General features: G+C 36.1%; 40 protein-coding genes and 3 non-coding genes across 52 annotated transcripts; 23 read left to right on the forward strand and 20 right to left on the reverse strand.

Annotated features, from left to right (window-relative positions):
• The first annotated feature begins 10,938 nt into the window (after positions 1–10,938).
• On the forward strand, positions 10,939–12,167 carry LOC6644199 (tRNA selenocysteine 1-associated protein 1). The gene is made up of 2 exons (XM_002066775.4): positions 10,939–11,026; positions 11,085–12,167. Exons 1-2 carry the CDS (start codon positions 10,991–10,993, stop codon positions 12,120–12,122), a joined length of 1,074 nt encoding a protein of 357 aa, XP_002066811.3. The 5' UTR covers positions 10,939–10,990; the 3' UTR covers positions 12,123–12,167.
• An 83-nt stretch (positions 12,168–12,250) lies between these two features.
• On the reverse strand, positions 12,251–13,502 carry LOC6644200 (60S ribosomal protein L27a). Its single transcript, XM_002066776.4, has 4 exons — positions 13,437–13,502; positions 12,861–13,178; positions 12,479–12,615; positions 12,251–12,335 (listed from the first exon to the last, which is right to left on the reverse strand). The coding sequence occupies exons 1-3, from the start codon at positions 13,437–13,439 to the stop codon at positions 12,487–12,489; spliced, it is 450 nt and encodes a 149-aa protein (XP_002066812.1). The 5' UTR covers positions 13,440–13,502; the 3' UTR covers positions 12,251–12,335; positions 12,479–12,486.
• Positions 13,503–13,702: 200 nt separating this feature from the next.
• LOC6644202 (50S ribosomal protein L27) lies at positions 13,703–14,370 on the reverse strand. The gene is made up of 3 exons (XM_002066777.3): positions 14,225–14,370; positions 14,002–14,165; positions 13,703–13,946 (listed from the first exon to the last, which is right to left on the reverse strand). The coding sequence occupies exons 1-3, from the start codon at positions 14,286–14,288 to the stop codon at positions 13,743–13,745; spliced, it is 432 nt and encodes a 143-aa protein (XP_002066813.1). The 5' UTR covers positions 14,289–14,370; the 3' UTR covers positions 13,703–13,742.
• A 47-nt stretch (positions 14,371–14,417) lies between these two features.
• LOC6644203 (elongator complex protein 3) lies at positions 14,418–16,627 on the forward strand. The gene is made up of 4 exons (XM_002066778.4): positions 14,418–14,496; positions 14,562–14,803; positions 14,858–15,723; positions 15,790–16,627. The coding sequence occupies exons 1-4, from the start codon at positions 14,475–14,477 to the stop codon at positions 16,310–16,312; spliced, it is 1,653 nt and encodes a 550-aa protein (XP_002066814.1). The 5' UTR covers positions 14,418–14,474; the 3' UTR covers positions 16,313–16,627.
• LOC6644368 (solute carrier family 17 member 9) lies at positions 16,321–18,380 on the reverse strand. The gene is made up of 3 exons (XM_002066779.4): positions 18,088–18,380; positions 17,633–18,020; positions 16,321–17,572 (listed from the first exon to the last, which is right to left on the reverse strand). Exons 1-3 carry the CDS (start codon positions 18,153–18,155, stop codon positions 16,712–16,714), a joined length of 1,317 nt encoding a protein of 438 aa, XP_002066815.1. The 5' UTR covers positions 18,156–18,380; the 3' UTR covers positions 16,321–16,711.
• A 436-nt stretch (positions 18,381–18,816) lies between these two features.
• LOC6644369 (PHD finger protein 14) lies at positions 18,817–22,118 on the reverse strand. Its single transcript, XM_023176568.2, has 2 exons — positions 19,823–22,118; positions 18,817–19,762 (listed from the first exon to the last, which is right to left on the reverse strand). The coding sequence occupies exons 1-2, from the start codon at positions 22,041–22,043 to the stop codon at positions 18,978–18,980; spliced, it is 3,006 nt and encodes a 1,001-aa protein (XP_023032336.1). The 5' UTR covers positions 22,044–22,118; the 3' UTR covers positions 18,817–18,977.
• Positions 22,119–22,178: 60 nt separating this feature from the next.
• Positions 22,179–24,154, forward strand: LOC6644370. Its single transcript, XM_002066781.4, has 2 exons — positions 22,179–22,540; positions 22,612–24,154. The coding sequence occupies exons 1-2, from the start codon at positions 22,364–22,366 to the stop codon at positions 23,911–23,913; spliced, it is 1,479 nt and encodes a 492-aa protein (XP_002066817.1). The 5' UTR covers positions 22,179–22,363; the 3' UTR covers positions 23,914–24,154.
• LOC6644371 (protein FAM32A) lies at positions 24,138–24,710 on the reverse strand. The gene has a single exon (XM_002066782.4). It carries the CDS (start codon positions 24,641–24,643, stop codon positions 24,293–24,295), a length of 351 nt encoding a protein of 116 aa, XP_002066818.1. The 5' UTR covers positions 24,644–24,710; the 3' UTR covers positions 24,138–24,292.
• A 599-nt stretch (positions 24,711–25,309) lies between these two features.
• Positions 25,310–26,303, reverse strand: LOC26529606. The gene is made up of 2 exons (XM_015178096.3): positions 26,042–26,303; positions 25,310–25,529 (listed from the first exon to the last, which is right to left on the reverse strand). Exons 1-2 carry the CDS (start codon positions 26,257–26,259, stop codon positions 25,424–25,426), a joined length of 324 nt encoding a protein of 107 aa, XP_015033582.1. The 5' UTR covers positions 26,260–26,303; the 3' UTR covers positions 25,310–25,423.
• Positions 26,304–30,710: 4,407 nt separating this feature from the next.
• LOC6644376 lies at positions 30,711–102,304 on the forward strand. Its single transcript, XM_002066784.4, has 4 exons — positions 30,711–31,045; positions 97,786–98,611; positions 98,674–98,996; positions 99,059–102,304. Exons 2-4 carry the CDS (start codon positions 97,804–97,806, stop codon positions 101,102–101,104), a joined length of 3,177 nt encoding a protein of 1,058 aa, XP_002066820.3. The 5' UTR covers positions 30,711–31,045; positions 97,786–97,803; the 3' UTR covers positions 101,105–102,304.
• On the forward strand, positions 38,819–40,144 carry LOC26530121. Of its 3 annotated transcripts, none has more exons than XM_047010608.1 (4): positions 38,819–38,896; positions 39,650–39,748; positions 39,821–39,938; positions 39,994–40,144. In XM_047010608.1, exons 2-4 carry the CDS (start codon positions 39,655–39,657, stop codon positions 40,112–40,114), a joined length of 333 nt encoding a protein of 110 aa, XP_046866564.1. In that variant the 5' UTR covers positions 38,819–38,896; positions 39,650–39,654; the 3' UTR covers positions 40,115–40,144. The 3 variants fall into 3 exon arrangements, with proteins under 3 accessions (XP_046866564.1, XP_046866563.1, XP_023032532.1); XM_047010607.1 differs by having other exon boundaries at positions 38,820–38,907; XM_023176764.2 differs by lacking the exon at positions 38,819–38,896 and having other exon boundaries at positions 39,635–39,748.
• Positions 43,180–43,761, reverse strand: LOC26529781. The gene is made up of 3 exons (XM_015178105.3): positions 43,615–43,761; positions 43,418–43,550; positions 43,180–43,361 (listed from the first exon to the last, which is right to left on the reverse strand). The coding sequence occupies exons 1-3, from the start codon at positions 43,694–43,696 to the stop codon at positions 43,259–43,261; spliced, it is 318 nt and encodes a 105-aa protein (XP_015033591.1). The 5' UTR covers positions 43,697–43,761; the 3' UTR covers positions 43,180–43,258.
• Positions 43,699–44,298, reverse strand: LOC6644372. The gene is made up of 3 exons (XM_002066783.3): positions 44,113–44,298; positions 43,930–44,053; positions 43,699–43,859 (listed from the first exon to the last, which is right to left on the reverse strand). The coding sequence occupies exons 1-3, from the start codon at positions 44,201–44,203 to the stop codon at positions 43,757–43,759; spliced, it is 318 nt and encodes a 105-aa protein (XP_002066819.1). The 5' UTR covers positions 44,204–44,298; the 3' UTR covers positions 43,699–43,756.
• LOC26530327 lies at positions 46,643–47,499 on the forward strand. 2 transcript variants are annotated; one of them, XM_047010606.1, is made up of 4 exons: positions 46,644–46,750; positions 46,813–46,898; positions 47,063–47,198; positions 47,262–47,499. In XM_047010606.1, coding segments are annotated over exons 1-4 (348 nt in total). In that variant the 5' UTR covers positions 46,644–46,748; the 3' UTR covers positions 47,386–47,499. The 2 variants fall into 2 exon arrangements, with proteins under 2 accessions (XP_015033618.2, XP_046866562.1); XM_015178132.3 differs by having other exon boundaries at positions 46,643–46,898.
• On the forward strand, positions 82,757–82,828 carry Trnaw-cca. The gene has a single exon. It is a non-coding gene; the product is annotated as a tRNA-Trp (tRNA).
• On the forward strand, positions 83,436–83,507 carry Trnaw-cca. The gene has a single exon. It is a non-coding gene; the product is annotated as a tRNA-Trp (tRNA).
• Trnaw-cca lies at positions 85,327–85,398 on the forward strand. Its single transcript has one exon. It is a non-coding gene; the product is annotated as a tRNA-Trp (tRNA).
• A 1,405-nt stretch (positions 102,305–103,709) lies between the features above and the next one.
• Positions 103,710–104,694, reverse strand: LOC6644149 (thioredoxin-like protein 4A). The gene is made up of 2 exons (XM_002066785.4): positions 104,528–104,694; positions 103,710–104,110 (listed from the first exon to the last, which is right to left on the reverse strand). Exons 1-2 carry the CDS (start codon positions 104,603–104,605, stop codon positions 103,760–103,762), a joined length of 429 nt encoding a protein of 142 aa, XP_002066821.1. The 5' UTR covers positions 104,606–104,694; the 3' UTR covers positions 103,710–103,759.
• A 175-nt stretch (positions 104,695–104,869) lies between these two features.
• Positions 104,870–106,829, reverse strand: LOC6644150 (cuticle collagen bli-1). Its single transcript, XM_002066786.2, has 3 exons — positions 106,660–106,829; positions 106,196–106,596; positions 104,870–106,135 (listed from the first exon to the last, which is right to left on the reverse strand). The coding sequence occupies exons 1-3, from the start codon at positions 106,827–106,829 to the stop codon at positions 104,880–104,882; spliced, it is 1,827 nt and encodes a 608-aa protein (XP_002066822.1). The 3' UTR covers positions 104,870–104,879.
• Positions 106,830–107,831: 1,002 nt separating this feature from the next.
• Positions 107,832–114,946, reverse strand: LOC6644151 (transmembrane protein 94). Of its 2 annotated transcripts, none has more exons than XM_023176579.2 (9): positions 114,596–114,946; positions 113,878–114,511; positions 113,095–113,818; positions 112,916–113,033; positions 112,054–112,150; positions 109,810–111,981; positions 108,704–108,896; positions 108,396–108,645; positions 107,832–108,332 (listed from the first exon to the last, which is right to left on the reverse strand). In XM_023176579.2, the coding sequence occupies exons 1-9, from the start codon at positions 114,790–114,792 to the stop codon at positions 108,260–108,262; spliced, it is 4,458 nt and encodes a 1,485-aa protein (XP_023032347.1). In that variant the 5' UTR covers positions 114,793–114,946; the 3' UTR covers positions 107,832–108,259. The 2 variants fall into 2 exon arrangements, with proteins under 2 accessions (XP_023032347.1, XP_002066823.1); XM_002066787.4 differs by having other exon boundaries at positions 112,868–113,033.
• An 873-nt stretch (positions 114,947–115,819) lies between these two features.
• On the forward strand, positions 115,820–130,597 carry LOC6644152 (AP2-associated protein kinase 1). 3 transcript variants are annotated; one of them, XM_047010796.1, is made up of 8 exons: positions 115,820–116,251; positions 121,260–121,393; positions 121,469–121,602; positions 121,667–122,219; positions 122,288–122,946; positions 123,205–123,491; positions 123,548–123,805; positions 127,799–127,926. In XM_047010796.1, the coding sequence occupies exons 1-8, from the start codon at positions 116,092–116,094 to the stop codon at positions 127,858–127,860; spliced, it is 2,247 nt and encodes a 748-aa protein (XP_046866752.1). In that variant the 5' UTR covers positions 115,820–116,091; the 3' UTR covers positions 127,861–127,926. The 3 variants fall into 3 exon arrangements, with proteins under 3 accessions (XP_046866752.1, XP_023032554.1, XP_023032552.1); XM_023176786.2 differs by lacking the exon at positions 127,799–127,926 and adding an exon at positions 123,967–124,447; XM_023176784.2 differs by having other exon boundaries at positions 115,823–116,251; positions 127,819–130,597.
• Positions 130,598–132,499: 1,902 nt separating this feature from the next.
• Positions 132,500–134,238, forward strand: LOC6644153 (homocysteine S-methyltransferase 3). Its single transcript, XM_002066789.4, has 2 exons — positions 132,500–133,184; positions 133,250–134,238. The coding sequence occupies exons 1-2, from the start codon at positions 132,507–132,509 to the stop codon at positions 133,622–133,624; spliced, it is 1,053 nt and encodes a 350-aa protein (XP_002066825.1). The 5' UTR covers positions 132,500–132,506; the 3' UTR covers positions 133,625–134,238.
• Positions 134,239–135,176: 938 nt separating this feature from the next.
• On the forward strand, positions 135,177–137,278 carry LOC6644154 (homocysteine S-methyltransferase). Its single transcript, XM_002066790.4, has 4 exons — positions 135,177–135,323; positions 135,642–135,824; positions 136,261–136,440; positions 136,503–137,278. Exons 2-4 carry the CDS (start codon positions 135,668–135,670, stop codon positions 137,159–137,161), a joined length of 996 nt encoding a protein of 331 aa, XP_002066826.1. The 5' UTR covers positions 135,177–135,323; positions 135,642–135,667; the 3' UTR covers positions 137,162–137,278.
• A 254-nt stretch (positions 137,279–137,532) lies between these two features.
• LOC6644204 (NEDD8) lies at positions 137,533–138,223 on the forward strand. The gene is made up of 3 exons (XM_002066791.4): positions 137,533–137,673; positions 137,836–137,966; positions 138,031–138,223. Exons 1-3 carry the CDS (start codon positions 137,656–137,658, stop codon positions 138,116–138,118), a joined length of 237 nt encoding a protein of 78 aa, XP_002066827.1. The 5' UTR covers positions 137,533–137,655; the 3' UTR covers positions 138,119–138,223.
• Positions 138,224–140,154, reverse strand: LOC6644205 (glutathione S-transferase C-terminal domain-containing protein homolog). Its single transcript, XM_002066792.3, has 2 exons — positions 139,966–140,154; positions 138,224–139,896 (listed from the first exon to the last, which is right to left on the reverse strand). The coding sequence occupies exons 1-2, from the start codon at positions 140,089–140,091 to the stop codon at positions 138,253–138,255; spliced, it is 1,770 nt and encodes a 589-aa protein (XP_002066828.1). The 5' UTR covers positions 140,092–140,154; the 3' UTR covers positions 138,224–138,252.
• A 559-nt stretch (positions 140,155–140,713) lies between these two features.
• LOC6644206 (hydroxylysine kinase) lies at positions 140,714–149,153 on the forward strand. 2 transcript variants are annotated; one of them, XM_015178039.3, is made up of 4 exons: positions 140,714–140,808; positions 144,637–144,984; positions 148,023–148,147; positions 148,203–149,153. In XM_015178039.3, exons 2-4 carry the CDS (start codon positions 144,653–144,655, stop codon positions 149,021–149,023), a joined length of 1,278 nt encoding a protein of 425 aa, XP_015033525.1. In that variant the 5' UTR covers positions 140,714–140,808; positions 144,637–144,652; the 3' UTR covers positions 149,024–149,153. The 2 variants fall into 2 exon arrangements, with proteins under 2 accessions (XP_015033525.1, XP_002066829.1); XM_002066793.4 differs by lacking the exon at positions 140,714–140,808 and having other exon boundaries at positions 144,583–144,984.
• Positions 145,452–147,830, reverse strand: LOC6644207 (exonuclease 1). The gene is made up of 2 exons (XM_002066794.3): positions 146,944–147,830; positions 145,452–146,883 (listed from the first exon to the last, which is right to left on the reverse strand). Exons 1-2 carry the CDS (start codon positions 147,745–147,747, stop codon positions 145,582–145,584), a joined length of 2,106 nt encoding a protein of 701 aa, XP_002066830.1. The 5' UTR covers positions 147,748–147,830; the 3' UTR covers positions 145,452–145,581.
• Positions 149,154–149,938: 785 nt separating the features above from the next.
• On the reverse strand, positions 149,939–154,698 carry LOC6644208 (protein male-specific lethal-1). Its single transcript, XM_023176608.2, has 2 exons — positions 152,702–154,698; positions 149,939–152,636 (listed from the first exon to the last, which is right to left on the reverse strand). Exons 1-2 carry the CDS (start codon positions 154,601–154,603, stop codon positions 150,870–150,872), a joined length of 3,669 nt encoding a protein of 1,222 aa, XP_023032376.1. The 5' UTR covers positions 154,604–154,698; the 3' UTR covers positions 149,939–150,869.
• A 732-nt stretch (positions 154,699–155,430) lies between these two features.
• LOC6644209 (protein TIPIN homolog) lies at positions 155,431–156,519 on the forward strand. Its single transcript, XM_002066796.4, has one exon. It carries the CDS (start codon positions 155,484–155,486, stop codon positions 156,390–156,392), a length of 909 nt encoding a protein of 302 aa, XP_002066832.1. The 5' UTR covers positions 155,431–155,483; the 3' UTR covers positions 156,393–156,519.
• LOC6644210 (protein SERAC1) lies at positions 156,454–160,409 on the reverse strand. 2 transcript variants are annotated; one of them, XM_002066797.4, is made up of 4 exons: positions 160,186–160,409; positions 158,526–159,072; positions 157,758–158,466; positions 156,454–157,689 (listed from the first exon to the last, which is right to left on the reverse strand). In XM_002066797.4, the coding sequence occupies exons 1-4, from the start codon at positions 160,263–160,265 to the stop codon at positions 156,626–156,628; spliced, it is 2,400 nt and encodes a 799-aa protein (XP_002066833.1). In that variant the 5' UTR covers positions 160,266–160,409; the 3' UTR covers positions 156,454–156,625. The 2 variants fall into 2 exon arrangements, with proteins under 2 accessions (XP_002066833.1, XP_046866816.1); XM_047010860.1 differs by lacking the exon at positions 160,186–160,409 and adding an exon at positions 159,298–159,371.
• Positions 160,410–160,459: 50 nt separating this feature from the next.
• Positions 160,460–162,648, forward strand: LOC6644211 (RUS family member 1). The gene is made up of 3 exons (XM_002066798.4): positions 160,460–160,938; positions 160,991–162,115; positions 162,184–162,648. Exons 1-3 carry the CDS (start codon positions 160,872–160,874, stop codon positions 162,243–162,245), a joined length of 1,254 nt encoding a protein of 417 aa, XP_002066834.1. The 5' UTR covers positions 160,460–160,871; the 3' UTR covers positions 162,246–162,648.
• A 237-nt stretch (positions 162,649–162,885) lies between these two features.
• Positions 162,886–164,830, forward strand: LOC6644190 (H/ACA ribonucleoprotein complex non-core subunit NAF1). The gene is made up of 2 exons (XM_002066799.4): positions 162,886–163,074; positions 163,144–164,830. Exons 1-2 carry the CDS (start codon positions 162,987–162,989, stop codon positions 164,733–164,735), a joined length of 1,680 nt encoding a protein of 559 aa, XP_002066835.1. The 5' UTR covers positions 162,886–162,986; the 3' UTR covers positions 164,736–164,830.
• A 226-nt stretch (positions 164,831–165,056) lies between these two features.
• On the reverse strand, positions 165,057–167,387 carry LOC6644191 (protein phosphatase 1F). Its single transcript, XM_002066800.4, has 2 exons — positions 167,168–167,387; positions 165,057–167,096 (listed from the first exon to the last, which is right to left on the reverse strand). Exons 1-2 carry the CDS (start codon positions 167,275–167,277, stop codon positions 165,875–165,877), a joined length of 1,332 nt encoding a protein of 443 aa, XP_002066836.1. The 5' UTR covers positions 167,278–167,387; the 3' UTR covers positions 165,057–165,874.
• A 449-nt stretch (positions 167,388–167,836) lies between these two features.
• LOC6644192 (RWD domain-containing protein 4) lies at positions 167,837–168,859 on the forward strand. Its single transcript, XM_002066801.4, has 3 exons — positions 167,837–168,062; positions 168,134–168,243; positions 168,307–168,859. Exons 1-3 carry the CDS (start codon positions 167,955–167,957, stop codon positions 168,716–168,718), a joined length of 630 nt encoding a protein of 209 aa, XP_002066837.1. The 5' UTR covers positions 167,837–167,954; the 3' UTR covers positions 168,719–168,859.
• A 2,312-nt stretch (positions 168,860–171,171) lies between these two features.
• LOC6644193 (annulin) lies at positions 171,172–176,149 on the forward strand. Its single transcript, XM_002066802.4, has 3 exons — positions 171,172–171,479; positions 173,803–175,769; positions 175,826–176,149. Exons 1-3 carry the CDS (start codon positions 171,362–171,364, stop codon positions 176,048–176,050), a joined length of 2,310 nt encoding a protein of 769 aa, XP_002066838.2. The 5' UTR covers positions 171,172–171,361; the 3' UTR covers positions 176,051–176,149.
• An 11-nt stretch (positions 176,150–176,160) lies between these two features.
• On the reverse strand, positions 176,161–177,898 carry LOC6644194 (inactive pancreatic lipase-related protein 1). Of its 2 annotated transcripts, none has more exons than XM_023176668.2 (4): positions 177,780–177,898; positions 177,143–177,305; positions 176,449–177,086; positions 176,161–176,384 (listed from the first exon to the last, which is right to left on the reverse strand). In XM_023176668.2, the coding sequence occupies exons 1-4, from the start codon at positions 177,817–177,819 to the stop codon at positions 176,161–176,163; spliced, it is 1,065 nt and encodes a 354-aa protein (XP_023032436.1). In that variant the 5' UTR covers positions 177,820–177,898. The 2 variants fall into 2 exon arrangements, with proteins under 2 accessions (XP_023032436.1, XP_046866567.1); XM_047010611.1 differs by lacking the exon at positions 177,780–177,898 and adding an exon at positions 177,368–177,523.
• Positions 177,899–178,311: 413 nt separating this feature from the next.
• On the forward strand, positions 178,312–183,119 carry LOC6644195 (DNA-directed RNA polymerase, mitochondrial). Its single transcript, XM_002066804.4, has 7 exons — positions 178,312–178,641; positions 178,705–178,830; positions 178,883–179,282; positions 179,342–180,233; positions 180,294–181,418; positions 181,482–182,704; positions 182,771–183,119. The coding sequence occupies exons 1-7, from the start codon at positions 178,470–178,472 to the stop codon at positions 182,898–182,900; spliced, it is 4,068 nt and encodes a 1,355-aa protein (XP_002066840.3). The 5' UTR covers positions 178,312–178,469; the 3' UTR covers positions 182,901–183,119.
• Positions 183,120–209,444: 26,325 nt separating this feature from the next.
• LOC26528885 (serine/threonine-protein kinase MARK1) lies at positions 209,445–221,770 on the forward strand. The gene is made up of 5 exons (XM_015178062.3): positions 209,445–209,587; positions 219,092–219,191; positions 219,255–219,529; positions 219,598–219,949; positions 220,012–221,770. The coding sequence occupies exons 3-5, from the start codon at positions 219,317–219,319 to the stop codon at positions 220,827–220,829; spliced, it is 1,383 nt and encodes a 460-aa protein (XP_015033548.1). The 5' UTR covers positions 209,445–209,587; positions 219,092–219,191; positions 219,255–219,316; the 3' UTR covers positions 220,830–221,770.
• A 139-nt stretch (positions 221,771–221,909) lies between these two features.
• LOC6644196 (cysteine protease ATG4B) lies at positions 221,910–224,079 on the reverse strand. The gene is made up of 5 exons (XM_002066805.4): positions 223,590–224,079; positions 223,177–223,519; positions 223,032–223,111; positions 222,435–222,977; positions 221,910–222,371 (listed from the first exon to the last, which is right to left on the reverse strand). Exons 1-5 carry the CDS (start codon positions 223,753–223,755, stop codon positions 222,301–222,303), a joined length of 1,203 nt encoding a protein of 400 aa, XP_002066841.1. The 5' UTR covers positions 223,756–224,079; the 3' UTR covers positions 221,910–222,300.
• Positions 224,080–224,356: 277 nt separating this feature from the next.
• LOC6644041 (probable DNA replication complex GINS protein PSF2) lies at positions 224,357–225,248 on the forward strand. The gene is made up of 2 exons (XM_002066806.4): positions 224,357–224,660; positions 224,722–225,248. Exons 1-2 carry the CDS (start codon positions 224,416–224,418, stop codon positions 225,113–225,115), a joined length of 639 nt encoding a protein of 212 aa, XP_002066842.1. The 5' UTR covers positions 224,357–224,415; the 3' UTR covers positions 225,116–225,248.
• Positions 225,249–225,389: 141 nt separating this feature from the next.
• On the forward strand, positions 225,390–228,737 carry LOC6644042 (vacuolar protein sorting-associated protein 53 homolog). The gene is made up of 4 exons (XM_002066807.4): positions 225,390–225,564; positions 225,661–226,167; positions 226,223–227,385; positions 227,445–228,737. Exons 1-4 carry the CDS (start codon positions 225,460–225,462, stop codon positions 228,361–228,363), a joined length of 2,694 nt encoding a protein of 897 aa, XP_002066843.1. The 5' UTR covers positions 225,390–225,459; the 3' UTR covers positions 228,364–228,737.
• A 491-nt stretch (positions 228,738–229,228) lies between these two features.
• LOC6644043 (TNF receptor-associated factor 4) lies at positions 229,229–238,384 on the reverse strand. The gene is made up of 2 exons (XM_002066808.4): positions 237,740–238,384; positions 229,229–231,167 (listed from the first exon to the last, which is right to left on the reverse strand). The coding sequence occupies exons 1-2, from the start codon at positions 238,010–238,012 to the stop codon at positions 229,971–229,973; spliced, it is 1,470 nt and encodes a 489-aa protein (XP_002066844.1). The 5' UTR covers positions 238,013–238,384; the 3' UTR covers positions 229,229–229,970.
• Positions 238,385–269,776: 31,392 nt separating this feature from the next.
• LOC6644045 (cytochrome b5 domain-containing protein 1) lies at positions 269,777–270,666 on the reverse strand. Its single transcript, XM_002066810.3, has 3 exons — positions 270,448–270,666; positions 270,025–270,390; positions 269,777–269,974 (listed from the first exon to the last, which is right to left on the reverse strand). Exons 1-3 carry the CDS (start codon positions 270,592–270,594, stop codon positions 269,840–269,842), a joined length of 648 nt encoding a protein of 215 aa, XP_002066846.1. The 5' UTR covers positions 270,595–270,666; the 3' UTR covers positions 269,777–269,839.
• Positions 270,667–280,984: the final 10,318 nt, after the last annotated feature.

The raw sequence follows: 280,984 nt of genomic DNA on the forward strand, positions 1-280,984 counted from the left end.
GGGACCCATCGTTAAAGAATAAACGACTTGTTTTCTTCTTTAAAAATATTTTATATAATATATTTCTTGTTAAAGATTAAGACAAATGAAATGAAAAAAGGAAGTTTAATTGATAATAACCAATGATTAATTAATTTACATATTTGCTTTTTAACATATTTCTTCACTTTATTATATATAAATGGATGGATTGATGTATGTATATTTTAACTGGGATTCTGGCATTCCAATTTAATACTTTAAATTAATGCTCGTCGCCCCTATCAATTAGATGTGCGTAAACATGTGATCTCTATACGATCTAAAGCCGATTTTCATCACTTGCCATTGCCAATTGACATGAACATGACCATTATCCATTATCCACTGCATTTTGGATCCAAGTATTCGTGTTGCTACTCCAGTTAAAACCGCCTAACCATGTCCCTGACCGAAAATAATTTCCGGCTTTAACTGGTTGGATATAGTATGTACAAAAGAGCAGGAAGACAAAAAAAAACTCTATCCCTCTCTTTCACTCTCCCCCTCCCCCAGTTTTTTCAATGGTATTTATTTGACTCGCATATTTTTTCGCTTTATATACAAATTAATTAACGGCCCAGCAAAACACAAAAAAAAATAGTCTTCTATTTATGGGTCCGTGGCGGGCGCCAAAGTTTATATTTTTTTTCAGTTTTTCATACCCTGTATAATATAAATTTTGGGGACATTTGGGGTATACTAGGTTAAACTATATACTAATATTTAATGTGCAAATCCTTGTACGAATTCAATATTTATTACAGAGTATTCATGTATTGATCTCAAACTTTTCGAAGAAGCTGCAGACTTTATTTGCTTAAACATATTTACAAATAATCTTCTCTAAATCAATTTTAATATATATACTAACTTAAGTAAGGACTTCATCTAAGCAAAAGTATAAAAACAGTCAAAAACTCTGAAATGGTAGAAGATATCTTACGAGAGACCTTAGGAAATTTTATTTCTCAGTCAAATTCCCAAGAATTGTGTGTGTGCGAAATTCTTTGTAAGGAAAATTTCTAAAAAAAACAGGGCATGTAACAGTCGACTTTTAGTTGCAATTATTTTTTTGATAATCAAACTGCCACAACAACGACGACCTCAAAGAATTGATGGAATCCAACACTTTTTCTGTATTTTTTTTTTTGCTCGTCTGATCAATTAAAAAAAAAAATGATGGAAAAAAGATGACAAACTAAATAACTTGCTTCTTTTTCTTATTTACACTGAGAACGAGTTGTGGTCAGTGAGCGGTGGGAACAGGGGGAAATGGGGGAAGCAAATAAACTACGATCGACCATGGGCATGGGGCATGCCCATGCTCCATAGGCCTATAAGTCTGGGTAGCCTATCTATCAAATATGTATGTACATACTCATATGAATAATTTATAAGAGAAATTACATGTACGAATCGCATGACTGACTCTACGACTCAGCCTGCCACTCTCTGACTCTGACTCTGCGGCATTTTGCAGTCACATGGGGCACACATTGTACAGCTTCCAGCTCCTTGTGTGCCAACAAACCCAACCAAACATGCTGTGCAATATAATGAAGATCTTAATTAATGGACTGCCTAAGATCGTTTATTATCTGTGCACACAAGGAGACACAAGGCCAACATTATAATCGTCATCATTATCATCATCAACTACTGATGTTGGTGGCATTTGGCCAGGGAAAACTCTATGAAAATTATTTCAATATGTTTTACATTTAAAAAATAGTGTTCGAAATTCCTGGAATTAATATTTAAGCTGGGATTTTTTACAGAAAAATGTTAATGGCTGGTTTTATTTTTATCAGTGTTCAATATGTTTAAAGGTAAAATTCAATCAAATTTTCTAAAATCACTCAAATTGTTATTACCTAAGAATAATAAGCAATTGATGATCCGATTTCTTAGTTCTTTAAACTATTTAAATGGATTCCGTTTTAATTATATAAATTTAATACATTTTATTGAACCATAACCTCCCTACTTTCTCAAACTGTTTTGGGAATTGTGAGTGAAAAAATTGCCTTAGACTAATTTTGAAACAGGAATGCACCTTCTGTTCACCTGTCTGTCGACGTATGTACACTTTGGACGGGTTCCTAATTACCTGCACAGCGACTCTTCGTATTAAAAATAGAAGAGAGAATAACAGGTGGGTTGTTGTGATAAAAAAAAATATCCTCTTTTTGCGATGAAGTTCATTTAATTTGAATCCGTTTTGGATGAAAAATATCTCATTTAATGGGAAATTTAATTCACTTTTGTCATAGTTGAAGAAACTACATTAGGTAGATCAATTTTCAACTTGAACTCGAAGCCTAAACTCAAAAAGCCTAAAAAGTACACTCCTGTTTAACTGAATAGGTTCAAAGATTGGTTCTGGCAATGTGTCTTTATTCTCAGTTACTGCTTCGGCTATATACTCATTAATTTTGAACTGTAATTTGTTCACAAATTCAACATCAAGAAAAAAAACTTCGTGATTTTTGGAATGGTAGTTCAAAACACTCGATTCTTCGTCATATTAAGTAAAATAGCTGCATATTTTTGGCTCATAAGGTTCAAAATTACTGATTTTAGTTTGTGTTAACTTAAATTTTTTAATTGTTAACTTAAATTTAAGTTAAGGTTTTGGATTTTTTGACCAAAAGGTACGAAACAAGCCCCTGACTTTTAAACCTATTCAGTTGAACCAAATAAAATGTTATGTTTCTAAAAAAGTTTGTAATGACGAGACCTGAGCTGAGCTGCGAAAAAGTGGTTTGTTTTATTACCATATGTTTTTTGTTTACAGGAAAATTAATTTCCTCGAAATCGGCCAATTTAAATTTATTGCCATTTAAAATGCAAACAAGTGTTAAATCTATTCCCTAGAGCCGCAGTGTACATACAAAAATCAGAAAAAATATTAAGAACAAACAAATTGATGTCTACAATTTTGTTTTACATGGGTAAATCATACATATTTGTCATAAGTTGTAAGATGAAATGATACACTAAAATATTTTGAACTTCAGCATTTACAATACTCTCAATCATTTCAAGTCGAACTCGTTTCTATTTCCATCTCAATTTGTACTTTTAATATATTTAGATTCTATATAAACTCATAAGAATGTTTGTTAAATTTAATATTCTATACTTGAGAATTGAATCCGGCTAGTGATACAAAATCTTTATAAATACGACTATATCAAAACCGCAAACGATTGATTTCATAGCAAAATAAAGCACATATATGTATGTATGTGTATGACGGTTTAAGTACTTATATTTACAATAAGATTTTCCATTAAGCTATGAAAGACTAGACTGAGCGATACCTTATCTTTAAAGATAGTTATCAATTTCCTCAGGTAATCGCTAATATCCTGGCAAATACCACCAAGGTCCGTCCCACTCATGAAGAAGCGATCAACTTTCCCTCTCTATCTAATCACCCAACAATGTGTCAATGGATTTGACACAAGTGTTTTAATCTAACATAATCAAAGTACATTAGACAACTATAATTGAAGACGATTTAAATGTCTGTTTCCTTTGCTTCGTGTGTTCAATATAATCCCACGTCCTCTTGATTATTATTTTTGATATGATAAATGCTGGGATCGTTGTGAAATTCTTAAATATTTTGAAGGTCTTATTAGCTAATTAAATCAAATTTAAATTCATCGTTTATTTAAATGAGGGAATATCTTGTATCTGCTACCTTATAAATATTACATTGGGAGCATTCCCAAGACCAATATCAATTTATCATTTTAGGATTTTAAAGATTGAAAAGAAATAAATTCTTTTAGATTTATGAACTCTACATCATACATTCAATGAGCAACAAATTCATATTATCTTTTCATCAGTCTACAATACAGAACCTCTTCTCGGGTCTCTGATCTAAAGAAAAGAAGAAATGGAAAACAAACTACTAAAAAATGAAGTTTCTCAAAAAATGTTCACCCTTATTGACCTTAAAAAAGCAACTTAACCCTCTGTTGCACACTTATGTTTGAAAATTTAACCTCAGTTTTATGAAAGATGAAGAAGAATTTTCGGAAACAGATGAACCGATTGATCGGATATTCTATTTTATATATTCTAGAACTTAAATAATGCTTTATCATTTCTGACAAAAATGTATTTTCTACACAATTTAAGTTTAAAATATATGGCAAAAATAAATTTTTTACTTTAAAAAGCGGCAAATTCGTTTAATTTTGTATTTTTGCCTTGTTTTTCGATTAATTTACAGACTTTACATTTCTATAAGGAAATCAAATTGGTTGATTTATTTACATGATTCGGTTCTCTTAATTGGGAGGGTTTCCAGGACATGTGCAGTAGTTGCTCCAAAAACTGATTGTTTAGAATTAAGTAAGTACATATGTATGTTTACGAATCTTTGATAATTCGTACTAATCCTATAAATTTAGTAGTTTTCTCAAAATAATATTTGAAAAGTTTTTTATTTTAGAGCTTCTAACTAGATGCAATCCCTTAAGCAAAGAAAGAATGTTTCTCATTTCCTGAATGATTTTCACAGGTCAGTAAGTGGACTATTATGTCATTTCGCTGTTGTAAACAAGTAAAAATATGTTGAAGCTACAACTAGACTAGAAATATTTCATAGAAGTGTTAAGTCGAGCGTCATATGTAGTTGCAATAACTTGAAACAAATCTCGAACAAAGCTCTCAAATTTTGTGGTCCATTAATCAATCTTACAATGGATTACATATAACAATCGCATTGCTATATCCGTATATATATATTATTCTGGAACCATTGCAGTAGGTACATTTATGTCATAGCTGTTTTATATTTGGTACACACTAATTTACGAGTAATACATTTCGAAATCCAGTTAGATTATTTTTAAAAACGACTTTTGCCTTTTTGTTATAATTTTCAGCTATTTAGAAACTTGCATAAATTCAACGATCACGCAAACCAGTGGAAGACGCAAAATCGTTTTGAAAATTAATAAATGCTTAAATAATTAAATTGGTTTAAAAAAAAAACGAAATGAATATTGATGCTTAAAGGCAATAACATTTTGAGGGTCAGCAGTGGCAACAGCAGCAGCAGCAGCAACGACGACGACGATGACAAGAAAAACTAACTACTATAAGTTATACAAATAAAAAACTGCAGAGACATCACGCAAATTTGAACTATTTTGATCGGTCGACAGAGAGAGAGAGAGAGGGGGGGGAGAGGTAGAATTAATGAAGGCTGACAAGTCGGAGTCAAGTTGAAGTCAAAGTATCGAGTCATAGTCAATCGGGTTAACCCTGACATTTTATGTAAGTTCTTGGGTTTTTTTTTTCGTTTCCATTTCGTTGGGTTTGGTTTTTACATTCTTTTGTATTATGCCCTAATTGACATTATCTAACTTATGTATAGGGCCATAAAAATTAAATAAACTTTGTTTTTTGCTATCTTAAATATGACTTTTACAATGTGGTACTAATAATAATATAGGGTCTAATCTTTATAGTCCTCCCGAGTTGAGTTTATTATAACTAAATTCAGTGACTTTTGCACCACAGAGGAAACACATGGTCAGAGATAAGATTTCCTTCGGAAATATATATATGTATATATATATATATGTATGTAGTTTATGCCGACTTGAAGAAAAACAAGCCATTAAGAGAACAACAAGAGTCCAAGCATGTGATTTTGCTTTCGATTTTTAATAGTGTCAAATTCCATTGATTATTCCCCTCGAAATCTGAATCATTGACTAACTATCGACTATAAAGTCGGGCGTACGCCCGATCCCAATTTAGATGGGTGTGTCATTCAGATGATTTAATAACTTAATTGCCAAGAGTGAGCCCGAAATTATAATTATGGTCTGGGGGAAATTCAACAAACATATACTAAATTTTATAATTTTTAATAACCAAAAGGGGCCGGCATTATATCTACCTGATAAATACACATACAATTGTATATTATACATATATGATAAATGAACTTGCATTCATTGCATGCAATATTCATTAAAAGTGTGAAAAATTGTAAGAACTTTTAGCATGTTAAGTGAGTTTTAACATTTAATTGTTGCACTTTTGTTTATAAATATTTAAAATTGTTTTTGTTTTTCTTTTCTTTATATTTGCACGGGGTGTATTTCCTAATAACTGACAGCTGGGCGTTGGAAGCTCGGACTCGAGTGCTGAACCCGGGGCGGGCCTTCACCATAATGTCTGAGTCCCAGACTGAGACAGAGGCAGAGACATGTGATTGCGCGCGAATAATATTTATTTATAAAATAATAATATTTTAAACTGCTAATTTCTCAGAACGGAAGTGAATTGACTTTGTAAGTTCACATTTCTACACTCAGACAAACTCAAAATGTTGTTCGAGAAGAGTTGTAATATTAAATACATAAATGATTTTGATGTCGGATGCAAGACCTAGTTTAATAATAATCGTCTACTTTGTCAATATTGGAGGCATTGAAAAGGAGATCAAATAAAAAAATAAAAGTAAAAAGCGCTTCAGATTCAAAATCGTTACAATTACAACTGTTATTGAACCACTAGATTGGCCAGATCCTAGACCGTTCTTAAAATCACCAACTTTGGAGAAATCTTCTGATGGAGCTGAGCCAATTGATATGTCTCTTTTTCCAATCTTTATTTTCATTTGTGTTGTCTCAGCTTCAGGCAGCTTTTAGAACGAATTTCCACATTAATTCTATGTATAATTTGTCTTTATAATATTGGATGTTATAAATAGGTGTACTTTACTAATTAACCTAGATCAAAATTTAACAAACAAAGGCAACGGGTGTTGGTCGTCTGTCCAATGGATGCAGATGCTTCAGCCTACGTCTACAGTTGTTGATGGCCAGTTCTTTGGCTAAGAGATTGGGATGAGTTTCAAGACGGTCTGCATGGGTAGCCAGACCGTGGTGGAGACCCGAATTTGGGACGTACCATTCTGCTCCTTTAATGCAACGAAGCGTTTTGTTCTTTGGACTTTTTCGTAGCTGCAGAGCCCCAAATAGCAGGAGGATATGTGAAAGTAGGTACCACAATCGCTATGTAATTTTTACCTTTCCTTGCGAGAGACAACGTGCTGGATTCTCTGAGCATCCAGTCCACTATTTGGAGTAGAAATGCCTCTAGAATCCTTTCATTGACCTTATTAAGCATGGGCCACTCACCAAGCAAAGTTGTACCCTCTCTTCGTGACCTTCAATTGGCCAGTGTCCTGTGATGACTTCAGACACTTCTTTTTTTGTTGTGCTACGAAATTTCTTAGTTTATTATAAGTTTGTAGGACACAATTATTCTTTCTGAAGGGAAATTAATTAAATTTGAACAGTTTCTATCGAAGGTGTCACAAAAATCTTCCAAATGAAATGTATCGGTATCAACGAATTCCCCAATAAAAGAGATAAAAAAGTTTTTGAATATGTCGGAAACAACTTAACAATTATTCTTAGATCATTTTTCTGACCTTTTTTTTTATTTCTCTAAATCAATTCACAAGTTTTACTTTTACTTCTAAATTTTATTTATTAATATATCTAATTATTTGTTTTTAGAGAACACTCTCTTCTACCTCAAAGTTGTCTGACCCACTTTAAAGATGCATAAATTCAAAAAACCAAAAACTGGCTAAATAAATTAAATAGAAAAATCTCACACCTTGACCTTATGACCCCAGAAAAAAACTGTGATTATGCTCGTGTCTCTTTGTGGTGCCGACAAAATATAAAACAACTAAAGTCGAATCTGTCTATACCCTTAGACAGAAAAATTCTAAGCACTTAAATGTGCGTAGGTGCATTTTTTTTATATACTTTTAAATAATAATTATTACAAAATTGTATAAATAGTTATATAATCTTAATCAAATATTATTCCTATATATGAATTTTAGGATCAGCCAATAAATATTCGAATTTTAACTTTAAATGTGTTAGAATCACCAAATACTCCTCTCTCTTTTATGTATGTAAATTTTTGGGTAAATTGGCAACAAAATTTTAAAAAAATCTTTAGCAATTGACTTTTATTTTAAGCACAGCTTTAAAGCAAATATCTTTTTACCCACAATCATTTGGCAAAAAAGATGGAAAGTTATTCGAAAGGCCTTCTTAAGAGATATATTATTCTGGATCAATATCTCTTTATCCCACTTTAAATAGGATTGATATTGGTCAAAATATATTTGCCAACACATAATAAAGAATTATTTATATTAAATTAACAAAATTGTATAATTCATAAAAAGATCTTTTGCGAACAATCATTTTGTTCGCTTGACATTAACATTTGTTTCGTTTCAACCTAGAAGAAGTAGGTACTACTCAACATATTCTTTAGTATATGAGGAACAAGATAGGGCACTAAATCAGAGGGGATTATATATATGTACATATGTTTGTAGTCAAATAGACGTGTCTCTTGTTAGAAGTAATATGCTTCTGCCTCTTGCGTCTTACTGAAAGAGCATTCTACTGATAAGATAAGCAACAAAACACACAGAGAAAGAGAGAGAGAGGGAGAGATCAAATGTGAAAGAAACCAGAGCAAGATAGAAAGATCGGCGTGGGAAACTGGAAAAATAATTAAACAAGAAGAACAAGAATAAAATTAGTAAAGGTGCCCAGCATGATGAAATGTTTAAAATTGTCCAGCATATGCTTCAAATTCTTCATTAATAAAAAATAAAAAAAAAACAAAACCAGTTTTATTTCACATTCAAGTATATTAACTTAATTTACATATGCCAAATGTTTAGGCCAAAATTTGACTAAATGCGTCACACGTTTCATTCATAGTTTATTTTATTTTTTTCTTTTTTTTCGTCCAATTTTTGAGCAATGAACCAAAAAAAAATGTTCAAACACTGATAATAGGCAACCTTCGAGGGTAATCGTCATAAACGGTTTTAGATTTGGATTTGGATTACTATTACTGTCAATCGATAAGTGTTTGCTTGCTGATTTATAAGTCACTTCCCACCCCCCAACCCCCACCTCTCCTGCCCAGTGGCACTAGACCACAATACATAAGGTGTTGAACTTTCGAGTGTTGAAATATAATAATAATAAACCATTTGGCATTGACATTGGCATGCAACGAAGTTGTTAAAAAAAATTAAAAACATTTCAAAATATTTACACAGCCGGCAACGCAGGGCCTTTTCAACGGGGAGCATACATATGGACGGACGTATGTATAACTGAGCAAATAGTTATATACAAAAATACGAAATGTTTTGCAAAAACGTCACTAAAAGTACATAAATCTTAATTGCCGATTTAGCTGAAAAAAATAAAAACTACTAGGTAAACGTTTCCATCATTTACAATTGACATCACGTTGTATAGTGAATTAAATGTTAACTTAATATCGTTAGTGACATTAACTTTATAGATCCAAATCAAATTTCATGACTCACAAGTGAAATAAATACTCCCAGAGACGAAAATTTTAACTAACTAAAAGCTAAAAAACAAACTTAAAAAACTTACCAATGCAAATGTTAAAATATTTTAAGATGTACTTATCTAAACGTTGTAATACAAATTAAAATAAATAAATATTATACTAAACTTTACCTTTTTTACTTTACCTTTTTTATTTTAACTTATCTAAACGCTGTAATACAAATTAAAATAAATAAACATTATACTAAACTTTACCTTTTAAAAACTATTGAACCATTTTTATTGCCAATCCGGTTAAAACAAAAAATTCAGTAAGTAGCAATTTATTTAATTATTTTATTTCATTTATTTCTAAGTATCTGTGTTGTGTAATTAGAAAAAAGTAAACTTATTATTAAAATCATTTTAAACAACTTGTGTGTTGTTGGTTGTCGGGTGTGGTATTGCTGTTTTTTTTTATTGGAAGTCTCATCACGTTTCACAGGATTTTGAATAATTCTTGTTCATATCCCTCTCAAATATTGGCATTATTTTAATTTACTCGTTTGCTAGTTTGTACGTATACTGCAGCCATTTGCCAATAAAATATACAAGAATACACTCATATACAATAAAATATATAAGTATAAGGCAGACAAATATTTAAATATAGAAACGTTTATTATGAACCCAGTTAAAAGCGTCTTGACAAGTTTTTAAGTGTGGCCGCTCAGCCCAAATGACTTAGGCCTTAGCACTTCCGGCTTAGGCCTTAGCACTTTTTAGGGCACTGTGGCGCCACCTGTATACATTTCAAACGCATTTTCTTCAAGTCAGCGACACTGTTAAATTTGAGTTAGCGATGAACCTCTGTTAACACACTGTTTACTTTTTTCAGTTTGTAATTTTATATATTTCAACTATATATTTATTTTTTTAAATCATATAAAGCTTTCAATTATTAAAGCGAGATGAAACCTTTGTTTCAATTCAATTTAGGTGTTTTGGAGCACTCCATATATTGACAATTTCTCTAAAGGCACTGCCTAATTAAGATTGATTAAAAAATTTTAGCACAGTTTTATAGAAAATGACATTATTATGGACCAACCAAAAGGCGGAGTCCTATAAAATGGGCCAAAAAAAAAAAATACGCCGTCTTTAATAGTAGTTTTCACCCATTGGACTTCAAAAACATGGCTTAGTGAAGTTTGCATGCTAAAATTTTTGTGGGAACTTTCTGGAGCATGTTCAGAGAGTTTCATTCAAAATGCTAGAAAAATTAAAAACTGTGGGGCCTTGCTTGAAGCCAAAAAGATCATGCCAAACTTAGTCAAGAAAATTAACTAATTAAATTTGGTGGGCATACAAATTAATAATTTGGGCATAAATGTTTCCGGTTATACTTGTATTGAAATAAAATTAAATTCTAATGTCTCACATCACTAGTTTTTAGGAGTTGGCAGCACTCTGTAACTGTCAAATAGAAGTCACATCACTAATTGAAAAAGAAAACATACGCATCGAAAGCATTTATTTTGAAATTGTAAAATAGATACAAATAAAATATGTCATCGGTACATTGCCAACTATGGATGGGAAGCGTGAGTAACAATTGCGAAATAATTTGGGGTTGCTAATTTCACATATCATGCCTTATAGCTGGAGTCCTACATGACGGAAAACTTCATCATTGCGGCTTTCCGGAAGATGGGCGAAGATCCCACTACAGTTCGATTGATGCGCAACAAATACACTGGAGAACCAGCGGGATATTGTTTCGTCAATTTCATATCCGATGATCATGCCTTGGATGCTATGCATAAGTTAAATGGCAAACCCATACCCGGAACCAATCCCATTGTACGTTTCCGCTTGAATTCAGCTAGCAATTCATACAAATTGCCCGGCAATGAGCGGGAATTCAGCGTTTGGGTCGGTGATCTCAGCTCCGATGTAGATGATTACCAACTGTATAAGGTTTTCTCAAGTAAATTCACCTCCATCAAGACAGCGAAAGTTATTCTGGATAGCTTGGGGTTCTCAAAAGGCTATGGGTTTGTACGATTTGGCATCGAGGATGAGCAGAAGTCAGCTCTCTACGATATGAATGGCTACATTGGACTGGGCACTAGGCCCATTAAGATTTGCAATGCTGTTCCCAAGCCAAAGGCCGAACTGGCAGCTGCCCTGGGCATGGGTGGCGCCAATAGTAACTATGGATATGGAGGCGCAGGGCCCACTTCAACAACAGGAACAACTGCAGCGGCGGGAACTGATTACTCGCAATATTATGATCCGACTAGCACCTATTGGCAGGGCTATAATGCCTGGCAAGGCTACTATGATCAACAAGGCGCTGGCGGTCCATCAATTACAGATGCCGCCGCGTATTATCAACAGGCCATGTCACAATCCCATTCGAATCCTCAAACATTGGCTCAACATGCCGAGGCTTGGAGCGCACAGCGTAGTGCCCAATATGAACAACAGCAGCAGCAACAACAACAAATGTTGCAGGGTGAAGGTGGACTGGCAACTGGTAATGGTGGCGCCGACGATGACTATGGCCTAGAGGATCACAAATTTGTTCTCGATGTGGATAAACTTAATCGTGAAACTATTGATTCAGATCGGCGCCTTTATGACGCATTGGAAAGCTCCAAGTGGCTGCCCATAGAACAGTTGGAAGTATTCTAGTTTAGCTTTAATATCTATTCTTAAAATAAAATGATAAAAAAAAACCCTAGTTGTTTTCCTGTCCAGGCCGTTTCTTCCCTTTCCAGATTCCAACTAGAAATATTTTATAAACAAAAACAATATAATCGTTGTTTTTCCTTTTAAATTTATTAAAAAACAAATACATTTTTGATGGTCGAATGTATTCCATTTGCTTTTATTTTGTAGAAGAATCTGCAATAAAATAAGAAAAAACAACCAATTAAAGAATTTGCTATGTTAATTCGAACTTAAATTTTATGAGAGTACAACGAAAATTGATATTTTACGGAGATTTATTAATATTCTTAGGTAAATAATTAATGTAAAAATCACACCTTAAAACTTAAGCCCTCAACAAGCAGACACCACCGGCCTTCTTGATTTTGTCTTCAGCTTTCTTGGAGAAGTATTTGGCCTTCACAATGACGGGGCGAGCGGGCAAGTGACCGCGTCCCAGCAGCTTGTAGTAACCCTGTGGAGGAAAAGATAATAAAGATACACGATTAGAAAATTGTGCCTGTAATAGACTTTTTCTTCTTTAGCTGATAAAATGTGTTGCACATTACGAATCTTTGATCTGAAAGGCATTTCTCAACAGGATTTGAGCGATTGCACATTCGCATTCAGTCCGCCCATCGCCTTAGGTGAATCTTCATTTTAAAGATTGTCAACGCAGCAGCACATTCAGCATAGAATTCATATAAGAGATTCACTTACAAATTGAACCAGATCGATGACTGGTGCCTTGGTGCTCTTCTCCTTCTCCAGTTCGGCGAATTTCTCGGGTCCAACCAGAGACCACAATTTGTCCAGATTGATTTCTGGTCTGAATTTGTGCTGGCGGCGCAAATGGAAGTTCCTCATACCAACTTTACCGAAGTAACCGGGATGGTATTTGTCGAAGTTGATGCGGTGATGGTGCATACCACCAGCGTTACCGCGACCTCCAGGATGCTTGCGGTGCTTGCCGATACGACCATGACCATGGCTGACATGACCACGCAGCTTCCTGGTCTTCTTCCTCTTGATATTCGACTGGAAAAAATGAAATCACATTTTAAATTAGTAAACCATGTTTTTTTCACTTTACTTTAGTGTCTGCAATTCCACGTGTAAATGAGGTTATGTTGGTCAGTTTACACACGCCGAATCTCACTTTTACATTGCTCTGCACATCTTCAACTTCAGTGTGTAGAAATGTAGACAGGCAAACATAATAAATCTCTAAGTTTTCATTTTAATTAAGCTCTAGCAAGCATTAAATGCTCAACTGCTTTATTGACGTCCACCTACCATCTTCAGAGTTTTGGAAAGAAAGGAAGTCAATGAAGTTGGCTGCGCTTGAGTAGTGTTGCCATTATATTTATAATCGGTAATCGATTAAATATCTACATTTTCGCAACACTGATAGCATATCGACATTTAACCGATATTAAAATGTACCGTCTACAAAAACTTCACTCCTGGTCTCGACAGAGTCCTTCATTGTGGAGTCCCTATATCTGGTTTTGAAGCCCATGTATAACAGAAATCTAGATAAAATAGAAATTGAAATTCTGTTTTTCTTTTATAGGTTTTTATTTTATATTAATAACAGTTTTAAATTTCCTCCACTAGACGAAACCGCTGATGCTGTTTTTCGGGTATAACATTGAAGAACTTTTTGTAGATTGTTTGATCCTGTCGCCCAGCGTAATTTCTTTGTACCCATGTGTGATCCCAATTAGGATCAATGGGTTCACAGCTCATAATAACACGACCGTGCTCCATGGCAAATAGAGTTCCATTGCGTCCAAATCCCACCTAGAAAATACAATTTTTTGAGTTGTAATCAATTTGGGGAATATTGTCGACTTACGTTTAAACCAGGATGAAAACGTGTGGTCAACTGGGTGGCCAAAATGGTGCCATGCGAGACATAGTGTCCGTCCAATACGCGCCAGCCACGATGTTTTGGACGAGGATGTCCCTTTTTGTTGCGAGTACTGCCACCGGTTTTTTTGCTGGCATTACGTATGGTGGCTATTGAAATTTCAATGTTTAGCAATGAATATTTTGTTTTGTGCAAAGCCAATACTTACTTAATAGGGGCTGATCTACTTTGAGACATTGTAGAGATAATTTTTGCAATATAGTGTATGACATCTTGTCACTTTTTAATTGAAAACAAAAGGCGAACAAGAATTCAAGAAGTTTGTTTATGCAACATATGGTAAACTACTGTAAACTATCGAATAAGTCGATAACTTTGAAGTAATCGATAGCAGTTTATTTGGCAATAACAAAAACAATTCCACACGTGCATTAGTTTATTTAATTTTTGCAGCAAAAATGAAGCCAAAAAATAAGTTGGGTATGCTCTAGGATAATATAAATATTGTTATATCAAAATACATGTGTATATTTCTTTTCTGCCAGCTGTGGGATTGAGCCGGGAGGAGCGCCGAATTCTTGTTGTTGGCGAAATCATTCAAGAGCTGCTCAAAGCCCACGAAGCCAAGAAGGATGTAAATCTGAATCGTATGAAGTCGCTCATTTCATCCAAATATGGCTTGGACAGTTCTCCCAGACTTGTTGATATAATAGCAGCTGTACCGCAGGATGCCAAGAAGATTTTGTTGCCCAAACTAAGAGCTAAACCAATAAGGACAGCTAGCGGTGTATGTTGGGAGAAGATACAGTTTATGTCGATTCTAATTGAGGTTCTTTTCTAGATCGCAGTGGTAGCTGTTATGTGCAAGCCTCATCGTTGCCCCCACATCAATATGACGGGAAACATTTGCGTCTATTGCCCCGGCGGACCAGACAGTGATTTCGAATATTCTACTCAATCCTACACCGGTTATGAGCCCACTTCAATGCGTGCCATCCGCGCTCGATATGATCCATTTCTGCAGACCCGTCATCGTGTGGAGCAACTAAAACAATTGGGTCATTCGGTGGACAAGGTGGAATTCATTGTAATGGGCGGTACATTCATGTGTCTTTCAGAGGAATACCGCGATTACTTCATACGAAATCTTCATGATGCCCTATCTGGTCACAGTAGTGCCAATGTGGCCGAAGCCGTTCGCTACTCTGAGAAATCTCGCACCAAATGCATCGGCATTACCATAGAGACCCGACCAGATTATTGCCTAAAGAGACACATTTCGGACATGTTGAATTATGGATGTACTCGTCTAGAGATTGGAGTGCAATCGGTCTATGAGGATGTGGCCAGGGACACAAATCGCGGACACACCGTCCGAGCTGTCTGCGAAAGTTTTCAACTGGGCAAAGATGCTGGATACAAAATAGTCGCCCACATGATGCCCGATCTTCCGAATGTGGATTTTGAACGTGATATTGACCAGTTTATTGAATATTTTGAGAATCCTGCCTTCCGTTCGGATGGCCTTAAAATTTATCCCACATTGGTGATCCGTGGAACAGGATTGTATGAACTATGGAGGACAGGTAGATATAAGTCATATCCCCCATCAATGCTGGTCGACCTGGTGGCAAAGATTTTGGCTCTAGTACCGCCATGGACGAGGGTCTATCGGGTACAACGAGACATTCCGATGCCCTTGGTAAGGTAAGTTGGAAGATAGTTCTTTATATTTTTGGTTTATTTGTTTAAACTAATTACTCTTTATTTTAGCTCTGGTGTGGAGCATGGAAATTTACGTGAATTGGCCCTGGCTCGCATGAAAGATCTGGGAACTTCTTGTAGGGATGTTCGTACGCGCGAGGTGGGCATCCAGGAGATCCACAACAAAGTACGTCCCTATGAAATTGAGTTGATACGACGCGATTATGTGGCCAATGGCGGCTGGGAAACATTTTTATCCTATGAAGATCCCGAACAGGATATCTTAGTAGGTTTGCTGAGATTGCGTAAATGTTCGCCAGATACTTTCAGGCCAGAATTAAAGGCTGTCCCCTGCTCTATAGTCCGTGAACTTCATGTCTACGGCTCAGTTGTGCCAGTCAATTCTCGGGATCCCACCAAATTTCAACATCAGGGCTTTGGCATGCTTCTGATGGAGGAGGCTGAGCGTATAGCACGGGAGGAGCATTGCAGCCAAAAGTTGGCCGTCATTTCTGGAGTAGGCACACGCAACTATTATCGTAAAATGGGCTATGAACTGGATGGCCCATATATGTCTAAAAGTATTGTCTAATTAGAAGCTTTTACTTTTGACATATATCTCGTTTTTATTATTCATATATCTACAGAGTTTGCGATGAAATGTTAAACTATATATATGCATAGATATAATCTATCAAAATTAATGGTCTCGCTTATTTCGAAATGTTTTGTGTCAACTTTAATCAAGTGTCCTTCATTCTTATGCCATGAAGAGCACAACCTTAATGCAAACTCCTTATATATCCTCTAAGCTTTCCACTTTTATGGAGTTGTCCGTTTTTTTTTTTTATAATCCGAGATCTATATATGTACATATATATAATATATCACGCTCTGATCATTAGGATTTTCTTTATCTTTTTTCTACTTAAGACTAATATATTTTACTATATACACACAGAATTAGATAAATTAAAAAAAGAACTTCGATTTAAACAATCGCCTCAGCTGAACCAAATACAATGAATATAATCCAACCCACCAGATTGATGCCGGCCGCTGCACTAAATACCATTGGCCAACTTTGTGTCAATTCCAGTATATGCCCGGCCAAATAAACGCCGAGGAAGCCAGGAATAGCTCCCACAGTGTTCATTAAACCGAACACACTTCCCGAATGTAGAGGTGCCAAGTCCTGTGGATTAACTGTAACGGCATTATTATGGAATCCGGTGCCTCCGATAATAATGGTCATGCAAATAAGGGCAGTGTGGAAGTCCGTTGTCCTGGACATGACAAATAATGCCAAATTTTGTGCGGCAAAGCAACAGCTCTGGATTAATTTCCTCACCGTTGTGGTGGACCAATCCCGGGCTAACATTTGTGTGGTCAAGTATTTGGCAAACAATGTACATGGAGGCAGAGCTAACCAGGGTATCATGTTGACGACCCAACCCTTGGCATGGGGAAATCCATCGTGAAAGTATGTGGGCAGCCAGGACAGTAACACAAAGAAGCAATTCATCTCACAGGCATGAGTAAGGACACAGGCCCAAAAGGACAGGCGACCGAAGTAGCGTAACCAGGGAACAGCCGTTTCTGTGGGCGTTCTATTGGCACATAGACGCGAGGGCGTTGCAATATTAATAATGCGATTACGTTCGCCGGCCATGGCATAGTAGCGGAGCACCAGGGCCCAGGCGAAGCCCATTAGACCAATAACACGGAAGACATATGACCAGCCAAAGTAATCTAAAATAAATGAGCCCATGATGCCGGTCAACAGTGTGCCCAGAGCGGATCCTGCGGTCAGAAGGCCAAAGAAACTGCTACGTTCATTTGGACAGAGATTCTAAAACGCCATAAAAAAACAAATGTCATAGTTGATATCTTGATATCAATCATTACTCACCTGACTAGTTAGGCTTATCATGCTGGGAAAGTGTACACCTTGCAGGGCTCCATTCAAGATGCGTACTGTCACTATACATGGAATGGCATATGATTTAATGGAACTGGTTGACCAAATGATCGTGGGCATCAGGAATGTTATCAGCGACCAGCCCAGAGCAGCTATCAGTATAACTCTCTGGCCACCAAATCGATCACTAAAATAGCCGCCCACAACCTGTGTCAAGGTATAACCCCAAAAGAACGAACTCAGCACAGTTCCCGAGTCCGTTTTGCTCCATTTCTGAGCGGCAGCCACAGCAGGAACTAGCAACGGCATGGTAGTGCGGGTGGAATACAGCATGCATGTGCCTGTTATTAGTGTGATGAACCACACACGTTTCTCATGCCTGCAAGTGAGAAAACAGAGCGCACATCATGACCGGGATCAACTTTGGAGGCCATTGAGTTGCTCACCTTGTCCAAATGCTTTGGGTGTCCACCAGGTCGCCACGAAGGAGTGAATATTTGAGTTTCTCGTCCATTGTCACGGGTTAATAGAACATTTCCGTCTCTCTATAACTCTCAGCTGCAGCAACCTGACTCCAATTCGGTCCACAGAACTTACCTTAACCAACGAACTGCCGCGTTGCCTGTTAGATGTTTACTCTTTCTTTTTTATTTACGCACATATGTTGCTGGCAGTTTGTTTTTTACGTGGCCATTCTAAAAAAAAATTTCATTCCATGAGTATTTGATGGAATTAAAACAAAAACCATTTGATAGCAGCCGTGACGACTCAAAAATGCGCTGCATTGGACAAATGTGATAACTATTTATGTATATGCAAATTTTGCATTAACTACTATATTAATGTATTTAACTACAATATTAATGCATTAAATTGTAGTTTACATTATTAATATATATGTTTCCATTCAATTAGGTTTTTATTCATAATATGCATAAAACACATAAATATATCGGAACACAAATGCCTCATAAGTTACAAAGTAGAGTGCCAGCTAGTGGTGGCAAGATTAGCTCGATTATTTATAGACAATCGATACTTGAAAATATAACGGAAATTCAAAAACAACAGATCAAATTTGCAAATTTTGATTTTAATTTATATTTGAATGTAAAATTTAAAAAGCAAAGAGTTTAAAATGCTCTCGCCTAATTGGATAATCTCACAAAACAGCGTTTAGTCTTAAAATAATGTAGTTATAATATAAATGTTTTGAGAATCTATATAAAATTAAATTTGTTTTTGGAATTAGAAAACTAAATCATAGCTACAAATAATTATGAATACTGTACTCAAATGGAGTAAATAATTACAATTATAAAATTTGATTTGGAAACTATTTTTTGGGCTCTTCTGCATCAGTGGGATCACAATCGGCACAGTGCCAGGAATATCCTCGTATTTTTGGTGATTTCTTCAATGGCGGCTCCAGGCAAGCGAAATGATAATGCTTGTGGCACTCATCGCAGGTCACAACCTGATTGGTTTTTCCACTTTCTGAGCAAACGCAGCAACTAATCTCAACAGCAGGTTTACTATTCGCAGTCTTAGGACGTCCTATACGAGGTTTGCGTGGACTTGTTTTACGGGGACTAACTTTGCGCTTCGGCGAAGGCGTCGTTATGGTAGCAACCGGAGTATCTTGATCTACTGCTTCGACAGGTAGTGGTTCTTCCTGAACAATTGGTTGAGGAGGTGGTGTCATTGTCGCTGCTGGCGGTACAGATACTACTGGTGCTGCAACTACTACTGGTCCACCACTGTCCTCAACAGTTTCCACCGATGTCGGCCGAGAGGCTTCATCCACCGAGCGTACAGCATTTGCTGGTACATAGAAATACTGAGATTCGGGAGCATCTTCACCAGGCAAACGCAATGCTTTAAATATTATTTTTATTGTGCTGCCCCCTTGATTTGATGTAGTGGAATCCTGTTGCTGTTGCTCTGCGTCCATGTGAGCACGCTTCTTGCGCTTTCTTTTATGCTCCTTGTTTAGAGATTTCTCCAAGTCTTTGTGCTTATCCTTGCGTTTGCCTTTGCGGGATTGTTTGCCTATGGAATCATCTATTGAATCTTCACAACTGGCTGTAGGTGTGACCAATTGGGAGGCAGCTGGTACCACTACAAAGCGATAGAAAAGATTTATTATTGTTTTTTAGTTATCAATCGATTTCTACTCACCATTTATGGGCGTCTTTCGAGGTGATTGCATTTTGGCTCGTTTAGGTGATTTGTTAACAAATTCCTCTAAGTTTTCCCCAACGCCCACTGGCAAGGACTTGTTTAATGTCCGTTTACCCGCCGTTGGCTCTTTGTGTATAGGGGATGGCGGCACATCATCCAAAGAGTAATGTTCCATGTATACCAAATTCCCTTCCTTATTGAAGCGTGTACGAGACTTCCGAGGGCCAGATGAGATGATCTCAGTGAGAGCATCAGAGCCATCGGACTTATCACAACATTCCGAGCATTGCCAACCATATTGTTTGGATTTCTTGGGGGGTCGTGTCAGGGGGGGATTCAGGCAACCCAAATGATAATGCAGATTACAAGTATCACATTTAACCAATAAATGTTGATCATTCTGACGTTTGCAGATGCCGCATGACACCGACGGCGCAATGGTGGGCGGTGTGGGAGTCTTCGTGGCAGCAGATGCATGGGTGCTTAGGAGTCGAGTGCCTGGCGGCCCCAGATGACCCAGCAAAGGGAAGCCTACACCCATTTTGAGGGCAGCAGCCGTAGGTACTGAAATGGGCCTTTGTGGAGGCGCCGGCGGTGGAGGAGTGGGAGTGAACACTTCCACTTGCTCCTCCTCTTTTACTGGTGGTCGTGCAATTAATTCTAGATTAGTTGGTAAGCTTAAACTTGGCAAGATCTGGCTCAGTTCTCCATGCAGTAACTTAATGTTACTGAAAAGTGAATCTCGTTGGGATTTCTCCGCTTTCCTCTCCTCCAAAGCTGAATCGTACTGAGCTCTTAGCAAATCCTGATCCTTGGACAATGTTGCATTGTGTACTATCAATTTCTGTTGTTGCTGGCGGAAATCTTCCATGCGCTTCAGACGATCCATATAGTAAGCAGTGAATTCCACATTGAAGGCTGGAGCAATATGCCATTTTTTGCGAATATCAGTCAATGCGTTAATGTGAGCCTCTCGCTGCTCCAAGTAGTGAACGTCCACCGACATGGTCTCCGCCTTGGCTAAGAGACGGCGACAAGCCGAGGCCGATGTGGTCAGCAGGCGAGACATCTTTTGGGTGGGAACCCAGGGCAAGGGTTTCATTCGCTTATGTTGCGAATATTTGGATTGTATCTTCTGAAGTTTTCTTTGAATACGCGCCTGGGCAGGATTGGGCTGGTCGATTAACGATTCCTCCTCCTTATCCCTGGCTTTTTGCATCATATTCAAACGGAGAGTGTGATAGTTTCTCCTCCGCTTCTTGATCATCTCCTTTTCGGAATGAACTTTGCAATGGGCATAAAATGGATCCGCTGCATCGTCCTCATGATGGGCTTCGATAAGAAATCCAGCTTCTTGAGCGCAGGTGACATGGAAGTAAGTCTTACACATGCCGGCATCGCATCCAATGCACACTCCCGTCCGGGCAAAAAGGGAATTCTCGCACAGGGAGCAGACCTTAGCTCCCCATTTACTGTACTGCATCTCGAAGAGTGTGACCGAAGATAGTTGTTCCACCTCGCCAAAGGCAACCCCTGGCACGTAGAGTGCACAAATCAAATGTACCCATTTGCCCACATCAGTCTCTTTGTAGATTCCACCGCGATTGGGGCACAGCTCGCAGTCTGGCTCTGTTACCCCAGCTCGACAAGCTTCACAGAACCAGGGCTCTGTGGAGCAAGTGGAGTTGGTGCTGGAGATGCTCACATTGTCGCTAACGCCGTAACATCCTTCGTGGACAGAAACGCCGCAGGAATCACATTCAACAATCTCATTGACATCGTCGCTGCGCTCGCCAAGGCAAACGCAGCACATGCGCTTGGCGGGAGCCTTTGACAGCTGATTCAATTGCAGGGGTCGGGGTAGGGCACCCACACCCGGTCCCGCTCCTACACCATTAACAACAGTTTCTCCGCTTGCACCTGCTCCTCCTCCAACCGATCCTGCAGCTCTGTTTTCCTCAGCTAGAAGTTGCCGCAGCTGTTTTGTCGAATCCTCAGAGTCTGAACCTCCTTTATCCGAATCTGAATCGCCGCCATCGCTGCTGCTACCCCCACTGCTACTGTCGCCCTCCTCGCCATCGCTTTCATCTTTTGATCCATCGTCGTCGGATCCAATATCGGGCAGGAAATCACTATCCGAAGAGCTCTCGCCAAGATCAAAGTCCAGTAGAGCCTGTGTGGTAATCTTCGGCTGTCGCATACGCTTAAACGGAGCCATCGAAGCCAAATCTTGTGAAGAAAATTTTCCAGAATGAAAAACCAGACTTTCAGTTAGAGATGTGCACGTGAGCGATACTAAAGATATATATCGCTTATGACGATGCGGTCACACTGGTGTTCCTTTCGACACACACACACACACACACACACAAACACAAACACCCACACATCCAAACACGAAAACAGAGAGGCACAAAATTCGGTGAAACATAAGTAAAGTTTACAAAAAAAATATATCAGATTGTCCTTAACTCGCAATTGCAACAAGGAAAGGGAGGACGCCCAAGTAATATCGCACTTGGGCTAATTCACATTAAAATGACTAGCTGCGTGCCAGCGCAGCAGCAGCAAAAGGATCAGGAGCAGCTGTTAGATGATCTGGTGAATGCCAGCGATGATGACGACAATGACAACACCATGGAAAATATCGAGGACAATGGCAAGGACAAGGAGGAGCAGCTGCAGCAACTAGCAGAGCCAACATTCAGTTTTTCGGTATGTTTTTCCAAGTGGTCTCCGTGTGTCTTATCATTTAGAAAATAAATTACATTTATATATATTTACAGAATAGCAATCAATGCTGGGTATGTAATGGCTATTATGGACCCAACTTCGGCGAGCCCTTGTGTGGAGCTTGTCACGCCTTCTTATACAACGCACAAAGAGCAGAGGAACTGCTTACAGAATTATCCGATGATGAGGATTCTGGGAATGATGAGCCGCCATTTAAGGATAAACAGGAGGATGATGAAACCGAAAACGATGCTGATATAATGGGGTTTGAGGAAGATTTAGAAGATGCGATACCGCCTGAGGTGATCGAGGAACTTGAGCCGGAGCCGGTGCCGCCACAACAACTGGAACAAAATCAGCAGCCGCCATCGCCGCCGCAAGCAATTCCCGTAGATGCGGAGGAAGTGGATGCGCCCGCAGAAAATCCCTTTCTACTGCCCATCAAACGACCACGTCCTATGGCCCCATTGGCCCTGCCTCATTTTATGAACGAACTGGCCGACGGACGCCATCGCGCTCATGAGTATCCAAACGGCGGTGGTGGTGTTGGTGGTGGAGCAAGCACATCTAAAAGCATCACCGGTCTTATACCTGTTGAGGTAATGCTAAAAATTTTCGCCTATCTGGATGACATGTCCCTGTGGGTGGCCAGCGAAGTATGCAAGCATTGGCACGATATTATTGGCAAGAACACATCTCAAACCATGTGGAAAACATATATAAAACAGCGCTGGCCGCTGTTTGAGTGCCTCACAGACAATCCGGATTGGTGTAAGCTGTACGGCTCGCTAATGTCATCTTGCTTCTGCCGCACCTGCCTGATCGAGATGGGTGGTCGGGGACAGCCGGGTGGTGCTGGTGTTGATCTGCCGGAGGGTATTCTAATGATGCGCAACAGTTTCCTAAAAGGCGAGGCTAATCTCTTGAATAGCTACGAATCCGAAGGGATATCAGCAATACCCTTGGATCGTCAGAACAATTATTGGCAGGCCACTATTCTGGGACCACCCGGTAGTCCCTATGAAGGTGGTAAATTTTTTTTATTTATCTTCTTTCCCGAACGGTATCCAATGCAACCGCCCACAGTACGATTTTTAACGAAAATCCTGCATCCAAATGTATCACGTCATGGTGATGTAGGCATTGATATATTCCAACAGCAAAATTGGTCATTGGCCTTGAATGTGGCCAAGGTTTTGTTATCCGTTCAGAGTCTATTGACGGATCCCTATACAGACGTATGCATGGAGCCGGAATTGGGTTATATCTATGAGCATGAAAGGGAAAAATTCGAACAACTTGTACGTTGTTGGACTTGGAAGTATGCCATGTTTGAGCTAACTGCTCCGCAGTAATAATTGGAACTGGGACTAGGGACCGACTGATAGTGATGCGAACAGGACTGGACTATCCTTTTAAGTTGTTGTACACACACTTGTATATTGAATGTATTTTGTAATCTTAAGTTGTGCCATTTGGCTCTATCTCTATCCAGATTCTCCCTAATCTCCCATTACTTATAATAATCCCTATATAGTCGAAATTACTTAACACTAAAACACAATAAACATCCAAACAATACAATACAAAAACAGATTCGCTTTGTTTAGATCAGCTAATTATTATATTTAATTATAATAAATCTCTTAAAATGGTCAAATAATGGTAAATCATCATCGGAGCACTGAAGCAAGTATCTGATATCCTTAAGATGAATTGTCTTTGTGACTCCTTTCACTTTGTCCACGACACTTTGGGTATATCAAAGTGTTCGGTCAGGTTGTCCAGATGTTCATTGAATTTCTCCACCCGTTCCTTGTGTGTGGTCTGGGCTTTGTCCATAATCCTCTTGTTGCGCATCTTTTCCTGTTGCTTTTTGCTGGCCAGCTCTGCTTTTGTTAATTTACGTTCAAAGCCGACTGTGGATGTGCCGGATGTGGATGCTGCCTCAACATATGATTTGGCTGCTTCCCGTTCCATTTCCTTGTCTTTGCTCTTGTTTTTTTTCTTTTTCTTCTTTTTAAGATCTGTGTCGGATTTGAGTTTCAATTTTCCTTTGGCAACGCAGGCATATGCATCGGACATGGTTAGTATTTAATTTAAAATGGATTTCTTTTATTTTTGACTAAATAATAAACAATTTGTTTATTTGGGTTTGTGGTTTTGTTAGTGTTGCTCAACGCACGTAAATTCATCTTATTCACCATAGACAAATCTTGTCAGTGTTCGAAAATATGATGTAGCAACACTATTAGAGGTGAAAACCCGAATTCGAATTAACCTGACAAAAATAAATAATTAAATAAATGGAAATATTCCAAGTCATTTGTTAATTGGTCTTAACATAATCTTAACAGAAAGAAATGTTCATTTATTTATACGACATACATACATATATTTTATTGTTGTTAAAGTACATATGTAATCTTTTTTATACAGTTGTTCTGAATTCTTTTTCTTTTGTATTAAGTTCAGACTAATAACATCGGCCTTCACACTACAAACTACATACCTGTCAAATTTAATAAGTTAAATGCTTATAACACTTTTGAGCCTTTACCTCAGAATTTTTGAATATTTTTTACTTCAAACTCACTTTCAAATTCAGTTCAAGTAGAAACATCTTCCAAATGTTGTTGACTTTTGAGTTCAGTATTTACCTCGTTTGATTCTGTTCAAACAATTTCGATAGAAAGCAAATATTATGAACATTTTTTTTTTTACCTATAAAAGCAATTGGCATAGGAAAACTACTCGGGATTCATTTATATTCATACAGATATACATACATACTTGTTTGTACTTATATGTATCTTATTGATTTTAATCTTCACACATCAATTTATTACAAACAAAAAGGGTCTCTTAGTTGGCCTTAATAATATGGCGATCACAGCAAGTTGGATAGTCGGCATTAGGATTCTTGAAGTCGCCAAAGGTAGAGCCTGGTGGAAGACCCACAGCGCCACAACTGAAATGAAGTGAAAACCAGTTTTTAAATAAAATTTAGAACCGGGATTATTACGACTCTTTCTCTTTGTGTCAATATTTTAATAATTTTTGAAGAAATTCCTACAAAAGATTATTTGATCAAATCATCAAATCAAATTTTGCATGCTTAAATATTATTATAGTTATATAGTAACAGGTAACAAAATAGTTTGTGAAATGAATTTTTTTTTTCGGTACCGATTGTATTTGGAAGATATTATATATAATTGCCTGATCCTGTTGAAATGTTGGACGAATGTTAATGAGTATATTAAGATAATTATTATTAACTTTTATGACAAACTTCGGGAAAAAACCTATCTATGTATGTATATGTAGAGCGGTTAGAAAAGAAGTTTGAGTTACTTTAGAAGTTAAGACAGTTAGACGCAGAAATGTAATTTAATTTATGCCTTACATACTTCTGACCATAGTTAATATGCCCCATGTAAGAGTATATAAATCATTTATACGAATCCCGTATAGACTTACGTGTGTATTTGAGCTACGCTGTTCTCTAAACAGTTCACACGAGCACACATAGACGGATGGCGACCACTTTGACCCGGACTTAAAATTAGCGATTCAACGACACATTTGCCGGGATGGGCGGGATCCTTAAAAACACCAAAAGCCACAGCTGCTTCTGAGGTGCCCAAAAAGCAGAAGATTGCATATAGCAAGAGAAATCCCAAAAACATTTTATTCATCTTTAAATGCAAATCGCGGAAGTTTAGGTAATCAAACAAGTATTGTTCTGTTGAACGACTAAATACTAATATTCTAGTTGCTCATGCTTTTATACCAAACACTCTCCGTAGCATCTTCGAATTGATAGATTAAGTATGTAAGTATGTAAAAATCTTTAGACTCTCAAAACAAGTTCTTTGTCATGGGCGTAGTGTGGGGGTGCTTTTTTAATAACTTAATCAAACAAATGTCTATATTTGTATACTTGAATGCCTAATCAGATTCTATTAGGTACTGATTTGTACACAATTGTCTAAAATTTATTCCAAATATACATAAGTATTTTACTGAGAGGGAATTCTAGTTTAGAAAACCGAATTTATACGGCCTTTTGATAATAAAAAACAAATTTTGATGTCTGATATTTTTAGAATTAACAAACGTTGCCCCAATAAAGTAAATATAAAAGAAAATGCACAGGATTAGAAGGGAATGCTCCTTCTACTAAAAAAGCAATTATGAATAATATCACAACAAAGTATCAAAAAAAAAAAAAAAGAAAGAAAATAAATTTCACGTTGCAATCAAATCCAAAATATACTAAAAAGAACGTGAATATCTTTTTAGCTTACTTCTGCATTGTTTTCTCTATTATATTCAGGTATTTAGCTCGAAATCACTAATCAAAAAGTTGTGTAATATTAAATTTGCAATAGCAAATACATCTCACTTTTCTTATTAGCATACAATTCTTGTTAAAAAAAAACACTACTAATAATTATGACGAAAAAAAAGACAAAACTCGATGGTCAAGATTCGAACCTTTGACATTTCAACCCACAGAAATTTCCCGACCAGAGGAATATCCCGGCCAGATGTCTTTCCAAGATTTGTAGCCTGTCCAATTCTGAGAAATTATGATGTTTGTACAAAAATGAATATTTTTGAAGTTAGTTTAAGAAAAATTATAATTTTTTGCAAAAATGGCAACTTTGATAAAAAAAAACTTCCAAAAAAATGTTGTGGAAACATCATAATAACTTAAGAACTAATGCTGCAGTTCGTTTCGCAAGACTCGAAATAAGGTGAAACCATGACCAAACTCGAGGTCATGTCTATTTTACTTTTGAAAAAAACTATTACAGTCCAAATTATAATTTGGGAATTTTAATTCTGATTTTACAAAAGCTTAATGGATGAATAGGAAGACAGACATTGGGAGAAATGAGACTAATGGCAAGGCGGCAAACTTTGTCAAGGGGGAAAATTATTGTGAAAGTCTGAGTTATTTACAACATCCTCTACAAGAAAGGAATTCTATGTCTTTCCTTGGGTCTAACTCTTAATAATACCCAGATGCTAATAAATAACACAGGCTGACATGATTTTTTGTGACTTTGTCCATAACCAATTCGGGAATATTGATTCTGAATACAAACTCGTTTTTTGCCCATCACGTCCAGATTTTGCAAAATCAGACCATCTGCGGAATAAGCACCAAAGGTATATTACAGAAAGTTGAAGAATTTGTTTTTTACTTTTAGAATATCCTGTTTTTAAAAAATAGCTCTTGTTTGCAAACATTGCTTATAAATAACTGTTTAGATGCAAGATATTTCAATAATTCTTTAAATTTTAAAAAACAAAAAATTCTTCGAATCTGTTTAGCAAATTTTTTGTTAAAATTTTACTCATTTAAGAACCTTATCCTAAGTGTAAGATAGAAGAAGTGTCTCTTTCTTATTTTGTAAATTATATATATACCTTATATATATAATGTTTTTAGTAATAATAATATTATGTTTGCATTATACAATAAAATACTGCAAACGAATTGATGGACACCTATAGGACATCTATTGAACACCCTAACACAACGTATGTCGACTTTTTCGTCGGTAAACAGGAATATGTGCAGGATATGTAGAGGATTAATTAAATTGAAGTATACTTTTGCCCGAATCTTTCTGTATATTTAATATAAATCCTTAAATTTCATACAAAAACAGATTCTTTCTTGCATTTTATATAAAGACTATACATGTATAGGGAAATCTTACAGCTTTATGAGCACAATATATACTAATTGCTTTAACAATTAAGATAAAACGATTTCAATGACATAGTGTTGTTTCTTTCTGTTTCTATTTAGATGAACGATGGTGTCATTTCTCGTTCCCTGTTTCTTTCTGGCCAAAAGCTTGCTCTCTTTTCGCACGACCACCCACACACCACACAGACAGTCCGTGCTCTGGGACCGAGCGATGGAGCTTTTCCATCTTCGGCCAGCTCACTGGATATGTGATTGTGCATGGCTTTGTCCATGGTGGATAATGTGAATGGCGGTCCGATTCGGGTATTTGGTTCATCGCGTTACTTGTTAGCATTTCGAATTCAGTTCAATTTCAACGAGCAACGGTGCAACATTTCATCCCTCGTGTTTGTGTGTGCGTACGTGTGCGTGGGTGCGTGTGTTGGTATTGGCTATTGCCCAAAGGCGCGTATGTAAATATTTCAAACAAAAAAAAAAAAAAAATTATTCATCAAATATTGTTTAAACTAAACTCATATTTTTCCAAAATTTGCTTGGAAAAAGTAGAGAAAAAATTTTAAAATAAATTTGTGAAAAATATTAAAGTGATTTTGTGCAAAAATAAAAAAAAAATAAAAATTTAAATGTTATAAATAATAACAACAAATAAAAAAGGAAGTTACAAAAAAACCACACACACTGAGAAGGTGCGAAGGTGAAAAGTCTGCTCATACTTTTTTTCGGTACGCTCTCCACTCTCATGCGCTCATATCAAACTAACGGTTTTTCAAATGCCAAAAAAAAAGCTCGCTCACCTCGCTCATGCGTCCGTATATGTGTGTGTGTGTTCTTGAATGCTGTGCATGTGAGTGTATGTGTGTGCGTGTGTTAGCATCCTGTAGCAAGTTCTTCACTCAAGGATAACAGTCGTAAAAGTACAACAATGTAATGAAAAATATCACCAAATATCATCATCATCATCATCATCTAAGTCGTCATCATCATTAACATTAACATTGTCATTGTCATTTTTTATGTATAGGAAAAAAAGAGGAAACTGTTTTTTTGTTGTTTTGTTTTCATAGATGAAAGGGACACCCCCCAAAAAGTTACGCGTCGCTTTGTCTAAGTTAAAGCTAAATCTAACTCTAGTCTACCGCATGTAACAGGTAAACTCTATCCTTCTCTCTTCCACTCTGTCTTCTGTCTCTCGTTTCTCTCCTTGGGCATGTGTGGGAGGTTTATGTTGGGGCCTTTGGACGTTTTTTCTTTTTTTGCCAGTGTGTAACCGTGTGTATACACGTTCTGTCAATAACAACAGCGAAAAGCCATTTCAATGTCATAAAAATAATGTTAAGTTCGTATTAAAAACGAAACAACGACAACAAAAACAACAGCAATAAAGTGTATATAAAATATTGTTGAGATTTCAGAGCAGTCATAAGGATCCACAGGATTTATATGTACATTATTATTGTGTATTGCCAAAAGGGATCAAAGATTTGATTGTGTCATTCATGCTGATATTATTGAGACAATACTTAATACTTTAGCTATTTTATTAGTATTTAAACATAAACTTTGAGAGAAATATTTAAAAATTATTTGAAGTCTAAAATTTAACTACAAAATTGATACTTAAACATATAAAAAATATAATATATGAGGTGTCTCAATCAAAAGAGTTTATTAACAAAACAGAAACATGGCAATTTCTTTTGCCAAAAGACAGAAAAATAAATTCCAATGTTTCTAGATTTGCATCTATTAAAAAATAGTTAAGAATTTATATAGAAAAGATAAAAAAAACATAGAAATTGCCAAATGCCAAAAGCAACCAGAAAACCACTTGCCACAAATCCTAAGAGGTTTCTCGATATATTAAAAAAAAAATATTTTTTTTTGCATGTCAAAAGTTGGAGGAAGGACATACAGGGAAGAAAAGAGATAGAAAGAGAGTGAGAGAGAGAAAAGGGGAGAAAAGAAGCGTAGAAAAGTTGTAAAACTTTTTCATTACAACTGCAACATAAAGTTGGTTGGGTTGGCATTTTATTTTTCCTTTTTTTTATGCAAAATCGTTTGCTGCCACACTTGAAAGGCGCATTTTGGATGCATTATTAAAGGACAAATAATGATTTATTCAAACACTCAAATACATTAACACACACACACGCTCACATGTATATACATAAGTACATATATATGTGTGTAAAAAATATATGACATGTCTTTGCTGTGGTTGTAATTTTTCCTGTCCTTTATCCTTTATTGAAATGCCATTAGCTGTTGCCAATTTGATTGCGCAGACGCGGCGTATACGCAATAATCTGACATTGACTAAACGCGAGCAAACATTTACGAATGGAAAACAATGAAAAACAAAATCAAACAGAAATCGAAATAAAAATATTTACCTGGTTGAACAAAAAAAAAACAATGAGAAAATAATCATCACAATTGTAGTTACAAATTAATCAGCAAAAAAATAATTAAAGAAAAACTGCCAATCGATGTGAAAGTTCAGCCTAATTAAAAAAAAAAAACAAAAGTACAACAAAAAGTGAAAAAGTGGAAAACACGAGCCAAGCCAACCTGCTATTTACCTTGAAACAACAACAACAAAAAAAAGAAGAAAAAAGAATCTGACAAGACGTGAGATTTTCCATTAGTTTGTTTTGTTTTTGTTCTTCCAGTCGGTTGGTTGGTTGATTGTTGTTAATGTGTACATAAATCCTTGGCCCAGCAGTATCTAGTTGGTGGTTTTTACCCTGAAGGTGAGTTAATCTATTAATCCATCAATTTAGCCATTTGAATTCCACTAGCCACGAAACTTAAATTAAGCCATTAACTCGTAAAATCTCATCAAAAAAAACAAAATGAAAAATGAGAACTCACACACGCACACACACACAGACAGTACACACACATGTCTACACATATGCAATAACATTTTTTACCGCATATTGAACAAACACATAAAAATTACTTGCATAATTAAAAATTGAAATGAAATCGACCGCATCGATAAATTCATCTCACACATTTTGTACGAGTTTTATATAGTTATAAGGTATATGTATGTATATTCATCCATAGTGAAGCAGAGCCACACAATTTGGTTTCTTATTTGGCTGCCTGTGTATATATATTTTTCCTGAAATGGCATATATTGGTTTTTAAATGAGTTTTGACCCCTGCAAAGTATGATTAAATAAAACTCAATGAACATTATTTATAAATTTAACTGATTAACTGCAAAAAGGCATACAATTCACTCTTGATACACTCTAAAAGTTACAAGAATTGTACGTTATTGGGAATATCCTTAAATTAAATCAAGTTTATAAAATATTTAATCAAAAGGTGGGTTGTTTTTCTAATAAAATTCCTACAGTTAGTTGTAGAAAATAATGAAAAGTAAGTTTTTAAACAAATACTAATTGGAAAAGGTTATAGCAGGATTTCAATTCCTCAAAGTATTCAACTGACAGGTTAAGATAAAAAATAGTTTGATAAAGACAATCCTTTCTACATTAAGAGAAATATTTCCAAATATTTTGGAAGTATACTCATTTTAAAACAAATTATGACAAACAAAGATGTTTCAGTTATTAAATATTTCAAAAACGATTTGGTTTTCAGTTAGGGAAACTGAAAGTTATTTTTTAAAAACCCCTTGTCGTTTAAATCTCTTGAAAAACTATAAAAATGTATACTGTTCAGTTAGTATAAAACCACTAAAAATATAAGTAGTAGCTATTTTTATACAGTCTCAATTCCAATTGTGAGAAAATTTGTCATGAAATCTAAATAAAAGTAATTGTAAGTTTAACAACCAAGTTGTCAATTTAAAAAAAAAAAATGTTTCTAAGAGGTTATGTAAATAATCTTAAAAAAGACTTAAAAATAAATTACCATTATGCATAAATAATCGAAATGTATATAAATGAAGAGCATTGATTATTCTGTATGCAAAAATGATGAAAACAATTTTTGTGTGTTGCTTTAACAGACACGAAAAACAAATAGCACATATAAAACTTTTTAATGTGAAATATATATATCGATACATACAGATTTTTTGATGTTTTCATTTCATTCAATCGTCTTGCTTGATTTTCCATAAATTTATACATTATATGAATTGACTTTACGTTGTGGGTGTGTGTGTGTGTGTGTGTGTGTGTGTGTGTGCGAGTGAGTGAATTCGTGTATATAATTTTTATTTAAATTTAATTTCTCACACCCTGTAAGGAACTTTTGGGTAAAGGTATATACTGAAGAAGTTTTAAACTATGAATTAGAAATGTTTTTAAAATATATCTTTTGGATTTACCTTTTACTATTTGGGGTAATGGGTAGCTTCTGGTCTCTGCTCATTGGCATTGATCTCTATTTTCATCTGCTGGCGCACGTTGCGGTTCATTTTTAGTTATTTGCATAGCAAATATTTTCCAATTTCGTTTTCGAGGCACGCTGTGGATGATGATGACGATGACGCCACATAAAAATTTGATTGTGAATAAAATGTCAATAAACTTTTGCCATTTGTTACGTGTGGACAAACAGAGACAAAAATTGTCATTAGCCTCAGACAGAGGCGTTGCTGTAGGCGAGGTAGGAGGTGTAGAAAAAGGACGTACTGGGCGTGGCTTTAATGGCCGTATAGTACTGTCAGTGTTTTGTTATAATTAGTCCAACAAGTGCCAGGGACTAAGCCCTGGGCCCATCCATCCTCCATTCAGTCAACCAGCCCCACCCAACCCAAAAGCCCGGCCGGATGGCCATTAGCGTCAACTTAAACTGGTTATTGTCTAATGGCATTGGTTGTAGCCTACTTTTGTGGGCCATCACAGAACATGAAGACAATGTCGACTAATTGCCTTTTCAATCCACACAAAATGAACAAAACATCCTAGAATTGCTCTAATAGCGAGGTCTTTCAATCCTATGCATTTATATTTATTTTAGGGATTCTTTAAATGAACTTATTCTTACTCTTAAACAGAGGAAAGATTGAAGCAAATTTATGATTTCATTTTGAAAAGATGAGCTAGATGAACATTCCCAAGAGATTAGTTGTATTTTATTATATGAAGGATAGAACAGAGATTAAAGTTAATTTTATTTATTAAATTAAAATTTAACCTTTTTTGTTTTTGGTCACGGTCTTGTCTTATGGCGACAAAACGCTCTTTTTTGTAAGTTTATTAATATTTTTCTTGCGAAAAATTGGATTCTGGTGCACAAATCTAAAAAAAAGTTGAATTTAATTGATATGTTTATTCCAATTCCGAGTTCTTTTGGTTGAGTTTCGTAAGGTATACATTATGTATACGTAAACGGATGGGGTTTCAATGGGGTGTTATTTCTTCTATTCAATCCAAAATGGTAAAAAATTTATCATTGAATATCAAGTTAAGTCTAGACATTTACATGTATCTCTAAAAGAAGATGTATTGCCTCTAGAAGGATGTTTAGGGATTAATTTGACCATACCTTTATAATTCCTAAGGTTTTGTATAAAATGGAAACAATTTGGGAAATTATATCACCCTGTGTTATTTGTGTTTGTGTATGATATAATTTATATCTTGAAAATGCTTCTATTTTTAGAAACTATATCGCAAAGTAGACCGAAAGTTGATCCAATAAACAAAAGCAAAATAAGTTTTTGAAGATATTTTTTTTGAAGTTAATAAAAACTGGGTTTTATACCGCTTAAAAACAAAAATTCTTATAAGTTTATAAGATTTTAAGTCATAGGCAGCACAAAAGGTGTGCAGGTTAATTGTAGAACGACTTCAAGAACCACCAAATTCTTGAGTGTTCAAGTTCGAAGTCTTCAGCAGACTTTGCTAAAGAATTCATGCCATAGCTTCAAACCTAAAAGTAGTTTGCACTGCCAATGCTTTAAAATCTCTTAAAAATTAATAAGATTTATTGACATCAAGCCGGCTAAAACCCAGTTATAGTTGATTGAAATATTTTTACAAAATATAATAAAAGTTATTTCACTTTTATATTTTTTATAAAATAATAAAATAATATTCACTTTTTTCAATATTGTGTATAATTCGGCATTTTGCTGGTATGGTTTTAAAATTCACTTTTTTCGTAGAGTCTCTTTGAAATTTTGTAATATTGTCTCGCAAAAATATACATTTATATCTTTGAGAAGTTTCAAGAAGAAAAATAAAAAAAAGTCAAATTTAACCCTTTGGAGATACATAAAAACATAACAGGAATAGTCGGCTCCACTGAGTCAACTATTATATATGAACTCTAAGTTGTACAGACGAGTAATTAAATCTACTTAAGTATTTATACATGTGTATTATTATATATTCATTTTATATGGTATATATATTTATATTTATGTATATGTACATATATAATACAAAAGTTAAATCCTATTTGGAAGATCTAATATATGTAATCTTTTTAGTCTTCTTGTTGTTATATTATTAAGTAGACTTAGAGCTAATGAGTTTGGGTGGTTGTGCAGTCTGTCAATATATCTAACACTAAACTCTGCTATTTCATCCTTTACAAATGGTATATTAAGGTCCTTATGTATTTCAGCATTGGAAACATACCAAGGTGCGTTAACGATTGTGCGTAGGGTTTTCGATTGATAGCGTTGCATAATTTCAATATTTGATTGGCTCGCGGTTCCCCAAAGTTGTAGCGCATAAGTCCAAACAGGCTTTAATATTGCTTTGTAAATTCTTACTTTGTTTTCAATGTTAAGCTGAGACTTTTGTCCTAATAGCCAGTACATTTTTTTGGTTTTAATATTCAACTGCTTCTGTTTTTCTTTGATATGTGCCTTCCAGGTTAACCTTCGATCAATATGAATTCCAAGATATTTAACTGAATCTCTTTGGGGGATTTCACAATTGTTTAGTAAGACTTTTGGACAATTTCCTCGTCTTAAGGAGTATGTTGCTTGTACAGACTTTTGCGAGTTAACTTTGATTTTCCATTTATGTAACCATTTTTCTATTAGGCAAATTTCTCTTTGTAGGTATTCTGTTGTCCTGTTAGGAATGCTGCTTGATGCGATAATCGCCGTATCATCTGCATATGTAGCCACGTTGACATTAGATGCGATAGGCAAGTCAGATGTAAATAATGTATAAAGTAAATTTACTGATTGTTCAAGGACAGATTGTAAATAAAAAGAATTGGTAAAAAAAAAAAAAAAAAAAAAAAAAATTTAACCCTTTAGTTTTTTTAAACGAATTTAAGAATTTCGAATAAGTCCAATTTTCAGACTAATAACAAATGAGTATAACTCTTTTTCCTGTTTAGGAAGAGGCAAGTAAATCACGTCCATTCAGATCAATTGTCACTTACAGAATGTCTCTTTATTTGATTTCCCTCGTGATTCAAGATTATCTTTCTCTTTGTGAGAGAAAGATCTATGTTTTGAACAGTGTATGTTATTAGAGTTTATCATTAAGCTTACTTATATATTACTTAAATATTATATATTGCTTAAATATTACTACACCTGTGAAATGTGAAAGAATGTATTGAAATATAAAACTTTTTACAAATTCTGTAAAATGGACCATTCAACAAATTGAAGCAGGGTATTCAGTGTTTGATATTGCCAAATTTTTGTGTGACGGTTTATTACACATTGCTCATTTTGCGTAGGGCGAACGGAGATAACGCGCGAAAAAGTAATGAATAAGTAAAAATTTTGGTTGTATTTTGCATGGCATATGTATGTATGTATGTTTGTTTATGTAGGTGTAAATATATACTTGAACAGGATATGCAGGATATTTTTGTGTGTTGCATATTTGAAGCTGACTGCTTTGGCACCTTTTACATTTTATATGTGGGCAACGTTGGAAAATTTGAATTTGAGTATGACTGTTTTTTTTCTTTTTTGTGGGCGAGGAGGAAAGTGAGGTACGAGAACGGCGAGGGCTTCTGAGTTTTATTTCAGTTTCCGTTTATATGCCAGCAACATTTGTATTTGTAGCTTCTGACCAATATTACCTTCACCTTTTACACGCAACACCACACAAAAAACGAAAGAGAGAGAGAGCAAGAGAGGGAGTGAAAGAGAGGGGAGTGAAAATGAAGGAAAACTGCAGACTGGCACGAGAGGTCACCGCTGCCAATTTATAAATGTTGTATGTACATGAGTTTTTCGCAAACACACACAAACACACTCACACTCACACTCATACACACACACACACACATTCACATAGGCTTCAACTTTGTAATATTCACTTTTTATGCTGAGCCTGCGACTAAAAACAACAAAAAAAAAGTTACTACTACTGCGGTCTTCTTGGCCTTTTCTCTTTCACTCTCGTCGTCTCTCTGTATACTTTGTGCCACTTTTTTTTTCTTTTTTCTTTTTTTGGTCGAAAACTTTGTAGTCATAGTCGCTTGTCATGGTCAAGTTTGGGTTTGAGTAAACAAAGGTTATATGTACAATACATACATATATATTTTTTTATATATGTATAAATGTTTCTTATGTTGGGCAGCCCTTAACATGCCCTTGGGAATAAAAACAACAAAATGAAGATTTCTTGCGTAAAGTATACCTTTGTTTTTTTTTTTTTTTGTTTAAAAGTTTCTTTTTTTTTTGAACAAATTGATTTTATAGTCTCATAGCAGAAATTCAAATAAATATCGTTAGGAAATGGAGCTAAAATTTAGGTGAGGCTACTTTGCGACTAAGGTAAAATCACAAAATTAGCAGTAATTTTTAAAATATATAAAAAAAAATTCTTGCATTCTATTCCCTATTTGATATCCGAAGATTTAGCAAGTGATTGCTTACAAATTTGCTCGGATCGAATGTGTAAAACACTTAAAACGATACATTTTTAAAAAATGAGAGGAAAAAGTTAGTTTTATACGTATACAATTTCTATTCGGCTGTTTGAGGTCTATCTTAGGTTGTCTGTAGGTATACACAGATAAATCAAGAACTACAAAATGCTAACAGACTTTTTTAAATACCTTAAAAAATTTCTATGCCCATCCCATATAATGCCCCATATAATTAGGGCTAAAACTTGTTGAGAATTATAATTCCAAAAGCGTATAAAACTTAATCAGAATCAGGAATTAAATCTGTTGCAGGTGGCTACTACCATTTATCACAGACCTCATATAAAGTTATATAAAGTAATCAGTCGGGAGGATTTTCAAATATATGTATGTTTACTCATTAATGATTTCTGAGTGAAAATTGTATATTTGGCAATAAGGGATCAAAATTTTAACTTTTGTCTTTTTATACCATACACCCATATGGTGAAATGGTATATTAAAGTCGCCAAAATGTATGTAACAGGCAGAAGGAAGCATCTCCGACCCCACAAAGTATATATATTCTTGATCAGGATCAACAACCGAGTCGATCTAGCCATGTCCGTCTGTCTGTCCGTCTGTCCGTCTGTCCGTATGAACACCTAGATCTCGGAGACTGTAAGAGCTAGGGCCACCAAATTTGGTATGTAGACTCGTGTAGTATGTAGAGTGATCAAGTTTATTTCAAATTTTTGCCACGCCCCTTTCCGCCCCCGCAATTTAAAAAAAGCGTTTATCTTAAAAACTATTCCAGCTAGAGACACCATATTTGGTATGTATATTCGCTTAGTAAATGCACACATTTTGTATGTAGACAAATTTTGCCACGCCCTTTCCGCCCCCGTAATTTGAAAAACTTGATTATCTCCCGTATTTTTTTACCTTATGCAATCAAATTTGACAAACTTAAATTTAATACTAAGACTAAAAACAGTCGAGTTATGCATATAAACGTTTATCCATAAGGCCGGAGTTGGCCGTTGGCTGGTGGGGGCGCTAGGGTGCTCGTATGATTGAGTGAGCGAGATACTAATTGTAAGATATGCTTGTAAGAAGCATGTGAAAATGCATTTGTTTAACAAAGTTGAAATATATGCTTTACTGGTGTATTGTATACCTAAGTCGGCGAGACGACTTACTAACTTCATTTTTTTTGGTTATATTGGATTAAGTTAAAATTGGTTTAATTACGAAAGTGCTCTTAAAGTTAATAATAAATGTTATATCAATCATATGAAAAACTATTAACAAAACTGTAAAACAAAAGCTTCTATAGGTCATAGGTTTTCAAAATATTCCAAGTCATGTACAAAATTTCCAAAAAAAATTAAACGTTCATAAATTTAGTGTGTATCAAAACAAAATCAAAGTACACAATTTGATTTACACGATATGTTCACCTGAACATTGCGGATATGTTAATCAAATAGGTCAGTTTGCACGTCTGAGACGTATAAATAAAGCCATGGAAATTCTTTGTACAAATAAAGGAAAAGTATCTAAAAATATATGATCCATTGAACAGACAGTTCCGCCGATTTCGCCACCTAATGAAACTTATAGCAACAATCTTGGCTACGGATATTGTAGTTAATGTTATTAGTCACACTAGTTAAGTCATGATTCGGAACTAAATTTAATGAGGTTTCCTTTGCGTGATATTTTAAATGTCATGTTGTTAATTTATAACTTTCGTACTGAAGATTTGGGTTTGCTGACAGTGTTATCTTTTGCTAGTTACCGAAAAGTTGATCCCAGTGGAATAAGTTGTACGGCTGTGGTAAATTCCAAAAATCAGTAAAATATAATAATATAACAAAAATAATAATAATATTGTGTAAAAATAACATTTCTACAAGCAGAAGCTCTTCAAGTTCGGTTTTCTTGATACTTTTGATCCAAAAATTTTAAAGAGGTTTTTTTCGCGTTTGAAAAAGTTTATACAAATCTTAATTATTGTTAGTAATCCGCTCTTTAATACTCTTTTAATGTCTCTTAATACGATTGATTTAAATTCAGATTTATGCTTTAAAATGTTTTACCAAGTTTACTCAATACTTAGAACATGAGCAAAGCAATTTTCCACGTTTTATGCCTTTTGATTTAAATTAGCCACGTTTCAAATTGTATTAATTCGATATAAATTAAGCCTTGAAAAATTGAAATTTAACCCTTAAAACAGCCTTCGTTGAAGAAAACTCTTTAATTTTTGTGTGAAAAAATGAGAAAGGTTTCGTTTTTACTTCTTTGTAGAACTTTAGACGTATTTCACTATATCTACATATTTTTTAAGTCAAAACAAAAGAAAGGTTTACGAACAGACTAATGCAGATTTGACCTTATTCTTCTGAGACTTTGACTAATTGTACCAAAAAGATGAAAAACCGTTTATATAATTTACACATTACGATAATACCAAAGTACCGAGAAGTGTAAAATCCTAGAATAATAAAAGCTAAAAGCTAATCCAAAACTAATTGACTAGCTGGCTGATGTTTAGTATCTTTTAAATCGTCATAAAGTATAGATGAAGTCCATTTGGTTGATATTTTGCCTGGTGGTTTGTTGCCATGAGTCGCAAGTCTTTGGTGCAACAGCTTTTGGAAATTTCTCACGTCCCGGTTCGTTAATTTATTTTAATGTAATTTGTTTTACAAAATAATTTATTGAAAAATCTCTATCCTAATCAAAAGATCATCCTGGTAAATGTGTGATTGATAACAGCACAATTTTGGATAACGGTCAAAATATCACAGATAAGTACTGTCGACACTTCCTCTGTGGTTTTGATGGCTGGGTGCAAGAACACTCGTAAGCTTAATAAATTGTGAATTTTATAGAATATTTATTTAGTTTTGCATTGCAGTTGTATATCAAAACTTGTGGAGGAACCTTGCAAGATTGGTAAAGTGAAATATCCTGGATCAGAGTACCCGAAATGTTGCATTAATGTGTTACACTGTCCAGATGGTGATCAAGAGTTTTAATATTGAAAAATATACTACAGCTGCAAAATATTTGTCTGTGTTTTTTTTTTTTATTCTCCCTTGATAACACTTTGTCATATTCGTGTTGCTAATCAAACGGCTTCTAGTTGGGTTAAGACTTTATTTGTATAGAGATTATTTTGTTGATGAAATGTCAACTAATCTAAACAGCTCAATAGTTCACACAGGGTCAAGTGCTTTGAATCAATGAAGCAGCTGTTTCTAATTACCTTTTCGTTGAAAAGTAACAAATCGAATTGAGATTGGAGTCTATCAGTGATTTGTACAGCTTTGTGTAGTAACGATGAAATCTGTTTGCCTGTTAATTTGTCTCATAGTCATGCTGTTGGAATCGGGTGTTACTAGTGCATCATCAGAAGATTCATACAAAAATTCTGGTACGTATGAACTACCAACGAACCAGTCGTTAAATCTATAAAATATTTTTCTGTCTGTCAGCTTATCCTGGAAAATGTGTTCTCAATAGCACGACAATTTTGAACCAAGGTCAGTCCATCACAGGGCAAGGTTGTACGCAAATTTCATGTAGAGTTGATGGCTTAGTAGTTGTTCTTAAGTAAGTTTCTACAGGTATGATTGAATTTTCTTGGATGTAAAGTAAATCCTTTGTATTATAGTTGCGCCCCAGGACGAAAACTTTGTGCTAAACTCAAATATCCAGATGCAGAGTTTCCCAAATGTTGCATCCGTGAGCCACGTTGTCTTCTTAATGATAATAAATAGTCATTTTGTTGAATTATCTGAATTTCTTCTTTTCATAATAACATGTTGTGCAATTAAATAAAGTCGATATGGTAATAATGTCCGCAAATAGTTTTTTTTTTATTATAACAAACATTGTTCTCAGTTGAGTTGATTTTTAAGGTTCTAATACCACAATAGAGCAGACGATTTGATTTCTTTAATACTAATAGTCTCTCTTATAAAGGAAGTCGCAATATGTAGAGAAAGTAGCGCCCTGTGTCAAGCTACTTTTTAAAGTACTTTTCAAACATTTATGGAAAAAAATTAATAAAATAATAAAATTACCTTTTATTTTTTGTTCTCAGCTTTGCTGTTCCGATTTCCCGAAATCGAAACAAAATAAAAGTTTTGAAATAGCAGTTCGACTTGCCCTTGCTTCCATCCGACTGTAGACTTTCTTGTGATATCTTATTAGGAATTTTCCGTAATTTCTAGTTGTGTTTGTTTAGACACAACAAAATTTATAGATAGTAATTTCGCCCACCCTTCCCCTCGATCGGACCATAGAAAGCTGTGTTATCTTATTAGGAATTATTCGCTATTTCTGGCTGCGTTTTCTTTTCATTCTATTATCAGTTTTGATTAATTCAATCGAATCACATAACATTACAAAATACAATATCTATTGTCTATGACAGAAAACTCGTTTATGATTAAAAAACGCTCATAGTCGAGCCAAGAGGCTTTTGGAATCTTCAAACGAATTGGACCGTTTTTGGACTGTAATTGATCAAATCATTTGAATTCTGCTAACTTATTCCTGATGTCCTTGAAGAGCGTTCAATAAAACTACTTGGGAAAACTTTGTGCCCAAGGAAGAAACAAACTCAAATAGGAAAGGAAAGTCCTTCAGTTTTTCTTTTAGAATTTTCTGTATAGTGATCTAAATTATTTCCAAAATAGAATCTTTATAAAGTGAAAAAACTTCAGCTGTCTTTTGTTGTGGCTTGTGTTGATACTTAAACGAAACGGAGAAATATGGTGAATTTATAAATAAAACCCTAGTTAAAGCACCAATGCCCAAGACCAAATGATTCTATACTTTTTATATGTATAATCAGATGAAATCCCTGTTGGAACCCTAGTGTAAACAGAAAGAATCTTTGTTTCGCCTTTGCTTTTATGTAATTCTGTTCCGCCAATTTGAAATAATTTAACAATTGTTATTGTATGTTGCAGGTTTGTTTGTTGTTATATATTTGAGGTATATACATGACTATTAAAATATCAAATTTAAAATATTTTTACTTGTAATTTAACCTAAATCTATATTGTTCCCTCATATATGTAATTTGAATATTTCAGTTTCAAAAAATCACTCTCAGCTAAAAGAGACTATACAATTTTAGTTTTATTAATAGGTTATTTGAGTGGATATAATTTGATGCATAAATTGGTGACACATTTTGGAGATAGCCTCAAATTATAAAGTTTATTATACAGTTTTGCATTGCTGTATGTCGTTTGGTTTTTAGCATTTCCATTTATTAAATCCGCCTAACTGTTACCTGCAATTAAAATTCCATATGCAAATGCACACCCACACCTGCATATACACACAGACACACACACACGCATACATATACACCACTCATCAGGGTCGACAGCAAACTTTAATTAGTTTCAGTTAAATGCACTCTCAACACGCTTACCAAATCCAAATCAATTTGTATTTTGCGGCTTAAAATGGTTGTGCGTGTGTGTGTGTGTGTGAGTGTGCGAGTTGGAAAGAAGGGCAAAATGCCATCCTGTGGGAGTGGCAATGTGCTGTCAGTGATGTGACTTTTAGTTTTTATTACCCCGCTTCATATTTTTAGAGATGACAAATTGTTAGATTTAACATTTAGTATCTATATATCTTTTGATTTGATGTGCATCAATTAAGGCTTAAATTATTCAAGACAAGAAAAAGAGAACTCAAATTGCAATTATCGCAACACGATGACAAAAGCTTGACCCACAATGAGGCCAGAAAGTGTTCAAATATACGGATGCATCTATCTTGGCAAACACAGAGACACAATGATACATATAGATGGCAATTAGTCTGGTTTAAATTTCCGCCCCCTATTCACCGCCTTTTCGGCTTTCCGGCTGTAGTTGTTAGTTGTGCTGCTGCTGTTCTAGTTGTTTCGTATAGTTGACTTCCCCTGGGAGGTCGCCATTGAAGGTCACAGAACAAAACAGTTGAGAGGATAGCTCGTAATCACTGGCCCACAAATGAGGGTCAATAATATTGATGTCACACACAAGGCCACCTACAAATCGATAGCCAAATGGCTCCATCTGTTGTCAGAAAATTAGTTCCATTGATTTTATCTACGAATAATTTGTACAATAGTTAATAAATAATCCAAATGACAAAGAGAAAAAACATTTTTAATCACAAACGACGCGTCGTTTGCAACATTCCGGATAAGGTGCATCCCAATCCAGGATTTCAGTATATCGGCAATCATCTGGTGGTTTCTCCCGATCACATCTAATCAAAGAGGTGCAACTTATAATTCTTAGCTACCCATTTAGATTCGGACTTACGTATTGAGCATGCCCCAACCATCGCCAATGCAAAATACCTGAGTACAGGGTAAATTATCAAATTTATATGATTGCGCCATATTAAGCAATATGACCGAATGTCCTACATCCAAAACACAGCGACCGGGATATGCTAAAGATAGGGTAGGCATCGCATTCTGTTTAGTTTAGTATAGTCAACTTATTTCCCTACTTACCGCTATCGGCATAGTTATTCACGGATAAATCAGCCAGACTTTGGCTAGCCAATGTAAGGATAATACAGATTAATATTAACATCTTTTCTCTTTTGATATGTGTTTCGATTCCAAAACAGACTTATTCAATTTGACAACTTTGTCACTTGCAAATGATGTGCCTTACACAGCATTTGGGATAGGGTAACATGATATTTTTGTAATCCCCATAGCGACAAGGACGCGACAAGGCACTAACGCCACAACTGCAGGGATACAGAGAGAGAAAGAGAGAGTATTCTACAATCGGTGTCAAAAGGAATCCTCTTGACTTACTTTTGAACAATTGTCATTCCATTATGTCCACAAATAATCTGACGACACTTGTGATTGGGATCCTTCACACTAACACCCTCATTGAGGATCATGTTTGGTGAAATCGTGCATTTGCCTGGAAACTCTTAAAAAGAAAATACTTTCAAAATTATTACTCTATCTAAATATGAATTGTTTTCTTACTTGGATTGTGGGTGTTAGTCAACCATTCGGCTGCATTCATCATAGGCAAAATACTGATCAGTAGAATCACCAAAAGTACCGACGAATGCATTTTCTAAAAAGATAAATCTACTAAAATTTTGATAAAATTATTTCAAATATTTGTGACAGATTACAAAAAGTCTATATAAGAGTGAGAACTAAGATCATTATTTAAGGCAAATCATTATATATCTTACGCATTTGAAATTCTGATTTTTCTAATGCTCAAATTAAAGCACTAAGTGTAATTTTCTTGGCCATGTCTTCTTCAGTTAGTTAAATAGTAATTAAGTAAAATTATTAAAAGAAACATAATGTGTAATTAATCATAATGAGAGTTTATATAGAATATATTCGTTAGGGATCCATACTGACAGACTTAGTTTGGGCTTAGTCTAGCCTCGGAACCAGAAGAACATTAATGTGATTAATAAACGAATTATAACGTTAACAAGAAATTCTTTGTAATTAGTTTGATAAAAAACTAGTGGTTAAAGAAATAGTCTTGTGCGTCATCTCCCATGTGTATCCGAAGGATCATGGTAATGCCACAGCCATGATAGACTCGTAACTGGATCCCGAGCAGGGACCAGACTCGAAACCTGGGACCAGACTCGTACTTGAGACTCGTAACTTGTATAGGTATGCATTTAGATGGATCTTAATGCAAAAACATTTGTCTGTAAGCTCTCTATTATTTTCATTAATTAATCCCTTGGGATTGTCTTTTTATTTTCGGATTTTATTTCTGTTTTTATTAATTGCACATGTGGTCTTATTGCCTATTTTTTTGAGAGAGTGTGCCCGTACCCCGCCTTAGTGTATTAGACCCCTTTAGTGTGACCAAATTCGGTTATCGGGGAAATTTACTGAGACGAAGAGCGGGCTTATTTAAAATATTCTTAATGTTTACATGTTATAAGAATAAGATAAGCCGTAATAAAAAAGTTGATTAAGAAAACGTTGTTGTTCCTAGGAAATTATCACTAAAGTATATAATTACCAGAATAAGTTAGAATTTTACCAAATTTTATGAAAATCGGATGACTATATTATATCAAAACGCATTGCCAAAGCTTAAGTTTGTTGCATTTCCGCTAAGGATTTCTACTTTACTTTTGGAGTTCGTGGCAGTAACGCAAAAACTTGGAGGGGTATTGAGACATCGGGCACTTTTAAAATAGAGCTTCTCTAGTTTTTAATATTAGATTATTGCATATTAAACTCACGTCATACGGTACGGAGGTGTAAATCTAGTTACCCTGAAGACGGTTCTTGGATTGCAACCGAAATATATCGGAAAAGTAAAAACTAAACAATATTTAAAGTTTTTTTTAAAAGCCTCAAGCCCGTTGTTAATTTGTTTCACATAATTGGATATGGTGAAAAATCTCAGCTATTAACAAATGCTTTTAAAAGTATTGAACAAAGAAATGAACAAAGTGTGGGGTATGAAAATGGCATTGCCCTTTCAATTCAGTTCTTTAATTATTTATGATAAATTTTTTTGTTTCAGATTTTAGATTTTAGAAGCACATCTAGCAATAAATCATTTAGAGATTCATTTCAATGAAAAATTCTACATCTGGATCCCTTGAATACGCTCTACTTGCAATACATATTCGATATTGTTTTCAGTCAATTATGAGCTCCTAAAACCCAAAATCAATATTTTGTATTCAATTAGGTAAGAAATGTTTAAAAATAAACTATCTTATCCAATGGCCAATATATACTGCCCATATTATAGGTGAAAGCATTCCACTATTAACCAAACCAATCCAGTTACTTGGCCATCTGCTGGCCAATGGAAAAATTCTCATTGGCAAATATTTTACACCCTTTGTCTCTCAATCTGTGTGTATGTATTAGTGTGGGTTCATGGATATACATATGTAGGTATATGTATGTATATGTATTTCAGTCTCACAATCAGCTGAGGCCTTCCCCTATACTCAATTCAATTAATTTTGGACCGCCCGAAAACAATGGAGGTCGTCGGTGGCTAATTGCCAGGCATGGGGCAAATGTAATCAAGTCTGAGGCTAATGGGGGCACCTGGGTGCCGGGGACTGAAGGAGTTGAAGCAAAAACAAAACATTAGCTAAATTTACATTTACTTAGCTCAACACCAACACCAACACACACACACACTCAAACACACACCCATACAGACATAGATGCATCAATTATTTTGCCCCACTAATTTGTCTACATTTTCAGTCTGAGGTTTGAGGTTCCGAATTGAGTGGCAATCAAAGTCAGACAGACAAGCAAACAAACAAATATTTGCCTTGTGCAGTAGTAAAACGATGGGAAAGAGGAAAGGGAAAATGGCTTAATCGAATTATGCAATAGCAACAACATCGACATCGACATCGACAACAACCAACGACAGTTGCAGCTGTCCTTAACTTGATATAACTACATCAGTTTTCCCCTCATCATCTTTCTCCTCATATTAATTAAAATCTGCATACTCATAGACGAGAATCGACATTACAACAAGGAGACCTTTCACTTTTCCGACAAAACACAACCCAGACAGCTCAGGCAAATCGAATCTTTTAGGCAAATTTCCTGGGGCACATACACACACTTACATATGTTTGTATATGTATGTATATATCTGCATTAGATAGACACATTCTACTATATCTACCTATATATCGTTGAAAGGATGCTGCAATTAAGCGTTTTCTTTGGTCTTTTGATCCTGACGTCAGTTATGGCTGAAATCAATTATGAAATATTCGCTGATTCTGGTGAGTTGCCATAAATTTCCAGTTGGGTATTAAGAAATTAGTCATTGGCAACTAATATTTACCTATGAATTGCATTACATATTGATTCAAATTATTGAATCTTTAAAGGCAAATGCAAAAAGGTTATTTATTTGTTTTCAAAATCGATTAATCCCTTTTCATAGATTATCCAAATCAATGCGTTTTACGGACACCTGAGAGAGGTGTGAATGTAGTGATTGATAATGGCCAAAGTCGGAGACATCCAAGTAAATGTTCTGAGATTGTGTGTGGTCGTAATGGTTGGGCTTTGGTTTATAGGTGGGTTATGATTAATTTTGTATATATTTTTAAATGTTTTAACCATTTTCATCCTCACACTAGCTGCAATCCCAGGTCTCCGCCAGATGGTTGTGAATTTACTGATTATATAAATTTTAATGCCAGTTATCCCAAATGTTGTAAACGTGCATTGAAATGTAATGACGTCAAATCAAACGATTCCTAGTGGTGGTCGGCAAATTAAATAGATCAATTCATAAATACCTACTTATTTATGTAAATTACTAGTTAAATATTGCAAATCGTAATAAAATTTAATATTGTTTATGTGCAGAATAAACTAAATTTTATATATCTCACAATATTATGTGAGACAAAGAGAATGTCATGCCTTTGGACGCTTTTCTTTAAAAATCACTTTAAAGGGTTTCAAATGGAAAAAGAGAAAAAACCAAACGAATTAATAAAGTAATAAATAATTGTGAAAAATAATAAATTTTGATTTAATGACTATTATTAGTAGGTATGTCATTTCAAAAACCGGTTAGTGGTCACATTTAAATTAAAATATTTTTCATAACAAAGCAATTAAGAAAATTTTAATTATGCAATTTGATTAACAAACGAGTAAATATACTTTGATAACATATTTATTTGTTTGCCGTTATAATTTGTTATTAAGCTGAAATGTTTCAATAGATCTTCCTTTATAGCAGGCATCAGGCATCATCATGTCCTCGACTCCATAATCGGACTTCTGTCGCGATATGGACAAGCTTTATCTAGGTTACAATTTATTTGAATACTTAGATACAAAAAAAGGTAATTTTTTTTTAAATCACAGATGATCTTTTTGATAAAAATTTTGTACAATAAAGGTAAAATCGGATGAGACTTGTTCACGTTTTTGATTACGAAGCAAATTATTGGTGTTTAAATCGTTTATTTTTGAGTCAGTGGAATAAAATTCTTGAGAATTACGGCTTTAAAATATTTTTGTAAATAATTATTAAATATCTGGTTGATTACGACCTATTTGAAATTTAAATCAAACCTTGCAATTAAGCCAGAATTGGAGTTCTTTAGCAAAGTCTGCTGATAATAGAACTTGGTGGTTCTTGAAATAGCTATACAGACAACCTGCTCACCTTTTTGTGCTATCTTTGAAATAATCTTTTGGAAGATTGACCTCGAGCCGGCTAAATTGCAAGGTTTAATTATTAAATATTTTCGAGAAATAAGAGAATATATTTAATTCTTTGTAAATTTACAAGAATTATTCTAATCAACGAAAATTATGTAGAATATGTGACAGTACTTGAAATGAAATGGACCTGTTCTCCTCTCTTAAAGTTTTCAATGGAAATGCTTTGGGAGTTTCTAAGGTTAGCAATAAACGACAACAACAAAAAATTAATAAATTAATATAAGAAGCTTGGTTATATTTTATTTTACTTTGTTAAGATATTTCTCAAGCTTAGCGACCTGTTTTGTTGTATTAAGCTTTTGTCTCAAGGTCATTTCTGAGTAGCTTACAGGTTAAGCACGTTGTTTCTTTAGACCTCTATCGAAAAATATTTATTACTTTACTAATTTGTCTCATTATAAATGATCGAGATATGTAGATTCTTATCAAATTTCATTTGGAAAATATACCACCCTCTTAAGATCGATACCTTCGATCAGTTCAGTTTCACATATAATATAAATTGATTATTAAAGTATGTATTTCGGAATATGTTTAAGTAGGTATCTATTTGTATATGATATGGTTTCATGTGCCTATCAAATGTATAAATTTTGGGAAACTTTCCCAAAGTATATAGAGGGTGTAGAGACTAAAGCAACCCTCGCATTTCAATTTGTTTTACGCACTACCCATTTCAATCGATACACACATAGACGCACGTACAAACACACACACATACACACACACACACACACACACACATATGGTATATAAATGTATTGTATTTGCATATATAAGAAATCAACACGTAAACTCACGCATAAATAACAAATTGGCCAGGTGTCTAAAAATAAGGGTCAAACAAAACCAAAAAAAAAAAAAGGAAAAACATAAAAAAGGGAACAGAAAAACATAGCAAAGACGAGAAAAGCCAAAGAGTGGAGTGTGTGTAGTGAGAAGTCACAAAAGAAACGTCAAACAAAAAAAAGGGAAACTTTCTGCAAATGAAAATCTGATGTGACCTGAACACAGTGGCAACAAAAAGTAATGTTTATTTGGGCCTAAGGATTTGGTGACCCCTGCGCCTTCGCACGCATTGAAACCCAAACCAATCCAAAATCCCCAAGCCCAGGCCCCCGCCCACTCTTTTCTTTCGACTTCTTTTTTTTATGGTTGCCCATAAAAACACACATCATTATAATTTCAATGATATTAAAAGTCCATATCAAAGTGAATGAGATACAACCTGAAATGCTTTAGTTTTCTGATATACCCTGCACTATAACAGTGTGGAATGGTATATTAAAGTCGACAGAGTGTACAAAACAGAGTAACAAACACATGTCTTTTCTAAGGTGTCTTTTAGAAGTGCGATGCATTAGACCACTTTTGAGGGGCAGTTTACTACATTTGTGGCTTACCCATGCCTTAAATGTATTCAAGATGGCGGACGAATCGGGGTCACCATTCTTAATGGAAACCGAAATTCATTTTTAATTGTTAAGAACTTAATTAACTTGAGATATTTGCTCAGAATTTATATTATTTTTAAAAACAAGCAGGGTATGTCTCTGTCGTTGTCGCGACTAAGGGTTCTTTTCTTTTTTTTTTTTTGGTTCTTCTTTTTATTGCCATTTGTCTTCGTGGCATACTATATATTTATGTATGTATATACATATGTACATATGTATGTACGAATTTATGTACATACATACATATTTTGTTAAACATTATATTTTCAGCGCTTTTATTTTAATTTTAGTGACGCCTGTCTGCTGACCCGCAGGTGAATACAAGCACACACACACCCAAATTGCTTCCTGTGTGCCGCCCTGAGAAGCATTTGTGTGTGTGTGTGTATGACTGCGTTAAAAGGCCAATGGCCATGTGTTTTATTCGGCATTTATTTACGTTGCCTTTTTTTCCATTTTTGCAGAATTTGGCAAGAAATGAGAAAGAAAAAGAAAAGAAAACCAAAGGCATAAAATGCTTTTAAGCAAAGTCATTCACTAGAGCAAAACTATATAGTATATACCTGTGGCATATGGATCTTTAAAATGTTGACACGCCAAACAATATGTATGTATGTAGGAAAAAAATAGGTGAAGGAAATCCCCCTTAGTCAAAACTAAATGGAAATGCCATAATTGTATATGTACGATAAACAAATGAATTTATTTCTCACTTATGCTGCGTATGAAGAAAAAAAAAAACTAGTTGCCTTTTGGCATTTTCAAATAGATTTCTATTAAGAAAAATATGGAGAAGAGGTCATGGAAAATTCAGTTTTCTATAATGTTTAATTCAGTTTAACCATCAATACCATAAGTTTCATTTATTCTTATTAAGTTTCGGCTAATTTTCCTTTGTTTTGGAAACCAATATAAATCATTAAGCAACTATAAATAAACTTTGCAAAAATTACATGACCAGCACTTGTTTTCTCAACCAAATAGTAATTAATTTCACATTACGTATACGCAACGTAATGCAACTATATACACATTTTTTCAATACATTCAGTATCTACATATAGTTTTGTTCCAGTTTTCGATATTATGTACATACATATATACAAAGCATTTAATAATAGGTTATTGTATTGCGAATATTAAATATTCAACATTTTTGTTGCATCCTCCACACTGCGCGACTCTTTCCCCTCTCTATGGAAAATGAACTGACGAAAACAGAGCCAAAACAATAAAGTGCAGTAAACAAAATGTTAGGAAAAAGGGAAAATTTGTATTCCACCATCTCTCTCTCTTTTTTTTTCTCTCATTTCCTCTCTCTTCGCTTGCTCCTATGACCTTTTTCTGGGTCCATCAAGGTGCTTGTCTACCCCAGTTGGCTTCGTGCCTTCCCATGTGCCTTCATCTGTAGTGCTCTCCAAAAGTAGCATAGTGAAGCGCAGCAACCTTGAAAAATGTAAAAATTGACTCAATTGTTATTATTAGTGTTGTTGTTGTTAGTGTTGTTGTTGTTGCTGTTGCATTTTGCGGTTATTTGTTTGTTGTTGCTTATGACAGCGCCACACTGAGTTATTAAAAATTGTTTTTACACAATGCAATGCACGCAATTCGCATACCGAATTATTTCCAAAAAAGAAATTTGCAAATTTAGTTGGCTCTTTGAAATGAGTTGCAACTGGCTGACTGGCTGGCTGGCTGGGCTCTGTTTAATATCCGCTTTGATGTAGTACACCGGGCAAGAGCAAAAATAACAATTTATAAACAATTATAAAGACATCAATTGATACACGCGTCGAGATATTGTCTGGATATATTATTTGTACACTGTATAAAAATTAAACAAAAATGAGATATAATGAGTGCATTGTGTCTGTAGGCTACAGTTCTGAAAGGTCTCTACCCTACTGGCAGAGGGTAATACAAAATTTATCAGATGTTATAAACAAAGAACGGGACGCCATGTAATTTTTGTTAGTATAAATTCCACAATTCCATCTGGACCTGGAATAAAACTTGGTATTTGAGCCATTCATTACTAAAGAGAAAATAAAATATGAGAGTTTATTTCATTGTATTAGTATAACACTTAGCTTTTATATGAAAAATCCATACAAGAACTAATATTTGTGGGAAAAACTGTTTTATTTCCTGGTTAATGATCCAAATTTATGCTTTTGATTGATTTGCGATTATTTACACGATGCTTTGTTAAAACAATCTTGATAGCTGAAGCTACGAATATTAATTGCCTTAAGGAAATCTATTTTAAGTTGACAAAAAAAAAGATTTAAGTTATTTAAGTTATTTTTTGTGAAATCTTCAATATTCAAAAAATCTTCATACTCGATAAAAAATTAGATGAAATAGACAGGACAAAGTAAAACAAAAAACATTTTTTACGATAAATTGATAAGGTCAACCACGAGATTTAACAAACAGAACTCAATCTTTCCATTTTTCACTATATATTAACCGAAAGTGTTCAATTTTGTTAATTTTGGGGTAGAAATGGAATAAAGGAAAGTTCATATATTGAAAGTAATTATAAGCGTATAGTATTTATATTGTTAGCTCAAGTATTATAATGAGAGAGGAGAATTCTTTTCAAAAATAGGACGGGGTAAATTTTTTATATCTTATAATAAAGGTTAACATTTCCGAATCAAGCGAAAAATATTTAAAATTAAAATTATCACACAACTAAACTACACACAAAGTTTGCCGATTGTTAGCAATCAACTGGAAGTCGCGTCACTAACCGCTGCTTTGTTTCTTTAAACTGAAAAGATAATGAATTAGGTAAGTCGTCTCGCTGAAAAAATATTTCAAATTTTGAAAACCAAAAGTAATTATGTATGTCTAATAAATAATTTGCCCATGCCTCATGGCATACGCTATCTTGTTCACTCTAAAACACACGAGCATTCACTCTAGGAGTGCATGGTATAAAAATCGGAGGCTTTCAATTGTTGATATCACATCTTTAGGTACTTCCGTTGCCTTGACACCCTAAGAATCAAAATCCGACCGACAGTTTCCCAATGTTTGTATTATATTGAATTTTGGCCGACTTTGAACCTCTATAATCATTTGAAATAGTTTAAATTTTAAAGGGCCATTCTTCCATTTAAAGAGATTTCTTCGGAAAACTTTTTAAGACCAAGGTTTGTACACAGCCCTGTTCCGTTTGGCCTTTGTTAAGAATTAGTATCTACAAAATATAAATTAACTTTATTTTATTTGTTGAGTTAGAGCTTAGCTCATGTCTGCATTAAGCTAATGAGAAGTCATTCAAAAAAATTATAATAAAAAGAATTACATTAATTACCATTTCTGCAAGTTTCAGCTAATCGTTACAACTAATCAACTAATTTATATATATTTCTCTTCACTTGCAGGTAAGCTTTAGACGATGAAAGATATTCCTTTCTTTTAATTAGGCAAGTAAAGCAAATTCAATTAACTTAAAAGTTTGTGAGAACAAAGAAATATACTTTTAAATTATTCCTCAATGATTGCTTATTAAATATTATTTTAATTTAATTTATTTATTTATTATTGATTTGAAGTCTAAGGCTATCTTGGTAAAAATTACCATATATTGTCATGTATTTGACAGAGTCCAAAAGCATCTGGAATTTTTTTTTTTACTAAGTGATTTTGGTTGGTTTAATTTAGTTCAAGAGTTCTTGACATGAAAATTCAGTCTCAACCAAATCTGACAAGTTTTCATGCCATTGTGCAGTGAGTCTTCATTGAGTTTTCCCCGATCTGGTTGTCAGTGAATAAATATTCATGAGCCAGTGCCAGGCGCGTTAATTACTCGTAAAAGCGGACGCTGCCAACGCCTCAGTCGACGTAATTGTTTTGTGTACACGCGCCTAAAAATAACCTACAAGAAATAACACCAAATTGTTGCCTATATATGTATATAAGTACAGTACATATATATATAAATATATAGAGGATATAGATGTTTGTCGGTATATATATGTATGTATATATAGGAGAGACAAGCGTATAGATAACTAAAAGAAAAGCATTTAGCTGATGACTACAGCGTGAGGCATAAAAGTGAAATTGACCAAAAAGAAAAGAAACGAAAAAGAAAAGAAAAAAAAAACACACCAAACGAAACGAGCCATAAAAATTGAATGCGAATTTGGCAGCTTTATTGTTGTTGTTGCTAGATGGCATCTTGGATTTCAGTTGGATGGCTGGATAGGGTGGGATTTTAACATTGATTGGCCCTGCCCCCTATAGACCCACCAATTCAAAGTCAATGCCAGAAACTTTTACCTTGAGCCAGTTGTCGTTGCCTTTGACTGCCTTATTTACCTGAAAGTTGGCCAATCATTTGCAGTAAGCTTTATAAATCCAGGAGCGCCCAAAAAGAGAAGAAGGCCATTTAGGATATACAAGAGGATAACTTTTATTTCTACTACGAGTTTATGGATTATCTTTAGCTATGGTTAATGCATTTTCTTCGATTGGGTTATATTACAAGTTTAATTAAAGTTTTTCATCTTGAAATTTTAATATCCTTACGAGGTAAATATTAGAGTTTATGGTAACTACAAACCGGTCCTGACAGGACACACACACAATATAAATATCGAAAAATTTTGAGAAAATGTGCAAAGTGAAAACCGAAATTGAAGCCCATTAATTGCGCTCGAGTGGCTAACCTTTGCCTTAACTTTTATTTTTATTTCAATTTAAGGTTTTTTTTTCGTTTTCGTTTTTTTTTTTTTTTTAATTGCCAAGTCAAAGTTTTAGAAAAATGGGTAAGAAATTCATTTTAAAGGAATCATTATGTTCGAGCTTGGGGCCAAAGTTATTTGTCGTTCTCATACCATTGTGGCCCAAAAAGCATTTCCACTTTGCCTTTGCGCGTCCTTGTTTAATAGCCTCGCGTTTCATGGACAGGCAAACAAAGCCCAAAACTGGCCGTGGATCTGGTTCTGCCTCCTGTCTCTCTCTCTCTCTGTCCCTCTGTTTCTCTGTCTTTGGGTCTTTGACTGGGTCTTGTTGAGGTTGAAGCTGCTTTGCATTTAATTACGCTTAAAAATTAATTAATTTCTTTTTTTATTTTGTGTGTCTGTGTGTGTGTGTGTGTCTCCTTGTTATGTTTGCGTTTGTGTGGAGTGACTTGAGACATAATCAAGCTGCCGCTGCCAAAGAGGACTTCAGTGGTTGCTGCCGCTGTTGTTGTCTCGCCATCACCTTAATGTATGCTACATTGCGGGCACTTTTATCTGCCTTGGCATTATCCTTGTACTTGATGACTGAAAGTAGTAGGGTGCAGCCGTGGATGGCAGAATTTACCTACTGGTAGGCAGGTAGTCGCACTTGTGTCTTAAATAATTCAACAAGAGCAAGTTTCGCGGTAGCCAAGAACAACAACACCAGCAGGAACATCAACAATGCTCACCCGTTAAATGCCAAGGATAAACGCGTTATATATATAGTATGGATAATACCGGATGGTTTACCATCTACACACACACACACAACATATGTATGCAAATTTGGCCACACTGCCATTGTCCCAGGGATTATAAACAAATTTTTTTGACTGGCTTAAGATGGCAACAAAAGATATTCAAGTTGTATTAAGTATTAGTTAGAGCTTAAGTTTAGGCATCAAAATTATGCATTGTTTTACTTAAGTAATTTGCATATCAATAATAAATGCCCAAACTATAAATGTTCTTTAGGTGTTTTTATAGTGAATAAGCTAAATTTTATTAGAGAAGATTTTCAAATTAAATAAATAACAAAATTATTCGAAAACTTAGCACACTTTGAATATATTTACAAATGTTTTACGTTATTGAATTACACTATGTAATTGACATTGTCCTGGTGAGAAAAGCAAAGTTTTAAGTACAGGCGATAACTTATTTTTCAAAAAAGCCCTGCCATGGTCACATAAGCAATGGGACAATAACAGTTTTCTATGCTTTTGGGACATAAGTGACTAGGAAATAAAAATTACAGCCAATGGACAAAAATCTTTTTATATAGTATTATTCATAAAGTTAGAGGACTCTGATTTTGAGAATTCAAAGTTGGTACTGTGAAGTATCAGCGTGTTTTAGTCTCCTACTGAGCCATACTAAGTCGTTGAAATAATGATGACTTAGTAAAGAGAGATAATCAAAATGAAAATTATGTATTCCGTGTGGGGTTTGACACATTTTTATTGAACGGTTTACAGACAAGACAGGAGCTTAAACTGGAATCTTATTCACATCAAGAATAAATAAATTTTTTAAGTACTCATACAACTTATTCATTTTAATTGGCTCTCTGTTCATTACATTCAGTTAAGCATTAAAAGAAGATTTAAGAAGATCGATCGCTATGCCAGTATTTGTATTTATTCGTTTGAGTCTTAAGCTTCATTTAATTGATTTATGATGGAACTGAACTGAATGGACTGAATGTCATACATATATGTCGTTTTGAATGCGTCCAAGCAGCTCTTGAATACAGAATCAGAATCAGAACAATTTGAAATCTAAAAAAATATTACAATGAAAAGGTAAAATGTAAATTTCGGTTTAGTTTATATTATCTTGTTAAATGTTTATAATATTTGGTTATAAGTAAATAAATTGATAGCAAAATTATTTAATATTCTTAGTAATTGTTTTTCATTGAGCTTAAAATATCGCCTAAAACGATTGAGAAATTATTAAAAATATTTTAAATGACATTGATTTTTTCCTTCTCTATAGTTTTTTAATTAATCATATTTCCATTTTTAAATTGATTTAAATTAATTTGCTCAGATGTTGGCAAACGTCAAGTTAAATATTTTCTACGGAAACCGTTGCCGATTCATTTCTTTTCATTTGGCGTGTTTTTTTTTTTTTTGCCCACACAGTTCATTAAATGCATTTGGCACCTGCACATGCAATCAGTCTGTTTTTCCCTACACTCTTCCACCTACACCTGTAGCAAAGAGATGCTTTCCCTCCCCTCCCTCCACACATACACATACACAATTCAATTAAATTTATGCCAATGCCAATGTCCATGTGCAGGTGTATCTCATTCGAAGCCAGTGTATGTCTGTGTGTGTGTGTATCTGTGTATCTGTGTTGGTTTTTTTGCATGCGTTCGTGTGTCTATTCACTCATCTACATGTATGTCAATAGCTGTTTTAAGTTAATTAATCAAAGCTAAGCCAATTTTTGCAAACGTTGCGGTCTGTGAAATGTTGCGGTTTTCCTTTCTTCACTCTATTGGGAAAATGCCCTGCAGTCTGAAAAAATACCGATTGGCCATTTCAGTTTGGTCAATGTCAAAAGTGAGAAGGATACTGCTTAGATGTGGTTAACAGAAGAGAGTCGGAGAGGGGGGAAGAGAGAGTGGCAGGTGGAATATAGATGGAAAAGTGGGGTAGGGGTTGAAATTTAAATTGAATATTTCAAACTTTAAGGTCAAGTAATTCTATCGCTATCTAACCATAACTGTTATCTCTATGGAGATTCAATTTCCATTCTTTCTCTATTTCATAGAATATAGAATTTCGATTCGATTTCTTTGTGTAAACGAACAAAAAAAGCTTTGAGTTTGTTTTGTAGTAGCCGACTTTTATTGGCATTTTACAACACAAACGAACAAAATTATATCCCTAAGGAATACAAGAAAATTGTTCTATATTCTTTAGGCTGATATATTGCATATTTATCTTTAAAAGATTTGAGGTCCCATATCATTAAAATCGTCGAGATATGGGACCTTAGATCTCGAATTTACTTTTTTTAAGCTTTACAAATTTAGCAAATTAGTTGCAGAAATTAAACAAAATAACATTCCAAACTAAGAGAGAGATTCTTGACATAAAAAAGAGCTAAAAACGATTTGGTCAGGCAAAAGATAACAGAGAAGAAATTTGTAATATTGGAACTAGATTGGCTCTTGAGTTTTGAGAAATTTTATCCAACGATTTCAAAAATGCAGTTTCAAGAAAAACGCAATCAGCGTTTTTTCTATTTTTTCTAAAGAAACTTCCGACGAATACTTCGGATATACTGAAATTTTTAATAAATTCTGGAACCACATAATCCTTATATTAAACAGAAGTTTGCTAAAGTAGTCTCCATCTATGTATATAATAGGAGGTTAAATATATATACTATTCAAGTCTATCTATATTATATACATAGACTTGAATAGTATATAGTATTTGACCTCCTATTACAATGATGTACTAAAATTTATCAAGGTTTATTTTAAAAAGATATTTACATTTCAAGAAACTCTCTCTCTTAGTTTGGAATGTTATTTTGTTTAATTTCTGCAACTAATTTGCTAAATTTGGCAAATAATTTGTGGAAACTGCTTTGCTATGCTTTTGCTGGTATTTGTTAAGTTTGAACTTTTTGTAATTTAAACGCAATTAGTTTTTTCCATTTTCCAATATTTTGTTTTGGTCTTGTTTTTGTAAACAACTTGAAAATGTTTCTCTCTAAATTTGAGTTGAAATGTATGTATGTACATTGTACAATGCAACAAATTGTTGATGTTTTTTTTTTGTCTGTGGTATTTGCTTGGTTTTCCTTTTGGTTTTGTTTTGATTTTGGTTTTACTCTGGTTTTCCTCGATTCTCAAGGTAAAATTCACATTTTTGTAAGTTTATTTTTTTGCTATGTGTGTGGGTGTGTAATTGTATGGGTGGCACGTGGCACTATAGCCACCTAATTGGCACTTGTATGGACATGGAGAAGAATATGATTTGGTCAGTTCATACAGTGGATTTAGTTCATTTTTTGGTCTCTAGAGTGGAGTGTTCATGCAATATTCATGTCAAGCTTTGCCTCAAAATCCAATTCACACACAGCTATTTCTCTTGTTATATACATATATATGTATGTATTTTTTTTTGCGCAAGGACATGGATGGGGCAAAAGTAACAGCCAGAGCTGTACAATTGTCCTTGCAAGGACACACACAGTGAGCCATGTCAACGTCTTGGTCTTGGCTGCTGTGGGAAATTATTGATCCATTTTTCTTGGTTTTTTTCATCTCTTTTTTTTATTTTTTAAACTGCTCGACTTGGCCCAGGTGAGGAGCAGGACGACACGTAGATTTTGGGGGTAGGTTGGCAAAGCCCTTACCTTTGCCTTTCCCTTGGCTGTCGTCTTTAGTCCTTGCATTTATGAATTGTGTTAGTGTTTGTGAAGGACCTGCGGCGGCTGCGTCTTTCACACATAGCCTATATACGCGCAAATGTTTATTGATTGAGAGGCAAAGCAATGGCGAGGGCGGATCAAAGGATTGTCTGTATAGAACGAAAGAAAAGTAATTGATATCTCGTATTTGCAATGATAAGGATATAAAGAAATTGATATACATATACTTAACCTAGATATGCTATGAATCCTTTTGATAGCCTCTTGTCTACTTGAATTAAGATCAAAAAATCAAAAAGTTATTCTATATTAAATCGATAAGCTTATTGCAAGAATGCCAACTGGCAATAGTTATGTCAATTTGTATTGCTTAGTTAACAAAGTTCTAAATCATCCTCCGTTGCGCCTTGTTGCTAATGCCGAAAACGCAAATCGAATTTGCTTTAAGCACCACCAAAAAAGAATATTTCGCGCACTTTCAGATTTACGCTGATTACGTTGACGACCAAACATTTTTCAAGTGGTGCGATTTTTTTTCATATAAATGCCACACCCCCCATTAACGCCCCTCTATATGTAGATCCAACCCAACGCCATGCCTCTCATGATACACACGATACGCGACATGCGTCAATAAGGTTTAATTTACATGTACCGGCAGCTGTGGCGTATACGTAATGCTATATGTACCCATATTAATATATGGCAAACGGCATTTAAATGTTTAATGGACTTGAGGTAAACGACTGGGGCTTTGGTAATGGTTTAAAAGATGCAACAGTTTCCCTCATGTCCATACTCTCCGCCTCCTTTCACAGCATTCTCGATGGCAACGAGACACAATTATATGAAATTTCCTTGCGGAAATGTGTGCAACTCCATGTGGCACTCTGGTAAAAGTTCAATTTCGCATTCAATTTGCCATTTCCAGAAGGCTGCATGCACAAAAATTGCCTGCCACTAAAAAGAGAAGAGCTAGGGAGGGAGGGTGACTCAAAAAGGAAAGGCAAAAAATTCAAACAATTTGAATGTACTCATACGAGTGAATGTACTCGCTGTATATACATACAGACACACACACATAAATATGTATATGCAAGTGAATATATCTGTGCTTTTATCGGTAAAAATGACTTTGACTTTGGGTGCCTGCGGGCAGGGCACACGCACACACACAAACACACACGGATGGGTGTGTGTATGTGGGTTAAACGATAACACAGACACTCGTACACCCACTCAGCCATTCACTCACTCATATACACACACTCTCGCACACTTTTGCAGTCAGTCAGGTGAGTCAGGTGAGCGACGTGTTGAGCATAAGTAATGTTTATTTTTTCTATATGCATGTAAAACATGATGGCAAACGCAGGACCAAACGAACACGGCAGGCACAAACACAAGAACAAGCACATGAATATTGCCAAAAAAGTACGAAAACGAAATAAAAAACACGAACGAAAATTGAAGATGAGAATGAAAAACTTCATTGGCATGCCAATTGGCACTGTGGAAAAGTTTTTCAATTACAACACAAATTGCCTGTATGTATACAGAAGAGAAAAATTTCACTTTAATAAGATCAACTTTACTTAGATCTATTACCACTTGAACCAAATCTTGTTAGTTAATCTTATTTAATTAGTTTTTGAGCTTTTGCTATGAGCGTAACGCATTGAAACAAAAACCTATGTACTTTATATATTTACTCGTAATATATAATATAATTGTAAGAAATGAAGTAGAACGATATTATAATACTAGCTGGCAAACTACTACCACTAAATCGCATAACTAATGGTAAATTGTTAGGTAACCAATACTTGACACATAAGCCTCATGGAAGTCAAACAAAGTACAAAGAAAACAATATTTCTCTAATGCAAAAGACAAGAAGTCTGCAAAGATAAGGCGTTAGATCTTACTTACCTCATCTCATCTTAATTACCTTTCCTAAATTGCCAACTTTATTTTTTAATTGTATTTATTCTGGTCAGAAAAAGTTTCATATGGAACATTGGCAATTTCAGAGAACCCAAAGAAAAAAGCCCTTATAAGTTATACTTTTTTCGCTTCATTCAGTTGTAATTTCCTAGTGGTTTTACTGTTGAAGAAGTTAGAGAAAACGTGATCTTGGAAGTTCTCAAAATAGCTTTATACGGACAACGAACTCATATATTATTTAGTCCAAAATGACTTGAAGCCTGCTCATTCTAATGACTTAATTTAATGAATTAGCTTATAGCTTTTTGATATTTATAGTTCATACGGTGATATTTTCTTTATACAACCCATAAAAATTATGAAAATTAGATCAGTGATTTGCAAGATGGGACTAAATTTTATCTTATTAACTTTCCAAAAATACACTTTTGCTTTTAAAAGGATATTTAGGGACTGAAAATCAGGTTGTAAACCAAAGCAGCACCTACCTACTAAAGATTTTGTTGTATCAATTTGTAGATAATCGCCAATGAAGAACATTGTTCATGGTTTGTTGTAATTCTCAACTTGGCTTATGACCCTTGCAACACTGGATTCTTTGGCAAAGGATGCTAATCATCACTAGTTCAATCAAAATTGATGTGTTTTCAAATAGCTAAACAGAAAACCTGCTATTTGTTTAAAAAAGGTCCAGAATTAGGCAGAAATTAGCAGTCACAAAAAGATATTAAGTATGATAAATTTGGCCGATTTCTTAACTTGAAATTGAAATTCTACAATTAATAATAAATAATAAATTTTCAAAGCAGGCACAGCTGTGAATATAATTTCTATACCTACCTTCTTTATTCCCAATTTCTAACTTAGTCAAATTTAACAAGTACAAGTGAAAAGAAATAAAATTTGTCATTACTTACTTAGTTAGACTAAATTAATCAATTCTAAATCAGATTATCTTTTTATAGCAATCATCTTGTTAAACAAGAAATTTTCATCTGACACAAGTTTGATTTAGGTTAATTATAGAAAAATGTGGCTATGTCAATGGACTAACTTTAATTGTTCCACAGTATATATGAACAGGAGCTCATAAGTTTTTTTATCTCATAACTTGTTTTCTTTTTCTGTCTCTCCTTCTTGTTGTTGCTGTTGTTGTTCTTGTCATATTATTGACCCGCTTTCAATTTGCAAAAATTGACACGAGCATCGGGTCACGGCCGAACTTGGAGACGAAGTTGGTGTGCTCTATATCAAGGAGTCGGAATGGGAGTTGGAGTCAGAGTAGCTGAGCCACTTCGACTCACGGTAATTACGGTTCTTTATTGCTTTCCCTCTCTCTCTCTCTCTCTCTCTCTACTCACTCACTTTGTTTTGGCTGTTGGCCATCTTTGAGCAAATTGATTTTTCCATTGTGTGGAGTATTTTTCGTATTCATTGGACGTATAAGTGTGTGCGTGTGGGTGTGAATGGGGTCGGGGTCCATTTCGCATTTTTCAAGGCAAACTATGGCAAATTATCTCTCTGCTAACGGTTGGCACGTTCGTTCATTGACCGGATGTGTGCATGGCATGCATCTGGCAATGGACCCGTAGCCAGGATCCATACCCATATCCTGAAACCCGTATCCGAGAAGGACATTCAGCATTACCAATAGGCTGTTGCTACTGCAAATATTGGAGGCCCAAATGGAAAATACAATTTAAATAATTTATGCTTTTTACATTCTTTCTCGTTCGTCCTCTGCTTCGTTCTTTCGTATTTCTCTTTTTTTTTGCTGCTGCTGTTGTTGTTGTTGTTGTTGTTGTTGTTGTTTGAAAAGGCGGCTGTCATTTATTATGCATATTAAATAGGCCAAAATGAGGGAGCAACAACAACAACAAAAGGAAGGACAGCAAAAGAAGTGGCAGCAGGTTTTTGGTAGTCACGCCCACGCCCACACATCACTCATACGCCACGTGCACAGTGCTCACGTCTGCTCATGTCTTTCTGTCTGTCTGTCTGTTGTCTCCCCTCTCCGCTCCTCTCTCACTCTCTAGATTTTCCCATCTCCATCACTCGGTTGCTCTTACTGTCTTCTTCCTTCTTTTTTTTTAATTAAAAAATGTTAATGTTGTTGGCTGCAAACTTTTTGCATATTCCAGTAACAAAAGCTGCTTAAAACTCTCTGCATGGGAACAAAAATAAAAAAGTTTTTACTTTCGAAACGGATTCTGACAGCTTCATGAAAATTGCTTGAAATTGCCATACAAAATGTCAGATTAAACTTCAGTTTCAGTATTTGATTATACACTAGAAATCTCAAAATTTTAAACTCAATTTTAAACTTAATATATGTACATACATGGCCGGGTTTAAATCAAGTTTCAACAAACAATAAACACACTTGAGAATGGATCACCCCAAATATATGCGATCTCAAAATTAAGATTTTGCTATAAATTTTAGACAATGGAAAATGAAAAAATTGTCAGGCGGTTTTGAACTGTCAAAATATATGTTTTAAACTGAGCTTATAATAAAATATACAGATAGAAACATCAGACCCATCAAAAACTTTGCTATGCACACAAATACAGCTTATGCATCTTAAAAAACCCCCTAAAATATGCAATAGAAAGCTTTAGTTTTCTGTTTTAAAGTAGAACAAGCTTAATTTAATAGATTTGAAATATGCATATGCATATTTATAAATGTCTTTCAAATACATACACATATAAATAGATACATTTTTATAAGGTCTCACATGTATCAGCTGCAGCTAAAGCGCCCCGAAAGTATGCACTGCAAAGTTGCAGCAAATAAAAAGCACAAAATCAAATTGAAAAGTCAACGTCAAGACGGAAATCGAGCGAAAAAGCCACAGACACAAAAGAGTCATTGAGTGTGTGGGTAAGTTTGTGTGTGACTGCAATTGTGTGTGTGTGTGTGTGCGATTGAGTGTTTTTGTTTGTGTGTGAGTGAGCAGCAAATCAAATTAAGTTATCAGATAACCATGTAAACGCCAGCACCAGCTTTGCTTTTCTCCTTGGTTTTTTGTTGGTTCGCCCTGAATGAAAAGAAAAATTCAAGCAAAATAGAATGCTGAAAAAAAGTGAACAAAAATTGAGAACAAAAAAAAACTACTACAACATAAAAAGAAAAAGACAAAAAACGAATGCTGGTAACCAATCAGTTTGAATGTATCCAATGATGGTGTATGAGCAACGAATCGATTGAATTGTGTTAATTTTCCACCCACTTCAAATGCATTTTTATTTTCACTTTTAGTATTTTCTTTCTTTGTTCTTTTGCAGTTTTTTAGAAGCGAAAAAGAAATTGAAAGATGTTGCAAAAGAGGTAAATAGAAAATGCATTTTCTATGCGCTATCAGCACAATTTTTTAAACTTTCCTAAGCAAACCTGTTGACCTCATTACTCAACACTAATTACTTAACATTAATTACTGAACACTAATTACTCAATACAGCAATTTAGTGTGACCATAAATTAAATGTACTACTATTATTAATCTTACCTAACTAGGTTTAGCTTAGCATTCATTATGTAATCTCGTAAATAATGTTTAGCAACAAACAATTAAGTGATTTTAATCGGAAAGGAAAAATAAATTGAAAGAGTTTTAAAAAAAGATATACAAAAAACCTTTTTTTTTTACATATTTGTAGTTAAAAACTTTATGTTCCTACTTATATTTCTTATCATTAAAGCTTTACGAGGCAAATTTGCAGTTGACGTTATTCAGACCTGTTCAAAACTAATTACTCAACACTGAAATTTAGTGTGACGACAAATTAACTATTAAACCTTAAGAAACTAGGTTAGGCAAAGCATTAATTAAGTAATGTCTTAAACAATGTCTATAAATAAGTTTTGCTAGAGTTCTAGTTAATGAATAAAAGATTTAAAGTAAATTTTTAAATTTAAAATACCATGTGTAAAAGAAAATTTGATAACTGGTTAGTTAAAAAACTAGACAAATTGAATGACCTTTAACATTTTTCTAAATCGTTAGCACACATTATGAATTTAATGGATTTAGTTCATTTCTCTTAACATTTCCCCCAAAAATGTTTCAGAATTTTTGTTTCTCCTTCTGGTATGACAATGTTTGAAATTGCATCAGCAAAGCTGCACTAATGCACTCAATTGCAGTCCAGTGGATAAACTAAATGGCAGCATAAATGCATTTTCTCTGCCTAAAAGTTCTACCTACTCACACACACACACACACATACACACAGCCTGCCATGTTAGTAGGTATGTATGTATGTATGTACAATCGGTTTTACATAGAGGCAGACCTAGGCCTGACCTGGTTGTAGCCTTGATAGTCAAAGTGTCAAAGGTTGTGTGTGTGTTTTACGCTTAAATGAAGGACAACGTGGAAATGCGTTTATCCAAAACGGAAAATGTTACCAAATGCTTCGGACAAATGCAAATGGAGGGCCAAAAAAAAAAAGAAAATTGGCAAATATTCTTGCCAAGGTTAGATATAACTGACAGGAGATGGGGCCAAATCGACTAAAAAGTGAACATAGTGAAAACTGATGATAAAGAAGAGGAGAAAGGACAACTTAATGTCAACAGCAGTCAACCGTTTGTTCGCACTCAAGTTAATGATACTCATCATTATCAGTTCTTATCAGCAATGTTGTCGACGTCCTCGTTGTCGTTTTCGACGTCTCCGTATGACACTCTCTCTCTCTCTCTCTCTCTCTCTCTCTCTGTAGTCATCGTTGTAATCGTTATTGGGGCAGAGTCAGGCATCGGGCGGGCACACACACATTCATTAAAGCACGCGCACGCACACACGCCCTCCAACTGAGATTACGTATACGCCCTGTGGGCTGTCTTTAAGTGTTTTTTGTGTAGCTTGTCGCTGAGAAACGCCTCCAATGTGTATATAAGTGACAAAAATATCGCAACATTGAGGCCCTGAACCTTCACATTTTCCCCCGTCAGAGAATCAGACCATCATACACCACTCCCCACCATTGCTTCGGCCTGGCCTGCCATCCTTGGGTATAGATGGGCGGCACTTAAATCTGTTCTTGTTTCAAGTATGCACGAAGAACATTTTAGCAACGGCTTTTGGGTTCATTTTAAGTGACTGTTACTTGGCACGATATTCCCCTCTAGTCTTCAGTGTCTTCACTATTGCTATTGCTACTACTGAAGCTGCTGCTGTTGCTGTTCCTTCATTTTCATCATAGTCCCTGTCTAACTTGTTGCTGCTCTACTTCTTCTGCTTAACTTTGCTCTCAATGAATTTTATATAGTTCGACATTTCGCCTCATTCTTGTCCTCATCGTCGACATCGTTTGCTGTCCTTGCCTTCCTCCATTGCCTGTTGCTGTAGGTCCACGTCTAGCTGAGAGTTTGCTTTTAAATATTTAATGAGCACAATTATTGCAATGACTAGCCCCAAAGTAAGTTTGTATTAATTTATCACAAAACAAACGTAAGCGCAGAGGGAAAAAAACACACGCACGGAAGAAAATGTCAAGAAAACTTTTCCGAGAAAAAAAATGTGATATTTAATGACAATGTCGCAAAACTTTTTGATGAGCTGCCATCAAAAGGGACATAATTGAAATTTATGCCCTGAAATAAATGGATATTTTTCTATCCATTTTCTCATAATAGTTGCTGGTTGTTAAATAAGTTGTCACCAAGGGTTAAGTACATTCTTATCTCAGCTCAATTTATAACTTACTAAAAAGGTTTATTATCATATTATCCACATTTATTTTATAGACATATTCCCGTAATCCTTCATTAACTTCATTGAGCTTTGGCTGAATAATTTTAGGCCCTACAATAAGAATTTAAAATTTAACTTATTTAATGTTGTTTGGGAAAAATTTAAACTAATTTTTCTTTTCGCTTGAAAATTTTTAGAAATATTCTTGGGCATATTCTTCGGAACTTATTAGTTAGTTAGTTAGTTAAAAAAAATAAAACCCTAATTGTAAAAAAGATTTAAGATTTAAAACTCCGCAATGATAATACGATTATGTATATTGAATTTATTAATTGGCATATAAAGTTCCATTTATTTATATTATTTAGACACCAAATGGACGAGAATCATTATTGTAATCGATACTTTTGTTATCGATATTAGACAAAGTTTCCCACCACCAAAACAAAGTAGCCTTTGCCTCACAACCAAGGCACAGCAGGCTTTGCTTTTTACTGGTATAAAAGCAGGCCCCACTCGACAATTTTCTCATTCATTTGTTGAGCTCTCTCAAGGCAACAACTAATATTTCCTTTTTTTTGTTGGTTTTAACCGGCGAAACCCGCTTTAAATACATTTAATGGGTTATAGTTTCCTTTATATTATAATTCAAATTTTAAGTGATGAAAGCTCAATACTTAATCCTAAAATCTAAAATTAAACTATTAACGCGATAGACAAGCTCCATCAGAACACATTATTTCTATACTTTATATTTTCCTTAATACTTAAAACCGAAATTAAAGTATTAACTCAATAGACAAGCTCCATCAGAGCACATTATTTCAATACTTAATATTTTCCTTAATACTTAAAACCGAAATTAAAGTATTAACTCAATAGACAAGCTCCATCAGAGCACATTATTTCAATACTTAATATTTTCCTTAATACTGAAATCCAAAATTAGAGTATTAACTCAATAGACAAGCTCCATCAGAGCACATTATTTCAATACTTTATATTTTCCTTAATACTGAAATCCAAAATTAGAGTATTAACTCAACAACTAGCTCCATCAGGACACATAATTCCAATATTTTATATTTTCCTTAATACTTAAAACCGAAATTAAAGTATTAACTCAATAGACAAGCTCCATCAGAACACATTATTTTAATACTTTATATTTTCCTTAATACTAAAATCCAAAATTAAAGTATTAACTCAACAACTAGCTCCATCAGGACACATAATTTCAATACTTTATATTTTCCTTAATACTTAAAACCGAAATTAAAGTATTAACTCAATAGACAAGCTCCATCAGAGCACATTATTTCAATACTTAATATTTTCCTTAATACTGAAATCCAAAATTAGAGTATTAACTCAATAGACAAGCTCCATCAGAGCACATTATTTCAATACTTTATATTTTCCTTAATACTGAAATCCAAAATTAGAGTATTAACTCAACAACTAGCTCCATCAGGACACATAATTCCAATATTTTATATTTTCCTTAATACTTAAAACCGAAATTAAAGTACTAACTCAATAGACAAGCTCCATCAGAACACATTATTTTAATACTTTATATTTTCCTTAATACTAAAATCCAAAATTAAAGTATTAACTCAACAACTAGCTCCATCAGGACACATAATTTCAATACTTTATATTTTCCTTAATACTTAAAACCCAAATTAAAGTATTAACTCAATAGACAAGCTCCATCAGAGCACATTATTTCAATACTTAGTATTTTCCTTAATACTTAAAACCGAAATTAAAGTATTAACTCAATAGACAAGCTCCATCTGAGCACATTATTTCAATACTTAATATTTTCCTTAATACTGAAATCCAAAATTAGAGTATTAACTCAACAACTAGCTCCATCAGGACACATAATTTCAATACTTTATATTTTCCTTAATACTTAAAACCGAAATTAAAGTATTAACTCAATAGACAAGCTCCATCAGAACACATTATTTTAATACTTTATATTTTCCTTAATACTAAAATCCAAAATTAGAGTATTAACTCAACAACTAGCTCCATCAGGACACATAATTTCAATACTTTATATTTTCCTTAATACTTAAATCCAAAATTAGAGTATTAACTCAACAACTAGCTCCATCAGGACACATAATTTCAATACTTTATATTTTCCTTAATACTTAAAACCGAAATTAAAGTATTAACTCAACAACTAGCTCCATCAGGACACATAATTTCAATACTTTATATTTTCCTTAATACTTAAAACCGAAATTAAAGTATTAACTCAATAGACAAGCTCCATCAGAACACATTATTTTAATACTTTATATTTTCCTTAATACTAAAATCCAAAATTAAAGTATTAACTCAACAACTAGCTCCATCAGGACACATAATTTCAATACTTTATATTTTCCTTAATACTTAAAACCGAAATTAAAGTATTAACTCAATAGACAAGCTCCATCAGAGCACATTATTTCAATACTTAATATTTTCCTTAATACTTAAAACCGAAATTAAAGTATTAACTCAATAGACAAGCTCCATCAGAGCACATTATTTCAATACTTAATATTTTCCTTAATACTGAAATCCAAAATTAGAGTATTAACTCAACAACTAGCTCCATCAGGACACATAATTCAATACTTTATATTTTCCTTAATACTTAAAACCGAAATTAAAGTATTAACTCAATAGACAAGCTCCATCAGAGCACATTATTTCAATACTTAATATTTTCCTTAACACTTAAAACCGAAATTAAAGTATTAACTCAATAGACAAGCTCCATCAGAGCACATTATTTCAATACTTAATATTTTCCTTAATACTGAAATCCAAAATTAGAGTATTAACTCAACAACTAGCTCCATCAGGACACATAATTTCAATACTTTATATTTTCCTTAATACTGAAATCCAAAATTAGAGTATTAACTCAACAACTAGCTCCATCGTGACACATAATTTCAATACTTTATATTTTCCTTAATACTTAAAACCGAAATTAAAGTATTAACTCAATAGACAAGCTCCATCAGAACACATAATTTTAATACTTTATATTTTCCTTAATACTAAAATCCAAAATTGAGTATTAACTCAACAACTAGCTCCATCAGGACACATAATTTCAATACTTTATATTTTCCTTAATACTTAAAACCGAAATTAAAGTATTAACTCAATAGACAAGCTCCATCAGAACACATTATTTTAATACTTTATATTTTCCTTAATACTAAAATCCAAAATTAGAGTATTAACTCAACAACTAGCTCCATCAGGACACATAATTTCAATACTTTATATTTTCCTTAATACTTAAATCCAAAATTAGAGTATTAACTCAACAACTAGCTCCATCAGGACACATAATTTCAATACTTTATATTTTCCTTAATACTTAAAACCGAAATTAAAGTATTAACTCAATAGACAAGCTCCATCAGAACACATTATTTTAATACTTTATATTTTCCTTAATACTAAAATCCAAAATTAGAGTATTAACTCAACAACTAGTTCCATCAGGACACATAATTTCAATACTTTATATTTTCCTTAATACTGAAATCCAAAATTAGAGTATTAACTCAACAACTAGCTCCATCAGGACACATAATTTCAATACTTTATATTTTCCTTAATACTTAAAACCGAAATTAAAGTATTAACTCAATAGACAAGCTCCATCAGAACACATAATTTTAATACTTTATATTTTCCTTAATACTGAAATCCAAAATTAAAGTATTAACTCAATAGACAAGCTCCATCAGAGCACATTATTTCAATACTTAATATTTTCCTTAATACTTAAAACCGAAATTAAAGTATTAACTCAATAGACAAGCTCCATCAGAGCACATTATGTCAATACTTAATATTTTCCTTAATACTGAAATCCAAAATTGAGTATTAACTCAACAACTAGCTCCATCAGGACACATAATTTCAATACTTTATATTTTCCTTAATACTTAAAACCGAAATTAAAGTATTAACTCAATAGACAAGCTCCATCAGAACACATTATTTTAATACTTTATATTTGCCTTAATACTAAAATCCAAAATTAAAGTATTAACTCAACAACTAGCTCCATCAGAGCACATTATTTCAATACTTAATATTTTCCTTAATACTGAAATCCAAAATTAGAGTATTAACTCAACAACTAGCTCCATCAGGACACATAATTTCAATACTTTATATTTTCCTTAATACTGAAATCCAAAATTAGAGTATTAACTCAACAACTAGCTCCATCATGACACATAATTTCAATACTTTATATTTTCCTTAATACTTAAAACCGAAATTAAAGTATTAACTCAATAGACAAGCTCCATCAGAACACATTATTTTAATACTTTATATTTTCCTTAATACTAAAATCCAAAATTGAGTATTAACTCAACAACTAGCTCCATCAGGACACATAATTTCAATACTTTATATTTTCCTTAATACTTAAAACCGAAATTAAAGTATTAACTCAATAGACAAGCTCCATCAGAGCACATTATTTCAATACTTAATATTTTCCTTAATACTTAAAACCGAAATTAAAGTATTAACTCAATAGACAAGCTCCATCAGAGCACATTATTTCAATACTTAATATTTTCCTTAATACTGAAATCCAAAATTAGAGTATTAACTCAACAACTAGTTCCATCAGGACACATAATTTCAATATTTTATATTTTCCTTAATACTGAAATCCAAAATTAGAGTATTAACTCAACAACTAGCTCCATCAGGACACATAATTTCAATACTTTATATTTTCCTTAATACTTAAAACCGAAATTAAAGTATTAACTCAATAGACAAGCTCCATCTGAACACATAATTTTAATACTTTATATTTTCCTTAATACTAAAATCCAAAATTAAAGTATTAACTCAATAGACAAGCTCCATCAGAGCACATTATTTCAATACTTAATATTTTCCTTAATACTTAAAACCGAAATTAAAGTATTAACTCAATAGACAAGCTCCATCAGAGCACATTATGTCAATACTTAATATTTTCCTTAATACTGAAATCCAAAATTGAGTATTAACTCAACAACTAGCTCCATCAGGACACATAATTTCAATACTTTATATTTTCCTTAATACTTAAAACCGAAATTAAAGTATTAACTCAATAGACAAGCTCCATCAGAGCACATTATTTCAATACTTAATATTTTCCTTAATACTGAAATCCAAAATTAGAGTATTAACTCAACAACTAGCTCTATCAGGACACATAATTTCAATACTTTATATTTTCCTTAATACTTAAATCCAAAATTAGAGTATTAACTCAACAACTAGCTCCATCAGGACACATAATTTCAATACTTTATATTTTCCTTAATACTTAAAACCGAAATTAAAGTATTAACTCAACAACTAGCTCCATCAGGACACATAATTTCAATACTTTATAATTTCCTTAATACTTAAAACCGAAATTAAAGTATTAACTCAATAGACAAGCTCCATCAGAACACATTATTTTAATACTTTATATTTTCCTTAATACTAAAATCCAAAATTAAAGTATTGACTCAACAACTAGCTCCATCAGGACACATAATTTCAATACATTATATTTTCCTTAATACTTAAAACCGAAATTAAAGTATTAACTCAATAGACAAGCTCCATCAGAGCACATTATTTCAATACTTAATATTTTCCTTAATACTTAAAACCGAAATTAAAGTATTAACTCAATAGACAAGCTTCATCAGAGCACATTATTTCAATACTTAATATTTTCCTTAATACTGAAATCCAAAATTAGAGTATTAACTCAACAACTAGCTCCATCAGGACACATAATTCAATACTTTATATTTTCCTTAATACTTAAAACCGAAATTAAAGTATTAACTCAATAGACAAGCTCCATCAGAGCACATTATTTCAATACTTAATATTTTCCTTAACATTTAAAACCGAAATTAAAGTATTAACTCAATAGACAAGCTCCATCAGAGCACATTATTTCAATACTTAATATTTTCCTTAATACTGAAATCCAAAATTAGAGTATTAACTCAACAACTAGCTCCATCAGGACACATAATTTCAATACTTTATATTTTCCTTAATACTGAAATCCAAAATTAGAGTATTAACTCAACAACTAGCTCCATCGTGACACATAATTTCAATACTTTATATTTTCCTTAATACTTAAAACCGAAATTAAAGTATTAACTCAATAGACAAGCTCCATCAGAACACATTATTTTAATACTTTATATTTTCCTTAATACTAAAATCCAAAATTAAAGTATTAACTCAACAACAAGCTCCATCAGGACACATAATTTCAATACTTTATATTTTCCTTAATACTTAAAACCGAAATTAAAGTATTAACTCAATAGACAAGCTCCATCAGAGCACATTATTTCAATACTTAATATTTTCCTTAATACTTAAAACCGAAATTAAAGTATTAACTCAATAGACAAGCTCCATCAGAGCACATTATTTCAATACTTAATATTTTCCTTAATACTGAAATCCAAAATTAGAGTATTAACTCAACAACTAGTTCCATCAGGACACATAATTTCAATACTTTATATTTTCCTTAATACTGAAATCCAAAATTAGAGTATTAACTCAACAACTAGCTCCATCAGGACACATAATTTCAATACTTTATATTTTCCTTAATACTGAAATCCAAAATTAAAGTATTAACTCAACAACAAGCTCCATCAGGACACATAATTTCAATACTTTATATTTTCCTTAATACTTAAAACCGAAATTAAAGTATTAACTCAATAGACAAGCTCCATCAGAGCACATTATTTCAATACTTAATATTTTCCTTAATACTTAAAACCGAAATTAAAGTATTAACTCAATAGACAAGCTCCATCAGAGCACATTATTTCAATACTTAATATTTTCCTTAATACTGAAATCCAAAATTAGAGTATTAACTCAACAACTAGTTCCATCAGGACACATAATTTCAATACTTTATATTTTCCTTAATACTGAAATCCAAAATTAGAGTATTAACTCAACAACTAGCTCCATCAGGACACATAATTTCAATACTTTATATTTTCCTTAATACTGAAATCCAAAATTAGAGTATTAACTCAACAACTAGCTCCATCAGGACACATAATTTCAATACTTTATATTTTCCTTAATACTTAAAACCGAAATTAAAGTATTAACTCAATAGACAAGCTCCATCAGAGCACATTATTTCAATACTTAATATTTTCCTTAATACTGAAATCCAAAATTAGAGTATTAACTCAACAACTAGTTCCATCAGGACACATAATTTCAATACTTTATATTTTCCTTAATACTGAAATCCAAAATTAGAGTATTAACTCAACAACTAGCTCCATCAGGACACATAATTTCAATACTTTATATTTTCCTTAATACTTAAAACCGAAATTAAAGTATTAACTCAATAGACAAGCTCCATCAGAACACATTATTTTAATACTTTATATTTTCCTTAATACTAAAATCCAAAATTAAAGTATTAACTCAACAACAAGCTCCATCAGGACACATAATTTCAATACTTTATATTTTCCTTAATACTTAAAACCGAAATTAAAGTATTAACTCAATAGAAAAGCTCCATCAGAGCACATTATTTCAATACTTAATATTTTCCTTAATACTTAAGACCGAAATTAAAGTATTAACTCAATAGACAAGCTCCATCAGAGCACATTATTTCAATACTTAATATTTTCCTTAATACTGAAATCCAAAATTGAGTATTAACTCAACAACTAGCTCCATCAGGACACATAATTTCAATACATTATATTTTCCTTAATACTTTAAACCGAAATTAAAGTATTAACTCAATAGACAAGCTCCATCAGAGCACATTATTTCAATACTTAATATTTTCCTTAATACTGAAATCCAAAATTAGAGTATTAACTCAACAACTAGCTCTATCAGGACACATTATTTCAATACTTTATATTTTCCTTAATACTTAAAACCGAAATTAAAGTATTAACTCAACTGACAAGCTCCATCAGAACACATTATTTTAATACTTTATATTTTCCTTAATATTAAAATCAAAAATTAAAGCATTAACTCAATAGACAAGCTCCATCAGAACACATTATTTCAATACTTTATAATTTCCTTAATACTAAAATCCAAAATTAAAGTAGTAACTTAATATACAAGCTCCATCAGAACACATTATTTCAATACTTTATATTTTCCTTAATACTTAAAACCGAAATTAAAGTATTAGCTCAATAGACAAGCTCCATCAGGACACATTATTTCAATACTTTGTATTTTATTTATTACTAAAATCCAAAATTAAAGTATTAACTCAATAGACATGCTCCATCAGAACACATTATTTCAATACTTTATATTTTCCTTAATATTAAAATCAAAAATTAAAATATTAACACAATAGACAAGCTCCATCCATATAATATTATCGAGGTTTACTTATTTATTTATTTATAATGTGCTTGGACACTGATTTTTGTAATAATTATGTATAATTATGTAACTGAGCTTTGGTAAACACTTAAAATTCTTATTTTACGGAATATTTTCCTCCAACAGTATTTTGAATAAAGGTTATAGCAATTCACCATATCTTAAAATGCAACCAACCAATTTAAAGGTTAAAAAATGTCATTTAAAAACAAAATTAACATGCAAATCAGTTGTTTATTTCGAAATTTAGCTAAAATATTAGTTTTTCAATGCCAATTAAGACGGACATGACTAAGTTATCAGTTGTTGATAAGGATTTGTAGCAATTCTCCAACGGCGAAGGTGACATTCGTGCGCATGCAAAGTACCCTATTTAAAATGAAGTAAGTAAGTCGTCTCGTCGACTTACGTATACCATACACCAGTAAAGCAAATATTTCAACTTTATTAAACAAATGCATTTTCACATGCTTCTTACAAGCATATCTTAGTATCTCGCTCACTCAATCATACGAGCACCCTAGCGCCCCCACCAGCCAACGGCCAAATCCGGCCTTATAGAAAAACTTGTATATGCATAACTCGACTGTTTTTTGTCCGATTTTGATCAAATTTGGTATTTGGCTAGATATTAGTATTAGTTTAATTTAAGTGTGCCAAATTTGATTGCATAAGGTAAAAAAATACGGGAGATAATCAAGTTTTTCAAATTACGGGGGCGGAAAAGGGCCTGGCAAAATTTTTAAACATACAAAACCCGTCATTTACTAAGCGAATATACATACCAAATATGGTGTCTCTAGCTGGAATAGTTTTTGAGATAAACGCTTTTTTTAAATTAAATTTCCTTCTGCATGTTACATACATTTTGGCGACTTTAATATACCATTTCACCCTATGGGTGTATGGTATAAACACATTTTCATTTGGAAAATGCATAACTTACAGCTTTTATTTAGTCCCATAGTTGGTGCAAAAAAAAGGAGAATGAGGTTTCTAGTGAGGATGAGTCTGCTTATTCCTCCCTCCCCGAAAATCGTCGTCCCGGAGATCTTATGTTTCAATCAGTGAAGGCCCTAGGCGTGGGTGATGGTTTAGTTTTTTGGAGCACCTTTTTCAAAGTTCATCGTATAGTGATAGCAAGGAGAAAGTGGTGTAAAGCTGCCAGTGATGGTTATTCCTTTTGTCAGGGTGTCCAAGCGGCGTAGGTTGTTTATGTGTAGGTTGTGGATGTACTCTACATTTAGCTTGTGCACTTCGTTTATGACTTTTGCCAATGTTGAAAGTATATCCACCATTCTTGTGATCGTCTGGCTTTTAAAGGTTATGTTACCAATTGTCACCGACTCGTTTGAGAATTGAATGACGGAGGTACCGTTTAGGTCGGAAGTTAGTTGTATAGACAGTGCCGTCTTCTAGTAATTTGATGGGACTTCCCGAGTTCGTTATCGAATGGCATTTTGAGTTTCCTCCCTTTATTAGTAAGTGAATAGGGATTCCAGGGAGAAGAAAAATAACCTAATCTTCATGCGTTGAATTTAAAATATGAGCTGATTTTATTTACCAAAGTATGGAGTTTATATAGTTTATATAGAATCTTAGGCTCTAGGAGGTAACAATTGTTCTTAGAAGATCTTATTCTAGTACGACTCAAACCCACGTATTCGGGGGCTGAAAAATTATTACTATTTTGGGCACGGCGTTGGCCACTTGACATCCTGCCGTTGTGATCTTTTGGGTTAGTTTAGAATTACAAGTGTTTTTCCACAACCTGTGTGGCTGATTGTAATTTTAGTCATATGCTAGGTTAGTTGCTTGTGACAAAAGTACAGTTGTATTATATTTTCTTTAGTGCATCTGAATTGGTGAAGCCGCTTCAGATGGACACGATGTTTATTCTTAAACAGTAAGCAAGACCCTTCGTCCAGGGCGAAGGTATCCCGAGGACCCACCAGAATTTTCCCTGAGAGAATATCGGGCGCCAGTTACAAGTTCCCATGTCAGATGTTTTTTTCTTACCATGTTTTTCCTTGTGGTAACGGATCAGATTCTGGGAACTCAAGGTTCTAGTTTTAACTAATTCACAACACAGGGGATTTAACGTTATAAAGATTGCTTTATTCACTGATGATATTAGTTCTGTGTCCAACTTAAGACTGCCTTGACGCCGGACAGTGCTCCCTTAAATATACTTAAGATGCTTCGAGGCAGCGGCACCATGATCGTATCTAGAACAGGTCACCCTTCCGGTGAATTCTGCATGGCGGCCGAATACAAAGAGTGACTTAAATAGAAATACAAAAGTGCTTATGCTAGGAATGGGAAGTGAAGTGTCAAGAGTGAGCCCAAACGGGTCACACGTGGGTCACATATTTGCGTATTGGAAGTGAAAGATGTTGATGATATGGGTCGGGGGGTCGGATCAATGTGGTTTATAGTGGGTGTGAGTGTGGTCAGAGGAGTGGTGTTACTTAAAGCGAGGGAGGGTACTTCACCCGATACTCGCTCAGACGTTTCTGGTAAAGTGCGTCTATTGCATCCTTCTGTAATGTGAACAGTCGGGGTGCGGGGCAGGGTCCTGTTTGTAAGGAGAATGGTGACCTGGGTTCGTTGCGTGGGAGGACGAGAATGAGGTTTCTAGTGAGGATGAATGTGCTTACGTATATGTACATATATGTATAACTCATCATCTTTATGTCATCTTTGAAAATAACATTCCAATAGAGAATATACTACATTTTCCAACAACAGTCCAATTTGTCTTTATTATAAAACAAATATAGTTTGTGTATATCATCTAGTACATAACTTTAAGAGTCTAAATTACAAAGAATTTTGGCAGATAAAATGATATTCTTAGAAAATGTATGGTTTAGCTTATGAGGCTTCTTCTACAAGATGTTTTATTCTCTGTCAGTGTATAATGAAAAATGACTGAAACTTTTTGAACAAATTGTGAGTGCAAAGATGTTTTTTATGTGCACAAAAAAATAAACAAATATTTTATTGAGCTCAATAAACGAAATGTGAGACACCCACTCAGAGGCCATTAAACATATTTACATAGAAATACTCTCACTTGTATGTACATACATACAACATTTCTGTTGTTTTTTTTTTATGCCTCATTGGACTGATTAATAGACCTGCCATATTTTGCACTCATATTGAATTATATTCTGTTTGCCCATGACGAAAATTTCCATTCTCGCACCTACTCGATATTAGCTGCTAAATATTTACCATGAATATTTCATAAACTAACAACTCACTTACGGCCAACCCCCGCCAACGTTTCAAACAAGCTGACATATAATTTCAATTCATGTGATTGCAAAAGAGCGCACAGCTGTTGGTCAATTTCATACAATTTACGTGTTTTCATCCTCTTTTTTTCGCCTCTATTTTTGCGCGTTTTTTTCGCCTCGTTGCAAATTGGCTCACCCTTTTGGTCTGACCTCAACCTGACGCCTGATGTTTGTGTGTCCATCAATTTTCACTGGTGTATATGTGTATACATATGTATGTATGCGTGTGTTGCCCATCAGGCAGTTGAGTTCCACCACGCCAGCTCCGCTCCCATCCCCTAACCACACACAGAGAGACCACCCGCGCCTGACTTAAAAGCCTGGCTGTCAACAAGCGTTGGCAATGTGATTTCGTAGAGTCCTATCTTGGCCAAAAAGGTTCATCCAGGTGATTGCTAACGAAACTGTAGCAATTGCAATCTAGCATAGAGTTTGAGGAAATTAGAAAAAAGAATAGAAGTTGGAGCAAAGAGAAGAAAGTATGCATATTTCCATCGATCAGTTCATTATCTTCTACAGGTCATAGGTTAGTCTAACCCATGAAATATATATTCAGCATATTCAGCTATTTTTTAGGCCACGCAGCACTAACGTGTCAATTAATCATATTAATTTGATGCTAGCCTTGCTCTTAGTTTTCCGTTATCGATTTTGGGTTCATATTTTTTTTTTTTTTGATTCTTCTGTTACGGCTTAAAATGAAATTTATGTAAATTTATGCCGGACCAAGCCAAAAACGGAACTGCACCACCCGCAGACTTCATGTAAAACAAACAAACGAACAAAATATGGTAACTATTTTATGGCCAGCAACAACAAAAACCCAACAATAATAACAAGAACCATCAAAAGGAACTTTAAAAAGCTAATTAGCTGCTTGAATGGCGAAAATTAATTAAATAAGTTTTTTTACTCTCCTCATTGCTGTTATTTTTCGATGTTGTCAAGCTAATTAAAAAAAGGAAAACTATAAGTATAAGTGAAAATATGTACATAGTCACATATGTATGAAAGCATGTATGTATGTATGAATGTGTTATGTTTGTCGGCACTTGATGAAAAGTGGAAAACACCTTGAAAGCAAACTCTCTTTAGCAGAACGAAGAGGTTGACTATGAGTGCCAAAAGTGAAGGTTAAAGAAAGTTTTGGGTAAATTGTAATCACATAAGTTAAATTATAGAAAAGTTTTTACTTAGGTTAATCAAAATAATGGCAAATGCGTCTCTATCGATTAAACTAGTTTGGTAACTAGTAACTTTAGAAATTTGTAGTCAATATACGCAAATCGTTTATCATTGTTTCGGTAGAATATATGTTTTTGGAATATGCATAAATAACCAAATATAACGTGACCAAAAAGATTGTTTGGATTACAAATCCAAAGTAAATCTTGTCGGATTACTAAAGTGTAGACCGCATTTTTGCTTCTTCCTGAAGGGAAATTGTAAAAGTAAGCATATTTTGATGTTCAAGGAGGAAAACTTTTTCATATAAGGTAAAATATAGAGCCTGATCTTGACAGGGCGATTTCTTAATCATATTTGGACCAAAATTTCTTTAGAAATCAATATTTTAGAAGCAGAAAATGGATTTTATACTCGCAAAAATAAATTCAACAAAATTTGTTTTTAAATTTTGAGTTATTAAATGTGAATGAACATCCTGTGGCTTGATAAAATTATATCAATAATTAAGGAAATATAGAAGACTAATCCACAGGATTTTCGTAAACTTATGCTTTTAACATCATTATGTTGAATTGCATATTTTATAATGCAAAAAGATAAAATCCTGGAAAAGTACAAAAGTGCAACATATGTTTTTTTGCCATTTGGCTTACCATTTCCCTTTTGAGTGACCAAATGACTTTAAACTTTTGGATAAGGTAGTAAAATGGTTGCAAAATGAAGTGATAAATGGGTCAACCATTATAGTAGCCTGCACATCTGAACTGGTATTACGGGTTTCCTTGTGTATAAATTAATATGCAGTGTCAGAATAGTATTTTTGGTACCTAGTTCTCTGATATACATGTATCCTTAATAAGAAAGCAAAGAGTAAACTCTTAATTGCAGAGATTTCCGGATGAAAGAGTTAAATTTGGGTATATCTTAAAATTTTTGTTATTTTTTTGGGGATAATTTCTCTTACATCACTTCACTTAGTTCGCCCATTGAAGGTAGTGTTGGTCAACGTAAACAAGGACCTTAGTCCTTAACGGAGAGTCAATGAGAGGGTGAGAAATAAGGACAAGCTAATTAGTGCTTACAAAATTATCCCGTTTAATTAGCCCAAGTTGAACTTTAAATAAATTTTCTAGATTTTGTTCTTTTTTTTCGGCTCTGTTGCTCATTTTCATGCCTTATTTTTTTTAATTTTTTGTTTTGTGCTATGCATCAAATCCTTATGCCTTTACTGTTCGCTTTGGTGTCTGTGGACAAAAGCTACTTGCGTTTTTCTTAAACGAATTAAGTAGAGCTTATGATACGCTCCAGCCAACAACAGAAACAACAACAAGAACAGCAACAACAACAATAACAAGGGCAAACAGAACTACTTAACAAGTTGCTGAGGGAAAAATACAGGATGATGAAGAAGAAGAAAAAGAAGAAGATATATACATATATATAAAGTTGTGTGCAAGAGTTGCCACAGTTGGGCCAACCATTAACTTTGAGATTTTATGTGAGCTTTATGCGCGTGTGTGTGTGTGTGTGTGAGGAGAGTTTTTGCTGCTGTCTGGGATATGCTTGTAGCTCTGTGTATATGCAATAGTGTTTACTTATTAATGAGAGCACACTCACACACACTCCCACAAAGCGAAAAATAAAAGGGAAGAGAGTGAGGGAGAAAAATATGGGAGAGAATGAAACAAAACGTACCTTTTTACACAGTTACAATCTCCCTTTTGGCCTTTCCCTCCATAAGCAACGAGCCGAGACGCCTACACTGTTATCTGAGCGCCTGGCTGCCAATTTTGTTTGTGGCCCTCACATACATACATTCACATACACACAGATAGACACGGACACGCACGCACACACACACACACGCAGACTGTAAAGTTTTTGTGGCTGAAATGGGAAAAAATGAAAAGAAACAGAAAGGAAACAAAAAAAAAAGCAAGTGGAAAAAAAGGAAAAACCATTCGTTTCGCCTGCTTTTTATTTAGTTTCAGATTTCACTGCTCTCACTCTGGATTTTTCACATCTCCCCTCCTCATATGTTCATTTTCCACTGAAATTTTTCAAAATGTGCAACTGTTGAGTATTTATTAGTTTGCTCAGAATATTTTTTGTAGTATGCGTGAGTTTTCCAAGGCTTAACGCTTGAATAAAATTATAGAAATTTAATCAAAACTCGAGCAAAAATACTTATTAAATTCTTTAACTTTAGCCAATATTACTTTGTAGGTTTAAGTCTCTCTTTTTTTAGCCTCAATACAAATCAATGTCCTTTAAAAACATATCAATTTAAACTTAAAGCCTTAACTTAAAAGATGTTAAGCCGTTTATTCTTTAGAACTTTCACAAAGTTTCTTTAATTTTGGATATATTAGTTAGAGCAGTTAGCTAGATCAAGCTAGATCACATCAACTAGATTTATTTTCATCTTAAAAGATCGAAATCTTTCTTTAGTCTAAAATAAAATATGCTCAGTAAACAATTTCAATTTAAGTGCAAGTGAATGCATTTTTCTTGTAGTGACTATATGCAAAAAGTAGTTCAATTGCGGCAAACCAGTTTCCATGAACAGTCTTTATCTAATCTAACTGACAAAACCCCCAAACACATGATTTACTCTCAACGTTTTAAAAGCAACTAAATTTAGCTTGCGGCAAAAGCAACAACATCCAACATTTATTGAAACAGCAGATAAACTAAGCGCAACGAGTCAATGTAATGCCTTAAAAGTTATGGAACATTCGATACCCTATACAAAATGTTTAGAATGAAAATTGTGGGATTGAATTCCTAGCATATAAACTAGGGAAAAATGGAGTGACCAAGCTGTTAGAGGGAATAAAAGTTACGTATACCCATTGACAAGATGATTACTTTATATGTATATACCCCAATTGAAGAATCGATAAAGGGTATTCGAAGCACGAAATGAATTTGACTGCGGTGAATGTTAGACTATGACTATGACGATGGCAGCTAATGCGAACTCAATGAATGACGTTGGTTAAGAGCGCATTATATATATGTACAAACAGATATATAACATAGTATAGCGATATTATTTTTAGACACGGCAATAGCAACAATTGAAACAACATTATTGACAGTGCCCCTTGTATTTGTGTGGGTGACGTTGAGGTGGATGTGGACTCCGTGGCGCAACGGTAGCGCGTCTGACTCCAGATCAGAAGGTTGCGTGTTCAAATCACGTCGGGGTCAATTGGATTCTTCGGAAATATCCTTTTTTTTACAAATCGTTAAAATATATGTTTTTTTTTGCAAATTCTTAATTGTAAGAGCGGTTAGTAATTCTGTCTAAGCTTTTTTTTTGGACGATGAACGGAAACATAAGCTCATGATTAAAAAGTTAAGATTAAATTGGGGGAATTGGGAGAATTTGGATCAAAATAAAACAGGACATTTTGTTAATACGGAAGGAGCAACCCTTTTGAATCTTTAAGGAATGGTCAAAGATGCCAAGTTATTTTTGAATTCTATAATGTAATTGTATATTTATTACTTCGTCAAAACGAAGAATGTTTTTTTGTTGAGAAATAATAACGTTTAAAAGCGCCAAGAACTTTTCAACATCAAATCAGTACATACATATGTATACGTGAATATATGGTCAATAAATTTAGGGATTAGATAACAATACATCTCTAGAAATCAAATACATGCATACATATAGAATTTTTGATTAAAACGAGACTTTCTGTACCTCTAAAAAAAATAGATAGTGATACCAAAACCCCCTGTAATAGTGATGAGAATAGAATCCCTTATCGAAATTGAAATTGAATACCCACGTGCAAGGATTTCCGTAGACTCCGTGGCGCAACGGTAGCGCGTCTGACTCCAGATCAGAAGGTTGCGTGTTCAAATCACGTCGGGGTCAATTGAGTTCTACGGAACATAGTTTTTTTATATATGTATATATATAGAAACGATCGGTGGAAAACAGTGACTTTGATCAATATCTTAGTTTTTTCCTATGCTAAGATTGTAGGCCGTTCTTTCGCAAACATTAACCTTTTTAGCTTGAACGTTTTGCCATTTTGATGGCTATAGGTAAGGAAAGAGTTACCATAAAAGTTGCAAGGGTATACAAACTTTGACGCGGTCGAAGTTAGCCCCGGCCCTCTGGTTTTATATATGTATATATATACAGAGTACATTAGAATCCATTTATGAACGACGAAAATTCGATAAATTTGGTTGGTTAGTTTAGATATAGATAGAAGAGTTATAAATTCCTTTCCGAACCGCTTATAGCAGCAGCGACCATTTTATTTTTTACAATTCGGTTTTATATTGCGATGCTGAGGAGAAAACAACAAAACAAAGGCAAACAAATTTAGAGGTGTATATGCATTTATCAGAGATCGGTACCTTTACTTCCTTGCGTAGCACCGATGCTCCCTACTCTCTCTTACTTTTACCTGTCGCCTTACCAAAGTACCAAAGAAACGAATTTTTACAATTTTTTATTTGTATTAAAGAATGAATTTGTATTATTCAAATACCTATTACGAACATGGAACCAGAGGGCTGGCGACCAGGTCAAAGTTTGTATACGCTTGCGACTTTTTTGGTAACTCTTTCCTTACCTATAACCATCAAAGTTAATGGAAAAATTTTTATCTAAACAGGCTAATGTTTGCGAATGAATGGCCAACAATCTTAGCATCGGAAATAACGAAGTTATTAATCAAAGTTTTCCACCGATCGTTCCTATGGGAGCTATATGATATAGTCACCCGATCTTGATCAAATTTGGCAAAGTCGTTTATAGGTGTAATAATCACCAATATTAAATTTCACGACAATAGCTCAAAAAATAACGAAGGTTTTGAGAAAAGTCACTGTTCGTGACTTTGCCGTTTGTATGGGAGCTATATGATATAATGCTCCGATCCGGTTGAATCCGATATATACAACCCCTGCAGAATATACAAGCCTATATGCAAAATTTCAACTCTGTAGCTCCAACGGTCTAGGAGGAGTTTGCGTTGATCTAAACAGACGAACGGACGGACATGCTTTATGTGATCGGAGATGCTTCCTTTTATGCCTTGTACACTTCTGACCAAAATTGGTATACCCTTTTTCAAGGGTATAAAAACGAAGAAGTCAAAATTTTGTTTTCTCCTTCCGTTTAGCGTGTTTAGGATAAAACGTCCTAAAATTGTCGGTCCTTTTACCGTCGTTATAACCGGATTCTACTGCATTTTTCAATTTGCGTTTCTTTAATAATAAGCGCGGTTAGTTATTGGGCCTAAGTCTCTTTTTTCGACCATGGCCTAAGCTCATATGAGAGTAAGTAAAAGACGATTACGAAAGCATAAGGATTCAAAGAGGGTAGTTAAACTTGATCAAGTTATTTTTAATTCTACATCAATATATTTATTCTTTTGACTATAAAGTTCTTTTGTTTAAAAAAAACCTACCTTTTAAAAGCTCCACAAACTTTCCAATATCAAAAATGTATGTACATAAATATTATTTTTAAAAGGTCAATAAATTAAAAGATTATATAACAATATATCTCTCGAAATGATATACATACAAATACAATTTTGAATAAAAAATCAACTTTCGGCACCTCTAAAAAATAGATAGTGACATTGAAAGCCCTTGCAACGGCGATGGAAAAAGGTTTTTATGATCTCTCATTGATATTTAAAATTGACTACCCAGACGCAAGGATTTTCGTAGACTCCGTGGCGCAATGGTAGCGCGTCTGACTCCAGATCAGAAGGTTGCGTGTTCAAATCACGTCGGGGTCAGGACTTTGAAGTTAGACAGAATGTTGTCAACTTTTTATGCCACTAAAAATGTAAAGAAAGGGCAGAGGAGGGGGCCACTCTTTTATTTTGCTCAATTAGTCATTGCAAGAAAGTGCACTTAATAAATGGCAAGTTTGGGTAAGTTTAACCAGCGACTAGCTAAAGCCTTTGGCTCTATAACTAGTAAAGTTTACTTGTTGGATGGAAGAAAAATAAATATCTCGTATATATCGATTGTGTTTAAAGAAAATTCTGAAATGCGACAAATACCATTTAAATTTTCGTCAAAAGACTCTTGTTTTGTCATTTAATTGAAAATCACTTAAAGTATTCAATTACAATTGCAAAAGGCAAAAGAAAATGGCAATAGGAAAATAACTAAAACAAAAAAAAAAGTACCAGCAACTTGGGCAAAGTGAAATAAAATGAAATTGCGGAGGCGGGACAAAAAGACAAAATGAAAACCCGTAACAGCTGTCGGCAAAACGACAACGGAAATAGCGTAAAACAAGTGCAGCGACAGGCAACAGCAACAACAGGTGGCCTTGGTCCTAACCTCAACCCTGTCGGCCCAGACCCAGCGCCCATTGCATCTATGTATGTATCTCTCCTACCCCCCACTCCTTGATGACATATGTTGCAGTTGCTGCTGGCAGCGACCATTAGGTGGCGCATTTTTCTGCTTCAATTTATTTAGCATCCTAGCTCTAGTCATTTTATAGTTGTTTGCTTTTTCGCCCGCTTGCTGGCTATAGAATAAATATTAAAGTAAACTCTCCATCCGCAAGCCCCTCAACTTTCGCTCTCTGTCTTTGTCTCTCACACGTTCTTGGCATATGCAAATAATTGTTTTTGGCGAGTCAGCAGCCGCGTAGCATGCTGCACTTTTCTTCCATCGCCCTTTGCTTTTCCTCCTTTTTTTTTACTCTGCAAATAAAGCGAAAGTTGTTGCCTCCGTTTTTTCTTTTTTTTTTTTGTAATCTTTTTTCGCTGTGATTGCAGGAACAAAGCAAAAGGAAACCAGCTGCTTCGTGAGCTAGGGCAAAAGCAAACAGCAAAAGAACAGGTACAGGCAAATACATAGGCGACAGTGGGCTAAAATTACACTTTTGTCAAATGAATATTTAATTAAACATACTCAACTAAAAGAGTGCTAGACCAATATCAAAATAGACTCTTTTATTATCACTGTTGCCTCAATTTTTTAGTAAATGTTTGGCAAATGTTCCATAAAAGAAGTTTGATTTTTAAGCTGTAGTTTTCTCAGGAGTATCTAGGAATGTGATATGGGCAAATGTCGCTAATTAATTATGCATAGTCGACAGTAGAATTATTTTTTCTATAAACGCATACAACTTTTGATATGAAAGTTTATTAATTACATATATAAATTGAAAGTAGTTTGCAAAGGTTACAAGTATTTAAATTCGCCGTTTACTCTGCTGGTTTACTTCCTTTCTCTCTCAATGCCGCTCTCTGAGTCATGGAACTATCTCTCTCTCGAACTGTCGTTGCCATCTCGATTTCAGTGTCTTCTGTTAAAACTCTTATGTTCTGCTGTCTCCTGTTAATCTTTGCTGTTCTGTTATCTTCTATTCTTGATCAACTGTCCGCTTAAAGCTGTTAACACTCAGTACCTCTTAATCAAGCCTCACATGTATTTAGGTTCAAAACGAGGAATATTGTAAAAGTGTTTTATGTTTTTGTGAAAATCCATTATGCAATGACCTATTGCATACCTTAGGGGGCAAACTTCCATGTTTCACATCCTTAGCACTGAAATTTCTTCAGCCTGAACTTAATTTGGATCTCACATAATTTCATTCATTATTGTCTAGATTATGAAATGGAATTGAGAGCTAAAAAATTTAGCCACAAAATGTGCAACATTGTCTGTATTTTTTTTTAAGGACCAACCACTGTGTGTCAAAAATGGGGAAACGCTTCAGTTGTTAACACTGATTTAATGGCAATGGTGCAGCCAGCCAGCTACCATCAGGTACCTAAAGCTTCTGTGTGCTCGACCATACTTAACTGGCCTCAATTCCTATAGCATCCTACCCCAGCGCCCTCTCCTATAAAAACCCCGCATTCTCTGCTCAACGGAAGTGGCTACGTGCTGAGTTTGTTGCAACGTGCTGTGGCGACGGCAGCGGCAATGGCGGGGCTTCTCTCTCTTATTGTGCGGAGATTTAATGGGTTAATGGTAACGGCAGCTGCAACTCATGCAACTCTTACAACTCAACAGCCACTGGGCATTATGATAAATATACATTTGGGATCCCTTGCTCTAACTCTATCTCTCGAAGGCGAATGGACTTTTAAATTACTTGGCATGAACTAAAAAGTTTTTAGATGTAAATGTGTTCCAGTGTGCAGACCTTCTGGCTATATAGAATCAAACTACATTTCCGGACAGCAATTTGCTCAATTGTGGCCAAATAAGACCAAGAAGTAGAAGAAGAAGAAGTATTTTGCAGTCGTTTGCATAAAATACTTGCAAAATGTCGTTGTCAGAAGACCCCTACCGAAAAGGAGAACAAAAAAAAAAGGAAAATATACACAAAAAATCGAAAGAAAGAAAAAGTTGCATAAAAATGTGGTAAAGAGGAAGGTGCAGACACAATGCTTCTGCTGCCTGCAATCTGTGCCAGGCACATGTCACCCACACAACCACACACACACACACACACTCGGAAACAATGAGAATGACAGGAGCAAACAACCAAGGCAAAAAGAAAAAAACACCAGAAGGAGGAGGTAAAACTATAATGGCAGCTGACTCACTAGACAAAAGGTTTAGGGGGAGACGGTTGGACTGGGTTGGAACTGGTTGTTGGGCGTGTTGAGTGGGCGTATTGTTTTTGTTATTGTTGTTGCTTGGAACGAACTTTAATGGTGTCAGTAATTGTTAAGTTAAGCGACGTTTATTTCCTGTTGCATACTTTGTGGCGCTTTTATTATACACACACACAATCTTTGCCAGAGCTGCTGTAAAAGAAATAAGAAAAACAGCAAACAAAAAAAAATAAATAAAAGTCAAGTGTCGCCATACACACACACACAAACACAGGGGACAACAAGAGATAGAGTGATGAAGAGAGCAGGACACACACACACACGCACACACACATATGCTGACTTAATGGCAGTAAAGTAAATTACGTATACGCCATGTGGTTGCAATACTTTATATGGAAAATGAACTGAACAGTAAAATTAACTGAAAGCTTCTGTGCTGACTGGCTGCCCAGCATAACATTTAATTAACACTTGACTTATGGCCAAATGCTGCTGACCTCAGACCTCGTTCGCTTTGGACGCAATATTGTCGAATGTCTATGAAGCTGGGGCCCAAACTTTTCAAACATTTGTCAATCTCATGTCACACAATTAAAATGCTACCAAATGGAATGCCTGGCATCCCAGCCAACGACAAGACAAATAAACCAAATACATTACCGTTATAAATTTTGTCTAGACGGCTTTTGTCTATTGTCACTTGGTCAGAACTGAATTCCAAACCCAACACACACAAACACACACAAACACACACGCACAACGAACAAAAGACGAGAGTATGATATATACGTAAAAATTCTTCATGACATTCCGAGTAAATGGGGGAATTCCAAATGTTTTCCTTTAAAGAGCTATGACATTTAAGTTGTACATATATAATCATAACCCACTGTTAAATTAAGTCAATTTACATTCAACTATTTATATGCAGGATACAGGATATCATAGAGCTATGATTATGTTTTAAGTGTCATTTAAACTTCGAAAATGGCTTATGGCTCATGTATTCAACCAAAACATGTATTCGACCAAATCATTCCCATATTCTAATGAATAATTGATTTAAGAATTAATGGCCAATTTAAGCTGAGGTAGTATTAGAAACGATTAATGAAAAAAATTGGAACATTTTCGAGCTATAAAGTAATGTTAATAATTTTGTCCAGCCTTAGACATTTCTACATGTAAGTGTGATACAAATGTCATTTAATAGCAACATTTAATTTAAAAATACATTAGAAGCGGTTAAAAATAATATATTTTTGGGATCGATATAGAATTTATTAAATATAGTTTAGACATAAATATCTTTGAAAAGGCTATTTCCTTTTTCAGCATATTTGAAAATAAACATTGACTTTAGAAAACAAAAGCAATATCACACATTATATAAGAATCATGTATGCATAAATGAAGTAATTACTGAGGTTGTCCTGATTTTTATAGGGGAGATTAATGATGAATAAATTAATGAACGAACGATTTAATTGATCGGAAAACCTTATGCTTTACAATTAGAGTGTCAATTTGAAACAAAATGAGCAATTAATGAGCTCATATCCTTTTTTTTAATTCGTGGTTTTTATGTATAATTGTAGCTTTCTTAATCCAAAATACGACTAACAAATGAAATGAGTAAGAATGTGATACAAAAATTAATTGTCATTAATGTATATTTTGGTATTGGTTAGTTCCAACTGTGACTGGTTGGTCCCCTTACAAACTTATGTAAAGAGTCCTTTGCTTTGTTTATTTCCGACAATATTTTTCCCAATTTACAAAATTGAGGAATATATAAGATGAAGAACACGAGAGGGAAAACAACTTCTTAGATCAAAATGAAGATTTTTCAATGATAAGAGTCTAACGCGCAAATATGGTTTTTGCCTGAAATTGAAATATATTGCATATATATATGTGAAATTATAAATATATAATATAAAGATTAAGACTTTAGATGTCGTACACCAATTTTACACTACAATAATGTTGTACTTTTGGTCTAGTTTTTTTTCAGCAATTTGCTTATCCTTCAACAGGAAATCTTGTTGTTTTTTTCCTGGGCTTATTCTTTAATCTTTTTTGCTCAATTAATCAATTTATTTTCAATTAAATTGAATTAAAGCAGCTTTGGGATCAAATCCTTTCAATTTTTGATTTAATATACCTTTAATACCCACAAAAGTCGATTCAGTTTGCTGTGTATTGACTTTCGACTACAAATTAACCTGATTACGGAAACAAATATTTCATATTTGATTTATAGGCAGTCTCTATCCCACTACTTCTCTCTCTCTCTCTTTCGTTACTGTCTTTCTCTCTCTCTCTCCTTTCATTTGTAGGTAACTTTTTGTCTCTCTCTCTCTCTATCATACATTGATATGTGTCGAATATTATCTGTGGTCTTCCAAGTGATTAAGCAATAAATATACAAGTTGACAGTGAATTATTAACAGAAATGAGAATATTGCAAAAAGGAATGGATGATAGGAAGAAAGGAGGAACAAATATGTGAAAAGTAAGCAAAAGGAAATGGAGAAAGTCAAAATGAAAGCTAAGGCTAAGTCACGTATGGGCTGGTAAATATTTGAGACAAATATTAGATGTGGATGGAGGAAACTCAAAACGTGACACATTTAACAAATGAAATAAAATAAATGCAATTTAAAAATCATCTATAAATGATGCAGAGTGCTGGCAATGTCAGGAGATGATATGAAATGACAATGTGGGTCCCATCCAGTGTGTGTCTCATAAACGTAAAACGCTTAGCATTAAAGACAACAGTGAAAAATAAAAGAGGCTCACACACACACAGACAGCCTAAGCCTAATGTGGTAAGATACAGCCCAGAAGGAGGCAAGGAGAAACTGAAGAGAGAGCCAACAATGCCGCCAAATGAAACAGTAACAAAAAAACATGGCCATAACAATAAAAGCACAACACAATAAGCAGTAACAACGAGAAGGACGTCGACAACGACAACGACAACGACAACGGCGACGTCGACGACGAAGACTATGGAGAACCGGATGGAGCTATAGCTATGTGGAGCAGCCTCATGGCCATGGAGCTCTGCTCTCTTGCCAAGTGTAGCAGATTAACGGAATGTTTGTTAAATGGCGCGCGCGGAACTCTGCATCAAGGGCAGTCACAGGGGCAGGGACAACTACAAAGAGACTGGAGGGCAGGAGGCTTTATGCCATAATGCTGTTCATAATTTGACTGGGCCATGGCGCTCATTGTCTCCTTTGCTAGACAAAAAACACACACACAAACAAACCAAACCAAAAAAAATATATATATATACCAGCCTAATAAGACATCCAGACCGAGTAAATTGTTGCCTTCTAGCAGACATTTTAATTAATTAAACCAAAAAAAAAAAAAAAATACAAAAGGCGAACAAAAAAGGATAAAATTTTATGTGTTAGCGCCCAAAGAAATCGAATTACAGTCTCTTGAACAAAAAAATAATAATAAAATGTCTAAAAAACGAACAAAAAAGCAAATTGTATGCAAAAAGCCTAAATATTGCTAAAGAAAATTTTCATTTGCTTAATGCTTTTTATTTATAAGCTGCTTAGGTGGGCTTTCCTCGGGTTCCTTTAGGGCTGATGAGGGAAGATGATTTGCCTGCTGTTGCTACTGATGATGATGATGATGGTAATGGGCATCTTATATGCATAGGTACAATGCTGTTCATTTCAATATGGCAGGCAAAGAGAATAATCCATTTGTTAAATAAACATATACATATATTTAATATATTCTTCAACTACTTGACGAAGGTGACGTTTGGCTTCCGATGAGCAATACTGAAAAATAGTTCCATCGGTGAGAATAGAAAGCATTATAGATTAAAGGATAGTTTTCTTCATCAACTACCTAGTTCTCCATTTCTGTATTTAAATTTTTGCCGCCATTATAATCTTATATCAAAATACATAAAAAAGTTAAAAGCTACGAAAAAAATTATGATATAATTATGGCTTAATGCTTTTTTCAGCCCTTTCTTTTTATATATTTCCTTCTTTTGCAGTTTTTGTTTTACTTTTAAAATTAAGCTTTCCTATTGTTAGTTTTCTTTTTGTTTATTAGTTTTAACCGAAAATTTGTACTTAAAAATTCAGTTAGTTTTCTAATATGTTCACTGATATGATATTACCTACATGATTCTTTTATTTAAGGGGTCCTTTTTTTAATTGCAACTAATCTGTTTTGTTATAGTTATTTATTTGATGATTTTTAACAAAAAAAAACCAATTTATTAAACAAATTAATTCATTCATTTAACTTTTAATATAGTTCATTGTAAGAGTTTTTGCTAAATATAGTAATTTTCTACATAGATATATACCACAAAAAAACAACTTAGTGGAAATTTGGTACCTAATGCAGTCCCCGGTAGATGAATTGAACAATTAGCCCAGTCATAATGGCAACAATTCTGGTTCTGGTACTCGAACTAGGCTAGTGTATGAATGTAGTTATTGTCTAAGCCGTTGATCATAGTTGCTAGTGCTTGATAAAATTAGTAAAGTTGATAATTCACAACTATAGCATATACTAAGATGATAATAATAATTAGTCTCTTAAGATAATAAAATGATTTTTATTTGGAGAGAAATCCATGAGTTAATACATAATACATAATTGTTTATTTGTGAAACTATTGAAAATTCTGAAAATCTATCAATAAAGTTAAGACTTAGACGTTTGAATCTTTCTGTTATGAATTTTAAGTTTGCTTTGTAGTGCAAGTCGGTTCCATGCCAAATAACTACAGAAAATTATCACCAAGTAAATTTTACATTCACTAATAAGTGGGATTTCCCCTCAATCTATGTGAATATTGAATTATTCATAGGCAATCAAACATTCTCCTATTAAATTTCGTTAAATTCGTGTGGTTTAAATCGCAGCTTACATTTCGGTTGCATATATTGATTGTGGCTACTAAACGGTTTCTCTTCAACTAACTTGTTGTGTGCTATCCTTATGCCGATATATGTACATACACACATATGTATATGTATTTGTATTTATGTATATATAGCAAATGCCTCAATTCACATGAATGATTTCTTTGTTATGGGAGCAACTCAAAAGGAAATATGCAACAAATACATACACAAACATACATACGCCCACATACAAACACCCACACAGATACATATAACAATTTCAATTGATTTGCCTTCAATTTCATATTGGGCAAAAAAAAAATAAAAAACACCGAAGCCTTTTTGGCCACAAGAACAGAAATATTAGGGTAGACATTGCCGTTGAAATGATGAATATGAATTATTATTACGCATACGCACCGTAGCACAAAGCACATAGCAGGTCGACTGTCCAAACGAACAATCGACCAACCGTGGAACCGAATGAGTTCAAGTCCTGTCAGCATGTTTGTTCATGGCCTAACCACAATCATTCATCATGCCACAGCAGCAACAACATCAACAACAACAACAACAACAACAACACAAACAACAACATGAGCAACAAGCAACACATTGTGGTTAGTGTGTTTTTTTTTTCTTTTTTTTTGTTGTATACTCTTGCTAATAGTATAATTCATACTGACAGAATGTACAAAAGTGTTTACAAAAGACTTTTGTATTATTAAAGATTCAAATATATTATTGAAATCTAGGAATGTTTTTAATAAAATTCAAAATTAAAGAGCATTAAAAGTTTGTCATCATCTGAATCAATTCAAATCATCAATTCTTCTTTAGGCCTGACATCGATATGACATTGAAATTGTTAATGCCTTTATCGTATATATGTACAAATGTATATATACTTATATATATAACGATATATGTATATCTATTGATGATTTCATACTCCTTGGTGTCCTGAATGTAATCCATCAATTTGTATATTATTCAATCAGAAAATGAAAGCTTAAAACAAAACAAATAATAGTCAAATTTATCACTTTACTTTCACTTTATTTTCCGCTTCCTTGCCCCTTAAATTTATGTAAAAAATGGCAAAGGCACAAAAACAAGGAAAATACATTAACTTTTTTCTAGAAATAACAATTCCTTGAAGTATAAAAGTATTTTCATATATGAGTTCTGAAATCGATGATTAATAATATAAAGAGACAACTAGTATTATTTTCCCCTCATCAATCGTTGAATTCAGCAAAAACTTTTATGACTTTTGAAAGTAAGTAAGATATATCACAAGTTGGAATTATCTGTTGCATGAGAAAATATTTCACATTTTTTCCACATAACTTTTATTTTCCTTTCTTGTTTTGTTGGTGCTGGTTTTTCGTTCCTTCTTGTTGCCCAGGAATTTGGCATGCTTTGACGCCTTCGCAAAAGAGAAAAGGCGAAAATCCTTCAACTTCAGCTGGTCTGCCTACTTCTCTACACCTCGGATCTCGGACCTCGACCCACGCTCCACTTCCTCCCCTCATAGCAATTAAAAAGCCATAAATTTCCCATCTACACATTTCTTGGCTCATACTTGAATGCCGCCTTCAAGAAGCAGAATTTTTTCCCTTTTTGCTTTTTTGCACATTTTTAATTGTTTTCGAAGGAGTCTTCCCTTCCGAGCCATTGCTGCACGCTATTTGGCTAATAAGTTGAAAAGAGATAGAGAGAGAGCGAAAGAGAGAGAGAGATATTTAACAATTTGTTGAAATAAGTAAATTATGAATTGTGTTTAACTAAACTTTTACTTATGTATGAACTAGGTTATATTCTTATTTTAGTATGAGTGGATGGATATCCTTGAGTTTCTTTTTTTAAACATTCTCACTCCCCCTTCTCTATCCCTCTCTCTCTCTCTCTCTCTTTCAACCAAACTAGTTGGCATGGTCAATAATGCAGAAGGACATTTGTATTCTCTATATATATGTATATTCAGTATTAGTACGTGCTCAGCAGTCGCCTGTTGCCATTGTCTCACAATCCTTTCCCCTCCTCCATCGCATTGTCCTTCCCATCGCCCATCTAATTGTTCGTTTTCATATTGACAGCCACGCGGAGCTTTGGTCCGCTGAATTTTCTATCTGAGTTGCTGTTTTCTCATTCGGTCGTTCGTTCGTTCAGTTTGTCCTTTTTTCTTGTTTTATTCATTTTTATTTTGTGAATGTTGCCAAGGACATCGACTCAGCCCTCCTTGTGATTATTGCAAAAGTTTTGTCATCTAATGTGATTCGAAATTTGTTGTACCTTGGCTTATTTCGCTTGAGTCCATTCTCCCCACTGATTTATTCTTTGTCTCTTTTCACTTCTTCTCCATTCTCCGTTCAATTTAGCCCACCAGATAAAGGTGAAGGGCAAAAAAGAAGAAAAAGAAAAGTATATTTGCAAAAGGAAAAAGTTTTAATGGCTATTATGACATTGGCCGACATAATTCGTCTACAACTTCCGTGCAAATAATGAGAAACGAAAGAAACGGACAAAAAATGTTGTAAAAAAAAAAACTCAAATTGCAGTCTAAACAGTTTTCAAGTGATTTTTAATGGCTATTTTGCATGGCTATTCAATTTCTTTAGAGGTTCATTAATTGTTGTTAAAATTTTTTGAAAAGTTAGCAATCAGCATGCCAACTAGGTAACTAATAGCTGAGCTAGGATAATTTATTTGCATATTCGAGAATTAAGATTAATTAACTTATAAAGGCTTTAAGGGTTTAAGGAAATACCACGATCAGAATTTGAAAACCTTGAAAATTAGGAAAATTTGAAGTAAAAAAGGCATCAAAGTTAAGCAAGGATTGGCTTAAATTTGAAAAAAAGTCGTAATCCTAAAAGATTACTCCAACGCAGGTCGCGATTTTACACCGTCTTTAATTAAACCTGCAGTAATTTGCTTTTGAAAGTTCTAAAGATATGCACAAAAAGGTGGAATCTGGTATTGCAAGGTTTGCCAATGTTTCTTCGCATCATATAAATGTAATTCCCAACTAGTTGAAAACATGGTATGGCCAAGTCTTGTAATGATGAAAACAATTTGGTTCTGAAAATAGCTATACGAACTACCTTGTCGCTTTTTTGTGACTTCCTTTGATGATTAACTCAAGGTATGAGTTAACCAATTAATCGAAAATTCAAAGTTCGTTTAGATATCAGTTCCTATCAGTTTTTGCTTTATATATAAATGTTGTTCACCATAAAAAATTCAAAATTCACAAGAAAGTACTAAGTTTTTAATTGCTTTATGTTTTGCCTCTGCAATTATATTTTGGATGTTATAAATACATACTATTAGAATACTTATTTCCTTAGTTTTATTATACCTCTTAAGACCTTTAAGATTTATAATTATTGTCTAATAAAACTCTGTTGTACAGTGGCATTTTGAAAAACTGGTTATAAAATGGAAAGTTGTTGAAAATTTTTTGAAAAGTGAGCAAATACCATGCCAAATAGTTCAGCTAAAAGCCAAACTAAGATATTAAAATACAATGTCCAACCATGGCTACATTTGAATTTTGGTTTTTAATTAATTAACTTAATATTAATGGCAAACGATACAACCTTTCAAACTTTACCCAATAAAAATATAAATTCCCGTTCAAACGTTTGTTGAGAACAGTAGTCAAAACTGTTCCCAACCCTGAAGTCATTTCACTACATATAAATTTTAGTTAATTTAGTTAATAATACCGAATTCCGCCAGATCCAGAGGGAAACTCGATGTGGGTCTGAACACCGCACGAGATGTCAATATTTGGACTAATTTAAAACTTTTTTAATTTTTGTTATACCCCTAATGAATCTTCCAAGTGGAAGACAATTTTTATAAATTCTTAGTTTAACGAAAAGGGACGCCTCTATTATTTTTAAATTCTCTAAGCCTTAATTTTTGATCGGACACTCCACGAAAATATTTTCTATATCCGTCCATGCTATTATAATTTGTTTATTTGTTTTGCAAATAATGAAGGTTCTTAAATATCGACTTCCCAAAAATATAACAAATAATGTCAATTATTCATTAAAATAATATAAGCTACGCGCAGTAACGATTTCGAAATACCATGTACCAGAGAAAGTCACATCCCTAACAAGCCTCGAAGGTTTACTCACTCTTATATATTTCCCAGTTTAAATTTGCTAACCAGTTTAGTAAAATCTATTTAAAGGCGTAAGAGAAAGTGTCTAGAATTTCTAACAAACTGAATCAAGGACAAGGAGACTTGTCTACATACAAAAAAAGAGTTTCTAACATTTCCAAAACCTACATTTTCATTCGAGGGGATAAGAAATAATATGCTCATACCTTTATACTAGCAGACTTTAATATATTTTTGGGACTCTAAAATCCATTTCATTGTATGGAAAGTAATTTAATGGGTCACTTAATGTATTATTTGCTAGAACGCTAGAAATCAAATTCAATTGTCAAACATTGATAAATTATAGTTTCCATTTGGGATAAGTTTATAGAGCCAACACCACAAAACACAAGCAACTATTGGTAAAAGTTTAATTGCTTTGTTGGTACTTGTGGGAGTTAATTTAAAGTTTTGTTTTTATTTTTTTATGGTTTCTCTTTTTTAGAAATGCTCCAATTAAACTTTGACTTTTCCTGTTTGCTTTTGCAGAAAATGTTTCAATAGAAGATGGCCAAACTTTCACGACATGTCCCGTCGTCTGCAGCAACGCCGTCAACAACAGCAACAGCAACCAGAGAAACGTCATCAGCAACATCAGCAGCAGCAACAGCAACAGGAACATCAACAGCAACTACCAATTATGGCTCACAGCAGCGCCTCAGTCGACGTTCATCAAGCAAAAGTAGTAGCAGGAGCAGCAACATCAACAACAACAACAATATACCAAAAGCATCGGCACTCATTGATCCAAGTGTCGATGGTCTGCACGAGATTCCATCAGCATCACCGACACCGGCGGCGCTCTCGAACAATAGCAGCAACCAGAATAGCAACATCACTGCCTCTACACATGCCACACCTGCCCACCACCATAACCCACATGCAGCCACGCCCACTCCCTATATGCCACTCCTACCGCCCGGTGAACGAAATCTGACCGATGCGGAAAATAAAGCTGAACGTGCCCGAATCCGTGAAGAATTCTTTGCCACCTATGATGTTATGACTGGCGTTCGGATTGCTGCCACATTGGGCGGCTTCTTTGGCCTGATGGTGTTCCTTATTGTGTGGAAGAGTCGCAGTAGTAGCAATGAGACCCTCAAAGTGCTCAAAGATCCCAAAATGGCGGCCGTGGCTGCAGTTTGTATGCAAGAGGAAGAGGAACGTGAGATTCACGAGGCAATTGTGGCCACTGGCATGTCCATATATCCGGATGAGTATGATGCTCTAGTCTATCGACGACAGCGAATGCTCTCGCTTGGAAACGTAAGTGCTCCTCCATTACTAAATCGTGGTTATCGTTGCGGCTCAGTGGGTAAGTAATGCTCATAGATTCGCTCTTAGGAATGGAAATCTAATGAATGACCATATATTTAGGTGGCGTTGGTCCAGCCGGTCCAGTGGGCTATAGCTATCTCTTGGAACCACCACGACGATTTTCTTATTCGGCAATGTCGCCTGGCGGGGCTGGACCTGGTGGACCAGGTCGTCGTAAAAGTGGCTCAGAGTCTTCGCGTATTTTAAGTAACTATCCGATGGGCGGCAGCTTTGGCACTGATGATTATTTTGTGGAAACCGATGATGAACTGGAAGCAGAAGAATATATACAATGCACTGGCCATGATGAACAGGAGCAACTGCATCATCAACGAACAGATTCCACGCGCAGTAAACCGGGCTTTCTGTCCGTACCAATGGCAGTGAGTAGAGTTGGAGGTCCAGGTTGGCAGAGTAAATTTAATTACATTTTCGCATCTTCTAGGGTCACGATTCACGCCGTAGCAGTGCCATGACTTGCTGCAGCACGGACAGTTCGTATCTGGAACGGCGCACTTCGGCCTATACCTTGGGCATGAGCAATTTACCACCTACATTGCAACGGAAATTATCGACAGCTTCGCGTACATCGAGCATAGAGAATTGGGACTACTATTATCCGGATATTCAGGTAATACAGCCAACGCCAAAGGCCTCACCATGCCCCTCGGAGCGTAGCATACATGAAGCTACCACAGCAGCAGCAGCAACAACCTCCGCAAAGTCCAAGGGTTTGAGTGCTCCCAATATCAAGCGGAAACACAGCATTGTATCCTATGATCCGGAGAGTGCCCAGGCTGGTCGCAAGCAGCAGATACATTCAATAAGTGCCGATACCGTGGATGTTTATCCATATAATCAGACCCCCTTAAGGGATGCAGTGGACTTGGGGTTGCCTATGCCAAAGCCAATACAATCGGCACCACCATCCAGTGCCCATCAGTCGTTTCATTTCAGTGATTCGCCATCGGAGGAACTGCGCTTGGGTGTCAGACGTAAATTGACCCTGGTGGAATTGCAGCACAATGAGAGCAATAACAATAGTTTTCCCTATACGGCAAATGCTGCAGTGCCTCAAACTGGCACGGTTACGGCTACGGCTACGGGTACGGGTACAGGTACAGCTACAGCAACGGCCACTTCGAGTAGCATTAGTGTGGATAGCACTCCCGTTAGCTTGGACAGGCTCAATGGCAGCTTATCCATGTCCATGTCAATCAAGGCTCCACCCAATAATGGCAATGGTGCACCTGAGAAGCGAGCTCCATTGGCCTCGTTAAGTTCCTTTAAGATCTCCTCACTAGAGTGCCCCGATTCGGAGTTACGTTCCCTGGATGAGGATTCGGTTTTTGGTATGGAGAGTCCCGCAGATACAGACGATGATATGCAGCAATTGAGCAGCGATAGTGAAGAGCAGGCTGCCATGGAGGCCCAGGCCAATGAGACAAAGACAAATCCTGCAAATTTACCCGTAGGCTTGCCTATGAAACGGATGAGTCTTAGTGCTGTGCCCTCAGTGGGTGTTGTGGGAGGTGGTGCTCGACCCAGACGGCCATTGCTTCAAAGACATAGAACTATTAGCGCCTCGTCCAGTGATAGGGTGGCCCTTATAGGAGCTGGGGCTGGAGCTGGACAAATGCCGCTTATGCAGTTTCATGGTGGCTCTCCAGTTGGAGCAGCAGCTCCTCTAGAAACACACTTCGGGGCCATCATTCAGTCCAGTCCACCGCGTCGGGGACAATTGTTGCAGCAGTACAGTGATCCTCAGAGTATGCCAACAACAACGACAACCACAACAACAACAACCACAGAAGATGACACCTGCTCAACCCTAAACACAGAAGTGGGACTTGGCTTGGATGTAATGGGCTTTGGCGGTGTGGGCGGCAGTGGAGTCGGCGGCGGAGAATCAACAACCCATACACAATATAGCAGTCTAAATACGGTCATCAGTCTGGGTCACTCCACAACTCCGAGCCCCAGTGCCACGCACAGTCCCCGAATGGACAATAATCTGGCGCAGCCATTAACTACTGCTACTACTCAACTGCCAGGCAATCATCATCAGCATCACCTTCATCATCATCATCAGCATCATCATCATGAACGCTGTCCCTCTTCCACATCCGATTCGGCTGTATTGGCCTCAAGACCTCAAACGATTTGTATGCCTTCCACACTAAAAGATCTGATATTACGTGGTGGCAATAATGGAGCAACAAGTTCCATTAGTAAAAGTGCTACCAATCTAAGTTTGCCCAGCAATGAACCGACTCTGACATCTGCAACACCTGCAGTCATGTTGGAGCTTCCATTGATCAGATTGCCCAATGATGAAGACAAAGGCGACAACGATGACGATGATGATGATGGAGATGGAGATGACGAAGAGCAGGAGGCTGGGCATGTAAACGATACTAAGGCAACAAAAAGTGATCCCAGTCTGCCGCCTGGCACATCCCGCAAATGGTCCAAAGAGACACTCTTCTAGCCCAATTGGTTTCCGCCGCTCCATGGGTGGGGCCATTATTTAAGAGCTTAGTAACTGACTTCATATATATAAATATATATGTTTTGCAAAATCCATTATATAAATAGTGAAACCTTCAAAAAAAAGACTTTCCATTTTACACACATTTAAATGGTCCGAAATTAAATTCCTTTGCTAAAGGTTAATCTGATCGAATGGATATTGTCTCATCTTTTGTTTTTATAGCCTTGGAAAAAACGATAAAGATTATCTTGAAGTTTTCACTATTGAATAGATATAATGGTGAGTCTCATGTGGTCTGACAACCAAATTTTCCTGGGTTGCTCAAGAACCTATCACTAAAAACTAGAGTTTAATAGGATATCGTGTAGTTAAGCGCAATTGGTCAAAAAGTAAATTATATGCCGTATAAGTTAGATTTTTGGATGTTGGGTCTGATTAGAGACGGGGGAGTATTATGCAGTTACAAGTTAGTAAATTTAAGATAAAGATAAATATTAAAATTATAAAAATAATAAAAAAAAAATGATGATGAAAATAATGAAAAAAACAGCAACAACGTATTCGTACTTAGAGACTGTTGTCTATTATTGTTAATAGAAATCTAAAAGTTAAGTAGTGATACTCGGATTTATTTTTCACGCTATCAGAATAATAGTATATATAGATATACATATATACATTTGTATAGAGCAAATCAGTCTAATTTTTACTCCCTCACACTTTCTCACCCTCACTTTCACACTAACTCTTAATCTCCCACTATTCTGTCTCTGTCTGTCTCTCTGTATAGTGTCTTAAAATGCTCAGCCAAGCCAAATATTAATGAAATAATACTTGAGGTATAGTAAATTAGTAAACAAAACCAAAATTTTATATACATAGATTGCACAAGAACAAAAAAAAAAAGTACTCTGACAGTAAATAAGCCTAAACATATGAGACCTCGAAAAGGTTTACTCAAAAGTTGCCTAAACCAATGTCATTTACTAGCTACAAGTGAAATAATATACATATGTATGTATATTTATATGTTCTTCCAAGATCTTAAATCTTAATCTATGCCTTGTCTTGTCTACTTCCGATTCATCCCTAACCACAGTCACACAAAACCCACACAAATTGTTGAGAATATATATACGATATATATATATAATAGAATTGTTGTCACAGAAATATAGAGTTACTTAAAGATATATATATATATATATATATATATATACATAGATATATAAAGAAATGAAAAATATAAACAAACAAATAAATAGTATAAACAATTTCCTAACTCATCCCACCTAAACCTATGGCATCTCTATTTTTCTATGACAAATTGCATTTGCTCCTCCAAAGTGAGAAAAATCTACAAAATAATCAAAAAATTAATTAAAACGAAAAAAGAAAATACATGAAATGTTTGTTGAAACACAAAAACAAAAACAAAAAAAACAAATGCAAACAATAAAATTAACAGAAAGAGAAACGATTACATCTAGTTGAAAGGTTTAAGAAAACAAGAAATTAAAAAAAATCACATAAAAACACTATTAGAGACTTTTCTTAAATATGCCTCTGAGCCTGAGCCTATAATTTGTACCTTTTATTCTATGCATATAAGTATTAACAAATAAAAAAATAACAAAAAAAAAATATATAATTTTTAATACTAACAAGATATTTTGTACAATGAAATCAACTTAAAAGAAAGCAAATGCCTAGTAAATGGAAATGATATATCAAAAGAATACAAAAACACACACAAAACAAAAAAAAAAGTTTTATTGTTGGTAATATATGCTGAATGAACCGAAAAATAAATTAAAAACCATTATAATTGTAGTAAGTGAAAATAAAAACTTGTTTCAACCAAACAGAAAAACATCTAAGTATATACAAAATGTAAGTATATGATAATACTGTAGCTAAAGAAAAGGCAAAAACAAGTAAAGGGCGATGCAAGAAAGTATTAAATAAAACCTAACTTGTATAAGTCAAATGAGTAGCAGAACCAATTGTTAAATCTAAGCGGTATAAAAAAAAATTTGAAAAAATATATATATATATTTAAAATAACAAACTGAGCTGTTGTATGAAATTCACAAAACGAACAATAAACAAAAAACAAATATAAAAAATTTAAATGCGATGGTAGAAACATTTTCATTATGAGAACCCTTCGAATTTTTTTGGTTGCGCCGTTTTCTTTTTATACTTTTGTACTAAACACCAGAAACTTCTCTCAATGATTTCCCATAGCCAGCATCAATGTATGTACCTTTATAGCTAAACTAAACTAAAACTTAACTTTATACGAATTGGTCGGATCGAAAAGCAATTGATACATACTATTTAAAAGATACATTAAAAGAAAATTATAAATGATTACTTTAAAGAAAATAAAAATTCAAATTTAAAAAAAAAAAAAAAACAAAAAACCAAATATATGTATGAGCTATTAAAAAACAGAAACTTAGTTAAATGTTATATATACATATATATATTAATATATTAAAAAGAGAAATTGATGTAAATGTTAGCGATATTAATGAGAAATGTGACAAAAGTGGAAAAATAAACGAAAAACAAAGAAATTACATATACACAAAAGTTTGCCAAATTATTTAATTGTTTTATTAAGTTACTTAAATCTATATCTACTTAATATCTATATTTGGTGGAATAATCCTTGGGCGATACCACCAGACCACGACCTTTGCGTGCTCCACGATATACAGTCTCTACAATATCGATCATTTCCTGTTTATCCTCCAGTGGCCAATTGATTTTGTTATTATTACCCGTACCCAAATCGATCATGATGTGTTTATTACGGAAAAAGAACATGACCGTGCAGGGATCGTAAAGTTCGTACATTTTATTGAAATCGGGCACCTCTGTGATATCCACCAGATAGATGACTGCAAAGTTCTTTACCTTCTCGGCAATGCTATACATCACTTCGTCCATTTTCATGCAGGCAGGATCCCAATCGTGGCCAAACCGTATTACCTAATGGACAAAAAATAGATTTTTAAAATAAGTATATACGATTAATCAAATTATTTAGGGCTTTGGCCCTGTTATTAATCAATAAAACCGGCTAAGATCTACATTTCGTTAATATTGGCTGCATCTTTCCAACAAATTAAAAATATTCCAATATACCAAAACTATTAACTATTACAGAGGCCTTTAAACGCATAAAAGGCAAGTTGGATTCGAGACACAGTGCTGATCTTCGCAACATTCCCCCTCTCCGTGGACAATATATTACTAACAAAATTCCTTGTGGACAAACACCGGCTACATGTTGATCAACAAATCTCAGCAGTTCAGCGTGCTCTCATACTAAGAATTCGGCTATTTGGAATATCAAAAAAAACCAAACGTATAGAAAGTAAATAGAAAATTTAAAGACACACTTACGACAACGCGATCTTCTTCCGAGAGTATGGCCTGGTCCACCTGCCAGCCATTGTGTAAATGCGGTAACATATACGACATCTTGTTAAGAGTTTTTAATTCGTATTTTTAAGAAAACTAAAATAAACAATTTCTAAGTCACCGACAAAAACAAGACGAAGGTTAGAGGTGGCAACAATTTCGATATTTCATCGATACATCAATTTTTAAGTTATCGATATTTTCCGACGTTCGATAGTTTTGTTGCTTTTTTACATTCAGCTTACAACACTGCGCCCGCCAAATTTAAAATTAAAGTAAGGAATTTAGTATAATTGTGTTAATTAATTGTTGTTATTTATTTCGTGTGGTTTGTTTATAAGTATTTGTCCTTAAAGCTATCTATTTGTTCGAGCACTTTAACTGTTAAATTGTTAATATACTCATCCCGGCTCTGCTGGGTGTATTCTGGTGGCGAGAGACTACGACGACTAACATAGTGATTTGGCAAGTTGACCTTGTGACGGCCAATAGATTTGATAATCAGCCAGAGAATATAGAAACTGAACCAAACCGTGAAATAAAGAGGAATGTACCAGAGTTTGCGTCCAATGTAGAAGTAACTGTACTTCTTGACACGTGGCTCTTGCGGTGGTGGTGGAGGTGGTGGAGGTTCTGTGGGTGGAGGAGGCGGCGGGGGTGGCGGTGGCGGAGGAGGAGGTGGAGCTGGATGCGGATGGTGATGATGATGATGGTGTGGATGATCATCGTAAATAACCTCCGGGTAAACGTCATCTGAATAGGAGCTGTAAGGATAGTCAAAATGATGATGATCGTGCACTTCCGGATGATGATCGTGCAGGTCTGGGTAATGATCGTGATCATGGTCATGATCATGGTCATGATCGTGATCTGGCTTGGGTGCAGCAGACTCTGGATGGGATTCCAGCCAACCAGGCGGTGGTGTAGCATATTCCATATTCGGATCATATTTGTGGTCATCGTCGCCGTGCGAAGAGCCATCGTTGTGCAGAGCGGGTAAAGCCGAATCATCGCCACCGCCATTGTCACCGCCGCCTCCAGGAGGACCCATATCATCTCCGCCTCCACCCATGGCCATATTTGAATCTGCCATGTCAGCTCCACCGCCGCCAGCATCTTTGCCAGCTTCTTGATCCTTGACATTATCCTGTGCACTGGCTGGCAATACACCAATGACATCATCATTGCCAGGATCATCATCCGCCGGGGGCGCTGCATTGGCAGAACTAGCAGCAGCATCTTTATCACCATTTCCATTGGCCACAGGCCCTGGATATTGATACCCACCCGATGGGGGCATAGGTGGTCCCGGATAGTTGTAACCAACATTACTTAGTCCGCCCGAAGCAGGTGGTAGGTAACTGGTAACAGTGTCCGAGGGTAATGCAGCCTTAGGGTCCTGCGATGGCGATGGATATTTCGTATTCAATGGAGGAAATGAATAGGTATCCGAGGGCGAAGCATATGAAGGCACAGAATTGGAGCCGGCTGGTACTTTGGCATCATGGGAATGATCATGATGATGATGATGACCCTTAAACTGGCCAGCTGCAGTTGCCTCACCAGGAGTAAACCGATCGCTGAATTGTCCTGGCATGACAAAAATGAAAATTATTTCACAAAATCTTTTAGTTATTTCAATTTTCTTACCTTTTCTATAATTGGGCCTGGAGGCCTGATAGTAAGAAGGAGAACTACCTTTGCCGTAGGGTCTTATTTGTGTAGGTCGTGTCATATATTGTTGGGGTCGGACCGATTTAATCAATGGAGTTATTAACTGTCCAAAGGGATAACCCGTACGATAATCGACAGCACGTCCCGTTGAAGCAGCTTCCACTAATGGAGCATCGTGCTCCCGCTCTTCGCTCTTTTCTTTCTCCTGTTGTGTTCCTGCGGGCGTAGTCTCACTCAAGGGCGTAACAAATACTATTGGAGTTGTCTCTACTTCCCTCTCTGGCTCCTGAGCCATGCGATGATTATAGGGTATGGGCGGCAAAGTGGAGGTAGTCGGCCCCTCCGTTGTCGATACGACATTTTCACTCGAATTGAAGCTACATTTCAAGCATATAATCAATTTCCGGAATCCTTTCAAGGTCTCACTTTACGAAACTTACGTTTTTGGAAATATTAAATCAGTATTAAGAGCCTTAAATATCCGTGGTCCTTGTTGTTGATCTGCTCCTGTTCCGCTCACCGCCACCTGAGAATATGCCTGGATCTGCACACATCCAAGGATACAGCTACCCAACACTAACAAAGCCCATTGGGTTTTATACACTTTCATTCTATTGTTTCACTTAAACTAAACTTTAACACCAAATTCCTAAAATAATCCGTAATCCTTTTCCTTCTGTTTTTCTTTCAGTTTTCGGTTAGCTCATTATATCCACTCGAGCTCTGGTTAACACAATTCCATGTGCTCTGCGTCGCGCGAAATTCTTGAATCCACTGTCAACCATGAGATGCCAATGGTTTTATTCTGTTCAAATTCGTGATTGGGTGTTGATTTCGTTTTTCTTCTGACCCAGTTTCAGTTGGAACGACGAAGGCAGAAAGGTGCTACTACTCTAGAAGTGATCTATATAGTGCTAATCATATTGCCATAGCCCCAAAGCCATGCCAGGGCACAGCACTTTCATTTTGTCGACATCGATGTAGGTGCTAATCAATTGTTACTCCACATTTCTTCTCAGATCTTCCGTTATACATATGTAAGTTAATATAATGTACGTATGTATATAGCTATATGTATTTTTTGTGGTTCTACTTCCATCTTCCAGTCAACATTTTTCTGATTCCAATGAATATTTATTAGTTGGACCGAGCGTGTGGCCTTTAATTTTGCAATGGATTAGTATACTTTATTAAACCTGTTTGTTTCACTAAAAAAGAAAAAACGGCAATGCAATTTTGTGAATGATTTAGTAAAAATGATAGTAAAACAGTTCAACTCTAATATTCATACTTTAACTCTTCCAACTCCCTTTAAGGGATTTATATTCTCCCCCTTTTTGCAAGGTGCTAATTAATCATCACAACCACAAATAACAAACATTTTCTACATAGTCTTGAGTTAAAAGACATAAATATTTGTCAACCAGAAATTGTGGGTCAAAAGAAGATGTCTAAACAACAGCTTGGGCAATTGATGGTGCAGCGTGCCGCTTCCCAAATTAACACTCAGTCATGCGTGATATATTCTATTGACTCCACTTGTTCACAACTTAATTTTCAAAGAATAATCTAATTAACTTTTACTTATTTACAGTCCAAGTCATTCTTTAAGTTTCCTTTTTATATATAGATAAGTATATTTCATACAGTAATTGCAAGTCTTTTAAATGTTAGTACACGAACGTTTTTTTATCATAACGAACAAGACAATGTGGGAAATTCCGGTGACCGAAAAGCTTATAATGATACAAATGTGTGGGTGGGTGTCAGCAATTAAAACAAAGTTTACAAAGAACAAAACACAAACAAAATGAAACTAAATTAAATCAGGAAAATAAAGAATGGCTCTTAAATTAAGATGGGAAAACAAAATGCATTTGGGATACGCCATGTTTGGAAAGAGCTGCAAGAGCACCTGTCATCAAGCACCTCCAAGATATGGCTTGCTGACCCAATAAAAAGCACATGGATTCGTTTGTTATATACAGGCTTGGCACTAAGTACTTTTTGGATAACACATTCAGGTGGGCTTTCTCTATTTTAGAATGGCGAATTCATTCCCAGTTTGGTGCCGAAATCAAGACGCGCTCGTCGCTGATACCGCGCATTCACTCTGTAATTGGTAAAAGAATGATATTAAAATATATATAAGCTTTGTTTGAGTTGTTTCACTTACTTGTTCTCCTGAAATTTAGCCAATTCACTGATCAGAAGGCTTAGTAAGCTACTCCCAAAAAGCACAATTAAGGCTGGCCACAAATTCGTTAGATGCTCTTGCATAAAATCATCGATTATCAGTTGAGTGCCACAGATTAGGCCATGTATGACAAGTATTCCCAAACAGGTTAGAGACCAAATGCGATTACGAAAAGGATTACGTTGCCAGAGCGCATGATCGCGATGAACAAACGATATGGATACAAAAACTGCAAAAATTCAATTCATTAGAAATATACAAAATAATTTTTATTTCTGCTTACTTACCAAAATGCAAGAGAATGGCTAACAATGCGGTACTTCGAGCTACATACAGATACTTATAGAATTCCGCATCATTGGCATTATCATAATCATCATCTTCATCATCATTATATTCATGTGATTCAATGTTTTCCATAGCAAATTCTTTAGAAACCACACTGGAGGTCTGAGCTAAGCATAACCAATAGGCAATGAGCTGGGAAAAAATATTATAGATTGATTATAAAAAATTTTACATAAATTAGTAACTAGTTAACTAACTACACTGAACCCTCAGTTAACGAACGCCCAGGATAATGAATATTTTTTCAAAGTTTCGCTTAACGATCAACGACAGATTCCTTTGTCGGCCTGTTTCTTTTTACAAATACAAGTTGATTTTCTTGAATTAATAATTTAAGTAAAGGAAAGAATCGGGAAATCTCGAATATACATTATTCTCTCTATTGAGATATACATAATTATTTTCTCCTCTTCTTCTGTCAATACATTTTAAGTTCTTTAAAAATTGTTCAACGTTTCACACATATTACTTTGAATATTTTTCAGTTTTTTCAATGTTTTGATGCGTTTTATGTTATTTCTTTGTGTTATTTTCTTCCAATAACTATTTTAAATTGAAACCTGGAACGCATTCATTTATTTTACCTTGATTTATATGAGACAATGGGATTCGCTTATAAGAACTGAGTTCGTTAACCGAGGAACCACTGTAATTGGAAATTAAGTATAACTTTGAAATCTGAATTCAGGAAGATTCATTCTTTTACTTTTGAGTAGAGGAAATGAAGCTATGAGCTATTGTGAGTGTGATAAGAATGATAAAAGCTAGATTTTACTTTTATTCTATCAAATACTGGTATTTTAAAAGACTTGAATATACTTCTTTGCCCTATAAATAGTTTTAAAAGAACGTACTAAATATTGATTTAAAAAATATCTTTCCAAACTAGTTAAGTCTGATGAGTTATTTAAGCAACCAAGTGATAAGAACACAATTGTTTAATCATTTACAGGGAAACCTAACACAAATGAACTTAATTTAAGCAAGGCGAATTCCTTATTGAATACCATAGACCTGAAGAAGATTGGGGTGTAGATGGACTCACCATAGCAATAACAGGAGTAAGAAATTTACAGCCATAGCACCACAAGACAAAGGCAAATGCATGAGAATCGTAGTCGGTTTGCTTTTTGCTTGTGGCACGATTCATTATTTTTGGATCGACATCAATGTGAGCCAATGAGATGGCTATCAATGGTACTGGAATACACATTAGGTAGATGGCCAACAGGGGGGTGATCAGCGGCGGCAACGACAGGCACGCGCAGAGCACATTCAATATGGAAATGGAGCCCGCACAGCAGGCCCAATATTGTATGCAATTCCACAGGCCCAGTGAGAAGCGTCGTGACAGCTCAATTATGGCCACCAGTGAAAGCGGGTCGTCGCGGCACACCGCTATTGAGCATGGCAGTGAGTTTAGAAGGCGGCTCAAATAGATCGGAGATACTGTGTGGCCGGGTGACTGCATGGCACGTGCTCCCAGCAAGCCGCCTTCCAGTAATTGCTCATCATCTGATTGCTTGCCCTTGCCCTTGCATTGACGTTGCCACTGGAGTTTGTTGTTTTGTATATTGGCCTCCGTATAGGCATCCGTATCCTGACAGACCTGTGGATATAAGGGCTCCACAGCAATGCTACAGTCAGCCTGCAAAAAGATATCCGCATTGGCGTTGCTTGCCGAGCTGCCCAGGCAGACAACTATTTCACCATACGATTGCATTATATCCAACATCTGACGAGTGGCCTCGGCGGAGCAGTCGGTGAAAAGAGAGACCTGGAGTGGAACATTGTCCACTTGCTCCAAATGGGGGCGTATGTTCTCTATGCCACGCGGCAACTTGGCCCGATTGGACATATCGAAATTAATGGGTGCACTCTGGTCAGTACTCTCGGTTAGAGTGCTAATGGAGCGGCAGTTCTCATCCATTGCCGAGTCTAATGAGTGCCGCATCTTTTGTCGCTCTGGATCTGATTGCTGCTGCTCAAGATCCTGCTCACCCTTATCGATTTCCGAGGATTCATCCGAGTTGTCTTTGTTTTTATCGATCACCTCGTTTTCGCCTGCTGCAGTTGAGTCCAGGGTCTGGCAATCATCAGGATTTGATATGGCTCCCGGAGCCGAAGAGCTGAGAGTTTTTGAAGATTCCAAATTGGTGGGAGGACCCAGCAAATAATTTAAATCGGGGGTAACTTCATTCTCCCCCTGTTGCTGGTGCTGATGGTGATCACCTACAAGATCAGGAGATGCTTCACTTGTTGATGCAGTTACGGGTGCGGGGGGCAGTATGTTTATGACTTTGGCACTGGGAAGATGAGTGTCAGAATTATCAATAGAATCAGTGGTATTGGTGTGGACAGTGGTGGTGGTAGTAGTGGTTGTGGTTGTGGTGGTGGTGACATGACTTTTACCAGCATTTTTTGGTGACTTGCTTTGTTCCGCATCGTTGCAAGTCTTGTCTTTCTCCTTGTCTTTATCCTTATCTGGCTCTGGTTCGCTTAGCAGCGATATATGACAGTTCCAGCCCGATTCGAGGCCCATTTTCTCTGAAAAAACACGCGAACGCAACTCATTCTCCTTGCTGAAATGTACAAAACGTATGCAGGCCCTCTCCAAACGTTCCACCAGTTGAACAATATCGTTTTGTGCCTGATACTGCATGGTTACCATTCCAATGAAAACCTGATGGCACTGCATCTCAAAGCATCCCTCCACATCGCTGCAGTCCTCATCCTTGCTCTCCGAGAACAGCAGAGAATCGGTGCTTATGCTATGACTAAGCTTAACATGGTGGCCACCCTGGAAATCGCAATGTGTCTTGTCCACATGCTGCATACGCAATTTCGATTCTGGAGGCAGTTCCAAATACGCTATGGCTCCTCCATTTCCATGTGGGCCACTTAAGGCTCCTTGAATGCCACAGCGCAGAGGACGATATGCAAATGCCGTGCAGTAGGAGGTCAATGCACTTCGCTGATAAAAATCCAATGCACGTTTCCGATCTTGCGGCGAGAGCGGACGCAAATCTTTGCCATCCCAGAAATCATCACAACAATCTAAAATAATGTCCGCTGTTCCTTGGGTGAAAAGTGATAAATAACCGCCAGGATTCTCTCGCATCACTACCGACAGGGAGTGAGGAAAGGGAACCTTCACCTTGGACGACAGCTGCAATTGGCGAGCGAATCGTATGTCTCGACGAACCACATCTGGTTGCTGAAAGATGAAACAGAGAAAATCAATGGAAATTGCAGACTGAGCCGGTTTCAATTGGATCATTTTGCTTACCAAATGCCTATAGCTGGCCAATTGTCCCTCCAGAGCAAATCGATCGGTCGCATGATCAGTAAATCCAATTTGTTTGGCCAGTTCGCACAGGCAGCGTCTGGTAATGAATCAGAAGATAACCGATTAGAACTGGTTACAGAAACTACACTGGATACACAAAAGATGATGAAAAAGAAGGCGTGCAGGCAGTCAAGCATAGCATGAGCGGATTGGGTGGGTAGGCGGCAGGCAGGTTAGGTGGGTGGGTGGAGTAGGTTGGGGGGGAGGTTGACTATATTTAAGCGTTCTTGGACTACATAATAATTTTTTTGTTTGCTGCTTTTGTTGTTTGTTACTTAAAATAGCATGCCAATTAAATAGACAAAAAAAAAAAGAAATGTGTGTGCGCTTGTTGCTTTAGTTTTTTTTTTTTGGAAAGTAGTGGAAAAACTAAATATGAGAAACAAATTTTTACCAAAAGGAAAAACTAATGTTACTCTTATCTCTTGGAAATTAAATGATAGATGGATTAATCTGCTGTTAGGGAGATACAAAATACATACATGGAAATCAAAAAAATACTTGTAATTTTTACGGTTTTTTGTATACTGTTTTTTTATCGTTTGTTTTGTTTTGTTTGAACTTTACCAATTTTTATCCGATTTGGGTCAAAAATCAAAAATATATAACCCAAAGAAATGACTAAAAAATATATTTGTTGTGGTCAGGCTGATTTGTTGTCTGTAGATTTTATAACTTTTGTATTGATTGTTTGATTAGGTCTAAAGAGTCTTAAGAGTAAATGAGTATGGCAATGGAACTACGTAGTACGTACCCATGCAAAAAGCTTTTACTGGTTTCAATAATGGCATACGATGCATACCGATTTGTGACGGGAACCAAATCTTTATCAAGCATAGCCACAGCAGTGACATGACCACAGAATTGGGCATAGTGCTCATGGGTTAACGGCGAGCAGGTGTTGAGAAGTATGGCCAGACCTTAAGATAAATTCTCTAATGTAGTTTGCTACAATATAAAGTCGAAATTTATGGGTCTTACCTAGAGGCTTTAGTGACTTTATATGTGCCTTCCACTCATGATCATCGAACTCCAAACGGAATGGACAATGCTGATCGTGTGTCAAATCCAAAACCTCGGCAACGATGCCACGCTCCTTGTGATCCTCATCCACATCCACATCGGGCAAATCATCACTTTCTGTGTCCCCCGATGACTGACTGTGTGTGCCATCTTCTAGATTGACCTCCTCATCGGTATTGTGCAAAAAGAAAACCTTCTCGGCAGTGGGATTGGGCCACGACAGTATCCCCTTCTTGTCCACACAGCACAAAGCCGAAATGGATCCCAAAACTTGTACTAAATTGGCAGAACGTGGCAATAGTTCACTATCACCCTTCCACAACTGAAGCCAAATGCGCAAAACATTTGAACGCAACAGCGACACATTTTCATAGTCATAGGAAGGAGTGTCCAGGTCCTCCTCAAACGACTTGGACGCTTGTTTCTCAAGCACAGCCTGTGGCGTCTTTAGGAAACATTGCAATCGAGCTATGCCCCACAGATTCATGGCAATCCACATCAAAGGAAAGATCAACGGCAATAGAGGGATAACTGCCGCTGCAGGTGACTCGATGAGGACAAAACGCCAGTTGTGCTTAACATCCGTGGGCAGTCCGTAGCCATGTAAATGCACTAAGCCAAAAATTAAGGTAATTATCAAGGAACTAATGAAGCCCCATTGTTGAATGTACTTGGTGACCAGCTGAAAGACAATATTCACAATTACATTTAATGAAATTCGGTCAAAAATGATTAGCTCACTAGATATCTTTGTTGGTTGTATATGGTGGGTGGCCGTTTCAGTGAGTTCTTTAGACAGATTTTTAAATTGTTCAAGTAAGGCGTCTCTTCCAAGCAGCATACTAAGTCGGGTAGAGGCGCTCTGGCCACAGGCTTGACGGGTGGATCACCCATCTGAGAGGCTCCATAGATTTCATTTGAATTGAAGAACTTTTGCGTATCCACTTCGTGACAGGGGCCCGGTGAAATATGACCGGGCCGTAGGACAATGTAATCTCCCTTTACCAGCAGGGCCCACGGTAAATTCACTATAATGCCATCCCGATATGTCCACTGCAGCGACACACAGGGTGACATGGGATTACTTAAATGTGGATAATTGAAAGTGTTCCAATCCCCGCTGAATTGCTCCTCAGCCAATTGAATCTCACTGAGAGCATCAAATCCTTTGCGTATGATTTCTGTACGCCGTAAATTATTCTCCCTTATCACGACAATTAAGTCCAGAGCTAGAATTCCAAGCAAAGCGACAGCTGGCCAGAACATCCCAGTGATTAGCAATGCACAGGCTGTCATCACAGTCGTTCCAATAGACAGAAAGCCCAGGGGGCTTTCGTATCGCTTGACAAAGGCGGCTCGCAATTTTCGGTAATAGCTACAAGTGAAGACAAAAAGAATTGGTAACACGGTGATAAGGGGCGGTCAAGGTCATTAACTTTTATCATTTAATCCCACTCACCTCTCGCTGGCATAATGCTGTTCATATTCTTTCAGAACCTTATTAATCTCCTCATAAAGCCGACCAAGAGCCACCTTAGTGGTCAGGCCAATTTGTTGCTGTTGTTGCGTCTGTTGCTTTTGTTGTGAGTGTGATTGTTGTCCATCATCATCCTCTTTGCTGCCGTTCTTCTCCGGCGGATGCTGTTTGGTTTGCATTTTTCCCTTACCTTCCTCCTCTGGATCAATTAACTTCGGTGTACCATTTGTTTTGCGTTCGAAATAATCCGCTGTTGTTCACAACATTTAATAAATAAATAAATGCGGCACAACCAAGCTCCGCGCTCACCACGAAAACGAAAACATCACCCACCACTAAAATCAGCTGTTCCAAACGAAAGCAGTGTACTGGTGGTGGTGGAATCGGGCCACACTGAGCAAAACGGGGCGATCTAAAAGGCAGAAACATCGGTGTGATAAGAGTGGCTGGCACAGTTTTGATAATAGGGGATTCACCATTAAAGCCAACAGAGCATAGACACAAGCTTTAATTTCTTCCCCTGTTTTGATACTGTTTCGACTCTTCATGTTGCTTTTTTTTTGCTTTGATAACAAAGGTTTCCTGTCCTAATCCAAGTTAAACTTCAAAAGGAACTTAAATTTCCACCGGATCGAAGAGCTAAATTTTGTGAGAATGAAGTGGCCTGTTTAAAGTACATACATACATACATACAATATGTTCGGTCCTAAATGTTAATTAAAAGTGCGACAAAATCTGTGCATAATTTGATAGTAAATTCCTTTCTATAAAATATGCCCTACAAATAAAATAAATATACTTTAAATATAAGAAATGACAAAAGCAAAATAAGTACAGATAAGAGGAGCTGCGGAATCTGAAAAGATGATAATAAGAAACAACACAGATACACAATTGCATAATGACAGGATAAATAATGGGATAAACAACGAATAAAATTTTAGATTAAATGACGATGCTGCTTCTGGTCCGGTCAAATCTCAAGCCTTTGATAATTAAATTTCTTGCCAAATATTTATTTAACTCGGGCAAATGGGAGCAAAAAGAATGTTACTAAAATTTGAACCTACTACTACTTCGACAACCGTTAGGCTCCCAAAATAAGCGCTCATTAAAACGAGTATATGTGGCTTATGGTATATCGATTCTTATCGATATCAGACTCATCTGTGAGTCTGTTAAACAGTTTGTAGTTATCGTTTATCTCTGTTGGTTGTTGGCAACAACTTTCTTTTCTGAAAAAAAGAAAAACGGAAAGTGCGCAAAATAAAATTAATTAAAAGCATAAAAAACTTCTAGTTAAATGTTAATTAACTGCCCTCGAGGCTGAAAAGCGGCTATCCCACGATAATCAACAACAACTGATTAAACGCCAACATCAGTAAATAAGTGCGTGTGTGTGTGTGTGAGTGAGAGGCCAGTGCAGTCGACGTCGCAGCCGCTGCTCTGCCACTGTTGCAAAAAAAAAAAATTGGAAAATGAAGAAAATCCTATCAAAATTCGAGCGAAATGAAAACTCGAGACTGGATAATTCGCACAATAGCAGCGTGTCATCATCCAAGGAGACAAACTCGTTTGTGGGCAAAGTATTTACAGTGGGACGCGTTGCGGTCACCGTTGAAGATGTCCTGGCCGAAGGTGAGAAGGTGCAAAATTATTGAAATGGAAAACCCAAATGGAGGTTGAGCTTTTCTTCTTTTTCTCTCTCCCCCGCATACCCCTTCCCCTTCTCCGGCTAATGAATGTATGCTGGTTCACGTAGCAAGTATTACGCTTATCGTTTTAGTTTGATACACAGGTGGGAGCTTCCCTCGTTTCCCCACCGCCCCCCACCCCTCCACCGTGACCGGTTAGATTAGATAAACATTTTTATATGTATAAAACAAATACATAAGTATAACTAGCAACTGTCTCAAATATGTGGGGCGTTTATACAAAATAATAGATAAGAAATAACAGAAAGTTGCCCCCAAACCTCCTCCTTCTCTCCCCCTCCCCACAAGTAATTGTGGGCGCCACTTGTCGCTGACTGGCAAATTCTACAAATTTCCAATAAAGCAGAAACCAGAAACATTAATTGAGCACAAGCGGCACAGGGACAGAAAAACAGAAACTTAGTTTTTCCATAAAAATAAAAGCCACAAATCAATTGAATCAATTATGTTAATTTAGCCAATGAAGTGACAAGAACCAACAGCAGCAGCAGCAGCGCATTGTCTATTACTCGTTCTCCTGGCTCCCTGTTCCAAATGACAAAGTTCAAGCTCGAAGGACTTTTGCCTGTGTTCGTCTTGTGTTGTCCTTGTCCTTGAATTCTAAAGTGAATAATGCTCCTCCAACCATCCATACATATGTATATATGTGCATAAGCTATTTGTATGTGTAAATGTGAATTGTTTGGCAAATAAAAGAAAAACTAAATTCCTTTTTGCCATTAGTATTTTGATTACCTTGACTGACAATTTTATTTTCATATAGATTTATTTTTTCTTTCTCTTTCCCTTTACATTTACAATTTGTTGGTTATTTTGGCAAGGATTGTGGTTTTCGTCTCGATTCAATCAGCTGTGACTTTTGATACCCTTTACCATACAGTTGTGGTCAAACAATTAGTAGCGCCGATAAGCTGTGGCTTTAAGGCTGATAAAATTATATTAAAACTCACATAATTCATATTCTTTTAGAATAAATTAAACCATTCTCATAGAATTCGAAATGAAACCTTTGTAAAAACGTTTTTGATGTTTTGATTTTCAAAATGTTTACTGGAAATCGAAAGAAATCTTGTTAACTTGAAAGAATTCTATTTCCATAGGTGTAGTTTTTTCTTACTTTTAAATTTAAAATTATGTTGATATTGTCCAATATATTTTATATGAAATATGGTTTCTAATTAAGACATTTTTAAATCCCCTTGGTGTTTACCAAGGAAATAAAAATGAGGAAAAATAAATATTTTCTCTTCAAAGTCATCTAATTAAACTAACTTATTTTCAAATTCCCTTTGATTAAATTAATATCAATAAATAAAATACACAATTTTTAAGAACATACAAAACTTACATGTTTAAATTTGAATTTAGTATCGAAATAAATTTAAAAACAAAGTCTACATATATTATCTAGAAAGCTACATGAATGATACAAACATACATTTGAGTTTACTATATTCAAAACCAAATGAATGAATTGAATTACTTTGATAATCGACTTCAAGTGAATGAGTGTGCTGACGTAAAACTCAGTCGCACACCATTCAAACGATACAAAACGAATTAAATGAATTAGAAAGTTGTTATGCTTCAAATGTACTCGAATCCCAATTCAGATTTTAGTATTTATTTGTTTTGAATATTTTTAAAATATATGTGATTACTATATAATTAAACTAGTCTGGTCGGTGGCTCAGTGGGGACCTACTCAGACTACAAGACTAATGTTATCGCGTTCAAATGGAGAGTGTTCGGAAAATATCAGAACTAGTTAGCCTAAGTGCCTCTACTATCCAGCACATCATGAACACGAGAACAGGAGTGAAAACAAGGGCATGTACATTTACACTCATTCATTTCATTGTGTAGTTGTCATTCATTCATTGGAATTCAATTTGAATAGATTCATTTGAGTTTGATTTTTCCATAATTCATGCAACTCTCCAATATTAACCCACGGTATTGTATGGGTCGACCCTTTTGTAAGGTTTTTAATTGCTACCTGCTTTCTTTTAGTTAGGTTCAATTTCCCCCCCTCTCTCTCCATCCCTCTCTCTTGTATATAAATGCCAATGACTAAGCGACAAACGGTGAACGAAAGAGCTTTACCTCATTCGTGCCCCCTTCTATTACCCCTTGTCACCTTTTCTTTTTTTAATAAATGGAAGTGGACACTTAAAGAGTGGGGTGGTGATGGGGATGGTGGAGGGGATGTCTTGGAGATGGGGGGAACCTGTATCTGCGTCTCTGTCTTCTCCGCTCATTTGCTCATTTGCGTTTCAAATTGCCTTCTCAAGTTTTCTCGCTTCGTTACAATTGTATGCATATGTTTGTTGTTTTTGTTGTTGTTGTAGCATTTTTATTTTTATTTGTTACTTTTTTTTTTGTTTTTGTTCAACCTTCAGCATTGATTAACATTTGACGTTATAATTTCACAAACGAAAATCGAGCAATAGCTTACATTTTGAGCTGACTCTCCTCTCCTCTCCCTCAGCTAACTCTTCTAACCCCCTCTCAACGCCTTTTAGTCTCACCCCCACCCACCCATCATGTCAATTGAATGTTTTATTTGCTGTTTGCTGATTTTGTTATTATTGTTGTTTTTGTTATTGTTTTTGTTGTTACTGCCTGTATATGTACATGACCTTCAATAGTTTAGTAAATTGCGTTGCTTTATTTTTTATCACTCACATTCAGTGTTTAGGGAAGTGCTTGATAGGAGAGGGGGTAATGTCTAGCTGGGAGGGGGTTGGGGGTCTACTTGAATTCTATTTACAATAATATGAAATAAAATACATGCCAAACGTTTTGTAACTGGGACAAAAACAAATCACTGGCGGAGCTACCTTAAAGTTCCTAAAGGTTTCTATATACGTATGTATGTGTACTTACTCATAAGTGTATAGAATTGATTTTGCCGGTCTTCAGTTTTTTCATTTCCTAGACTACTATATACTAATGTATATAATCTTCATATATTTCGTTTAATATCTACATATATCGTATACACCCTTGAAAAAAGGTTATATTAATTTTGTTATTATTCGCAAATTCTGTTATTAATAAGCAATAAAAAATGAATTAAGAATGACAGGGGTAATATGTATGTAGTCATCTGAGATCTACATATAATACGTGTATGAACAATCCCTGTAAGATAAAAACCCAGATTATTAATATTTTCTATTAATGGACTTGAAAAGTTTGGAAGCCATCTGTGTTTCATTAACTCGATGATACATATCTACAAATGAGCAATATACACTGCGCGTCATGACTTTAGCGCCACTTAATCACCTTCAGAAAGAAACTCGCCTTTTTCTCTGTTAAGTGGAGCATCATTTGAAGGGTGTGGGGACCCATTTCATATTACGAAAACTTCGAGTTGCAGTTCTCTACACTCCGGAGGACCTCAAAGACGTTTTATAAACAACATTTCCTTAATTCAAAACTACATTTGAGAATATAACGTGGTATTTCCAGCACGAGAATGCACCAATACGCGCCGCCAGTTTCGTCAAATCGCGGATGCATCAAGAATTCAAGATGCTATCTAATCCAATCAAGAGTTCTAACTCTTCGAACTGTATTAGAGAAGTTTGTTCAAAACAAAACCAGAAGAGGTCAAAGTAAAGACATCGGCTACACATTCGGCTTTCGGCCGACTCTGTTCGGCTTTTAAGCTTCCTGGTTTTGGACTGAACAATTATGCCAATATTAAAGGGTCTGTTTCATGATCGAACACAAAAGTGAAAGACTATGGCTATAGGCATGACTTCGTATGTTTCGATGTATGTTTCGATGTATGTTTCGATGCCTAGCCTTAAAGGAAGTTCCATGGTATCACTAAGATAAATATTTTTGACCTATCTTTAATGGCCCTAACGTAACAAACTAATTCTTAATACCTTTTATTCAAACTTCTCTTAACAAAAATTAAACAATACTATTTGTATTTTAAAGCAAAACTAACTAAGTATATTGTAGGAAAAAATGTTTAGTCATTTATTTCAACAGTTTGGAAAATATTCAACGATAACGGTAAACGTAAAGGGGGATGCTAGCCTTATGATGGGCAGTGTATAGAAGAAGATATGTTAAAGAGAGAGACAGACGTTTATTTAGGGGATTCACACAATATTTTAGTCCATTAATGTAAATGACACATTTAAAATATATTAAAATTTGCTTTGTAACAATAATATTTAGTGTTTATTAAGGTGTTGCATCTAGTTAGGGATGATTTTTTTTTTTTTCGTTAAATATTTGTTCTTTTTATACCATACATCCATATGGTGTATATTAAAGTCGCCAAAATGTATGTAACAGGCAGAAGGAAGCTTCTCCGAGCCCCATAAGGTATATATGTATGTATATTCTTGATCAGGATCGACAACCGAGTCGATCTAGCCATATACACTGTCCGTCTGTATGAACACGCAGATCTCGGGCATTTCAGACAAAAAAATTGGAAAATGGTCTATTCTGAGCTTTAAGGACAAGTTTAGGACTATAAACTTTTAAATGGTGATGAATAGAGCTGGTTTTTAGAGCTACTGCCTAGGGCGGAAACCATCCGAAATATCTTTGAAGTGAATTAAGATCTTTTTATTTGATCCTCCTCAAAATTATTTTCTAGATCCGTCTGTGACTACGACTATATTTAATAAATTCCATGAGATTTTATATCGGATAGTCCTTAGAATTCAAAATCTTCTTGAGGATAAAGTTTATTTATGATTAAATCAATTCAAAGATAAATAATACCAAAAAGGACTTCTGATTTAGGTCAACACGTAAAGGATATGCATTATGGCTTACACCCACACTATTTACCTTCCTTGAGTGGTTTCTTCTTTGTTTGTAGACTGTCTGTAGCTGTCAGCGGTTTGTTGGCATATCATTTTACTAATGACTCTCATCCTTTCCATCAGGTGGCTTTGCCATGGTCTTTCTGGCACGCGGCAACGGTGGAGGCAATGCCTCGGCTACAAAATACGCCTTGAAGCGTATGTATGTGAATAATGATCATGATTTGAATGTGGCCAAGCGGGAAATACAGATTGCAGTAAGTTTCACTAATAACATTAATTAATCTTAGTCCGATTGATATCAAACAAAACAAATAACTTGAATTTTGCAGAGCAATCTGAGCGGTCATAAAAATATAATTGGCTATGTGGACTCCAGCATAACGCCCACGGGGAATGGTGTTTGTGAGGTTCTGCTATTGATGCCGTATTGTAAGCATCACATGCTGGCCATGATGAATGCTAGGTAAGTGTAAACATCATCACCAAATGCTAAAATCGAGCTAGTAATTCTCTCAAATCTCCAACAGATTACATATTGGCTTCACCGAGCCCGAGGTGCTAACCATTTTCTGTGATATTGCCGAGGCAGTTTCCCGTTTGCATTACTGCCAAACACCAATTATACATCGTGACCTTAAAGTCGAGAACATTTTGCAGACCGATGGCGGTAATTTTGTGCTATGCGATTTCGGTTCAGCTACCGGCAAAACATTGAATCCACAGCAACATGGTGTGACCATGGTTGAGGAGGAGATACAAAAGTATACGACATTGTCGTATCGGGCACCCGAAATGATTGATCTGTATAGTGGCAAGAGTATAACTACGAAAGCCGATATCTGGGCATTGGGCTGTATGCTGTATAAGCTATGCTTCTTCTCCCTGCCATTCGGTGAGAGCACGCTGGCCATACAGAATGGCCAATTCGCCATACCGGATAGCTCAAAATATTCCAAGGGTATGCATCAATTGATTAAATATATGCTGGACACGGATATAGAGAGACGTCCGAATATATGGCAAGTTTGTGAAGTGGCCTTTCGTTTGGCCGGCAAGGATAATCCCGTTCAGAATTTACATGTGAGTGAAATTCAAATCTAAATTATTGAGCTCTCCTCTCTAAACTATATTTTCTTTGTGTTTTGCAGAAAACTCCCATTCCAAACTTTGATCAATTGCTTGTGCCGCCTTTTGAATCGGAGGCGAAGAGAATCAATGCGGCTGCTGCCAAACAGGCGAATGCAAAAACTCAAAATGTCTCCATAATAGAGGCAGGAACCAGTGTGGTTCCACGCTCTCGCCCTAAAGGATCTTCGGCAGTTGCGCACGGTGGTCCTGGCTTGGGTTTGGGCTTGCCACCAAGTCCCTCGCCAAGGCAAAATATCACCTCACCTCAGCCGCAGCCGGTGGTTGAGCAATTTCAGGCCAATTTTCCAGCCATGCCGCCAGCCAGTGTAGTTCCTCCTTCCGTTCCTGCAGCTCCAGTTGCAGTAGCAACAGCAACAACAACAACAACAGCAGCAGCATCGACTACCACTTCAGTGGGTAGTCAACTGTTTGAGTCAAGCGGCTATCCAGATCCGTTTAACGAGACCAGTGATACTAACAGCACCGCCACAACATCCTTATCCACAACAGCAGGCGGAGGAGCGCCTGAAAAGCAGTCAAAAGAAGAGGATCTTAATCAGCAGGATGCGCCGATCACAAATTCTGGTGGCACGCCCACAAAGAATATGTTAACGCCACCCAAACCTACCAATACGGGCGGTCATCGGCGCAATGTTAGCGATACCTCAGCCTTTAATAAGTAAGTTTACACACAGAGAGTCTTTCTCCACACATACATATTTGTTCTTCTGTCCTTCAATTGCTCTCACTCTTTCGACTTTTCTTCTTCTGTCTCTTCTTTACCCCTTAAGAGCTACAATTGATCTGCAGGACAATGCCAGCCATGATGAGCCGCAGAGTCAATAGCCTTTTGTAGCCTTAAGATCAATGCAATAAATCTGATATATCATTTTCTGTACATTTTCTTTTGCTCCATTTTGCTCCACTCATCACTTAGAACCTTCGCCAATGAGACCAGTCAGTTTTTGGCACCCTATAACAATAATATTGCCGCTGCCGGCGATGGACAGCCAGCGACTTTGGCCACTGCAGCCTCGAATCCGGGCATCTATGCAGCTGCAACTGCCTCACTATGCAGCACAGAATTCGGCGGACGACAAACAATGGATAAACGTGTCGAGGCCTGGAATCCCTTTGAGGAGGAGCAACCATTTAGCCAAATGACCGAGGATCATATATTTGAAGCGGAATTCGATAAGATACGTCAACGGGGCAGTCAAGGAAGTGAGTGGGAATTGCAATCACTGATATATAGTTATTTTATTTATCTTTTCATTTAGGTATAACAGCGAAATCGGCATCGACCACTTCAACGTTAACGCCTACCGAACAAAATGTGGTTGTCGCTGTGACAACAGCTCCTCCTGCTTCACATCAATCTTTTCCGCCTGCCACTAATGCTGTCCCTAATCCTTCTGCCGCTGTTGCCACTGTTGCTGCCGCTATTTCGCCACATCCTGAGGATCCATTCGGTTCGGCTCCATTCAGTTTGCCACCCGGACTGCGTGAGAAGGCCAGCTCGTTACGCAAAACCGGAGGTAAAGCATGAACTTTCCCTTATTTAACAAATCCAAAAAAAAAACCCAAAAAAAAAAATATATATATTTGCAAAAAAAAAAAAAAACAAAAAAAAAAAGATATGCCAGATATACGTTTAGTTTTCCGATTGTTGCTTTTGTTGCTCTCAATCTCGATGCAGAAAGTACAGAAAGTGATTTGTGCGTAGACGTAGTCTAAAATACCAACTACAGCTACCTAGTAAGCGATTTGCTGCTGCATAATCAAAGCTCGGCCTTCCCCCCATCCCCGACCCGAAGCTGAATGATGGAGGTGGAGGACACATCCAGCACTTACGGCAACAAGTAGAGACAGCCAACTGCAACTGCATCATAGAGAGAGACAATGACAACATTTCTTTTCCGCAATACCAAAATACCTATTACACCTTTAGTGTGCCATAAACCTAAGAGTGGGTTGTTAATTAATCCCATTCTACTCTGGTGTCGGAAGCGTTGCCCATTTGAATGCAATATCTATTTGTAAATATCTAATGATGCACCACTACCACCACCACCACCAACAACAACAACAACAACAATCACACCAAGCAACACCACCTTTTCAACCACTACTAACCCCAAATGAAAATGAGAATAAATTGTGTCCTTTTGTAGTGTAAACTTTGACTTAGATTCTATTACTATTCTATTACTGGGCTTTCTCATGACAAATAAGGCAAATCAATTTGTAAATGTACTTAAATATTTGTAAAAAGTAAGATTTCAACAATAACTTTAACTTTGTAAACCTTAAAATTTTCTTATATTGGTTTCAAACTCATGGAAAAACTTTTAAAAAGCAGCATATATTTTGCCTATTCTTTCGAAATTGTATATCAAAACACAACAACAAGATAAAAACATTTCATTAAAAATTTATTAAAATTGTCTTAAAATTCGTACAATTGATTTGCTTATTTGTTCATAATTCAAACACCAAAATAAACAACAAAAACACTTTTCTATCAAATCTAAGCGCTTCTAACAAAATAAAATAGAACCTTTTGGTGCTGGTCCTAAAATGCTAGAGAATAATAATAGTTAGTTACAAAACATATTATAATTATTAATAATATTATTATTGTATTACTTGAATTAACAGTAAAAGCAAAAACTTAGTGGTTGTGGGTTGACAAACAAATAGAAAAATGAAAAGCGAACCAAGCGAAAATTCAAATTCTAATTATTTTGTCTTGTAACTTCAATTCGATTGATCTAATTGTATGTAAAATGTAAATTGGGTGTGTGTCTGTGTACGAGTGTCCTGTAATACTATGTAAATTTAACATAATTATTAAGTACAGAAAATTATATACATACATATATATTTATTCATGTTGTTTGGCATAGCAAGAGAGAAATAAGGCAATTATTTGCATATCAAAAAAAAAAAAGAAAATTTATGAAAATTTCATTATCTTAACTTAATATTATTATCTGTTATCATTATATCAACGTGCAATTCTAAAACTGAAATTATGCTAAAAACAAAACCATTGAAAAGAGATTAATAATTTAGGCTTTGTATTGCTCAAGCAAATTCAATTTTTATTATTTTTTTTTTTTAGATATATATTTAAATTTGATTGGTGTTTTACCCTTGCAGAGAACTTTCAAGAAATTATAATCAATAGAATATTATATAAACTTTATTTAGGGGATATTCTTGGTTGTAAAAATAATGTTTTCATGTTTTTTAGCGTAATCTATTTATTGGAGTATTAGAAATATCGTCTTAATAGGTTTTTTTTTAATTCGAGGCCAACTTTAAACTCATTTCCTCAAAATTTTTTAACTCCTTCTTCTGGCAAAAATATAGCCCGTAATTCTGAACTGATTATGATGAAACAAAAAGCAATCGACGCACAATTGCCACCATTCAGAATTTGAAGGTTTTGTTTACTATTGTTTTTTTACATTAAACAAAAGGAGAAAAGTCAAAAAACAATTTTTCAAACAAATTCTCCAAAATTCTAAATGTATTTAGGACCAGAATTGCAACGGTTTTAACGGAGCAAAAAATATTTGTTCTTCAATTTCTTTTCTTTCTTTCAACTCCAACCAAGAATACCTACCATAAATGTCCATCCGATTCACTCACATTTGGTTGAATTATTAAGTGGTAGGATTATTATATTGATTTATATCTATCTAATATTATGACCATTGCTTGATAAAGCTCTGTTTTGTTAATACCAACTGCCAACAAACTGAACTAAGCAGCTGAACATTTTTTCTTTCAATTGTTCTGTTTTGACCCCTTGCTCTTTTTTGTTAACTAACTAAAAATTAGAAACTATTTTTCATCATAGTAAAAAAACCGATGTCATTATCAAAATATTGTTCAGAATACTTGTGCTCAGCAACTGATTAAGTGACCAATGTAGTGAACAACTGAGCGTCAAGTGATCAAGTAAACAAAACGAATGAATTGAATAATATGTTTAGCAAAATGAGCGATGTTTTACTATCTTGTATTCTTTTTAAGTAAAGTTAGTTAAAGGCAAAAAGTTGAGATAATCTGCTCTGCAAGGGTATTAAAACTTCGGTTAGCCGAAGTTCGCTGTGGGGATAATGTTTTTTTTTTCTTTTAAATCTTTATTGTTTCTCTTCAAAGTTCTTATCAAGCTGCGTTCACTCCGGATGTGGCAGACGATAAACAAATAAACTTTTTTGTTATTGTTCAATCCAAGTAAAGACAATATACCCAAATCTACCTAAAAACAAAACCAAAATCGTCAACAATAAAAACCAATGTCGATATTAACTAAATGTTAATACAGATTGCAGCGATCTTTACCTTCTCTTCCGTGTAATAAAAACAAACAATGTTCAATTAGACGTACAAAAAAAAAAAAAAAGAAATAAATCTATATAAGTTAAAGCAATTAATCGAAAGATCTAAATTATAGAAAATCAAAAGTTAATATATAAATACTATAAATAAAAAAGGCAAGCGCAGTGAAAGCAACAAAAGTCAGGTAAAACAAAACACATACACACATTGATCAGATGTCCAAAATAGAAAAACTATATATTTATATATATATACACACTCATACTATATATATGAAACGTTAATTAGTAAGTTAATCCAACCAACCAACAGAATACACAGAACAAGAAGAAAATGTATAAGCAATAAATCATTAGATAAACCAAAAAAAAAAGAAATTAAAAATAAAATCGAAGCAGATGCAATAAATTGTAATTATGAATACAAACATAATGAAATGAATGGAAGAAATCTAAGAAAATATATACAATGGGTCACATAGTTAATAAGTTAAACAGGATGACAAAAATCTTTAAATGTCTCTAAATTCAAACTAAATAACTCTAATTAAATTCTAATTAGGAGTCTTTGCCCTTGATAGCATCCAAAATTTAAAAGTACTATTAAGTTTAGGATTCGCTGCATTTGTTCAATTTGCTCAATTTTGAAATCATTTTAGATGAATTTAAGAAATGTTTAATGCTTTTTGTCATCCTGTGTAAACTTCTATACTCGTATTTACTTTTATTTGTTAAGTTGTGGGCTCATACCTTGGTTTAACTTTAATTACTAACTATATTTGTTAACTAAAACCTAACATTTAGTTAATCATTTTTGTTACTAATTATTACGTTGAGAAAATTTCTTGTTCCTATCTGCAATAGCATGACAAACCTTTCGTTTTTTTTATTTTAAGAGCTCATCGATGACGAATTGCGATTTTCCATTCTGACTAACAAATAAATTTACTATATATACGCATATATGCGATATAGATATATATGTATTTGTATATTATATATAATCGTATTACGTTTTGGGGGCTCATTGAGACATTATTTTCATCGATTCATTTGATTTATCACACAAACATGATTAATTAATCCCATTCATTTATAACTATTTAGTTAGTGATTCAATTTGTTGCTAACCAGCTGAATCGTAAAACGTAATCTCATTACCTTACTGCATAAAAGTCCTTCAATCTCATCCACAGCTAAATTCATCATCAGCAACAGCAGCAACTCCTCTGGAATAGTAGCATCATCATCAGCCGGCGGAAGTGTTGGAGCTGGAGCCGGCGATTCATCCAAATGGCTGCTATCCCCTACACTGGAAGTATCCAGTGAGGAGAAGACCTCGTTATTGAGTTGTAAACTTAAAACGGACTCGGAATGTCTGGGAGTCGGTGGTGGTGGAGGTGGAGAAGGTTCCTCTGGCTATGTGAAGTTGCCACTCGATGATCGTAATAAATATGAAAAACTTCGCAGTAATGATCAGCCCACATCGGATGATTCGGACTCGGCCAATGAGTTCTTTCAACAGGACAGCGATGAGGGTGTGACTGGCAGTAAAGCGGCAATTTTTAAGCAAATGCAATTGGTTACTAGCAATATACCTGAAACTATACACAAAATCCAACAAGTGGCCTATCACAAAGTGGACAAGACTGCCACCCATTTGCCCATAGTGAAGAAACTGAGGCAAGGAGCCACCAAGAAGCCCACATCGGCAGCTCATCAGGCGGCACAACAATTGAATATAATGGCTGCTGCAGTTGCTGCCCAGGCACAGGAGGCGGAATCGGCAAAGGCTGCCGATTCGGATGGCGATTCAATTGGTTCGGCCAGTGATTTGCGAGCCGAAGATGATGATCTCTTTGATGAGAATCCCCGTTCAATGCAGACAAAATTGGGGCGGCGTCCCCTGGCCATGGATATGGATGGCATAAGTGAGAGTGTAAAGACCTGTAGCAGTTCGGCATATCATGCCGAATGCGAGAGTGTGACCACCCACGAGGATGATGTGCGCAGTCGTGTGGTGGTCAAGGTGAGAATGAAGAAAAAGGATCGTTTGGCAGCAGCGGCCGGAGCAAATGGTGACCCGAATGCCACATTGAATGCAGATGAGCTTAGTCCCACTTCAAGTGACTTATTGCATAAGTTTGGTGATCGTCCATTGCTCTTGGATGATGAACTGGACTATGGTTCAGGGGAAAGTAAAAGTAGCAATGAATCTCACTCGGAAGAGCCAATCCCAGGTGGCCCCAATGTGCACCCACTTGGAGAGTTGGAAAAAGTGGATGATGTGGATGTCTTTGCTATGGCTCCATTTAAACTTCCAGTGGGTTTGCCCATTAAAAGAAAATCCAAACCAAAACCCAAGCCAAAGCCGACCAATCAGCCAGAGGTGTGGACCTCTACACCTGTGAAGGGTTCGAGTGGAGATCAAGCGAATTTTGCCAACTTTCCAGCACAAATAACGCCTACGCCACCACAGCTGGATGAATTCAATGAGCCCATCTTCAATCCGTTTCAGAATGTGGACGAACAGATGCAACAGGTGGAGGGAGATGAGAGCCAACAGCGGGATCTCTTTGGATTGGAGCCCTTTGCACAGGTAATACCCAAGTGTGTTGATGTGGCAGGTAATCACCTACAGCAGCAACAACAACAGCTCCAGCTCCAATTTCCCAGCCAAACCAACAACAACAACAATAATAATAACAATAATATAATCAAAGTGCCTCCACCACCTCCTCCTGTCATTGCCCCAACACAGAAACCACAACTAGCACAACTGGTGACCATAAACCACTCAATCATTATCAAAAACAAAACTCCCGAACCCTCCTTGAGCAGCATTATTACCAATAATAATAACAACAACAACAACAATATCAATAAATTAAGTGGTCCAAGCAGTGTCTATGTCAATGTGCCGTCCACGTCTTGCAACACCTCCTCCTCGTCCTCCTCTAGTTGTCCACCGCAAGCTATCTCCGTGCTAGCCATAGCACCACCTCTGCCAGCACCCGTACCAGCTTCAGTTCTAGTTCCTGCACCGCAACCTCCTCCGCACCTGAAGCCCTTGCTGCCAATTGCGGATAATGCATATGTGCAAATCTCTCAAGATCGCTGCTCGGACTTCACGCCCGACGATGAGGAGGAACCCGTGGTGTTGCATGCTGCCGAAATGGATCGCCCTGATATCGCCGCCGCCGCCGGCGCCGCCTCTTCCGGCGCCTCCATCACTGCAACGAAACCGAGGAAGGAGAAATCCAATTTGGCTGTAAGAGTGCTGCCAGTGGCCAAACTTACCCAAAAGGTCAAAGGACACGCCTACAAGAAATCATCGTCCATTGGTGGTGGCGCTCTAGGATCCACCACATCCCTAAGTTCGGGCAGCAAACAGAAACATCAACGTCTGCAATATCAATCCCATGATGACGATGACGACGACGACGACGATGTCGTCAAGGGTGGCAACAGCGATGATCGGCTGAAGCAACAGGATGAGAATCGTGCGGGAAGTCGAAATTTTCAATCCAATACCATACAGAATTCAGCTAAAACCGGTTTCAGTAATATGAGTTTTGAGGATTTCCCCTCCGATCATGAAATGGATCGTCTCTCAAAGACCATACCATTCGAAGTGGTCCGCAATGAGAAAATGCTATTGGAGGCGGAGAAGAAATTTGGCTCACTAAAACGACGCAATAATTTATTCTCCTAGAAGGAGTATTCCTATCCTCCCCTAATCCCCGTTTATATCTACAATATCATTGCAGAAATTTCAGCAGAAATGACGAGCAGAGACCTGAGAGACTGAAAGTTGTTCATTTTTTGTTGTATTATTTGGCTTATCTCTGAGTTTCTATCATTTGCTGCATTATTCATCCCTTGTTACCCCCCGATTTCCCCGTCTTTAATAACAGTGGCCGCTGAAAAACAAAAGAAAATCGAAGAAAAACATGAAAAATATATACATATTACCTATACATAAAAATGTATAAACTGTATTTTTGGAATAATATTGAAAATATGAAATACAGACTAAATATATATGAATACATACCGGAATCATCCATTAATACATACATACATACACATACCTATTATTGTTATTTAGTGCAAAATGTAATATTAGCTTTTAAAAAACAAAAAGCAAGCAACAAAAAATCGAGAGAATGTCAAACGTTTTAGAATTTATACATTGAGTAAGATTACCAAAGTTACATTTATTGTTTAAACTGCTTTGCTTTTGTTTTCTACCTTCCTTCCCTTTCCCTCCGGCCCCTTAATTATTTATTTTATATGCAACAAATTTGTATATTGTGATTATTAGTCCACCTCCCCCCCCTTTTCACATGATCAATTATAAACAGAAAAAGAAAACATTCAATAACAAATGTATTTAAGGCAGCTTATTATTCTACAAATATTTATATATATATATATATCTACATATATGTTAGCAATCAATTTGTTTTTTCATATGTATTATTATATTGCCTACATAAATTATGCATATTTACATACATACCTACACCAAGTTTTAAATGTGTTTTAATTTAATTATCAAGCAAAGGTGAATCCAACTCATAACTCATTGAGATTGAAAGATAATAACTTTTTCAAAATCTTTGATACGTATTATTGAGACTTTACTGTACCATAAACTTGTTGCTTGCTTACAACGAGGTGTAATCAACATTTTATCCTCCAACTGTAAACAGCTGATTGGCACGTGTGGGAGAGGGAGAGAGCAAAATTGTGGGATATACAGGAGAGGAATTTAAATTATTTTACTTCCAGTGCTAATAAAAAGCTAAATATATATTAACAAGACAAATTGTTTTTAATGTAAACTGAAATATTTTCAAATGTATTTATAAATTACAGATGAAACTCGATTTTCTGGGACGATCGGGACCAGACCCATTATCAAATCGAGAACAAAATTTCAAATTATTTTTTACTTACGATTCTTAAAGTACATAAAGTTCTTAAATCGATTCAAAAAGAAATATTTCTTGGTTTGTATGTAGTATATAAATGTATGTAAATTATGGGCGATAAAAACTATCTAATTATTGTCGGATTTTTATAAAACATTGATCATTTGACTGGAAATTCAATTTACTTTCATATGTTGAACAAGAAAAAAGTACTTTACTTTAAATTAATATCGTAAAAAGGCGTCAACCCAAAACACCTCAAGAATTACATACAATAACCCAAAATTTCGATTGGCCTAAAAACAAATACTGGCGCTAAATATAAAACTTTTGGTATGTAGTTTATCTTAGATCTACAACTTCTTAAAAGGAATATACAAGTCTAACTATAATATTAAAGATTTTGGAAAGACTGCGCTAAACTATTGACCAGATTTTGGGAGGGGCTTTTTGTTCAAACGCACCTGTAAAAAAAAACGTCAAAAGCAGACATGACAATAATTACGGGTCATCATCTAAAAACAATAACCAAAAAATAACTGAACAAATTTCTTAGGAGCCGAGAAAATCAAATTCAAAGGTTAAAAAAAACGCACTAACCCACTGACCACCACTGTATACATATATTTGTCCAGGAACGTGGGAAACCCCGAAATCCTTCATCCCGGATAAAAGCGGTGTCCGGTTATTATCATCCAAACAAATAACCCCTCGAAAATGTCATTTCCGCCCCTGTGCAAGCTGCACAAGTTGGCAGGGCCACGGGTAAAATTTTGAAAACTGCTGTTTACAAAAACAAAGTAAAACAGAAATAAAACTCATAATCTCACGTATCTCTGATAAAAAACAAATTCAGCAAAAAACAAAAAACAAGTAAGTGGAAATGGAAATCGTGTTATAAAAAGCTAATAACTTTAGTATATGCAATATCACGTAGAAACGAAATGGACGCCGACAGCAGCAGCAGCCGCATCTCTACGGATTCAAATAAAAATCCATGTGGACATGGGATTTGGGAATCCCGTGGAATATTGGTGAAATGTGGTGGCTTTGCCAGCCAATTGAGTCGTAATCTGGGCCAAAAGGTTGACGGTCATCCTTTGTGGAGTTCACGTTTCGATGCCTCCAATCCTGAGGCAGTGATACAAACTCATTTGGATTTCCTACACAGCGGGGCGGACATCATATTAACTAATACCTACCAGTCGAGCGTGGAGGGTTTCATGAAGCATCTTCAAGTTACACGGGAGCAGAGTATAGAGCTGATAGCCCAAAGTGTTAAGCTGGCGCTACAGGCCAAAGACACCTATCTCAAGGATCTTGAGGAGGCGGAGGACACTCCGTGTAAGAACAGCCGCCGCGATCCAATAGTTCTGGCCTCCATCGGTCCATATGGCGCTCACTTGCATGACGGTTCCGAGTACACAGGAGACTATTCCGATCAGGTGCAAACCGAATTGTTGCAAAAGTGGCATAAAGTACGAATCGACACCTGTCTTTTAAACGGTGTGGATGGCCTGGCTGTGGAGACTATGCCCTGTTTGCTAGAAGCCAAAGCAGTAACCGAACTGATCCTAACATCCTATAGCAATGTCAAATTCTGGGTTTCATTTCAGTGTCGGGTAAGCAAGACTCCTTATCTCTTTCACCTAATTTACATTTTCAATTTTATCACTTACTTTTTAAGGATGAAACTTCCTTGGCCAATGGAGAATCTTTCGCCCACGCTGCCCACACCATTTGGAGGATGGTGCAAGACGCTGGCCAAGAGAGCCGATTGCTGGCCATTGGTGTCAATTGTGTAAATCCTAATTTTGTCTCCAGCCTATTTAAATCTCTTAATTCTCTGGCCGGTCCAGACCGTATACCGCTTATTGTCTATAGCAATCGTGGCGAGATTTACGATAGTGCCTCCGGTGAATGGATTGGCTCGGGCCAAAATGTTGTTGAATTTGTTCCTGAATGGATTAAACTGGGCGCTCGCATTGTTGGCGGCTGTTGTCGCGTCTATCCGGCCGATATTGCGAGAATCCGCCAATGTGCCGACAGCAATCACATATAATTTTAGTTGCCTTGTTAAATGCGAAATCGGGTTTATGTTATTAGACCTAGACCTACATACATCTATCTATATGTATACACCATAACATTTATATAAATTCATATCTCTATATATAATCTGTTCATATATATAGTATAAGGTGCACATGTATGCGAATTGAAACAAGCTGATTTATGCTTATTTGTGTCTAATCAGCAAAAGAAAAACGAATCTAGCCAAGTGCGAGACGCCGCAGATATGTCACATTGCTGGGTAAACAAGTGCAAATTAATATACATACTTTGAGATCAAGGGTAGACCAGTTAAATACCCTCATCTTTTCGGAATCTTAAATACATACATCAAAAAATGTGCAATTTGTATTCTCCTTTGCCAAATATTTTGAACTTGATAAATAATTATAATAAGACATTTGCCGAATTTAAAATGTATAATGTTATTTGAAATCATATTTGAATCTTACACTTTTCAATTTAAATGCATTATATTAAAATCTTACATATAAATATTTGTGCCTTTTTTTAACTTTTAAAATCTCAAAGTTGCCAATAGATATATAATGTTGAAATGAAAATGAAAAACAAATCAATAAAATCACTTGTTTTCAAAAATTACAATTTCTGCTTATTTTGTTATTGAGGAGTTGATTAAAATAGCTGAAATTTTAAATATCAAAAAAAGGAAATTTTGGAGCTTGTCGAAAGTTGTATTCTTTTGTGGTTCTTGACCAGCAAGATCAGTGGCTTATCCTTTAAGGGGGAAATGAGAAAGTTTATTTGTTAAGAACCTCACAGTTAGCTAAAATTTCGAAATCCAAAAACGATTTTCCCCTTAAATTATATATATATCTAGAGCTTCCGCTGATGCTTTATGTTGTTGTTGTCCTATTTAATCAGTTCTTTTACTTAGTCTACCTATGATATAAAAAAACTTAAATACCAAACATAATAGATATATGTATTGATGTAATCAGACAAACTAAGTAACTTCAAGCTTTGCAGGTGCGTATATTAATATTAATTAGACTAAAACATTTGACTAAAGCATTAATACCCAATTGATACCCTTTAAGCAGTCAATAAACCTCTCGAAGAGTGAGTCTAGTCGGCACCGGCTGGTCTGTATAGAGGTTATCATTGAATCACTAGGCGGTCTCCATGAGTCTGTCTTGGACTTTTGTCCAATCCAATCCAATCCACGCACTTTGACAATAAACAATTTCATCAGCCTTGAAGGAAATATAACGGTGTTTGCCGTTCGCTGTGGAGAGGTACAAGGACCGGGCCGGGTCTGTGAGATGGCATGGGTATGGGATATGTTCATGTTGTCTAGCAGCTGTGCACTTGCCTTATCAGAAAGCACTTGCCTACCAGTCTAGTTTCAGAATCAGTCATACATACATACATATACATACATACATATATACGTAATCGTGTTTACTTTTTTTTTAATATTTTGTTTTTATGCTGATAAGAGGCTCGAGCTGCTCCAGCTGAGCCAGCGGGCAGCCTATAAAAGCTACCCGACATCATTGTAAAACACTTAAATCGTTGTTGGACCGTCTATAGTGGACTACAGACCATATTCCCTTGGCGAATATCTATCTTTATAGTATATTTTAGTGCAATTGTAATTCAAACGAAGCTTGTTTTGTAATTGAATCGGATTAATTTATACTTGATATAAATATAATTTCAAGGTGAGTCTTGATGAGCTTACTATCATAGCTCATGTCTGGCAAATGATCAATTTTAATTAAAACTTGTTATTGTTATTATTTATTTGTTTGTTTTCTCTAACTAAAAAGAAGTTCACTGAACTGTTGATAACAATTTGTATTCGTTGTGTTTTCTTTTTTTTTTTTTGCGATAAGTGGTTAAAGGGTCTGGCATTTGTTTCTAACGGTCATTATAGTTACATTGTAATTGCTGATCAGATGTCAAGGTTCCCATAAACAAAGAGTAATCAAAATTCTTATCACCTAAATGGCAAACGCTTGCTTTTTATTTACTAATAGGAACATCTGTCAGGCAACTGGTAAATATGGCTCTGTCGCGGGTTTTGGTTAAAGATGGCGGTTTTGGCACACAGATGACCGTACATGTTGGCAATTCGGTGGACGGTGACCCATTGTGGAGTGCTCGTTTCAATTCCACTAATATGAGTGCTGTCATTAATACTCACCTGGACTTTTTGCAGAGTAAGTTGAAGTCAAAAGAAAAAAAACTGACCTAGTTTGCTGTAAAAAGCTTACGGCTTCCTGTTGATCTTCATTTTGAAAGTGTGTAATATCTAGTTACTCTCTTGATCCTGATACGGAAAGTAAAAAAAATTGTTATTATTTCCTTTACCACGACCTTTCCAGTCCTCTCTATTCTAAAAGAACTTAAAGTTATAAAATAAAACCAACTTCAGCTTAATAGTTTATAAAATGTTTAAGACTGAATTTTATGACTGCATCATTCCTATCTAACTATATGCATATCTACATATGTCGTATCTATATCTCTTAATTACCACACTTTACCGTTAGATACAAGGTTTAGTGTCTAATTTGAACGATGAAAAAACTATAATATCCCTTTTAAAACTAAATCGATTAGATTTCACTTAGCAACAATTAATTATTATTTTAGATGGAGCTGATATCATATTGACAAACACTTATCAGGCCAGTGTCGAAGGTTATATGGAGTATTTGGAGCTGGATGAGGAGCAAAGCATTGAGCTGATAAAGAATACTGTGAGATTGGCTCATATAGCCAAGGAGAAATATCTCACTGAATGCTATGAAGCGAAATTGGCTGTGCCAGAAGGTAAGTTAATATCTAGCTAAAATTAAAAGGTTCCCTTCACAAGTACATTTTCTGTTTTTAAGGTTTTCCTCTGATTATTGCATCAATTGGACCATTTGGTGCTCATTTGCATGATGGCTCTGAATATACGGGTAGCTATGCAGATTTTGTTCCCGCCAAGACAATCACTGATTGGCATCGTCAGAGAATCGAAGCTTGCGTGGAGGCTGGTGTGGATGCTCTGGCCATTGAGACAATTCCTTGTCAAATGGAAGCCGAAGCTTTGGTCGAAATGCTTTGCGATGACTATCCTGATGTGAAATTTTGGGTTGCCTTCCAGTGCAAGGATGAAACCAGTTTGGCTCATGGTGAAAGCTTTGCGGATGCTGCCAATTCTATCTGGGATATCCTAAGTGAGAGAAACGCCCTGGACAAATGTTTGGCAGTCGGTGTTAATTGTGTTCATCCGAAATTTGTTACTGCGCTGTTCAAGAGCCTCAATGGTGAAAGAAGTGTGGACGAACAAATACCTCTTGTCGTGTATCCCAATAGTGGAGAAGTCTATGATGTTCTCAATGGTTGGCAAGGACGTGAACACTGCGTGCCGTTGGCCAACTATGTGCCTGAGTGGGCGCAATTAGGTGCCAAAATTATTGGTGGCTGCTGTCGTACCTATGCAAGAGATATTCGTCATATAGGAGAGGCCATACGTAACTGGAATAAATTGAAGAAAAACGCTTAGAATCCGTACATGGAGATCTCAGGTTTCAAACGAAGTGCATTTGATTTAGTTGTAAATATTTTAAACAGTATAGGTTTTATTTAGAATTCTAATAAAAAGACAAGACAAAAAACAAAATGATTGATTACATGCTTTGATAAAATGGTTTACAAAATCGTGATCGGTATAAGTCATTTTCAATTGACTCCCAATTGGAAAACATATACGTAAATGAAAAACAAACGTTTTTGAATATGTAACGTTTCAAATTTTCATTTTAACATCAACTATAACATATTCTGTTAAAGTGAACGAAATTTTGTTTACAGCTGTTAAATAATGCCTCACTAGCCAACACTGAGCCAAATCAGTGTTGCATACCCTATTGCAAATTAACTCTTTTGCAACACGGCTAAGCCCAACAACAAATTTGCAAAAAAAAAAAAAATATAGTAATAGAAAAATTACAAATTTTAGTATTTCATCAATTTTAGAAAAACGTCGACACAAATAACATGTTGATTAAAGTTAAAGTAAGTTTAGTGTATTGTGTTATTGTAGATAAACTTCATTACTTTTGCCGGTTTTATTGCGACAAGGCGCCATGCGTCAGCATCAGCCTGATCGCAACAACAAAAACCCAAAAATTATACAGTTAGAGGAATTACATATATTTCTCATCTCATTTTTCGTAGACTCTGACTGGCAAAGAGATTGAAATTGACATTGAACCCACAGATAAAGTGGATCGCATCAAGGAGCGTGTGGAAGAAAAGGAGGGTATACCACCGCAGCAACAGCGTCTAATTTTTTCCGGCAAACAAATGTAAATAATCCAGCAAAATGCAAAGGATCCTTTGAAATAACTTTCTTTCAATATTTTCGAATAGGAACGATGACAAAACGGCGCAGGATTATAAAGTGCAAGGCGGATCGGTTTTGCACTTGGTGCTGGCCTTGCGAGGTGGCCAACATTAGATAAAATATCAGCAAATCTTCGCTTTACATTTTTTCTACATCTGGAACACTCTAGCCTAGCCCTAGCCCCTTAATGTTACTCAAATAAAAAACGTTATAAAACTATCGAGGGTTCCCATTTCAATTTATTTCATTTACACATTCTCATAACGTCCAACTAGCAAATGATTCTTTGGCGTGCACTGTTCAGGTTTAAGGCGCGTTAGGATCACCATTTTATAGCCAGCTTCTTCGGCCTGCAATTTACGATCCGTGTCCACAATGCACATGCACTTTAGACCTTGAGCCGTAATCTCTGGCTTACAATTCTTGGTGCCCAAGTCGTGAGCCTGATCAGCAGCGTGGGCTATATATAGATAATCGTTGAATGTCAAGACCTTTTGGAATTGCTTGCTGAGCGGATATGAAATGTGAGGCATCGGCTGCAGTGAACCATAGCAACAGGGACAACAGACAAATCTGGCCCGCACTCTTTGGCATTGCTGGAGGACAATGTCGGTGGCAGTGCCACAGGCATGCAGCGATGTTCCAATGTCGAATTGACCAACAAAATAGTCAATGTTACACTGGTAGAAGACACAATTGGTTAACTTTAACTCTGCGGCTCGCTTCTGAGCCTGGCTCAAGGAGAACGCCTTATTTTCTAGCACTATAATTATACAATCGGGCAATTGAAGGGCCAAGAGAATTGCCAAATGACCAGTACCACTACAGAAGTCCACGATGCGATCTCCAGGCTGGGCCAGGGAAATAACTGCATTGGCCATGTTCTCCAATTGCTTGCGCTTCCGTTCCAAACGCTTTTCTGGCAATGCCGAACTCTTCTCATGACTAGGTTCGATTTCCTGCCAATTGATTACTTCTTGGCCATAGCTATGCTCCGAATTACTTGAAAACTTTATGCCAAGTTGTTCTAGTTTGGCCAAAGCCAAGTCCACTTCTTCCTGGCTAGTGTAAATGCGATTTCGAGGCTTATAACGCTTGGGATCTGCCTTATATAGACTGTTGGCCTGGCAATCGGGTATAGATAAGACCTTAGTTCTCTTTTCCACTTTTGCAGAGATAATTAACTCTTGCAATATTCTCGAGCAATTGCCATCAAAGGAGTCAATCTCACTTAACCATGTACTAGTCAATGGAAAATACTGCAACATGTGGTCACAATGCTGGAAAATGATCTTCATCAGGGGATACAGGATTAGATCGGCAATGGTAAAGCTAACACCTTCGGCAAAACGATGTTCGATAAGCAAATCCTCTTTGGGTGTCGAACAATCAATGACCACCCGTTCTTTCCGTTTGATTTTTGGGCCATTCGTGTCAATCTGATTGGCTTGGTCACGAGCCTGCTTATATATATTATGCATACGAACCGGCTCGTTCATATGCTTCTCGAACCTCACCACCTCCAAAGGAACAGACGTAAGTTCCTGACCCTCTAGTAGACAACTAACTGCCTGAACCACGTCCACTTCACAGAAGCGTGTCCAAATTGAGGCCTCAGCCGGAGCCAGCAGGCAGCTATTTTTGAAACCCAACAGTTTGGAGAGCTCCACATTCGACTGCCTTCCAATTAACTCTCGACAGACAGCACAAGCTCCAGCTATATAGGTATTGCCATTCTTAGCATAGATGGGCAAACGTAGATCCCTAATGGCAGACAGTGAAGCGGCCTCCCGACAGGTTATATTCTGCTCCGTCAACTCCCGATGCAATTGCAGCTGTGAGCTGCGTAAAGCTATGCGTCCTCCCTCGATTTTATTGGATACAAAGTTCACCTGGACACAAGAGGAGAAAGAGATTGAGTCAATAGTAAGTTAAGCTCCAAATACCATTTTGAATATCACCTGTATATTCTTTGGTTCATTTAGATAGCGTAGGACATAGAATGCCATGAAAGAGGAAACACTTGTATATATTTTAGTTTCAGCTTTTTGGGTGCTTATTTCGATTTCCACATATAATTGATCCATAGTTTAATTAATCAAAATCAATTAAAACATTTAAAATTAAAATAAAAAAGGGAATTTAAGCAACCAAAACTTAAACAAAATAAAATAAATGAAAGAGATTGCGGATTGTTGGGGGAGGAGGGAGAAAATAGAGATGAGCCCATAAAAGTGAAGACAATAAGTTAGAGCTTTATTCAATGATTGACGATCAGGTTTTTTATTGCATATATTATGTATGTATATTCCTAGAAAATTGAGTAGGATCATTAATATATTATTGATTTTGAATTATATCTATGTAGGTTATCTTAGCCAAACAAAGTGTTTTTTTTTAAATAATTTTGAAACGATATCTAAAATAAACGAAAAAAATTTTCTCTTGAAAAGTGTCATCTCTAACGCGTTGGATATTTTAAAGCACAGCAGCTGATTGATATTGGCATTCACATGTTAACGTTTTGCGTTTGCAACTATTTTAAATGTGTTAATTCATTTGTGGTTTTTGTTATTATTAAACACATTGGTTTTCTATATATTTTCACAAATCAATGCAAATTTGATTGTTTTACTAATTAGATGCCCAACGTAATTGTACTTTCATTCATTTGCCTTCGTTTTCATTTCGCTGGTACGCATATTAATAAAGTTAAAGCAACAACAATACCAAAACTTAGCCCTTGGCCTTGAAATTGTAATTGAGCCGAGATTGAATTAGTCATTCCAGTTTACAAGCTACAGGTAAAGTCACTCAGTTTGTACATCAGAACTTTTAACTCAAAACATGCATACATATGTAAACACAAACAATTTTTGTTTGTTGATTTCTCTCATTAGCTATCAGCTGTGCATATTTACATGCATTTCATTGAATTAATTATATCGTGTCTATGTTTCTGACCGAGTGTATGTGTGTGTGTTAACGTTACGATTTGGCCAATGGAAAAATTCAACAACACTGCGTATGAGCAATTTGAGTGAAGGTCAACCAATACTTCGAAAACTGCCTACAAATCAGATAAAATTTAACCCATTTTGACCAACAAATTTGAAAAACATTTTATCAACTCATTTTCATCTTTGTATTTAATAATCTTTAAAGATTTATAGTATACTGAAAGCAATTACACTGAAAAATGTATATTGATTTTAATCAGAAGTTTGCATCTCCGACTTGATTAAGTCTATATATGTATGTATGTACATAAGTGAATATTTTGGACCAGCAAGACAATCTGGGTTCATCATGTATTATGTTCTGTATAAAATTAAGTGAATTACTATTATCAACTGAAAGTCTTCGGTGAAAAACATTCTATTGAATCTTATGAAGTAACTCAAAATCGGTACTTACATAACTTTATAGGAAAAACCTCGAAGTGCTATAAATTAAATAACTATACTATATATGTAGATAGGGAAAACATATAGTCAATTCATTTTCCTTATCGTCCCTCTGGTCTTATCAACGATATTTTAAAAACCAAGTACTATATTAAAGACAGTACCTACTCATTTTTTATTTGAGTAATCAAAACTTGAGTCAGTTCTAATTCACACGTAAGTGGGTACTATAAATACACACAGGTATACATATAGGTAAAAACACTGCAAAATAATCCATTTAGTTTTAAAACAGTAGTGTTTTAAAAAAAAAAAAAAAAAATATTTGGAAAAAATAAAAAAATGTGGTAAATAACTGACCAGCCCAAATGATATTATTTTGCCTTAAAATGCACCTCCATCCAACCAATAACTTCTACCAATATACTTGGGATTCGAAAAAAAAGATCAAATTTCAACAATACAAGGTGTTTTACATTTTTGACCACCACTGTATATGAAGATAGATCTGTACTTTAGATGTTTTTCCTAGTTTTTTTTTATAGAATTATATTTCTATAGCTTTGGGATTTTGAATTCTCCAAATATAAAAATGTGTGATAATTCCAAAACATCAAATATGTAAACTTTGGGTAAAATCCTATATTGCCAGTGACGTATCATGTTGGTAAAAGAAATTAAGTGAAAATTACGATTACAATTAACGTTACAATGTTTAGTCAAGTTGTCGATCATTATGGGAAGAAAAATCTTAGTTCTAAACCAGTATAGTATACCTAGTATAGTCTTTGTGAAAATCGGTTTTATTTAGTTTGCGGTGGAAGTGGGCGTGTCAAAAATTTAATATAGTCTCCGAGGTCTAGGTGTTCATACGGACGGACGGACGGACATGACTAGATAGACTCGGCTGTTCATCCTGATCAATAATAGGTAAATAAAGTATATAATAAAGTATAAAGTTATTAGGTCGGAAAAGATTCCTTTTCCTTCCTTTTTTGGCGACTTTAATATACCATTTCACCTTCTGGGTGTATGGTATAAAAACATGCAAAAATAGCCAAAAACGAGAGCATTTTTTTTAAAATTATAATTAATATATCTAAGTTAAAAATAAATATAGTTTTTTGACTAAATTGACTAAATATGAGCTTCATGAAATTAAGTTTTATTGGAATAATTTGCAGTTCTTTGGCATTTTGTTGTCTCACTTGAAAAGATAACTTGTTAATTAGAATGACTTACATATATGTATTCCAATTTGTTTTTCAACATTGAATAAGATATCACTTTCAAAAACAGTTCAAATTTAACAAAGTTAAGTTAAGTTCTTGAGAGCTTTTTGAGAACTTGTCAAATAAAATATTTGTCAATTCACACATTTTACTCAAAACTGTGATTTGGTAAATAAATGGACATTAAATAAATTTTTCAGTGATCAAAATTCTTTCGGAAAGCAATTTTGTGCTTGTGATTAAACATATGTATTAACATAGTCGTACTTTAATACAAACATATATATACAGTGACTAGCAAAAGTGAGTGGATGTTCACAAAACTGACATTGGCCATCCATAAAAATAAACCGTTCAAGCAAATTCAACAAAATATGATGTTTTAGGTTTTTTATTCTTAATCAATAGGTGTAAAGCAAAAGACCATATTTCAGCGGAGTCAAAAATTTGTATCAAAAAACTAAAAACAAAACCATAAACTCATTTTAATATGTTTGAAAGGATTTAAAACCTAACTTGGTTAAACTTGGTTTGGCATGCTTTCCACCAAATTTTTTCCAATTTACTTTGAATTCAATTCCATTTCATTTTCACACGGTCCCACAAGTCGCCCATATTAGTTGAGGCTAATTCAAACTCCACAAGTTGTCCTTTCACTATGGACCAAGGTTTTTCAATCAGATTAAGGTCGAGACTCTGTACTCTGTGACACTCATCATTTAAAAGTTTTGTGGTCCAATCCAGGCCTTAGCAATTTTTGTTGCGTGTTTTTTGATTGCCAAACTCAGTTATGTGAGCATTCACTCACTTTTGCGCGCCACTGTTCCGATTTTTAGTACTTTTTAAAACTTTAACAATGCTCAAGAAAATATAGTTTTGAAAATTAATATGATTTTTTTACACAATAGGTAATTATATATGTATATATTTTAGATATTTGTTTTTACTTTCAAAACTATGTATTAACTACTTGCATCTTATCAATCATTTTGGTAATGCAAAAAAAGGAGGTCAATATTCATGTTAATATAAAGTAATGCAATAATACCTGATCAATTTTGTAATTGTATATAATTATGTATGTATGTATGTGTGTGTGTGTGTGTAGGTATAGGGCTTTGTCTGTGTGTAAGGGTGCTAAGTGAAATGGATCACGACTTTCGAGTTGTTGGCTTTGATTGGGTAACGCAGTACGACGACTGATAAAAATGAGAAAGACCTAATGCACTGAGCAAATAAATAATCTCTGAAAATGAAACACAAATGAATATATAATCCAAGCAAAACAAAACAAAATCGGGCATACCTAGTCTCGTAATCAAAATGCAAACACTGATGATATATAGACTAGAAAGAAAGAAAGGTGACGCTAACTAACACAAGTCTCTGATGTAGACTTCTACTAGATGTAGTATCTATGTAGTAGATAATATGTAGTATTCTATTTTGCTCGTAGCTGTTGCAATTGAGTAACTGATTAAATTAAATTAACCCGATAACGAGCAAGTCAATTGTTTTGGCGCCATCTAAAAGAAAGTGCTTTAGGCTATTTGTAAAACGATTTAAATGAAATGTAGTCAACATTTCTATATTGAGTAGGGCAGGAAAGATAATTTCAACAAGTTTTATCTGCAACTTAATATACCCAACTTGTTAGATAGGGTATCAAAAAAGTGAATAAATAACCAAAATAGCAGCAGAAGAGACAGTGTAGCGCGGGTAGCAGAAAACAGGGCTCACACACACACACACACAACCACACTCATACCACCATAAAGAAGACGTCAACGGACGACAGCGACGGGTACGGCAACGGACGACGGCAACGGCAACGGAGACGATGCCGAGCAACAACTTGTTTAATTGAAACAGAAATTCAATTCATTCTGCTTCGGAATTTCGTATCGTTCACTTGAGATTTTTTTTTGTATTCTGATCTTTGTTTTGTTTCGTTTTTCTTGTTTTTTATTTTTTGTTTTTGCCACCGATAAAGCTCGCACACCCCAAAAATGGAGCAATGGAATAATGTGGAGCTAACAAACATGTCCAAATCGAAATCGTATACCTTAAATCATGATTACGATGATGCTGCTAAGTTGAACAAGGAGAACCAAGTGACCTCCAATGGAAATCCAATAGGCAATGAAAATGGAAATGGAAATGGAGAAACAAACCAAAACAAACAACAAAATAAAGTGCTTGAACCTGGCTCAGAAATCAAGCCGATTGTCCATCTTGAGGATGTGGAATCATTGGTGAGACGTTTATATGGCATTTCTATAAACGATGTCAAGGAGCTAAAGGCCTATGATGATCGCAACTATTTGATACAGGAAGATGGGTAAGCTAAGAATTTGTACACAATTTTTTGGTGATTTGTCATACAAGTTGAACTGGCTGGCATAGCCATGCTTAAAAATAATTTGTAGACAATTTAAGATCGTACATAAATATATAAATGTATTATTTGTGAAAAGTTCAAAGAACTCTTTGCCCTTTTTTCTCGCGTCTTTGGTGCCTGTCTGACTGACTCTCTTTCAATGATCCCAGCAAAAGCAAAACAAATGATAAAATTTTACATGAAACCAAACTAGGCCAAGGGAGGTCGCCGCTTTCCAAGCGGATGAGTAGAGTACCAATATAGGAGGCAAATGTACATATATAGAGCTAAACTCATCTATTTATACACCCCATCGCATAGAGATCTAATTAAAGTCGTTAGTCAATCCACTTGAGCGTGAATGAATAAACAGTTGAAGGTGCGGGACGGGTTGGGTCACGGGTAACCTTGATGACTTTAACAAAAAATTTGCCTTTGATAAATAACATGTTTTGCGTTTATTACAATAAATGTTGAGATAGCAGTTGCCGGAGCAGTTGGGAACGTCTTTGCCCATTTCAATAAAAAATAAGATTAAGACTTAATCTAAGTATCTTGTCACTTAAGCACAGGTCTCTTTTGAAAGCCAAACATGCTGAGTTTCGTTTGGCTTGCTATGGCAGTGGATGATGCTAATTTGGCAGCCTTTGTTGTTGATTTGGAGGTAGTTTTGGCGGGCGGCTTGGATAGACCCACGCGTCGAGTTTGAGGCAGTTCAAAATTTTTCAATTTCTCCGATGACTGTCTAGAAAACGAACTGGCAGTCTCCTGGCTACTCGGTGGGGTTAGTCGTTCTGATCTAGAGGAACCATCATCATCGGATAGTAAAATAATGTCTTCTAATGGCTCTGGGCAGTCGGTTACTTCATCTAAAGCTTCAAATTTTGGCTTTTTACAGCAAGTCTCCTCTTGGTCTTTGTTATCTTCCTTCTTGGAGGATTCATCACATTTGTTTTGCTTGCTTGTTTCGGAGTTTTCTTCTTGTTCGTCTTGTACTAACAATTTTTGGTTGGGTGAATTTATATCTAGCCTCTGCGTATCCTCAGTAGCATTATCTGGTTGATCGGTTTTGCTGGAAAAGAAGCGGCTTCTTATTTCCACCTGCTCTCTGACAAATATGCTTCTCTTGATAGCATTCACTCGCGGCATATCGGAACCGCCGGATCTTCTTTCACCGCTTATGGGACTTCCCTTCTTGGGACTCAGTAAACGCAGTAGAGAACTATTTTCACACACAGGAGATCCTGGCTGCTTAACCATCATTTCCTTGGCAAAGGGATTATGGCGACTTTTACTTTGCACTGGCGAAGCTGGTGGTGTGTGTTCACGACGCTCCTCTGTGGATGAGCTGCTACTGCTTCTCCGTCTTCGCTTTGGATTGCAGCTGTATATGCTAAAGACTTCGGCTTCTGTTTGCTTGGCCTCCTCCAATCGCTGATTGGCTTGCATTTCCGCCTCTATAGTCGGACCATTGAAATCGACCTTTTTGAAATACAAGGCACAAGAGGTTTGAACTTGTTTCGCCGGCTTTGTGTCCTGATGCTTAAAATTAGATTGCCAAATACTTTTATGTTTTGCACGTTTCACATGCTTTGCGGTTGGCTGCTTGGCTTGGTCTTTCATCGGATCCCAATTGTCCAGACGCTTGAGCGTGAAGGGATTCAAATTGCCCAAAGCCAAATGGTAGGCTTCTTGGCTATCTGCAAGCAATGTTCCGGCATTGCTGCATAAGCTAACATCAGTCTCGAAATCCTCTAAGGCATTGAGTCGCTCCATACGACGCTCCAGAGGATTGTATATGAACATATGCTTAAATGTGGCTTCGGCCTTGAGAAAGTTCTCAATGTAGTCATCATCAACCTGCAACAAAACTCAAATATATATTTATATATATTCCAATAAGTTTGTATGTCAACCTACCTCCAGATTACGCATATTGAGATATTGTGGAATCTTCTTTAATGCTTTACGCATGTCTTCCTGTTCTGTTTTAAGTATAAATTTGCATGCCTTGGCCAGTCCGATGCCGGGCAATGAGTCCAAATAATCACAGCCTGATAATATACACATGCGTCGAAACTTGTCAAAATGATATCGATCCTCGCGACAGCTCATGGCCAGGTGCAGTTTATCTGCCTCCACTAGCAGACCATTGCCTGTTAGGTCTAGTTTGAAAATGACCTTTTTGGCACCAAATAGAGTCAGATCAGAGTCCTCAGTGACTATGTACTGGACTATCTCTGCCTTATTTAGCCAAGCCATTTGGGCGTCCGCCTCATAGGGAGCCACAATGCAATCCACATTGCGTTCTCTGCAGGCCTGAATTAGCCGCAAAGCCATCTCATGGGTGACATCCACACAACGCCGCATCTGGGAGCGAGCCTCCTCCACCCGTCCCAGACGTAAGAGCTCTGCAGCTCGTTTCTTGCTCTGCTGACGGTTTTCCCGGCGCCGCTTCTCGGTCAGTGCCTTGGCTGGCAAATGTTGTCCATCAAAGACTAAGACTGGTTTAATATCATACGACAATAACATCTGGACATACTTAAGACAGTACTGAACATATAAATCCGTATCCTCTCCACGGGCCAATTTCTCGGCGCAACTGAAGACACCCTTGTGGAGCCAGCAATATGTGTCCACGGCAACTGAGCAGCCGCGAATATCCTTTAATTGCAATTTCTTAGATGCTTTCTCTAGGAATGGTATCAGGCCCGTGATACCCATGGCCGACAATAAACTACACAAATAAATAAAACACCAATAAAACTGAGCACAAATTACCGCCAAAATAACCCTCTTTCTAGTGTGACCATAACAAAGTAGTGTTGGAAACTGGCCTATTGTGGCGCAAATAAGGGTTCAAATCAAATAATAGTGGTTTAAAATTTAAAGAAGTGGGTGCAAAAAGTAACGAATAAATTAAAAAATTTCGTCATTCTATGAAAATAAATTATAATGATTTTATATTAAATTTGTATTTTCACTCTTATATATTTCAGCAACATAAAGAATCCTCTTATTGTCTCCCATTGTCCCCATGGCTATGTGTTGAAGATTCTTAATTCTTTGGACTCCAAGAAAGTTGAATTTGTGGATGGACAAAATCAGTTATTGCTCTATTTAGGTACATTTATTTTGCTATCTTAAAAACATTTTTGGCTACAATTTACTTATTTCAGCCAAGCAGAATGTAAAATGTCCCCGACCCATAGCCAATGCCGTGGGTAAATACTATTCGGTGGAGCAGCTTAGTGGCAAGTCCCATGTGGTGCGACTCTTTGAGTTTTTGCCAGGAAAAATGTTTCACGAGGCGCAAATGTCGAAGAATTTGCTATTCCAGAGTGGGGAATTTTTAGCGAAATTGGATGGATCCTTAAAGAACTTCACACATCCGGCCTATGAAACACACAAATCACTCTGGATGCTACAATCGGTTCCTCAATTGAGGGACTTTATCTATGCAGTCAAGGACCAAGATCGTCGGACCTTGTGTGAGGAAATAATAGAAGCCTTTGAATCCAAAGTCCTGAGTGCATTAGACACACTGGATCATCAGATAATCCATGGAGACTACAATGAACAGAATATAGTTGTTTCGCTGGCCAAAAATGGCTTAGATTGGAGTGTAAGCGGTGTCATTGATTTCGGGGATACAAGTAAATCGCCTTTAATCTTTGAACTGGGCATTGCCTTGGCCTATATGATACTACAAGCCAAGGATTTATCCAGCGGAGGCATATTTCTAGCCGGTTTTACCAGCACTCAAACGATTTCTGAAAAGGAATTGGGCTATCTGAAGTATTGTGTTGCCGCTCGTCTCGCTCAGAGTCTAATAATGAGCTCTTATACTCATACACTGGATCCCACCAATGATTATGTACTGGTAACACAAGCTGAAGGCTGGAGGATAATCGACGAACTTTGGCGAAATAATCTGGAAACCATCGATGAACTATGGGCCACGACAGGACATGAGTATTTAACGCAAAGCAATAAGTAATTAACAATTAGCAATCAATTTGTCAATTAATGATGTCGAGATGTAGCACAATCTCCTGTAAACTTCAAGTATTTCAATGGCATTTTCTGTTTAATCTTTTACAATTTATCAGTTATATTATTATTATCATAAATCTTTACATTAAAACGTTTTTTTGTTTGTTAAACAAATACAAATATAGTTTTTTTTTGTTGTTGTTGCTGATGGTTTGTTGCTTAGAATTTAGTTGGGTGATTTCGATTCGTTTTTTGTTGTTTATTTTGTTTCTCCTTTTTAGGGTGACTCGTGAATTTTGAAGAAGCTTTTTTGTTTGTTTAATTATTATTTAATTGAACTAATTAACAGCTAATTACATGGTGTATAAAAGATGTTAAACAATTTTTTGTAAGTGTTTATTTATAGTTAGTTTTAAAGCCTAAATACATTACATCATTAAAGTAATAATAATTTATAATAGTATTTATTATATATATAATTATATAGTCACAAGTCTACTTAAATCTATGAATTACATTATATATAACTTTTCGATTTTCTGTTTTTGTTTTGTTTGTTTTTTTGTTTAATAACCTAAACATGTTGCTCTTTACAATGTACAAACGGGAGGAAAGCATCAGCAATAGCCTCAGCTTCAGACATTGCTAAAGATCTTATATATATATATATATATGCTAACTTTGCCTTATCGCAAAAGAGAAGAAAAAAGTGTTTAACGAATTAAAAAAGTCAATATAAATATACATATATTTGTATAAATATATATATATTTTTTTGTTGGATCTAGAATTTACAGCTTGAAAAGAAATCAAGATTTATTTAATTACACAATAGCAGGCATATATATATATATCTTCTTTTTGGTAGATAATAAAACAAGAAACATACATATATATATATATATATTACAATTAAATAAAGAAAATAAAAAAAAATAAATGAAGCTCTTCTATCCGTGATAAACTCTAAGCAGACCTTAAAAACTCTCTCATATACAAAACACACAAAAAAAAATTTATATAAAACGAAAAGAAAACGATAAAATCAAGGAAAAAGAACCGATTTAACATATATGTCAGAGAATATACCTGAGTTATGAACTCCCCCCTCGACTGACTTGCCCACCCTCCGCGTTCTCACAATCTCAACAAAAAAAAAATCCGAATAGTTCTGCTTAAGAGCTTCATCTAATATATATAACATAGTATAAATACGTCAGACAATAATTAAGAAAGAATAACTACTTTTTAGGTTCTAAAAAAAAAAAAAAAATTGTTTAACCAAAACAGCCTAATTCAAAAATTATAAAGCTGAGATGGGTGTATAAACGTATAATGTCCTTTGGGAAAAGGGGAGAACTATAGGCTTAAAAATATTTTCTTTTTTGATCCTACTGGCCCTTTTACAGCTCAAATGGAATGCTCTAGGAATGTCATAGGTAACACTTTTGAATTTACAACTCGTACAGAATTAATACATAGGCAAAACACGAGAATAATATGAAAATCTGTTGTGATCGAAATTATTTACAAACAATATGTATTCTGAATTAGATTCCTATGGCGCGGAATTCCATGAGAGCTATAAAAGGTCCTTATAAGTGGTAAATTATTACGTAATATGAAACAGAAGAGTTGCTCACTTCTGTATACCTAGTTTTAGCATAAAAAACAAGGACAAGGTGTAAATAAAGGTGTAAAGAAAAAAAAAGATCGAAAAAAAAACATTTTGAAAATAGTGAAGATCAAATACAAATTATTATAATAGTCAGCGTTGAATGAAAGCAATGTCAGCTGGCTCTGTCTGCTCATCCTCCTGCGGCTGCCGCTGCACCTCATCGTCATCTCTCTCAGGTGCCCCCAAAGACACCGCTTTTACCTGCCTTGCGTCGCTTACGCCGCTTGATAAAGACAAACGATGAGTTCAGTTCTTGATGCTTCTGTTCGGCCGCCGTGGTGGGCAACTTTTTGCTGGCCAATGTGGAGACTGGCTTCGCCTGAGCCTTGGCCCTGGCAGTCGCCGTGTCAGCGTTCTCCTCCTCTATCCAAGGCAGATTGAACTCGTCATTGGGATTCAGAGTGGGCATATTGTCGCCAAACACTTGAACTGGAACCTCATTAACAAACTGTACACCCTCAATATCCTCGGGCAGGGGATAGAAAGTCGATATGGGCAGCGGATCCAATGGAAGCAGAACTTCATCTTGCTTATGCCGCATGCGCAGCTCTTGACTGCGGATCTGTTCGCGCAGGAAGCGTTCATCTCGTCGCTTGCGTTCAATCTCATCCTTTACATATTTCTCATGACGTTTCATAAAATCCGCATCGCTCAGTGACTCGATGTCTTTGTTGTCTGAGGATGCCGGCACTGGAGTATCGTGCCATTTGGGTATTTCCAGACTGGGATTATCAGCGAGCAGTTCATCGGCCTCTTCCAGAAAGAATTCGTTGTCACAATGAATATCTTGATCTTCCCACGAACGGGTTGTATATGGATATGAAACGGTCAAAAATCCACCGCTGGTGATGCTACGTGTTTTGTTTTTACCATAGGTTTGATGGAGATTATTGGGAGTCTTGCGATTGCTGGTTGTGGTGCTTGTGGAACTGCCACTGCTCGCACTGCTCATCGACTGCGGCGTCAAAGGAGCTGAAATCTGTGATTGGGTGGATTTCTCCTCAGTTGTGGTAACTGACTTCGTAGGCGGCAAGGCTGTCTCTGCCGCTGCAGCAACCACCAAGGGGGATGGGGAACCAACCACAGCCGGTGCAGATTCTATCGAGGACGTGGGAGTGTGGTCTGGTGTCGTTGAGGGCGTGGTTATTGGCGTGGGCGCCGGTGTAATGGTTGTGGCTGTGGGTGGAAATATTAAACTGGTATTTGATACCTCATCGCTGGACTTTTTCTTTAACAACACCATCGGCGTTTGACTTTGACGCCTCTGCTGCTTTTCCAAATGCTCCTGCAACTTACGTCGCGTCTGCTCCTCGATACTAATCTCATGATTATCATTGCTCAAGTGGGTGAAGTTTGTAACCTTATCCTGCTGTGCTACTGCGGTTGTCGATTTGGTGGGCATTACACATTGCCTGAGTTTTAGTTTTAAGATTTTCTTTAGGGGCTCCTGCAAATCTTCATGATGCGCCTTAATTTTCGCCTTATGATTGGCCATGATTTTCGATGGTAACGCTGCCTTTTTAACCTTCTTTGAGTTAGGAGCAACGGCCAACGAGTTAATCTTTGCCGTCTTGGGAGCGGGTTGATTATAGATCGGGGAGGCAGGAGGAGGTGTGCTTGGTGCAGGAACAGATATCGACTTAGGTGCCGCCTGTGTGTCGTTTGTGATGGTTGGAGATATTCTAAAATCATTTGATATATCCGTTTCATCCGTTTGCGTATCAATGGTGACCACTTGCTCGCTATGGATTTCAAATTCCTCTTGAGTACCATCATCTGTAAAGTATTCCAGCGTAGAGACTTCCATTTCCACTTGGCCATCTTGCACTAATTGTCCCTGTTGTTGGTCCTCTTCATCAGCTGTTTGCAATTGCTTTTTCAATTGATGATTAGGCGTTGAGTGAGCTGAGGGTGAGTCTGTTGCATTTAATCCAAAGATCTGCAACAAAAATACAAAAACAAAAGAGTTAAAACTTGAATAGACGGGAAATTTATTGCATTTACCTGATGCTTATCTCCTGGATGAGGAGAATGCGCATCCACATTGTTAACTTTTATTTCCTCCTCTTCGTCCAACTCCATGTGGCCATTGGCATCGGTTGTATGTATTTCGTGCTCTTCCGCAACCTGCTGCTCCATCAAATGATCCTCGACCACTTGTTCTTCCAGCACTTGTTCTTCCAACACTTGTTCTTTCAGCACTTGCTCTTCCACCACTTGTTCTTCCACCACTTGTTCTTCCACCACTTGTTCTTCCACCACTTGTTCATCTACCTCTTGCTCCTCTACCACGTGCTCCTCTACCACTTGCTCATGGTCCACCACTTGCTCCTGGTCTACCACCTGCTCCTCTTCCACAATTTGCTCCTCTTCCACAATTTGCTCCTCTTCCACCAATTGCTCTTCGACAACTTGCTCTTCCTTCTCTACCATTTGTTCATCCACGATTTGCTCCTTTTCCACCAAATGGTGTTGATTCGTTTCAACCAATTGCTCTTCTACCAATTTCTCTGTCTCCTTGGCCAAATCATTTTCAATGTGTTCGGTCTCTACCAAATGCTCTTCTTCTACTACCAATTGCTCATCCACATTGTGCTCCTTGTCTACCAATTGATCTTCCAAAACGTGGTCTTCGACCATTTTCGTCTCTTCATGAATTACCACCTCTTCGACCACTTCTTCTTCGGCTCCTACAATTGTTTCGCTGACTACTTCCATTTCATGGGTCTCCACATCATTAAACATTTCCACTTTACTTGTCTCATGTTCCTGTTCCTTTTCCTGGACTTTCATGTGTACCTCTTCATCGACGTGATTCACCTGCATTTGATCCAACTTTTCTATATGATTAGAGCTGATGATTGTGGTGTTGGTGGTGGTGGTCAAACTGGAATCCTGATTTACACGATGAAGAAACATGGTGCTGACTTTTTTTCCACTTAACTTAAATTCACCCCTCCCCACTTCTCTGCGGGTATCAATGGGCGTGGCCGGAGACAGATTTGTGACTGAGGTGACCAGGACATTGGGCACTTCGCATTGCAGCAGATGTGGGTGATTATCATAAGTATGTTTCATAAGCTGGGCTAGCGATGGTTGTGGCTCCGGTCTGACCTGTTCTGCCACCAAACGCTCCTCTGCTTGTGACTTGTGCTGCTCCCTGTGCAGCTGCTGCTGCCTTTGCTGGAGGTAAAGCTGATTCTCTTCTGCAATTTCCTGATGAGCATTGATTGCCTTCAATCGTTTTGGCTCTGGCAGTTCCAAATCAAAGTCTGTTTGTGTTTCCACATGACGTACTATCTTCGCTGGCGGCTTCGGTAACTCATCATCATCGTCATCATCATCATCGTCATCGTCCTCATGGTGATGATCATCCATTTGTTGCTTGCGGCGCAGCTGGCTTCTGGCCTCCATCAACTCCGCCTCGAGACGAGCTTGCGTTCGTGTCAATTCATCATTTTGGGCAAAGAGCTTATTGATTTTTAGATTATGCTCTTCGATTTCCTTATCCCTTGCGTCCAACTTTTCACTTTGCTCCTGCAGCATATTCACATGCAAAACAATTAATCGCTTGAGATTGTTATTATCCACAATGAGAGTGACCACATCTGAGGAAGTGGAGGAGGCTCCTCCGGAGGGAGGAGCTCCACCTGAACGTCGCCCAGTGTATGCATTTTGTGATGGACCTCCTATTGGTGGTGGCTTATGATATTTATTTGGTCTGGATGTCCCCGTATGATACCCATGATGAAGCCGGCTAAAATTCTTGTTGGCATATGGACTATGGATGTAATAAGGCACCCCACCCCCGGCTACAGCGCCGCGGTAGGGTAGGTAAGCCGCATGGTAGGGTAGATCGCTGTAGTAGGGTTTTGGGTGAACCGGCCATTTGAAACGCTTGTCCATAGCGGCGGCGTTCCTACCGGTGAGATGATTGTTTTCAGCTCCTCACGAATTGTTCCTTTTTTTTTAGCATTGGCTAAACACAGATTGCATTTTATTTGAATTAATTCTGCCTTATTTTTTGGTTGTCTTCTTGTTTTGTTTTGTTTGTTTGTTATTTGGCGCTCCTGTTCGGTGCTTGTTTATGAGTGTGTGTGTGTGTGTGTGCGTGGTGTATTTGTGTGCGCGCCTCCTCTTCTTAGTACAATGCGTAAATTTCACTTTATCCACCACACTTAATTTTTTTTTCTTCTTTCCAGAAAAAAAATGTCTTCAGTTGAAACTGTAAACAGTTGTCATTGCACATGTAATACACATTAAGGCTTAGTGTTTTACATTATTGTTTGTAAAACTATTTAAGCGGTCTGTTTAGTTTTTGCACGTTTTTATTTTAACATTGCAGAAAGTCGCGTAAGCGTAAGTATGGCGTTGGTGTGGTGTGTGTGGTGACCAAATATACAAAGGCGACGACACATCTACGGCCTGGCCAGGGTTGCTTTGCATATCGAACCACGGTGACCAGGGTTGCTAAGTGTGCTGTACAATGCCACGCTGCCAACGTTTTCCCTTTCTTTCACATTTTGCATTGCTAGTTTTATTAAATTATAAATCACACAAATATTTAACATAATTTCTCAGTCATTATTATTTTCGTATTTGCAAAAGCAAATTATATAAGCGGTGGAAAACTGAAAAAGTGTTTTTCGAATTCGTTCAAGTTGGCAGGTCTGTGTATGGTGAGTGTTGGTTTTATTGGGCGAATGCTTAGTTGGAAGAAGAAGATGAAAATGGCGGCAAAATTGTTGTTTTGTTTGCCCACTGTAACCGAGGAGCTGCTGCTACCATGGCTTCTATTTTTGGTGACGATGGGGTGGATGACTTGTTCAACGAGCCCGATCAACTGCCCGACGATGGCATGGAGGAGGGGGAGAAACTATTTGCTGATGAGAATGACCAAAACGATGAGAATGGAGAAGGAAGTGAAGAGGCCGGTGCTCAAAAACTGGAGCCGCCAAAGAAGCGAGCGGTTAGGAATCCCCGTCCACGACTCACTGTGGACACACTGCGCGGACCACGTGGCCTCCATAGCATTGAGGATTACTTTAAAGACATGAAATTTAAAGGCAAGGGCAGGGAAAAGGACGATCTTGATGAAGTTCTCAGACGCCTTCAGCACTGGGGCCATCGAATGTATCCCAATTACACGTTCGACGATATCCTAAATAATATTGAACGCTTGGGCAAAAAGAAGCCTTTGCAAGTGCACATGTCTAGGTATCGTTTGGGTCAGTTGGAAGATTTCCGTGTCCCGGAAGCACAAATCAACGATGATGATCAAGATGAGTTAAACGCCGCCCAAATGGATGAACCTTTCGATGAGTTTGATGCATTGCTAGGTGAACAGATAGCTATGTCTAAGCTAGCACCACGTACGCCAGCGTCATCTAATAGGAATTTCACCCTGTCCACACATGATTCCAATTCAACTCTCATAACTCCTTCGTTTTCCCGCCAAGCTGTTGCCTCTACGCCCTTTACGGTTGCTGCCCCACCCAAGGCAAGTGGTCCGGCATTTGATATGAACGGAGCACCACTCATGTTGGATGACACTAGCGACTATGCCCAACCTTTGCCACCATCTCAGCCAGCAACGCCAGCAGCTAAGCAACTTTCTGCCGAGCAAATGGCTCGAATAGCTGAGAATCGACGTTTAGCTCAGGAACGTCTAAAGGCCAAAACGGCTGCCACTTAGTTTTACATCTATTGTTTATCCATGTTAAGAAAGAATAGTATTGAATATATAAATTGTGTAAAATTGGTTTTTTATTATATTTTTAAATTAGAGGCAAATTAAATAAATTAAGATTCGATGCAGGAAAGTTATGAGTGTATATACAAGGTGGTCAGGATGTGGGTCATGGACAATACTTTTTAAGTTGTGATTAAGGTACAAACGTGAACTCTTCGTTTCTGTTTTTCGTCTATTTAAGTGGTGAATTTTAAAGCCACTCTTGGCATTAGCTCAAGTAATCCTTTGGCCCCGTTCAAAATGGAGTTCACAATTTGCATAAGGATTAAGTCTTGCTGTGGATTCGTCTGTGACTGATCATCTTTGTCCTTGGGTTCTGATCTTTCTCTTATAGCCTCTTGAATAACATTCAAGAGTCGTTGATAAAGAAAAGATTGCCTGTAAATGGGTTTGGACAGACTCAAATGATCATCTTTGAGCAAATAGAAGTCGCCAAAGTCGATGCGCGATGATTCCTCGGTGACTATACGCAATGGAAATTTGAATGTAGTCAACATGGTGGGTGATCCTTCGGCTACACTGACTACCTTAACATGGCGAAGGCAGGAGTGTAAACAACCCATGAAACGGCGATGCATTTCCAGCAATTTGGGGGCATTCTCCTCCATCTCTTTAACCTCAATCGATGGGGAGAGAATCATTTGCATATGCTGCTTCCATTTGGCTATTGGTGAGCCACGATGTGGTGTACCCAAGAACACAATTCCTTTGGTATTTTTCGCTATTTGGCGCATTTTACTTTCGGGCGAATCGATAGACTTTAGCAGCATTAGCTTGGTCAGAAGGCCACCCATGGAATGTCCTATCCATATGACCGGTCTATCATTACCCACATCTGAGGCGGCGATACGTTCCAGGAGAGTGCTGGCTCGTACATCAATATGTCCCTGACCCTTTTCACATGGGCAGTATTTGGTAAAATTGGCTGACCATTCGGTCACTGCAGATGTATAATCGATGCCAATAATGCGAGAGTCGGGATAATCTTCTGGCAGCCATTCCATAGGCCAACAATTTGTGTATTCATCAGAGCCATCCTGATTGCGCCATTCGTTGCCCGACACGCTGAACATTCCGCCGCAGTTCTCATTGGCATTGAGGGGAATGTCTGGATGGACTACCTCCCAATCCGCATCCAACTCGGCCTCATTACGTAGCGTTTCAACAAACTCTTTAGTAGCTGCATCACTGATATTAAGACGTTTCTTTTCCACTTTTTTACTAGCTTTAAGTACAGGATCTGGAGTAGGGAAATTTTGAAAATTATGAATCATTGCATATTGGATAAGTTAAGAAAGTTGACTTTACCTCTAATTGCTTCCACTTTAGCAGTCTGGGCATTTTCATTCTCATTTTGTGCAGTATTTTGTGATTGCTTGAGTTGTTGCTGATCTTTCTTTGGTTGTTTGCCTCCATTTGCTCCATTCGTACGTTTCTGTTCGCCCACTAGAAAAACATCATCTGTCTCACTGGTGTAGAAAGCGTTCTTTCCATACAGGCCCAATTCGGTGGGTTTTCTATCCCTCTGACGCCAAGTGATGAAGACTCCGCCAAGCAGACCATGCACAAAGACTATATCCGCTTTGGGCTTGCGACGAGTACGCACTCGTGGATGCAGGGGATAGACATTGGGCGGATATGAGCTTTGATTGGGATCATCGTGATCCAAATTCGCCATAGCCTTGGCAGAGACAACTTGCAGGCGAAGATCAGGACACTGTTGCCATTCGGCCAGGGCTCCAACCCAACCAGAGGCAAAGAAATGCTCTACAACATCCGGAACTATGGACATATTGGCCAATACTTTGCATAGCGTTGACAATGTTTCATTGTCATCACAGAATATCTTTCGCAGCTCCATCAAATGCACCAAGCCGCCTTCTCGTATGATTTTAGCTGATATATTTGGATCTTTAGTGATATGATGCAGGAACGAAATGATTTCTTTTAACAAATCCGTGTCGGCTGAAGATAATATGATCGGTTGCTCTTGCGTAAAATACTCATGGATGTCCTCCTAAAAAATAGAAACAGATGTTAAATCAGATTTAGATTAGTTTTTAAGTTATATCTTACGATTGCATCCTGTTCGGGAAAATATTTGCTAAAGAAATGATCTACACAGGACAAAGGACGCAAGCGAGACAACATCACATGCAATTCGGAAAGCAACATCTTGGGATTCTTTATGCATCCACGTCGATGCACTGGCAAAAACCAGCGAGTGTCCGCCCCGCAACGGGCTAGAGAAATCGCAGTGCGAGCATCACAGATCTGTGCCAGATGACGAAAATCCCAATCCTTTAAATGATCCATGGATATTAATTGTTGAACAGCCTTCAAACGTTCCGGTTGAGTGCCATTTTGTGCTATATTCAAAAGACGCCAGGCCACCGAATGCTTTGCAGATTTCCACCATTTTCCAATGGGATTGATTATCACACTAATCCATTTCTTTTCATCCTCCTCCTTTTGTTTTAGCTTGCGCATGGATTCGCGGTAAATGTGATATTTTATGTAGATGTATTCCGTGCGACGTTTATCAGGTTCCGGGGATTTCTTATCGACATAGTGGGCAAGGAATTTGCGTATATGGGGCGACTCGTAGAGCAGAAGTCCGGCACTAAAAATAAACAATAATAACAAATTGAAAAAAAAAATAAAACCATTTTTAACGGTTTCTGGCACGTGCCATTAAATAGGACTAACAACAACAACAACAACAATTAGAACTGCCAACTATTTTGTGATAAACAAGAACATTTGTTTTTCACAAAAGTGGGCGCGTCATTTAATTATTTACACAATCACAACAACAACAACAACAAAACCCACGATAACTATAAACCTATGTATTTGTTTGCGGGGGGTCGATCTTCGCAGAATTGCGCATTTATTTGGCGCCATGTTAGTTTTTCTATGACAAACGGTATGAGGGGCCTTGAACAGCTGTTCGCACTACCAGCACTAACAACAACAACAACTCCACCTACGAAAAAAACAAACTCTTGCTATCTCATTTTGGCAAAATCGTACGGTTTGTTTTGATCGTGTTTGCAAAAGGGGAGAGAATGAGAAACTTGAGAAAAAAAAAACACAAGAGATTTAAACGGAAGCAATGGTCGTATATATTTATACCCTACAGATAAAAACATTTATAGCTTGTTAGTAAATTATTGTTAAGCCTATCATTGATTTTAGTTTCATATTTTTTGTTAAATATTTTTCATTAAAATAAAACAGAAGTATTAACAAACTTATAAACTATTTCAGAGGTATTATAGAAGTTGGCTAAAAATGGTATGATCCTTTTCGCCTTTCTCTTTCTCTCAGCCAATTGGCTTTGGTTTCATGAATGAGTAACAAGTTATTGTTGTTTTTGCCATGTAATTTTTTTGTAAACAAATGACGTCACTTGTTGTTCGCTATTAGGGAATGCGGAAAACGCAATTTGTATGTATTATATTTTGATAGTTTTTATACACACGTGTACGCACATACATACATACATCTGCATATATCTAGTTTTATATATAGAGCATCGTACGATTTTTTGAGGTGGTGGCGCCACTTCTTAGGACGAGCCCCCCTTTCACTTAGTAGACATTTGTAAAACTGTAAACTGTGTGAATTCAAACATATGTACATTGCTTTTGTTGTTGTCGTTGTTGTTTAGGTTATTATTATTATTTATTTAAAGACTGTATGACAGCAGTGGCGAGTTCTTTTTACTTACGTGGTTAATATACCAACTCCACCCAATCCCACAAGTTTCGGATAACGTCGCAAAGTTGCTTTGATTTCCTCCAATGTCATTTGTGTGTTTAAATCACTTGCCAAAACGAAATAAAATTACGTTTGGTCTATATGTATATATATATATGAATTGTATCTCTCTCCAAGTTCACTTTAAATTTAGATTGATAAAATTGAAGAAATAGTTTTTTTTTTCTTTTTTGTTATTGTATTTTAGTTTGCTTTGAATTTATCACTTTTTCGTTTCTCACTGGTTTGGTTTGTGTGTTTTTTTTTTTTTTTAGTTGTTGCTCGGGCTTTTATACTAGTTTCTGTTGATGACACTCACAGCGAAACGCAAACATATTGGCCACACACAGCTGATTTCGAGATATTGACAAGTTGGCATTTTCATCCCCCATTTACAGTTACATTTTTTTGTTTAGCAACAAAAGGATTTGTTTTATTTGTTTTTTTGTTAGAAACAATAATTGTAGAATTCGACTGGAAAAATTAGTTGCTTTCTCTTAGTTGGGTGGCGGCTAATAGGAAATTTGAATTCTCATTGTGTCTAGTACTTTCGAGTTTGCTTTTAGTTAAGTGATTGAGTTTTGGGTGGTTGTCGTAAACAAGTCCACCCACCCACCGCCCACCCTCTCTGCGAGACGGATTCCTTTTTTCCTGACAATGAAAATCCATTTTCGAGAACAGTACGGAACTAAGGGCGAGGAAATTCTTTATGTGACACCAGCAGGTAAGCGTAGATGTCAGGATAATGGAATTTGGATAACATAAACGCCTTGCAGATCAGAGCAACATAGTCCGCGTTCCTTTACGTGGGGATAAGCTGGTCATTCATGAGAAATTCATGCTCTTTCGGGTACTGCAGAAGATCTTCCTGCCCAAGGGATATCCGGATAGCGTCAGCGATGATTATGCGGCATATCAGATCTATGATACTATTCAGGCCTTTTGCAGTACCATTTGTGGTACTCTGTGCACACATGCCATATTGAAGAGCATTGGCGTTGGTAGTGAAAATATCAATGCATATTCGGCGACGGTAACTTGGATTTTGAAGGAAGGCAGTGGACATGTTGGCAGGATTTTATTTGCCTGGTGGCAAGGCTCACAATTAGATGTGGACTCAAAGAAATGGCGTTTGCGAGCCGATTTCCTCAATGATCTGGCCATGGGCATTGAAATCTATGTGCTTCCCAAGTATCCTCACCTTAGCACACAAATCCTGTGTGGATCCACCATGCTAAAGGCCGTAGTCAGTGTTGCGGGTGGAGCAACTCGATCGGCCTTGACACAGCATCATGCCTTGCGTGGTAATCTCGCGGATGTCGCCTCTAAGGACAGTTCACAGGAAACGTGTGTCAATCTATTAGCCTCCTGCGTGGGCCTCTATGTGCTGACGCTCATCAAAAGTCCTGCAGTTCTCTATACAGTTTTCTATCTGGTGGTAACACTGCATCTCTATGCGAATCTGAAAGCAGTTCGAGCCGTTTGTTTGCGCACCTTTAATGAATCTCGCTATTTAATTGCTCTGGAGGAGTTCTTTCGATCGTCGCGCATGTTAACGCCTCAGCAGGTCAATGGCATGGAAAGGGTAACACTGGGACAAACCGTTTCCGTCTCTCTCAACATACGCTTGGGCTTAAGTGTCAAGAATCTGGTGGATGAATATAAGAGTAGCAGCGATATTGAGAATATTGTCTCCTCCTTTGATACCCATGAGAGATTCATTATAGCGGAAAGTAAAAAATATTTGGGAGTCTATTTGCATTTCGATACGAGACCTCAAGATGTACTGAAGGCGTATTTCTTTGCTGTTTCCTATCTGCAGGATAGAAATCAGTTAAAGGAGAAATACTGGGATATCCAGGCCAAGTGGCAAGAGTTTTTTACCCAGGCGCAAAAGGAAGGTTAGTTCTTGGAGTTGAGTAAAGTGACGTATTTAATGTTTATTAACTTTCGTCTATATATCATTTAGGTTGGAACATTCACACTCATCTACTGATGGTAGACGAATTCCGCTTGGAATGGAAGGTCTAAGAAATCCAAACGGAATCATGACCCAACGCTTGGCATTCATTCCACACTCTCTCAGTTGCTTAGCTTATTATATACAGATAAAAAACAGAAGAAAAAAATTAGACAATTATTCATGGAAATCTCATTATCCATCACATCACACATATCTCAAACGTATGCTAATCCAGAATTAATACTAACTTAGTGCTATTGATATTGATATTAATATCTTCCAATTAACTCTGCCTTAGCACAAAGTTTTATAAGATAATTGCTCGATTTTGGTTTTTAACATTTTTTATTTACTTTATAAGAATAACTTTAACTCTAAATGTAAATTTCCGGGATAAACCAGGCAACGAATTTTAGCACAGGCTTTAATTCCCCAACAAACAAAAAATTGTATAAAGTTTTATTCCAATAATGTGCAATATTAAGTTTATCAATTAGCTTGGCGTCCATATTTACATAAACAACATATATATATTATATATATATAGCTTATAAAACGCTTTCACACAACACTTAAGTGATTTTAAATGGAAAATTGAATAAATTTCACACAACTTTTAAAAATTTACGTTCCTTTCGATGAACTAGTTCTCTTTTTTTTGCCATTCACCAGAAGATCTATTTTAGGTTTTCGTGCGAATGACAAATTTGAATTCATACCAGAAAGACAACACGTGCGCGCTGTTTGGCTTTGGTTTCTAGTTTGGTTTTTCTTTACCTTTAAATAATTGAAATTGTTTATTAATAACAATGGATAAAGTAGAGCCTGTGGCTCTCGAGCAGACAGATTCTGTTGAGGCTAATACGGAGCAAGTTAACCAGCCTCAAACTTCAACAGGTGCAGCCTAAACTTTATTTTTCATTGTATAGATAAGCCCTAAATATGTGATTATTGCTCTTTGTATAGAAGTGACCACAGAAGAAACGTTGGTGGTAACCACAGTGGAGAAGGGAGAGTTAACGAACGCAGTAGAAGAAATGGCCACGCCCGAAGAGTCTACGAAAATGGATTGTGAATCATCGACAGAAGCTCAAGTAGACGCCGTGGTCACAAAACCGAATGAATCAACTGAGAAACCTTCAGCCATCGAGACTACGCCTAATTCAATGGAGAGATCCAATGCAGAGCCATCAATTGGAGCATCTTCTTTAATGGAAACTGAGAAGAATCCTTCAGAGAAAACCACTGCCACCACAAATGGTCTTAGTTTGCTGGCAACCTATAGTTCTGATGTCGACTCCGATGTGGAAGAAGTTGCTCCAACTCAGGATGATGATGTGGTTGAAGTACCTGTAACAGGTTGCACTGCCTATCGCCGTTCCGTGGCTGTGGCCGCAAGCTCCGACAGTGAGAGCGAGAAAAGTAGCAGCAGCAGCGATTCCGATTCCAATTCGGAGGGTGAATATCTTACAGTTTTGAGGAAGAAGATTGAAAAGCGAATCAATACCGAAGATTGTGATGAAGACGATGAAGATTTCGATGAGGATGAGGCAGTTGGAAATGGCCGTCCACGTGGTCGTCGGCAGCCTCCAAAAGTAAGGGGTGAAATGTTACTAGATGATCTGCCACCCATACATCAGCTGGAGATTACTGTCCCAGAGGATGAGTGCGTGGAACTGGGAAAGGTGCAATCAATTGTGGATCAATTAGTGTTAGTCGATGTGCTGCCCAATTCAATGCTCTTTGATTTGGACACCGTGTTGTTTTTGGAAAAGGGACGCAAAGTGTTGGGCCAGGTCTTCGATGTGCTGGGACAGGTGGCAGATCCCATATATTGTGTGCGCTTTAATAGTAATCAGCAGATTGTTGACCGTGACATCAAAGTGGGCGATGTTGTGTACTGTGCTCCAAAAACGGAGCACACCCAATTTGTTATTCTCTCAAAACTGATGCAAGTACGCGGATCGGATGCTTCTTGGGAGCATGATGTAGAACCGCCGGAACGCTACATAGACTATTCCGACGATGAGGCTGAGCGAGAGGCACGTCAGGATCAGCGCAAGAGACGCCAACGAGATCGCACCAATTCCACAGATTCTGTAGATACAGTTCAAACAGAAGCCTCGTCAGTGGCCGAACCACCTGCACGTCAGCGTGGTCGTCGTGCCCATCGTGCCGAGAGTTTCCGCCAGCATCAGCAGCCACAGCAGCAGCCTCGTCGCCAGCAACAGCCACAGCAACAGCAACAAGACTTCCAACAACCACTTGATGCCTCCTCTCATTATAATTATCATCCTAGCTATAACCCAGGCAGTTGGCATTCAAATTACTATCACAATTTCCATCCGCCACCAAATAACTTCAATATGCCGCCTCAGCCCGCCGCAATGGGTATGCATTTCCCTGTGCCCAACTACGGCTATGGCATGCCCATGGGAATGCCACCCCACATGATGCCGGCAATGCCACAAATGTATGCTCCTCCACCGCCTTTTGGACAACCGCCGCCATCTTCCCCTCAGCACAATCAACGACAGCCACCAAGATCAGGACATTAGGTTTAACTAAAACTTTCCAACAGAGAGAGACTATCATAAATTAAGATTTATACAGAAATATTATTTTATTTCAATAAAAAATTACCTTAATTAAATTTGTGTGTGTGTGTTTGTGTGAAAAGTTAAAAATTTTATATTACCGGGTTTCGTCTTGTTTTGGGGACTTTTTTCTGTTTTTTTTTTTTAATTGTTGTATAAAAAGGTACTTAATCTGTGGGGGGGTGGATAAAAATATCGCTTGATGGTTGTAAATATATGATAAATATAAATATATATATGTATATATACGTATGATTATAAATATATTTATAGACTATTGTATTTTACTTTCGTTCTATTGTTGTATTTTACAGCTGGGAAGCACTAAGCGGTCAAATTAATCAACAATTTATTTTGTAAATAGCATTTCTTTATAATAACTATATATATTTAAATATAGCCTTTGTATGATAACTGCCGAATTTGAACTTATTTTTGAGCTTATTCGAGAGCAACAGAACAAGAATATTTCAGAAATAACAACCAGGCAAAATGTCAAAAATTTTAGGCACGAGAGAATACGAATTAGTAAATAATTAATTGGATTTGGGTTTTGGTTATAATAAATATGGTAACAAATAGAATATAACCTGCTTAAATCTTGTTAATGTATCATTTTTGTAACCAAATTGTGCAAATTAGTTAAATGATTTAAAAGAAAGATTAGAATAGTTTTACATTGAATCTAATATCTTACAAAAAAATGATAGAATAATTTGGATTTCCAAAATAAAGTAGTTCATTTTTAAATAAACAAAATAGTTTCTGATATAAATTTGTGTTTAACTCCACAATTTGAGGTTGCAACATGTAAGAAAACTTGATGGGATTTGTGAAATTGAACAGATAATGCATATTTACATATTTTTTGATACAGCTTAATGAATACGTTTTTCGCCATCTTAAATGTTTACATATTTTTCAGTTAATCAAATCAAAAAAAGATTCTGCCAAAAACCCATTCCTAAAATACTCATTTGTGTAACAAGCTTATTTACAATTGTGGTTAACGAATTAACAAAATACGCGTATTAACAATTAATCCAAAATATTCGCTGTATGGATTCCAATTTCTTTCTGTGATTTTTTCTTTCTTTCCTTCAGTCAAGGCCAATTTCTTTACGCGGCTTGAGTAGGACAACGACAACTGTGATATTATCCTGCGAATCTCTCTCCTTGGCAGCCTCTGCCAATAACTTGGGAATGTCATCGAGTTTGGTGTCCGATTGATTCAAGCATTCGTAGACAGTGTCAATGATAAATGTTTCGGGTACGTGATCCCACAGGCCATCAGTGCCCAAGACGAGAAAATCATGAGTCTTACTAAGCGGAACGTCCACGAAATCGGGTTCAGCAATGACTGCCTCGAGACTGTAATCGCCTATCGAACGTGCCACATTTAAGATGCCATTTACTCGCCATTGTCCCTGGGCATTAATCACAGTTCCACCGGCAGCCTCGATTCGTCGCCTTTCATCTTGGGACTCGGGTTTATGGGGTTTCACCAGCTGCAATTGGGTGCCCCTTTTGCCCACAAGAAGAGCCTTGGAGTCACCCACCCAAGCTATAAGCAGTTTTGATTCAGTTATTAGAGCACAAACACTGGTGGTACCGCTTATAATGCGTTTTTGGGCAAAACGTTCGTCGACCTTGAGAAATGCCACCTCAAAGACATTGCGATAATAGTCCGAGTCCTTCTCCGAATCCAGATCCGGCTCTATCTTTTTTAATTGCTCTGCCAATACTTGAGGCAACTGGTTCTTGGCGTAGCTGGCGGATAAACTGCCCGAATGGCCATCGAATACACCAAAAAAACGACTATCCTTGTGCTTCAGCCCATACATGGATCCATATTGATCGAGACATACATGCCGATCTTCCATTTTTCGTGGTTTGTTTTTAACAGCGAATGCCGCATATGTTTGATCCGTCTCCTGCTCCAGCTGGCACATACACTTCTCTTTCATGTCACACAACAAACCTTCATCGGCCCAATCATTTAGCTTCTCCATCTCTGCATTGTCTGATAAGTTGATGAACATTTTATCCATTTGATTGCTGACAAATTTTTGCATTTTAGGTAGATCATATTGTGTGGCTGATTCCTCTCCAGGGACCAATCCACTTCCGATAACTATTTCGCATTTCTCAACATCTTTTTCCATTTCAACTAAAGCTCGTTGAAGCAGCTTCACACGAAATCCTTTGGGACATTTTGCCAACTGCTGCCAAATGGCCGAAATGAGTTCCCCTCGTAGCTCCTGTTTACTGACCCTGTAGGTGTCATTATCATTCTCGCGACGACGTACGACAGATTTAATGCTACAATAAAATGGCGAAAATATATTTGTTTAAATAAAATTTATGGCAGAAAGCATTTATGTAGGAATAACCTTGTTACACAATTCCCACTAAATTCCTCACTCGGCGTCTTTTGCGAATTGCTCAGTGATGTTAAGAACTCTTTAAATTCCATCAAGTGGGCACATTCGTTGGACGCCATGTTCGGTCCAGGTCAGAATGCAATTGTTCATGTGTATGTGATTCACTTTAAACAAAAATTGTTTTTCTTTTAAGTTTGTTGTTCTTTCTGCTTGCACCGCGGCTGCCAACTTGTTTTCAGCGAATAGAATAGAATAGAGATGAGCAGGACACAGTAGCCAAATATTCTTTTCATGGGCGAAAAAAAGGCTAAACATTATTATGGTTTAAATTGCAGAAATCAAAATCGAAAAGCTTATTAGAACCCGTCGAAAATTTCAAAAATGTGAAACTCCGAATTAGTTATGCTAAAAACAATTTCGTTTGCTATCCCTAAGAATAGAGTTAATTGCGCTTAGCCGAGACAAGAGAACAAACTCAAATTTATCCCAGATAATAGGGGTGTCCTGTTATTGGGGTCTCAACAGAACTTAACAAGTAATAATAAATTAAATCGAGCTAATTTTAGGAAACACAAATAGCGATTTGCTATTTCGATGCGGTTTGATATTTGGTGTTACACAGTATTATCAGCTATAACTTCTTTTAGCTATAAATTGGTAAAGTTGGCAGCACTGCAGCCGGCAAACAGCTGACAGCTGTTGCTTAGTTGTTTTGTGGCTGTTTTTTTCTTCCTATTTTTCGACTGATTTCGAAATGTTTATATTTCAAATTCAAGAAATTTCTTAACAAAACACTATGTCTACTCCTTTAGAGCAACAAACCGATGAACGGGAGGCTTTGCAGTCCATTTACGAGGGTGACGAAAACTTCAAGGAGGTCGACAAAATCACCTATCAATACAAGGTATGGTGTAAAGCTAAAGCCACATGGAATCGGATACTCTTAGCTAACTGAAACAATATTTTAATTAACAGTATGGCGAAGAAAACAATCACAAGTCCTTTATGGTAGAGCTTAAATGGGGAGAAACCTACCCAGATGACCCACCTACAATCAATATGAACACGTTTTACAATAGCCACATGTAAATATGCAAAATTAGCATGAAAAATGAATTAATTCCACTAATGTTAGTTTCTTTTTTTAGCCTGCCCGCTGTTAAAGAGGAAATCCAAGCGGCTCTTAACACGGAGGCTACTCAATGGCTTGGCTGTGGCATGACCTATACTCTGTTCGAATACCTCAAGGATAACATAGATCAATTGACTGCCAATCAACCAGAGTCGGCGCCCATTCAAGCGGTTGTGGACGAAGGTGTTCATTCATTGAAAATCTCCGACCCTGATCCTGATATTAAGAAGAAGGAACCCAAAAAGGAGCAACTCACCAAGGCGCAGAAGAGGAGACAGTGGGATAAAACAGAACACAAAGGTGAACGTGCTCGTGGCTATGATTGGGTGGATATTGTTAAACATTTATCGCAAACTGGAAGCAAAGAAGATGCTGCTGCTTTGGCCACAGATGACACACTTCTGGCACTGCATCCTTTAAATACTTAAATGCAATTCATTAGTTAAGATTAACAAGAAACAATAAGAGAATTAAAATCAAAGCCAATCATATTTCAATGTGATCGGTTCTCATCTTTATGAGATGTTTCTAAGTATGTATGTATTTCACATTAAAAGCTGATCAATTTACTTACGCATGTCTGGTTTTTTGGACACGGCAAGGTCGTTTTGTCTAGCTAGCTGACTCGGTGGTTCAATCAGAATGGAAAAGATGCCTAGTCGGAGACAAACATTTGCGCAGTTCAGTTCGATCGTTGATTGATGATGTAATCGGTTAGTTGTTACAATTTAAATTGTTGCGGTTTTTTTGTTGCATTTCGATCCCCAAAAAATAGGTTAAATATTATAATTCAGTCTCAGTTAATTATTGACCGTGCTCGTGTCGAGTTCAAGTGAATCGAAACATTCTGACTGAACCTTATCATTGACTTGGCTTCATTTGGAACCGGTTTTGTGTTAAGGCCCACGCCCTCGCTTCAGAAATAGTTGTGTATATTTATTTGTTTGCATATTTGTTCAAAAATTCAAAATATGGGACAAAATTTTTCACTTAACTGTTCAAAATGTCAGAACTGTTGCAAGCATAAGCAAAATTATCATGAAGAACCAACATTGCGTATGCGTAATATAAGTGATAACTATACAACATCATCGGCAGGTCATGATGAAACTGGTAAGTAAAATTAAGTCAAAATGTTATGGGATGTATCTATATATATGCCGAATTCAAAACAAACATAGGTATAGATTTAGAAACTTGACTTGTTTCCAAATAGACATATGTATTAAAAAGTGCCTTATAAAGCAAATACGCAATGTCAAATTAAAATTATTGTGCACTCATTTTATTTTTTGAATTTTGTCTTTGACTCAAATTAACTCAAACATAGTTAGTGCAAGGATAAAGTAATCTTCTTGATCATTAAACATTCCAATTTTATGACTTACTTTTTAAAAATTCTTTTTGATATTTTTTCCTAAAAGCAAACACAAGTGGAGATTCATATTTAAATAAATTAAATCAAATTTATTAATAAAGCAAAATTCTAACGAAATTTCTTATTAAATTAAATTCTAAAAAAAGTATAACATTCAACTGGCTACGCTCTTGCTTCCAAACTCTCAAATAATGAGTCAATTTCTGGTGATTCTTGTTTGATTTCTTGGAAAAATTTTCCAAATAACTTATTGTTAGACTTACTAGTCACTAATTGTATGACTTTTACAAATAATTTGATTCCTTGACAATTATATGGTAAAGGAAGATGATGCGTAAAATTCGAAATACTATAAAAGAAAGTTTTAATCTAGTTTTTACTTTAAACAGTTCTCAAAATTTAAGACATACAGAAGAAAACAGTGCAAACAAGAACAGAAATTTTAAATTTGTTGAGATTTCAGATGGATTAAGTTGGGCAAACATATAATTCAACGAAATCAAAATTACTTTAATTAAATTGAAATCAAAAATTAGGCAATGACTAAATTCGTCTGACTCAGGAACACCTTTTTGTATTTTATTAAATTTAAAAAGGACAAAATCAGCTCTTAGAATATTTACTAAGTAATAATACAAATTATTCCATGGTTCTGTGCTAGGTTTTTAGTTTCTTAGCAAATAAATGTTGATTCTAGATTCTAGAAAACATTAACAACGATTTAAAGAAGTTTTTCTTTTGCACTAACCGCATATTCATTACTGTATTTATAATAATTTATAATTTATATTTTTTTGAAGTAGATCGGTAATTAGGTAATTCGGTAATTAGTTTATGTTTCGGTTAAGAAGAAAAAAGTGTTTAAAGTAATTTTATCTTTTAGCTAGAAGATATTCAGACTGACATATGTTTGTTAAAAAACTATAATCAATTGATTTCAAACAAAATTTAATTTATTTAGCTTTAGTTTTGTGTGGTTTAGTTTCGAAATTTTTGTTTTCATTGGTGGCACTGCCAGGCAATTATGCAATTTTTCATTATTGCCTTTTATGCATGCTAATTTCCCTGTCGAGTGGGTGTATCAGACACACAAAGTAGATGACCTGCCCACATGGCGGATTATCAATATATGTGCATAGGTATAAATGTAGTTTCCAAGTAAACATTATTCATTGCGAGTGTGAGTGCAATTTATCAGAAATATTTATTAAATACATAGAAAACTATGCCGGGATTGGATTGAAAACATATGAGGAATCAAATTATTATAATGACCATTTGGGAGCAACGATGACGTACCTCGACTTGATCTTGGATGGCTAGCAACAAAAAACGCACTTCCCATACCACATAATTAATCATAGGAGATCGAGAGACTAACGAGAATGAGTAGAGAGAAACAGAGAGAATGAGAGAGCGCAAGAGAGAATCTATCTTTGTCGAGGGGGACTAGCAAAACTATCTGAACACCGATTTCTGATCAGTTTAGTTCAAAGCTTTGCGCTGTTCGCGTCGTCGTTTCCTCCGATCTGATCGAGCGGGCATCTAGATTTAATCGATTGGAGAAGAACAATACGAAAGAGGGAAAAACAAGAATTTAGCTTAGTTTTCGTTACTGTTAGCTGCGCGAAGATACCGTAACGTTGTACAATAAATTGTGATTTAACTAAAGAGATTTCCATCAAAGTAGAAGATGTCGAATTGGTATCGTAGCTATACGCCCAGTTGGCTCCAACGCTGGTGGCATCCTACTCCTCCGCGACGTCCAGTGAATCCGTTTCGCAGCACTCGACCTGGCCCAGACATTGAAAGTAATCCATAATTATCTTATTTGTGTATTGTGTCACCATACATTAACGACACTTTAATTATTAGCAAATCATTTAAATATTATTTTGTTGCTTTTCGGTCTATGACTTCACCCCTCTGGCTTTGGTTTCCGTTTTCAGTTTTTATTTTTATTTATATTTTTTGTTGTCTCTTCTCTTTTGTTTTTGTTTTTGGTTGTTTGACACGTTCGGCGGGGTTTTTGGAATTTTTTGCACAAATTACGTATTTATGTGAATTTACACACTTTTGATTTTTGCCCATTGTTTGTTCCTGTTGTGTTTATTGATTTATCAAATATTTAAAATTGTTTCAAAATTTTCATGGAATTTATTATAGAGCATTTTGTTGTTTGTTCTTGCGGCAATCAAAACTAAAAGCGGTCAGCAAAGGTGAACGAAAAGATATAGATAGAAAAAGTCACATCTGTCAGTGGCATTCAAAAAAATTGAATTCAATTAGAGGCATAAAAAAATGAAATCATAAAAAATGGTATACAAAACTCATGAAATATTTATGGGTCAACATTATCCAAAAATTAGTTTGAAATGTTTTTGTGAGTGCAGATGAAAGAGTTGGAAATGAAAATAAAATTTTGATTTACTAAAAGAAGAGCAATAAAATTGATTATAAAACTATTAAAAAAAAACTTGGCATAGAATATTAGTGAAGAATAATTTTACTAAATAGCAAAATACAATTTCGAATTCAATCGTGTTTAATTTAATTTTTTATTCTTATTAATCTACATGAATTCATACAAGATCTCTCAAAAAAACTTTTCGAATATAATTTAAAACCAAAAAGAACTAAGAAAACTTTTCATTCGAAATTATTTACAATTGCAAAGTTTCAAATTAAGAACTTATTTGTGACATAACAATTATAAGTGCTCTAGAGTAGCTGGCAAAATTTTAAAAATGCTAATTTAAAATTTTGTTTAATATTTTGAAAGCCCTTCAACTAACAACCAGTTTTAATGGAATTACTCATCACGCACAGCATTAATATTCAAAGAATTTTGTTTTTATTTATTTCACCAGAAACTGTGAATAATAACTATTTCTCATTTAAATAGTCAACAAAATTTTATGAAAACCGAAGAAGTTGAAATTTTGTTTTTGTATTTAAAAATCAAAAGGATTTTCTTTATTACTCATTTATGAAAAAAATATGAATAAAAAATATTAATTGTATTTGTAGTCCTAAAATAGACACATAACACTGTACAACCAAATTTTCGAGTTTTGTCAGAAGAACTACTTTTTATCCTTTGTTTGATGTGGTTGAATCTAAAAATAACATCATTTATTTTTAAAGGTTTTTTTAATTTATTAATTGTATACGCTATATATATTTTTTTAATAGTTACCTCTTTTATAATTCTGATAATAAATTTTTCGAAGCTCTGTGAAAAAAAATGAAAAATGAAATGACTTTTGAATATAAATGAAGATTTAAAATAATTGACAATACGTAAAACAATTTTGTGCTTCAGATAAAACGATTAAACATTAAAAATTATAGTTAACTATTAAAGAACTATATAACCTTTAAAAGCTGCCACACATATTTTAGTTACAGATTCAAAATAGTCACACAAAATCGGATTAATTTGTGGTATCTCAGATTTTGTTGTCTAGTGTAATTATTATTTATTATTATCCCAAACTATTTTCACTCAAAGTTTGAATAACATTTAGAATATTTTTTCAATTGTAAGATTCTTTCAAAGGTATATGTATAGGTATAGTTTAGGTAGGTAGGCAGATTACCAAATAAATTCTTCACTATGGTAGGATTTCGTTTGCCGAACTTGATTTATTTTACACAAAATATTTTAGACATAAAATGTTTCTTTTTTTTTCTCTTTTGGGAATGTATTTTTTAAGTAGCTTTGTGTTTTTTGTAGTTTAGGGAAAATGATTAGTTTTATTTTTGTTAGATGGTTTTTCTTTTGGCGCGTTGGCGTCATTTTTTTTGTTTTTTGATTGTCGTCGTCGTGGTCCATCCAAGTGGCTCTCGAATTGTGTCGAGATGTTGAGAATTAATTGACTTGGCATTGAACTTTTTGGCCAGAGTGCCACAAGTTTGTTTAGTTTATGGCTAAAGAGGATTACTCAACATGTTTCCGATGTGTTGGCTCGTTAGATCCATAAGCCTGGCATGAGATCATCAAAACTGTCTGCCCCCAAACCAAATTGTTTTGGTTTTGAAAACATTATCCAGATTCTGACGATAAGACTGCAAACACCCTGAGCACAATGAATAAATGACTAATTGATGGCGATTTGTGTATTATTTCAGATTTGATCGATTCACCTATATTGGGCGTACAGAGAGTTGACTTTTGCCTGGAGGATAATCACGATGAGCATCACACAAGTCATTTCTATGCCGCAGCCGCTAAGGAGGCATTGATTGTGCGTCGTGGCGAACCTTTCCGTTTGCGGATTATTTTCCATCGCGATTATAGTCCCAGCAAGGATGCAATCAGTTTCATTTTCAGTGTGGCCGATGATAGCAAGCCAAGTCCTGGACATGGAACATTGACTGCGCTGGTTCCGCATGATGGCATTGATTATTTGGGCGATTCCTTGGAATGGGGTGCGGGCATAGAATCGCATGAGGGTCAGATTTTGACGGTCTTGATTAAACCACCTGCCACTTGCCCGGTGACTGAATGGAAAATGGATATTGATACCAAGTTGTTGGGAGATGGTTCCAGGAGCTATCCTTTACCTTTACCCATTCTTATTCTTTTCAATCCTTGGTGTCCCGACGATCAAGTCTATATGGAGGATAGAGATAAGCGTAAAGAGTATGTGATGCACGATACCACTTTGATTTGGAGGGGTTCGTATAATCGGCTGAGACCTTCAGTATGGAAAATAGGACAATTCGAGCGTCATGTCCTGGAATGCAGTTTGAAATTGCTCGGAACTGTGGGACGAATCCCGCCAGCATATCGTGGTGATCCTGTTCGAGTGGCACGAGCCCTCTCCGCCCTGGTCAATTCTGTAGACGATGATGGAGTGCTTTTGGGCAATTGGTCGGAGGACTTTTCCGGTGGCGTTGCCCCCACCAAATGGACTGGATCAGCGGAGATTCTCCAGCAATTCCATAAAACTCAAAAATCTGTGAAATTTGCCCAATGTTGGAACTTTAGCGGTGTCTTGGCCACCATAGCCCGAAGTCTGGGTATTCCAGCTCGCATTATCACTTGTTATTCTTCGGCTCATGATACCCAAGCTTCGCTCACGGTGGATGTTTTCATTGATTCGAACAATAAGAAATTGGACGCGGAGACCACCGATTCGATCTGGAACTACCATGTGTGGGATGAATTGTGGATGCAGCGGCCAGATTTGGGTATTGGCCAGTTTGGTACATACGATGGGTGGCAGGTGGTCGATGCCACTCCACAAGAGCCTTCTGACAACATGTATCGAGTGGGTCCTGCTTCTGTTTTGGCTGTGAAACATGGTGAGATCCTAAGACCCTTCGATGGTGGCTTTGTCTACGCGGAGGTGAATGCGGATAAGCTGTATTGGCGCTACAATGGACCCTCACAGCCTCTGAAATTGCTGAGGAAAGACACTCTGGCCATAGGCCATTTGATAAGCACCAAAGCTGTGCTGAAGTGGGAACGAGAAGATATCACCGATAGCTATAAATACGCCGAGCGTACGGAGGAGGAACGCAACTATATGCTGAAGGCTCTCAAGCAATCTCGTCATGCCTTTAGCCGATATTATCTGAATGATAATTTCAATGACGTTGAGTTCGATATGGAATTGAAAGATGACATCAAAGTGGGTGAGTCATTCAGTGTGGTCCTAAAGGTCACCAACAAGAGTGAGGAGCGAGTCCATTTGGCGACTGGTCAAATCAATTGCGATGCCATACTCTATACGGGAGTGGGAGCCGAAGAGGTCAAGACCATGGGCTTCGAATTGGAACTGCAACCCAAGTCCAGTGACTATGTTCGCATGGAAGTCATCTTTGAGGAATATTATGGCAAACTCTCCTCCCAGGCAGCCTTCCAAATCTCAGCTTCGGCCAAGGTCAAGGACACAGACTATGATTACTATGCCCAAGATGATTTTCGTGTACGCAAGCCGGATATCAAATTCCAACTGGGTGAGGATAGCATAGTGGCCAAAAAGGAGATGGATGTCATTGTGAGATTGACCAATCCACTGCCCATTCCCTTGCATAAGGGCATCTTTACTGTCGAGGGTCCTGGCATTGAGCAGCCCTTGAAGTTTAAGGTAAAATCTAAGCAAATTGTTAAATGTCTTTTAATTTATGCCGATTCTGTTTACAGATTGCCGAGGTACCAGTTGGCGGCACTGCAGCAGCCACCTTCAAGTATATCCCACCCTACGCTGGTCGTGGAACTTTGCTTGCCAAATTCTCCGCCAAGGAATTGGACGACGTCGATGGCTATAAGCACTATGAGATTGAACCGCGTCCGGAGGACGCACTGCAGCCAAATGGCAGCCATCGAAGAAGTAATATCATAAGGCGACGCACTGATGTTATAGCCTAGACTCAAATCTGAATTTCATTTATGTTGCAAATGTGTAGTTTTTATGTATTCTTAGTTTAAGATGAACATATTTAAATAGAGTTAAGAAGAGAAAATGAACTCAATTGGACTCATAAGTCGTCGATTCCCAGGGCATAGCTGGGCTTGTTGGCCGTCTTGACGAAATAAATGCCACGAGCATCTCGAGGCACTGGATCACCCATTAGCAATTTGCCGCCCGTACAGTTTTTGCCTTTGAGTTCATCTAAGCCAGAGCAGGGTGTGCCATAGAAGCCTTTGGACGAGTTAATGGATTCGGCATAGTACTCATAAGAACGCCCATGACTACAGCCAGCTGAAAAATGAGAGACAAAGATATTTAAAAACCCATAAGCCAGCCAAATTCAAGGAAAACTCACTGAAAATCTGGGACAATTCCTTGCAACCAGGCTGAGGTGGTCCGCCGCCATTGGGATAGAAATCGACCATGCCAATGGGTTTGCGAAAACCCAAATAACCCGCACAGCTGTGTATGACATCCACGAAATTGGCATCTGTGTCATCCAAATGATTCTCGGGACCAATGCAATCCTCAAAGGCAGGTCGTGCAGGATCCAACCCTGTGATCCTTGACACTCTGTATTTGGTATACGAGCCAGCATAGCCCATTATGTGAGCACCCAGACTATGTCCAATTAAATGAATCCTTTGGGGATCTGCATCCTTTTCCTCTACCAGCAAATCAATCAACTTGGCCACTGCCCGACCCACTTGTACCGTATACCTAGCTGGCGTCAGATAATAGATATTATCCGCCTGATCCTTCCAATTGATGGCGAAAACATTAACCTGTCCACGTTCTATATAGGCTCCCCTTATCGATTGTATTGAATTGCTCATGGTGCTGGATTTCCAGCCATGAACCAGAATTTTTGTATCCAAATCGGGATTAAATTTCTCAGCCATTTCTTGCCAAGTGTCACGTTTGTGACGCTGACGAAAATCAAAATTATTATCATCGATCCAAAAATCTGTGCTAGAACTATGCGGAGAGTTGCTGGGAATTGGAAAATGTTAATAAAAATTTCAAAATTCATGTATTATCAATTATACCTGCCATAGAACTCAAATTGTATTAGTTGAGGTAAATTAATACGATTCTCTGGGGGAGGTTCTACTAAATAGGCCACCTCTGGTTTGCCTTCACCATTTGGCATATAAATCCAGGTTTTATTATAATCCTCCTGATTCAATGCAATTTCGCCACGTATACCAACTGAAAGTTAAATAGTAACTTTTATTTTATTCGAATTTGTGTAATGCAATCGAAATGTTTACAGAGTATCAGCACAGGTTTCACCACCTGAGCTAAGGCAGCGAATCCTGTAATTAACCATTGGACTACCACAAAAGTATTGGATACTTCATTGCGACACGGATTTATCACATTGCAAATGCAAGCCAAAGCATTGGAGGACATCTTTTCCAGCTAAGTGTTGCCTGCCAACTGAACGTTGGCGATCTTAATGATCTCCAATGACCCATACAAGTCGCTGTCAAGCATTTAAGAAGCTTACTCAGTTCTCAAGTGTAATCCTCGAAACCGGTTTCGATTCCATCCAAACAATTAATTCTGAAGCATTTTAATTACCCAGACAGAGTTTTGAGACTCTCAATATCGGTCAGCAGTTACAACCAAGACAAAGGCGCAAACAAAAAAAAAAAGAAAACAATTTATTTAATAACTCACCCAGGCCACAGGCCAAAATAAGCCATGTCAGCCCCAACATCTTTCAGTTGAAATTTCACTTTGATGACACAGGAGTTGATATATGGAATTTTATAGTCTATTTAGACCTAGATAAGCTAGAAAACAATGCAGGGCCAAGTGTCAATCAAGACTGATTTTTGTTAACAAAGTTGTTAGTTTTTGGGGGAAATTTTCTTATCAGTTGAGTAAACGCAGCAGGCAGCCGCGCCGCGGGAGATCTGGTTAAGTGGGTTAAATTTAACTTTGCTTTAATTAAATGCATTTCAATGAGTCAAGGGGAAAAAACCAAGCAAACATAATTTAATGGCTTCAAAATTAAAAAAAAAAAAAACAATTTTAAATTGCCCGCTTGTCCATTTAAAGTTTAATCGATACTATCGATATTTCCATCGATAGATTAGCAGCCCTAGTGGCAGCCCTCTTTAACTGATGTCATTTCAGCTTTTTTTCCGGCCATTCAGCTTTCTTTAGCTGTTTTGGCCTAACAAAAAATGACATCACTAACCACATGTGAGGGAGCGCGAACAACAACAAGCGGACGTCCGAACGCCTTCTCCTCCTTTTACGTTCTATTATGCAAGCGAAAATTGTGTGAAAATTGTTGCAAATTGGAATAATTTTTGGATTTGATGTGAAACCATTTGAGCATATAGCAAAAGCTATTCGAGAATGTACCGTTTGCTGGGTCTAAATCGGGGCAAGGCCCTGAATAAGGTGCTACAATTGCCGCCCCCTACAACAACAATGTGCTGCGGCTGCGGCGGCAGAAGTTCCAATTCGTCGCAGAATTTTATCCACTATCAGCAGTATTATCAAATGCTTTACCGGCTTAAACCGGCAAGTAAGTTAAAAATCATGCCAAAAACCCGTATGCGGTTAAAGTAATAAAAATTTTTAAATTTAGTTACAGAAATAACAACGACAAGGGGACAGTCAACAACTACGACCCAGACAGATGCCTTGGCTTTGGCAAACAAGAAGAAACGTCTGCGTAAGCCGCGCTATGCCAAATATGTGGAATTTCTCGAAGGTATGTATGTGTGTTCCCAATCAGAACATGGTCTTATCCAATTTGCTTTTAGTTACCGAAATGACTGCCAGTGAACGTAAATCTCGAGTCAAACGTCTCAAATCCAAGAAGTTGGCCGAATTCATACAAAAAACTCAATTGCAAATACTAGAAAAGCGGGCCAAAGAAGAACGTCGTGGTAAAAAAGAAGGCAGCAAATTGGAAGATTTGTCCCAGCGTCAACCTGTTGAATATCAGAAAATTGATATGGAAGCATTGGATGGCTGCTCTGTATTGGAAACGGGCATCTATGATGATCGTCCTATGTTGTTTTTTGGCAAGGATGAGTACACTAAGCAGGTTATATCAAATCCCGAGGAAGTGCAGCAGATCCTAAAGAGTTTTCACAATTTTCGCGATATCATCGAGGGCATGGAAAGTGAAAGGCAAGAATGTGCAGAAACAGATATTGGGTATGAAGAAAACAGTGGATTTTGACAAATTAATTTGATTTGATTTGTTTTCCTTATAGTTTGGCTACACCGAAGCTGACAGAGGACTTGCTGGATCCGTTTGAGACTATAGAACCGTATATTAATCCATTGGATAGGTCAAAACCAGCGAGTGTTACAACTGTAATGACACCAAGCACTGATAGCTCCGCTGTTACTTCCAAATCGAAGAAAAGATTCAAATCGAACGTCCATGCCAATGCAGAACAGGAGCGTCTGGCCAAGCAAAAGGCCTTACACATCAATCTGACAACTTACCTGAATGTCTGTGTTTCAGCCAATATGCTTAATCGTGCTCTCTCCACCATCGTTGTGTATCGAAATCGTTCCAAAAAGGGAATGAATAACCAAAATCACTCGAATCTGATAACTATTGAACTTTATAACATCCTTCTACATGGTTATGCCGGCAAAGGATCTTTCGATCGTTGTCAAGATTTATTCAATTATATCTCTGAAGATGATTTAAAGTTCAATGAGCAGACATATGCAGCCATTTTTGAGTGCTTGGGTCGTCTAGAATCGGATGATGAGAATATAAAAAGCATTGAGAAATATATCAAAAAGGCACAGGATCAGGGTTTCAGTCTTGATCAAATTATGGATCGTTCAAAGTTTGTGTCAGATCAACGAGATATAGCCCTAGATGCTATTCAACGTGTACGACCAGAATATAAACCAGTCTATGTACCGCCAGTCTTGGGATATGACAACGAGTTGCTCAACCATCTTAATGAGTCTACACTCAAGGGAGAAAACAAGCCGGATTATGCTATAATGAATCCCAAATCCGGCTATACCAAAGATCAGTTAGAGCAATTGGCCAGAGAGCAGCTGAAAGTGGAATTAGACGGATGCATAACTATTAAATCCATTGAAAAGTCCAAGGAATTTGCCAATGCTGAGAAATGTGTAAGTCTCTGTTAGCAATGTGTTCTATTTATGTTCTATTTCTATTCTTCTATTCCACAGCGTGAACGGCTGAAAGAGTTGGAGCAGAATTGGCGCAAACAGATTTCGGTGGCCATTGTGAGAGATATGAACACGTTGCGGGCTCAAGTGCGTTTCAAGCCGCATGGTTACATGAACTATTACACGTATCTTAAGGTGCTGGATACATCACACTATACTGACATTGTCATCAAGGAGTTGTACAAACTGGCCGAAGGTTCCGAAACATTCAGTCCCACTGTGGGCCAATTGTATAAGGAATTGGGCCAGAAAGTCCAGCGACGCTATCAGATCGAGCAGAAAAAGCATAATGGCACATTGGAGAAAATTGGCGATATATATAGTTCGTATTGTGATATCTGGGACAGTGGTCGGACGCAGGATAATACCCGGCAGATATGGCAACGTCTGGTGCATGATCAAAGAGAGATTGGTGGTCCTAGCATGGACTTACCCGAAATTCCTTGGCCCTCAAATGTCCTGACTGGCGTGGGGCGATTCCTCTACAATATTCTGATGCGTGACATAAAGATTGACTCGCATATAATGCGACAAAATAATCGTCAGTCGACGCAGAATCTAATGCCCGCCTTCTACACACTTTTCCGTAATCAAGGACGTCTTGTTAAAGAGGAAGTTAAACCGCATCCTGTCTTATCCAGATTACTTCGTGCCTCGCGGCAGCAAACTCTCACTTTCGATTCAAATCTAGTGCCTATGTTGTGCCCGCCTCAACCGTGGAGTACACCACATAATGGTGGATATTTGCTGAATAAATCCGAGCTGATTCGTTTGCCACATCAGGCCGTACAGCAATGGGAACGCATTAATGCAACCAATCCGGAACAAATCTATCCCGCCCTCGATTCCCTCAATCAGCTGGCCAGTGTACCGTGGCGAGTTAATACCCAGTTGCTGGACGTCATCATTGAAGTATTCCAAAATGGAGGCGATGCCAAATTGGATGTACCCCAACCACCCAGTGCTTTGCCACCTCTGCCCGCTAATCAAGCCATCGATACGAAAGACATTTCCAATGCCGATCGAGCTAAACAGTTTCGGGACAAACTCGGACATCGGAGGAAGCAGGCCGAAATGTATAGTTTGTGGTGTGATGCCCTCTATCGTTTGTCCTTGGCCCAACATGTAAGTTGAGAAGGGAAATTTCGAGTTTATTTTAGACTAACATCGTTTGTTTTCTTTTGCCAGTACCGGGATAAAGTGTTTTGGTTGCCACATAACATGGATTTCCGAGGACGTGTCTACCCTGTGCCACCTCACTTGAATCACCTGGGATCCGATTTGGCCCGTTCCATACTCATTTTCGATCAGGCTCAGCCATTGGGACTGGATGGTTTCAGTTGGTTGAAGCTCCATTGCATCAATTTGACTGGCATGAAGAAGCGGGATTCAGTGCGCGAGCGTTTACTTTATGCGGAAGAGATTATGCCAGAGATTCTAGATTCGGCTGATAATCCACTGACTGGTAACATGTGGTGGTCCAAATCGGATGAACCGTGGCAAACTTTAGCTTGTTGCATGGAAATAGCCAAGGTTCAACGCTCGCCGGATCCAGCGGCATATCTTAGTCGTTTCCCCATACATCAGGATGGCTCCTGTAATGGCTTGCAACATTATGCGGCTCTGGGACGGGATCAAGCGGGAGCGTGCAGCGTAAATTTGGCTCCTTCGCCATTGCCCCAAGATGTTTACAGTGCTGTGGCTGCTTTAGTCGAACGCACACGCAAATCGGATGCTGTAAATGGTCTCCATGTGGCTCAGGCTCTGGAGGGTTTCGTTAGACGCAAGGTTATCAAGCAAACTGTGATGACCACTGTGTATGGAGTGACACGTTATGGAGCCCGTTTGCAAATTGCTCGTCAACTCAAGGACATTGATGAATTTCCCAAAGACTGGGTTTGGCCTGCTTCCACTTATCTCACAACCAAGACGTTTGAGAGTCTACGTGAAATGTTTACCTCGACAAGGGAGATTCAAGACTGGTTTACAGAATGCGCTCGCCTCATCTCAGGGGTTTGTGGCCAAAATGTGGAATGGATCACGCCCCTTGGTCTTCCAGTAGTGCAGCCATACAGTCGCCAGGACGTCAAGCACACGGCTCGCAGTGGACTTCGGGTTAATGCCAACATGCCCATGGATATGTATGAGCGTCCCAATATACTTAAGCAAAAGAATGCCTTTCCGCCCAACTTTATCCATTCGCTGGACTCCTCGCATATGATGCTAACCTCGCTGCATTGTGAACGTCAGGGTATTACCTTTGTGTCTGTTCACGATTGCTTCTGGACACATGCCTGCACAGTACCTGAATTGAATCGCCACTGTCGCGAGCAGTTTGTGGCCCTTCATTCACAGCCCATTCTGGAGCAGTTGTCCGAATACATGCGTCAACTATACAGTTTTAAGACTAGGTAAGTTTTTCCTTAATTATTCGTCTTAACCATACACTGACTTTAATTCCTCTTGTGTAACCTTAGCGACTTTACGAATGATGGTTCTGTGGAGGATCTGTCTAAGCGTCAGCTAAATCGCACACTCAAGCAACTGCCACAGAAAGGGGATTTTGATCTGGAAAACGTTCTTGAGTCGGTCTACTTTTTCAGCTAGAAATAACAATCGGTGTGCCTAATTCTAATTTAGTTGACTAATTTTTAAGCATTATTTCTGTTAAATTCGTTTTCAAAAAATTCAATTTAAAAACCAAAAACCCTAAGAAACCAGATACAAATCTACAATGTGATTTTGTAAGAGTTTATGTGAAAAAACTTGATGAATAAAAAGGCTATTTATTTGATATACAATAAAAAACTTAAATTTGAATTTAAATTCTTGCTAAATCTTGCTATTAATATTATAAATCTAAACACAACATATCGCTAAAAGCAGGACCGGATTAGCCATATAGCAGATTAAGCTACGGGCCCCGCGATATCAGGTTTTTCTGATTTATGATCACTAAAAGGATGATTCAATGTGTATTTACCAAAATATAGTTCTGAGCAAAACAGTTAAATAGACCAAAATTTTTAAATTTTAACCTTTTTTCAAAAGTTATATATCGTTTTAGTGGTCCTAAAATCGAATTTCTAGTCTCTAATATAAATGAAGATAATTATGAAACTATCTCATCATCGAGACAAAAATTCCCAATGCACAGGAAATTATTCCAAACCTTAGCTTCATAAAGCACTAATTCGAAAAATTTTGTGAGTACTTAAAAATTCAAATGTTTGTTTTCAAGTTAAAATAATGTCTCGCAATCTACATTAAAGTCTCTCTTAGCCAATTTTTCCAAAAAAATCAAAATGTATTTAAATAATCAAAAAAAAAAAAAATCAAGTTAAAAATAATTTTCCAAAGTATCTAACTTTTTGATGACTTTTTTAAATATGCTTAATTGATATTAAATTGAGATATAACTTTTTGAAATCAGTTAGAAATTGACGAATAAACAGTCTGAAAAAGGTCAGATTAACTAACAATATCTGTTGCTTTAAAAAACATCTTTGCGAATCGTTTCGGATTGTATTTCATTCATGTTCTAACTTTTATATAGAAAAGTGATGTTTTGATTTACATGATGGCCCGAAAACCTATATTTATGTTTTGGGCTTGCTTAAAAGAAAACATGGAGATGGAGATGGTTCGAGAACCACATGATCTCATGTTTTAAATGTTTTTTGATCATTTTAGATTAAAAATTAAGCAAAAATTGAATTGATTTCTATCTTTAAATTTGTTTTTCTTGTATAGATGTTATGTTTGAGTTTTTTAAAACTAATAAGATCTTAAAATTCTTTTAGTTCCTAGTGCATTTCCATTAAATTAACTAATTTACTGGTGAAAACAATTTCAAATTCGTATTGCACAATATTTTATGAATAATGTGTTTCTATGACATTGCATTACAATAACAAAAAACATTTTATTTGCAGATTTTTTTAATGTAAGAATGTCACCATATTTCGACGTTCTACTTCTGTTTTTCTGATGTTTGCCTAACTTTAATAACATTATTAAAATTAATATTATCTTTATCCTGACTTTGGTACACATCTTACATATAATATTTTGAAGGAATTACCAAAATCATGATTTTTGTTATCTTTATCTAATTCTTATAAAAGATTTAGTGATTAAAAATTTAGGATAATAGTTTATATGGGAATATCTACCTAAAAACACTATGATGTAATTCGTATTATGAAAAGTAGAAAGAACCTTATACGTACTCAAAATTTTCAGGATGTATTTTTTAGAGGTTAAATAATAAAAATTTAATTTTTTTTTGCCATTTTAAAACATTAAATCGCTTTAGCGACCTTTTTCTTATGTGTACATTTTGTTTCTCGTTAAATTAAATATTTTATGTAAGTATCGGTTTAGAATTGTGTTTTTTGGCTTGTTTTTCATTGAGTTATTCTAAAATCCTTAAACATTATCAAAGAAGTTTGAGTAGTTTTTTCATTTATTTTTTAAATGTTTACTTCCTTTTTTAAGATATGTTTTACTGAAAAAAATTATTAGAAAAATGGTCAAAATGTGAAATTTCTTAAGATTCTGGAAATTTCAAGTTACAGTTTAATATCCATTTTAAGTGGCTGATTTTTTTACGTACAAGAAAACAAATGACAATTTTGAAAACTGCAGCTCAAAGCTACATACATATGTATATGTATGTATATGTATAGATTTCATGAATATTTTTAAGGGCCTTATCGTTGACTTGTTAAATTGATTGATAAATCCAATTCCAAGAGAGATTTACATGTAATTTGTTAGAAGTAACGCTTTCATTTTCACTCTCACTCTCACTCAAGCGTTTGAGTAGGTTTTCGCTCTCTTCCCTTGTATTACACTACGCCTACAATTCTCCCGACGCCTCGCGTCGTGATGCCTCTGTTGCCGGCGACCGGCGACGCTACGTCGTGGTCGGCGCCATTGTCGGATTTCTTAGCTGCTCTGCTCTCGTTTCTGTGTGTGTTTTTATTTTTTTGGCTAGACCCACTCGTGTGCTCTGGGCTGTATGTGCTGCTCTCCGTGCCGCTCATCGTTCAGTCTGAAAAGTTCATGTGTCGCATCTAGAACGCTTTGTGGAACGATTAGTCCAACGTCGAGTCCCGGTGATACCGTTTCGCGATTTTGCTAAAGCTAAACAACGCGCATCTCCTCTCTGTGTGTTATTTTGTTTCTTATTATTGTTGATACTTTATTTTTTTTTTTGCATCTGTGGGAAACGCATGCTGTTTTAAGGTAATGCCATGAAAGACATGAAAGACAATAGAACCACAAAAAAAAAAAATGAAAATAAAGGTAAACCACCAACTAATCAAAGAACAAGAGCATTTTATGAGCGGTTATTTTTATCATTTCGAGTGTGAAGAGTGGAGTGGGAAAAGATGTGCTTTATCAGTGTTAGGAGGGGGGTTCGCAAATAATTCGTATGATATTCAAATATGCCAAAATAAAAACCAAACAACCAAAAAAACAATATCAAACTAAATTATATCTTTTCTGTTTGCGCTGCAATTTGTGTAAAAATTGTTTTGTTGTTGTTGTTCGTTTATTTTTGCGCTGTTTCTTTTAGCCACATGTCAGTACGTTCTTCTGTTCTTCTTTTCAGTGTAGTTTTCTTTGTTTTTCGCTTTTGTTGTGAATTAATTGTGCAAATTGCAATTGAAATTGTTAATAATAATAATAATAATGACCCACGGTGTATAGAAGCAGAAAGAGTATATTAATTGTTATCAGTCTTCTTCCGACTGTGTGTTGTGTGTGCGTGTGTGTGTTGTTATCAATGTGGCAGTGGCATTAAAACTAATTGAATTATAAAACTTATGCCTCGATGCCGAATGCAAATAAAGTTGCCACCGCAGTAGCCCGCAAGCCTCAAAGCCCGCAGTCAGTAATTGTAAATGTAACTTGTAAATTTGCCAGGCGTCGGCATCTCAAAAGTTCTCTCTTCCTCTGTGGGTGTGAGTGTGCGAGAGTGTTACTTGTATAGATAAAATCACTAGGAGGCCCCCTCCACCCCCCCCACACACACACAAGCACAGAAATTATCTCTATACATATTGGCACAATGTTTGACTTCATTTAACGGTCAAAGTGCCGGATAAACTTTACTTCATTCACTTGGTGATAATTGCTTGCTTCTTAAAGATTTTGATTGAATTTGTATATATATCTATATGTATGTGTGTATGTATGTACATATATGTAATATGCCCGGAATTGAGTTGTCGTTAATTCACTTTAGTTTGCTAAATATAGTTGAAATGAAAACGTTTTTTATCTTCTCGTTTTGCTTTCATTGAAATCTAGTAAAACGGTCTATCGTGCGTATACGTAATATCTGCTTGTAGTTTACTGCGTGTGCTTTTAGCTGTGTGTTCGTGTGTGTGTGTGTGCCTAAAAGGTGTGAAAAGTGTTTGAACCTTATATATACATTAAATATATTATACATAAATGGTCGGTGTTTTATAGGCCATATATATTTTGGTGTTGCTTTCCATTTAACGCATAAGTTTAATAACCATCACACTCTCCACTTTCTGCAAATGGGCTATTTTATACTTTTTTTTCTTCTCTTTTTATTACCAACCCATCGTATACATACAATACGCAGAGTATAGTTGCTTTTGTTTCAATCACATAATAGTTTCTGCATAGCCAATATACTATGTATGTATGTTTATATAGTAATTTTTAGTTTGCCATTCAAATTTTAAATGCTTGTGCACGCATTATATTGAATCCATTGTTTCTGCTACATGAAATTGCTGTCTAGGCAAAAATTGTTGTAGTATTTTCGTAGATATATTTATAGAAAATATTTAAAAGTCATTACATACAATATTTACCATTTTAAAAAGGCAAACATCAATTCCTGAGCATATTCCGATTTTTTAAGAATTGGTTGATGAATATATAAGTCATTAGATACGAAATTTACTATTATAAAAAGGCAATTTCATGTCTCTTAGCAAATCATTCTAAATGAGAGGTTGTAAAATACTTCCAAATTCTTGCTTGCTATTTGCATTACAAAAATCTTTTTCCAATCTTTATTTAAATTATTGAGACGCATTGGCGTCATATTCGGAGGGAATAAAAGTGAAATTTTACCTCTAAAACTGGTTAAGTTTCGATATTTAAAAACGATTTCCCTTTCCACCCCCAATTACCCATATTTTAATATGTTACCTCATTACTTTTATATCCAATTTCAACGTTAAACATTTGTGGAAGTTGAAGAATTGAAAAACGAATTGTTTTTTGAGTTTTTAAATGATTATTTGAAAATGCAATTTCTATTAGATTAAAGAAACATATTTTGAATTCTAAAAGTCCTGACTTAGAGCCTTATTGGGATGAGGTTTTCATAAAATATTTTCATTATAATTTTGCATTCTGTATGCCTTTTATAACTGAAATTTATTTAACAATTGACTGTATTTAATCATTTATGACCCCTTTCAAAGTGCACCAAACTAACAAGTTTTGATAATAATCGGTAAAATGGTTTTTATATGATATACATATTCGATTCCAGCTATTTGAGAGGGTTTTGGTAAAAAGTACCTCTATTTCAAACATGGGAAAAAAACCAGACAAACAAAAATTAAATATAAAGTCGTTATAAACATTAATTATGATCTGAATGTATATATTTAAATAATAAAAGATGGTTTCTTTTATGGGTAGCAAAGTTTTTACTACAATTCATTTATGATTTTTGCAAAGGATTGCAAATTTAAAAATAATTGTTGGCTTATCTACTTTTTTAAGTGCAAAATATATTTGAACAAGGATGAAATATCGCTTACAGACTTGTGTGCACTATATATATATGGATATATATGTATGTTTATGTAGTTATGGATTTTTGTTTTTCATTATCATATCCATAACTTTACCATTGTCATGGCACAGTATTAAATGACGATGACTGTGACTCAGCCGTAATGAGTTCTCGTAAAACCATTTATTATGTATATATGCCACACATACGCGGCATATCATTTTCAATTTGAGCAGACACATAATGACGACAATGATGAAAGGATTTCCCTATATACATGCATACATACTTTTGTACCTACCTACATATATATGGATATATGTAGACAATGTGTGTGTGTGTCATTGCATTGTGTGGTGACCAAGAGATATCAAGGCAAAACACTTTTAAATTAATGTCAAATTCAATTCCATTATCAGAAGAAAGTGCAGGAGTAAATGTGTGTGTGTGTGTGTGTGTGTGTGTGTGTGAGTAGAGATTACAAGAGAATACAATTTGTGGTTCACGGAAATTTATGAAGAGTAATTAGTTGGGCAACACTTGATGAGGACAAAGAAGCAAAAGATAATTGGTATGAAAATTGTCTCATACTTCCATTAATTTTAGGGTCTCGGAATTGATTTCCACTTTGCCAGTGTGATTTTCTTACCATACTTAGTTTGTTTTTTCTCTTTCTTTTGGTCTTTTGTGCAGAGTGTCGAGTTTTTGGTGTGTCGTAATTTATGAATAGGAATTAATGTACCGTTAGCATGCACAAGAACACTTTGGCTAGGATCCGGACTCGAGAATGAGACGGCAGGGTCAAACACTTTGTTTGGCTAAATGCGACGCTGTGTGTCGCCACATCCACTTTCACGTCCAAGTCCAAGTCCAAGTCCCATCCATTTGGGTTGCCATTATTACGAACATTTCCGTTCAGAGATTTCCGGTGATTATTTCCATGGTGGTAGCGTCGTCCCATTTGATGGTGACGCTGTGCGATGAATGCCGCTTTGATTGAATTAAACCAAATGATCCTGTCCAGCCTGGTCACTAAGGTTTCGTTTTTTTGGATTAATCACACGCAGCTTAATTATAACTTGGCAAGAATTCAATGGCAACTACATTGCTCGCTCTACTTTTCCTAATTGAAATTGATTCACTTTTGTGGAGTGAGTTAGGTAGTTTGGGGGGAGTTTAGAAATCAAAATTCAACATGACAGCCAGCAAGTTTTCATTTATGAAATGAAAGCCTCTCAAACCCGACATATGCCCTGCAGTTATTGTATTGTTCTTGATATTTGCTATCGATTAAAATAGCGTCACAGTGCCAAAAAAAAAAAAAAAAAACAACAACACAAAAACACCAAACGAAAAACAATCCAACAAATTGAAGGTAGTTTGAGGGCAAAGAACAGCAACAGCAACAGCAGCGGTGGAAGGGAACGAATTTTATCGTTTTGAAATATTAAAGTCATGTCAAACAATGCGCCAAAGACAAGAGAATACACACACACGTTCCGTATGGGGGTGGAAAGGGCAATGGGTAGTCGTCAGGTGGATGATACAATTGAGAGATACCTCAGACCAAGCTTTGAGCTAATGTAAAGCCGCACACACAAAACTCAGACTAGCGGAAATACATACTACTTACTATTAGAAGCAAAGCAAATAAAACTATAGAAAGACAACCAAAGAGAATATAATTTTTGAAATGAAAAACCACATGATTGTTTAGACTACGAATGTGAAATACTCTTGCATGTGAATGTGAGTGTATATAAATCAAACGAAATTTAAACCCAAAAGAATTGTACTTCTATGTCTCATATATCACATATCTTATACTGTTTACTTTTTAAACATTTGTCGACTTAAAGTTGGAATGTGATTGTATATTTATGTATATCTCATATATCTCTATATCTGAGATTGATTTCTGATCAAGAACTTATTAGTTTATATCGAAATTTCATATCAACTTGAAGATTTTACATCTCACATATGATTTTTTTCTTAACGTTTAATATATTTGTTGAATATACTCTTAAATGAGAGCCTAACAACAAGTTTGAGATATTTTTCTTAGTCTAGTACTTAAGCTAAGATTTCAATTGAGATTTAAGTTCAACTAGTGACGAATCCTTCAACATGAAAGGATTAAGGATTACGACCCTCTTCCAAAAGTTTACCCTTTAAGTGAGTAGAATTTTGATTGCCAAAAGTCAGTCCGGACACCCGGACGGACACCTACATCAGGCACTAATTACTCCTTTATCTAAAGACAGCATAGAAGTATATAGTTTAGATATTGCTATACTCATTTATCATGGTTTCTCATATAAACAATAAAGCAATCTATGTATAATCTCAAATTTAAACATGACATCCAAATTATAAACACATTACAATATGCCTATCTAATTTGGGTTGTTGTTAACTAATTAGTCACTAATTTCTAATACAAATAACTCAATCTAAGTCAAAAAAGATATAAACCTAAAGTTTGCAAAGTGTATAGAAAGAAAGAAAAAACAGCAATAAAACAACAAGAGTAAGAGGGAAATACATATAGAAAACGAAAAGAAGATACAAAAAACTGTAACAAGTTGAACGTGCTGGTTGAGCATTAATAGGTTTTTGACTTGCCATAAAAACCCAACATCGGAAGATGCGAGGGGCAGCAAGGGAAGGGCCCCCTCCTCCCCCACCCCCCTCAATAAAAAACTCAACAAACTTCCCCCCTGTCTACCTAACCCCAAGCGTCCCTTCTCATTGACAAAAGCTTGGGAAACTGAAACTACAAATGAGTCTTATATACCTACCATAGATATAAATATATATGTATATGTATATATAAATTTGTTGTATTTTATTTTGTCTGTCAGCAATGAAAAGTTAGAGAAAAAATGATTTTTTTTTTGGCTTTCTTTTGGCAATGACTTTGATACTTATATATATTTTGGCAGATCCCAGGCCCTCTTCGAGGTCTTGATTAGGTTTGCCGTTGCGTATAGACTTGTACGTAATTGGCCTGTTGCTGGGACTGTGGCTAATAGCATTTGCTGGGTAATTGGCCCGAGATGCCCAAGACAGAGACAGAGACACAGAGAGCGAGAGAGAGAGAGAGAGAAGTCGACTTTTTAAGTCGACTTTTAAGTGGCCACTGACTTTGGACAATGGCAACGATAACCAATGTAACCATGATTGTTAATTATTATCAGGAAATTTCATCAATGTGGTATCTGTTTTTTTTTTCCTTTGGTCTTTGACAATTAAATTGAATTTTATTTCATTATAATTTCAATTTTATTTTCTTATTAGATATGTATGTACATACATAAGTACATCATATTGTAAGTCTTTTCTCTGTCTTTCTCTCTCTCTGTCTATACTTTTTGCCGTGTGCTTTCCCTGGTTTCCTTTTTGTGTGTTATTTGTTTGCTTTCTGCTTATTTGGTAATCGATTTACATTGCTTGGCAAAGCAATCAATTTTCCTTTTGGCCATCCTTATTTTTTATTTTCCTTTGCCTCATTTTTTATCTATTCAATCAGTAAGTCGACCTTAGTCAGTCAGTCAGTCAGTCAGTCAGGCGAATAGAATAGAGCGACAGAGCAAAGCTTCTTGACTACTTTATTCTATTTTTTATTTTTTTTTTTTTTTCAAAAAATATCTCAATCGTTTTTCCACCATGAATCTATAGGGTAAACGGGTATATAAAGGCCAGGGACATCTGCATATTGACTGATTACAGAATGGAATGGTAGTGCATATGTTTACACAAGGATAACACAAACTTTATGATAAACACGAGGAAATCTCTCAATGGGCCAGTTTTTAGGGTATCTTTGGGGTCGATTTTTCTATGTAATTTATGAACTGGTTCTGTTTACTCACGGGGGAACTTCTTTGGCCCCTTCTCCACCCACCATTTACTTGACTTTTTTTCTCTTTTCTTGCACTGTTTGCATTCAGTCGTTGGGAAAAGGTATGCATTGAATTTTCTTGTTGCTGCTATTTTATTTGCTGATTTAATCGTGTCTTGAAGCTTCCTTCCTGTGACTGTTGCTGCGGGAAATGAAAAAAAGGGCAAGGGGAAATGGCAAAAAGGGGCAATGGGAAAAGGCACACAAATTTTATAAGACGTAGTAGCAGCACGAGCACATAAACTCATAATCAAGTGTATGTAAAATGCTTTGTTGGTGTTGCTCGGACCTAAACGACTAGAATAAATAACTAGAAAACAAAATAATTACGAAATTCAAAGAAACTGGAGGAAAGGGTGAAGATGAGAGAGAATTACTATCTCTCCTCCTCTCGATCACTATCAGTCTCTATATTATGTATAAGCAATTTCACTTTTTTGCAAATGCATGAGAATTGATTCTGAGGAAATGTATAACTCACAATATAAGGTGCAAATATTTGCAGAAGATGGAAAAGTTCCCCGTCAAAAACGTTTTCGCATATGTATGGAATGCGGAAACCCGCAACTTGAAAACTTACCCATTTCGTATACATTTTGATCGTAATAGTCTGCGGTAATAGACATTTTGATGGACAATTTGATTAGACAATTTGCTGAATTTTTAATTTGTACAAAATTATTTATTAAACAGTTTTACATACAATCAAAAACTTTCTAACAGTTGGATTTTATGCCATTTAAAAACATTAAAATTAAATTTGAACCGATCTTTTCGAAATAGAACAATAAAGTGTAGACTATAAAGTCTCAAAAGAATTGTTAACATTTCAGACTATCTAAGAAAAACATTGTTTTGTATTAAATACACAATTTTTTTTTTTGACTTTTTTAATAGATTTATACTTTAAAGTTTAGTTTCCCACATAATTTAAAAGGTTTGAAAGTACATTATTTTACTTACTACAAATTTTACCATTAATATAAGTTTTATTTTATAATTTAAATTTGTTTCCTTTTAATTATGTCAGGTTTAAAAAAGCTATTTGAAATATTTAAAGAAAACTGTCAATAATAGGGCTTTTATCATTTTATGAGTTTAATGACATTTTAAATGCAGAAATAAAAAAAAAAAAAAATGCTATAAAGGAAAAAGCGTAAAATTTATCCATAAGTATCCTCGTGTCAGATACATTTGGAGTAATAAATCCGAAATTGCATTCTAAATAGTTCTACCTAATAGTTTGCAAAGTTGCAATAAGCAATTGAACAAATTTTGCCAAATTCTAAATAACTCTGTTCTTAGTTCATATTTAGAAGCAATTCTTTTTTGTAGGTAGACAGCCTTTGCTGCTTTTTGTTCTTAAATATATACGAGTTTCATTTCCTTTGTTTTTTTTTTATGGAAATTAAGATCCATTTAGAATTATTTAAGAAAAATAAAAAAATCGATATACTTTCATTTAGTATTTTATAAAATTTCTGTTCGCATAAGAATATTGTTCAAATTTCCCTTCTAATCAAATACTTTTTAATGAGTTTGTTCGCTGTTCATAAATGACTCGTTTGTCGGGAGAAAATGGTACCCTATCCACGACTTCTCATGATGATCTTTTCTTTTAAACAGATTTGACTCCTATTAGAGTCATATTTCGAATAATAATTGGTAGACTCTTGTAGTGTAAACTTTGTCAATCTTCATTCGCTGTATTTAGTTGAAATTCCCAACTAGTTTAAGCGTTGAAGATTTTTTTAGCAAAGTCTGATGATGATAGAACTTGGTGTTTCTTAAAATAGCTATACAGGCGCTTCTTTTGTGCTGCCTGTTGGAGGAGACGTCATTGTTAACTTAGGTTTGTATATATTAAAATTTTTTATATTTATTGTTTTATTGGAATTTCTACCACTGTATTTACATTAACAAGTTCTAAAAGCTTCTGTTACATGGGTCATGAAGAGCTTCTAACTCATGAAACCGAAATATAAAAACGACTTCTTTCTGGAATTCGAAGAGGAGAAGACCTTTTTTTCCTTACTCCACTTCAGATGCTATTGAGCATTGGAGTTTTGTACCATCTGCAACTGGACTGATCAAAAACACAAGGGCTGTAATCTTCTTTTGATGATTTAACTCGATCTGACTTAAATGCAGAAATTTACATAAACGACTAATTGTAACGTGTAATTGTGCTTGTTTTGTTTTAGATATATTTTGAATCCGTTACTATTCCTTTCGAGTCGTAGTTTGATTAATTTTGATAATAAAGGGCTTAAAAGATAGGGCTTAAATAGAAACATCATGATTATATCTGTTAAAACAATCTTCCAAATGCTGGATAGGTTACATCTGTCATCAAGATAGATTTCTATATAGAAAATGCCAAGATATTTGCCAGACTACCTTTATGTGGCATATAGGGTATGTGCATGCCTTTGTCATTTGTTTGACTATACATTTTCTTCTATAGCATACATAAATTTGCCACTTTCCCATTTGTCTAGAGACAAAAAAAGAAAAAAAATAAGAGTAAAAATAAAATAAGACGATTGCAAAAGCTTATTACGTCTGCATACAAACAAAGCTACAAACACACACACACACACTTAACAAACAGATGTACATATGTATTAATAGGTGTGTTTACGTACATATATAAAAGCTGTGCTTAGTCTAACAAAAAGGGGTTGGGAAGGGGGGGCAACTGGTTGAGATAGAGACAAATGAATGTGTCAAACGGTAATAATCAGCTGCAAAGCAGTAACTGTAATGGCAAACACACAGGCACTCAGCCAGACGGGCAGGCACAAAGACATACAAACATAGATACAAATGTATCTTTCAAATAGATACAACCCAGGAAACAACAAATTTGATCGATACTTCAATTGTGGGACATGCTGAGATGTGACTTCTTCTTCTTCTTCTTCTGAATGTCAAAATGTTTTATCATTTTGCAATTGCCAATTCCGAAAAATGAGGCAAATGTTTTCTGTAAAGATTCATAGATTAGTTTGGAATTTGAGTATCGATATCAATATATGTACGTTTCGGTTTTCCAAAACGATAAGAATGATAAAGAAATCTGATAAAATGTGAAATATTTATGTTCTTATTCCGAAAACCATAATATCAAATCAATCTAAACAACAAACGTTTACTTTAGACTTATTCAAGTGAAATGATTATACTATTTTGCTCTGTTATTTGTTATTTGTTTTTATTATCTTCCAAATATCGAGACACAACAACAACAACAAATCTCTTATAAGTGATGCATTAGCAAAAATCCTCAACACTCATTTACAATACAAATAAATCTCTCTTGGAAAATGCTCTTTGCGCTTCTGGATTGGATGGCTGGGGGGGCTGGGGCGGTCTTCCATAAAGTCTTTACAAACAAAAAGTAAATGCTCAAATATAAATAAATTTTGTTCCAAGTATTTTCTTCATATAAACAAAAAAAAAAAAAATAGAAAAAAAATCAATGTTTATTTAGTTTAAGTAGAAACCTTTCACACATATCACGTTTAATTTTTTAAGAGTAAATAGAACCCTTGTCTGCGAGCCACCAACATGACGTATACTTAATATGAGAATATACATAAGTTTATTGCCCATATTATGCGGAATGCGCAAAATTTTCCATTGCAAAAATTACAAACAGAAAAAAAAGAAGCTGAAACTAAAACGAAAAGTGTTGACTAGGGTTAAGGGTCTACACCTCATCATCCTCACTCACCTCACCTCCCCACCCTCCCCCTCGAAAAACAGCACCCACATTCATGCACAGAGATTTGAGTTTCTTATCAAGCAAATTGGAGCTCTCATTCACACGCAACAAAACGAATTAACGAAAAAAATAAAACCAAATAAAATGCTTTCTATTTAACCGACTTGGAGATACCCTTTGCCGAAAGAAACATCACTGAAATTTCACAATTAATTTGGATCTCTTTAGTGCACTTTTGGTTGGAGGTCCGCCAAAATGTTTGAATTTTATTCCTTATATTTTTATTCTATATAATCTTAAAAGCTAGCTAGTGTCAATATTTTAATTAAACGATGAGAAATTTATACTAAAACCAGACTAAATTAGTTTGATTTCTATTCTAGATGGATCTTTAGGGTATCAAAACCGCAAACAAAAAAATTTCTATATGTAGCTTCAAGTATATCTGAATGGGGGCGCTATATAGAGAGATTCAGTAGTAGCGGGTGAAAATTGCGTTGAATGGTATGGGAGAGGGTGAGGTAGAGGGGTAGGGGGGAGACACAGTTGACGATGTCGCGCGTTTGGTTGCATTTAATGAAGACTCTGCCTCGCTGCCGTTGCCTCTGACTAAATTGACTTTATTATTGTGCAAATAGGCATCAGCTATGTAGTTGTTGCTGTTGTTGTTGTTGTTAAGTATGTATTATAATAATATATTTACATACTTACGCACACACATGCACACACACATGCACACGCACACACTACTGTGTGACATGCCGAGCAGAAGGCGAAAGAGCTCTTTTCAGCCTTATTATGCTTTAGGTTATTATAAATAATACATCATCCTCTTGACATCATTATCATCATTATTATCATTATCTTTGTCATCATCTCAATCTCTTAGACCCTATAAATATTTCATGGCAATGCTAAATGCATCATTTCATTTTCATTTAAATAAATTATTTTCAATAATGTTCAACGTGAATTGAATTCATTGCAAACAATTTTTCATTTACATTAAATGTCACAGCCAAAAATGGTTGTAATTTAATTAAACAATCCAAAGTTTTTAAGCTGCATTGTTTTTGGGGTGAGAGCATAAAAAAATTAACAAAATTATATGAATTTTGTTTTCATTTTACTTAATTAAAGAGTTGTCTTATTTTAATTAAAATATTTCTGTATTTTCAACATGATATGCAAATGAAAGGCAAAGTTTGCTTGCGGCAAACGACAATTGAAGTTGAGAGAAAATGTTTTCATTTTGGATTATTTGTTGGTTTAACAACTTTTAAAAATAATTATAAACAAGATTGTTTTTACCAATGTTATTTCACTTTAATAACTTGAACATCTTATTTTTCCAGTATTTCTTTTTCAGGTCTTTCAGTTAAAGGTGGCTAAAAATAAACCCTTGAATCTTTTTTCAAAAACCATTTAACCAAAGAATTTTAAAAAATATATATTTCAAAATTTAAGAAAAATGTCTACATTTTAAGGGGTTACGCCACCCTTGAAGTCCAAAAAACAGGTGAAAAAATTAATTATACTTTAAAGAATATTTATTGAAAAAAAAATTTTTTTTTTAAACAAAATGGCGGAGATATGGGCCGGCAAGTGCCACCATGATTTGTAAATCCTCGCAGGTGGGGTGTCAAATTTCTCGGCTAAACATCACCCAAAAAAACTAAAAAAAAAATCTTGTTATTCAGGAAGGCTATGGCTATCCGCCCACGTAGGATTTTTTTTAATCTTTTTTTTTGGCAAAATGGCGGCTGTTTGAACAAAAAACGCTCTTTTCCGGAGAACATTTTTGGCTAAAAAAATTCATAACTTCCAAACAGGAAAAATTCAAATTCATAACTTCCAAACAAAAAAACCCTGTAAAGAATATGTGGTAAAAATTTAAGCCAAATCGGTCCAGTAGATTCGGAGATATTTGACACCCCGGTTCAAAAAAAGTAATTTCGAGAAAAAAAGGAAAAAAAAAAATGTACCGCGTCGGGGCCGACTCGGCCGCGCTCACTTCTAAACGCTGTAACTTCGGAACTAATTCAAATACCGATATGATGTAAAGTGTAAAAGATTTCTAAAACTATAGAGGATTTTTAGAGCCAAAACAACAAAAAAATGTTTTTTTTTTCAGGGGTGGCGTAACCCCTTAACCAATATTTCGTGTTTTTAATATTATTTGAAAACATTTTTTCAATCATGTTTAAAAAACCATTGTAGTTTTTGACGTTTAAGTCTTGTTACATTTTAATCTGTTTATTACTGTAACATCATACAGTTAGGTAATAGCAAAAGTAATAGTTTAAAAATCTTCTGTCTCTTGCTAAAGTCACGAAACATTCAATTTTAAGCCCATCTCTCAGGATATCTCTCTAGTTTTAGTTTTAGATCCAGTAGCTATCACCTTTTCTTTGTATTCTAAGCAGCTGAATATTTGCAGGCATCTCAGAATATGTATGTATATATATTCTTGATTAGCGACATGTCCAATTGACAGTCTGAATCAATGCAAACTATAGTCTAGTTAAAGCTATAGCGCTGAAATTCTACACGTGGACTTTTATATACTGCAGGGCTTCTATATACTATATAACCAGCCTGATGGGATATATTCGCATACCCGAAGCGAGCTCCAGCCATTTGGTTTTTGTTATCCACTCAAACAATTACTATCAATTTTATGTTCTTTATCCAAACATTCTCTTTTCAAGAATGGTTTTAAAATCATATTAAATTGTTTGATTGATCATTAATTGGTTAATTGAGCAACATTTTTAGACGTGTTTGCCAACTTGAAAAATAATGTTATTTTCGTTTTCGACTTTATGAGAAAGCTTTACCTAAATAACTCAAGTAAAGAAAGAAAAGTAGTTTTTAGTTTTACTCTGTATCGTTTCTTTAATTATCGTAGCAGCTGCTTCAAAATTTGTTACTATACCCAAGAGAAATTACTGATTTTCAGTCTTGCATGGAAATGATTTGATGGAAATATATTTTAGTAGCTTTTATCACCAAAAACAAAGTATTTCGACTACAGTAAAATCATTTAAAATCATAAAATATTTATAAATAATTATAAAACAATTATAATATGGTCACTTTTACTCTGATTAGTGGATTAAATCCCAATAGCTACAACGTCTCGACTAGTATACAATTAGCACTTAAATATTAGCTTGACATTGTAGTATTAAATCTAATTTAAAACATGCTAGAGGGAATTATATTTTATTGTCCCTTATCGTATTGCACTCTTTCTTGGTTGGTGTTATCTCTTTCAGTTGCAGTGATAGATAACTCGAATATTTCGGTTCTTTATGGGGCACTAGTCAAATACTAAACACATTGTTTCAGTCATTTCACTCTCTTTGGCTATACACATTATTTGTTGAAGCACCATATCGGGGGTAATAAAGCCATAGAATTAGAGCAAGAGAGATATTATCAAAGTGCATACTAACATGATTTTCCATTTACGTACTCGCCTTTTTTTATGAATGGAATAATTAAAATAAGCGTCAGACATGACTGGCTAAAAGCAACTAGGATATTCATTATACTACATTGTAACATCTACCTTTACACGCAACATTTGTTTACATGGAATACTAGTTAAAATTAATTTTCCTGGCACTGAACTTGGTAAACCTACAAAATATGAAAATCAATAGATTCACCGAAAGATATATTTTGGTAATTCGCTAATCATCTGATTTAGAAAATTGCAATGGTTTGGTTTAGGTCATCCAAATATGCATATTTGATAGATGATTTGTCTAACAATAAGAGGCCCAACTGGACAATGAGAATCCAGGTTACTGTATACCATGTAGCCGATGGCCATAGCTGCTAGAGCTTGTGAAGAAATTGATAGGTTGATAGTTTACAACTAAATTCTATACTAAATAGTAATAATAATTATTATAATAATGCAGGTGAAATTTAAACAAAAAACTGTAAAAATATAAAATAATGTATCTTCGAAAAGACTACTCTGAAAACTGTTTGAATTTTTTTTTGTGTTCTCTTGAATTTTTCCTATTTTATCTTAAAATTTTTGAAATAAACCTAATCTTGATTCATTGTTTGTAATAACAACCAAGCACCTATAGGGTGAAAGTAATGCTGACAATATGTGGCAGAAGGAAACTCTTATGGTCACACAAAGTATACTGGTAGATATTCTTGATCAGCATGGATCTGGCCATGCCTTTTCATTCTCTTCGTCAGTATGAACATCCAGAGATCTCGAAAACTCGAAGAGCTGGGGTCATATAGTATTAAGCTAATCGAATTTATTTGAAGTTTCGGTGGTGCTTTTCTTAAAATATTATGAATATAATATACCACCTCAGCCTATAAAGTATTGCAAAGTTTTTCATATTTCATCATCATATTTTTGAAAAATTTGACTTGAAAGGGGGCTTAGGATTAATGTTATACATCAATTTTGTGTTTTGACTATCAGATCTTAATTTAGTTCAGCTTATAAATTGGAGTGTTCTGAGTAAAAAAGTGAATTGGAAAGGTATATTCTTATCCCTTTTTCATTTTGGGAATCTGAACGAAACGTCTTTGTTATACACATCGCAAAAGTCATAGGATGAGCTGATATATCAAGGACTTTGTTTCTATTATTATGGACTCATTAAATACTCTCTTTTTTTTCTAATTATTTGCCATTAAACGTTAAAATATTACACACTAATCTTATTTGCCTTTTTAATTACAAATTTCAACATTTACTAAATATATGTGTATGAAGTATATGAATAAAGGCTTTGACCATATAACTTAGTTATGTCAAAAGGAAAGATTACAGTAACTTTTGTTAACTGAATAATAGAGTAATTTACCAATTGTTGTTAAAATGCATACCACATGTTAGTATTTACTTTGATTAAGATTAAATTCTTTTCAGTAAAGTCGCTCAAGGGTTAAGTTAGATTATGTTCTTTTCGATTTAAACACATTCACGCTTCAGTTGATACATTTTACCCATAATCCAGTCATAATTCATTTTACCCAACTGACGGATTTTATATTGTTATATGTAGTCATACGCTTTACCCTAATCAAATATACATACACATATGTAGATACACCCACACCCACACACACACACAAACACACACCCATATGTACATACAATAAGTTTGGAAGAGAAAAAGTTTTCGTTTGAAATTGAAACACTTTTTTAATTAATATCAATTGGCATTAGATGAGAACAGACAGAACATGCGAGCGAGACAATTTAGACTATAGAAAGTATTGTGTTGACCAAACAAATTCATAATATAACATATACAAACGTATGTATGTATATAGACCAACCCATATACATCATAGATATAGCTAAACACAAAATGATCAATGGACCCAATCACGTCACAAGTGCGTGGAAGTGTCTTGGTCAGGGGCAAAGTAAATTTTGTTTGACATCATCATATATATGATCATCATCATCATCGTCATCTCTGATCACTGTTGACGAGGATGATTATGATGATGATGATGATGAGGGGCTTCTGCACTTGTTTTTCCTTTTCAATTGTTGATTGCTTTCAATTGTTGTTGCAGCAAGCTTTCTCACTGTGTAAGGCTGGTATATGTTGCCTCTTAATCAACGCAATAGATTTGACATTCAGTTAACAGAGAAAGAAGCATGATTCTGGCCCTTTTTTCCGCTATGAGATTAAATGAGCCGGGTCGTTGGTGCGTGGCTCATAATTTCCGCATTTCAACGGAAATTCCCACAAGCTGTTTCATTTTCCTATTCCATCTTCTTCTTGCCCCCCCAAAAAAAGAGAGAAAAATAAAGTTCTACCTTTGACTTGGCCATAATAAATGCCGCACAAATTACACACGCTGAGACAGCGGCAACAAAAGTAAAGCAATTTAAAAATTTACGACATTCTCCACTCATTACACCTTACGACCAAAGCGAAGAGGTCTGACCAGGCCACGCCTACCTCTGCGTCCACGTGCGCCCATGCGAAAATTTCGCATACAACTTCCGCGCCACGTTTTTTGTTTTTCTGTATTCTGTTTTTGGTTTTTGGGTTTTTTTGGTCGTCGTTTTAGTTTTTATATGCAAATTTCTCGTATTGCTGTGAAAATTTTCGTTGAAATGGACAAAAAATATTCCTGGGCCTGTAGAGGGCTTATCGGCTGCGTTGTTGTGGATATTTTGTTTTGGTTTTGGTTTGGGGGAAAATGGTGAAAAAAGTTTTATTCAGTTTTTTTGTTCTAGAGTTTGTAACAAGTATTTGCATTAGCCATTTGAGGCGGAATTATATTAAGCTGAGCACTTTAGTCGAAAGAGATGGAATGTAACTAGAAAACTTAGTATCACAGATTATAGAGTAGTTGAGTACACTGAGGGAAAGTACATCTTATCGAAAACTTGGCCAAATTATCTGCAGATTTGAATTATATCTTAAGCTTTGGTCTCATATTAAGATAGTAAATGGGATTTTTTATTACGTTTTCAGCAGATATGTCTTCTTATATGTATATAATAATAAAGTTTCTTAAATTTTCTGTTTATGTTTACTTTAATTAGATACATAAACATTGTCTAGTTTAACTTGACATAGGCTATGACTAGTGAGTCGCATCTAAATACTTGCAAAGTATATCATATTTAAATAAAGACAAGAATCTTAAGTGAAACTATGTTTTCAAAGCTAGTATCAGTATAAAGAGTACAACTAAAAGTGATTTAAAAAAAACAAATCAAAAGAATTGAGATATTTTTAAACTTCATTACACATAAAAGAATATTCAATGATAAACTTACATTGATGAGCAAAACTGTAACATCAGTTTAGAAACACAAACCTTTTTCAGAACTAACATACAATAATGACTATTTTAGCATTTCATTTTGTAAGTTTTTCACTCTTTTGTCCAAAAGCTTGAAGTCATATGGCCATTTGGAAGTTAGGCCAAATTCCCAAAAAAAAAAAACAAAATGTTAAATTTCTGCACTCTCTTAGTTTTTAGACAACATTATTTAAACAATATCTTCAGACCAAAGTCCAGTGTGGTTTAAAACCTATTTGTCCTTTGTTATTGCCTTAACTCCATTAGGCCATAAAAAAGACACAACATTTTTGTGGGATTTATTCCTGTTGGTTGGTCCATGTTGGTCCACATTTGATTAGAAAATTTCCTTCTTAAAGTCAGGACCTTTGTTTTACCCAATATGAAAGCGTTTGATACGGCTCTAACCAATAAGCTTGTCTCTATTGAATGTTTGTCAGACAAAAGTGCGATCTTCATTGCAGTTTCAAGGCAGTTCACATTAATATATACATACATACAGTGGTGACCACTAGATTATTACCTTTTAAGGCTCTTGAACTTTGACTCAGATTCTCTCAAGTAACTTAAGAAAGAAATTTGTTCAGTAATTTGTTGTTAAGCGTATTTATTTATTTCAATGAAGCCCCCATTTCTGGCTGGACAATTGTTTAGCAACAACAATAGATATATGTACATGTCTACTCTCTAAAGAAGTTGCAGATCTAGGAAATCTTATTTGTAACTTAACTACCAAGTGCAATTTTAAATTTAGCCCCATTAAGCTGAAAATTTTGAGAAAGTGAAGTTTTTGTTTTCAGTTTTTTGCAAATCTGAAAATTCGCAACACATCAGACAAATAAGTTCGGAGGTATAACAGAATTTGTAAGCAATTATAATGGAAAAAACTATTTTTATTTCTTGGTAAAAAAAAAAATTAAACATATACCTATTTAAATATATTTACTTTTATATAAATAAAGGCTACATAATAAATATTTAAAAAATTCTCAAAATATACTACTTTTTGGGGGTTTTCCTTAAAGAAGAGAGATTTTTATTTCAAAAAGTTTACGCTTGCTAAATCATGAGTTTTCAACTAATCAAACAAATCCTAGTCTATTGAAATTGGAAAATATACCAACCAAGTTAAGCACTCTAAAGCTTATGGATATTTCACGATTAAATGTTAGTGATTCTATGAATAAAATTGTTATATGTATTTTATGCGTAACACATATATAAGTTGGTTTTTAAATAATTAGAAATAAAAAGAATTTTAGATTCATTGCAAACAAAAATGAAGTAAGTAAGTCGTCTCGCCGACTTGGGTATACCATACACCAGGTGAAACAAATATTTAAAATTTCGAAAACCAAATGTATGTCTACTAAATTGTTTTAACATGCCTCATACCATTTGCTATCTCGCTCACTCTACAAACACACAAGCACTCTAGCGCCGCCACTAGCCAACGGCCAATTCTGCCGTTATGGATCGCGTAGCAAAATACGTTCATACGTATATTTTGTATGTTTCTAGTCCGATTTCAATCAAATTTGGTAGTTTGATAGAAATAGATAAGATTTATTAGTCTGCCAAATTAGATCGCGATGGTCAAAAAATTGCAAAAGCTAATCGGTTTTTTCTAAATTATGGAGGCGGAAGTGGGCGTGGCAACATATTAAAATATATGTGTTCTGCGCGCATACTAAGCCAATATACATACTAAATTTGGTGACTTTAGCTTTGTTAGTTTTCGAGAAAATCAGTTTTGTTTAATTTTCGGGGGCGGAAATGGGCGTGGCATAATTTTTAAATAGTCAATATCTGCGCGTCTATTAAGCCAACTTACATACCAAATTTAATGTCGGTAGCTGTCATAGTTTTTAAGAAAATCAGAGTTATGTAAATTCCGGGGGCGGAAGGGGGCGTGGCAAAAAGTTGGAACAATTATTTTCTGCGCGCTAACTAAACGAGTATATAAACCAAATTTGATGTTTCTATCTGCTATACTTTTTAAGAAAAACAGTTTTATGTAAATTCTGGGAGCGGAAGGGGGCGTGGCAAAAATTTGAAACAAACTCGATAAGCGTACATACTACACGAGACTGCATACCAAATTTGGTGGCTCTAGCTCTTATAGTCTCCGAGATCTAGGTGTTCATACGGACGGACGGACGGACGGACGGACGGACGGACGGACGGACGGACAGACGGACATGGCTAGATCGACTCAGTTTTTGATCCTGATCAAGAATATATATACTTTGTGGGGTCGGAGATGCTTCCTTCTGCCTGTTACATACATTTTGGCGACTTTAATATACCATTTCACCCTATGGGTGTATGGTATAAAAAATCCTAAAATTAAGTTTACCATTCTGAATTTGATAAAACTTGATAATAAAGCCATATACTTGCCTTATACTTGATCCATTTAAGATTCAATGACTTCCTATCATTCTGTTTCGTCCTTGTCCATACAAATATATGTACATGCCATTTCAAATGAAGAATTGCTTATCATGTAGATTGAATTTCGTTCTTCATGATTATATGATGGATGGATGGATGGATGTATATACCTACACTCTCATGCAATTTATTATATTCCAGTGTATATGCAATTGTGAATATCAAAAAATTACAATCACAATCAAATGACAATAAATATACCCTTCATATTCAGGGTCTGTCATGGTCGAGCTCATTTTCATTGCTTCCTTTTCGTCACTTTTATTATTATTATTATGACTCTTGTTGTTTCCCTCTTCCTTGTCGTCTTCGTCTTGGTCTTGGTCATGTGCTTTGTTTTGTTCTGTTTGTTGCTTATTCAATTTCCATGTAACTGGTGTAGTTGTAAGTGGCTTTTGGGACTAAAAAACACATCAACGAATAAAAGCAACAATATGCTTGAAGTTGAAGGACAAGAAAAGAATTTCCCATTTTTTTTCTGTTGAATTTTGTTTTGCTTTATGAAATTCAAATTACAATTTCCAATTGTAAATGCAAGAATTCGTAATGCCTGAACTGCCTGAGCTGAACTGAAGTGAGACTGTCGCATGGAAAACCTAATTAATTACATAAGGAAATTGTGATAAATGTTTCCACTCTACTTACTTTTTCCTCGCATTACCAGCCAGTTTATGCAGATTTTTGTTTCATCGATTTTCAGCCTCCCCCACAGAGGAGAAAACGAAATGTCCTTGCACCAGATTTATGGCAACAGTTTTGAAGAAGACTCTTGCTATTTTTCGATTTAATTTCTATTTATATACGTATTTGGCCTCTGCGAGGGGGCAATTGCATTAGTGTTATACTATTTAATATTTTTATACCCAGACATATGTACGAACGTGTATCTTACGCAGTTGTCAGATGCAGATTCTCTGAATTTTAAGAATAGAAATATTTCGAGTCAAGTGATTCATGTTGAAATATGTTTTTGTGCATGTTTGAGAGACTAAGAATATATTGATACGCTCACTTAACTCTCACTATTTCATGTGAACTAAACATCAAGTGTGGCAAGTGCGGGGGAGGTTCAGATTGGAGGCGATAACAAGTGCCAAGTCCTTATAATTAATGTTGCAATTGAACTTGACCCAAAAAACAAAAACTAAGAAGAGAAAACAAGTCGCTCGAGTGCAGATGCAAACTAGGCATGGTATGGATGCTGATGATGATGATGATGTTGTTGAGATGACGCTGAAACGAAAAGATGTGTGAGTTGCTGTGTCTGAGGGTGGCCTGCCAAGATACATAGTTCCTTGAACAAACATCGTTTGGTAAATTGACTAGGAAAATTGCCAGGGCAATGTGAGATGTAAAATATGAGCAAAGGTCACTGTATTTGTAGTGGGTAATAAATCTTCAAAACAAATTGTTACTAGCTGTGAAAAACGGTTACGAACTCAATTAACTTGATAGCCCAAGCCAAGACGTAGCCAGTTGCTGCGTAAGAGTTATAACAATCGATTCGCCCAGTCTCTAACTAACACATATCAAGTGGTATAAGAAGACATGTCCATTAAACTTAAATTCTTTTGTAAGAATATAAATATTTTCTAATAATATTAAACTCAACACTTAGTTTTATTAAGATATGTCAGATTTTGTTTGCCTTTTTAATTAAGTTTAATTTTATACACTTAAATTCTGACCTTTTTTCTTAAGTGTCTTAACAAGCTAACACACAAATAATACATTGCCCTAACGGCCTCAATTGCCCTTGTCACTTCTTTAATCCTTTTTTAATAGCAGTATATGCAATTCTCATAAACTAATAAAATATCAAAATTACATTTTTCTATAGAAAAACAAATAAAAACCATAAATTTGGTCAGCAAGAGAATATTTAATTTTGTTTTTCTTCTCGAATAGAATTCAAAGAATTTGTAATTTCTATCGATAAAAGTAAAAGTTTAATGGCATTTATTCAAGGAATGAAGGAACATTTTTTACTTGGCAGATGGAAACTTGAAACATTTTTGTCTATCTGAATGCATGCATGTATGTAAGTATGGGTTTAAAGGCTTTGTGTGTGTGTGTGGCAAGTGTTGGCCTGGATATGAAATGTTAGCTATGAACTGGGTTTATGTCGCTGTTTTCGTTTGATATCAAAATGCATTCAGCTTTAGTTTTGTAATTAAAAGTTGCACACAATTTTCCCTTCTATCTAACATTAGCATGCAAATGTATGCGTTCAAGGTAACACACACTCACACACACACACACACAAAGACACTTATACATCGAGTGTGCCATGTTGCTGCGGCTCACATACAAAGATACTCGAAAGCCTTGCATATGAAAAATTGTTGCATACTTTTGAGCGTTGAAATGCATGTCAGAGGATGTGACTGTGTGTTTGCTCTGTTTCCAACTGTGGCTGTAAAAATGTAAATGTAAATTTAATTGTAAGACTCTCGTCGCTTTTTCCCCTATTTCAAAGCCAGATCTTTCCTGCATCGCCCTTACATGCATTTCCTTTCGTTTCTTGCCTCAGACACCGCAAGCTTTTTACCTACTTGTCAGTCAAGTGTCTTTCAATCATATATGTACATATAATATATAAAACAGGGATTAACTTTCGCCACACTAACAATTTTATACACTTTTCTTTTTCCCATTTCCGATGTGTAGAACCTGTCATCCGGAGTTTAAGTTTATTTTAAAACTTTTAAAACTTTTTCATTTTTAAATGTGAACGAAATTCTAATCTTGCCTTTAGAGAAATCAACTTAAACGGAAGATGATATTTTCCTTTTAGACATCAATATAAAGTATTTAAACAAAGTAGTTGGTACGTCATTAAACAAGTGTATAAAAATACCTAGAGAAAAGGCAAGAGTCTCTCTTGTTATTTTTCTCTGCGGGATTTTGTGTAATTTCTTTAAAATGTTTATAGTTGAAATATTGTTGTTGCCATATCCATATCTCTTTTATATACCTATATATATACTTATGTACATATAATGCGTTGTCGTTTGCCTTATCCCCTTTTGCTTGCCAGTTTGGTTCAGGCTTAGTCGCATTCGCTTTTGCTTGCTTCCTTCCTGGCCAACTTCCTGTCACGCTTACTGCTGCTCAACGGCTATATAAACATGATTGTGTTGCTGTTGTTGCCATTGCCATTGCCATTGCCGTTGATATTGTTGTTGCTGTTGGTGTTGTCGACGTGCAGGAAATTTGAGCAACGCAGAGAAATCCATTTACGTAATTACTTCAGCGTTAACTTTTGCTGCCAATGCCCCCAGTTACATTCGCAAGGAAAAGCGGTTAAAAGGAGACCCAGATGCAACATATACATATATATATATATATAGTATATATGTATATCAAGCAGGCAAGCAAATGAAATTGCTGCGCTATCCCTTTTTATATTGAATTATCGAGAAGTTGCTTATTGCTTTATTGGAAATCTTCTTTATTTGGTTTCCTGTTTCTCTGGGGTTTACTGGGGTTTCTGGTTTTCGCCTGCCATTACCTTTTCCCCCTATTTCTTTTTTTTCTTGCCGTAATTAGATAAAATGGGGTCATATTGCCCGTGCTACTAATCAGCAATGGGAAAGTTTTCTCATTTTCATAACTTATGCTAACCAAACTGATTGAAAATCCCCAAAGATTCAAACGATTTAGTTGGAAAGAAAACGAAAATCCTACAGGATACTCTGTATACACGAATGGTGCCCACTTTGTTTCACTTATTCTTAATCTAGTTAATAACTTTAGATTGTGGTAAAGTAGAGAAAATGTATTCATATAATTAAGAGTTAAATTAATGTAATATGAAGTTACTTAAATTTACTTAAAATTTACTTTGTAATTACTTTTTTAATGAAACTCAAAGAATGACTTTATTATTCCGGAAAGTTGAGAATCCCTCTTTCTGAATAAGTATATAAGAATGTAGACAATTCAGGGAATTTAAAAGATATTTAAATATTCCTTCTTTCAAAGTGAAATTTCACAACCTTTCTTCATAAGTCCGTAAATTCTTGAATCATTCCAAGACCGAACTGAGTATAAACACTTGTCTTTGTTGTTTTTTAGAAAATACAACTTGATATTTACGTTTTATGTTCATGTTTATTGTTATCTTTACAGGCGTGTCCATTGGAAGTTTTTCAATAATGTAAGGCTGTGCCGGCAGTTGCCATACTGTAATTACACACGACACCAGCAACAAGAAGCCCAAGTGGAAGTGGGAAACGAAGCCTTCAGTCAAACAATTCAATACAATAAAGACAAACAGCGACCAACAAGTTGTCGTTGATAAGCTGTCTTCAACCCCTGGACTTATCTAATTCCCATCCCACCCTCTAAAGCACGAAATCAGCCCTTCCCCGTCTTCAAGTTTGCCGCCATTGTTGCGTCGCATTTGAACTTGCCTTCCTTCTGCTTCAAACGCACACAGAGACAGCAGCAAAACGGCCACCGTGGATACCAACGCGACACTGTCGCTTCTGCCGCCTCCGCCAACGCCGCCGTATCAGCGTCTAACCAAAGCATTGCAATGCGATCCGCGATGTGGACACGAGGTGAGTGAAGAACTAAAACAGAATGGAAAGAAAATAAAAAATATGTGTGGTTACAGTGTATTAGAATGTTTTTCTTCCTTGTTGCATGAAAATCCACTCTATACATTGTTGACCAACTGAGCGTATGAGTAATATTATTCTGATAACACAGGACAATTTTTACTAACTTGAGTGTGCTGATCCCAAAAATGTACTCAGTTTTTTTTGCATTATCTTTATTTCTTAAGATACTGATACTATCTTACATTTTTATGTACAAGTATAGGTACTATCTTACTTCCTCTAAAAGTAAAACTATTTAAAATTGAAATCTAATTTTTTCTTTAAAATTTTTCGACTTTGATGCCAATTTACAAGTGTAATTTATACCGATGACCTTATTTATTTATTACTGCATAAAAAAGTATAGATGATTCTCTGACATATTATATAGCTGACACAGGAACAATCGGTCGAAAACAGGCAATTTTTCCACAACCTTCGTTAATTTTAAAGCAATTTTCCTAAAAATTAACATTTATCATTTTAAAATAGCTGTTAAGGACTACGCAAAATCTTCTCAAATCTCAAGATCGGGTGACTATATTATATAGACTCGGCCCTCTGGATATTTTTCGATCTGGGGCATAATATCAGACTTTTGTTTCATGTTTATAAATATACAATAATTTCCACAAAAATATAATCATTGCCTGTGCAGTTTATCTTTTACTTAATAGCACCAAATTATAAAAAAAATTGTTTAGATTCAGAGGTAATTTAAAAAATTTTTTCTTGTTGATCAGGCAACATTCAAAATTTGAGTTTTTTGTTCTCATAATGTGAACAAAAATCAATGTGAAATAAGATTTAGCTACTTTACAGTTTACACTATATGAATTATGTACTTTTCTGTTAGTGTTTCATTGCTTTATCAGATCCTCCACAAAAGTAGCATACACTTTCGTAACGAATTGAGGTTTATCTGAAAAAATTCAAGTTAGATTATTACTAAATAAAAAAACATTTACTGTCAATTCTAAATAAAGTTCTCAATTCAAATGGTATATATTAAGTCATTGTTGAGTAGGGGAGTCGATTTGGTCTATAGATACATAGATCAAACATAATAGTTTATTATTTCTGGTTTGGCACTCGTTTCAAAATTATTTGGCTATTAATTTGTCCGTGTTTTTGAGAGCAACGTTTAGATAAATGGTTGGAAATTTATTGAATTTCTGTAAGAAATATTCCTTTCTGCACAATCTATTTTAGGGATGGACATGTAGCTTTTTTAGCTCCCGTGGCTCTTTATTGGAAGAAGCTGGGCAGTGAAAAATAAAATTTTTGGGAGTCGACGCACACAACCAATTAATTTACCAACCAATTAAGTATAAAATTTAAAGATTTCCATATATTAAATCTGTTAACGTCAAGCGAAAAGAAGCAAATAAACTACTTACATACTTCTTTTGGGTTAAGAAGTGGAAAGCTTTAGACGATAATTATGTTTATTATTATAGAATTAAGCATATCATTATATTTTGTGAAAAATGAATTTTCTATACATTTTCTTTAGTGTAAAAGTTGCTAGTTTCACAAAAATTTGAAGGACTTCAAAATAAGTTCTCTGTTTTTATATTTGTTTATAATGGGTTAATACAACAAAGAGTTGGTACCAATTCGAGGTTGCGCTACACTGACGTCACAGCAAAGGCTCGAATAGAAAGGAGGAATAGAAGGTGTAGCAGGTCAGGCCGTTGCCATCTGTTGCCGTTGGCGTTACCCGTGTTCTATTACCTCCAATGGATGTGCGCTGCAATTATGTCGAGGTTCAAGGCTAATTTTCTTGCAATAGACTGAGTGTGTGTGTGTGAGCTCATTCACCGCATTGTGTTTGGGTGTGTGGGTGAATGCAAAATGCGCGTGTGCCCCTAATGTAATGCCGCCACTAACATTACGTATACGCCGCATTTGCTTTGCTTTCAGTCAGGGTGTTTCTCTCTTTCTGTATGCTTTTTGTATTTTGTACCTGTGTTTAGGTGCAGTTTTAATTAACGCTTGCTGCCAACTATTGTGTTTGGCTAAAGGTGGATTAAAAAACCCCACCAACCAAGCAACCAAGGAACAACAACCCGCAATGCCACCAAATGCAGCTCAGTTCAAATTACATTAACAAAAAAACTTACAAAATAAATGAAGGTCACTTGACCTTGGCTAATTGAAAGCAAACAAGTCATCTAAGACCACGAAAACAACCACTCATTCCTGATGCATTCTTAAGGTGGGCGGCATGTGGGCGTCCTTTGACATGTCAAGTTGGTCAAAGTTAATTCTACACATGAAGAAAAAGTAAGCAATCAATTTTAAGTATTCAGAATTATTCAAAGTAATTGTTCTTCTAAAACAATTCTGCAAATGTTTTAATGTTTAATTCTGCTGTGTATAAGCAAAATGGCGGAAATTCACCCCTCAAACTAGGCAATAGGTTGTCAAATAAAATAGGCCGACATGATTTTTGGTGACTTCAACTTGAGAGGAGTCCTTAAATAATTTGGGTACGCTGATTGTGACTGCATACTCGGTTTTTGCCCAACACATCCAGTTTTTTTGAACTCTGGGGACCTGGGGTTGGAAAAGAGGCACTCAAAAGTACATTATAGAAAGTTAAAAATTATTTTTCCACATTTATAACAGATTTTAGAATTTCCTGTTCAAGAAAAAAACCTTCTACTTGCAAATATTACTAATAAACAATTTATTTAAAGCATAAGATTCCAATAATTCTTTAAAATTAAAAAGCAGAAAATTCTTCGAATCCCTATAGCGCAAACCGGCTGGCGAGACCTCTCGCGAGCCAAGGGGCCATCCACAGGCTGAAGAGAAGGCAGTATCTGACAATGATACGTTAAGTTCTTGACTTGTATACCTAAATAAACATACCCCTAAAAATATAGAGTAATGTACATATATAAATAAGATTAAAATTTACACTGTTAGAAATAACTGTTTGGCGTTTATATTATGTTAAGTTAAAAGCTTTGTTAAGATCATTTGTGAATCGATTCCTTGCTAAAATACACATATAAAAAAAAAAAAAAAAAAAAAAAAAAAAATTCCCTATAGCATACTTTTTGGTTCAAATTTTACTCATTTTAAAACCATATCCAAAGTGTAGGATATTATGCGTTATTAGAAAGAAACGCATCTTTGATATTTTGTAAATGGCCTTTAAATCATACCCAATATATTAATATGTTAAAATAGAAATGTTTTTAATATAATAATATTGCAAATGAGGTCATTTTGAATAATTTCAACGCATTTTTTCGAAACCCTGACGTGATAGACAAAAACGAAGTACATGGCCGTGATCAGCACCCCCAAATTAGTATAAGAACTGTAAACATTAGGAATATTTTAAATAAGCCCGCTCCTCGTCTCAGTGAATTTCCCCGATAACCGAATACGGGCACACTCTCTTGAATATAGTCAATAAGACCGCATGTGCACTTAATTTGAAAATAAATAAAATCCGGAAATATAAAGACAATCCCAAGGGATTAATTACTTTAAAAAGTAGAGAGTTTACAAATCAGGTGTGGGGTTTGCCCTAAAGAACGTATTTTCATGAAATACACCGAGATCATTAAATTAAACAAAACAGCATTGTTTGAGTTGCTAGCGGCCAAGGAAGTACCTTGCGACAGAGAAGCGTCAATTTACCAATTGCGAGCATTGGTAAAAGCAGTCATGGCACAGAATCAGTCTGGAGAGAGTGATGTACCCGAAGAGCAGGCAGTCAGCCCAGCAGTGTCTGCAAATGTGCTTGCCGGACAACTTGTGGATGTTGGTCCGGAGCCTCTTATTGAGCAGCGCGGCGTGGGAAACATTGAGCAGCCAAGTACGGATCAAGTGGGTGCTAACCAGTTGCCGACGATGTCTCGTGAGACCCCTGTAGGGCCAGACATGAACGTGCATGTTCGTGAAGGCGCACAAGCGAGCGAAACCGACGAATTGGCTTCGATTCTTAGTAGCATCGAATTGTATACAGCACGTAAAAACCTGGCGGAGCTAAAAACACGTGTTATGGAGCTGGAGGAGAACTTAAGCGGACCGGAATATAATTGCCGCATGAACTTGAAAGATGTCGAAACTACTGTACCTAAATTCTCTGGTGATGGTGATCTGTCCATTCACGTATGGATTCGTGAGCTGGAGAAAGCAGCAAGAGTGTATGTACTGAGTGATGCCCAATGTTGGTCGTTGGGCAACCGACTGCTGGATGGATCTGCTAAAGCATACATGACATATGAAAAGACTACAACCTGGAGCGAGCTGAAGGATGCCCTTGTGAAGGTATTTGGCCTACAAATGACATACTACGAGATTGCTAACCAGATGAGGAAGCGCTCAATTGGCAAAGGAGAGTCACTCTTGCAGTATTTCATCATTATGCGAAATATTGCTCAGCAGGGCAATTTTGAAGACACCGATGTGGTCAAATACATTGTTGACGGACTACAAGATCGAACCGGATTGTCAGCTCCTTTGTATTATTGTACTTCTCTGAACGAATTGCGAGAGAAGATGATGCGTTTTCAAACAGTTCAGCCACCAGCCAAAAACTACGTTCCTCAGGCTCGTCAGACTTCAGACCGTGCGCAGGCCATTACGCCTGCTGCAAAGGATAAGAGATGTTTCAATTGCCGCCAGATTGGTCACTTAATGTTTGACTGTCCACGCCCGGAGAGACCAAAAGGAAGTTGCTATCGGTGCTTCAAAGTGGGCCATCAGTACCGGAATTGTCCAATGCGAACCCAGATCGCCGCCATGAGCTCTAGTGAAGACCCGGACACCATTGATGATAAGTCATTTATTCAATTAGTAAGTTTAAGAATATCTTGTAAAGGGGGATGCACTGATGTTAATAATATTTTTGCCCTATTAGATTCCGGAAGCCCAGTAAGTTTTGCCAGTAGAGCGTTGATGCCGCATTTAGATTGCGATAAATTAGTTAAAAGTTCTTTTCATGGACTGAGCGGTGGCTCTATTCTGACTTTTGGAACAGTCAAATGTTTAGTTCTGTTTTGCAAAAAATATTATGAAATTCAATTTTTAGTTATTCCCGATAATATTATGCCGACGCAACTACTTCTTGGTAGAGACGCCTTGAATAAAATAGGTCTTAAGTTCTCATTGATTGAAAATGTAAGAAAGTATGAAAAGAATTCCGCATCATTAAAGAGTACCATTGCTTTTGTTTACAAATCCTTCTGTGCATCCCTGTTTACTAAATATCCTAAGCATAATACCATTAGTAATAACACCACTGATCTAGATAATAATTGTAATAACCCTAATGTAAACACGAATGCATCCCCGTTTCGAGAATGGCTAACAGAGTTGCAAACTGTTTGTGCAACGCTGTCAGATACCGGGAATACTACTGTTGGCAGTGAATTTGGATTAGGCGCGATGCGTGAGTGCCGAGACATTCTGCATGAGCATTACATTGACCGATTTTCAATTAATTACGGGTTGCCTAAATATATGATGAGAATATGTCTGACAGATACAACACCATTTCATAGTAGTCCTAGAAGGTTATCGTATTATGAAAGAGAAATCGTTTCTAAAACGGTTAGTGAGTTGTTAGCCAATAATGTAATCCGACCAAGCAACTCTCCCTATGCGTCCGCCATCGTCCTAGTGCGAAAAAAGGATGGCAATATACGAATGTGCGTTGATTATCGAGGTTTAAATAAGAAGACTGTGAGGGATAATTTTCCATTGCCTTTGATAGAAGATTGCCTAGAATACCTGGAGAGCAAGACCGTTTTCTCCGTCATAGATTTGAAAAGTGGCTTTTACCATGTAGGCATGGAAGAGGATTCAATTAAATACACAGCATTCGTTACACCCGATGGGCAGTTCGAATATCTGAGAATGCCTTTTGGTCTAAAGAACGGACCAGCTGTATTTCAGAGATTTATATCGAACATACTTAGTGATATGATTAGAGATCGAGAACTTGTAGTATATATGGACGACATTATTCTTGCCACCCGCACCGTAGATCAGCATCTTAAGTTGTTAGCAAAACTGTTAGATCGTTTTATTCAGTACAATTTAGAGCTCAATTTGAAGAAAAGCATTTTCCTACAGAAGAGCATAGATTATTTAGGATATGAAGTCAGTGAAAAGGGAATTTGACCAAATAATACACATTTAAAAGCTATTCAAGAATACCCAGAACCACTTAACAGCAAAGCGTTACACTCGTGCTTAGGCTTATTCTCTTATTTTCGCAAATTTGTTCCGAATTTCTCCCGCATAGCTAAACCGTTAACTGAGTTGCTTAAACGAGGTTGTCCATTTCCGATGAACAAAACCGCTAAAAATGTATTTCTTACATTAAGATCCGCCTTATCCAGTCCGCCCGTATTAGCTATCTTTAACCCTAACTACGAAACTGAGTTGCATACTGACGCCAGTTCAAATGGCTTTGGTGCCTCTTTGATGCAAAGACAGACTGATGGCAAAATGCATCCAGTCTCTTATTATTCCCGAAAGGCGACAGCCGCCGAGTCCCGTTATCACAGTTTTGAGCTTGAAACTTTGGCCATAATATATGCCGTGCGCCGATTTCGCGTTTATTTAGAACACAGACCATTTTTGATCGTTACCGATTGTAATTCATTGGTCCAAACCTTGAGTAAAAAATCAATAAATCCCCGCATTGCGCGGTGGTCGTTGGAATTGGAAAACTTTGATTATACCATTGCTCACAGACCCGGTTCAAACATGGGCCATGTAGACGCATTAAGTCGGCAAACCGAGTTGTTAGAGAATATTGTAGAAGGTGATTTTGATCCTTGCGATTTATTAGTGAAGAGAGACCAGAATGCCCCAATTGAACCTTGTGAACCGCATATTACTTTTGAGGAAAGTTGCGTTAAACCGTGTGAGTCTGGTAGAGATTTGACCAAGCTGTGTGCTATTCAAGATGATAGTTGCGTTGAATCATGTGAGTTAGTTAAACCGCCTGAGTTTGAAAGCGATTTTATAGAACCGTGTGTCTCCTCAGAGAAAAATGAGTTTAGTAGAGATTCGATTAGGCCGTATGCCGTTTTAGAACAGAGTTGTTCCGAACCGTGTGAGATAAAACCTTGTGAGATAAAACCGTTTGAGACAAAACCGTGTGAGACAGACCCTTGTGAGATAAAACCGTTTGAGACAAAACCGTGTGAGACAGACCCTTGTGAGATAAAACCGTTTGAGACAAAACCGTGTGAGATAGACCTGTGTGAGAAAAACCCGTGTAAGATAGACCCGTGTGAGATAAAACCGTGTGAGATAAAACCGTTTGAGACAAAACCGTGTGAGATAGACCTGTGTGAGAAAAACCCGTGTAAGATAGACCCGTGTGAGATAAACCCGTGTAAAATAGAACCATGTGCTCCTTTAGGGAAGAATTATTTAGGACCGTTTGGGACAAACCCGTGTGTTCATTTAGCGAAGAGTTGTTTCAGACCGTGTGAGCTATGTTTAGAAAGAAGTCGGTTAAAACTGGTTAAGAATAAACCTTGCGTTTCTTTAAATGAAAGTTCTGTTGATCCGAGATTAAGTAACCAAAGCGAAAGAAGTGACCAGCTCGATCGAAATGAGTCGGCAAAGCTGGTTGGTGTAGTGGGTGCGTCTCCGCAAGACGTTGATTTATTATTGCAGTCAGAACAAATAAGAGATCCGGATATCCGTAAACTAAGAGAAAATTTAGAAAAAGGCAATGATGTTGGATTTGAGTTAATAGATGGTATAGTGTACAAAAGAAATGCTAAGGAAAGACTGTGTTTGTATGCACCGGCTCGCATGCAAGGGGAATTAATAAGAAGGTGTCACGAGAAACTAGGTCACTTAGGCGTTGATAAATGTGTAAACAACTTGAAAGAAAAGTACTGGTTCCCGTTAATGAATCCAAAGGTTGAGTCGTTTATAAAAGATTGTCTGCCGTGTATTCTACATAGTGTTCCAAGAACTATACATAATAGAACCTTGCATAGTATTCCGAAAAGTCCGATTCCATTTGATACTATCCATGTTGACCACTTAGGTCCCTTACCGAGTGTTACATCAAAAAGAAAGCACCTTTTGGTAGTGATTGACGCATTTACAAAGTTTGTCAAATTGTATCCCGTAAATTCCACTAGTACCAAAGAAGTAACCGCCGCGTTAGAAAAATATTTTGATTATTATAGCCGACCAAGAAGAGTGATATCCGACAGAGGTACGTGTTTTACGTCGTTTGAGTTTGCTGAGTTTGTAGAAAATCGAAATATTGACCACATTAAAGTAGCGACTGCTGCCCCTCAAGCCAATGGACAGGTCGAACGTGTGAACCGTGTGTTGACCCCAATGTTGGGAAAGCTGTCAGAACCTTTAGCCCAAGCCGATTGGTATAAATTAGTTAATCGTGTCGAGTTCGATATTAATAACTCAGTGCAGTGTAGTACCGGTAAAACTCCGTCAATGTTGTTGTTTGGTTGCGATCAGCGAGGCCCCTTAGTAGACGAATTAACCGAGTATCTTGACGAGAAATTTAGTTCAGAAAACCCCTGTAACCTTGAGGCCACTAGGCAAGAGGCAAGTGCGAAAATTCAATTATCGCAGGAGCGCAATGAAAAGCGGTACGCCTTAAGGCATAGGGCACCATTATCCTATAGCGTCAATGATTTTGTTGCCATTCGCAATGTAGATGTCACTCCCGGGTCGTGCAAAAAGTTCGCTCCTAAATACCGTGGTCCTTATAAGATAAATCGAGTTCTTCCAAATGACCGTTACGAAGTCACTGATATTGACGATTGTCAACTTACTCAATTGCCCTACAAAGGTATCTTAGAATCAGCCCGACTCAAGCCGTGGATGCATGCGTGTGATAAAACTGTGAGTTTCTGTTTGTAATATGTATTTGATAAGCAGTATTTATATGTATATTGTATGTATTGTATATATGTATATTGTATGTTGTATGTTTGTTGAATTGTATGATCGAGGTCGATCAAATGTCAGGATTGGCCGAATGTAAACATTAGGAATATTTTAAATAAGCCCGCTCCTCGTCTCAGTGAATTTCCCCGATAACCGAATACGGGCACACTCTCTTGAATATAGTCAATAAGACCGCATGTGCACTTAATTTGAAAATAAATAAAATCCGGAAATATAAAGACAATCCCAAGGGATTAATTACTTTAAAAAGTAGAGAGTTTACAGAACTAAGAATTAGTATATTAACTATTGAACTTAAAACACTTTTTCATTACCTTGAAAATGTCGGCCTGTGTAATTTATTTATTTCTACTGCCGATTGATAAAAGTTATTCATTTGCTTTAGAAAGTAAATTTCATAATTACATATTTGTTGCATACTTTAGAGGGTAAACCGCCTTCAAATTACATTTTTTGTGTGGAAAGCACTTTATTTTAAAGTAATTGCATTTATTATTCACTACTTTGTCTTTTCAGGTGACAATTGGCCGTCGGATTGGTCTCTACAGGTTCTGCGGCGATATTGGACGTGGCAATTTCTCCAAAGTAAAATTGGCTGTACATCAACTGACGCGTGGTAGGTTAAGAAAAGAATACAATAGATCCAAATGGGATAATTGAATTTTTTGCTACTACCTAGACAAAGTGGCCATTAAAGTAGTGGACTTAGATCGAGCTGGTCTTGATGCCAAGGCCCTGCGTATGCTATCGAGTGAAATAGGCACTCTAGAATGTGTTCATCATCCAAATATATTGAGGCTCTTCGAAGTGGTAGAGACGCTTGGACGTGTTTATTTGGTCACCGAATGGATACGCGGTGGTGAACTCTATAATCACATAACCCAAGGTGGTCCATTACGTGAGATTCATGCCGCTCCGTTGTTCAAGCAGCTTCTGCTGGCTGTCAAGCACATGGTAAATACATAATTCGCATTTTTCATCTAAACTCATTTAAAATCTTTGATGTTATTCCAATTCCACAGCATAGCCTGGGCTATGTTCATCGAGACATTAAGGCAGAGAACGTTTTACTGCTCTCCGAAGATCGTTTAAAGTTGGCGGATTTTGGTTTTAGCACACAATTGATAAACGGTCCAAATCAGAAATTGGACACCTTTTGCGGCTCACCACCTTATGCTGCCCCCGAATTGTTCTCCGATGATCATTATATAGGCGCGCCGGTGGATGTCTGGGCATTGGGTATATTACTCTACTTTATGGTTGTTGGTAATATGCCATTCCGTGCTCCAACCATACCGGGACTGAAGGCAGCCATATTGAAGGGCGATTATTTGATACCCGGTCAACTGAGTTTGCCCTGCATAAGACTAATTCGTAAGTCACCCTAAAGTTAAACTCTGTTTAGGAGTGTTTAATAATAGCTTTTATTTTTCCAGAACGTATCTTAATTCATATACCAGCTCAGCGGCCAAGCATTGATGATATACTAAACAGTCAGTTTGTCCAGTGCCCCACACTGAGTGCGGAACTAATGCAGCATGAGATTAATTTGCATAGCAAACCCTCAAAGCGGTCCATTTTCTGGGTACGATCCAAGTCGCAACGTTTGCGTAAGTCGGCCTCACTGCGGGATCGATATGCCGAGGTGGTCAAGAAGCCGCCCATAAGCATGAATACACGCCAGCAGGATGAGATGTTTGTGCCAAACTTTCTGCAACCCATTGAAGTGGGTCACGTTTTGATGCTAATCCAGGCCAAAGACCCATCGGCCATCGGTGAGGCGACGACGCCTGTGAAACGTCCAGCCAGACGCTTTCTGCTCTGCGGCAGTCTGAAGAAGAAGGTTACACCGATTGAGACAGAGCCCGAGAAACAATTGTCCAATGGCAAACTGAGTGCCAGGAATATCGAGGTGGCCGTCGATTGTCCACTCTTTAAGAACTATGATGCCGAGACTGGTAGTTGCATTATGTTGCCCACACCAACGGATGATCTCAGTGAATTGACTGCCCTGGAGTTTGAAGCACGACAATTGTTGGCGGAAATGGGACTCAATACAGAAATGCTGATCAATGCTCGACCCAGTGGACCACGCTCGGATATTATTGGAGCGTATCGGATTGTGGTCAATCGATTGCAAAAGCAATCCTGGCTAGCTCGTAAGCATGTGGAGATGGCTCTGCATATAGAACCCAATGCAAAGAAAGGTGCAGATAGGGATAAGAGAGCTGAACGATCCTGCTGCATACTTTAAGGGGTGGGGAGAGGCACAAGAAAGTCCAACCATTAATGGTTTTGCCAAATATTATTACTGTCTACCTGTTCAGATCCATTGACTTGGCCGCAAGAAGCAGCTATCCCAGCCTAATAGAATATTTCTGAGTAGATTTAACCAAATTGTAGCTCTTGCTTAACTAATCGATGAAACGATTTGAAATCTCAAGATTATTGGGGCAAAATTATGCCCCATTTAGAGGCATTCAGAGAAAGTATACTTTTTACCCGCCACCTAGATAAGAATCCTGGTTACAAAACTTGCGTGCACCATTATTGTGTCCACCTTAGTGTCAATTTACCAGGCTCACAATCAGATGAGATCAGTTTGTAGAGGAAACAGCGCGTGTTTGTTGTTAATTATAGTAGGTTCATTTTTTCTCATTATTCTAGAGATAATGACACAGGCTAACAAAAGTGCGATAATCAACCAATCTACATCCATTAGAAGCTGCTTCGAATCGTGATATCAGAGATATAAAAACAGCTGATTTAAGTCTCTGAACATGGAAGAGAGATAAAATATCCAACAATTTTATAAACTTTTTGGAAATAAATTGTAGTGATCTACTAAATATTTAGATGTTTAGAGTCAAAAGTGCTCAAAATCAGATTAGCTGCTCGATTCGTTTTGATATTCTATGGAGATCCTAAAAGAATCGATGCTGATTGGTTGGTTTATAGACATTTTGTCGGCCTGTGTGTTGGTTCCTTATTTTCATGTAGATTGAGTTTTTATAATTGTTAATTAATGATAATGATATGAAATTATATACACAAATGCGATACGGAGCATGAGCAGGTGGGGACATGGTCTCCCTGTCATCTAGTAAAATTTATATATACATATAGTCCAAGTATTATGTATTTAGTTGTTGGTCCATTTTGAGTATATATATACATACGAATATACATACCGATATATACATTTAACATATATATATATATATATAAATATATATCTAAAAACAAAACACAAGAAATTAATACATAAATAATAATGTTCGGATTAAACAACAAAGAAAAGAAGAACAAAAAAAAAGAACGAATTCAGACTCTCTTCTGGTATAACGTTGCATAAAAATGTTTAATCATTAATCAGTTTGTATTGATCATAAAAAGCATGAACATTATGTGTGTGTTTCTCATGTGTATGTTTGTGTATGTGTGTTTGAAAATTGTCTCCCGTGGAGTCAATCATCTCGTACAATAAAGCAGCATATAAAGAATCGTCAAATTGGAAACACTTTGTTGTTGTTGTTGTTGTTTTAATCTTAACTAGTTAGAACTAAGTATACGTCCCAACTCTAGCCTTAAATTTATTGCATTTGCAGCATCCGCTGAGGGCAGAGTTTGCTCCAGTTTTCGCTTAGGTTCAACTTATTCGTTTGCCACGGCGCAGACGCCAAACTAGAGCCGAGAACCTCAACACGAATTGCACTCTCTTTCACTCAAATGACGGCACTTGGTTTACTCTCACTTGGTTTGCCGGCTACGCCACTGCCGCTGGCCCCACTCTCACCTTTTAAATGTAAACGAAATTTGATAAGAAAATTAAGTGAACTGAGTGACATTCCATACGTACCCACTATGGCAAATGATTCTGAATCCGAGCTGGCAGGCCAATCAATATCAGGCATTGTGGGCCATTCGATATCCTCTGTTGTATCCCAGTCTACGGCCCGCGACTTGCTAATCTCAAATAAGGCGGGGGAGCTCAGAGTCAGCACCTCTTCCCTCAGTTGCTTTAGTAACAACTCAAAACTGCTTTGAGTTTTGCATATAAAACACACAGCCAGAGATGGATCCATTGCTGAGAAATTAAGGCGTGCCGCGTACTTCTGATGATACGTCTCATCGAGCTCTTGCTCTGCTGTGGTCGTTTTTTGACCCACTGCCCCTGTACGTTGCGTGGTATGTGGATCCAGGTACAACACCTCGTCGTCCACATAGCCTACAAAGTAAAGAGCCTGATTTGGACGACCACCAATCATGCCGCAGCTGCTTTCCAGTTCGAAACAGCGTTTCAATGCAGGCACATAGATGGGATTAATATCAGTAATACCCAGGCGCAATGGTATAATAAGCAGCAATGGCTTCCAGGATTCACCATCCTGGCTAAGAGAATCTGAGCGAAAAGGATTACTTAATAATTGCCTAGAATTTTAAACATTTGGCTTACATATATCATCCAGAACCACTGTGCTATCCATGGCCACGTGAATCACCAGCGAGCACCAATCATCAAAACATACAAGTTTTCTGCAATCAAATAAACAAAAGTTGTTTTAAAAGGAACTGGACAGGATCGGTTAAGTTACACTCACTTTAGAATCTGGGCCACTGTATTAGGGCCTAGCCACTCGCCCACCATTTTATTCTGGGACTCGCCCATTAAGGCTATTTGATGTAGGGAATAATAACTCTTTCGCGCATCTTCAAAACGATTAACAATTTTGAGGTAGGTGGCATCACGACATTCACTCGTCCAGTACCATTCGCGTCCCAGATGAAGATCAATTAGGGCCTGGGCTAAGACCATTTGGCCGCATCGTAGCATGCAGCCCCAGCCTCTATCTGTGGTTAACTGAACCTCGCCCAAAGGAACAAAACTATGGCGATAGGTACACCATAGACGTGATTGAATATCTCGGCGGATGAGGTCCAGTTCTAGTTAGCAAAAAAAATGAACAAATTAGGATTTATATCATCTCGAATGTGGATTTCGTTTTCTACTCACCTTGTATGGCATTATAGCTCTTGCCCAAAACAAAGACTTCCGTGTTCCTTTTGGGTATATCCTCTGGCTCGAAACTGCCCCCAACCAGGACACTCTCCGAGCCAAGGTAGGCCTCGAAAACGCTGTCCATGGTGCGTGAAAGGTGAGCGTAAAGGCCAACCAGCATTTACCTACGCACCCGTCCGCCCACTCCCTATCTGCTATTGTTGCTTAATTTTTCTCAATTTATTGTTTGCCAATGACGTTTTAACTTTTCCGTGCCTTTGTTTTGGTCTTCCTCTCTGTGTTTGTTGTTGTTGTGGTGTCACGTCACGTCACCGCGATAGAAACGGAAAATGCATTTAAATCGATTTTATTGCTACAGGCAGTAGATTGGGCTGATTATGAACTAATTGCAAAACACTTTTGTTTAGTGGAAAATGCATATGTTTTGTTTCCCTCAATAGATGATAACAAAAATTTGGTTCGCTCTCTCTCTGCTCTTTTGAAGTGTGGCCAGGCGGCAAAATGTTTGTAAAAACGCGTTAGGCAATGATACAAACAAAATTTTGCAGTTCTTTTAATCTCTTAAGCAAATTTACTTATGGTTTAAAAATTAAACGTTATAGTATTAATATTAAAAGAATTACAAAACATATTTGCCACCACTCTAACGTGTAAATAAGAGTACAAGGCACAAGCGAATATTTTGACGTCAGTTCATTTGCTCTAAATGCAATCTTTTTTTCTAGGCACCATGATCTGAAACTGATAGTCGCGTTAGGACATTTTTGACACATTTTTGCGCATTTAAGGATTTGTTTTTGTTTATTGCGGCAGCGCGGCTATGGATCCCACGACCATTGAGTTTATAGGCGAGAAATGTATGATCAGCATTATACCCAATTTCTCTAGTGAACCATTGCATTTAATTTACGGTTCTGTGGGTCCATTTCGAGCCGGATTTCCAGTTTTTGTTCCTCTGTGGCTGGCAACGCATCTCCGGAAACAACAAAAATGTCGCATAGTTCCGCCCGAATGGATGGACATGGACATTCTAGAAGAGATCAAGGAGGAGGAAAAACGTTCCAAGTGAGTATCGAATGATAGGCAAAGTAATGAAGCTCCTGTAATATTGTCATTTATCTTAAAGATTCTTTACCAAAATGCCAAGCGAACATTACATGGTGGTGGCTCAACTAGTCATGAGCACTGCTCCAGATGATGTTCCCAGATGTGAGGAACTGAGAACGGTTATCAAAGATATATTCGATACACGTGAGGCAAAGTTGCGTACTTCCATCGATGCCTTTATCAAAGGTGAGGGAACCTATGCCAAGCTTGATAATCTGACGCTCCTGGAAATACACAGTGTGCGGCCAATACTGCCATGGTCACTTGATCATATATCACGGTACCAAAGAGTTGCTACTGCTTCACAAAGGGATACTTCCATGCTGGGATTGAACACAACAGTGGGATCTTCAACGGTACCGGGATCAAGTGCCACTCCTGCTTCGCTAAGCAACTCGCTTTACACTCAGTAATTAGTTTTAATTGTTAGGGTTTGTTATAGTTAAGAGTAATTATTTCCATAGATTCACAAACTGATATTATATATACAACGTTAAGAAATCGGCCATCAATACATTGAATAACATGAATTTGCTTAAAAATGAACACCAATTTCTCATTTTTTAAAATTCTGACTTTTCTTCTGCTTTTCTTTGGGTGAGAAAATAGCTAAAGTGTCTGCACTGTTGCGGCGGGAATTTAGTGTGACCATGAGATTGAAATTGAAAACTGTATGAGTAGTTGCAGAAAGAAAAACATTTGTTTATAAGAATTAAATTACAATTAAATCCATTTCTACAACTGTAAAGAAAACGAAATGAGTGAAGCTGTTGCAGGGGCAGGAGATGGGGCCACCGGAGAACATATGGTGGCCAACAACAAAATACATTTCTCCAAGGAGGTAAAACAGGTCATTGATAAGGTTAGTTGAACAACAATCGGAATAAATTCGGTACGATGGGCCAAATGCGCCACAATCAGGCAAAATATTAAAATTCCACTTTGTTTGCACACAAAGGTTCTCAAAACAGATGATCCCATGGATGCCCCCGATTTCAATACTGTGGACTACATCAACCAGCTGTTTCCTAATGAGCAATCTCTTGTGGGAATCGATGAGACAATCCAACGCATGCAATGTGAAGTCTCCTTAATTGATGATAACATACGATCTGTGGTACGTGGACAATCCAACACCGGCCAGGATGGCCAACTGGCTCTGTGTGAGGCCCAAAAGGTCATTGGTTCGTTATTTAGTCACATTATCGATGTCAAGACGCGAGCTGAACGCACCGAAGAAATGGTTAAGGAGATTACCCGGGATATTAAGCAGCTGGACTGTGCCAAAAAGAATCTTACCTCGGCCATAACCACATTGAACCATCTCCATATGCTTGTGGGTGGCATCGAAAGTCTGAATAAGTTGATCGAGCGTCGATCCTATGGTGAAATTTTGAATCCCTTGCAAGCCATCACTGAGGTCAATCAGCATTTTCAACAGTATTCCGACATAGAGGAAATCAAGGTATTCTATTTGAATCAATGTAATGTAATGTAATGCAACCCTTCGTTTCTTAAAGAATCTCTCCCAGAGCGTGGACAAACTCCAGGTGACTTTGGCCCAACAAATTACTGAAGATTTTAAAGAGGCCTTTGCCGCCAGGCCATCGTCATCATCGGGTCATCGTCTGGGTCTAAATCAGCTAGCCGATGCCTGTAAAGTTATGTCTGTTCTTGATCCCAAGGTCAAGAAAGAGCTTCTTAAGTGGTTCATTGCACAGCAGCTTGAGGAGTATATGCAATTGTTCCATGAAAACCAGGATATTGCCTGGCTGGACAAAATCGATAAACGCTACGCCTGGCTAAAGCGGCATCTCTTGGACTTTGAGGACAAATATGGTTCCGTATTTCCTTTGGATTGGGAAGTGTCCGAGCGTATTACTGTTGAATTTTGCCGGCAAACACGCGAACAGCTGGCGCAAATAATGGCCAAGCGGACCACGGAAATTGATGTGCGTCTTTTACTTTTTGCCATCAATAAAACGCAATCCTTCGAACAGTTGCTCTCGAAACGTTTCACTGGAGTCACACTAGGAGCAACGCCTTCAGAGCCGGCCCGTGTAATCACTGAGAACGCCGCCGCACCAACTACTGTGTTCCATGACCAAATCGGCCAATGTTTCAAGGCCCATCTGGACATTTATATACGCAGCATTGATCGCAACTTATCCGAATTGATGGATAAATTTGTGGAAATGTCCAAAGAACCATATAAATTCGCTGAGGCCAAGACCACAGTCTATCCCAGTTCGGGAGACCTATTTGTATTTTACAAGAAATGCATGGTTCAGTGCAATCAGCTAAGTAACGAGCAACCCATGTACGACTTAGCATTGGTCTTTAGGAAATATTTAAGGGAATACGCACTTAAAGTCCTCGAGGGGAGCACACCCAAGTTAGTGCCGGTTAGCACCAGCAGCTCCATAGGCAAGAGTGTGTCGCTACTTACACGCGACATGCAAAATCTATCGACAGCAGCTGGCCAAGTGTTCCATAACTTTCTGAAAGAGGGCGATGCGCAGCGTTTCTCTCGGGATGACTTGGTAAGAATTTGTTGTGTCTTAACCACAGGAGAGTATTGTCTGGAGACAGTTCAGCAGCTAGAGGATAAACTAAAGGAAAAGGTGACTTCGGCATATATAAATAAAATTGATATGAGCGAAGAGAAAGACGTCTTCCATCGGTATGTTTACTCTCAAGTAAAATATGACTTGATGCACTTAGTCTGTTTCTTATTTTCAGCATAATATCCAATTGTATTCAACTTCTGGTCACGGATCTGGAAGCTGGTTGTGAACCTTCACTACAGGCCATGTCCAAGGTTCAGTGGCAGAATATCAACAATGTGGGCGACCAGAGTTCCTTCATTAGCAGCATTTGCAGCAACTTTAAGCAGACTGTGCCCTCTATTCGAGACACTCTCGCCAGTTCAAGGAAATATTTCACCCAATTCTGTCATCGATTTGTGGCTGCGTTTATACCCAAGTTCATTCAGGTTCTCTACAGATGTAAACTCACCCTATCGGATGGCTCCAACAATGTGCTGGGCTGTGAGCAACTTCTGCTGGATACCCATTCATTGAAAACAGCTTTACTGGAATTGCCCTCGGTGGGTTCAAGTGTGAATCGCAAGGCACCCACTAGCTACACCAAGGTTGTGGTTAAGGATATGACGAGAGCTGAAATGATAATCAAGGTGGTTATGACTCCTGTACAGCCACCAGCTCATTTCACTCAGCAAGTCCTGAAACTGCTGCCCGACATTACTATTGCGGAATATCAAAAGATTCTCGACATGAAGGCGGTGAAGCGGGTTGATCAATTGCAACTGATTGATCTTTTCAAGCACACAGCATCGGCGGCAGCAGTAAGTGGCCTCATGCCGCCAGTTGCCAATGAGGAGGAGACACCGAATGGCGATCATGTCGTGGCTACAGATGACACTGATCAGTCAACAGTGACAACCGAATCGGCCACATCCACGGCGACAACAGCAACGACAACGTCGACGACGAGTAACACAGCTTCCACTTCCACACCAAAACGTGCCTTCATCTTTAGCGTGGGCAGCTTTACGGGCAGTGCAGACAAAAATGCTGATGGCAGTTCCCAGACGGGCATCCGCAAACTGGAAAGTCTGCTCAAGAAACGCTTTCCCTAGTAATTTTATCATTTTCAATTGTAAGCAAATAACATTCCACTCAATTCCAACCAATTCGGTATCCTTTGTCCATGTCATTAATGTCTAACGCATTGAAATAAGTTTCTGACCTCTCTTTTGTCACATAATTTAATTGTTTATTGAAGCCGTCTCGGAAAATGTATTTTCTTTGTTAGTTTATACGACTTTTATTTGTTAATATAATTGACATTATATCCAATTATTTGTTTATCCCTTTTTTAATTTATTTTATTATAATTTTTGGCAGTTGTCCTTGTCTCTTGTACTAATTTCACATAGAAATGTTTATCCACAAGTTAAAGCACACATTTAGTAAGGGCAAACGTTATTAAATTTAAAAATATTTCAAAGTATTCGTCGTTCCATTTTTGTCTAAGCGACTGCATTGCCTTTAAATTTTTTAGAACAACTAACAAAAATTGTTGGCAGAAAAAAAGTTCAAAAAGAAATTAAAGAAAGTGCACAAAATCGGTCAAATATTGACTTAGTTACAGTTTTGCAAAATTAAATGTTTTGAAAATATTTCAACATAATTGTGAATGATTCTAAATATTTTCCTCCGACTGTATTTTGGGCAATTGTTAACCGTTTAAACAAGTAATAGCTTAGTTTATCGCAATGATTAGCATATGGAAATGGTAGAAAATTGTAGCAGACACTTAGAAATTTAAAAAAAAATTAAGTTCGACCTAAAAGATGAAGAAAGAAATCAGAAATCATACTAAGGACAATCGACATATGATTTTGAAATTTGTTTCAACTATATAAAAGAGCTTTTGGCTTAATTTACTTTCAAAAAAGTGGAATTAGTAGAATTAAAACACATTTACTTTTTGAAAAATATATTTTAAAATTTATTTATAGATGTTTTATGACTTCGTAGCTTAACTTATATTGACTATATTGAACGTGTTTCTCATTATTGTTATTATTATTATTTCATTTTTCTTTGTTTACTCTCTCACTTAAGCTCGGGTTACTAATGACTAAATGCGTTCGCTTAGATGCTAAACATACTCGTACTATGTGTGTAAGTATGTAACTAGGTCTACATTCTACATATACTACATATATGTACGTCTGATCTGGTGTGGGTTATATGCCTATGTACAAGCAACTCTTAGAATTAATACAAAATTGTTTATTTGTTATATTGTTTAACACAATTTGAAGATCTTTTGAAAGTGTTTTGCGCAAAAAAAATACAAAAATCTCTAAGACAAAAGACTTAAGACACAAACTAATGTCTGTACTATTCTATATGTATGTGTATATATGGGGTAAATGCTGTATGTATGTATGTGTAGGTTTTTTTTATTATTGTTAATATGTAATTATGCTTTGGTTTTAACTGAAACTGAAGCTCTAGATGACTATGACAATCAGCTGGGCAGCATTCCATGGCCAGTTGGCAATTAAAGACCAACAACGCCCGAAGCCAAGGCCGAATGACGAAGCTATACACGATGTGGACGCAGGGGTGGGGGAAGGAAAGGGGAGATTTACTCATAAATTTAAATACACAGTATTTACAGAAGTTGAGTAAATGTTTAAAAGCTAACTATATACTATATTCAATTGGGATCCTAGACGGCCACAATTTTGCTGGGATCAACTTTGACGCGCAGAAATACTGTGTCCGCCTTGATGAAGGGTCGACTGTGCAGCAACTCATGCGAAATGAAGCGCGGAAAGCCAAAGCCCAGTTGATCGGGTTCATTGGAGGGTCGCTGGAAGTTCTCCCAAGTGGGGTCCGGCACAAATGACTCAGCCACACCGCCTTGGCCGCTCTGTGCCCCCTGCTCGAACAGCGTGAAGGTAATGGAGTGGGAGAAGGGCCATTTGAGCAGGGCATCATACTCTCCGGGCAGCACTTTGATGTAGACCGAAACATGGGTATTCTCGCCGGGTCCATTGCCATTGAGGAACATCGAAGCTTGCAACTTGTAGCCATACTGGGAGGTGTAGAATGGTGGTGATATCAGCTCTAGGCCATCCTTGCCGCGTGCCTCAGACATTTTGGCTGACCAATCGGTGATCTTCCACAGCAAGGTGCCGGTATAGTTTATGGACAACTTAGAGACGGCCGATTTGAGCATTTGTATTTGTTGACCCTGTCGCGAGCTAAGGGCAACCATCAACGAGAGATGAGCTGCTGCACTGCTCTCCAAGTGGGCATCGAGCATTTGGCGAGGTCCCTTGAAACGGCATCCTGCCTCCTTGAAGCTACAGGACACTGCCAGCGATGTGCACTCATCGCGTAAATGGGCCTCCAGTTCAGCACGAGCAATGGGACCAGCATCGCAACGCTGTGGACAGGCCAAAGGAGCTCTGGGGCATTGAGCCGCGTGCAGGGGCAAAGTATCGGCCGAGAATTCGCGCTGGCAATGGGCACAGCGACGCAAGCGCTTGGCACAATCCTTCGATTTGTGTAGACTCATGCGACCACGTAGAATCCGCTGGCCACACTTGGCCTCACAGTACACCGGCTCCTGACCGCAGCTGCCGTTGTGCTCCTCCAGACCAGCGCCCGAGAATTCACTCTGGCAGAACTCGCAACGAGTGCGACGCATCGTGCAGGTGTACTGCAAGTGATCGGTCATCATGACCCGTGGAATCTGGGCTCCACACTTGTTTGGACACTGGGTGGCATCGTGTTTGCAAGCATTGAGATGACCCTTGAGCTTTCTCAGCTCATCGGACCACTTGCAGCCCTGTTTGTGATGAATGCAAAAGACCAGAGAGCCCATTATGGCCTGTTTGGGATCGGGACCAGGATAGATCTGCAATAAAAGAGGAAATCTAATTAGTGAATGGCGTCTATGAGGGAATTATTATCAATTACTAAGGGAATTATTATCTCATTACAAAACACGCAAACAAATGAGATGTGATAGTTGTTTTCCCAACAAAAACGGTACTTGTTGTAATCATCAGCTATCTATCGATTTTCCAGCTACCTAAATGTTTGGGCTATCTACCTGACTAGGTACCTCTTGTCACCCTTTTGTTTGTGTCTACATTTCGCCTCTCTTCCTTCTCTTTCTTAGGCTCTAAACCGTCAACATTTTTACACATGACTGCTCATGTTCTTAGACACACCTTTGAGGCACATAGGCACAGGCACTCACATTCACTTCCTGTCCCTAAACCGGGCCCATCTATCTAGGCGTCGTCTATTTACCTTCCTTTCATTCAGTTTTATCTAACTTGCATTTTGGGCACTTTACTAGCCACTCACAACTTTGGATCGCTTGACTGAGTTTTGCCTATAATGAAGGAAGAACTGCAATGGAGTAGTCTGCCCCCTTCGCTCCCCTCCCCTTCCATCCACTCTATGACTTCTTATTCACCATCTTCTTCTTCTTTGTGCGTTTAATTACTTGGGGAGCCCCGCTCTTCTTTGGAGAAGAGTTTAAAAAGGAGGAGTTGGAGTGCAGTTTCACATCCGGTTGATTAAAATAATAAATTGCGTTGTTGTGCGAAAATATTTATGACTTGTATACTTGCGGGGGGAGGCGATGGGTTTGTTGCCACATTCCTTTTAATCTAATTAAAACGCCCCTAGGAAATGTTCATTAATTGACTATGTCACGCCCATTTTATGATGGATGTAAGCACATACATACATACATATATCCCAAGTAAGTGCAATATCTCAATAAAATTCTATTAAAATTTGTTCGAATAAGAATTTATAGTTCCATATGTTTGCACATACAAAATATATGAAATTAAAGTCATAATTTCCATCTCTTTCCCACTGGCGTCGCGACATTTCCGGTTGACTCTCTTAATTGACCTTATCTGCAATTTGGTGAAGAAAGAGCAAGAGGAGGAGGAGGTGGAGGAGCAGCAGCAGCAGCAGGAGAGGGAGACACACATAGTAGGGACTGAGCGTGGCTTGACTTTTGATAAATGAACATGTTTGCTGGGTCTGGGGCTGGGGTAGGCCAGGCCAGGCCAGGCAACTCCCAGAGAAGAGACAACTTGTAAAACTGGCATAAAAAAAAAACTAAAAGAAGAACGATATAATAAGCAATTAACACATGAGTTCGTAGCTCGGAGCCCAAATGGGCGTAGAGCATGAACAGTAAGAGCAGCAACAGCGGACAAAAAAAGACGGAAAAACAGAAATATTTCTATGGAATTGTCTCTTTTTTCTTTAATTTTTTTTTTTTTGTTACTGTTGTTGTCTGGTAATTTAATTTAACCCGAAAACAAGTTTTATGTCAACTTCCAACTTATGACCAAACGAAGGCAACAAATTTTGAACTCTTTAGTACCCTGACCACATCAAAAAACGCACTTGGGGCCATGGACCAATTAGCCGTTTATGAATGAATGAAGGCAACTACTGATGAGGAGTATTAGGTGGCCGGTGGCCCCATGGCTGATGATGCAGTCGAATGGAGTGAAGTGGACTTCCTTATAAACAAAATTGTCAATGTTTACACAAATGTTAATGTAAATGTAAAAGTCAGAAGATCAAAAGCTAATGCCTCCAGGCGCAGCCTCCATGACGAAGTTGCTTTAACTCCCCCGTCTGTTTGTCAACGCTGATTGTCAGTATGTTTACAAGGAAATCATATAATTATACCCGATGCCACACAGCATTTTCCTCTTAGTTTTTTTTTGTCGAGTGGCAATTATTTGCGTTAACTTTGAGGTTAATTTCAATGGATGGACCACACAGCACACAGATCGGAGGTCGCTTGAAATTATATAATTGTTTTATTTCGACAAAAACGAAACGAGAAACACAAATACTAAATTGAAAGCGTGGCCAAATCAACGAGAGACTTCCTAGCAAAAAGGGAATGGGACGGGGGTAAAGGAACGTTGAGTGTTTTATTTTATAATTTTAGATTTCCAAAAGAAAAATTTCAATTTCCTTAGCATGGGTCTCTCTTTTCTAACCCCAATAAAGTTCAAGTTTGTGTGTTTTATTTTTAAAGGCTTTTTCCACATTTGATATGGATGAAGAGATCATGACGATGATGATCAGTAAAATGGAACCGGGGAGGTTGTTGCCTTGCCCGCCACTTCTTCTCCTAGTCTGGCTAATGCCCAACGCGTTGTTTATGGATTTGTTGAAAGTTTTTCGTTTCTTTTTTTTGTGAAGTAGTACATAAAAATTGAAGTTCTTTTGGATCAGGCATATGTTTTTCTTTTCATTTTGCCGGATGCTTTATTAATAGATAGAATTGATTGCTGGCGGGGGCAGTAAATGTTGCATTTTATTTTAGGAAATTTCCAATCGATCTTGTTCTCAAGTCACATTCTATTGGATTGTTAAAATGTGTGTTTAGTTTTTAAACCGAAACTATAGGTAAATATCTGCGTTAAAGGTTAATTATCCAACTATCTATCAATTTTTGGCATTTTGATCGTTAAGGAAGACAAGGTCTATCGAGAAGATATGGTTTTGAGAACTGGAAAAACATTTTGAAAATGCATTTTGGTCTATAACTACAAAATGTTTCAAATTTTACTGTTAGATTTCAAAATATTCCTTCGATTGCCAATTGCATACTTTACGGAGTAAATTTATATTATTTCACAATGAGACAAATCTTCTCAACATGTAATAACAATTCTAGCTAATATTCTAAACTCTATTCATTAGAGGAAATTTTTAACATATAATTTAAAGATTTATTTGGTTCGTTATGGGAAGTTGTTTGGTCTTGTCTGATTTCGGAATAAAACTGCATATCTTATGGTTGTAGTTGGACACGATTTTACCACCTGCTAACTAAAAGTTTATCAATGTATTCATTACCAAACGACAAATAAGAAGAAACCAAAATTTACATTTACCACAAAGTGCTAAACAAACAAATGTTACACTCACCCCTCACCCCATGTGTTACCTCCCCCCCTCCCCCCTTTCTCCACACTTATAGCCATGGCATGCTTTTTATTTGGTACGTGAGCATTTGAATTATTGTATCTATGAGGTAGCTGCTTCTTTCTCTTTCTTTCTTCTGTTTGTTTCCCCCAAAATTGTTAACTGTGCTAACTGTATATTCTGTTTGTTATTTGTTTATAGATGAAAATCTAATTAGAGTGCTCTAATTATAATTTAAGTTTCCATTATTAATGTTTGCTTAAAGCCAAAACTTCCCACAGTTTCAGCTGGCAAGTTCTGACCTAATAAAAATTTACATAAAAAATGCAACGATGACAAATTTTCAACACCAAAAAAAAACAGCTGATGCGCAGTTTCAATGCAGAAAAAAAACAACAACAACAAAAAATGAGAGCTGAGCTGTAATTTCAGCAGAAGCAACAAAAGCCACAAGAAACGAGTTTTGAGAGACCAGGTGAGACCATATAGGAGATAGAGATACATATACAAAGACAGGGATAGCAGCTGATTTCTACGAGAAACAAAACACACAAAAACAGGTAACAGACAACTCTCTTCCCCTGTCAACCTCTCTGATTCTGTCTCTCTCTCTCTCTGTTTCTCTCTGTTTGCACCTGCAAAATTATAGATGACGATGGTTTTTCGTTTTTTTATGTTTTTGCATAGATTTTTATGGTCTTTGAAATCGATTCATAGCTTAAAATTATGATCAGCTAATGTTCTACATTTGGCTTTAGTTTAATTTTAGTACTTTTTGTAGTTGTTGTAGATGTTGTTGTTGCAACATCTCTTGCTGCAGTATTGCTGCAACAAGGCGACGAGGCAGGTGAACTTTGTGGCAGCTGCCTATATATAAAAACCCAAAAAACTGTGTTATTAAATGCGGGGCTTGGCCTTTTCCAGCAGCTGTTGCCGCTTTTGTGTCTACTGCATATATCTGGGCAGGAAATGCTGACAGTCATGGTATTATAATTCTGCTTATTTCTTTTTTCTCTTTTCTTTTCTTTTTTTTTGTGGGGTCATCAGACAGGCCAGACAAATTGTCATATATCTGCTATAGTTGGCAATAAGTCGCCACGTTCTTGACAAGGTCCCCCTTAAAATAATGTGTCATTCCAATCAAAAAGTAAAATGAAAATCAGAATGTTATCAGAATAAATAAATATTACATCATCAAACATTCTTTTGGTTTGCAGTTTTGATGTCATATCATCATTAGCCAAATTTGTTTTTTAACAAAATACTTGAAGTTTTAGTTTGATTATATAATATTTTAAGTATAAGTATTCTGTAGTTCTTTAAGGGAAGTTCTTTATAGTTTTTTTTTCTTTCTTAAACTTTATATATTTCTAATTTTCTTAACAAAAGCTTGGAATTTCAAGATTTTAATTTCTCACAATAATTTAATAACAAATGTAAAGGGTTTAAAGTTTTTTAATCGTCAAGAGCGACAGTTTCCTATAAATTCCTAATATCCTATAGTTTAATAAACTCAAAGCACCTATATAAAAAAGGAAAGTAATTTTCCATACTGAAAACTCTCTGAAAAACTTTTGGAATCTCTAGAGTTAATACTTTAAAGTTTCTATGGAAAATTGTAGGTTCTTCTTTGAGCTGCAATCAGTTTCTGGATTACAAATTTCAGTGGCAATTTTTACTTTGTGTTCCGCTTGGGGCTTATTAGAATTAGGTATTTGAGAGCCAGACGCCCCCTCGATTTGGTTAACTGGTTTACCTTTGGCCAAGGATGTTTTGTACTCTGCTCTAACGGCAGACGATGAAAAGCGGTTGGGCAACTTTTCCGCACACAGACGCTCTGCCTGGGGGCCAACCGAAAAGCAAACCAAAACAAGAAACTTGTTTTCAGGTTGCCTTTGTTTTTGCCTTGATGCCAAATGGCAAATATGTGCGACGATTGTGCACTTACATAAGTGCAAAGTTTTCATTTCTGGCCAATAGCTAACGGCAGAAGGCAGACGGAGCCAACGGAGCTGGTGGAGCTGGTCGGATCCGCCTTTCAACTTTGGCATTTTGGATGCGCTGCACATTGCCTCACATTGTGTCGCGTCGCATAGCGTCTCGTCGAGTTGGAGGCGCCACAGTTAGTTGGTCTTTGGTCACGACTGTTTTTTTTTTTTGTCAGTGGGTAACTAATGAAAAGTGTGGCATGTTTGTGGTTTTTCTTCCTTTTTTTTTATTATTACTTTTATGTTTATATGTCGTGATTTGAGGGTGTGGCTAACTAACTGGCTAACATGGTTATTGACCAGTTTGCTGAATTCTTGAAAAGTTCAACAGAAAATAATGGCAATTTGTTAATGAGAATAGCCTGAAGAGATTCTACTTCACCTGATTTCATTAGACAAATATCATGATTAAATAAATCCATGTTATTTCTCTCTAAAAATCCCAAGTTGATATTTATCAATATTTGTTTGTTTCCCACGAAAAGGCTATGAAATATCATTTCTAGCATAATCATAAAAGTATTTCCTCTAGTGCCATGTGTCCGTCTCCGTCCCCGTCCCCCTTCTCCAACCAATCCGTTCGAAGTGCAGTAGTAAACCTTTCACTGCATTCCATTCCCAGTCCTAGAGTTTTGTTGATGTTTTTTTAGAAAAACCTTCATTGAATTGCTGAGAATTATTGCTTATATGCATATGTGGAGAGTGGGAAATGGAGAGTTCCATTGGTTGTCCATGACCACGTTGTGCACATGTGTCGCCCGATTTGTATAGTTCAAGCATGGCGACATCCTGTTTGGTTTTCTGAGTTAATGCCATATGCCATATGGATGTCTCACTGTATTGTCTCTATCTCTCTTTGTCTCTCTCTCTGTCTGGGCGGTCTAAAAGGGGCAATTTAAATATGAGTATCATTTTGGCAAATTGCTCTCAGTCTTGGCCATCAAATGGTTGGTTGGCCATAATTGCACTAGCCCAGTCTAAGTGTGCAATTTTGTTGATTTTTAGTTTCGTTGGCCATGGTTGAATGGTTGAAATTCATATCGTTGAGTGGGTTTATTGGCATTTTTAGGCATTTCGATAGTTGTCACGTTACCCGACACTATGTGTGTGTGTGTGTGTGTGTGTAAACTGGCTTATCTAGTCTAGAAAATTTTCACGCTCTTGTTTTACTTTCCCAAACAACCCAAACACCAAACCCCTACCCCTTCACTCGTTCGCACAATCCGGCATGAAACTGATTGATTGATAATGATAATGATAAGTGGCTAAGCCCCTTTATTTTTTTTTTTTCCAGCTAAAGTTGGGTAATTGTTGTAGGAGCCGCCATGTAAATGGGTCAATGAGCTTTATCTGAATGGAATTTCTAGCATTGATAAGCCTCCTCCTGACTCCTCTTTGGCCGATCTCCAACTGGGTGTTTGCACAGCTGTGCAGGAAGTTTATACACAAGCAAATAGAAATGGGGGAATGGGAGGGATTCTTCTTGTTCTTGGTTCCCACTGTGGATACTTACAATCTGTTCCAGTTCCGTTATGGGCATGTTGTTGTTGTTGTTGTTACTTCCTGGCGTTGGTGAACTATTTGAATTCGCCGACGAGGAATGCGACGAGGATACCGTTGATGAGGATGAACGCGAAGTGGCACAATTATTGTGGGTCTTATTACGTGGTGGTGTCGGCGGAGGCACTGGACTGGCCAGAGTGGAGCAATCCTTGGAATTGCGATTGGGCGACAAACGTGAGGGAAAACTCAACGTTTTGGTCCACTGGGCTAGGCTGCGAACCATTGTGTTTGTGATTTATAGTTAATTTTCAAAGTTTTATTTTTTTGCACACGATATTGAAACTAATCCCAGGGTGTTTCAATGGGCAAGTTTATCTTTAGTAGTAGTTCTCTTCACTTTATTATTATTATGGATGCACTAAAACATTGTCTTGCATTCAATAAAATATATTTCCAATGATTGCGAAATTCACACGGCGCACGCGCAACTACTGTGAACTAATGGAACCAATGTTTACTTTGAATCGTATAACGCACGGAGAGACGAACCGTCCGCGTTGCCTGCTCGAATACAACTGAATCTTTCGAAATATTTTTTAAAATTAGTTGGACATTTACGAAACGAAGCTGCAGTTAGTTGTAAATGTTCCGGGCACACGACCTTCCAGCTTGAAGACAAAAACAACAATCAGCCACAACGCGAGAGTGAGAGAGAGAGTGAGCGCAGCCATGTTCAACTTGGCAGCCATTCAATTTCAACCACCATTAAAAGATATTAAAAACAGACGATCTCCCTCTCTCTCTCTCTGTTGCTTCAATCGAATGCAAGGGAGAGTAAAATGTTAACTCGCTGTTAACTTTAATAAAGTAACTTTAGCGAGCTAACAGAAGGCGAGCGCAGATGTTGGTAATGTATACCCTATCAAAAGAGTTCCTCGACTTCAGATAATTGGAGCTGCATCTTTCATTCGGAGGTTTAGTTTTGCTGTACACTAATTGTTGAATATTTCGAGAAATTTGGAGTAACATCATTATCGAAACTTCTATTAAAAAGTATATAATTCAATAGAAACAAATTGAATTTTTGAAACGAAAAAGTGCAAAGAAGTTTGGTTATTACATACATTATGGGTCAATACTGTCGAACCTATGTATAAGTATATGATAATTACCCGATTTAATATCATAAAACAGAAAAACAATAATGGATAACGAATTAATTTGTTAATTTATTAAAAATTTTGGTGAGAAAAAAATTTTAAAAGACATTTTCTCAATTCAGGAAGCAAATATTTACAGATTCTTCGAAAGTTCCAACATATGTACATTAATTAATTTAATTACAAATTTATTCTATAGCTTTTCTGTATTCATGTAATTGAGTTTCGAACTAACAAATCAAGTTTTTGATTATTGAATTCTATAACGTTGATGTAGCGAATGGCCCCGATAGTATAGACAGAGTTTACAAAAATCAGTTTATTAGTTTCAAACTCGACGCCCGCTAAAATTTGAACAAAGACAAATGGTTTTGTCTGTATTTCTAGAATAAAAACCATAATAAAATAAGAATCATTTAAGATAGAGAGATCACTTAAAAGAAAATATAGATTAAAGGGTATAAAAACTTCGGTACTACTAAAGTAAACCCGTCTCTTTAGTTCATTTGGTGGTGGTTGAAATTGAATGGTCTTCGGTTGAACAAGAGCTCTTTCTCTCTCTCTCTCTCTCTTTATTGAAATGGACCGTCAGTTGGTGGTTGAGTGAAAAGAATGTGGCAAAACAAATACAGTAATGGGAGATGGGGGAAATTCAGTCGATTTGGGGGTACAATTCTAGCATAGAGTTACTCATATATTTTATTAGTCACTTGGTCAAGAATGCAAATTTTCTATTACATTTCCAATGCCAACTTACAACTTAAAGTTACTCATTTGTCTAATTTAATGAAGAACTTAGTACATTTACATAAATTTGGTGAGCAATTCTTTACTGTGTGAAAAGCTAAAAAACATTTGCGTATTTTTTATATTTGCCTAATAAAGAGAGAGCCTAAAAAAATTTCTAAATAAATGCAGTAAGAAGAAGAAAAGTGTTCAAAGTACAAGTCAAAACTGTCGAAAATTAATTTTTTCTTTATTCATGTGAAATCAAATATTTACTTTTGAGCCCAAAAAGTGTTCAAAGTAGAATGCAACAAAATATTGCTGATATTAACTTTGGTACAAGTTCAAATTTTCAACAAATTTTTATTCATATGAATTGAAATTGGTACTTTTGAGCAAAATTTTAAATGTTTTTAGGCAGCTCACTTGGGAGAAAATCACACTACTTTTAAAAATACATTAAAAAGTTAATTTCTAATATAAGAGTTCTTTTAAAACAATTTGAAAATAAAGTACGTATGTGTGTAAAAATTGTAATTTAAAATAACATTTGCTTTCCAATATTGCCAGCAATTGGGATACTTTTCCAAATGTGTTTATATTTTTCAAACAGTTGTCTGCCATTTTATTTTGAAATTCCCATTTCAAATAATTTCAAAATAGTCATCTGTCGAATTGTGTATTCGAAATGTAACTTTAGCTATTTAATTGCATTTCTGTGGGACACATTTTTAACACTTTCCGCACAATTTGGCAAGAGGACATTTTCTATGGATGGTAATTGCTATATTTACCCCAAAACTATGGCTTCTAATGATGGCAACAAGCCAAAGCAATTTGGACTGCAATTATGCCAAAGGGAGAAAAAAAAAACAAAACAAAAAAAACATGGAAACAGCTGCTATTTCCAGTATATTATATATAAAGTATTGCCTAGGGGCCTAGGAGGGATGTCAATTATGTTTCGAACTGAACGCACTTCCGTTGGCCACATACCACACAAGCCCACGCAGACATACAGGCCAACTAAAGACGCCGAGAGGTAGAGAGAGAGAGAAAGAGCGAGCGAGTGGTAGAAAAAACCGGCAACAACGGCCTTGCCAAGGTTGACTGAGTAAGTTGCCCAAAAACACAACAACAAAAAAAAAGAGCCATCAAACGGCACTAAGAAAAAGTTGCTGCTGCTTCTTCTGCTGAGGCAAGCAAGTATCACCTGGAGAGAGAGAGAGAGAGAGAGGCAGAGAGAGAGCGAAAGACTTGATACTGAGAGACTGTGTACAGTGAGTTTAAGCCAGTCTTGAGGCTCTCTTTCTTTGAACCCGCTTTGTGGTTAATAGCCCAAAAGCCGCTTAGAAGCTCAGCATCCGCAACAGCAACAAAAAAAAACATTTTCAAAATGAGTTCATTCATAATGATGTTTAAGGTTTTCCGTTTGAAAGTTTCACACCAAGTTGTCCAGATTTTCAACAGATTCGCTATATTAACTAATTAGATGCGTTGTAGTTCCCCCCACACACTCACACACTCACTCACACACACACATAGAGAGAATTTACCGCCAAATTCCAGAGCATCTTGCCATCATGTGTCACCCATAATCCATGCAGATGCCAATAAGTTGCAGCCCAGAAATGCCAAATCCCATGGCCTTTTGTTCGTCTCTAGGACATTGTGTGGTCGTTGCCCTGGCATGTCCTGAATTTTATGGGTATTCGTGTGTCTCTGTGCATCACATTGGCAGCTGTTTTTAATCGAACAATACACTTATTGACAATATTTTTCGTTCTAAAAAAGGTGTCGCTCATTGGGGTGAGATGCCAGCACAAAAGATCGGAGGATCGTTGTTATAAAAGGATCACAGCTCTTGTTTGCGTTCAGATTTCCGCACTGCCATTACATCTCGACATTTAGAATTTCTAAAATTTTATACAGTTTTTCATTTTTTTGTAATGGTTTTCCTTTTCGGAAAAGATTACTTTATGCATGTTGGCCAAATGATAGAAATTGTTTTGCAGCTTAAGTATTATTTTTTTAGGTTTCTTTATTTGAGTGGATCATGAAAGGATACACTTTTCGTCTATTTGTGTTTTATCAAAAGAAAATACCTAATTTTATTCTTATGTTTATGGATTGTGGAATTGCCATGATGAATTTTGCCAATTTGGGTTACTACTTCTTTGGGATTCTCTATTATCTATTGATTCTATAAGGTATTTTAAATAAAGACCTTTTGAGTTATATAAAGGATTAGAAAAAGATTTGTTTAAAAGAGTTTTTAAACCAAAAATCATTGGTAGTTATGGATTTTATACAGAATATGCCCTTTAACCTATGATTTCTAGATCTCTTATATATTTTTATTTATATAATAAAAGCAGTCTTAAAAAAAATCTCAAAATATAACTAAGATCTCCATCTAATATAAAAAATCTTGTAACTAATAATAGACTTTAAAAACTTTTCACATAAACCAAAGCAATTAACAAACTTAAATTAGCTGCTGATAAACTACAATCAACCATCAACGTATTAAACTTGATTATGATTATAAAAATTAACATTTTATGTGTTTCTGTTTCCTTCACTTTGTGAATTTTGTAATAACTAAATATTTCCCAAACTAGATCTTACAGCTACCTCACCAAAAAGTTACCCACAAACTGAAGTTATATCCGTCCGTCCGTCCGTTCATTCCAGCAAAAAAGAGAAGAAAAAACAAAAAATGCTTCCCCAATCAAAAGCCAATTTACCTAATTAATAGTTCAAGATCCAAAAGTATGCCCTGATGTAATTTTTATATATGAAATATACTTTTGTTGGACCCCTTATTTTCAGGAAAATTGAAAGGCGTGCGCCTAATCATTAATCTTTTAAAAAAACATTTAACAATTTAAACAAGAAATCACACAACAACCAAACAGCAACAGAAGAGATCAAATATTTGTAATCATTGCTGATAAGTTCAGTGAGCTGCCGTTGTCGTTGATGACGATGATGATGATGGTTGACTCTCTGTCCTTATCAGGGGTGGGGGGAGACCCACCAGCAGCAGCAGCAACAGCAGTGTCAGCTTGTCAGTCAAATCATTTGAGGGAACTTCATTGGAGTTGTCCCATTTCTAAATGATTTGCATGGACCCGGGTGTGTCTAGTATTAAGAGAAATCTTTTCTCATCTTCCTCTGCATCCCGTCGCCTTCTTCTTCGTTCTTCTTGAAATGAAAACATTTTTTGCGGCTTATCTAAATTCTTGAAAATTCAGATGTTGCTGTTATTGTTGTTGTTGTTGTTGTCGGGGCCTAACAAGGCCTTTTGTTTATAAGCAAACAGTTTTTTGTTTTACAAATCAACACCTCGGGTATCAATTACCCAAGCATAGGAGAGAGTAAGTGAGAGGGCAAGAATCCCAAACTATCCATTGACATGATTCACTCTGGCCATCGCCTCCGTCGACATCTCTAATACGTCTCCTTCTCTCTCCCTCTCTCTGTCTCCATATCGGTTGCGTTTCAACCAGATCCGCTTAGACTCGCATATATCTGTAGTAATTAAAGTGTGACCGACCCAAGGGAATGGAATGGAATCTCAGCAGCAGCCATTCCCTCTATGCCCTTTGTGCCTTATTTATTTATGATCTTTTATGATTTTTACTGTTTTGGCAAAGAATAAACACAGAATCCTGCAACCGCACACGCCGAGACCTCAGGCAACAGGAGTAAAATGTCTGACAATTAGTTATGCTAAAAAGGTACAGTTCTTGGAAAATTAGAAAATTCATGTGATAATGTGGTAGAGAAAAGATCATGAAGAACTGGAAAAATGGACAAATGTTTGAATAATTATAGAAAATTACTTTTCCATTATTTTCATTTCAGACAAATTAAAGTCGTATAGAATAAATAGAGGGGATGCCATATCATGAGATGAATTATAACAATTGTGGATTATTGAAACAATCTAAATTCATTACATTCTTAGAGCTTGTTAAGTTTAGTTAGTAATTTTCACATTTTTAAACTTTCAAAAATATGAAGTTACGCAATTTCAAGAGAGTTTAAACAACAAACAATTATGATGTGTAAAGAAAATTGGTTCCCATTTAGAGTTTAAGGTTAGTTAACAAAAGAATTTATGTAACCTAAATGACTAGAATTCTTAGCATCTCATTTGTATTCAAATGAACTTTGTTTATGGGATCTTAAGTAAACACCTGCCACACGCTGCTCTCATGGGTTCTGGGTTAAGTTCATTAGAATTAGCGCCCCGAGGAATTCTTTTGCTTCGTTTACTTAGCCAACTAACTAGATGAAAGTCTTGTGGCAAACGGAAACAGGTGCATTACCAAAGTGAAATTGAGAACCTACATAGACCCCATAATTAACCAATACAAGTGACATTAATTAAAGAGACGTAGAGAACTAGAAACGCTTCGATGATCGGTGACTCAAAAGGAGACCCGAAAAATTCTTGTAACACGCAATTGACTAATAGTCCATGACTCAGTGCAATAGAATTACACATAAAACTACACACGCACACACACCACACACACACTCATTTATTGGAGTACGAGTATCCAAGTCGGCAGCTAGAAAATGGAAACCCACAAAAAACAAAAAAAAACTAAAATTGAATTCAGTGCAACACGTCCAACTCACTGGAGTGTGGGAAAATGCAGCTCCATCACCAGCAAACCGATTCGAAATGCTTGAGCGAGGCAAACATTAACAACTACAAAAACAGAAACAAACACACACACACAGAAAAACAACAACAATCAGCACACAGTGTGTGTGTGTGTGTAGTGCTTTTACTACTTTTTCTGTAGATTGTTTTTTTGCAACACTTTCTCTTGACAGATTTGGCACATAAATGGGCCTGATAAAAGCCAAAACAAAGGCATTGGATAGTTAAGAGTTTTGCTTTTTTTCTTACTTCTTTCGGTGTTTTTTTTGAGAGGGAAATTGTTCAAAGTTTAGGCCAGGGTCTTTTAATACCCTAGAATCTAAAAGGGTAGAAGCGACTTCAGATGAAGTGTATCTGAATCTGATGAATATTTGTTTATTGTAAATATCTTTAAGTAGGTTCCCAATTATTATCAGTTATAAATGAAGTATTTATAAATTGGATTTTCATATTGATCTAAATTTTGTTATATAATTTAAATTCTTAATAATAAGTGTTTATACAAAAATATCCAAAGTTTATTACAAATTGATATGTGTAGTTAAAGATAATTCTCTATCTTAGTAAATCACATGAAACAAATAATTACTGTATTACGAATACAAAAAAGATAAATACAATTTGATTGAATTAAAAGTTTTGTATAACAAATATTAACTATGAATCAATTAATACAGCTCAAGATAAATTAAAAGAGAATTGTTTAATAATATTAACAGCATTTTTTTGTCCTACAAGTATTTCCGACATTTTGAAGTAGTTTTTCACATGCAATATTTTGATATTACCGAAGTTTAGTAAAAGAAACTTCTAATTTTCAGCCCTAAGAAATATTAAGAATCGAAACTTTCATTTTCAAGCACATTGAAGTATAAACTCTTATTGTTAGAATATGTATTAATCTATATTTTTTTTTATTTTTTAAATGTCCTTCATAGAAGTGGTTTTGGGAATCTATTGAGCTAAAAAAATTAAGGGAATTACAGGCAAAGAGATCGTTCCATATTTTATCAAAATTAAAGTTCAAGCTTCCAAAATATTGAACAATTTTCTAGCCTTTTATATATTTTTATTTAAAAAAGTATTATCTTTACGATATAGTATTATCTTATAACGATATTTATATTCTGCTGTGATAAAAATAAAAATACAATTTTAATAATTCTTTGAGAATTTCAGTAAAATGTCATTTAACATACATACTTACTGACATTTCACTGAAATTATAAGTAGTATGTTAAATGACATTTCACTGAAACTCTTCAGTTCAATAAACAATTTGTTACCTTTACAGGGTATTACTTCGTCGTAGTAGTTGAGCAATTGAGCTCCCTAGACTGTTCTGTCTGGCAACTGTCAACTTTTGCTCATTTCAATTCACTTTCAATTTGAAGATGATGTCTCGTCTTAGTTTTGATTAAGTTTTTGTCATGCAACGTTGATTTAATTATTATTAAGCCCAAGACCCAAAAAAAACCAAGCTAATGAGGAAATGCTGTGAATATTTAGTTTCATCTTTACTTTTTTTTTTTGCTTTGTTTTGTGTTTTGCTGAGGGAAAGTTTAGCACTAAACTACAAGAGATGCGGGTTAAATTTGAGTTGAGTTGAAATGGCAAACCTGCTGGGATTGGTGGCCACATGCCACAGGATTTACCCAGTGGCATGTGAAGGCATCTCAATTTGGATTTACCCTGGAGGTTCTATTTCACCTGCTGTGTCTGTTTCCAAAAAGATAAAGATAGAGTCAAGTGCTGGGACCAAAATAATTCCAACTAAAAAGCTGCTAATGGCCAAATGAGATTTTCACTTTGACACTTTGCCACTGCGACCTCTCTGAAAAAGGGAAAAACCCAACTCTAGGCCGGGTTTCAATTTCAGTTTCAGTCACAGTTTGCAGTTCATTCACCAGCCTCGAAGGCAGGTAGTAGATTTCATTTGGTTTCCATTTTTCTTTTCTCTGCGTTTTGTTTTTGATTTCCGCTGATTAAAAAACATATTTATGTATACAAGAGAGAGAGAGAGAGAAAGAGAAAGAGAAATAGAGAAAGATATAAAAGCCAAGGCAACATGAGATGAGCAAAATTTTTACTTTAATGAATGAATGAATATGTCTTTTTTTCCCTTTTTTTTTTGTTTGTTGGGTCCTCATTTAAAATGCAATTTTCGCATATAAATTTGAACAAAACAAAAAATTTATACAAATCATCTAATGTGTAGGCTGGACCAAGAGAGGGGTTAGTTGAAGAGGTGAAACCAAAAACCAGCTGAGGAGCGGACACAACTTTAAATGGGATCGAAACTTAGAATACCCCGGGAAATTAGAGGTTCGTTTAATCAGTGTAAGAAGGGAAATGCTATGGACTAGTCGTTCGTTTTCATAAACTCTAACTAAAGAAAAATTATATCATTAAACTGAACTGTTTCTGTGAATAATTGACATCAATTACAATGAATTCAGCCAAATTTTTCCTTAACCAATTCGAATTCTTCTACTTCCAACAAAAGGTCAACATCAAAGTAAACTATTTTGCATAAAGGCGATAAAATGGCTTTAACTGTGCTGCATATTTGGCCAAAATCAATAAACCCCTTTGATGTGTGTTAAAAGAATTATTTAAATGTTTCAGCTTAACAATTCCCGCGATCAAATTCAAAAAGCGTGGGATCTTTAGGCAGGTTACTGCTGCCGACTTCTTCTTTATTTTTTGTTTCTCTCCTCTCTTTTTTTAATTGTTTCAAAATCCCAGAGTTTAAATGTTTAAAAACGTTGTGCGTGCTGTCAGCCGGCAATTGTGCGTTGTCCTCTACCAAGCAGTCCAACCTACCATCTATTCCATCCATCTATTCATTCATTCATTCGGAAGAAGCCTAAAAAAGAGTTGAAAATTATAAGTTTGTCGTGCCCGGCTTGCTAATGAGAGAACCGCAGGCCTATAAAACATAAAACGCATAAAGCAAAACCAAACAAATCCGCCTGCCCCAAACCTCGCCCCGAAGTCGGACCCCAAATGTCTGACCCTTCCCCCCCGTTTAGAGTCTTCTTCTGTCACGTTGTTTGTGTTGTGAATTTGCGGCTCTTGACTCTATCCCCCACCCTTGAATACTCTTCGAACAAAGCTGCTTATTATTGTTCAAAAAATGTTCATACATACAAATATAAGTATGTAAAGATATAGAAGAGCTCACGTTTTAATTTTTTTATAATGTCACTAATTTATTGTACGTGCTGCACTACAAAGCTGCAAACGAACTGACACACACACGATCCCGATCCAATCCAAAAGCGACCCATTTAGGTGCCTTTTAATAATTACATGGCAAACATCTCTATGACTAAGGGAGGGAGAGTGGGTGGGGTTCGAGTTGGAGCTGGCTAGGTGGGGACTCTCAGTTACTGTTTGGCATTTCAATGGGGTCAAGATATTTCTATCACTTAGACAATTCTCACATTATACTTTCGGTTACTCGACGAAATTAGACAGTTATTTGAGGGTGGCATTTATTCGATTCACTGAAATGAGACAGTTCTGGAACAGTGGGAGGGTCATTCGAAATGGTGGGAGGTGCACTCAATGCTAGATAAGTGATTTTAGCCACTCCCCATTAACTGACAATTACAGTTCTTTCACTATTCCATATTACCTTTAAATGGGAAGTATCTACATTCATCATGATTTGATGATTTTATATGGGAATAAGGTATTCTATTATTAATTGATACACAAATCAAGAAAGAAATTTTGGCTTATAAAAGAGGTTCATTACCTTTCAGTTGATACTAAAATATCTACATTTTATCAAATTTCTATTCGACTTAAACCATTTCAATATCATAAGTATGACTTTTATAAATTGTGTCATAAGTTGCAGATCGAGATAATATGAAACAATCTGTATAGGACTACATAGATATACATACATACAGTTGCGACCACGAATTAAAGACGTTTTTTTTTGACTATTTCTGATTTGCTTCTAAATTACTTAATGGAATAATTTTTTCTGTAATTTGTTATTGTATTCAGATGATGAGCCGTAAAAATGGTCTTCTTAGTTTATTCCGTTTTTTCCACAGGTGCATTTAAACCAAGAAAAGTCTGTTTGGTGGTGGTATATGTTTTAGACGTTTTTGCTAAAATCTTAATCTGTAGATAGAAGTATGAACTCTTTTAGGAAGTTTTAGATCTAGCAAATATAATTTAAACTGCATACCACAAACTTTGAACTTAGCCCCAACTTTCAATATGGAGCTAATTGAAAATCTGTATTTTGTATGGAAATTTTTGGTCGATTTTGGGTGGTATTGCGAAACTAAGTAGTTTGTAGTAAAGTACTTTTTATACTTTTGCAAAAAGGGTATATTAATTTTGGTCAGAAGTGTGCAACGCATAGAAGGAAGCATCTCCGACAATATAAAGTATATATATTCTTGATCAGCACGACGAGACGAGTTCAAATGCGTCTGGATCGACGCGATCTCCTCCTAGACCGTAAGAGCTACAGAGTTGAAATTGCATGTATATACTGCACAGTTTGTATATCTCGGATTCAGCCGGATCGGATCACTATATCACATAGCTCCCATACAAACGTCAAAGTCACGAACAGTGACTTTTCTCAATAACTTCGTTATTTTTTGAGCTATTGTCGCGAAATTGAACATTTGTGAATTATAACAAACGACTATGCAAAATTTGATCAAGATCGGGTGACTATATCATATAGCTCCCATAGGAACGATCGGTCGCAAACAGTGACTTTGGTCAATAACTTCGTTATTTCCTAAGCCGTTCTTTCGCAAACATTAGACCTTTACACAAAAAACTTGCAAGGGTATACAAACTTTGACACGGTTAAAGTTAGCCCCGGCCCTCTGGTTTTGATTAATCAACGAAAGAAAGTGAATTGAATTTTCCGTCGAATGACCCATTTTTTTATTAAAAGCGGATAAAAATTAGATAGCTTTTTTTGGCTATCAATAAGGGGCATTTTTATGAAAACCTGCCTTTCTATTCTCCATGTCCTTTTTTTAAAACTTATAAACCTTCCGAAAGCCGCCCCTTAGGAAAAAGGGACTAAATCATCAAAAGTGTCTTTTTATATTAAAATATCAAAGAAGCTAACTTCGGCTATGCCGAAGTTTATATACCCTTGCAGTATACTTGGCAGTAATATTTTTCCTTTTTGAAATTTCTTTCCCTGCAACTCAATTCATCAATACACAAACAAAATATTATTTCTCTTTTTACCACAAGTTTTTCTTCTTCCATCATTTTCTAAGCAAAGCACGGCACGCATACACATACAGTTCATGTAGCGTTGCGTCTGTGTGTGTATGCGTGTGCTCTGTTGATTTGATTATGGCAGTAGTAGGCAGCAAGCAGCGCTGCCGGCAGCGTTTGAACCGATTTATATTGACTGTAACTTGTGTTCTATTTATCGGATCAGATTCAAATTTTGGGATCTGAGATTTTATATCTATTACTATCATATTGGTAAATTTCATGGGGATACTCCAATTTTTGCAAAAATGTTTCTTCTAGAGCTATATGATATAGTGGTCCGATCCCAAAGATTTTCATACTTTATCTCACCCGGGTAAAAAAAAGCTCCCAAAAAAAATTTCATCCCGATAGCTCTTAAGATGGCTGAGTAAAACGCGTACGCACCGACGGACAGACGGACAGACGGTCAGACGGACAGACGGACATGGCTATATCGACTTAGCTTCTCATGCTGATCAAGAATATATATACTTTATGGGGTCGGAAACGTCTCCTTCTGTGCGTTACAAACATCTGACCAATTTTATAATACCCTCTGCAAGGGTATAAAAAATATCGTTTTGTATAGGTTCAACTTAACAAATAGTCCTAGCATTAACAATTTTTTAAAGATTTCTTTTATTTAGTTTTAAGTTTAAAGACAATAAGATACATTAATGCATTTTTCCTGCAGAAACGGGAGAGAAAATGATTTCAAAGATCAACTATATCTTTCCTTATAGGGCTTTTCCCATAAGTGAATAGCACATAGATAGATGCTCTTAAAAAGTAAAAGTTTACGATGCCAAAGGAAATTGAGTCTCGATATGAAACACTTAAAAATTGAACATAAAATGCTCTAGATTTTTTCATTCATTCATTCATTTATTGACTTAATATTGATATGTGCAATTAATTTAATAGAGATATATACGAAGGGTTAAGGCCTCATACTACACAGACATTTTCTAGATTTCTGAGATATAATTAAGCCAAAGCGCTTCCATTCTATTTAGTATAAAAATGCAAAGATCTATAGATATATTTTTTATAATTTAAATTGACAGTAAGTGCAATTTATTATATGGCGATTTTCAGATCACTTGTTAAAACTAAAGATTTATGTATAATAAATATGAGTTTCAGCCAATTAACTTCTAACAACAAAGCACTTTCTCAGCAGTAAATCAAACAATTAAGTTTGAATATATTAAAAGTGTTCTCCCATTTGAAAAAATGCATATCACTTGTAATTTATGAGGCCCCCAACAAGTGGCCTGTTTAGGGGTTATCAATCCCAGAATTCCCCCAATGAGTTCATTTCGAGCCATGTCAAATATTTGAGCCCAATCAATCCTCTGTCCCAGTCCCTCAATCCGGGCGAATGAACTGAGCTGCTACTACTACTACTATATAGATGACTATAAAATCCAGTACAAAAATATTTGATTTCTGATTAAAAAAGGAAGGGGGGAGCTGCAGTAAAAGAGAGGCAAACAAAAACAGAAAACAAAATAGACAGAAGGACAGCTGGACAGACAGAGATAGAGACATAGAGAGAAATGTTTGATTTGTATGTACTTGCACTTTCCACAATAGAGATTAGGCGGGAGTTGAGTTCAGGTCGTTTGGGTTCACTAACTTCCAACTGTCTCACTTGCCCACAACTAATTGCAATGTGAGACCAACTGTCAATAATGAAGAAAATGATAATGATAATGATGATGGCGATGGCGATGGCTATGATACACCCAAGCTGATGCTGATGATGATGCTGATGGCCATTAGAGAGATCAGAAAAATAAGCAGAGTCGTCTGCCTGACACACGCTCAACTTGTGATGAGATGCGATACCATTAGGAATGAATATTTCCAACTTCATTTGCGGTCACAAATGAAATCGAATCATAAAGCTCGAGCCACACTCAACTGAGAGAGATGCATTCAAGCATGGTAATTTGCCATTTTTATGCGTTATACACATGTCTTCGATCTTGTATCTATAAGATACATTTGCCACATTGCGGTTGCCAAGTATCAACTTCTGCATAAGCAACACCAACTATCCTAAGTAGTTCAAGTATAAACAAAAAACCAATCTTTAAAAACACATCACCGACAAATTAAATTAAAAATCTTTACTTAAAACATATTTCGAAATTTGTGTACACCTTTTTCTTAATGAAATTAAAGGACACTATATACATTTCCTGCTTTCCTTTCCGGTTACAATGCGTAAACCTTTCCATTTTGTGATAAATTCCAATGTCAGGAACTGGTTTATCACCTTGCCGCCATCAGAAAACAAGAAGAAATAAAAGAAAATTACTTTCAATTAATGCAAGCAAGGACTTGCTCAACATCCTTACAAAGCATTAAAATGCAAGGTAAGGCAGATGTTTTTTTCTCGTGTCTTGTTCGAAAATAAAAACCTGTGCGGGCTCCATCATGTTTCAGGTTCAGGCAAAATCGACATTTACGTTGTCGTAGACCAAGCGCGCCAAACCGAAAAAAGGACGCCTGTAACAACACAGGATAGTGAGAGAGAGAGAGAGGGAGAGCCGAGACAGACACATCAATACATATCCTTAACGATCCCTCAATATAGAGAGACAGATGTTTTCATGTTTGGCATACCAAAAAGCAGGTCAATGCCTGTTTGCCTGCCGCCTTTTTTCCTTTCAGATAAGGATGCTATGCGTTGGTCCTGCCTCTTCAGCATCTTCTTAAAGATACGCAGCTGGTCTACTTGAGGTTTCTATGTGTCTGTGTTTGTGTGTGTGTATCTTGAAGATCGGCATCAATCCAAAAAGGAATGTTGTTTATGTCTTCGCAGGCTTCTGGCCTGCATTCGCCTTTGCGACTCGGATTACATGCCGTGCCACTCACATACATACATATACACATCGTATATGTAGATCTAGCTATATAGATAGCAGACACCCTTGTCTCCAGTTTGTCCCCCATATTCTGTTTACAAATAGTTTGCCATCAATTGTTTTTCCCTTTTGATGGCCTTGCTAAAAGATTTCTATTATCTTTATTTCGAAATACAAAAATATGAAAATGTAATACGATCCATTTGCCTATTTAGGGGAGGGGTGGGGGAAGTAGACTATATCAAGGAATGCATTCTAAAGAAATTTGTTCCGCTTCTGGTGCATTGATCTTGAAATGGCATTTCATTTTGATTAATTAAATGCATTCTCATGCTCTCACAGTAAAAAAAAGGGTCGATTGATCCATACATTTGTAATATTTTGCTCACAATAGACACTTCATTAGTTATTTTTCAGTTTTTCAGTTCAATTATAATTAGGATCAAATTTTCATCTTACCTCTTCGTAGGTATTCTCCCTGGAACTCGATTGTGTGCTGCTGGCAATCGAACGACGAAACATTTCGCTAACCAATAGAAAAGAGAACAAATGGAAATGTATTAACAATTAGTAAGTTCAATGAAAAGAGTTGTCGTCTTATGGGAAAGGTTCTCACTACTATTGCAACAAATTCCAAACAATTGGTCATTGATTAGAAGGTATATTGTTTACAGATAAGTTATATACATATATAATGAAATATTTACGATTTACTTTTGAAGTAATGTTTGAAAATGCAATATTTTGGGAAATGTGTAAAAAATTATCTTACTTTGGAAGTGATTCTTTTGATGAACATTTTATATATATAAAAAAATTTGATTCTGTTTTTAAATTATGTGTATTTAAACATTGAGAAATTTATTGGCCAAATAAACATAAGTTTTTTTTATTTAGAAAAAAATTAGAGCCAAACAACATCGGATGACTTCTTTTGGCCCGGATGACTTCTTTTTTGCCACCTTGTATATACTATACTATTTATAAGGGCTAGTTATGTAGGTACATATCGTAAGGAACAACTACCCATTTCATACTTAGCTAAAATCAAAAAATGTGGTGAAACAAGGCCAAGTCGCAAAAACAAATAACAACATTTTGAAGTGGCTCCAAAACTTGGAGATAAATTAATCACTTGTTACAATTTTTCTTCTTTACTTCTTAAAAATTTTAATATTTTGGAAAATCCTGTTCAGTTCTGTCTGACTTGGTGAGCTTTGTATTTAAATGCATCTGACCGAAATTGAAAGGACAATACTTTTTTTCAAATCTTAGATCCCCATATGATAATCAAGAAATAACCAAAAAAAATATTATAATTTTGCATTTAAGTCAACTTGAAGTACGATAACTAACTATGTTCTAAAGACTTGACCACTAGTGCATATATGAACTTGATTTTTAAAGCTGAATAATTTATAGTTTCTGCCTCTGGAAGGATATAAAGGTTCCTTCTTCTTAGTTTGACCGTATCTTCAAAATCCACTAATAAATGACGAATGTTAAAAATATTTAAATTTGATCAAAATGAAAACTTTACATTTACATATCGAAAATTAAAATAACAAAATAACAATTTGTAGAACGTTTTTTGGAAAGTTTGCCAAAATCGGATAAAAATTTAAATTAAAATTTAATGGAATTTTATTAAATAGCAATTAAAAGTTTTAATGCGAAAAAAAAACAACTTGTTGAAGTTGTGAATAAATAACAGATAAAGATGATCATTTTGTTGAGGTTTATAAGGACAATTTTAACCATTACCAATGATGAGAAAGGTACTACTATAATACGTATATTTGATAGGAATGATATCGCTAAAAATATAAAAAATAAAGACAATTTTAATTATTATTTTCTATATTTTTAACGATAATTTTCCTATCAAATATACGTAATATAGTAGTACCTTTCAAATCATTCAAACATATATGTATAAATCTTTGTCCATTTAGACATTTGTATTAATTTTTATAATCATTCTGAGAAACATAAGTTTTAACTCATTTTGCCCTTATTTTATTAGGGTAACATTATTCAATAAAGTATTTCTTTGATAGCTCAACTATAATTCATACGGAAAATATATAGTACCTCCATTCTGATCAATCCACTAAAAAATAACAATTTAGCCATCAAAAATCTACAAGGTTATTGATCTAAAGATCCATTGGGTGTTATTTTTGTTGACAAAGTTTTCAAAATTTGTTTTTTGTATATTATCACGCAAATCGATTTCTCTAAATATCAATATGCGGCTCAAGATTTTTGAGTTAATAACACTTTAAGAAATTATCATGCCTCTGAGATATGTTTTTTTTTGTTTGTGGTCTCCCTTCTAATGTGGCACGTTAAATTCACATAAATAGCAATTAGTTATCGTGTTTATCACATACATTATACGATGTGAGCCATGGCCCACGCTTCTGTCATGATTTCGATGTGAATTTCGGCAAACGGCGAGTTTACACAATTTGTGTGTGCTCTTTTTTGTTACTTCTTTTGATTCAAAGCTATCATAATAAATAAACTTGTTGCCCTGCTAAAGAAGAAGAAGAAGATGAGGAGCTGTAAAATAGCTTACCTTAAACGCTGACATGTGGTGGGCGTGTTGACAGTGAGATTGGTCCTTGAATCGCTTAGATGGGCGATTGAGTTGCATAACCCGATATTCATATTGGTTTTGTTATTGTTGTTGTTATTGGTGGTGGTGGTGGTCGTGTGACCGGAGCCAGCACTGGCACTGGCTGGCATCTTAAGCATAATCAAGTTCGACTTGAATCTGGCCAAATATGGTTGGTCTCTCATTAACCAACAAAGCAAGCAAACACACACGTAGCACACACAGCACACACACACACACACAGTACAACAAAGCAACAGAAAAGAAACAAATCTTAGTGTTAGTTAAACTTGTCGTTTATTTATTTTGTCTGTTTGTTAGATCGACCCACGCGGCACACGAACGCCTTGCCCAATTTGGAGTGTCTGGTGTCTCTATCTCTCTCTCTCTCTCTCTCTCTCTCTGTCTCTTTGCCGAATCTCCGCCAATCTCGAATTCTCGATTCTCAATACACAATTTATGTGCATTAACTAAATGTTGCTAATTTTTTGAGTATTCCTTTTTTGGACAAAGCACAGAAAAATTCCCCAAAGCACACGACACGTTGACTAATTAACTCATTTCACATGCTGCCCCCTCCCTGACCCCAACAACCCGATAGGAGTTGCCATTTAAGGTGCTTGCCACACGATTCTTGATTACGCAATCTTCAAAAGTGAGAGAGAGACCACTCAATATTTCATTTGGACTTGACACTAAAACTTTCAATCCAAATCTGTATCCGTATCCCGACTTTGATTCTGACTTCTTGCTGCGACGATTACTAAAACAAAACTGATTTATGTCTGTCACAAGGCAGGCGTTCAGTGCAGCCAATTGCTGCAACTGACTAGTCCCCCCCCAGTCCCCCCTGTGCCTCTGCAGTGGCATTCCCTTTCCTGCTCCTCTCCTCTCTTGGACAACAATTAGTTCTACACGTCGTAAGCTGCAGGAAGCCACCAACTTCAACTGCAACTCCAGCCGCAAAGACGACTTTTTTTTTTTTTTTGCTCATTTTTCTTTTTTTAGGTGGGGGACTCTGCACTCTTTTTGTCTGCACTTTCATCTCTCTGGCTTTGCTTTGGTTCTGCTTCGTCGTTCGTTCACTCACTCACTCACTCACTCACTGACTGGCCTTATCTGTCTGTGGTTTCACGACAAAAAGCGATCAGATGTCCTTCTACTATATACCATATGCATACTTCTACGGATGTGTAGAGATGTCTTTCTGCACTCTGGGACTGTGGTGTTTGGTCTGGTGTCTTAATGATCGGCAAGCAGTTGCAACAAATGCAAGCTACCCTCGAGAACTTAGAAAACTTCAATTAGAAATCGTTTAGAGAGGCTAATCTCCAAGAGATTCGAGCCACAGGGAATATGGTCTCTAAGGAGAAATAATCCAATTTCGTGTCATAAATTCATGAAATTTAGAGAGCAATAAGAATGGTTTATGATACTTGAAAACGCTTATAATATTAGAAGACCTCGAGCCGGCTAAGTTCGATTTAAATTTCAATAGGTCGTAATCTAACCAGATTAGAAGGAAAGTACTTACAATTAGATTATTTCGAAAGAGATAGGAACCATAATGTAATCTTTATTTTAATGAAATGTTCTCGATTTAGTTGCTAAAAAATATTTCCTCCTTTTATCGTTTAGTAACTGAGTAATAACATATTCAAATGTGAATATGTTTCAAATTACATAATTTCTAAAGAAATATATATTGACCACTCAAATATTTCTTTGGAGAAGATCTTAAAATTTAAATAAAAATCACACAAAATATTTTGGAAAACAACCACTTCATCCTTTCCCAAAGTTTTTTACCCCAATCTATATGTTTTATGATTTGTATATATTTTGATCATTTTGAACAAATAAAACATCAGAGTATATAGATTACTACTTTCAACCTGCTTCATCGGGTGTGTAGAGAGCATCACTGAATTGGAAAAGTGGAACCTGATTATTCCTTGTCATAACATGACCGTATCGTATCTGTTTCTCTACAGTATTCAGTGGCCCCTGATGATAAACCACACTTAATGCCCCTTAAGTATGCCCATGTATGTTACCTCCCAATACGTGACGAGAGCTGACTCCGCCCTCCTTTGATTTGGCCCCCTTCCAAGCCCCTTTCTCCCAGTCCTACTCCTGTTGCAGTATAACAACTGGCAATGGACAACAGCTGCTCTGGCTATGTTGTTGGGACATGTAATTGCTGTTTCGCAGATTTGCTTCACCACTGTCATTTACCATTCATAGGCTACCTTTTTGTGTTGCTGCTAAATGATCACTGGACTAGGACCAGCTTCAACAGCAACAACACAAACAGGCAAACAAAATACAATGAAACTGGTTAAAGTGAACTTGAAGTTGTGATTGCTACTTGAAGCATTGCTTTGGTTTCTGTACCAACCCAAAAAAAAATAAATAAAAAAACAACAAGAGGAAGGAGTCTTAAAGGTCATTTACTAATAGAAGTCGCCGAGAATCTACCTGTCTCGAGATCCATTATGTCGGCGGCGTCGACGGTGACACTTCCGTTTCCACTTTGCGGTTGCTGGACTGCTGGGCTGCTGGGTCCCGATTTCAGGGAGCCCGAAAAGGCATGTAATCTGATAGTCTGTATAGTAACTCATCCTGCATCAACGGAAGTCAACACATTTTGCACATTTTTCATAAATACCAACAACACAAAAAGGGGTAAAAGAAGTTGTGTTGGATCATAATTCCAGATGCCAGAGAAATTCCCAAAAAAAAATCTTAAACTTTATACCCGTGGGTCAAGTTAATTGGATTATGAGATTGATTATGCTGATGTTCATTGACTTGGCACAAATTGTGAATGAAAATGTGAGTTTGGGGCACTGATTGAGATTGTTAGTTATGATTGGGTGTGATTAAATATCGATGAGTTTAAATTTCGACTTCAAAAAGTGTGGCTGTAATTTAAAAAATTGAAGTGCGATCTTCCTAAAATATGTATATATTTACATGAATTGCATTTTATAGATATTGGGTAACGAGAGTAACGAAATCGAGATAAATGATCAGGTAATCAGTAACAGAAAAAAAAGTGTGGCTGCATTTTTAGAGTTGTAAAATGCCGAATCTCCCTTTAAGTTTGATCTTTCTTATCTAAAATTAAATCACATTTGTACCTCATGATTACTATTGTAGACTCTTATGGTTAGAAGGGATATGCTTCGATGCACTTTCTTTTTGTATTCTATTCAAAAGTCTGGACATTGCCCTCTCTGGAGCGGATAAAGATATGGAAATCAGCTTGGCAGCCAAGTGACACGTGTTCCTCATTGTTGCATAGAGGATGATGGGGGAAGTTCATTCAAGTTCACTGCCGACTAATCGATATGGTTAGGTAGATACTTAGTTATAGTAACTAAGTAAAGAAGTAGATCTTGGAACTGCTCTGGCCCTATGCCTAGTTAAATGCAACTTTGTTTTTCTCTTTATTTTTTTTGCAGTCTGCGTCTGCGCATTTTTGTGCTTGTCATGCCGGTAATGACTTCAACTTCAACAGCAACTACATGAACAACAAAACATGCCTCAGCTTTGGAGCTCCAACTGATCCATGAAAGTCATCGATGCGCATCCGTGCCGCATCCAACCCAAACTCAAACTCAAACTCAAAATGAAAACCAAACCCATACCTAAAAACCAAACCAAACTGAGCCGAACCAAACAGAGTTCTACTTGGCCAGGCTGACTATGTTAAAGTTTCTACTTGGCTATGCCCGCTTTTCAAATTCCTTTGTGGCATTAAATGTAATGAAAAGAAGGTCTAACAAGAGACAGAGACTGCGACAGAGACAGCGACAGAGGAAGGGAACGAAAATAGGCAGAGAGGAAATATGCCAGCGATAATTATAATGGTTAGTTGACATGAAAGCAAGAGTGTGTAAGAGAGGCGAAAGAGTCTGTAGGACAGGGAGGTGAGATGAAACGTTAGGGTAGTGCATAGAAAGCTATAAATATTTGCATGTTTCCAGTGTTTATTTCTAATTAATTTCCTCCATAAATCTAACCCCCATGCAAAGATAACGAAACAATTATTAATTAATTAAAAACACATTCAGTTTAACATTTTTCTTAGAATATTTTTAAATATTCTTTTCTGGATCAATTATACAATTTACTCGTTATTAGACTGCATAGAGGCTAAGGGGGTTGAATTGGAAGAATGAGCTGAACGCTTCTATAATATTCCAGAAAAGTAACTAGGAAACGCTTTGAGGTTCCTAGTAACTGAAATGATATATTTATATGGTCTATTGGCCATTCTTCACCCCCTTAAAATGCTTTTCTAAATTGTGATATGGTCATATTTCTAATATAGTCAAAAAGTAAATACATATTTATTGTAAAGCTAATTTGCATTTAATTATTAAGAATTAACGCCATAAATTTCTGAAAACTAGTTTAATTTGTGTATGTTTTATAAAATCAGTAATCTTCCAACTTTTAAGGCTACACAGGGTACACATGAAATGTATATGTCTACCTTGTTTTTCCATATCATTTAACTTCAACTTATTTTTCTAAGCATTCACTTATGCCCTAACATATGTGCTCATAATATAGGTATATAGGTATAATTTTAAACTATTAGGGGTCGAAGATTGTTAGAGAAAGCAAAATAAATGTATTTAAAACTTCGGTTACTCTAAGTACTACTCTAATCAGTTAAATATTTAGAAGCTTAAAAAAATGGAACTGAATATGTATGTAACCGAATGAATGGATGATCGAATCATTCGAAAATTTGGAGTACTCTGAGACATGATACAATAATTATAAGGTAGTCTTATCCAAAGAATAGCTTGTATTATGCTCTGAGTATTTACATTTTTTGGGTACTCATCCGTCACCGAATGAATGATGGACTCATTGATTTTAAGACTCAGTGTGCTTATAAGTACACTGAAAATTTAGTTTATTTCATTCTCGACAATTCTTTAGTTTTACTTGCACGAATTTTGTTTAATGTGTGTTTAAATTGGTAAAAATAAACTAATTACATATTTATTTCTAGAAACTTGCAGTAAATGAGATCTATTTGTATTCATTCAATTCATCTTAGTTTTCAGCCTCATTCATTGGATTTATTATAAGAATGAATGTCTCAAATATCGATTTAAATACATTCATGAATCTCTCTTCTGTGTTTATAGGTATTTTAAGGACTCATGAAATCCATTGTAACTATTTCATTGGAGTATTGGCAATACATTCATAATTTTCTTTATTGAGAAATAATCAAAATTTTACTAAAATCAAGAAAGTTTACCCACATAAATATATTTTCAAAAAAGTTTAAATAATTTCACACAATATAACTTGTGCAAATTACAAATTTTTGTGGCTCGATAGGGACTTACATATAGGACTTATATAATAGGTTTTTGAAAGTCGTTACAAGCTTGCCTAAACTGTATTCTTTCGATTTTACCAAAAGTAAATAAAGGAAAAATATATTAAATTACATTTTAATAAAGATATAAATTTTATAAATTTTAGGCAAATTTTTCCAAAGCCTAACAATACACTTTTACAGGTAACTAAAACAAACCGTTAATTCAATTAAGTTCTCAACGTTTTCATGAGTTTTCGAATATTTGCATTTGGAATTGATTTGTCGGAATGTTATTTAGTCTATCTAATTTAATTCGGTTTAATTGATTCGCAAAAATCAGCTTAAAAATTACACTAGCTCATTGTATTTAATAAGTCAATGGGAATTTGATGAGAAACCCATCCCACCCCACCCTCCGCCCTCTCAGAGTTACATGTGTTACATAAGTCCTACTCTTCGGGTGAATGTTCCCACGCTACTGTCAGAATTTCCTACATATTGTTGTTGTTTTTTCTTTCTTTTTGGCTGGACCCTGGCCTAGGGGTTTATTTTTGAAATCGGTTACTATTGCTACTGGTATTTTCCTTTGTAAACAAATATTTTACCTAAGCTTCTGATTCGACTTTGCCTCATCATTGCAAGCAAATGAACTGTTTGTGGTCGTAGTTGGACTGTGAATCTCCTCCTCTGGAACTCCTCCCCGCCTCACCCTTTGTGTATATGACGAACGTCGAGACTTTTGTGCTGTTTCATCGTAATTATCAACTTGAAAAAGCGCTCATTACTCAACGAACGAAGGAAGAAATAGAAACCAGAAGAAAATATCTAGCCACGTAATAGTAAAAAAAGTAACGACTATGTGATAGCCTTTAAAAAATCAAACTATTTATTTTAAATCCAACATATTGAAGATTGTTTGATATAGAAGACCTAATATATACATCAGTTGCGGATCTACGGAAAATGGGTTATTCTCCCCCCCAAAAATCCGAGAAAATCAGAGTTTGGTTGAGAAATTTTACTGGGTCCAAAAAGATATTTGGCTTCTATTCGATATTGTAGAATCCAAAAAATTAAATCTCTATCTTCAGTCATATATAGAAAGATTGTAGAGCTAGTTCGATTCATGATATATTTTCCATATCTGATCTGAATGGCCGGCTTCAAGATTCGAAATATCATTTGCAATTTACTTACAATAAATATTAAAAATAATATGCCAATGCGACGATTTAAATTTTAAAATTGAATGCTTGCCAAATATAGTTTCAAAACTAATCTGTTTTTATTCATTTTTAAATTAAGCAAACAGAAAATTAAGGACAGATTTTTAACTTTCTCTGGCAAACTACATATAACTAACACCTAATTTAAAATAAATTTTAAGTGTAGCTTCCCCTAAATTATAATTTCAGACTTTATTTTATGTTTATTATTTAATTTTTTGTTTTTTGATGGTTTTATTAGATTTTTCTCGTTTAAAGGTAACAAAACATAAAACCGTATATTACAGTCTGGTTCTGATACCAAAAAGTTGGGACCTGGGGCCAAGTTACTTTTACAATAACCAAATATGTTTTTTGGAAATTTTTCAAATAAGTTTTTGTGGTGTTTTTCCTTCAAGTTATTTATAAAGATATATTTGAAACATTTCTAAAGTATTTGCATATTCTTGCTAAATTATTGGGATTAGTTTGGAATTACATCAATACATTTTCCCTTTCTTCATTCGAGCCGAATAATTTTAAAATGTGGTTCAGTTGGAAATCTTTCACACATTGATAATACAAATTTTAAATAGCTCTGAGGTAAGTGTAAGTGACCTCATACCAGATGCTAACTTATGCTGGTTATGTGTCTATTTTATCTTTATAGTTTTTATAGCACTTAATATACTCTTTATAAAATACTGAGATATAGGGTATAATAACTGAGGAACAACTGGTAAAGAGAGAAGTAGATAAATGCCAACTAATCATGTTAGAAAGTGAAGCGGCCTCTTGTGGATGTAGAAGAAACAAGTTGAACGAGTCCAACTCTTTACCAATATGATTTAATAATAAATGATTGAGGTTTCGATTTTATTTGTTCAACATTTGACTATGGTCAGTTTGAATACGAAACAAAGTTTTGCTTAGCTATAAAATGGAATGTTCTTCCCCCTAAGTTCAACCCCAAGTATCTATAGGGTAATCCAGTTAAATCTTTGTATCATTAAAATACATTTTCCAAGCCTCTTCTGTACATTTTTTATATACATATTTACATTTACACTCATAAATTGTAAAATCGACTTAACCTCCCCTCGCACAAACACTTGCCCTGGCCGTAAATCAAATCCAATTTCAAACATTTTAATTTGCGCTAAAAAAAAAAGGAGGAAAAACCCCTTCAACCAATTCACCACCATCGAACCACAACGAGAGATTATCATTTCGAAATCAATTGAAGCCCGCAGATCATGATATAAATCAATAGAACTTAAGAGTAAGTCTGAGAATATTTTAGAATTTTACGGCATAGGACAAACGTTAAAGTTTTCGATCCCACGCTCTTTGCAGGAAGCACAAGGCCAGCTAACGGCTCTCGGGGGACAGGAAGTCTGTAGCAAACATCACGCAAAGCAATAATCGGAGTGAGAGTGACATGCAAGGACACAAATGTGGGTAGTTGGATGGGTCACGTGCTCACATTTTTTAATTGATTTCGTTGAACCAGACGATTTGCATGGGAAAAAGTCGAATGATAATGTTTTTTGTTTCTGTCTTTCGCCGGTAAAAGGGTTTGCCAAGTAATTACTGCGACGACGACGACGATGACGACGACAAACCCAACAAATATTGTGTTAATATCAATTAATGGCAACCTCTGAGCCTTAACCCTTTGCGGGGCCATTAAATTTGCATAGAATGAACCGCTCCCCCATACTCTCCCTCTTTCTCTCTCTCTGTTTGTCGCTGGCTGGGGCTGTGAAGCAAAACCGCCCCATTGTCTCCGGATCTGACATACCTTGAAGGCACTCAGGCGTAACTTAGAGTCCCAGAACTCGAAAGAACTTTGTATGTATGTGTGTGTGTGGACTGACTGACTGAATGTAAATATAAAATTTATTTATTTTTATTTAGTTGCACGCGTTAATTTATGCCACAAAAACATCAACAACAAGACACAATCAGCAACAACTGAGAGAGGCTACTTTTGTATAACTATCCCCCGTTCCTAAACCCGGATCCCTTCTGCTCGCCATTGGCCTCAGGTAACCACATCCGAAAATTATACAATAAAATGTAAAATAAACTCGAAATTGTTGCTGGAAATTTATACAAACAGCTGCAAAACCACAAGAAAGTGCACTAACCATAAGGAGAATAGATCGAGACAGAGACAGAGCGTTGGTTATGGTGACAGAGAAGACCTCGTTCAAGAATTGAAGCTTGTCAATCAGACAGACATTGGTAGAATCGGAGAAAGAGAGGGGGTATGGGGCATCGGTATCGGGAATGGGCGACAGACACTCACCCAAAACGGAAGCAGTTAAGCTTTGAATAATTTATGAAAATCACTTGGAGGGCTTTAAAGCAAAAGTTGCATATCAATCGATCAATCGGTAGGTAGGTTGTTGGGCAAATCAAAAGACTCCCCATTCATTCATTCATTCTCTGTATACTGATGAAGTTTTCAATACAAAATTGATTTTCACACTTCTTTTGTGAATCATTCAAACAAATTTACAAGGCAAATTTGCTTCGTGTTTATTATTTATAAAGAAAACAAGATTCAATTGTTGTATGGAGTAGCAAAAGAATTACATAATTATACATAGATTTCAGTTATATAAAAAGCTACGCTTGAAATTAAAAACTAATGGGCAAGACTTATCTAATCTAAGTGATAGTTAATCAGGTTATCTAATATAAGTGATAGTTAATCAGCTTATACAATTATAAATTTGCCTCTGCGGGGTGGTCGAGCTTTCATTAATTTTGCACATTTACTTGGTAAGTGTTTTAAATTTTTATACCATTTATTTTTTATACATTTTGTTTTTAAAGAAACATTTTATTGTAAAGAAACATTTTGTTTTAGTAGATTTTTAACTATGCACAATTTTTAAATGTTAGTCGATAATTTGAATTAATCAAATTAAGCCAAAATCTGATGTGTTTTTTTATACAATATCATTCTGCAGTTTTCTTCCACATCATTGATCAAAATCAATCTGTGGCTGTGAAAGGCCCAGAATCAAAATCAATCTGTGGCTGTGAAGGCCCAGAATTCCCTTCTTAAAAAAACCCAATGAAATATTGGAATATCCAGTAGATCATAAATGCTTCTAGGACCTAACCATTCGAAAAGATACACATTACACATATGTATGTTGGAAACAATGCATATCTTATTGCATGCTTTTAGGGACAAAGTTCCCATAGTCCTTTGATCCGCCTATTCCATACATTCTCGGCAAAATTTGCAGATCTTATGACGATCTCTTCTGTCTCCATAGTTGAAAAAAACTTTATTTATTTGCGAAGGTTTTAACTTGTCATAATTTTAGTTCACACATTTAAATATTTTGTAATAATCTATCGTGTTTCCAAATTTTGTATAGGTACATCGAATATTTAATATATTTAAATACAAAACTTTAGCTTCAATTGTCTAGTAGAAGTTTGCTTCGATTCATAGGAACAGGCAAATGGGCCAAGAAACTGATGTGGCTTTAAAAGTTAACCTTGTATAAATTTTTACCAAACGTATAAATGTTTACCTTATCTGATCGTAAATGATTTCTTCTCCATGGGAAAGCCCAAAATTCATACAGATTTTTTGCAATGGTTTAACAACGTTTGAAGTAATGATAACATTTGTTATAAGTCTCTATCAATCTGCCGTAATTTCTAAAGCAAGATGTTTTTATTATTATTATTATTAAAAGTATAGGATATATGTAGTTGTAAACTATCAACCTAACATTATTTTACAAGCACCGGCAACTAAGGCCTTCGGCTTATTGTTAGACGAAAACTACAACCCATACACTAGCCAGGGATTCGAACCCGACCCCAACTCATCTACCGAGGATTGCTAAGCAATATGTATTCTACTGTACTGGCCCGAATGCTCTGCATGGCATGTATAATAAAAATAGTTTGGTCTTATAATTAAAAAAATTTTATGTCGACTTACTTCATTAATTTTTACTTAAAAGACAACTCATTAACATCAACAATGTCAAAATAAAAGCATAAATTAAGTCTTTTAAGCAATCTTAATTTACATAACTTAAGCTAGATTTTTCCTGTTATTTGTCTTAGTCTTAATTAGTAATTAGGCGCATTAAACAATTTTAGAAGTTGGCTATACTTTTCAAAAAGCGACATATACAAATCACTATTAAGTGTTTCTAAATTAAAAAATATATACATACATATATAAATTCAAATTTATGGAAAAAAATATGTTTTTCCACCTACTACGATCTCATTAATTGTGGAAAAAATATAACGAGAGAAAATATTTCTCCAAAATTAACTTTTAGTTCAATTTAGTTGTCAAGCCACTGACTGAAATCCCAAGTCCCTAACGTCATAAACCTTTTTTTTTTGTTTATTGTTTCTAAACACATGAAGATAACTTTCAGGATGTAAGTTATACCCATAAACTACCGCAGATGATATCCGTTCGTTGCGAAATTCTCAACAATATGTCATTTGAGACTCTAGAAATCGGTCAAGCAGCAAATGGCCCCCAAGTTAAGTTGGCATTTTATTATCGTAACGAGTATATTTAATATGCCCATGACAATGCCAATAATACTTATGCTTTATGTCGCCATTGGCCACTGTCTGGTGGCATCCGAATATGGCAGGTTGAGAATTTCGTTTTGTGGTGTGGCCACTTCCTAATTTGGTTCCGCTATTTATTGTCACATGGGTTGCTTTTTGTTTTTTACCAATTTTTATTTATTATTTAATTTACTTGCCTCTGGTGTGGAATGCCAAATACATAATGTTGGAAGCGGTCAAATCATGATGATTTTGTATGCCAAATGCAATTCGCTTTCAGGCGGAGAGAGAGAGAGAGAGAGAGAAATGAAGTCGTAAGACCATAACGGATATTGCTCGATTGGGTGTGGGAGAACTTCCTTTTTGAAAAAACGCTTGACCTTCAGGCCAAAACAAAACTGCAATCTTGGCTTTCTATTTTCTAATCCAGTCAAAAGTCATACAGAAATATTTTATGTTTATGCCTGGTTAAATTAGTTGCGCTGAGAACTCGCCAAAGAATGCTCGACATCCGCTTTGGCTTTGGGAATGGAATTTAGATTTAGATTCATAGTCTACGCATAGCTCAGACTGTGAGAATGGGTCATGGTGTGGATGATGATGATGATGATGATGATGATACCCCTTTACTTCATTGAAAATGGGTTAGCTAGTTGTGGGTGCCTGGCGAAGGAATGTTGCTACCATGAAGAGGGCAATTTATGTACTTGTCTTCCATTTGCGCTTCATCTCTCTCTCTCTTTCTCTTGTTGTTGTTGTTGTTGTTGGCAAGAGATGTCACATTCATGTCCAAGCACCGTTAAAGCTGTAGCTATTAAAATAGTTGCAGAATTCTGCAATCTTCACAGTTACAGTTTGGGTCATGGCCTTGAGCAATTTGCTTACTAATTGTGAGAAGGCAATTGAGAAGTTCTTATAAAAAAGTTGATATCAACAGTTGAAGTTTGCCCCGGAAACTGGAAATGTTTTTAGTTCAAATGGAAATGAAAATGAGCCAAATTGAAGCAAAACCCATAAATTAGAAAAAGAAAAGTAAGATTTAAGTACCAAAATATAAATAGTTTGCAACTTTTTCACAATATTGCCAATGTAGTTTGGGCCTATAAGTCCCATATTTATATGCCCATATTTCAGGCCGTGTAAAATTTGTTTCCAATTGGACCCTGATCTTACACACCCTAAGGTAAGAATACGCAGAATCTACAGAATAAAGTTTTCGAAACTGACGTGACTGTAGATTATTTACTTTTCTAATGAAGTTCCATTTCATATTTTTGGAATCTGAATTACAACTTATATCAATTCCGTTAATTGAATAAACCCTAAAAATTATTTAAATATTGATAATAATATTGTTTAGGGGGAAAATTAGAAATAAATTTCAACAAATGTCTTAATATAGATAAGATATTTATAATTAGATATAAATAAGTATATATATGTAGATATTTATATCTAATTATAAAGTATACATATAAGTATAAATATGTATATATAAGTTTTTATATTGGTTCGTTTAATAAGTAATATCGTTTTTTTAGTGCAATTCAAATGGGATTTTTTTTTATTTTATAAAACGTTTTATGAAATTATGTATTCTCCATTTCGCTCTGTACCTTTTGCTATAATTTCAGGCAAGAGATTGATTCCAGGCTCATAAAATTATTGATCCTTGCTGGGGAAAAAAATGATTCAATTGGTTTTTGACGTCCTGATTTGAGGTGAAGGTTGAACCATCCAAAGAATTCTGCAGAGACCGGAGCAAGTAATAGTCTGAAAGTGCCAAGTCTGGAGAATATGGTGGTAGCACATCCCATTAAAGCTGCCATAGATTTTGGCGAGTTATCAAACTTGTATGGGGTCTCGCATTATCCTGGTGGAACAGTACACCTTTTCCATTGACCAGTTCTGGTCTCTTTTCTTTGAGTGCATCACTTTATAACGGTTAAGCGGTTAAGCGCGAAGTTGGCTGCGAATAATACAATAAGATCAGCTGATGCCATAAAACGAAATTACTAACAATTAGTAAACGACCCAATAGTTTAATAATTATAGTTTATTGCTTTAATAAATCTAGAAATGAAGCCTCTCTCTAGAAGTTTGTTAAGATTAAATAAAAGTCAAGTATAAAAAGTTTACCTATAAATTACTGTTACAAACAGATTTATTAATATACATACATATACACCATAAAATAATTTATTTTTTTATTTATTTCTAACATAAATCTGACAATCGACAAATAAGACTAAAAAAGCTTAATAAATGAATTGTTTTCTTTTTGCACAATATTTGCCACTTTATTTGTTTATTCATATGTTGTACATATATGTAGGTATATAGTTGATTTGCCAGATTTTATGACTGTATAGAAAACATCGCTTAATAGGCAAAATACATGAGGCAAAATGTCTGAAAGTGCAGGCAATGAACTCATACCAAACAAATGACTTAGACAACGAACTCGAATTCGAAGGCATGCCAAAAACTGGTTTTGGTGGAGCCAATTCACTTGTTTATACTTATATATGTTCGTTGGCCAGTGCAACAGTTATTCTACGCAATTCTCCCACATCGTTGTGACTATTCCACACCTCCCCCTCATTATAACACACACCGCCGCACTCTCTCTCTCTCTATTCCTCTTAAAGCCCTTAATAGTTGAGGTAAAGACAAAAAGAGAGAGAGAGAGAGGGAGAGGGAGAATATTTGCCATATTTAGGTATCTATTGGCTACCTTTGTCTGATTATCTGACTACACTACAAGTTAAAACCTGCTCCTTTTCCCAGGCTTCACGAGACGAGACAAAAAAACGTTAAAGAAACCAGAAAATGTGAGTCATTCTCCGGTTTTAAGAATTTCACAACTTTGCCTTTGCCTTACTTCAGATGAAAGATGCAAAAAGATGCCACCAAATCTTGCAAAAATTGGTGAAATATTAGAAACGCTTGCAGATTAGATTGATGGTAAACGTAACTGGCTTATGGCAAGCCTCTTGTTCTTGTCAAAAATCCTACACCAATTCTTTGTCACACTTGGCTTGCTTGTTTAATGTTTAATAAACAACCTAGAGCGAACCATTTATGGAGCTTAAAACTGGTTTGCAATTAAAATGTGTTTTTATATTTGTTGAAATTAATTTAATTTATGCTTTAAAGATAAGCTCCAGCAAGCGGGGAGTCTTTGGCCCGGAGGTGAATTAAAGTGGGCGTCAGTCATATCTAGAGAATACTCTACTAGAGAATTCTCTGACTTTGGCATAGCTCACGAATACGAAAAAAAAAACGCCAGGCTAACACAGTTGAGTAAGCAACACCCCTAGCAAATAGGGAAGGGCTCAGTCTAAAGCTGCCGCGTGCCAACAACATTTAGCTAGCTGGTGTTAGGGCCAGGGGCAGCTGCAGTCAGTCAGTCAGTCAGTCATACACGAGTTCACAGCTCCACAGTTCTGTTGTTGCTCCCGAAACCCGCATAAATTACCATCAGGAGGCAATAAGCCACTGCAACTAGCTTACATTAAGCGATCATGTCGACCATGACATTGGTAGAATGAAACAGGAAAAATTGTACCCCAAACTATTCGTTTAATTTTGCCAACTTGAACCTAAAATAAAATGTAATCAACATTCAGGCAATTGTTATATCATCAGTATAGTACAGCCAAAGAGAAGGTGGCGGCAGTTCTATGGAACTTTCCTCATCCGATGTCAGACCATTCTCATCCAAGGTGCCATTTAGATTCAACTGGCCACACATTTTGGCCTAAGTTGGGACAAGTTATTAAGGCAATCTAATTGGCAATTCTAACTTACACCATGGGAGAACTTGCGCCACTCATAGCTGCCAGCATGATGATTATATCGCTCTTTGTATTTCTGTTGTATATCATAAATGGTGTCCTCATCGCATACCGTCATATACTGCGAGTGGGCTGTCAGAGCATTAATAATCCTTATCAAACGAGATCTTCGTGTGGTCATTCCAACATGATAGCATGGATCCTGGCTCCAGATGAGGCCAGGAGTCTTGACAAATTCACTCATGGCCACCTCTAATATGGGCGGAAAGAGGACTCTCGGTTTGCCACTTCTCGAAGAAATCTCTGTACGTGGTGAGCAATTCTCGTGAAACATATGCGAGAGATCTTTCCCCGCATGAGCCACCAGATAATCCATATTCTAGATGATCTTTAAATAAACTCACAAAGTGGGGAAAGTAAATGGTTGAAAACATACTGTGTTCCAATGATCTAGTCTGTCCTTTATTAAGGCCGTCAAATCGAACACCTTTCGATGGATAATAACCCAACAGTCGCATTTCTTATTGTGTATGACAACTTCATCTCTTAGATAGTATCGAAGTTTTTTATTAGAACGATCCATTTGTGAGTTAAGAAATTTGAATTATGTAACTCAAAAATTGACATAATTTTCCAGTGTTGTCTGGACACAATGGGTCTTGGGTCAAAGACACTACTTTGAACTTTTCGGGACTCCAAGTTGGCCAGTCACGCGTGTTGAAATCAACTTCCGCAGGATTACAAATATTCATAGGGGTCGAGGGTCAACAGCTGCCCCGTTGCGCATGCCCAGACACAAACCTAAAGGGATTTGCCATGGCAACTGGAATGACAAACAATAAAGGATACTATGACAGGGTTGAGCGCACATATCGTTTTCATATTTTCATTATACATACATAGATACAACCATATACATTCTCGCAGATATTGTTTTTAAGTGCTAAAAGGATTTACAGATACTTCAGTGTTTACTTTAATTGGTTTACCCACTCTCGCTCCGCTTAGCCACGCGTCTGCCACCTTTAAGTGGATTTTAATATTGGGTTCATTCCAGCCTCGCAGGCTGCTTGATTTGTGGCAGCTGTCGGCTGTTGTTAAAACATCATCCAGGGGCCAATTAATGGTGTTGTGAAAGAAAGTGGCATCCTTTGCCATTGCTACTATTAATATATTTGGCCGCAAAAACCACATGGAAGAATTTTTTGGGCCAACAGCTGATCGAAAATTGCCGCTAATCACGCAATGCCATTAAAGATTGTCCTAAAAGAACTGCTATCTGGGATTGTGAAATGAAAAACTCAAATCGACAATAGTTTAACACTATAACTTTGATGTAAAAAACGGTGTAGTAAAAGGAGGTCCATTAACATCAATATCAATAAGTCATAGATCTATACAAATCGATAAATCATAGATGATTTGTTCGATAACTTGCTGACATTTTAAACAAAAAACTATAAAATACTTTGCAAAGCAAAAAAATTGCTTATTATAAAGACTTTTATATTAAAAGTTTTAAATCATTATTTTTTAATAAAGCTTTTGTTTACTTATGAAGTTTGCTAAAGAAGTCGTCATTATTAATTTCGAAATATGTAAATTTCAAATTTAAAATGAATGAAGCTAATAATGATGAAAATTCTTGAGAATTAGGCATTTTATAAAGGGAAGTTCAATTTGAAGTAACCCTACATATTTAAATATTTTTGCGAAATTACTAGCATGACTTGAAAATAGTAATACTTATAATACAGTGCTTATCATATTTATAACCCACTTTTTAACGAAAAAAACACATTGTCAGAAAATTTATTCCAAATGACATATTCCTTCGAAGTCTTGAAAAAGGTGTAGTTCAATATTTGAACTTTAAATAAAAAATAACTTTTTCAACTAAAATATTCGATTTAATAACGATTTTTTAAGAAGAAGTAGAAACAAAGAAAAAAGAACCCATTTGCTGTATCAAAATTATAGCCCAAAATAAACAGCGATATTTGGGGATTCCAAAACATCCAAATCTATTTTTTAATCATTGGATTAAGAATTAATATTCTTGTACTTAAAAATTGTTTCAATTATTATTTTTGTATTCTTTTACTCATTATAAGAAAACTTTAAGTTAACGTGAAAGAAAGTTGTAAAACTATTAGTGGGGAAAAGCGGTTTGACTGAAAGCTGCCCAAATATCAATTTGAAAATTTGAGGTGAAAACCTAGTGTAAGTTTCGCTCTGTCACTTACAAATGGATCAGAGAAAAAATTGATCGTTCCTTTAATCTTACAGTTTAATACATTCACTAACAGCCTAATACGCTAACAAATGTTCTTACAAATTCAAATCTGGTTTAAGCTTTCTCGGATATGCTCCTTATGTACTTAAATATATCTTTTGGTATTTAAATTTTTATTGACCGCTTATGTATTATGCATGATATAATAATTACAAAAATTTTAAATAAAAAAATTACAGGAAATATCACTGAAGATTTCTAACAACATTTTAGAAACAATCTACATTAAACATTAAACTACATTTTTGGTCGTCATATGGTTAACCAATTGGAGAAACTTTAGTTACAAAGTCGTATTTTTGAGCCCTTTGGTTTCCCTACTTTAACTTGTTGGTCGAACCTAAAAGAAAAACGTTAAAAAATTTTCAAGGTATCGTTCATAGCCAATTTATTTCATTCTTGTCCCACACGAATTTGAGGCTTAAACTCAACCAAATTTTATTGGGTAAGATTGAAACACATTTGATCTAAAAATGTACAAACTTGTTGATATTAAGAAGTGATATTTTAGTCAATTTTTTTCAAGGAATAACACCTTTTTTCCCCATATATTTAACCATTGGGATCCACTTTGGAAAACTTCGTTTTGCGAAACTAATTGTGTTTAGCCTATTATCATAGGAAAAAGTGTCCATTTTTGTTCAGTTCACTTTTTAAAGATTCGTCGAAACTATGTACCTACATATGAAATTTCGTAAAAAAAGATAGACTAATTAAAAACTTAAACTAATTAGCATAACATTTTGTTCAACAAACTTAAAATTACTTGAGCGTGTTTTCCAAATAAAAGGAAAATAAATTTTTATATGCCCATACGATTAAAAACAAAACATATTATTAGTCAAAAAAAGAAGAAATTTGATGCTCTTCAGTTGTCATAATTTTGAGCTAAATATACGTTTCGATCTTAGAACTTAGACTATCTATTGTTTGACTCATATTTATGTGTGAAATATGAAACCTGTCGGTAACTGAAAGCGAACTCAAGTGTTGAAAAGGTTCAGTGAAGGGCGACATTGAGAAACTGTGGACAAATACTAATAAATGTTTCAAAATTGTTCCTCAAAACAAATATAGATGCCCACCACTGATGGGGTAGAACACAATGGCATGAGGAAATGGAATTGTGTACTAAGGACTGAGTTAGCCCACTGAACGGCAGCTGCTTTTCTCACTTTAATTATGAACAACGCCTCGCTTGGTTTGGTTTGGTTTGGTTCGGGTTTTGTTTATGGATTGGTCTGTGGGTGATCAACAGCTATTCGTTCTCAGTTCATTTGCATTTGTAACCACTGTAGTGGCAGGGACAACCCCATGGCAAGGGTGAGAGGATGTGAGTCCGCACTAATTGCCTAGAAATCAACTGTGAAGCCAAGCATATGTCGGGTATCGAGTTGGCCAACGAAGGACAATAGAGGTTTTTCTTTTTCTCGTCGGCAGGGTTTGATTTTCTAGCTTCTTATGGATGAGGACAGCTGGTTAGACCATGTTGACGTGCCTAATGTTGATCTTAGGCAAAGGAGTTGCAGCAGCTGGTGGCAGTTTTCTTGTTGGTGGTGGTGGTGGCAAAGTGTCTTTGGGTTAGGGATCTGCGTGTGGCAGGCACATGCGACCGGGGCGAGTGAAGTGAAATGAACAATGCTGGCGAAACAAATAAAAATGAAAACTCAAATGCTGCGGGTCACTGGCAAGCAACCCCAAAAAGAAAGAAAAAACGAGAAGAACTGAATGCAACCCCTACGCCAAACCACGTGCAACATGCGCAGACGTAGCCGCTGCTGCTGCCCTCGCTGCAAGTGGCAGCCAAAGAAGGGAACTTCGACTGAGGCCCCGTTCCCGTTACAAATCGAACAATGGGCCACGGCCAGTGCCAGAGGCAGCCGAAAGCAAAGGCTTTTCAGAAGAGAAGAGAGCAGAAGAAAAACCCATTAAGTGCGTTATGAATATAAATAAAAAAACTAGCAGCAAAAATACTTTGTTGTAAATGGCAGGAAATGTGCACTTGAGTGCCAGCATCAGCAAACAGCATGGCTCCCTCCCCCAACCATCTCCTCCTTCTACTCCTCTCTCTCCCTCATCTACCAGTATTGTAGGTCCCCCCCTGAGAGGCTGACAGCAATTAAACAAATATAAAAATAATAAAGACCAGAAAATAAAAATCCACTTAAGCGGAAAAAAAGTGTGACAAAAAGTTGTAACTGCAATTGCAGCTGCAAGTTTATTAGTTTTTTTTCTCTGCAATAATAACAACTAAGGCAAATTGCAAGACCATAAGTAAAAGAAAAACTAAGGCATTCAATGCGTAGGCTTAACAAGTTGTTGTTGTTGTTATTTTTTTTATAATTTTTTTGCATTTTTGCAACTTACCTTGACACAATGACAAACTGCGGCGCCACTTTTGTTGATTTAAACTAAATTTATGAATTGTGAGATTAACCAACCATATAAGTCAACATCGACATATTGATGAAACTTGTTGGAATTTCATTTCTACAAGTAAACACATGACTCAGCCCAAATTGTGTACCTATGTCTGGGTGTTTCTTAATTTCCACTCAACCTCACGAGGGGTGGTCTACATAATAGTTAACACTCTGCAGCTGACGGGGTTCCTTGTGATAGATGCCTCTGTTGGGTTGAATCATCAAACATGCAACTAATTGGAAAAGTGTGGCATAAATTAAAGAGAAGAGACCAACCCGTGTGGAAGGCAGGATCATGTCAGATGGACAAAAAGATCGAAACCAACTGTTATGCCATAGAGGGAGGGTATTATTGTGTCTACTAGTTGCACACAGCCAAAAACAGAGGGCTGAAATTCTCAACATATGTGTGTGTCGAAAATTCTAGGTAACCTAAGTCCTGGACAAATAGTTTTGAAAGAGGATTTCAGCAATTAACTCTCCCGATTGCCATCTGTGTATGTGTGTGAAAGATTCGCAACTGTTCTCAATGAATTATTCAAAGGTTTATGTAATTTCGTTGCCAAAGATCTTGAACAAAATGAATAAAAATATTCCATTTGAAATTCAATTTCATGAATAATTGTTATGCCAGGGACGGATTCACAGCTCAGCAGCTTACATAATATGGTTTCTAATTCTGAGCTAGAGAAAGGGCCAATTCTTATGGCCAAATGCAAATGTAAGAATGGCCTAGAGGCTCCAAATTGCATTATGATTAGTTTCAACCGTGGCATGCAACATGCAGTTAGTTTGGCATGTTGGAATGCTGTTTGGGGGCGGCCAAGCCCCCAGACCAGAGGACCCCAGAGACCCCAGTCTGAAGCAGATTCCGAAGTGCAAGCCCAGTTAACAGTTAGCGGTAGACAAACTTGGCGGCAAACTTAACAAGACGCCAAGCAAGGTCGTTGTCGTTCAGCCAAAAACTTCCTGTCAGTTAATTGCAGGTATTGTTGTTGCTGTTGCTGTTGCTAGAGATGTTGCTGATGTACTGACTCCATTGCTTGTTGCTTGGTTGCCGTTTGCCATTAAGTCAAATTCCATTTTGGCGTTTCACATTGTCATCATCAAGTCAACAAAGTTCGCATATATTTTAATTGAATTTTGCAGTTCGTGTTGTTGCTGTTGTTGCTTTTATTATTGCTGCAGTTATTGCCATTGTTGTATATGTTGTTGTTGCTCTCTTTCATCAACCAGTTTTCGTCTGCTTACTTATTTTGGGCAATTTAATTAAGGTTCTCACTCTTTATATGATTACCGTTAATTGAGTTGATCTGGTTGCCAGTTTGTCGGTTGTTTGTTCTTATTCTGCGGCTTCTGCCCTCGGCTTTTGAAGTTACTGCAATTTAAATATGTTCTTTTTATGGATATTTATTGAATTTCTTGTCTTTATTTAGTTAAGGTTAAGCACTTGAAATGAGTTCCTACCAGGGGAACTTTAAGAAACGCAGACGCCTTTGTGTCTGTTAAACATTTTGTTGTTTTTGTGTGGAATGCCACAACACAACGCAGACTAAACAAAGTGCAAAGAATTCGCTAAAAACCCAAACGGGTCTGGGTCTGGCAATGTTTATATTAGTTTTAGCACGCGCCATAGCCAAATGGCATTAGGAATACTCCCTTCAATCACTTTCCTGCATTCCCCTTTCGGTTTTTCTCAAGTTGCAATTCCGCATCATTTTTGGAGCCAGCTGGTCTTGACGTGCCAAAAATTGCATTTACTTTTCTCTGGGGTTAGAGGCTGTGGCTGGGGGTGGAGCTGGGTCTGGAGCATGTCTGGGCCATGGCTGACATTGACATTAATAAAGTTGCAAAGCCCAAGCAAACTTGGTGTGCCAATAACAACTAAAACAACAATAACAATTGCTGTAAAAAAAAAATCACATTTTCCCCAAATAGTCGAGAAAGATATACTCTATTCAACTATCAGCATTAGATGAACTTTAATTTCTATTGAGATAGGTATATCAATCACCAGCAAGAGAGTTCAATCATTTAACTCAGAAATGATTTCAAAAATATTATGACTACACATTAATTTTATTTGAATAAACATTAGTTTAATACGAGAAATATCACGTAACCTACTATATTTTAGAATGTTTTTTTAAAACAAAAAAACAACTTTCTTAAAGGGGCTTTCTGCCCTTTATCATTAAGGTTAAGGAAAAGCATTAGTTTGTCAATGCGCAACTGCGCAACTAAAATGAGATAATTGGTGAAAACCAGAGTTCTGACCGTTAATGCAAGGGTTGACTTAAATTTCAATCAGATCGTAATCTTACCAGATATTAATGGAATATTAATCATTTAAATGACAAAACAAAAATTCAGTTCCGGAATAGTCATATAAATAGAAAGATTTTTGGGTATAAAAGACTATATTTATCGCTTATGTCTTTGCCAAAATATAGTCTAAGCAAAATAAGTAAATAGACCAAAGTTACATTTGAAATTTTAATTTTTATACCATACACCCATAGGGTGAAATGGTATATTAAAGTCGCCAAAATGTATGTAACAGGCAGAAGGAAGCATCTCCGACCCCACAAAGTATATATATTCTTGATCAGGATCAAAAACTGAGTCGATCTAGCCATGTCCGTCTGTCCGTCCGTCCGTCCGTCCGTCCGTCCGTCCGTCCGTCCGTCCGTCCGTCCGTATGAACACCTAGATCTCGGAGACTATAAGAGCTAGAGCCACCAAATTTGGTATGCAGTCTCGTGTAGTATGTACGCTTATCGAGTTTGTTTCAAATTTTTGCCACGCCCCCTTCCGCCCCCAGAATTTACATAAAACTGTTTTTCTTAAAAAGTATAGCAGATAGAAACATCAAATTTGGTTTATATACTCGTTTAGTTAGCGCGCAGAAAATAATTGTTCCAACTTTTTGACACGCCCCCTTCCGCCCCCGGAATTTACATAACTCTGATTTTCTTAAAAACTATGTAAGCTACCGACATTAAATTTGGTATGTAAGTTAGCTTAATAGACGCGCAGATATTGACTATTTAAAAATTATGCCACGCCCATTTCCGCCCCCGAAAATTAAACAAAACTGATTTTCTCGAAAACTAACAAAGCTAAAGTCACCAAATTTAGTATGTATATTGGCTTAGTATGCGCGCAGAATACATATATTTTAATATGTTGCCACGCCCACTTCCGCCTCCATAATTTAGAAAAAACCGATTAGCTTTTGCAATTTTTTGACCATCGCGATCAAATTTGGCAGACTAATAAATCTTATCTATTTCTATCAAACTACCAAATTTGATTGAAATCGGACTAGAAACGTACAAAATATACGTATGAACGTATTTTGCTACGCGATCCATAAGGGCAGAATTGGCCGTTGGCTAGTGGCGGCGCTAGAGTGCTTGTGTGTTTGTAGAGTGAGCGAGATTACAAATGGTATGAGGCATGTTAAAACAATTTAGTAGACATACATTTGGTTTTCGAAATTTTAAATATTTGTTTCACCTGGTGTATGGTATACCCAAGTCGGCGAGACGACTTACTTACTTCATTAAAAATTAAAAATTAAAAATTACTAACATATACATAAGTAATTTGCCAAGCTTTAACTGATTTTAAAGATAATATCTCTTTTTCATTATTTTAGATTAAATATGTTATTTGATTAAGTCACTCTAATTTGCAAATTATCTTTTCAAGGAAGTCAAAAAATGCAATGAATAGTAAAGTATTGCAATAAATCTCAAGTTGATGAATGTCTTTCAAACTGGATTAATATGTTAAATACTCAAATTTATCAAACTTTCATAAAAATAGGGTAAAAATTAAAAGTTTTCTATCTAAGTATATAATGGCGATTTAAATAAAGATATAACTGAAATGGGTTAAATTTTGACCAACATATAATTATCACATTGGAAAGTTTTCGTCTCTCCCAGAATCTTATATTTTGGTAGCAATCAAGCCACAGGCGTTGGCTTAGTCTGGCACCGGACGGATCTACAGTGTTGGATAATTTCTTCAATGCAGAAAAAAAGATTTGAAAATCAAAAAGGTTTGCCATTTCTATTATTTCTTTTAACACTGTATATTTTTAGGAGTTCGTGTTGAATGAAATTGTGATTTTTTGACTTGAAAAATGTACTAATTTTCACTTGAAAGTCACTGCTCGTGGAAATAAGCTGAAAAAAGTTTTAAATTGTTTAAGAGGCCGATGTTTCTGACTCCCACCTGGAACTGTCCATGGCTTGAATTGAAGCTTCTATTAATACATTGCAGAGTTTACTTGTCAAATAGTATTTATTATCAATTTAGTACTTCTTAATTTTTAGGCTTTTATTATTTGTAAGAAAAATGAAAACATATTAAATATTTAACCAACTGCACAAAAGGTTTATTCTTTAATATTTTCGACGAATTATGCAATATTTACCCTTGATACCATTTGGATATGAAAACTAACTCAGTTTGTTTGTTTATTACTTACAATTTTAAACATTTTAAACTACATACATATATGATCACTTAAAGACCACACGCTTTTATTTGATGAATATTCCCACTTAATATTCACCTTTCAATACTTATTATTTCCGCAATGCATTGCCCAACACTACTTCGCAAAATAAAAAAAAAATGTCATTTAGTTTATTTGCAATGCAAATTCCTCGTTGCCAATTTTGCGGATAGAGTATAAAGTGTAAATCAGCCATCTGTCAATGGGTTCAACTGATTCCTCACACGTGCCTAACTGGAATATTGCACACTCATCATCATCTCTGGCATGGGACATGGGTACGTCCCGCCCTACCTCTGACACGCCCCCTCCCTGACCCATCACTTAACTCTTTTCATTTCAAATCCATCATTATGGCCAATGCTCACACAGTTTGCCACTAATCGATTTCGATTGATTCGCTAAATTTATGCGCTGTGTGTTGTGTGTGTGTGTGTGTGTGTGTGCGGGTGTTTGTGTGTTTTTCGGGTTTGTTGGGGGTTTATTTAATCCCTCTTTTTGTTGTTATTGTTGTTGGTTGTCTTTTATGTTGGTTGTTTCATTTAATTTTATGTTTTATGTCAAGTCTTTTTGTTGTTTTTGTTTCTCTGCCACTTTAATGAGATTTTTAGTTTATGGCTAGCCAAAATTGGTAGTAGACGAGGCTATTCGACTATTCCCATCTCGGCTGGCTATTGGGTGTTTAATGCTTTTTTATGCTGATACAAGTGTCTGTCATTAATGATGTCACTCGAAATGGCAAAGAGACAGAGAGAGAGAGAGTGCTAGAGAGGCAGAGCGCAAGCAAAAGAGTGAAAAGTCATTGGAAAAGAGGAAAAACCACATAAATAAATTCGCTTTGCAAACGGATCGACGTCAGAGGTAGCGAGTCAAAGCAGCTTCTCATCGATAATTCACAAACACTCTCTGTGTATGTGTGTGTGTGTGCCACACATGAAAAGCGAATTTTCTCCCCAAGCAAGCAAGCTGGCAAGCAAAAAAAAAAAAAAAAATACCAGCAGAAAGAAAACATCGGAAAATTCGATGTCGGGGTCGAGTATGTGTGTGAGTTTTCTTTCTTATTTTTTTTGTTTTTTGGGGGTTTTTCTTTGGTCAACTTTGCCTGCTAGCGACTGCTGTTCGCCTGTTACAAATATCGGAAAATTCCTTTGAGGATTTGGCACAAAGGCGGAAAAACCGCAGCGGCAACCTTTGATGATTTTTCCAAACACATACGAACTCTCTCTCTCTCTCTCTCGCTCTCTTTGTGTATCTTTCTTTCATCCACTCTCTCTTGCTCTTGCTGAACATTAATTTTCCCGATAGTGACAAGCATTTGCAACCCCCTCACCAAATGTTCGCCACCCCTCCACAATGTTGGCAATGAAAAATGTTTTACGACCAGCCTTCGCTTCCCTTCCCTTCCCTCTACATCTACGCCATCTCATCATCATTCCTCTCAACCGCACTCTTATCTGGTGCTGCTGCTGCTGCTTCTTTTACGTACTTAATACTTTTGACTTTTTGGAGGAAAAGCATTTTCCAAGTCAAGCGAGAGACGTGTGTATGTGTATGTGTGAATGAGTGAGAGTGAATGTGTGTTCCTAAGCGATTTTTCTTGGCAGCTGCTGCTGCTGTTGCCGCTGCTGCTCGTCAGCGTTTACACGTTTGGCATTTGGCTTCGCTTTCTCTATTCCTGTTCGCCTGTTACATAATTCGCGTAATTTATTCAATTTTGAGA

This window comes from Drosophila willistoni (genome assembly GCF_018902025.1).
Source record: "Drosophila willistoni isolate 14030-0811.24 chromosome 2R unlocalized genomic scaffold, UCI_dwil_1.1 Seg167, whole genome shotgun sequence".
Lineage (NCBI taxonomy): Eukaryota > Metazoa > Arthropoda > Insecta > Diptera > Drosophilidae > Drosophila > Drosophila willistoni.

Coding starts and splice junctions, on each gene's coding strand:
- LOC6644199 (XM_002066775.4), top strand. CDS start 10,991: ATGTCATCGGTACATTGCCAACTATGGATGGGAAGC. Junction 11,027..11,084: donor GCCAACTATGGATGGGAAGC/GTGAGTAACAAT, acceptor CATGCCTTATAG/CTGGAGTCCTACATGACGGA.
- LOC6644200 (XM_002066776.4), bottom strand. Junction 12,616..12,860: donor TCATCGATCTGGTTCAATTT/GTAAGTGAATCT, acceptor TTTCCTCCACAG/GGTTACTACAAGCTGCTGGG.
- LOC6644202 (XM_002066777.3), bottom strand. CDS start 14,288: ATGTCATACACTATATTGCAAAAATTATCTCTACAATGTCTCAAAGTA. Junction 14,166..14,224: donor AGTAGATCAGCCCCTATTAA/GTAAGTATTGGC, acceptor AAATTTCAATAG/CCACCATACGTAATGCCAGC. Junction 13,947..14,001: donor GTTTTCATCCTGGTTTAAAC/GTAAGTCGACAA, acceptor TGTATTTTCTAG/GTGGGATTTGGACGCAATGG.
- LOC6644203 (XM_002066778.4), top strand. CDS start 14,475: ATGAAGCCAAAAAATAAGTTGG. Junction 14,497..14,561: donor GAAGCCAAAAAATAAGTTGG/GTATGCTCTAGG, acceptor CTTTTCTGCCAG/CTGTGGGATTGAGCCGGGAG. Junction 15,724..15,789: donor ATTCCGATGCCCTTGGTAAG/GTAAGTTGGAAG, acceptor TCTTTATTTTAG/CTCTGGTGTGGAGCATGGAA.
- LOC6644368 (XM_002066779.4), bottom strand. CDS start 18,155: ATGGACGAGAAACTCAAATATTCACTCCTTCGTGGCGACCTGGTGGAC. Junction 18,021..18,087: donor ACCCAAAGCATTTGGACAAG/GTGAGCAACTCA, acceptor TCTCACTTGCAG/GCATGAGAAACGTGTGTGGT. Junction 17,573..17,632: donor TGATAAGCCTAACTAGTCAG/GTGAGTAATGAT, acceptor ATGGCGTTTTAG/AATCTCTGTCCAAATGAACG.
- LOC6644369 (XM_023176568.2), bottom strand. CDS start 22,043: ATGGCTCCGTTTAAGCGTATGCGACAGCCGAAGATTACCACACAGGCT. Junction 19,763..19,822: donor TCGAAAGACGCCCATAAATG/GTGAGTAGAAAT, acceptor ATCGCTTTGTAG/TGGTACCAGCTGCCTCCCAA.
- LOC6644370 (XM_002066781.4), top strand. CDS start 22,364: ATGACTAGCTGCGTGCCAGCGCAGCAGCAGCAAAAGGATCAGGAGCAG. Junction 22,541..22,611: donor AGCCAACATTCAGTTTTTCG/GTATGTTTTTCC, acceptor ATATATTTACAG/AATAGCAATCAATGCTGGGT.
- LOC6644371 (XM_002066782.4), bottom strand. CDS start 24,643: ATGTCCGATGCATATGCCTGCGTTGCCAAAGGAAAATTGAAACTCAAA.
- LOC26529606 (XM_015178096.3), bottom strand. CDS start 26,259: ATGAATAAAATGTTTTTGGGATTTCTCTTGCTATATGCAATCTTCTGC. Junction 25,530..26,041: donor AGCGTAGCTCAAATACACAC/GTAAGTCTATAC, acceptor ACTTCATTTCAG/TTGTGGCGCTGTGGGTCTTC.
- LOC26530121 (XM_047010608.1), top strand. CDS start 39,655: ATGAAGTCCATTTGGTTGATATTTTGCCTGGTGGTTTGTTGCCATGAG. Junction 39,749..39,820: donor TGGAAATTTCTCACGTCCCG/GTTCGTTAATTT, acceptor CCTAATCAAAAG/ATCATCCTGGTAAATGTGTG. Junction 39,939..39,993: donor GGCTGGGTGCAAGAACACTC/GTAAGCTTAATA, acceptor TTTGCATTGCAG/TTGTATATCAAAACTTGTGG.
- LOC26529781 (XM_015178105.3), bottom strand. CDS start 43,696: ATGTTAATATTAATCTGTATTATCCTTACATTGGCTAGCCAAAGTCTG. Junction 43,551..43,614: donor GAATAACTATGCCGATAGCG/GTAAGTAGGGAA, acceptor CCCTATCTTTAG/CATATCCCGGTCGCTGTGTT. Junction 43,362..43,417: donor GGTTGGGGCATGCTCAATAC/GTAAGTCCGAAT, acceptor CTCTTTGATTAG/ATGTGATCGGGAGAAACCAC.
- LOC6644372 (XM_002066783.3), bottom strand. CDS start 44,203: ATGCATTCGTCGGTACTTTTGGTGATTCTACTGATCAGTATTTTGCCT. Junction 44,054..44,112: donor GACTAACACCCACAATCCAA/GTAAGAAAACAA, acceptor TTTCTTTTTAAG/AGTTTCCAGGCAAATGCACG. Junction 43,860..43,929: donor GGAATGACAATTGTTCAAAA/GTAAGTCAAGAG, acceptor GTATCCCTGCAG/TTGTGGCGTTAGTGCCTTGT.
- LOC26530327 (XM_047010606.1), top strand. Junction 46,899..47,062: donor TGAAATATTCGCTGATTCTG/GTGAGTTGCCAT, acceptor CCCTTTTCATAG/ATTATCCAAATCAATGCGTT. Junction 47,199..47,261: donor GGTTGGGCTTTGGTTTATAG/GTGGGTTATGAT, acceptor TCCTCACACTAG/CTGCAATCCCAGGTCTCCGC.
- LOC6644376 (XM_002066784.4), top strand. CDS start 97,804: ATGGCCAAACTTTCACGACATGTCCCGTCGTCTGCAGCAACGCCGTCA. Junction 98,612..98,673: donor TTATCGTTGCGGCTCAGTGG/GTAAGTAATGCT, acceptor CCATATATTTAG/GTGGCGTTGGTCCAGCCGGT. Junction 98,997..99,058: donor TTCTGTCCGTACCAATGGCA/GTGAGTAGAGTT, acceptor CGCATCTTCTAG/GGTCACGATTCACGCCGTAG.
- LOC6644149 (XM_002066785.4), bottom strand. CDS start 104,605: ATGTCGTATATGTTACCGCATTTACACAATGGCTGGCAGGTGGACCAG. Junction 104,111..104,527: donor CGGAAGAAGATCGCGTTGTC/GTAAGTGTGTCT, acceptor TTTGTCCATTAG/GTAATACGGTTTGGCCACGA.
- LOC6644150 (XM_002066786.2), bottom strand. CDS start 106,829: ATGAAAGTGTATAAAACCCAATGGGCTTTGTTAGTGTTGGGTAGCTGT. Junction 106,597..106,659: donor GATTTAATATTTCCAAAAAC/GTAAGTTTCGTA, acceptor CTTGAAATGTAG/CTTCAATTCGAGTGAAAATG. Junction 106,136..106,195: donor CAGGCCCAATTATAGAAAAG/GTAAGAAAATTG, acceptor TTGTCATGCCAG/GACAATTCAGCGATCGGTTT.
- LOC6644151 (XM_002066787.4), bottom strand. CDS start 114,792: ATGCAAACCAAACAGCATCCGCCGGAGAAGAACGGCAGCAAAGAGGAT. Junction 114,512..114,595: donor CAGCATTATGCCAGCGAGAG/GTGAGTGGGATT, acceptor CTTCACTTGTAG/CTATTACCGAAAATTGCGAG. Junction 111,982..112,053: donor TGGCCAGCTATAGGCATTTG/GTAAGCAAAATG, acceptor TTCATCTTTCAG/CAACCAGATGTGGTTCGTCG.
- LOC6644152 (XM_023176784.2), top strand. CDS start 116,092: ATGAAGAAAATCCTATCAAAATTCGAGCGAAATGAAAACTCGAGACTG. Junction 121,603..121,666: donor CTGGCCATGATGAATGCTAG/GTAAGTGTAAAC, acceptor AATCTCCAACAG/ATTACATATTGGCTTCACCG. Junction 123,492..123,547: donor TCAACGGGGCAGTCAAGGAA/GTGAGTGGGAAT, acceptor CTTTTCATTTAG/GTATAACAGCGAAATCGGCA.
- LOC6644153 (XM_002066789.4), top strand. CDS start 132,507: ATGGACGCCGACAGCAGCAGCAGCCGCATCTCTACGGATTCAAATAAA. Junction 133,185..133,249: donor GGGTTTCATTTCAGTGTCGG/GTAAGCAAGACT, acceptor TTACTTTTTAAG/GATGAAACTTCCTTGGCCAA.
- LOC6644154 (XM_002066790.4), top strand. CDS start 135,668: ATGGCTCTGTCGCGGGTTTTGGTTAAAGATGGCGGTTTTGGCACACAG. Junction 135,825..136,260: donor TCACCTGGACTTTTTGCAGA/GTAAGTTGAAGT, acceptor TTATTATTTTAG/ATGGAGCTGATATCATATTG. Junction 136,441..136,502: donor GAAATTGGCTGTGCCAGAAG/GTAAGTTAATAT, acceptor TCTGTTTTTAAG/GTTTTCCTCTGATTATTGCA.
- LOC6644204 (XM_002066791.4), top strand. Junction 137,967..138,030: donor ATTTTTTCCGGCAAACAAAT/GTAAATAATCCA, acceptor ATTTTCGAATAG/GAACGATGACAAAACGGCGC.
- LOC6644205 (XM_002066792.3), bottom strand. CDS start 140,091: ATGGATCAATTATATGTGGAAATCGAAATAAGCACCCAAAAAGCTGAA. Junction 139,897..139,965: donor ATGAACCAAAGAATATACAG/GTGATATTCAAA, acceptor TCTTGTGTCCAG/GTGAACTTTGTATCCAATAA.
- LOC6644206 (XM_015178039.3), top strand. CDS start 144,653: ATGGAGCAATGGAATAATGTGGAGCTAACAAACATGTCCAAATCGAAA. Junction 144,985..148,022: donor TATTTGATACAGGAAGATGG/GTAAGCTAAGAA, acceptor TATATATTTCAG/CAACATAAAGAATCCTCTTA. Junction 148,148..148,202: donor TCAGTTATTGCTCTATTTAG/GTACATTTATTT, acceptor TACTTATTTCAG/CCAAGCAGAATGTAAAATGT.
- LOC6644207 (XM_002066794.3), bottom strand. CDS start 147,747: ATGGGTATCACGGGCCTGATACCATTCCTAGAGAAAGCATCTAAGAAA. Junction 146,884..146,943: donor TCAATATGCGTAATCTGGAG/GTAGGTTGACAT, acceptor GTTTTGTTGCAG/GTTGATGATGACTACATTGA.
- LOC6644208 (XM_023176608.2), bottom strand. CDS start 154,603: ATGGACAAGCGTTTCAAATGGCCGGTTCACCCAAAACCCTACTACAGC. Junction 152,637..152,701: donor ATCCAGGAGATAAGCATCAG/GTAAATGCAATA, acceptor TTTTTGTTGCAG/ATCTTTGGATTAAATGCAAC.
- LOC6644209 (XM_002066796.4), top strand. CDS start 155,484: ATGGCTTCTATTTTTGGTGACGATGGGGTGGATGACTTGTTCAACGAG.
- LOC6644210 (XM_002066797.4), bottom strand. CDS start 160,265: ATGACATTGGAGGAAATCAAAGCAACTTTGCGACGTTATCCGAAACTT. Junction 159,073..160,185: donor GGAGTTGGTATATTAACCAC/GTAAGTAAAAAG, acceptor GTTTATTTTTAG/TGCCGGACTTCTGCTCTACG. Junction 158,467..158,525: donor TTCCCGAACAGGATGCAATC/GTAAGATATAAC, acceptor TCTATTTTTTAG/GAGGACATCCATGAGTATTT.
- LOC6644211 (XM_002066798.4), top strand. CDS start 160,872: ATGAAAATCCATTTTCGAGAACAGTACGGAACTAAGGGCGAGGAAATT. Junction 160,939..160,990: donor TCTTTATGTGACACCAGCAG/GTAAGCGTAGAT, acceptor AACGCCTTGCAG/ATCAGAGCAACATAGTCCGC. Junction 162,116..162,183: donor TACCCAGGCGCAAAAGGAAG/GTTAGTTCTTGG, acceptor TATATCATTTAG/GTTGGAACATTCACACTCAT.
- LOC6644190 (XM_002066799.4), top strand. CDS start 162,987: ATGGATAAAGTAGAGCCTGTGGCTCTCGAGCAGACAGATTCTGTTGAG. Junction 163,075..163,143: donor CCAGCCTCAAACTTCAACAG/GTGCAGCCTAAA, acceptor CTCTTTGTATAG/AAGTGACCACAGAAGAAACG.
- LOC6644191 (XM_002066800.4), bottom strand. CDS start 167,277: ATGGCGTCCAACGAATGTGCCCACTTGATGGAATTTAAAGAGTTCTTA. Junction 167,097..167,167: donor AGTGGGAATTGTGTAACAAG/GTTATTCCTACA, acceptor ATTTTATTGTAG/CATTAAATCTGTCGTACGTC.
- LOC6644192 (XM_002066801.4), top strand. CDS start 167,955: ATGTCTACTCCTTTAGAGCAACAAACCGATGAACGGGAGGCTTTGCAG. Junction 168,063..168,133: donor AAATCACCTATCAATACAAG/GTATGGTGTAAA, acceptor TTTAATTAACAG/TATGGCGAAGAAAACAATCA. Junction 168,244..168,306: donor ACGTTTTACAATAGCCACAT/GTAAATATGCAA, acceptor TTCTTTTTTTAG/CCTGCCCGCTGTTAAAGAGG.
- LOC6644193 (XM_002066802.4), top strand. CDS start 171,362: ATGTCGAATTGGTATCGTAGCTATACGCCCAGTTGGCTCCAACGCTGG. Junction 171,480..173,802: donor ACCTGGCCCAGACATTGAAA/GTAATCCATAAT, acceptor GTATTATTTCAG/ATTTGATCGATTCACCTATA. Junction 175,770..175,825: donor AGCAGCCCTTGAAGTTTAAG/GTAAAATCTAAG, acceptor TTCTGTTTACAG/ATTGCCGAGGTACCAGTTGG.
- LOC6644194 (XM_047010611.1), bottom strand. CDS start 177,509: ATGTCCTCCAATGCTTTGGCTTGCATTTGCAATGTGATAAATCCGTGT. Junction 177,087..177,142: donor CAATTTGAGTTCTATGGCAG/GTATAATTGATA, acceptor TCCAATTCCCAG/CAACTCTCCGCATAGTTCTA. Junction 176,385..176,448: donor GGAATTGTCCCAGATTTTCA/GTGAGTTTTCCT, acceptor CTCATTTTTCAG/CTGGCTGTAGTCATGGGCGT.
- LOC6644195 (XM_002066804.4), top strand. CDS start 178,470: ATGTACCGTTTGCTGGGTCTAAATCGGGGCAAGGCCCTGAATAAGGTG. Junction 179,283..179,341: donor TGTGCAGAAACAGATATTGG/GTATGAAGAAAA, acceptor TTTTCCTTATAG/TTTGGCTACACCGAAGCTGA. Junction 182,705..182,770: donor CTATACAGTTTTAAGACTAG/GTAAGTTTTTCC, acceptor GTGTAACCTTAG/CGACTTTACGAATGATGGTT.
- LOC26528885 (XM_015178062.3), top strand. CDS start 219,317: ATGCTATCGAGTGAAATAGGCACTCTAGAATGTGTTCATCATCCAAAT. Junction 219,530..219,597: donor TGCTGGCTGTCAAGCACATG/GTAAATACATAA, acceptor CCAATTCCACAG/CATAGCCTGGGCTATGTTCA. Junction 219,950..220,011: donor GCCCTGCATAAGACTAATTC/GTAAGTCACCCT, acceptor TTATTTTTCCAG/AACGTATCTTAATTCATATA.
- LOC6644196 (XM_002066805.4), bottom strand. CDS start 223,755: ATGCTGGTTGGCCTTTACGCTCACCTTTCACGCACCATGGACAGCGTT. Junction 223,112..223,176: donor ACAGTGGCCCAGATTCTAAA/GTGAGTGTAACT, acceptor ATTTGATTGCAG/AAAACTTGTATGTTTTGATG. Junction 222,978..223,031: donor AGTGGTTCTGGATGATATAT/GTAAGCCAAATG, acceptor CTTTTCGCTCAG/ATTCTCTTAGCCAGGATGGT.
- LOC6644041 (XM_002066806.4), top strand. CDS start 224,416: ATGGATCCCACGACCATTGAGTTTATAGGCGAGAAATGTATGATCAGC. Junction 224,661..224,721: donor GAGGAGGAAAAACGTTCCAA/GTGAGTATCGAA, acceptor TTTATCTTAAAG/ATTCTTTACCAAAATGCCAA.
- LOC6644042 (XM_002066807.4), top strand. CDS start 225,460: ATGAGTGAAGCTGTTGCAGGGGCAGGAGATGGGGCCACCGGAGAACAT. Junction 226,168..226,222: donor CCGACATAGAGGAAATCAAG/GTATTCTATTTG, acceptor CGTTTCTTAAAG/AATCTCTCCCAGAGCGTGGA. Junction 227,386..227,444: donor GAGAAAGACGTCTTCCATCG/GTATGTTTACTC, acceptor TCTTATTTTCAG/CATAATATCCAATTGTATTC.
- LOC6644043 (XM_002066808.4), bottom strand. CDS start 238,012: ATGGTTCGCAGCCTAGCCCAGTGGACCAAAACGTTGAGTTTTCCCTCA. Junction 231,168..237,739: donor TAACGGAACTGGAACAGATT/GTAAGTATCCAC, acceptor CTTTTATTGCAG/ATCTATCCTGGTCCCGATCC.
- LOC6644045 (XM_002066810.3), bottom strand. CDS start 270,594: ATGGATCGTTCTAATAAAAAACTTCGATACTATCTAAGAGATGAAGTT. Junction 270,391..270,447: donor GACTAGATCATTGGAACACA/GTATGTTTTCAA, acceptor AAGATCATCTAG/AATATGGATTATCTGGTGGC. Junction 269,975..270,024: donor GGCGCAAGTTCTCCCATGGT/GTAAGTTAGAAT, acceptor GTCCCAACTTAG/GCCAAAATGTGTGGCCAGTT.